At 42.9% G+C, this 288,358-nt stretch overlaps 2 protein-coding genes across 3 annotated transcripts; one reads left to right on the top strand and one right to left on the bottom strand.

Moving 5' to 3' along the window:
- Positions 1-56,178: 56,178 nt before the first annotated feature.
- Positions 56,179-181,631, top strand: PTCHD4 (patched domain containing 4). 2 transcript variants are annotated; one of them, XM_048845672.2, is made up of 3 exons: positions 56,179-56,646; positions 99,724-100,204; positions 176,251-181,631. In XM_048845672.2, the coding sequence occupies exons 1-3, from the start codon at positions 56,221-56,223 to the stop codon at positions 177,882-177,884; spliced, it is 2,541 nt and encodes an 846-aa protein (XP_048701629.1). In that variant the 5' UTR covers positions 56,179-56,220; the 3' UTR covers positions 177,885-181,631. The 2 variants fall into 2 exon arrangements, with proteins under 2 accessions (XP_048701629.1, XP_048701627.1); XM_048845670.2 differs by having other exon boundaries at positions 56,179-56,820.
- A 64,023-nt stretch (positions 181,632-245,654) lies between these two features.
- Positions 245,655-281,850, bottom strand: OPN5 (opsin 5). Its single transcript, XM_048845673.2, has 6 exons — positions 281,699-281,850; positions 260,903-261,022; positions 258,836-259,006; positions 256,569-256,903; positions 249,982-250,211; positions 245,655-247,599 (listed from the first exon to the last, which is right to left on the bottom strand). The coding sequence occupies exons 1-6, from the start codon at positions 281,826-281,828 to the stop codon at positions 247,536-247,538; spliced, it is 1,050 nt and encodes a 349-aa protein (XP_048701630.1). The 5' UTR covers positions 281,829-281,850; the 3' UTR covers positions 245,655-247,535.
- Between the last annotated feature and the right edge of the window lie 6,508 nt (positions 281,851-288,358).

Genomic DNA, 288,358 nt, shown 5'->3' with positions numbered 1-288,358 from the left:
ATTTGTTAGAGTCCCCGTTTAGCAGCACCTGAACTCAGCAGAATTTGGGACTCCGTCTTGACACACAAGTTTTCAAAAATCATGACATTTTTAAAGGCCATTTTAGGTCTTTTTATTTGTCTTATGGTGTTGTAGCCTTTACATTTTTACATTTCTCTTCACAACAAAGAGGGCTAGAACTTTTTATTTATTTGCACAGGTGAGATTTTACATAATCCCATAAGTGTGGGAGCTGGTGCTTTAAAGAAAAGCACCAAATACGAGATCCTTGATAAAGTCACCGGTAGAGATGAAGTAACTTTGGTATTTACGAACTGTGGGAAATTCTGACATCTCAACATTTGATTTTGTCATGAAGTGAGGAAAAAAACATTGAAATTATTTGTGGAACGGAAATTCTGGAGCATTTTGGCAGCACAATGGGTGATCAGATTTAAATCTACCCATGGGAACAAGGATAGAGCCCCAAGAAATCGCACTGTTTAGAAAAAAAAACTATCAGAAAACTGGCTACATGGGAAAAAATGTGTGGTTGGGTAAAGTTGCTATAATAGGCTTTGCCCCACCCATTCCTGGCTTTCCTGGTGTAATAAGATTGCCAGGGGCAAGATGAGGCATGGTCAGAAAATGTCGTGCCCCAATGATCCTGGACTGGCAGAATAACTCCGAGGACCTGATTATCTAGTCCAGTGGTGGGCAACCTGCAGCCAGCGGGTCACACGCGGCCCGTCAGGGTAATCCGCTGGCGGGTCGCCAGACTGTTTGTTTACATTTGCATGGCTGCCCGCAGCTCCCAGTGGTCGTGGTTTAAATTGGAATGATATTTTCGCAGAAAATGCAGTATCAGCAACTGAAATGTTCTAGAGGATTTTTTTTACCACATATATTTTTCCATGGGGAAATCTAAATGAAATGCGTTATTTTGGACCTGTTTGACCCAAATCTGAATACTTAATTTCTTGAAGTCACCCAAAATATTTGATTTTGAATCAGCTCAGTAAAACATTAAACTGCATTTCTCTATTGCATTATGGAAGTTATAGTTTGAGCCCCCATTCAGGTACCAACAGCTGGGCTGCTTGCAGACTGCATCTCCTATAATGAAATAGAGCTCCATTATGGGAGATGTAGTCTGACCAATAGGAGGGTAGACAAGGCAGATGGGAGGGTGACAATCATTAGAACACCTGGTTATCTTGGCTAGCTATATGCACAGCTTGATGCTTCTAAGTTTATGCAACACCAATATCAGCAATGCTCACCAGCCTTCTACTTGCCTAGCTGTTATAAGATTATCAGCTGACAGTGAAATAAATTCATCCAAACGCCTATGAATCCTCCTATCCGCACTTTAAACTATCAGAAGCAAGAGGTTATTTTGTCAAACAGAGTTGTGGTGGAGATGTAGTTGCACTTTATCTGTGAAGTATCTCGAGTGTGTCATTCGCTTGACTTCCCAACTGAGCATCTCAAGTGACTTGATAAAAGTCAGCCAGAACTGCCTGTTGCATATCAATAGAGTAGAGCCAGAGCAAGATCTTTTTCTCTCCTTCCCATCCCTCTGAGCTCTTGAAGAACTGCTTTTAAGAATCACTTGAACATAAAATATCTAAAGGTCCATGGAGCTGCGACTTCTTGTCTCAGGTGATATTTCAACAAGTTACTGAACTATTGCACCTCCTTCACTCTCAGTTTTTTGGTTTTGAGAAGGCTGCCAATGACTACATGCCACCAATGCTTCTGGTGTGGTTCTCCACTGGGAAGAACTTGTCATGTTACTGAGCAGTAAGAACTGGCTCAATAGAGTGACAGGACTGGGCTCCCAGGTCCCTCATCGGAACCCTGGAAGATAGGCAGTGAAATAAGCAATGAATCCATCTGTGCTGTTGGTGACTAGGCTTTTGCAGGTGCACTCAATTACTGTATTTGAATGTGACAAGAAAAAATTAACAACTTGCACTATTCATCCAGCTGTCAAATGTGCAGTCACCTAATCTTTTAGAGGACTGATGATTCAACAAAGACCTGTGCATCCCAGAAATGAAAAGGTTTATATTTTCTTAAAATCCCTTAACCCTGTCTGTCTGCTTCATCTCTCTGAATGTGTGGAATCAAACACCAAGTGGCTTCTTCATGCCAGCTTCTGGGTGATAAAGGTTACAATCATCCAGTCAGGAAATAGAAACAAGCCTGACTGACCAATCACAACTAAATGCAGCTCAAATTTCAAAAGATCAGGGGAATTCAAATAAAACACTGTGGAAGCTGCAATCTGCTTATGGACACTTCGCCAGCAGAAAAAGAGACCGAATTCTTAAAATATGTTAATTCCTTTGAGTTATTTACTCAGCTCTACTACAAATATAGAAGTCCTGGTTAGAATCATTGAGGAATTTTACCGAATCCAATATGCTTTTCTGGTGATTGAGGACACAAAAAAGGTCATAACTGGAAGATGCAAGCAATATCCCTAGGAATGAATTCCAATCTGTTATGCTCAGGTACCAACAGCGTGCCCGTCACTGGTATTTAAGCACCTACCAATGGTGCTCTGAGTGAGGTGATTAACATCTCTCATTAGACTGGCCTAGAAAATATTTTTTGTAACATCTGGCAAACTTTCTGTAGGTTTATGATCACCAGACAGTAAATTTCCTAGTGGCTTCTCTTGTCGAGTTTTAAATGTTTGTTCCGCTGTTTCCTAGAAATCTGAAAGCTGAGCCCCCTTTAAGAAAATGAAACTAATTGCATGTCCCCACATTGCCCACCTGCATGTGTTGTTAGAATCCTCCTCTTCTTTGTTTATAAATCTTTCATGCCTCTCCAGCTAGTGTTTCCTGCCAGCCCCTCCCCACCACAAAGTTTAGGAAGTGCTAGTGTAGATTTCTATAATCTGAATCTTTCCCTCCTTTCTAACGTGCTTCTGAGGAGAAGCAAAATGGTTAATAATTTAATGGTGACATTTTTCAAGCATTATCACTGGCTTCAAAGTTAGCATCCATTGAAACAAATGGGACAGTTCTTAATTCACAGCTATTGTTTCAGGTCGGGGTCTCTTCATCATTGCACGCAGGCCATATATCAAAGGTTTTCTGCACAAACATAATAGCTAGAGACTTTTTTTTTTTTTAAATGAAAGCTGAGACCCTGGAATAAAATTTGGATGTCTCTCGGTATCCCACTGCCTCCAGGCAATCCTTCAGGGGCATGCCCCACAATTTGGAAAACCTCTTCCCAAGGTTTAGAAAGTCAGATGAAGTAAATGATACTAATGGTTAGAACTTACACTGCAATGTTATTAATCTTCAAAGCACTTTGCAAACACTAATGAAAAGTCAGAGGGATATTAACAATAAGGTTTTGGTTATAGATTCTTTTCAGGACACTGGAGGAGATATTAGCCAGTGAGCCACTGGTCCTGCCTGTAATTATTTTTACAGCTGCTCTTCTAGACAAACTCAATCAATACATTAGATTTGTTGGAAATTCCACCCAACAGCAAAAGGTGCATACATTGCACACTGTAGCTGATTTTTCTTTCATTTTTGGAGTTATTCTTTTTACACGTGCCTTACCCAATCACGTGCCTATGCAAAATGAAGGCGCATTTATAAATAGAAATGTATTCAATTCATTGGCTGTGCAGGTGGCTTGCAACGCCAAATAAAATGAAATAATTGCTGTAGCAAAATTCGCAGCATCAAGACACGAGTCATTCATACTCAGGCAATCAACTCCACTTCACATTTCTGAGACCTGCCAAATCACTACCATGCGGCTAAGTTGTACGGTCAGGAGGTAATTTTAATAATGGCTGGCTTTTGGCTAATTTAATGTTAGCTTATATAATTATTATGTTTTAATCTATTTATTTGTTCCTCCTTTTTAGATGACAGGTTCCTGAATACATTACTGAGGATGGGTGTTATAAACGATGGTTGTATGGTTAGGGAACCAGACAAGGAGACAGGAAAGGTGGGGCTTATTCCCAGCTCTGCCATTCACATGGTGTGGGACCTTGTGCATGTCACTCAGGGTATGTCTACACTGAAATCACATTGATGTGTAAGCATACCTGAGCTAGCTTTGATCAAGCTAAAAATAGCAGTGAAGCCATAGCAGCATACATGGTAACATGGGCTACCGGCCTCAGTACAAGTGGTAGATAGAGATGGGAATGGGAAAAAAGAGTTGAAAAGAAACTTTAAATTTTTCAGTGTTTAATGTCATTGGAGTCAGATGAGGAAGCACAAGAGACAAACATAACTCGAGCCAACATCAGAAAAGGCCTTTGTCATAAATAGAGCAGAGTAAAAGCTATTTTTACTTTTTACTTCTTTCATTTGCGGAGTTTCTGATGGTTCAGATGCCTCTAAGACCCCTACTTAGAGGCTAAGAGGTTAGAAAGAGAGAAAAAGGAAGGGATGTAGGAAAGTGAATGAAAATGAGCAAGGACCAACTGAGACAACACCCTCACTTCCACAGCTCAGTGTGACTTCGTTCTACACACACTCAAACCCTCTGTTAAAACACCTAAATACTCAAGCTGCTGTCCTGCTTGTAATTGTTTACTGCACTATGGAAGCAGTTGCACACTATAAAGTGTCTGTAGAGGCATCAGATATTCACATCCCTCAGGTGTGTTATGAGGCATGAGGTTGAATTCAGTCACCCAGGAAGTGAGGGGTTCCATTAAGCCATTAGTATGCTCTCTCTCTAGAAGAGTTGGGTAATGGAGCGTTGGTCTATCAGTGGGAATCCTCGTTAGACAGTTTTATGAATAACCATAGCTACAGGGCCTGATTCTAGCGTCACACCAGGGAAACTCCATTTATGGAGTTGATCCTGGTTTTACACGAGTGTAGATGAGATTAGAATCAAGCCTACATCGGAAAAGCTAAAGATGGGAAAAGAACTGTTAGCTCATTCAGCTCTGCCAGTGCATACTTGTCCCACGGAAATGCTTTATCTACTGCTTCAGGCAGTGTGGTCTAGTGTATCACACTGTCATGATTTCCCACCCCCGATCCTCCAAGTTGTTTTTTTCTTTTAAGTTCATCCTATCCCACCTACTGGTTCCCAGGATTTTTCAGAGGACAAAGGAGATGGTTCTGCAGGAGTCATGCAAACTTAACAGATTCCTTTTTGTTAGAGGTTGGGTGTGTATTTCAAAGGGCAGAGCTGTAGCTGCAGACTCCGTACTTGGAGGTAGTGGGACTTGGTGAGTGGTGCATCTGGTCTGCCTGTGGGTTGTTTTGCTGGCTGGTTGTTTGTTCTCTGTGTATGTGTTGCGTAGCTGGGCTGTGGGCCCCTGAGTAAGCAGTGTACCTTGCTAAAGGCTGCAAGGCTGTAGCCCTTGGAACTTTGATCAGCCCACCTATTTGAAGTCTCTGGTTAATCACTCCCTGTTGGTGAGAAGTGGAACTGAGCTGAGCTAAGCAGGGAAAACTTGGTATAAAAAATCTTGCTAGATGCACAAGTGCTGACTTTTATTTTTCCTGGTGGGTGCTTCACCCCACTCTGCCCCCCCCCCAAGGCCCTGCCCTCGCTCTGCCTCTTCCTGCCCCCACTCTATCCCCTCCCCTAGGCCTCCCTCTCACGCACTGCTTGCTGCTCTCCCCCCTCCCAGAAGCGCAGACAGCTGCCAAACAGCTGTGGCTGGTGAGTGCTCAGCACCCCCTTTTCTTTCCGTGGGTTCTTCAGCCTATGGCTAGATGAACTCAAGAGCAGCGAACAAAGGGAATTGAGAGAGGGAGTGTGAGAGGCTTTCCTTCCAGGTACAGCACTATGTGTGATATCAAAATGGCCAGCAATGGACCAGTGGTGGTGACCTGCAGTGGATGTGCCATCTTCTCTTTTGTGCCTGAATACAGAAGGGATTTCACGTGCATAATGGTGGCTGTGCTGGAGGAAAAAATTCTTGGATTGGAGGGGCAACTTGCATCAGGGAAGCTAAGGAGTTCCTAGATAGGCAGTTCTGGGAAAGGTCAGTACCCCGGGTTCAAGGAAGAATGGAGCTGGCCACCAGGGAATCAGGGAGAGAGGAAGTCAGAGAGGAGGCCTAGTGGTTCGTAACCACCAGAGGCAGGTGATCTCAGTGGCATTCTACATGGATGGAAAAAGATGAGGATCGGCAGGCTGTGGCAACTGGAGAGAAGAGGATTGGGAGGAATTCCACACAGCTGGAAGTTTCCAATCAACCCCAGGTCCCCAAAATGGGAACTTTGGAAGATACCTCCCAAATCTAGCAGGTCCAACGTTAATAGAGAGATGTACGCAACACACGTCTGGATGGCAGCTCAGCCCAACCTGTAAGAAAATTCAGCTTGCTCACAAAGAGTTCTCCAACCATCCAAGGAAGACAGATGATCGTTGTTGGAGATTCAGTACTCAGAATAATTGAAAGAACATTCTGCCAGGGTCCGAAACACAACAGGACAGTTTGCTGCCTTCCCAGAGCCAAGACACAAAATATCACTCTGAGACTGGTTAGGCTTCTGAAGTCAATGGGCAAGGATCCACTGGTGATGGTTCATATCAGCACTAATGACACTAAGCGCAAGATATCTTGCAGATAGTCAATGACTTCAGGGAAATCAGAAGCATGCTGACGAAGAAGAATATCCAAACAATCTTCTTTGAGATCCTTTCCCACAAGCAAAGTAAGACAGAGTGATGATTCTGAAAGTAAATTGCTGATTAGGTAAGGGGTGCAGGGTAGAGGGTTTTGTGGAATGTTGGTCTACCTTCTATGGGGCAAGTACACTGTACAGTTCAGATTGCCTCCACCTCAGTAAAAAAAAAAGGGGGGGGGACCAATCTCCTCAGGGACAGGCTGGCTAGAGTAGTCAGGAGGGAGATAAACTAATAACAAAAGGAGAGGGTAAAAAGAGGGAAGAGATGATCACTCAGTTAGCCAACCTTAAAGATGTTGATAAAATAAATCAAGGAACCAAAGGACATGAAGAGAAGAAATTCTTGAATTGCCCATACACCAATGCTAAGAGCCGGGGTAACAAATAAGAGGAATTGGAATTGCTCATTTATGAGCATAAATATAATCTAAGTTGGTATTACTGAAACCTGGTGTGGTGAGTCACACAATTGGAATGTTAAGAATCAATGGTTATAACCTATTTAGGAAGGATTGAATGGCAAAAGGGGAGGGAGAGTGACACTGTCAAAAGTGGCATTACCAAGTCACTGATAATTTGGAAGAAAATGTTCTCGAATGCCTATGGATCAATGTTCTAATAGATAAAGCACAAGATGGGGTATTAGTTGGGGTCTGCTACAGGCCACCAAATCACACTGTGGAATAGGATGACTGCCTCATTGTGCACCTATCTACAATGTGTAATGAGGAAAAAAAAACTATGTGATCATGGGGGACTTCAATTTGAGTGACATATGCTGGAGGTGTCATGCTGCCAGTACTAATATATCCTTGGAATTTCTCAACATTATAGATGACAAGTTCTTAACTCAAAAAGTATTGCAGCCAACACAGAGGATTCTTGTTTAGACCTAAAGCCACGAGAATGATTAAGAGATTAGAAAACATGCTTTATAGTGATAGACTCAAGGAGCTCAATCTATTTAGCTTAACAAAGAAAAGATTAAAGGATGTCTTGATTAGTCCGCAAGTATCTATATTGGGAACAAATATTTAATAATAGTCTCTTCAATCTAGCAGAGAAAGCTATAACACAATCTAACAGTTGGCAGTTGAAACTAGACAAATTCAGACTGGAAATAAGGTGTATATTTTTGACAGTGAGCATAATTAACTATTGGGACAAATTCCCCGGGTTGTGGTGCATTCTCCATCACTGTCAATATTAAAGTCAAGATTGGATGTTTTTCTAAAAGAGCTGCTCTAGGAATTATTTTGGGAAAATTCTATGCCCTGTGTTACACAGGAGTCAGACTAGATTATAACAATGGTCCATTCTGGCCTTGGAATCTATGAATCTTCAGGCTGTTGCAAACTACCCCTTTTGCACAGAAATGGAATTCCTCTGCTTCATCATCTGGAATTTTTTTTTCAAATGGACAAGTCTGTCCAGGAGCAGGGATCCCACCAGGCTCCCATGCACCTGAGGCGTTTACATGCAGACTCTCTAGTAAAGTAACACGAGGGCTCCAAATGTCTAACTTCACTGCTTTCCTACAGGGAGATATAAAATGATCTGAAAAAAATCACCAGTGCAAACTTTCAATCACAGTTGGTGCTTTGAGGATTATCTTTGTAATTAAAATGGCTAGAGATTTTTTTTAAAATAACCGAAGCTCCAATTGGCACTTACATTTTATAGAGCCTCCAAAAGCAGAGGCCTAAAGCCCATACCTGCTTCTGGACTTCCATGGACTACCTTGAATAATTCCTCTAGATCCTTGATATTTACGCTCTTCAGATATTAATAGGCAGTTCTTGTGTGTCCCCATTAGTCATCACATAGCCAAGCTGTAGACATTTAGCTCTTTTTATCCTGGCTCATAAATTAGTTCGTCCAGCTGTTAATAATTTTCTTGCCCTTCTGTCTTTTCCTTACATTTTCTCTACAGCCTTTTGGTACTGCAACATGTTGAAACAAATGCAGTATTCCAAGTTCTCTCACCAGTTATGTGTGGCCTGATTTTCAAGCTCTCTCTGCTGTTGTTGGACATCCCTTCTGCTCTCCCTGATGTCTTAAAGCAAAGCTCTCATTCACTACACTGGTGCAGGATCTGAGGGAGACTTTCACTTCCCTGCACTGTGACCTGATGCCTCTGCATATACAACTCAAAGCTGCATTAACTTTTTTGGATGCTAATTAGACTGTTAAGAGCATTTACTAGTGCCATAAAAATGACATGGGAAAAAATGACAAGATCAAGGAGCAAAATAAGTATGGGCATGAGACCCCCTCAAACTTAGCATTGCTAACTTTCTAATTGCAGAAAACCGAACACCCTAGCCCTGCCCCTTCCCTGAGGCCCTACCCCTGCTCACTATATTCCCCCTCCCTCGGTGGCTCACTCTCCTGCACTCTCACTCACTTTCACTGGGCTGAGGCAGGGGTTTGGGGTATGGGAGGGGGTGAGGGCTCTAACTGGGGGTGTGAGCTCCAGGGTGGAGCCAGAAATGAGGGGTTTTGGGTGCAGGAGGGGGATCCAGACTGGGACAGGGAGTTGGGGTGTAGGAGGAACTGAGGACTCTGGCTGTGGGTGCGGGCTCTGAGGTGGGGCTGGTGATGAGGGGTTTGGGATGCAGGAGAGGGCTCCAGGCTGGGGGGTGGGGCTGAGGGATTCAGAATGTGGGAGGGAGCTGTGGGTTGAGGCAGAGGGTTGGGGTGCAGGAGGGGGTGTGGGCTCTGGGATGGAGCCAGGGATGAGGGGGCTCCAGGTTTGGGGAGTCTCAGGGCTGGGGCAGGGGGTTGGGGTTGGGGTTTGGGGCATGGGCTTACCTCGGGCAGCTCCCAGTCAGTGGCATTGTAGGGCTAAGGAAGGCTCCCTGCCTGTCCTGGCTCCACACTGCACCCCGAAAGCGGTCATCACGTCCAGCTCCTTGGTGGGGGCCCAGGAGGCTCCGTGCACTGCTCTCGCCCGCAGGCATCGCCCCACCCCACAGCTGCCATTGGCAACAGTTCCCAGCCAATGGGAGTGCGGAGCTGGTGCTCAGGGTGGGAGCAGCGTGTGGATCCCTGTGACCCCCCCCACACACACACACACCTAGGAGCTGGACCTGCTCGCCACTTCTGGGGCACAGCACAGTGCCAGAACAGCTAGAGACTAACCTGCCTTAGCCCTGCAGCACCACCAACGGGACTTTTAATGGCCCTGTCAGGGGTGCTGACCGGAACCGTCAGGGTCCCTTTTCAACCAGGCGTTCGGTCGAAAACTGGACACCTGGCAACCCTACTCAAACTACTCTCTTTTTTTCATTTTAACTCAGAGATGATATTCTAAGTATGCCAACAACACAGATAAAGGGAATCACATCAGGTATTGTATAACCACACAAGTGAGGCGATTGCACTGGAATTAGGTGTTGTTCCTCTGAACAGACTCACTAAATAACTTACGCTAAACAATCTGTTCTATTTTGTATTTAGCTGTGGCACTCTGAGTACCTTTCCCAGACCTAAAGAAGAACTCTATGTAAGCTTGAAAGCTTGTCTCTTTCATGAACAGAAGTTGGTCCAATTAAAGATATCACCTCACTCACCTTGTCTCAGTAGATAACCATCGAAATAAATTTAATAGAATTTTGAATGCAAGAATTCAGCCTATCAAACCATATACTTATGCAGCTGCCGTGATCCTGAATACACACGGTTAAAGCGATATGCACTACGAAACGGAGACTTAGGGTATGTCTACACTGCAAAAAAACTCCAAACCAAAAACCAAAACCATGGCAGTGAGTCTCAGAACCTGGGCCAACCGACTTTGGCTCGTGCTATGGGGCTAAGGATGGCAATGTAAATGTTCCTGCTCAGGCTGGAACCATTAAAATTTCTTTTTATGGTTATCTAGTCAGTCTGTTCAGAGGAAGAAAACCTAGTTACAGTGCAACCTAATTACACTCCAGCTTGGGCTAGAGCCTTAGTCTGAGACCCTAGGTCTCAGAGCCTGAAGTGTCTACATTGTGCCCCGTAGCATAAGTCCCCCAAGGCTGAGTTAGTTGATCTGAGCTCTGAGACTCACTACTGCTATTTGTAATGTAGATATACTCTTAGGGCCAGATTGTGAGTCAGTGTAAATTGGTGTAGCTCCATTGGCTTGTCACTGGCAGATCAAGATGCTCCTAAAATTCTAGTGTATCAAGAAAGTGCAGTTTCTAGGCTGAATGTATGCAGACGTCAGGCAATTGATGTTGATTATACCAGCTGAGGATCTTGGCCCTAGAATATCTGTGAAGAACATTTAAAGGCATATGGAAAATAGATACAAAAAGACGTGTCAGCTGCTCAACCTTAGTGAGAATTAGAGCTGCCTAAAACTTTTATACTGAAGCTTGAAACCAGGCAAGTTGGGCTGAAACTTGCTCAAGAAGAAATCGTCTGAGCCAGAATATTCCCTAGGAGACGAATATATATATAGTTCTATTAATCATAATGAGGATTTCAATAAATTATAAGGGGAATTCTGTCCCATTTATGATGCAAACTCTGAATCCAGAGCTGAATAGAGGCAAGTTAATTGTGCATCAGTGCATTGTCAACAGGGTGCCTTAATCTTAATTAGTGATACAGCACCATGTTAATACTCTAAAATATGTCTGTCTGAGCATTAGTATAAGAGCAAACAATACGTTGACATAGAATGATGATACCATTTCACATATTGAGGTGATATTAGCTATAACCTGGTATGCGTATTAGACACTCAGACACCTTTAACTCTTAGACAGATACCTCACTGGGTTTAGGCTGCCACGGTTGTTCCAGTCTATCAGCAAAGAGCAAAGTCTTGCCCCATCTTGTGTTGCATACCCATGACAGAACAGGGCATGATATACATTAATGCCTCTTTGAGCCAGTGGCACTCGATGGCACTAAAAAAACATAGTCAGGCCCCTGTTTCCTTGCATGCCTGTAATGATGGGCAGTAGGTACTGAGTGGAGGACTTATGGGAGCAGCAGTAAGGAGTGCTACAGAGGTCATGGCCCCCAGACCTACCTGTCCTGCACAGGTATGCCTCCATCTTTCCACCCAAGCATTTGGGAAGCAAGGTCAAGCTTTTATCCCAAATAAACATAGCAGGAGGGAGGATGGTGTAATGTCCATTGGAAGCTGAATCCAAGCACACGTGCAGGTTTATTATTGTTGCTTAGTAGAGCTCCACCAACCTGCTGCACAGTCGATCCTCTCTTGCACTAAACTGGCTACTGGTAGTATTCAGGTTCTCATGTTTCAGCAGTATGGTGGTCTTAAAGGGATACACCACTCCACCCCATCAGTGCATTAAAAAAACACTAAAGGCTATCAAACATAAACATCTATAACGTTGTTCATAAAAAGCACAGACACTGTACTGTGGTCACATTCTGTAGGCTCCTGTCTCATTTTTATCTACAGTGGTATAAAGATGTCAGTGAACTGCTATGACCCAGAGGCATTTAATCATCAACAGACTTTCTTAATTTTGTGTAATTTTTGTGCAACTTTTCTTCCGGGGAAACTGTCCAATGGCAGCTCTGTCCTACTAAGTGCTTTCCTTAGAATCTGGTTGTTAACTAATGTTTTGCAAATTTGCATCTTGATCCCATGATCCAAATAATCAAGTTTGCCTGTAGGTGTTAGTTGCCAGAATCTGCTATAGACACTGGTCAGGATCTCACCTGCTTCTTATCATAATTGTGTGAAATTTTTCCAGGAGATCCTCATCTCCACCATGCATTTTGTTCAACCATGAATCGTAAATGTCAATTACTATCTTGCCCACATGGTATAGCAGAAGGTGTGACTTGCCATTTTAGATTTTCAACATCAAGCGCGTCCAACAGATTTCTCAATCTGCTTGTCCACCTCTGCCATCCCTGAGCCCTATCCTCAAAGATATTAAATGCTGGGAGTTCAAGCAATGCAATTACCACATTCCTGTCATTTTAATTCTATTCTTCTTCTTTGGCTCTACATATTGCTTTTCTTTCAATATGTCTCTAACTTATTGATTCTTTTCTTCTCCTGGTAAATTCTCTTTCCAGACCCTGGGATGTTCCAATTTAAAAAGGTGACTTACACAGGATATTTTTGTCACTGAGCGTGTGTCTTCTTTCTTTCTTTCTTTCTTTCTTTCTTTCTTTCTTTCTTTCTTTCTTTCTTTCTTTCTTATGTATACAGATTTTCTTTTCTTACAGGTGTTGAGTTTGTTTTTTTTCCTGGCAGTTGTTTTAACTTCACTGTACAGGGAATGTCAACTGTGGCCTTTCCTGATTTGGCTGGATGATTTCTTGCTGGTCTCTGAGGATATGTATTCTTAGCTTTCATTCCTTAGTTGATGGGGGGGGGGGCTGTTGAATCTTTATCCTTATCAAATACAATTAAATGCATATCTTGTCAGCACACCACCGGCCTTGACCCTGAACCAGGAATGCTGGACAATTTTTAAATCCCTCGGTAAAAGGGGGATTTGCCACCTTCCAGCTGTGTTCCCTAAACCAGCAGCAACACCAACCACCTTGTCTTGACTGGTTTCAGAATAGCAGCCGTGTTAGTCTGTATTCGCAAAAAGAAAAGGAGTACTTGTGGCACCTTAGAGACTAACCAATTTATTTGAGCATAAGCTTTCGTGAGCTACAGCTCACTTCATTGGATGCATAAAAGTGGAAAATGCAGTGAGGATGTTTTTATACACACAGACCGTGAAAAAATGGGTGTTTATCACTTCAAAAGGTTTTCTCTCCCCCCACCCCACTCTCCTGCTGGTAATAGCTTATCTAAAGATATCACTCTCCTTACAATGTGTATGATAATCAAGGTGGGCCATTTCCAGCACAAATCCAGGGTTTAACAAGAACGTCTGAGGAATGGGAGGGTGGGGGAGGTAGGGAAAAACAAGGGGAAATAGGTTACCTTGCATAATGACTTAGCCACTCCCAGTCTCTATTCAAGCCTAAGTTAATTGTATCCAATTTGAAAATGAATTCCAATTCAGCAGTCTCTTGCTGGAGTCTGATTTTGAAGTTTTTCTGTTGTAATATCGCAACTTTCATGTCTGTAATCGCATGAACAGACAGACTGAAGTTTTCTCTGACTGGTTTATGAATGTTATAATTTGACATCTGATTTGTGTCCATTTATTCTTTTACGCAGAGACTGTCCAGTTTGACCAATGTACATGGCAGAGGGGCATTGCTGGCACATGATGGCATATATCACATTGGTGGATGTGCAGGTGAATGAGCCTCTGATAGTGTGGCTGATGTGATTAGGCCCTGTGATGGTGTCCCCTGAATAGATATGTGGGCACAGTTGGCAACGGGCTTTGTTGCAAGGTTAGGTTCCTGGGTTAGTGGTTCTGTTGTGTAGTATGTAGTTGCTGATGAGTATTTGCTTCAGGTTGGGGGGCTGTCTGTAGGCAAGGACTGGCCTGTCTCCCAAGATTTGTGAGAGTAATTTTTTCACGGTCTGTGTGTATAAAAACATCCTCACTGCATTTTCCACTTTTATGCATCCGATGAAGTAAGCTATAGCTCACGAAAGCTTATGCTCAAATAAATTGGTTAGTCTCTAAGGTACCACAAGTGCTCCTTTTCTTCTTGTCTTGACTGAGTCTCAGCCAGCTTCCTTTCATCCTGAGGCAAAAGCCCAACATATTTTAAAGGGCCCGATCCCACTAATGCTTACTGCCATGTGCAGTTATGAAGCCAATGGGCCTATTTGTTGGATTAAGTCCACATGCAATTGTAATGTTTGCAGGAATGGCCCAACATATATTATATAAGGACGAAAGCACATTTGGCCTTAATTTATTTTAGAGCTCTTTGTCTCAGTTTCCAGGTCTCCCTTCACCAGGTATGCTCGCCCTGTTCCCTGTAGGTGTAGGGGTTGAACATGAACCGTATGTGACAACGTTTCTGCTGATCTCTATGCTGTTACAGATGGCATCAGCCAACATGCAACCTCCTGCGCTGTATACACTGTTTAAGCTTGGGATAACGTATTCCACCATAGGGTCTTCAGTCTTTGTTACTGGTGTCCCATAACATTTGTGGCCCCTTTAATATTTCTGCCTAGTCCAGAAAAATACTGCCTGCGCTGGAATGGGAAAACAACGCAATGAAACACCAGCTAAAGAGGCAATTTCAGCCGGTTGGATCTCTGCTGCTTTTGTTTTCAAGTGATTTATCCAGACCTGGCATAACAGAAAACTGGACCTGACTGAATAAGAAATATGTAGGCCTGGGCTCCTGTCACTAGAATTTCTTGCCACTCTCCTCATCCCTTGCCTCTGTCACATAGCTGATAACTAGACCTATACACTCTATTTGCTGGAACAATGAGAAATCTGACATGAAAGTAAAGGAAGCCAGGCTGCAGTACCCGTGAGGAGGAATCGCTGTTAAACCATCCATACAGACTCCATTGACAGAGATAAATGTCTGTTGGCAGCGTTGCTGGATCCATATTTTAAAGGGAAAATTGAAACCGTACTTCAACAAGGTGCTGACACTGCTCTCTGGGAGGATGATCCAATAAGAGCAACACAGAGCACGAGTCATCCCCCTTTACTGAACACGGTATAGGTCAGTATTGTACACCTCAGAGGAAAGAGCCGCCATACAGGCTAAGCAAATTCATGGGGGAACAATGTGTAATAGAATGAGAGGAAAGTAGTACCGAGGAAAAACAAAAGCAAGCCCGATAATGAGCTCAAAGGAAAAAGAAACTTTTTGTCGATATTCTGACTTTAGCTACAGCCCTGCGTAAGAGTCACTCCTATGAGTCCCAGTTCCCCTTCTACTTGTTCCCAGGTGCTGGCCTATACACTTGACAAGTGAGAGACGGAGAAAGATGAACCCAAGACTATGCCAATTCCCTTGCCCATTCCAAGGAGGGATTAGCCAGGCAGGAAGTCCTGTTTTATTCCTGTGACTCTGAAACAAAGGTCCAGGTATTTTATAAAGTGGATTCTGCCTTCCTATGTTTGTCTGGTACTTGTGGGTTATTGTGTTTTATGAGTGCCAGGGCTGCAATTGCTAAAGCAAAGAGTCGTCTTGATAGCAGAATCTTCCGGAACTGGAAAGGTTAAGCCATTCAGCTAGAGTCTGAGGAAGATGTGAAGATGTATATAGCTGTTTCTGTACAGCTGTAGCAGGAAACCAAGCAGAAAGGGGCTAGGAAACGTTCTAGGTAGTTTTGCAGTGAAATAGAGAGTAGCTGTAGTACTGTTTTCCTTATTCTAATTTCCTTGTTCAGTGTTAGAAGAAAGTGAGTCTTTCTGCAATTCCTCACCACTGTCACATGGCCGTATTCTGGTGTGTGGGCTGGTAGGAGGTTCTTCAGTATTAAGTGCTGCCTTTAGCTATATTCAAATTTCTCCTGAATAACTAGCATCTGAGAGAAAATAAGTGTGGTCTCAACCTTTTAGCCATTACAGTATCTTGCCTTGTTGTGTGTCAGTTGTGCCATGTTATATTGCATTGTATGCAAAATACAGTATGTCTTTTTAATGATTACACACAGAAGGATAGGTGATTGTATTTCATCGGTTTCCTGCAGCTGATGCGGTAAATGGATAAGATAATCCAAGTCAACATTTACCTTGCTTCACCCCTTAGTATCCTAATCTTTAGTGGATATGATAATTTATGACAGTACATTTAAAGTACCTCAACAGAAAGCTGCTTCCTGAGTGAGTTAGAGAGAAAGATGTTTTCCTTTATGAGCTGAAATTGGTTGTTTAAAGAAAAGGAATAAAATTAGTGACTATTAGGGTTCATACGTACCTTTTAAAAATGGTATTGTACTCTACTGGTCTAAAAACCCAGTTTGCTGGGTTGTTAATGAAGTACTTTGGTCCATTTGTACATATGGAAAATTGAGAGGCAGTGTGATTTTAATGGACTGGTCATGAGGCTAGAAACTAGAATCTTTTGAGTGAAGAAAGATGATGAGAAAGCCAGAAAATACTTTTTTGTTTAGGTTTTAGTCTTATGATAATGTCTGTGCATGCCACCTCTGAGATGGCAGGATGAACCTTTGGGATTTCCCATGTGATCTTATCAAGAGGAAAAGCCCTATCTAGTGGTACAGGCTTATTAGCCAGGAGTGGCTGATTTCAAGACCTAGCTTTGCACCGACTCACTCTCGCTGTTTCGGCATGGCAAATCACTTGGGCTAAATTTTCCAGAAGTGGCCATGCTTCTGAGTGCCCAACATCAGACAGCTAGGACCTAATTTTCAGAACAATTAAGTGTCCACAAATCCAACTGAAGTCAATGGGACCTGCAAGTGCTCAGTAACTAGAAATCAAGCGCCAGGTGTCTTAATTTGGGCCCCCAAAATGTTTAATGCATCTAAAATCAGAGGCTGTTCTTGAAATGTAAGCTGAATTCTGCAGACTTTCATGATAGAAAAGGATCTGCTCATTTAAGTGGAAAAGAGAGAGAAGTTGTTCTAGAAATGAACCATATTCTAATTTCTCAAGCTCTAAGCCCAATCACTGAAGTGCCCTAGGAATTAGCAGTTTTTTGAAAAGTGATGCCTGTTGAAAAAACCCCAACAACTAAGTTTTTTTCAGTCAAACTGAGAGTAATCTATTGAAAGCAATCCGATATCTTTTCGTGAAGATCATTATCTGACTGTCTGTTCAATGAAGACCTGGGGATTGATTCTGATGGGAAAGATTCAGTTGCATACATTTTAAGTGCTAAAGGGTTTTTTTCCCCCTTCATCTTTATGGCATTTAACATTTACTGCTTTTTCCACCTTGATTGTTCTTCAGAATGGAGTTAAAATCTTCTAATAACAATCTGTGTACAAGTACAATGCTATGCCATTTAGACAAGCTTGACCATACACGTGTGTGGATTTTACATACTTGAATAAGCAAAGCAATGGTGTGTGGTAGTGTAACATCTATTGTCACTTGCTATGCTGCTCGATTTAAGTGTGACTCGAGTGTTACTGGCAATGAAAATAGGCATAAATTACCATTTGTAAATTTCATTTTTTTGGTATTGATTGCTTAAATCATTCCCAGCTGGATACTATTATAAATATTTGTATTAGTAATAATTCCATTATTACAATTGTTATTAAAAACATAGACTCATAGAAATGTAGAGCTGGCAGGGACCTCAAAAGTTCATTTAGGAATTGTCTACACTTACCGGAGGATTGATGCTGTGGCAATCGTTGCACTGGCAATTGATTTAGTGGGTCTAATGAAGACCTGCTAAATTGACCGCCGATCACTCTCCCGTTGACTCCTGTACTCCTGGAGAGTGTCTCCAGTTGACATCACATAGTGTTGGCATCACATAGTGGGGTAAGTAGATCTAAGTTACATCTACCTGAGTTACACTATTAACATAATCATAATTGCATAACTTAGATCGACTTTCATGCATAGTGTAGACAAGGCCTAAAGTCCATCCCCTCGGGCTGAGGCAGGGCCAAGTATACCTAAATGGAGTTGTACTGGAAGAAAACAATATACGGAGCCTTCTCTCTTTTTTAGTATTTCTGTAACTGTAATTCACAGGAAACATTCACAGGGGAATGGCTTCCAAATTCACACTTTTTCTTCCACCACTGTTCTCAGGCTTTACTGCATGTGTGAAGTAATAAGGTTTGCCTAGTGAAGCACCTTCCGGAAGCTATTATATGACAGTGTAATCTAGTGGGTGGAGGTCTGGACAGCGAGTTAGGAAACTTGTGTTGTATTTCTGGCTTTGCTAATACCCCAAGATCACTCAATAGGTTAAGTCACTTCATCTCTTGATTCCTCCTCCTATCCTTCGTCTATTAGATAGTAAACTCATTATATGCTTTTGTACACTGTTTCACACCATCTCGTGTGGTGCCTGTAGATATTATGGCAATACAAATAATAAATAACAATAATTTATTTTAATCATCCATGTGATGAAATTGGTGGATCTTAGAGAGAACTATGGTTGTGGTGGGAAGTCTTTTTTAGAAGTTAGCATTAAGTAACAGACATTTATTGTGTGTACAGAAAAGGGAGTAATTTTTGAATTTATTAAAGTGTAATTGAAAAAGATTACAGTTGATGAAAGCACACACCACACAAATATATTACAAGCAATCAAAAATTCAGCCATGACTCTCTTCCATCTGTGTATGTGTGTGTGTATGTGCGTGTTTCCCTACCCACTGATTTTTTGTCTTGGTGACTTGTAATGACACAAATGTAAGGCTTTATTATAATTGCTCATGAGGAATGATCTTCATATTGCTGTTTGTTATCTATAAGCAGAAAGGGCACATTTATTAGTTTGGGTAAACAGGCTTCCATCTACAATTCACTAGAGAAAAGTACCCCCAATAGGAAGTAGGTCTGACTCAATCCCCCAAGTGAGAAGGAGATGTTGTGAATGACAGATCTATATACTGGGATCCTGTTTATTTGTATAGTGAACAACTGGTTATGAATAGCCTTGAGCTATTTTGTTTGTCTGAGTCATGACATCCACCAACATGCAGAGCTTGTGTTTGATTAAATATCATATCACACTCCTGAGGTTAAATCAAGAGCTATGGGTGTTAGTAAGCTTTGGGTAAAGAAGACCTCTGTTTCTCCACACCACATACTTATTTATAAAACACCTAAAGCATACATATATTGTATATGAAATTACTTATCTTGTTGTATATTACATTACTAGGCTCTGCAGGCATTTGGAATCATGGATGAAATCCTGGCCCTATTGAAATGAATGGCAAAACTCCCATAGACTTCAGTAGGACCAGGATTTCACCCAATATCTAACCACAAACACCTTTCCTTTTTGTTCCCTGTTGTCTCATTTTTTGTTCCCTCACTTTTCTTTCCTTTGTTTCCTCTCCCTCCTCATTCACTGGGTCTCCCTCCACATGATTTGTGCCCTTTTCCCCATGTAAGCCACTCTGTCTCTTCTCCCCATACCCAATGACTCTCCACTCCTTTGGTTGCACCTCTCACGGCCACTGCGCTTCACATAATATATCATTAGTCTCCCCCTCCATGGCAGGAGTGAAGCAAATCCACTTAAGACATTGTCAAGTCCTGACTGAGTCTGCTACAGCTGCTCAATAGTTTATTCTTTCATTTCTCAGCCTTGTTAGGTATTTATGTGTATCTGTTGTGACTTTTCCATGCACTGAGCTCTAAATGGAAAGAAGTCTCTGTCCTTGCTTCAGAGGCAGAAGCCATTTTGTTTCCTGATGTAGTCTGCAAGAGGGCACATGCACAAAAACACACACACATACAGAGTACTGTCTCATGGAAACTTTGCTTGGGTTATGTTATTCTCTCAGTCTAACACAATAGACCTCCTTTCTGAGGGTCTCTGGTTCCTTTTTGTGCATATGTAACCCACACACCGCCTGGGTGTGGTGATCTGTCCCATCTAGGGGCACTGAGAGAGAGAGAGTAATGAGTCTTCTCTACAGTCTTAGCTAAGGGCCATGTGGCTTTTAGCTCATGCACTAAGCTCCACAGGTCCCAGGTTCGATCCCGCCCACCTATCACCAGGGTCTGTCGGCATTACACATAGAAACACACAAAAATAGGTGTGGTATTCTTAGTGGTCTTTCAAACAGCAACATTCATCCTAAACACATGGAGTCTTTCACATTTTTGAAGATGCTTTGTATAAATAGCCAAGGTGGCTGGAGCCAAAAGAGCTTGGAGAGTAACCTAATCAACATACCAGGTCACTTTGGATTTGGTAGTTTCAAAACCTGGAATCTTACTTCGTTAGAGCTCTGCATCAGAAGGGAGCCAAGAGACGAAATATTAATAACTTTGTTGATTTCAATTTGTGAGGGCAGTTCTAGTTTCTCCGCAGGGTTCCATATACCAGATGCTTCTTCCAGCACTTATTTTTATTCCTTTAAGCCACTGAGGCCATTTTGATTGCTCTGGGCAATTTGTACATCTGCATGTTCAGTGAGATCGCTCCATTACAAAGAGTTTGTTTGGGGTAGGGCTGAGCAAACCAGTTACTGAGGAAACAGCAGCCCACCAATGCCAGTTGAACCCAAGACTGCTGAACTGAATCTGAACACGGTTAGTACAGCTGCCCACTGGTGGGCAGTATCAAGGCTTCAGTGGGCGGGAACTGAGGCCCACACCTTCAAATGTAGTTAGGCTCCTAACTTCCAGTGAAATCAAGCATGTTTGAGAATATGGACCTTAGCCTCCTTCCCCTCACCTCCAAACTCACAGCATCACCCCCAACTCTTGCTTACCTGTGGTAATCTGGCAATGCATCTCAGTGAAAGCAGGGACTCTCAGGTCACACCTTTTATGTCACACACTCTTATAGGCCTGGTGCTTTGAGCTTTCCGATTGGCTACGCCCCCACTCCCCTACCGGCCCTCTGCATAATTGATTCTCTCTTTAGTTAAGTCTTTGCACAGTGAAGTTTCTTTTCCATAAGAATTGATTCACTATGTAATTAATTTCCTGTAGAACTGATTTGCTCCATTATTATTTGTCTGCCTTGCTCCATAATTAATTCACTACAAAATTGATTCAAATTATTGTTTACTCCCCTCATTATTCCTGCATCATCTTCACTGATTATTTGCAAAATTTATCACCACCTTACTCATGGCCAGCCACTATTTACCTGTCACTCTCTTCGCTCCCTTTCTCTGCATTGTAATCTCAAGCCCTCCCCTGTGCCCCAGTTCTCACTTTGACAGCATAATGAGGATTATTTTGTACTGCACCTATGAGCCACAGTCGTGGACCAGGACCCCTTTGTGCTAGGCCCTGTGCAAACACAGAATGCAAAGATAGTTCCTGCTCCAAAGAGCTTACAATCAAAGTAAACCATCTGCCCATCTCTTTCCGGACTGTGACCTGGGTGTCATTTAATGGTTGTTCCACCCTCTTTCTATACCTACACATCCACACTGTATCTGAATCCCGCTGCTGCTTCCTTAATGATCTTTCTAGAATCTGACATTTTCTCTGTCCACACAGCCAAAATTCTCCTCCTTCACTTTATCTCCAATCTGGACTATTCTGCTCTCTTCAATGGCCTTCCTGACACTCATTGCTCCCTTCAGATCCCCTCAGAACGCTGCTGCCAAGGTCATCTTTGTTGGATCGAGATTCACTTACTCAGCAGATGGATCTAACAAATAGGGATGAAGGCAAATCACTCAGCAAGTAATGATCAGTTACTTAAAGTGTGAAGCTTACCAGGGCGATCTCACCACAGTCCTGCCCCGCATTGGATAATATAGCTTCCACATTCCTTTGTTACACAGATTATTTATAAGTTTGTTAATTTTTCTTATATGTGTTAGTCTCTCATTCCCATGTTAACTCTCCTCCCCGTCAGTACAGGTTTAGTGTTAGTTCAAAATGGCCTTTTCTAGCTTTGTAGTTACTTTGTCTTTTCTTTTTATCACAAACATGATTACTCTGCAATTTCTTACATATGAGCAGTTCTACTTATGCTTACGCTGCCAAGTGTTATCAGAACAGAGGCTCTGGAAGGGGAAGGAGCGAGAGCACGGCAGGCTCAGGGGAGGGCCTGGGAAGGGGTGGAGTGGGGGCAGGGCCTGTGGCAGAGCCTGGGGTTGAGCAGTGAGCACCCCCCGGCACATTGGAAAGTTGGCGCCTGTAGCTCCAGCCCCAGAGTCGCTGTCTGTACAAGGAGCCGCATATTAACTTCTGAAGAGCCGCATGTGGCTCTGGAGCCATAGGATGGCCACTCCTGGTCTCTAGTCTTATAAAAGCCATTCATCTGTATCTCTGATGCATGTGCACCTTTATTATCTGTATATGTAAGAGCGATGTGAACCAAGGATGAGGTTATTTCCAGTCATGAAGGAGGAAGTTGGCACACGGAGCTCTGGCAGCCTACTGTGTATGACAGTTAAAAATGCATACATTATATTGTTCTTGGCTGTTGCAGAAAGTCTTAGAATGAAGATTTCAGCATGATAACATTTTTAATGCTGCTGCATACAAGAGCAAGATTTGCACTGGTTTATGATGGAGAGGCATTCATTCGCACTGGTAAGGTAGAGCTTGGGAAAAAAAGTTAAGAACTTTCGCTTGTTCATTTCCTATTTTTGAACATTTAAGTTCATTAAATTGACATTAATAATAATTAATATTGTAATGTCCCTGTTTTTTGTTTCATTAGGAAAAAATAAAGTAACCACAGAACTATTATGCTTGAGAAGCTTCTTACACTTGAACCGTTTGTTGGGTGTGCAGAGTTTATCAGCTCAGCCATCTTTGCCAGTGAAACTATTAAGCACCACAATTTGCTGTTGCTCAGACTGTATATCCTTATATGGATGGAACCTGTAGAAAAGCTTCCTCCTACGGAGGTGAGACGTGGGAGGGACCTTTTTTCCTCAAGAACTTAGAAACTCTGTAAGGTCTTCAAGAGAATAAAATTGTCAGTAAAGAATGCTTTGCCTCACTGAAATGCACACCAGTGGGGCTCTAGCCAAACACTGATTTAATTTGATTATACATTGATTTTGACAAAACCCACATGTTCTGATGGGAAAATATCCGTCAAAAATTTTGACCAGCTCTACTATTGAGCTACAAAAATATATTTCCTTTTTCAATTTTTTGGACTCTACTTAGGGTAAATTGTTCATTTCCTTTATCATTAAAATATTATTCACATGAGAACAATAGATATGACCTATAGGCATACCAAAATATTGAGCTTTCCATGAACTTCATAACCTATGAAAAGCACCTAGCCACCTTTAACTTATAAAGTGAGCTTCTTATAAACCTATTTGTTTAGAAGAGAATTAAGGAACTGACTCAGTACACATTTAATGCAGCAATTATGCCTCACTAAACCTCTGTCTTACACACACGCACACACACTCCTTGCTTACCATGGTAAGCCAAACACATGTAATTTGTCACAGTCATTCCCACTACTAATGCATGAACACATTTCTCACCTGGGTTTATTTTATATTTTTGTTGAAAATATTCCCCATGATTTTTGCATCTTTTGCTTTGACATTTATATGTCTCTCAAACTAGTTATTTATGCCAGACTCCACTGTGATCACAGAGTGCCTCATAAGAAAGCAGAGTTCGGCAGTTTGATGCAAAGTTGTTCTCTTTTGCCTTCATCCACTGCAGTACTTTGCATTAGTTAGCGGGTTTGGTTTTTTGACGCATATAATCCTTAATGTCATGGGAAAGAAGGGCGGGGGGGGGGAGAGTGTTTTCTGTTTTAGATGCAACCCAAAGTTTTTTGGCATGTCTGAATCTACAAAGAAAGAGAGAAAAACTGCACCTTCACCTGCTTTTTTCATAGACATATGTTTAAGCAACATCCCTTTGAGCATCTGCAGTATACTAAAACATCAGGGGTGAAATCTTGGCTCACTGAAGTCAATGGCAAAACTCCCATTGGCTTCAACAAAGCAAAGAGTTCACCACAGGTTGACTGATCTTTGAGGATTTGGATGGGGTGGAAGAAAGTGTTGGTGACCTGCTGATTCATCCAGAAATGATCAATTACACAATGAGAGACTGTTTAACATTTTGCAACTTGCTAAAGAAAATAATCTTACACTAAAAACAAATATTAGATTAGTTACGCAGGATACAAAATCAGCGTCAAGGAAAATCAGACAGAAGAACGGTGGAAGTAACTGTGCAAAATCAAGAGACCACAAAACATGAAGGCCTTATTAGGATATTCATTAACATATCCAATAAAATCCTAACTTGTCACAGCTTAAGTACTCCACTCAGAATGCTGCTTGATAGTACAGAATGGCATTGAGATAATTGAAAAACTGATAAGAGAGAAACTTCTGAATTAAAAACATTTTCACCAAAGCACTGGTATTGAAATATTTTGAGACCAACAGAAAACATGAGATCTCAGTAGATGAAAGGTCACGTGGACTGTGAGCTGTCTTCTGCAAGATGATCGCTTAGTATTATATGCTTCCAAAGCATTGATAGAAACATAAAAACTATGCCGTTGGCAATTAATTTTTAGTTGTGAGCCATTTCATGAATGTTTCTGGGCAGAATCAGTCGACATAGAAACATTATACAAATTGGAAGCCATATTACACACACCGTTGGGACAAAGCACTTCCTAGACTTCAGAAAATGACCATGAAATTGCAAAAGTATATTCTTAATGTGAATACAAGACTGATAAATTGCTTCTTCTTTTAGCCATATTTCAAGAGTGCCTATTAATAGTAAAAGCAAGGACCCTGTACAAAAAGTAGTTTGATGTAAATATGACTAACCATTTGCAAAACTTTAACAAGGTCAGGTGAGCTCATAAAATAATCTAAGCTTACAACAGTTTTAAAGAGAAATTCTAAATGGACAGCCAACTGAAAAAACCCAACATCTCTAAATAGAGAGAGAGAGAGATGAAATTGCCGCATGTCATGATATTCTATACAAAGGTCACAGTTACAGGTCAGAATGCTAAATATAATGGACAATGCCCATCTGGTTATTGAATAGTGTAAGGACAGAGCTTGAGATATCCTATACAGGCCAGGCATAAATGTGCCATCAAAGATATCATACCCAAGTGTGAAATCTGCAGTAAAACCAGAAAATAGAATGTAAACGTGAATTGACACTCCATGAGATTCTTGATCATCCATGCTCTGTGTTTGGTACAGATTATATAAATTAAATGGGAAGGATTATCTCTTATTAGTGGACTACAACACACATCTATTTGAAGCTGAGCTGTTGCACACTGTCAAGTAGCAATATAATAAAATATTGTAAGTCATGATTTGCTTACCATGGTATTCCAGGTGAGTTAATAATAGATGATAGTCCATTACTCATATGGGCAGGAAGTATAAAAACCTTAGTGCCGGCATCTAACAAAGATTTTTGAGCCAAAGATAATTAATCCTGCAGTAGTTACATAAGAGCTGGGAAACTAAAGCAAAGTACTAAGGCAAGAATGCCAGGTTTACCCCCAGTGCAAGACTGAATATTAGGTTCTAAAGAAAAGGTGTCTGGCAAGCTGCCAAGTTCACAACTGTCACGTCCTCTCCAAGGTCATTCATCATAACCACGCATGAGGATCAGTCTTACAGGAGGAATAGAAGACATTAACTAAAACCAAGGATGATGGTGACTAGGTTTCTTGATCCAGAATGCTAATAACAGTGGTCACGTTCTGGCCAAAGTATCATAGGCCCACCAAGCATGAATAACAAAAAACACCAGGAGCAGCGAACACAGGTTTCAGATGAGATATACCTATTGGTAGTTGAATAGGCCACCAAAGAAGGAACTGTTCTGAGAACAGAGATTGCTATTGGTAGAGTCTAATAAGAGGCAGAAATCACTGTATGAAAGCGAGGGGCTGTATTATATCCGAGGCTAGACTAGATGGTCACAATGGTCCCTTCTGGCCTTTAACGCTAAGACGACTCACTGTCAGAGGGTTCAGATCTTATATCCAGGCATCTATCTTAGATGACCCAATTCATGTATTTTATTAACTGGTTGCATCTATTTGTGATTATCGTTGTTCACTGATATGTGTTATTACACTTTACAAACAAGGGAGTCACACCCCTAGCTCATAGGGGACATATCCTACGTCTCTTGAAGTGTTGGGTCTTTGAGATGCCATTATGCTAGAAAATGTCTGTCAGTTCTGCTGGGAAACACATAAATATGCTGGAGCAGGGTCTAGAGACTTAGCAGGCTGACGTCTTGTGCATAGATTGGGCTTGTGCATAGATTCACAGTCTAAATGCATAGATGCATAGGATTTCATTTTTTCCCATCTGAAATGAAATGGGGGTAGTATGGCTACTCTGCCACTCACATATGGCCACTTGTTTTGCTGTGCACAGACATCCATATCCAAATCCTGGCGTTGCTTTCTTGGGTTCCAAAGAGAGCTAAGAGGTTCTCTCCTGGCTTCACCTGGCATACGAACAAAGATAAAATATCACTGATGGTCTGATTAAGGTTCACTAATGCAAACATATGTTGCTATCAGACTTCCGACACCATTTTCCACAAGCCAGGGCAAAAGTCTTAGTGTGATGACTAAAAGCTCAACAAAGCTACAAGACATTATGCTCTGGTAGTTTTGAATATGTCAACATGACCATTATTTGCATGTTGCACTGGGCTACTTCGATCAGCAACAGCATACTATCTTCATTGCAGTGATCTATTTAGGTTTAGGGTTTGCCTGAATTGCAGTTGGCTCCCTGGCTAATATTAAATATTGTCTCTTTATGTATTGGTTTGTCTAAGCTAACTGATTTTTGATTGCATCCTTTTTGTGCTGCATTATTGCACACACGCCTATGATGATAATCACTAGTATGGCTATTGCTACTAGCCAACCAAATGATACAATAAGCTTAAGTCATAGAGCCAGCTAATAGATTCATATAAGTTTAGAACTGGAAGGGGCCTCAGTAAGTGATCTAGTCCAGTCCCCTGAACTCGAGGCAGGACTAAGTAATAACTAGGCCATTCTTGATAGATGTTTGTCCAGCCTGTTCTTAAAAACCTACAGTGATGGAGATTCCACCAGGTCCCTGGGCAATTTGTTCCAGTGCTTAACTACCCTGATAGGAAGTTTTCCTAATGGCTAACCTAAACCTCCCTTGTCTGAAATTTAAGCCCATTGCTTCTTGTCCTGTCCTTAGAAGCTAAGAGAACAATTTTTACCCTCCTCCTTGTAACATCCTTTTATGTACTTGAAAACTGTTATGTCTCCCCTTAGTTTTCTCTTCTCCAAACTAACCAAACCCATTTTTTTCAATCTTGCCTCATACGTCATGTTTTCTAGACCTTTAATCATTTTTGTTGCTCTCCTCTGGACTTTCTCCAATTTGTCCACATCTTTCACAAAGTGTGGCACCCAGAACTGGATACAATAATAATGTGTTCCCTAGCAGTGTTCCCAGACATCATACAAGAATTATTTGCATCTGCTTGGTATGGATGAACCTCAGTCCAATGAAGTGTTCTTGGAACACTGTTTCTGGTCACCTGCTCTTAGGCCAAAATAGTATGTGGCTTCCAGTCTTTAGTTGTGCAATTCTGGAAATGCCCATACAACAATAAATTCAATAACGGTATTTGCTTACAAGATCATGTCAATGCAATATAATCCCGTGACAGGATAATGGTCTACTGCTGCAATAAAAAAAGCCAACAAGAAGCTGAGAAGTTTATAGAAAATAAATGTTAAGATGGAGGCAGACATTTAGTCTCAGGGTAGCATAAGCCTACTATCCTGTCAGATTCTCCTTTTCCAGTTTTTTTTACTTCCATTATACCAAGAATGGGGGAAAAAAGGAGAGATCCAGTTAACCAATCAGAAGCCAGATCAGATGGGCGCACTGATGCTGAAGCTTACTTTAGTATATCTCTTCACTGAAAAGCTGCATTATTTCAGCTCACTGGCAGAACAGACTTGGGAGGTGCTTTAGACCAGAGTTTCTCACCTTTTTGATACCAGGGACCAGCTTGCTGCCTTCCTAAACTGTGTCAGAGAGGTCTCAGTGACTGGCGCCAATCCACAGACCGGCCATTGAGAAACACTGCTTTAGACAAGCAGAAACCACTTTATCCATTTGTCACAGGGTCAGCTCACCACTAGTGCACCTCCTCCTGGTTACTCTGAGGAATAGCTGATTCCAGGTCCAACACCTCCCTTCCACCTGTCACTGTACACCTGCCTTCTCTTCCTGGCTCTCAGTGTGGCAAGATGCTGTGTGTTCATGGCTTAGCCTCCAGCCAAGTCACATGTGTCCTCCCCTTCCAAGGTATGAAAGGCTTTTCTTATGAGTAGGCTCAGAAAGTCTCTGTTTGCAGCCCAGCTGCTGCCACTTCCCTAGTGGCTGGTAGAGGAACCCAGGCCCAGCCTCTACTCCAGGTTCCAGCTCAGGGACCCTCTAACCAGCAGCCAAGATCTGTTCCATTCTGGACCTTATTGCCTTTTCCCTGAGCCTTTTGTAACATTCTGGCTCCCCCCACCCCTCCTTCCCGGGGAGTAAATGTAGGCTGTCTTGACTCTGTAGCCCCCAAACTCTCCTGCCTTCTCTGCAGCCTCCTCTCTGCTGCCAACTTCCTGGCTTTATAAATTTAGCTCCTTCCTCTTCAGCTAGACTCCCTCATTAGTGAGTCATGGGATTATGTAAGCCACCTGATTCCCCTCAGCTGTGGCCTGTCTGGTTAAATGGCCCCCTTCTTAGCCTACACTAATCCCTTCAAGGCAAGTGTGGGGTGAATACCCCAACACACCATTTCAGATGGAATTCCCTATAATAATAGGGGGCAAGGAAGGCTCTCAGTGTAGAAGAAATGCCATAATTTCACTGATGTGTGGAGTGGGTAAGCAAAAGGCTTCTGCATCCCCTCTACATGGCAAAGTTAGAATCTCTGTTCGGCAGAAATTATCGTAAAAAATGTGTGTAGGGGCAGAGGGAAGTGAGTTGTGGGCATGGCCAATTGGGTGTATGTTTATTCAGATAAATGGCCACAAATAACCGTGAATGGAATGAGCCGAGGCCGGAGCTGATTTCAGAGTTGCTTGTGAGTTAGAAGTAGATTCCACACCCCCTTCAATCTCTCAATATTTCCCCCCACAAAGGAGGAGAGGAATTCATGCATTATTTTTTGAGTGACAACAGCATGCCTGGCACTGAGCAAGACCGAGTGGAAAGGATGGTCCTTGCTTGAGGACCTTACAGCCTCGAAAACAGAGATCTCCCATAAAGCACTGGAATGTCAGGAGATGAAACAACACAAACTGTCGCAGAGGGGTTTTGTTTTGTTTTTTATTCACTGTGGTATTTAACGGATTCAACTTGTGTAGTCAGTGGACTAGCACTGACAGGCTACACAGAAGAGGTGTGTCTTGAGAATGGACCGGCAAGAGGAGAAGGTTGCTGCAGCTGTACTTAGATAGGGAAGGCATTCCAGAAACATCGTGGAAGACGGCACAGAGATCACCATGACAGGGGGATACTGAGGATATGCTTAGCCTCATTCAGACTTTGTTTATCTCACTGTGGAGCCCCACCCCATTCATCAACTAACTGAAGTCAAATGTCCTCCAGAAAATGGGCAGCGTGCACTTTTTATGTAAATAAAACAACTGCTGGCAAGTTTTCTGCATGGAGCATATTGGGAGTCCCTCCATCTTGTCTTACTCTTCTAGGACCTGCTTTTCCCTATCACAATCCTCAGTCCCTTCCTCCTCAAAGGGGAATGGCACTATGTTAACATCTGTGTAGTTCTCTTCTTTCCTGTTAGAAGAATAGCCAAGACATGTATCCTCCACAGGTGAAAACTCCTCTCTAGATGCACTGATCTAATCTCTGGACATCAGCCTGTGCCGTGTCTTATGCAACCAACAGGAAAACCCCAAGTCCCTGACTGTTTGCTTTCCTCAGTCAAAGTGTGCAAAATACACTCTAATTTCTGCACACCAGATTGCTGTGGTCAGCTACCAGTAGAAAAGCCAACTTGTGAGGATGAGGCTGTGCTAACGGTGCCCATTTGAGGACTATCCTCTGGTATGGGGCCTAATTGTAGCTCATTAGTAGTTTCCTTTGGCCATCCATTGCTGTCTCACTGGATCACTGTGTGTGCCAATGACCTATAAAGCCAGCTACCCATAATATAATGCTTAATTAACACAAAGAGGGACAGAATTGTGAAAGGTTCCCCAGCTCCGAGTCAGAGCCATGACATGGAAGTTATTACCAGGATATGACCATATCCTTCTCAACTCGGATTCCATCCATGGTGCAACTATGGATTTGCTTGTGACAGTGACTGAAGGGAATGGTGATAAGTGACATAAAACTGGAGATCTATACATTCAGTACTTCATAACTATATGTATGTATATTACTATAAATATAAATGTACTTCATATCTATGTGAAATATTGACATTCATTGGACAAGAATGGTGCTTAACAGTACAATAGAAACGTAGAGCTGGAAGGGACCTTGAGAGATCCTCTAGTCCAGCCCCCCTGTACTGAGGCAGGGCAAAGTATACCTACACCATCCCTGACAGGTGTTTGTCTAACCTGTTCTTAAACACCGCCAGTGATTGGGATTCCACAACCTCCCTTCAAATCTATGCTACTAAACTACCCTTATAGTTAGGAAGTTTTTCCTAATACCAGACCTACATTTCTCTTACTGCTGATTAAGCCGTCCTACCTTCACTGGACATAGAGAACCATCCTCTCTATAACAGTCCTTAATACATTTGAAGACTAATGGGTCCCACCTCCGTTTTCTTTCCTAAAGACTAAATGTACCCAATTTTTTAACCTTTCATCACAGGTCAGGTTTTCTAACCCATTTACCATTTTTGTTGCTATTCTCTGGACTCCCTCCAGTTCCCCAAATCATTCCTAAAGTGTGGCACACAGAACTGGACACAATAATTTAGCTGAGGCCTCACCAGTGCTGAGTAGTAGAGTAGAACAATGACCTCCCATGTCTTACAGATGACACTCCTATTAATACACCTGAATCCCCCTTTTGGCTCTGGCCTAGTACTTGTATGATGTGCAAACAGAAGAGGGGAACCTGCACAGTCTTTGAATGGTTCCAAAGTTTCTGTCACCAGTGCTGGTTTCGTGGTGCTGCTGGTAGGTGCCCAATTCCTTCTCCTGCTGTGCTAAAGAATAAATCTATTTGGCCGTGGTTCCAGTAAGACAAGGGCTTAACCACACTAATGCACTGGCTACCACACTTGAACTCACACATAATTCAAGGCTCACCCAAACAAACAATTTAAAACAGTAGCTGTAAACTTTATATGAAGATTTGATTACGGAAAAAATATACACCCAATAAGAATAAATGATTAAAATAATTGGAGATATTAATACTACCTTTTTCTTTTTTTTTTTTTTACCAAAATCTATGTTGGCACATGCACACGAGGTCCTGTATCCACATGCTCCCTGGTATTCTTAAACAAAAGTGTCTCTCCCCGCTCAGTTCCATCTCTCCCCCACATCTTAGGTACTTGGGTGGTGCACATGGAGATAGAACGCAGGCTTGTAAGGAGACGCTTCTAGAAACACACTTTATTATACTGCGAACTGAAAACACAGGTCTTGATGATCCAGGTGGCTGAAAGCCCTTGCACAGATGCAATGTGCCTTAATAGTCCAAAATGAACCACTGACTTTCTAAGTATAATACAGGATACTCACTCAGGTTCCTTTTCTGGCTGAGGTGACCAGGAGACTGGCACAGGGAAGCAGGTCCTCCCTGGGTATTTTTGGATAGAGATTAACCATCTGTTCCCTTCTGTAACTGTGCTGACAGTCTTCAAAGACTGGAACCTGCGGGTTCAGATGCAAACAGGTCAGAATCTCTGGGTCCAGAATCTGGTGTATGCTGGCTGCAAGGTAAGCAGACTGCAGGTGATGGCAAAAGGGAAGTGTTGTCTCCTCCTGTTTCTGGCAGGCAGGCTGCAGGAGAAATGGATTGTTTCCTACTGTGGCTTTTTGGCAGGCTGAGGGAAAAGACATGCCATTTGCTGGGCTTGGAAGTACTGCAGTTAGGCCAGGTGTAGGGCCTGAAAATGCCATGTGGTCAGGTTTTAGGCAGACCTTCCCTCTCTGCTCCCCAGCTAGTCAATGCCATGTGGAGGCAAAGTAGGGCTATTCACAGCCTTCCTTCCTGCTTTCCCAGGCATCAGGGGCTCTTTCGCAGGATCAGATACTGCTTGCAATGCTTCCCAGCTCTCTTCTGCTCTCTGATTGGCTGCTGGTGACTGCTGTTGTCTTCCCACTGGTTGAAGAAGGAGGATTGCCATGGTGATTGGGGGCTCATGATACCCCCATTCCCTTCAGCTGTCTGGGGGAAGTCAACAGTGCAGGACTCTGTATCATCAACCCCATGGGGGCCCAGAAGGTCAGCTCTGCTCTCTCCAGCTTCTGTACCTCTTGAGTTGCATGGCTGCCTACCTCGCTGTGGGCAATGTCTTTGCCCTCGGTTTCTTTTATTACTTGAGTCTGTCTGCTCATTTCTACACGTCCTTGTGTGCTATTTCACTTACCCCAAATAACCAGAAAATAAATAAAAGTGTAACCTTCCTTTGACTGTTCCCAGCCTTCTCGTGTAAGAATCACTTAAAAATCTAGTATACAAGTGTTTGATGTGTAAACCTTCGTCAAACAGCAAGCTCTCTGTAAACTCTACACCAATGTGATGGTCTGGGGTTTCACCCAGACCAGTAAGGAGTTCTGTCACTACTTGCCCTGTAATCCTGGGTGTCTCTGTGCTGTGCAGCTTTGGCTCAGAGCCCTGACACCAGCAACCTGCTCACAGCATGATGGTCTCATCCTCGCTTCCACCAGCCTTGTTACTCTGTACAGAGTGACCCCAAAACCCCTTCATGTCCCAAATACCACCTTTTCTGCAGTGTCCAGTTCCTCGTACTGGACACTCAGAGAGGTAACACCAAGTTCACTCCTCCAAATTGCCAATATACACAACAGTTTGTTAGCTGAGCTGGGGTAAAACACCCCACCTTCATACACAGCACTGAGATGGTTTGTAGTAAAACCAAGAATAAGTGTATTAACAAAGAACATAGATTTAAATCATTTCAAGCTAGAATGAAAGAGATATGAAAGGGTTACAAACAAAATGTAATGCATCTGATGAAGTGAGCTGTAGCTCACGAAAGCTTATGCTCAAATAAATTGGTTAGTCTCTAAAGTGCCACAAGTCCTCCTTTTCTTTTTACACCAAAGAATGATATTAGCTGTTTCAGCAACTGCATCACATTGTTGACTCATATTCAATTTGTGACCCATTATAACCCCCAGATCCTTTTCAGCAATACTACTGCCTAGCCAGCTATTCCACATTTTGTAGTTGGGCATTTGATTTTTCCTTCCTAACTGTAGTCTCATATGACATTCTCATAAATAAATTAGGGAAATATAGCCTACTATATGGAGGGTGTACATCTGGTTGGAAAACCATACTTGGAGAGTAGTTATCAATGGTTCAGAGTCAAGCTGGAAGGGCATATTGAGTGGGGTCCCACGGAGATTTGTCCTGTGTCCAATTCTATTCAATATCTTAATAAATGATTTGGATAATGGCATAAAGAATGTACTTATAAAGTTTGTAGATAATACCATCTGGGAGGGGTTGCAAGTGCTTTGGAGGACAGGACTGGAATTCAAAATGATCTTCATAAAGTGGAGAAATTGTCTGAAGTAAATAAGATGAAATTCAATAAGGGCAAATGCAAAGTACTACACTTAGGAAGGAACAATCAGTAGCACACATACAAAATGGCAAATAACTGCCTAGAAAAGAGTACTGCAGAAAAGGATCTGGGGGTTATAATAGATCACAAACTAAGTATGAGTAAGCAATGTAACTCTGTTGCAAAAACACAAACATCATTCTGGGACAGGAGTCTTCAAAGCAAGAAGGATGTGGAAAAATTGGGTTACAGTGGACGAGAAGCTGGATATGAGTCAACAGTGTGCCCTTGTTGCCAAGAAGGCCAATGGCATTTTGGGATGTATAAGTAGGGTCATTGCGAGCAGATCCAGGGATGTGCTCGTTCCCCTCTATTCGACATTGGTGAGGCCTCATCTGGAGTACTGTGTCCAGTTTTGGGCGCCACACTGCAAGAAGGATGTGGAAAAATTGGAAAACATCCAATGGAGGGCAACAAAAATGATTAGGGGACTAGAACACATGACTTATGAGGAGAGGCTGAGGGAACTGGGATTGTTTAGTCTGCGGAAGAGAAGAATGAGGGGGGATTTGATAACTGCTTTCAACTACCTGAAAGGGGGTTCCAAAGAGGATGGCTCTAGACTGTTCTCAGTGGTAGCAGATGACAGAACAAGGAGTAATGGTCTCAAGTTGCAGTGGGGGAGGTTTAGGTTGGATATTAGGAAAAACTTTTTCACTAGGAGGGTGGTGAAACACTGGAATGCGTTACCTAGAGAGGTGGTGGAATCTCCTTCCTTAGAAGTTTTTAAGGTCAGGCTTGACAAAGCCCTGGCTGGGATGATTTAGTTGGGGATTGGTCCTGCTTTGAGCAGGGGGTTGGACTAGATGACCTCCTGAGGTTCCTTCCAACCCTGATATTCTATGATTCTATGATTCTAAGACAAGTAATTTTTCCACTCTTTTAAGCACTGATAAGAACTCAACTGGAGTATTGTGTCCAGTTTTGGGCATCACATTCAGGACAGATGTTGACAAATTGGAGAAAGTCCAGAGGACAGCAACAAATATCATTAAAGGGCTAGAAAACATGACCTATGAGAAAAGATTGAAAAAATAGGTTTGTTTAGTATAGAGAAGAGAAGACTGAGGATGGACATAACAATCTTCAAGTACGTTAAAGGTTGTTATAAAGAGGAGGGTGATAAATTGTTTTCCTTAACCACTGAGGACAGGACAAGAAATAATGTGTTTAAATTGCAGTAAGGGAGATTTAAGTTAGATATTATGAAAAGCTTCTTAAGTATAAGGGTAGTTAAGCACTGAAACAAATTACCAAGGGCGGTTGTGGAATCTCTGTCATTGGAGGTTTTTAAGAACAGATTAGACAAACACCTGTCAGGGATGGTCTAGATAATACTTAGTCCTGCCTCAGTGCAGGGGACAAGACTACATGACCTATCGAATTTCCTGTAATCCAGTCCCAGCTTCGGGCAGTTGGAGCTTTAGGGACACCCCTAGCATGGGGTTGTATCCCTGACCATCTTGGCTAATAGCTGCATGAATTTATCTAATTTATTTTTTGAACCCAGTTATACTTTTGGCTTTCACAACATCCCCTGGCAATGAGTTCCACAGGTTGACTGTACATTGTGTGAATACTTTCTTTTGTTTGTTTTAAACCTATAGTCTATTAATTTCATCGGGTGTCCCCTGGTTCTCATGTTATATGAAGGGGTAAATAACACTTCCTTATTTATTTTCTCCATACAATTCATGATTTTATAGACCTCTAGCAAACCCCCCTCAGTAGTCTCTTTTCCAAGCTGAACAGTCCCAGTCTTTTTAATCTCTCCTCATACGGAAGCTGTTCCATACCTCATATCATTTTTGTTACTCTTCTCTATACCTTTTCCAATTCTAATATATCTTTTTTGAGATGGGTGACCAGAACTGCATGCAGTATTCAGAAAGTGGCATACCACGGATTTATATCGTGGCATTATGATATTTTATGTCTTCTTATCTATCCCTTTCCTAATGATTCGTAACATTCTGTAGCTTTTTTGACTGCCGCCGCACATTGAGAAGATGTTTTCGGAGAACTATCCACAATGACTCCGAGATGTCTTGCTTGAGCGATAACAGCTAATTTAAACCCCATCATTTTGTATGTACAGTTGGGGTTATGTTTTACAATGTGCATTACTATCCATCTATCAGCATTGAGTTTACTCTGCAATTTTGTTGCCTAGTCACCCAGTTTTGTGAGATCCTTTCGTAACTCTTCACAGTCAGCTTTGGACTTAACTATCTTGAGTAGTTTTGTATCATCTGCAAATTTTGCCACCTCATTGTTTACCCCTTTCCCAGATCATTTATGAATATGTTGAACAGCACTGGCCCCAGTACAGATCTCTGGGGACTCCGCTCTTTACCGCTATCCACTGTGAAAACTGACCCTTTATTTCTACCCTTTGTTTCCTGTCTTTTTTCCAGCTACTGGTCCCTGAGGGGATCTTCTCTCTTATTCCATGGCTGCTTACTTTGCTTAAGAGCCTTTGGTGAGAGACCTCATCAAAGGCTTTCTGAAAGTCCAAGTACACTATATCCACTGGATCAGCCTTGTCCACATGTTTGTTGACCCCTTCAGAGAATTCTAATTGTTTGGTGAGGTATTATTTCACTTTACAAGAGCCGTTTTGACTCTTCCCCAGCATATCATGTTTATCTGTGTGTCTGATAATTCTGTTTTTTACTCTAGTTTCAACCAATTTGACTGGTACTGAAGTTAGGCTTATCAGTCTGTAATTGCCAGAATCTTCTCTAGAACCTTTTTTTAAAAATTGGTGTCACATTAGTTATCCTCCAGTCATCTGGTACAGAAGCTGATTTAAATGATAAGTTACATACCTTAGTTAGTAGTTCTGCAATTTCACATTTACGTTCCTTCAGTACTCTTGAGGCCAAGGCAGCACCTGCTTCAGTATGGGCTGTTTAAGTCCACCTTAACCTCTGGGTAATTATTCATGTGGCTAGCTTGAGTACCTGAGCTAGCCAGATAATAAAGCTAGTTCTGTGACTGGAATGTGGTATAGACATGGCCTGTAATATTCTATGAAGGTTTTAAAGGCTCAAGCCAACCATGAATCGACAGGGGTTGGGAACAAAATTCCACTTCAGCTAAATCATTCCAGAATGATCCATTACAGGGTTTCTTTACACCTTCCTCTGAAATGCCTGGGCATGATCATTGTTCGAAACAGGATACTTGCTTCAATGGACCAGAACTCTGATCCAGTAGGACAATTTCTGTGCTGGTAAAGGGCAACCTCGACTATTATTAACCAAGTTTCTGGTGTTGTACTCAGGTAAATCCCTTTTATGACCGTTCTCAGCTATATGAAAATAGACTCAGATTACACTTATCTAAATGATCCTCCTAGATAAGTATTCTTCTGGGAAGATGGAAATCAAGTCTGTTAGATCAGATTGCCAGACCTGGCTTACTGCTCGATCTTACAAATTATTGTTCAGCAGCAAAGGAACAGTCTTAAACTACAAAAAAAAAGGAAGTATTTGTGGCACCTTAGAGACTAACAAATTTATTTGTGCGTAAGCTTTCGTGAGCTACAGCTCACTTCATCGGATGCATTCAGTGGAAAATACAGTGGAGAGATTTATATACACAGAGAACATGAGACAATGGGTGTTACCATACACACTGTAATGAGAGTGATCACTTAAGGTGAGCTATTACCAGCAGGAGAGAAAAAAAACGTTTGTAGTGATAATCAAGGTGGGCCATTTCAAGCAGTTGACAAGAACGTTTGAGGCACAGTGGGGGGGGGGGGATAAAAATGGGGAAATAGTTTTACTTTGTGTGATGACACATCCACTCCCAGTCTTTATTCAAGCCTAAGTTAATTGTATCCAGTTTGCAAATTAATTCCAATTCAGCAGTCTCTCATTGGAGTCTGTTTTTGAAGGTTTTTTGTTGAAGAATTGCCACTTTTAGGTCTGTAATCGAGTGACCAAAGAGATTGAAGTGTTCTCCAACTGGTTTTTGAATGTTATAATTCTTGACGTCTGATTTGTGTCCATTTATTCTTTTACGTAGAGACTGTCCAGTTTGGCCAATGTACATGGCAGAGGGGCATTGCTAGCACATGATGGCATATATCACATTGGTAGATGCGCAGGTGAACGAGCCTCTGATAGTGTGGCTGATGTGATTAGGCCCTATGATGGTGTCCCCTGAATAGATATGTGGACACAGTTGGCAATGGGCTTTATTGCAAGGATAGGTTCCTGGGTTAGTGTTTTTGTTGTGTGGTGTGTGGTTGCTGGTGAGTATTTGCTTCAGGTTGGGGGGCTGTCTGTAGGCAAGGAGTGGCCTGTCTCCAAAGATCTGTGAGAGTGATGGGTCGTCCTTCAGGATAGATTGTAGATCCTTGATGATGCACTGGAGAGGTTTTAGTTGGGGACTGAAGGTGATGGCTAGTGGCATTCTGTTATTTTCTTTGTTGGGCCAGTCCTTTAGTAGGTAACTTCTGGGTACTCTTCTGGCTCTGTCAATCTGTTTCTTTCACTTCAGCAGGTGGGTATTATAGTTGTAAGAATGCTTGATAGAGATCTTGTAGGTGTTTGTCTCTGTCTGAGGGGTTGGAGCAAATGCCGTTGTATCGTAGAGCTTGGCTGTAGACAATGGATCGTGTGGTGTGGTCTGGATGCAAGCTGGAGGCATGTAGGTAGGCATAGCGGTCAGTAGGTTTCCGGTGTCAAGGTTCCTTCCCTGAACTCTAGGTTCCAGATGTGGGGACCTGAATGAAAGACCCCCTAAGCTTATTTTTACCAGTGTAGGTTAAAATCTTCCTCAAGGTACAAACTTTGCCTTGTCCTTGAACCCTATGCTGCCACCACCAAGCGTGTTAAACAAAGAACAGGGAAAGAGCCCACTTGGAGACATCTTCCCCCAAAATATCCCCCCCAAGCCCTACACTCCCTTTCCTGGGGAAGGCTTGATAAAAATCCTCACCAATTCACAAAGGTGAATACAAACCCACACCCTTGGATCTTAAGAACAATGAAAAAACAATCAGGTTCTTAAAAGAAGAATTTTAATTAAAGAAAAAGTAAAAGAATCATCTCTGTAACATCAGGATGGTAAATACCATACAGGGTAATCCGATTCAAAACACAGAGAATCTCTCTAGGCAAAACCTTAAGTTACAAAAAGACACAAAACCAGGAATATACATTCCATTCAGCACAGCTATTTTATCAGCCATTAAACAAAAGAAAATCTAATGCATTTCTAGCTAGATCGCTTACTAACTTTTTACAGGAGTTCTGAAATATTTTAAAACCTGTTTATAGGCCAACATACAGCAAGGCTGATCAGTAAGAGCAAATGAAAAGAGAATGTAACAATGTTACATTGTTCTAACAAAGTTAATAATAAAACTGCACATTGATTTTTTTAATGTCCCTTAGCCTGAAAAGGTAATATCTAGGGTGAAAAGGCACAAATGCTCCAGATTGCCATATCATTCTGCCATTCTGTCAGTACAGTTTGTTCTGGAGCTTCCATGATATATAGACATTGTTCAGCTCCCTTTGTGTAATTATGAGTATGTGCATGTGTGTGTGAATTTGGATTGCATGTGTTGCAATTCTTATAATTAATACGTGGTATTACCATGACACCAATTCACCATAAATTCCTTTATTAAATCCAAAGGCCATAAGATATTTGTACAGTTGCTCTAAATATGTCTAAAAAAGCCTAAAATATAAGCAGTTACTACATCCATACATGAACCAACTTTCAAAAGTATTTGATCAAAATACTTACCAATGAACTAGACTGGGGTGCTCCCATTTGGACAGGCAGGTTCTAGTAATGAACTCTCTAAGAGCTCACCTTCTTATACCCATTAATAAATAAGTGATATCATTGCCAGTTGCTGACTTCAGCTAAGAAACAGTCTAGGGTAGTCTGAGATTGACCCTTTACTTTGGGCTGAAGTAAACAAGGGAGCCCTTTTCCAATATAACATAGACATGTTAGGTCACTATAAGTGTGTCACACCTTTGTCAGTTAGAACAAGTATGTAATGGTTCTTCAAAATTTTAGAGGCCTCTCTTCCCAGAAACCTTCTGTTTATCTTATTATCCACATTTCAAGCTTAGCATCCTCCCAAAACTTGTCTTGCTAGATGCCACATATCTCCTGAACCTATTTTTCAAGGCCTCAGTACATTTTCCTAACCACCTACATTTTATTTAAACTTCAAAGCACATGTTTAACCAACCTAATTTAACCTTTTATATGCCTACAGCATGGTAGGCTAAAATTTATGTACTCAAAACCATTATTTCCCCCATTTCCACCCCTCCAAGTGAACTCTTTGATGCAGGTATACTGGGTCTGAACCAGTTCTGACAGTCATTCGTTTGCTCCGACCACTACACCAGGCCTTTCTCACCCACCTTTTTCTGGGTCTATATGCTTTAAAAAACATAATGTAATACTGTCAGAGTGCATCATCTAAAGCTCATTGAATTAAATGGAAAGATTCCAATGGACTTCCAAAGGCTTTGGATGGGGCCCATAGCAAGCACCATTATAACCTGTTTTAATTTACAATTCTGTAGCTTTGCATCAAAGAGTGTGTTATTACAGAAAACCGTATTTTGAGAGTGCAACATGCTTCTATTTTCAGAATATGCAAGAACTCAAAATAAAGACACGTTTGAAGAACAGAAAGTTCACAGTTGGTCTTTTATAGCAATCAGAAGCACAGTAACAACAGCTGAAGAGATGAGTTTTAATTTTTGCAGAAGCGATAAACACATGGTGCGGGAGAGGCTTTGTTTGATTTTCGCTCATCTGAAATGGCTTCCTCAGTCATTTCTACTTTTTTCAGCTGAATCGATATTTTCTCATTTGGAAAGAAATCAAACCCTGAACTTAAACTACCCCCCACCCCCAAACACACACACACATATTACTTAAGAGTTTTACTGCACGCTGCTCCCAGAGTTGATCTTTGCAAGCCATGTTCTTTTAATGTTTCATTCCTTAATCCTTTCAGGAAATATATTTGTCACAAATATCACACATCATTCTCAACAACTCACAAAAAGAACCAGGTATACACAGGGTGTATTATAGGGCGTAATAACTAGAGTTGATTGGAAAATTGTAAAAAAAAAAAAAGGAAAGAAATGAGAACTTTTTCTTTTTTTCTAAATTTTTCAGAGACTTCCCAGTTTTTTATTATGAAAAACTGAAACCCTGGTTTTTGAAAACAGAGAAAATATTCAGGTTTTTCTGAAAACCCAAAATGTTCATTTTTTTTTTTTGTAAAACAAACAAAAAAGAAAAACCTGGAAATGTTGAATGAAATGCAAATTGTTAAGATGGCCATTTTTCATCTGAACCAAATAGGCTGATGAATTTTTCAGAAAGTTTATTTTTGGTAGAAAGTTGTGGTTAAAAATATCACAGAGAATTCTGCAAACAACAAAAGGCCCTGGCCCAGCTCTGACATAAGGTAGAGCAGCCCTTAGTCTTATGTCAACTAGTTATGGTCGCTAAAAGGGACTGTATAACAGCTGGGAATTGATGTCGTTCCACACTGTCCCTGGATGTGGACTATTTTTGCATCAGAATATTCAATTTCACTGAAATGGAAGAGTTTCACGGGGACATGTCAATTTTGGTGAAATTTTTCAACAGGAAAAAGTCAAAATGTTGCCTTTCAATAGCATTCATAGAATCATAGAATCTCAGGGTTGGAAGGGACCTCAGGAGGCCACCTAGTCCAACCCCCTGCTCAAAGCAGGACCAATCCCCAATATTTGCCCCAGATCCCTAAATGACCCCCTCAAGGATTGAACTCACAACCCTGGGTTGAGCCAATGCTCAAACCACTGACCTATCCCTCCCCCCAAATCATTGTTTTGATTCATTTTGGTTTGACTTTTATATCACATTGAAACTAATTTAAATTTTATATAGTTTATATATAAGATTATGTATATTTGTAATGGGGAATCTGCTCCATACAGAGTTGAAAGGGGATAAGGTGGCCAGATGGGCCAATTAACTGCACAGGTGCACCTGGAGGAGGAGCCAGGGCGTATGCCACTAATTAGAAGTAGGCTCAGCTGGGCAGGAATAGGCGGAGCCAGTATAAAGCCCAGGAGCAGTGTGAAGCAAGGTAGGAAGGCAGGCTGTAGTTACTTCCTGAGTGGAGGAAATAGGGAGGCTGGCAAGCCCAGAGAGGGAGGAAACTAGATAAATAGGAAAAAGCCCAGGGAAACAGCAGCAAAGGCGTCAAACTGTGCAGAGATCTTTGCTGCTTGTTATAGGGTCCCTGGGCTGGAACCCAGTGTAGAGGGTAGGTCAGGGTTCCCCTGCCAGCCACTTGGAAGTGGCAAGGTGTTGGAGATGCCAGCCAGCCAGTGGGGCTGGAAGGACTTTAGATTCTCTGGAAGGAGAGGACCTTAGTGACCTGGCTGGAGGGCCAAGCCATGAAGGAGAGACTGCAGATCTGAGAGTAAGCTGGGCCGCAGAGTGAGACAGGATGGGGGAAGACATCACCAGAGCGAGAGTACAAGCCTGGAAGAGCTGATTCCCAGAATGGCCAGCAGGAGGCATTGCTAGCGGTGAGCCCTGTGACAATATTATATAGATAATAGTTCACTATAAGTTAGAACACAAAATTAAATTAATTGAATCAACACTGTTGAAATGAAACTTTTTGACACTGGAAACAAAATATTTGAATGGTCCTGAATCAATTTTTTTTTTCCAGAATTTTCATTTTCAGGGAAATTTTTTGAATTTTTAGCTTTTTGTTCTGATTCAGAATGACTTCTTTAATGTTGAAATTTCCTGAAGAATGGACATTCTATTTCCCAACCAGCTATAGTTCCTTCCTTACCCCTTCTTGCCCATGTCATGCCCTATCCCCTCCCCCAACATATACCCTACATCCCCTTAGGTGGTTGGCATAGGAGATAGCTGAGAATTCTTCTCTATGAAAACTATGAATTCTCCCAGAAGACTCATAGAAATGTAGAGCTGGAAGGGACCTTGAGAAGTTATCAGGTCCAGCCGTCTGAACTGAGGCAGAACCAAGTAAACCTAGATCATCCCTGACAGGTGTTTGTCCAACCTGTTTGTGAAAACCTCCAATGATGAGGATTCCACAACCTCCCTTTGAAGACTATTCCAGAGCCTAGCTATCCTTATAGTAAGAAAGTTTTTCCTAATATCTAACCTAGATCTCCCTTGCTGCAGATTAAGACCATTACTTCTTGTCCTACCTTCAGCTGATATGGAGAACAATTGACCGCTCTCCTCTTTATAACAGCTATTAACATATTTGAAGAATGTTATCGGGTCCCCCCTCAGTCTCCTTTTCTCAAGACTAAACATGCCCAGGTTTTTTAACCTTTCATCATAGGTCCAGTTTTCTAAACCTTTTATCATTTTTGTTGCTCTCCTCTGGACTCTTTCCGATTTGTCCACATCTGTCCTAAAGTGTGGTGCACAGAATTGGACACAGTATTCCAGTGCTGAGCAGAGTGGGACAATTAACTCGCATGTCTTACATGCAGAATTCCTGTTAATACACCCCACAATATTAGACTTTTTTTTTGCAACTGCATTACATTGTTGACTTATATTCAATTTGTGATCCACTCTAACCCCCACATCCTTTTCAGCAGCTCATTATTCCCCATTTTGATTTTTCCTTCCTAAGTGAAGTACTTTACGCTCGACTTTATTGAATTTCATCAAGAATTTTCCTCATAATTTTGCAGTGACAGCAAGATTGCAGCACCTTTGTAATGTTTGGGTGGTGCAAAGGGGACAGTAAAAGACTTGAGAATCTGACCCTGAGCTGGGAAAGACAATCCTCAAAGGGCTGAAAATGAGTCTAGTTCTGCTGACTTCAGTAGTGCTGCCCCCAATTTACAGCAATCGGGTGTAAAGTCTCCTCTATAAAGAATGACTTTTCCCTTCAGAAAACATTAAAGAGAAGAACCCCATGTTGTAGTGATAGTACCCATGTGCTAAACCCTAATGGGATTGATAACAAACAAAATGTATTAGATTTATAAAGCTTGGCAATTTTTTCTTTAAATATGCTGGCACCCCAATTAATATAACACCTTCACGCTTAACAACGGGTAAGAAAATATCCATTGTTCCCATCTACCCTGCCAACGTCCACATCTCAGGGGTCCCGCCATTTGCAAAGAGGACTAGTCCACTGTCTCAAAGAACTCATTATTAGGAAGCTTTTCCTCATTCACCCTAATTTTTCCCTTACTTAATTTCATTCCAATGCACCTAGATCTTATTTACACAAGGAACATGCACTGGTTTAAATTAAGTGGGGATTTTATACCGATTTTTTATACTGATTTTTAGTAAAACAGTACAAAAGGCTTTGTGAGTGCTCATATTTCTTTTTAGAAGTCTTATATTAGTTTAAAGTAAACCTACTCCACATCAGTTTAAACTAAGACAAAATAAGCATAATTTAAAAGAAGTGTCAACACAGACTTTTTGCACCAGTTTAATTATATCAGTTTCAAAATCACACACTAACGCAGTGGCCCCCAAACTGTAGGGTGTGTCCCCCTTGGGGGGCGGCACAGAGGAATGTTGTGGGGGCACGGATGGGGGCCTGGGACAGCCCCCATGGGGAAGTAGGGAGGGAGTGCCACCCAGCCCCACTCTGCCCCCAGCTCGGGCCACGGCCCTACTCCTGCCCCCAGCCGCAGCTTGGGCCACAGCTCCACTCCCGGCCTCAGCTGCAGTTCTGCTCCCAGCCCCAGACATGGCCTTGGTCCCTAGCTCATGGTTCCGTTCCTGGCCCTGGCCACCGAAATTGGACCCTGGCTCCCCATCCACTGCACTAAGCCCATGTCTACTCTACAATATTACGTCAACCTAATTTTTGTTGGCATACAGCCACTGTGGTTATTAAATTGCTTCTGTGTGTGCACACTTGGCTTTTTGTGTCCACGGTGCGTGTCCTCACCCAGTGCGCTTGTATCGATTGTATTGTCAGTGTGGGGCTTTGTGGGATGGCTCCTGAAAGCCAGTAACAGTCGATGTAAGCAATGCAGTGTCTACACTGGCATTGCCTCAACCTAATTACAGGTTTCAGAGTAATAGCCAATTACAGCCAACCTAATTACATTGACTGTGACTCTACGCTGCTTGAGGATGGGGTGTTACTAAATCAGCATAGAATGGCACTTACATTGGTGGGAGCCAAATTAAGTGAAGATACTTCCACAGATAGGTCAATGCAAGGCAGCTTATGTTGACCTAAACATGTAGCGTAGACCAGGCCCAAGTTAAATTGGTGCAACTTTCTCATATAGATAGGTCTCTAGTTACATCCTCTATGGCCACCCTAAATAACAACTCTCCCTCCTTGCTGTAATAGTCTTTAAATAGTTATTAACTGTTATGTCCACCCAAAGGCCAGACTGTGATACCCTCATTCTCATTGACTAGTCACTCTGAAGTCTACAACGCTATTTATGGTACTATCCTTGTGAATACGCATATGGCAGTCTGGCCCTTAGACATCACTTAGAGCCAAACTCGACTTTTTTCCAGCCCTTTTTAGTCATTCCAGATAAGCCAGGCCATGCAGCCCCCTGATAATTCTTGCTATACTCTCTACAGTGTTCTATCTTTCTGATACAATGGATGCCCAGAGCTGAACACACTAGTCCAGGTGCAGACACATCAGAAATAGAGAGAGAGGCTATTACTCTGCTGTTTCATGATACGAGATCTCTGTGTAAGCAACCCAGCGCTGTATTGCCTTTTGCTGCTGCCAAATCTTCTTTCAAACTCCCATCTAATCTGCTGTGCGCTGTCATACGTTGCTTTGCGGGTCTGCATTTGGCGTTTTTTTCTTCCTCAGCAAATTTCATTAACATCTCGATGGAATCATTAAATGACGCCGCTGATGCCATTCATTGGTATTAACCACAGGGAACATATTACTTCACTGGGTTCAAAATATTGACCCCTTATTCACTCTTTGGAGCACTTCATTCATATTGTTAATATTGACTTCTAAAGCCTTATCTGCTTTTTGTCATTTGAGATGCCTTGTATAATTCACGTGTGGCAATGTGATGTGTGAGTAATGTGACTCACACTAGTACAACTTTTTCACTCCACTATCGTGTATTACATAGATAATAAGCAAGCTCTTTTCCATCTTCTCTATTTTTCTACACTGGGGGGAAATTAATGTGTGATGAGCCATGTCTCTAAATATGCATATTTTCATCAGTATCTATTGTATTTTACTTACTTGCCTGGCCCCCTTACTACTGTATCTGAGTGCCTCACAATCTTTAATAAACTTACCCTCACAAACACTGCAAAGTAGGGATTCTTATGTTCTTATCCCATTTTACTGTGGGGAGCTAAGGTGGAGAGAGACTAAGTGACTTGCCCAAAATCACACCGGAAATTGAACCTGCAGGCCATTGAACAGTCTCCAAGGCACTAGGTTAGTGCTCTAATCAGTGGGCCATCCATCGTACCTAGCTTCCATGTCGATGCTGATAGAGTTTTGTGAGACAGAGCTGGGTGTTGTCAGTGCATTATTAGCACTGTTACCTGTAGCATTTCTCAGTCTTTCTAGTGGTCTAGTATATACACTGATCAAGAGTACTGGCATAGGCCTAGGCTCTTCAGGGCTCCACCCGTGAGGACAAGGAGGAGGAACTGCCTATCTTAATCTTGTGGGAATTCTCAGAGAAGAATGTATATAGCCAATGTAATCATAGAATCATAGAATATAAGGGTTGGAAGGGACCCCAGAAGGTCATCTAGTCCAACCCCCTGCTCGAAGCAGGACCAATTCCCAGTTAAATCATCCCAGCCAGGGCTTTGTCAAGCCTGACCTTAAAAACCTCTAAGGAAGGAGATTCTACCACCTCCCTAGGTAATGCATTCCAGTGTTTCACCACCCTCTTAGTGAAAAAGTTTTTCCTAATATCCAATCTAAACCTCCCCCACTGCAGCTTGAGACCATTACTCCTCGTTCTGCCATCTGCTACCATTGAGAACAGTCTAGAGCCATCCTCTTGGAAACCCCTTTCAGGTAGTTGAAAGCAGCTATCAAATCCCCCCTCATTCTTCTCTTCTGCAAGCTAAACAATCCCAGCTCCCTCAGCCTCTCCTCATAAGTCATGTGTTCCAGACCCCTAATCATTTTTGTTGCCCTTCGCTGGACTCTCTCCAATTTATCCACATCCTTCTTGAAGTGTGGGGCCCAAAACTGGACACAGTACTCCAGATGAGGCCTCACCAATGTCGAATAGAGGGGAACGATCACGTCCCTCGATCTGCTCGCTATGCCCCTACTTATACATCCCAAAATGCCATTGGCCTTCTTGGCAACAAGGGCACACTGCTGACTCATATCCAGCTTCTCGTCCACTGTCACCCCTAGGTCCTTTTCCGCAGAGCTGCTGCCTAGCCATTCGGCCCCTAGTCTGTAGCTGTGCATTGGGTTCTTCCGTCCTAAGTGCAGGACCCTGCACTTATCCTTATTGAACCTCATCAGATTTCTTTTGGCCCAATCCTCCAATTTGTCTAGGTCCTTCTGTATCCTATCCCTCCCCTCCAGCGTATCTACCACTCCTCCCAGTTTAGTATCATCTGCAAATTTGCTGAGAGTGCAATCCACACCATCCTCCAGATCATTTATGAAGATATTGAACAAAACCGGCCCCAGGACCGACCCTTGGGGCACTCCACTTGATACCGGCTGCCAACTAGACATGGAGCCATTGATAACTACCCGTTGAGCCCGACAATCTAGCCAGCTTTCTACCCACCTTATAGTGCATTCTTCCAGCCCATACTTCCTTAACTTGCTGACAAGAATACTGTGGGAGACCGTGTCAAAAGCTTTGCTAAAGTCAAGAAACAATACATCCACTGCTTTCCCTTCATCCACAGAACCAGTAATCTCATCATAGAAGGCGATTAGATTAGTCAGGCATGACCTTCCCTTGGTGAATCCATGCTGGCTGTTCCTGATCACTTTCCTCTCATGCAAGTGCTTCAGGATTGATTCTTTGAGGACCTGCTCCATGATTTTTCCAGGGACTGAGGTGAGGCTGACTGGCCTGTAGTTCCCAGGATCCTCCTTCTTCCCTTTTTTAAAGATTGGCACTCCATTAGCCTTTTTCCAGTCATCCGGGACTTCCCCGGTTCGCCACGAGTTTTCAAAGATAATGGCCAATGGCTCTGCAATCACAGCCGCCAATTCCTTCAGCACTCTCGGATGCAACTCGTCCGGCCCCATGGACTTGTGCACGTCCAGCTTTTCTAAATAGTCCCTAACCACCTCTATCTCCACAGAGGGCTGGCCATCTCTTCCCCATTTTGTGATGCCCAGCGTAGCAGTCTGGGAGCTGACCTTGTTAGTGAAAACAGAGGCAAAAAAAGCATTGAGTACATTAGCTTTTTCCACATCCTCTGTCACTAGGTTGCCTCCCTCATTCAGTAAGGGGCCCACACTTTCCTTGGCTTTCTTCTTGTTGCCAACATACCTGAAGAAACCCTTCTTGTTACTCTTAACATCTCTCGCTAGCTGCAGCTCCAGGTGCGATTTGGCCCTCCTGATATCATTCCTACATGCCCTAGCAATATTTTTATACTCTTCCCTGGTCATATGTCCAACCTTCCACTTCTTGTAAGCTTCTTTTTTGTGTTTAAGATCCGCTAGGATTTCACCGTTAAGCCAAACTGGTAATGTGACTCTGTCCCCTGCACTCCAAGTACTGTAGGTCGATGATAACTTTAATATTATCAGAATAGCCATTTGTCCTCTCTCCATATGTATAAGGAAACCTAATCCATCTATAAGGGCAACAACATCTCATCCTCCTTCAAGTGTCTCCTCAAAACTCATCTCTGCAGTAAGGAAACTGCAAGCTGATAACCACTAGGCTGTGGCAAGTTATGATGACTGCACCTGATTGGCTAGCTATTATTTTATATAGCTAGTGTGTGCTAAAATCAGAACTAGATTCCTTTTTGGAAGACATACTTTAGTGAAATTCAACTTATTTGATTCAATACAGGAGTAACTGGGTGAAATTCTATGGCTTGTGTCATGCAGGAGGTCAGATGAGATGGTCTAATGGCCCTTCCTGGCTTTCAAGAATTTATGACAATATCCTGTTTTTGTTGTTCTGTCTTCCCTTAGTCTGCATTTGTCTCAACCATCTGCTATGTCTTGCCTTTCAGAATACACGCTCTTTGGGGGACAAGGATTGTCATTTACTATATGAGAGTACAGCACCTAGCGCAATGCAGTCCTGACCTGCTTAAGGCCTCTTGGCCCACCACAAGAAAACGTTAAATAATAATCCATCTGCACTACCAGCACCCATTGCTTGCTCTTCCCTGGTCAGAAAACTGCTTAGGAAGAATGTGGGACATTACCTTAGATCAGCTGTTGCTGGAGTTTGCTTTGCTACCAATGTCTTAATAACCTGACCCGGAAAGACATGTGAGGTGATATCTTTTATTGAAGATTTTATTTTATCTTTTATTTAATATCTTAAGCTCTATCCCTTCCGAGCTCCCAAGCTCGAAAGCTTGTCTCTCACCCACAGATGCGGATCCAATAAAAGATATTACCTCCCCCACCCTGTGTCTCTAGTGTCCTGGGATCAACACAGCTACAACAACATGACCCAGAAAGGCAAGACAAGCGACAGCTGCCTGATTTTGATAAAAGAACAAGCTGTGTGCTAAGGAGCAGATACTTTTCTTTTGGCCATAATTTTCCATTATACAAGCACCACGTGTCTTTGATTTTTTGTTACATAAGTGATTCACTGAAGCTGTATGAAAATTCTCAGTGCTTTATGGAACCCCAGCAAAATCACATTTTTTGTTTGTTTAAAAATTTTTTTGTTTGTTTCATTTTCATCTCTTTCCCCCATAAAGTGAAGGGTTTTGAAAAAGCAGAACAGCTACTTAGATGTAACCCCTTCAGGGTCCCAATATACTGTATCAAGTTTGGTCAAACAAAAATGGATTCCTCTTGGTGGGGTTCCAATGGTAGTCTGAAATGCTTCAGGCAGTGTGAGGCTCATTTTCCCCAGAAAAATCTGTTTACATTGTAAAAACAGCAAATTCACAAACAGTCATGATTTCGATCTGAGAAGCTGAACTTTGCAAATAAAAGTGGGAAGACTGCATTTCCTGGTGGAACATTTTCCCCTGGATGAAATGTACAAGCACGAATGAAAATATCAGTTATCCAGTGTGCGGTAGGTATTTTCATAGAGCTCTGGGACTGAAGTGAGTAATGTGGCTCTAATTAGGTGAAGAAATGGGGCAGGGAAGGTGAATTCCAAGAAAGGGATAGAAAATGTACATAGAATGATCTGGCCAAAAGGAACAGGGAGGGGTAAAATTTTCAAAAATACCTCAGTGACTTAGGAGCCTAAAGCCCATTTTCAAACTTAACTTAGGAACATTAGTGAGACAGGCTCCAAAGGGTCAGATATGTAAAGGCATCTTTAGGTACTTATGATGCACACAGGTGCCTAGCATTATATAAGAGCTAAGTATTTTATTAGTTGTATTTAAAAAAAAATCATATCTACATCTTTAGGTACCTAAAATCTGGCCCAAAGTGCCTGACTCAATTTTGGAAAGCACCTAAATGATTTAGAAGGCTACATTGCATTTTCAAAAGACATCCCCCTGTCCCCGACTTTCCTGTGGACTCACTGAATCCTAATTCCATGATTTCTGTACATTCAAGGATTCAGAAATTCTTAACAATTTTACTGACCATGTAAACAACCATTTTTATCCATACATCTCAACGAATTTTACAAAGGTGGGTACGTATTAGCTCCATTGTAACAACTGGGAGACTAAGCAACAAAGAGGTTGAGTTAGGTCATGTATCAAGACAATGGCATGGGTAGGAATAAAATCCAGCTCTCCTGACTCCCAGTCCAGTGCCATGTTGCTTTTCCATGCACCCTGAAATGTGATAATGAAAAATAAATAAATCACATAAGCATAAGAATGGCCACATTGGGTCATACCAGTGCTCAATCTAGCCCTGTGTTCTTTCTTCTGACAGTGGTTAATGCCAGATGCTTCAGGGGGAATGAACAGAACAGGGCAATTATTAAGTGATTTATATGCTATTGTCCAGTCCTAGCATCTGACAGTCAGAGGATTAGTCATCCTGGCTGATAGCCATTGATGGACCCAGCCTTCATGAACTTATTTTTTGAACCCAGTTATACTTCTGACCTTCACAACATCCCCTGGCAATGAGTTCCACAGGTTGACTGTGCATTGTGTGAATACTTTTTTTTGTTTGTTTTTAAACCTATAGTCTATTAATTTAATTGGGTGTCCCCCGGTTCTCGTGTTATATGAAGGAGAAAATAACACTTCTCTATTCACTTTCTCCACACCAGTCATGATTTTATAGACCTCTATCATTTCCCCTCTTACTCATCTCTTTTCCAAGCTGGATAGTCTGTTGTCTTAATCTCCCCTTATTTGGACGGTGTTCCATACCCCTAATCATTTTTGTTACCCGTCTCCATATCTTTTGCAATTCTAATATATCTTCTTTGAGATGGGCCAACTAGAACTGTGGGCAACATTCAAGATAATACTTAGTCCTGCCTTGAGTGCAGGGGACTGGACTAGATGAACTCTCGAAGTTCCTTCCAGTTCTATGATTCCATGTGGGTGTACCATGGATTTGTATAGCGACATTGTGATAGTTCCTGTCTTATTATCTTTTCCTTTGGAAATGATTCCTAACATTCTGTAACTTTTTTGACTGCCGCTGCACATTGAGCAGATGTTTTCAGAGAACTATCCATAATGACTCCAAGATCACTTTCTTGAGTGGTAACAGCTAATTTACGCCCCATCATTTCATATGTATAGTTGGGATTATGTTGTCGAATGTGCCTTACTTTGCATTTATCAACATTGAATTTCATCTGCCATTTTGTTGCCCAGTTTTGTGAGATCCCTTTTTACTCTTCACAGTCTGCTTTGGACTTAACTATCTTGAGTCATTTTTTATCATCTGCAAACTTTGCCACCTCACTACTTACCCTTTCTAGATCATTTGAGTATGTTGAATAGCACTGGTCCCAGTACAGGCAATATTCATTGCAATGCGTCACTGGTGAATCACATCAGGGAACCACATGCCATGGGTTACAGCAAGATTCAAATGAGCCCTGCTGTTAATTACCTTACATGTTGTGGAGTAACTTACACATGTGCAAATTCAGTGTAAAACATTACCCGATTTTGTGGAGGGAGGGCATTTACACCTTTTTTGCAGTGACTTTGTACTGCTGTAAATGACCAAATGAGATGCAAGGCAAAGAACTGTCAGGCTCAAAAAGTACCTCTGTGTACAATCTTGGGGTTTTTTTTTTTACTCTGAATGCCTCAGAATGAAAGGCACTTTCATGCCTCATTCATACATGGCTGACCGCTTCCAATGGCACACCGCCACATGCCAGGTACTGTGAAATACAACATTTATCAGAGCTACAACCTGTGTATAATGAATGGGATATGTGTGTGTGTTCACCTTTCCCTCACTGAAGGAAACATTACAGAGTAAAACATACTCTGATGTGAACTTCTCCTCTATGTCATAGAGTTTAAGGCCAGAAGGACCAACTAGATCATCTAGTCTGACCTCTTGTATACTGCAGGCCACCAACACCCACACACTAAATCCAACAACCAAAATGAGATGACCGAAGTATTACAGCCCACAGGAGACTAGACTGTTCTGTGCCACAGGCAGAGAATAGGAGGGACCACGGTGCACCAGTGCTCAAGGCCCCCATGTCATTATGTACTCACCTCTGTAATAACATGGAGATAGATTATGACATGTAGAAGACCAGCTCATGTGTAAGTTCAGAAGATGACAGAAGGACCTTTACATTTAGACCTTGACCCAAGTGGGTATTAGACCTGATTTCAGTTGTTGGTACAGTGAACAAGGAAAGCCGCACTTTGCACTGGTGGAGTTTAACCCTGCCTGGAACCAAGAAAGGATTAAACTTCCTTTCCTTTCCAGCACTCAGTTTGCAATGGTACAGCGATGCCGATAGCTGAAATTGAGGCTAATTCCCAGCGCAGAGAATCTGGTATCGTGATTTTGTTGCTTTTGTTTGAGTACCCATGTTAGTACCCTTCCCCGTAAGGACTATGCCCAGTATTTACAAATGCAGGTGCCTGAATATAGGCTTCTAAATCCATATTTAGGCACTGATCTAAAAAGAGCCTGATTATTTTTTTAAGGACACTGAGCACCTGCAGCACTCATTGATCAGAGCTTTTGAAAATCAGGCCATTTATCTTTAGGTACCTAAACATAATGCAGCACCTAAATGTAGATTGAGGAAGCTAACTCAGGCACCTAGCTGCACAAATTTGGGTTTGCATTCCTGCCTTTTCTTCCCTTATGTCAGAGTCAGATGTCTGTCTCCTTCAAAACCACAGTAACCTCATGTCTGTGATCTGTGTTGTCAGATATAGAAGTAAAAGCAATAACTATAACAAAGAACAATTGCAAAGATTCTGACAAACCCCCTTTTGTGTGTCCAATCAGATTGGAAAGTAAGTGTGTGTGTGTGAGAGAGAGAGAGAATTTAGTGATGGGAAAAACACCTTTATACACTGTGAAATTACATATAAAACATAGACCTGTGTTATAAAAATATTAACTGTTATGCACATAGATCACTAAGGCGTCACCATCATCAAGTTCACCCAAAACAGTAACAATGTATCAGGTCAGCTGAAACACATCCAGATTGTCAGTTTATGAAAGGGAATAGTCAATCTGCAGCCAGGCCCCAATCGGTGTGTGGAACAGCCCCAGCGCACCACTCCCTTCTGCCCCTCCACTCTGTGCTTGTGAGATTTCAAAACTGCCAGTTTAGCCTGCCTAGGTAAAAAAATTGGTCAAGCAGAAGCCAGGCTGTGGGCAAGCACTGTATGTCCCTGCCAGAATACTGGGGCCTGGAGAAAACCCTGCAGAAGGCAATGAATAGCTGCCACAAAAAATCAAAAAGAGGAATCAAATGGGGGAAAAATTGAACCCCCCTATCTGAGGCCAGACAAAATGGTCACTGTGCAGACACCTGGGGGGATGTGGCTCACAAAGTGATTAGCTGTTGCAATGCCATGCAAGATCCATAACTGCAAGTCTCCTGAGTGCTTAGGGATAATTCAGTGACACCTCTTCTCTGCAAGGTCTGTGGTATATTATTTGGATGAATGAGGAAGCTCTGTCTAGCCCCTGTTAGTAATTCTTGGTGTGAGTCAAATCTCTTAACCAATGGGCTCAAGCTTTCTGTTTTTTTTTTTTTTCTCTCTTGATCTCCTTGTGTTGCAACATTAGCTTGTTACGAAAGCAACTCACAATATGCTAAGCTTTTCACAATGTCACCGATACCCTACCAGGATCAATCAGCTTTTGTTGACAAAACTGGCTATACAGTCTATTGGAATTTTTAAGGTGTTAATCCATTAAGTAGCTATTCTGGGTTTGGTTTTGTTTTTCCCCTTGAAACTTAAATTAGAGATCAATAAACCTATGGTTTAGATTATACTAGAGGGGAAATCCTTCCTCTCTTCTGTCAGGTGTTATCACCACTGCTAACACTGAAGACCTGCTGTCCCAAGCATCCCTGGCTAAAGCACCCTAAAAACAATTCCTCCTGCTTAGAAACTTTCACTCAGAGGATGAGCCAGAGAACTCTTGTCCTCAAACAACCACCTGGATATTAGGCACCTTTCTCTTGGCCTCAGAAACAGGATAAACGAATCCTCTGCTCTTATGCAATGTCTTGTCTGTGGCTATATTTTGGAGAGTTTTTTTTCTGGGGTATTGTCCTTCCTATAGCCTCGGTTGGGTTGTTATTCTTGAAGGGGCTGGTTATTAGTGTCTAGTTTTAGGAAATTCCTTTGTTAGGTGTATGGATCTTCGAGTCCAGTGTCTCTCAACAACCGGTCGATGGACCTGCGCTGGTCCCTGACAGAGTTTAGGAAGGCTGCAAGCCAGTCCCTGGTATCGCCGAGGTTGACAAACACTGCACTCGTGCGCTCTGTTTCAGGTGATTGCAGTCGGGATCTGTTTCCCCTCTCCCCCAGTTGTGGCTTTCCTCAGCTGATCTGTGGGGCAGCCCCTGCTTGGGAAGCTACATTTATATTAGTGCAAATGGCGAGGGGGGGGAGATACTCTGTTTAACACCCCCCCCACACACACACACACATTGGAAACAAAGCAACTGCGGGTCAGGGTTCGAACGCAGGGTGTTGCGGGACAGCGCAGCAATGGGACCGGCTTTCACCGGGCACAATGGGCAGGGCGGGGCATGGCCCCACCATCACTTCCCAAACTGGGAACCCGGAGCCCCTTGGACCTCGCCCTCTCCGCTCGCCGTGTCCCCCAGAGAGGCCCCGCTGTCCCAAGCAGAAGTCCCGGCAGCCAGCCCGCAGCTGCGGCTCCCCGGCACCGCATCCCCGGCAAGCCGCGGGGCGAGAAGCGGAGCGTGCCCCCCAGCCTGGCGTGGCCCGGGAGACCTTCAAATGCAGCCGCAGCCGCCTCTTGCCACCAGAGCGCAATTCCCTAGAGGTGAATGGGGGATCCCAGGCACCCCCCCCCCACGCCCTCCCCCCTCTGCTATTAATTCCCGAGGATCGTTCATTTCCCTGGGATCCCTCCCGCTCTCTCACCCCCCCCCCCAGCCCCCTGCCTCGTGTGACCCTGCTGGAAAACGCACTAAAAATAGACCCCCCCCTCCCCGCCCGCCCGCCCGCAGCCATTTCCACCCCCCCCCACCCCCCAGTTCCACCGCCGGGGCACATGGCGAGCGAGGCTTTCCCTCGGGGTGGAGGGGAGCGGGAGCGCTCCGGTACTGCAGAGCCAGGGCCGACCCCAGCACAATGCCGGAGCCTCCGTGGCGAGGAGGGGGCCGGGAACGGGGGCGATGCTGCTTAGCTGGGGGAGCGAGAGGGGGGAAATAACCCGGGCGCCACCCTGCCCCCCGCGCCCCTCCACACGCGCGCGCGCGCGCGCCCCACGGATCGATCGCGGGCTGCCTTGCTGCAGTCCTGCAAAGGAGTAGTGGGAGTGGGGGGCGGGAGGGGGAGGAAGGGGGAACCGGGCGGGAAGGGGGGCAAGGAGCCACACATGTCACATGTGCTTTCGAAGGCGCCCGGGAGCATCTGCAAGCTGGATGTGGTGGAGGATGCTGCGGCAGGTGATCCACAGAGGGCTTCAGTCGTTTTGCTACAAGCTGGGCTTGTTCGTGAGCAGGCACCCGGTGTTTTTCCTCACCCTGCCCGCAGTCCTGACCATCATCTTCGGCTTCAGCCTGCTCAACCGCTTCCAGGCGGAAAGGGACCTGGAGACGCTGGTAGCCCCCAGCCACAGCCTGGCCAAGATCGAGCGGAGCTTAGCCAGTAGCCTTTTCCCCCTGGAGCAGTCCAAAAGCCAGCTCTATTCGGACTTGCACACCCCGGGGAGGTATGGCAGGGTGATCCTCCTCTCCAAACCAGGAGGCAATATTTTGCATCAGGCTGATGTGATCCTGCAGATCCACCGAGCCGTGCTGGAAATGAAGGTGAACTACAAAGGCTATAATTATACTTTTCCCCATCTGTGTGTGTTGAGCAATCAGGATAAGAAATGCGTGCTGGATGATATTATTTCAGTGCTAGAGGATCTGAGGCAGGCTGCCCTCTCCAATAAGACAACAGCCAGGGTGCAAGTGAGCTATCCCAACACTAAATTAAAGGTATGCTCTTGCTGCATGCTTTTGCCAATTAAAGAGGCAGCAGTTCATTTCTTGTCCTAAACAGCAACCAGGGAACCAAAATATGAAGCATTAAAAGGGATGCATTTCCTTTCAGGGGCGGGGAGGCTGTGGGTTGAGGGGAACTAATGATGAGAAGCATTCAAGGAAGGAACCAGCGTGAGACCCTGCCCTAGTATCTTTAAGGGTTAATCCATCAGAGCAGGGGATGGGGTGTGTGTGGGGATGGGAGATCGATCACAGTTTGTGGGGATTGATCATTGAGAGCTGGGGTGCAAATGTATCTTGATTCCCTATCTACAGTCCCCAGCTGGCATGCCAGAATCATCCACCTTTAACATGGCCAGAGAAGGGTTTCCTCAAATACATAGTAAGCTCTTGTCTCTCACTGACTCTGAAGGTGTGGTAGGAACAGCAGAGGATTTGTACTGTATTGATTCCAGGTGCCCTGGCTTTTCTTTTTCTTCTTTACCTGCATGCATAGGAGGGGGTGGACATTTTCTCCCAGTGTGAAAATAATTAGCACTGCCACTGACTGCTGGGCTGGAGTACTGGACGGATCCCATCAACAAGAGGTTTCCAGCAAAGGCAAAACAAGGCAAAAGGCTAACTAAGTTTTAGTCTCGCCAATGGAAGTAATATACACTCAGCCCAAAACACCTGCCCATTTTAACGCTACCTCCCCCTACATAGTGTTTTCACCTCTGGTGGGTTTTCTAGGCTGGTTGTTGATTAGTAGAACTTGTCTGCTCAGAGCAAATAAGACGTAAGGTCTTCAGGAGGCTGGTGAGAGAAGTTTCAGGGATTACTCCCAATGTGACTCCTCCAGGAGGCATTTCATTATCTGCAGGAGTTACCTCGTCAAATGTCACAGAATTACCTAGCACATAGTTACTCATGGGTCAGGTGTAATCCCACAAAGGGAAAAAAATGTCTTACGGTCTTTCTTCTAAGACGTTGAGGCTTCTAGTGGATTTTTGTTTCTGCCTTTCGTTGGAAGATACGCATCCTGGGGTGTGGAGGATGGTAGAGATTTTTGTAACTACTGGCCAGACCCTGAAGTTATTACTCTGCCCTTACTTTTTATTTCTTATTTATTGATAACTATACAAGACACCAAGGTAAGACCAGTCCTTGCCCCAAAGAGTTTACAGTCTGAAAGAGAGTACCTTATTGGGTGTTTTGTTTCAGTAAAAACTATCTAAGAATTTGGTTCAACACTGTCTCCTGTGTCAAAAAAACGTTTCGTAACAGGAGAGAGGTGGTCGCTGGAGTCGAATTAGGGTTGTGTGAAGTTGAAAAAATGTCCTTATTTGTGTAAGCGCTGCTCTGAGAGAACCCTAGGGATATCTAACTGAGCTTGGCAAAAGGAGGTCAGGGTGATCTGCTGTCTCTCTTTCCCAGAAGATGTCCAGAGTTCCTGCTCTAAAAATAAATAAGGAAAAAAATAAAAATTGCCATCTGCTAGTGACTGAGCCAAATACATGTAATGAATGAATTCTAAACACTGGTAGGGACTTTCGCAGAGCCGAAAGGCCTGACCCTGAGAGACGCTCCCTACCTGCCAAGCATCTTTAACTCCAAGGAAGTTGCCAGGTGCTCAGCATTTCTCAGGAGAAGGAATTTATGCTCCTTAGTCTCTAGCTTTAAACTTGGACAGGGCAGGGGGCAGGAGTTTCTATTCACTCGTCAGTACTTGGCTGTGGGAAACCAGAATCCCTGACTGATTGTATTAGAATAAAGTGAATTAATTATTGTAATTGCTTGTTATTTGTATTAATGAAACGCTGAAAAAACCCACTGGGCTAACTACTGTGGAAGAAGAGTGTTCCTAGTGTTTCTGAGACAGCTTTAAACAATCCTTCGTGGGCAAAGTTCATGGTCCCTCAGAAGTGCAGTTTGTCGGTGCTGGTTCTCTTTCTCATCAAGGGCTGGGTTGTAACCGCCAGCCTGCCCTGAGTGATGGGTGGTGCATCGCTGTGCCATCCCAGGAGCAAACTAGGGAGCTGGTGGACTCAGAGCCATAATTCCTCCTCTGCCACCTTGTTCTATAGTAGGCACTTCACCCCCTTTCATGGAGCAACTGACTCTACGACTGGCTGCCCAGTTACTTTGGCCTGCTGGTAAGATGGGAGAAAAGCCAGCTGCTACTCCCTCTGCCTCCTTTCCACCCTCCCTACTCACTGGCTTGCAGTGGGAGAGTATGGACTGAGTAGCCACTGCTGCCCCAGAGTCACAATCTGAGCAAGGCTGATTTGGGACCAGCAGTGCCTTTGCTTCCTCAGACTCCCGGGCACATAGGAGGAAGGGCTGGGACAATCTAGCCCTGTGAGGATAGCTCTTGAGTGGTCAGTGTGTGTTTACAAACAAACACTTTGTATACTTGTCCACTTAGCTAGATCACTGCCTGGATGTTCAGCATGGGAGAACAACGCCCGAGGAGCCTGGTCCCTACGTGATTATCTAGCACATTGTCAGAGGGCTGGGGGGGTTTCTATTTTTTTTTTGCTTTTCAATGAAACAGTGAAGTAAACAGGCTGTGATGTGACCCAGCTTACCGAATACTGAACAATGGAGAGCTAAACCCCCCACACCAAACTGGATCCTGCTCCCCTGTTGTACTCACAGCCCAGCCTCCTACTCCTGTAAACCTCCAGGGCAGCCAACGAAGCTGAAGCCAACGGGAGAAAGGACATTAGGTTTTAGCCTGTTGGTGCCAATGGACTTTTCCCTGGGCAGTGATTACAGGTAGGGCTCTGTGATCACTCCTCAGATTGGCCAGATCGCTTGTAAAAATTATACCACTTGTCTGTGAACTGGAAAGATGTCCCCAGTGTCTTTATTCTGTTGCGGCCAATAGGTGTGTGCTAGCCCGAGTTTGCCTGAGAACTTGAATGATGATCTTCCTCAGATGCAAGCAGGGTTTGGTTTTGTCGGTGGTCCCTGTAATCTCTGTCAAACAGACCCTTGTGAACAGCACAAATTTCCATCCCTTTCTACTGATGAGTCCAGCCACCAGCGGGCCTTGCTTTTTCAGTCTGAGTTAAGGGTTGACAATGAGTCAACTCTTGCCAAATCCATGGGCTTCAGTGGTCGTTTTGTGTGAATAATTTGAGCGGGATTTTGCTCCATTTCAGTGAACAGTCTCAGTGGTATGGTCTGTCTGTTCTGGAAGCAGCTGGGTAAAATTGTTAAGAAGCAGCACCAGGCAGCCTGGGAGGTACAACCAAAGAGCTGGGATTTTCCTATTCAGTCGCTTGCATGAAGTCGTTTTTATGTGTCCACACCCCTACTGTAGTATTTGAGGGCCTCACATTCTTTACCATATTTATTCTCTTCACAACACTTCTGGCAGATAGGGCAGTGCTATCATCCCCATTTTACAAAGGGAGAACGGAGTCACTGAGAGACTAAGGCCCAGGTCCCAGTGGGACTTGGGTGCCTACATCCCTTTGAGGATCTGGGTATAAGTGAGTTGCCCAAGCAGGAAATCCAACCTGGATCCCCTGACTCCCACAGTAAGCGTCCATTGTCCCAATTAACTTCCTTTCCCAATTAGGAGAAGGAGCAATTAAAAATGAGAATATTTAAAATGAAATAAAATATTAAACTGGATAGAAATACAAGCATGGAATGTTACTTTGTTGTTTTCTTTGTATCTTTGTTTTCCAATTTCTCTATCAAAAGACTCTGTCTTAGAATTTCTTACCTATTTAACACCAGATTAAACATCATTTAACTACTTGGCACTGGTCAAATGGTTCCTCATTAAACAGATTTTTGGCAACCCTGCCCTCAGTTATGTATTAGTCATTTCTGAACACTAGGCTAGATTAGTTCCCCATAAAGCAGCCATTCTGATAACTGTAAACTCAGTTAAGTGGAGTGTTGTATGGGAGATTGTGTTCAACATCCCTATCTCCTCCTTTGCTCAAGACAGTGCTCACTTCATAACCCTAAATGGTTTCAAAATGCTACGGGTCCTGCTGTGGAGCCAGATTTCCACATGCTCAGCACTCAGCAGCTCCCGAGGCACCGCTAATCGCCATCCTGTGAAAAGAGCTCAGCTCCAACTGTGTACCAGGAATCTCCCTTGCCTGCTGTTTCCCAAGGACTTCCTGTGATTCCGGGGGCCCAAGCCACTGCGAAGGGGTGGAGAGGAGAGCATGGCCCCAGGCAAAAAGAGCTGAACACGTTGCTCCATCCTAAGGAATGGTACAACTTGCAGGCTTCTCCTGGTTGCCTGGGAGCTCCAAGCATTGGGCTTCCCCAAGGCACTGTCCCTCCCCCAACAGTTCCCCTGGGGCAGTGCAGCTGCATAGTGTGCCTGATACTCTCAGGCTCAGCTGAGCCCCACACCTTCGAATGCTTTGAGGCTCGTGGCAGCTGCTGTATAAATCAAATCATCACAACAAAATCTGAGTTGGGAGGGGATCCTGGGCTCAGAAGAGGAAGGACAGAGGCAGGGGACAGTTTTAATCTCATCCTTTTGGATCAAGGTGTTTCGAGGAAGGGCATGAAAGTGGGAGGTGGACCGTTTGCTGGCAACAGCAAGTAACTTCACTTAAGTTCTCCTTAGACTCTAGAGATTGGGAAAACTTAAAAAACCCCCACACCTGCTCTTCAACCTGCCTTTCGGCATGTTTTCAGCACTAACTTTAACCCCTCCGGTATTTGATCAAAGAGGCTGAGAATGTCCACACTTCCCACAATGTTAGAACCTGCTGGCATGTGAGGGCAGCTCAGTTTGGCAGTGGTGGTGTCTGTAGCAGGTTAATTCTGCCCCTGTTGGTAGATGCTACGGCAGTTACAAATCCTGGAGTGCAATAGTGCCAAATGGTCAAGCAGCCTTACTGCTGGATTCAGGTAATAAGCATTTCTGGGGGGAAGCCGGGGAGGATAGGATAGGGGTCAGTCTGTGCAACAAAACAGATACAAAGATGAATCATAGAATCATAGACTTTAAGGTCAGAAGGGACCATTATGATTGTCTAGTCTGACCTCCTGCACAACGCAGGCCATGGAATCTCACCCACCAACTCCTGTAACAAACCCCTAATTTATGAAATTCCCTACCTGTTTCAAGACATCACAGGATCATAGATTAGGCCGGGCCTTTTTCTTGGGTAGGTTAGTCCAGCTTCATGCCCTAGAAGAGAGAGAGGCCAGATACGCAATGCTGACTGAGATCCGACATGGAGAAATGTAACCTGGATCAAAGGTAACAATTGTGCTCCGGCAATCCCGGGGCTGCTCTAAATGAGACTCCAAGGGGCTGTTCCATTTTTGGGGTAAAGGGATGTTCCAGACATACCCCCTTTCTCTCAGGGAGGCCACCTATGCCAGGGGCCAGGAGGAGGGATGCCATAGAGACCCTACACTGGTAGTGCACCACCCAGGGTTCCCCTTTATGCATAGGGAATCCTGAAGAAACTGGTTAAGCCACTGAAATGGACCCAAGAATTAGGCCCATAATTTTAGTATTTTTACCAAATTCAGTGCGAGGGAGGATGTGGCATTTTGATACTCACACTCTAAGTGCTTTAGCAAGTGCTTTTCTTGTTCATAACTCTGTGTACTGGATAATGAGCGTTCCCGTGTCTTGATTGCATTAATTGTCACTGCTTAGTAGTGTACGAAAGGAGCTGTACAAAATAAAGTAGCACTGTTGTACTAGAGAGAAACACACAGAATGGAGCATAGTTTCCAGCGTTTTCTTTTAACCAGAGCTTTTTCCAGACAGAACTGTTTTGTTACAAACATGTTGTTTCAATCACATCTCTGGAGTGAATTTCATTGTTGTCATACCATGGCCGGATTTCACCTGCTCCGTGTATTTATGACTCATTTCTTTCCTTTTAAAGTTCAAATTAGTTGCTAGAGTGACAGCTGTGAAGACTAAAATTCTCTGTTTATTGATAGCATGGGTTGTGGCAATGCAAGACCTGCTGGAATACGTTAGCCCTGTTCTGGAAGGACAAACTTTTGGGACCATTTTAGTCTTCATGTTGACTCAGTCCTTGGTCTTTCTGTGTCTGGCAACCAGGATGCTAACTGATGCCAAATATATTATGACAATAGTTCACCTTATTATTGTTTTTTAAATACAATATGTGCTTTGCAGGTATGTAGGAAAAAAGGACCTTGTCTCAAAGGTCTTACTGGTATCTGACAAATAATATAGCACCGGGCAGTGCAAGGCTGTGTGGTCTAGTGGTTTGGCCACTGGCCTTGGAGACGTGTTCAAGTCCCATCTCTGCCACTGACTTATGTGACCTTGGGCAAGTTGCTTCACCTCTTTAGGCCTCAGTTTCCCTTTCCATCTATTGTATTATCTCTTTAGCCAGTAATCTCTTTGTGGCAGGGAGGGTCTGTAATGGGGAGGGAGTGTGGCCTAGTGGATAAAGTACTAGATTGGGATTCAGGAGACCTCAGTTCTCATCCTAGCTCATCCACTAGCCTGCTGAGTGACCTTGGGAAAGTCACTTCACTGTTCAGTGTCTCACTTTCCCTATCTGTAAAATAGGGATAATGATAGTGACCTGCTTTGAGAGCTACTGATGAAAACCATATAAGAGCCAGGTATTAGTATTCATAATAATATGCTATAATAATGAGTGCCACAGGTTACAAAAAAGGAACAACAACCCGGACTGGGCTGGATTTGAGCCAGTGACTAGAAATGGAAAGCTGTGTGCACATGACTAGATCCCTGGTCCCACTGCTCCTCCATAGACAGTAGACTCTTGTCTGTAATGTTTAGTAAACACCAGATATAAGTGCTTGGTTTGATCCTGCTCAGGATTCTGCAAAGAGCTGTTTCACATTGGGCATTGGTAATGCAAGCATTAGCCTAGTGACTTGTACACTCTATAAGTATGAGAGTAACTCTGCTTATACTTATAGGGTTATAGTTCTCCTTACCCTGCCTTTAAGCATAAAAAGTATGTGCTCTGGTAAGCTATTGGCAAGGTAAAACCATTGTCAGGATGAAAGGAATGCAGATGTGTTACTGTGTAAGCATGGGTGTGGTATATACCAGTATTTCAAATCCATTTCAAAGTCCTGCCTAGTGGTGTCTGGGTTAATCATCCAGGAGCAGAGTGCATTGTGTTGCCATGCAGAAGAGTGAAAGCTCCAGGATTCCCTTTTCTGTGCCGGTGGAGGTGGGACACACTACGGAGTTGATGGATTTGCTCTCTGGTGGTGGGACTGCGAACTGATTCCAAAAAACACCTTGCTGGTAAATCTATAGAAAACACTAACCATGAGTCTTAGTGGAGGCCATGTGTCTGAACTTGCCAGCCAGAGGAAAGGTGCTTTAGCAGCTCAGACCAAGGATAAGAAGAGTTGACCGCGAGCGTGGAAAATGGACATTAGCTGATACTTGGATGTATGGTGTGTACGCTGAGGGGATAAGGGGCAGCTGGGGGAAGGAAGCTAGAAAAAAAAAAAGAATACTCATATAAATAGTCTTCTGCTTCTGATTATTCTGTGTGTGCATGTGAGATCATGCACATCTTGCTTAATTAAAAAATAAGAAAATGAAATAGTTGAAAAGCCATGGGCCGTATGCAGTGTTGTGGTAGCCATGTTGCTCCCAGGATATTAGAGAGATAAAGTGGGTGAGGTGATACCTTTTATTGGCCCAACTTCTGTTGGTAAGAGAGACAAGCAGTTCAGCTTACACAGAGCTCTCTTTCAAGTCTGGGGAGCTAAGTCAGGCCATGTTGACACTGTCACTTATGTTGGCAAAACTTACATCACTCAAGGGTGTGAAAAAACACACCCCTGAGCGACATACATTTTGCTGACATAAGTGGTAGTGTGGACAGTGCTCTGTCAGTGGAAGACCTACCCCCACTCATTGTCGACGGGGAGCTCCCGGGGACTTTGATCATTACAGCTGTGGAGATATGGCTGCAGGTTTTGCATCTGTTGTTCCGGTAGGATCTGGTTCCGCTTTGAGTTGGGCCAATAAAAGATATGCCCTCACCCATCTGTCTCGCTCTATGATGTGTGCCGGGCATTTAAAAAATACTGTGCTAAGAACAAAAGATGCATTAGTCTTACCATGTAGAAAAGGAGTTCTTGTGGCACCTTAGAGACTAACCGGTGCCACAAGTCCTCCTTTTCTTTTTGCGAATTGGTTAGTCTCTAAGGTGCCACAAGTCCTCCTTTTCTTTTTGCGAATACAGACTAACATGGCTGCTACTCTGAAACCTGTCTTACCATGTAGTATGAGAGAGGCACTGCACCATTACAGTTGCAGAAGTGGAAGAGAATGAGCCCAACATCTGTTTTTCTGAGAGGAGGAAAAAGCTCATTTCAGACCATGGTCTTGCGTTTGTACACAGCGCCTTTTATCCCAATGAATCCCAAACTTCCATGCACACCAATTGAGCAAACAGCGAGAGTCACTCTGTGCACTTCAGAAAGGTTACACCTTCAGGGCTGAAAAGCAGCTCTTGTTTTAAACAACAGATAGCAAAAAGCTACACAACAGCTTCGGACATGAAGTGAAGGTGCCATGTGTAACAGAAATGAAAGGAGGAGCTTATGTGGACAGGGAGAGTACAAATGGACGGGTCACTTCCTGGGAGGATGGTATTGGTGGCCTGTGATATACAGGAGGTCAGAGTAGATGATCTACTGGTCCCTTCTAGCCTTAAATTCTATGACTAAGAAGTTCCTGCTCCCCTTATATCTCTGCCTAGCAGCTAGACACTATTGAAGTCCCCTGTGCTCTCCTTCTTATTGCACTCTGGTGTGCAAGGCTCACACCATGAGGATCATGGACAAGGAAGAAGCATCTGGGCAGGCATGTGGGGGTGGAATTCAGCATGCTGAGGTGGGAGCAGGGAAAGCACTGTGCCTGAGCGCTAAGGAACTCTAGCTGGCAGAATTTCTTTTTGACATGTTCCTGAGGTGAGGTGTCTCTGAAGTGGTCCCAATGCAGGCCAATGTCTACTAGGCCTGAATGACCCTCAAGTTAATATCGGATTAGGACATTGGGGAACAGGACTAGGTGCCTCATGAAAAGTGCTTCGAGGTCTTTAATGATACTGAGGCATCAGGACATCGGTTTTACATCTCATCCCAAAATGGGACCTCAGAGAGCACGCCCTGTTGAGGAACCAGCTCAGGAGTGGCTCAAGGGGGTTAGCTTGCAGCTCCACTCACACTGAGGCTATGCAGTTGCGTGAATTACAAAGAAAAATGTCTTTGTACTCGTAGCGGAGATTAACAAATGCAGCCAGCCCAAGTTCTCTGTAATGCTGCACAAATACAAATGAGAACCAGAAAATGCCTGTGAATGAGATGGGTACAAAAGGGTAAGCCTCCCCCAAAGCAATATAAAGATATCTAGTGTGCAGGGTGTAAAGCTAGAGAGCATTAGTAATGGCTGGTATGTGGGAGGCTGTGATTGGGAAGGGCATTGGCTGGAACATTGAAGACTGGACCATGCTATATTTATATTACTGATAGAGCTGGTCAGAAACACTTGGGCAAAAACATTTTCTGTCAGAAAATTCAGTTCTGCTGAACTTGAAACTCTTCGTGAAATCATGTCAATTTATGCCCACATTTTGTTTTAGCAGAACCACCCCTTCTACCTCAGAAAAGTTTTGACAATGTCAAAACATCCCATTTGAACATTTTATGAAAGAAACATTGTCATTGTTTAATTTCCAATGATGTCTCATTTAGATTTTTGAAATGTAGTTTCATATTATATCTGATAATGTAGGATAAAAATTATCGCTGTCAAGCAATTAAAAAATCAATCATGATTAACTGCGCAATTAAAAAAATTAATCATGATTAATCGCACTGTTAAACTATAATAGAGTATCATTTATTTAAATATTTTTGGATGTTTTCTACATTTTGAAATATTTATTTCAATTACAACACAGAATACAAAGTGTACAGTGCTCACTTAATATTTATGTTTGATTACAAGTATCTGCACTGTAAAAAAACCAGAAGAAATAGTATTTTTCAATTCACCTAATGAGTACTGTAGCGCAATCTCTTTATCATGAAAGTTGAACTTACAAATGTAGAATTATGTACAAAAAACTTGCATTCAAAAATAAAACAATGTAAAATTTTAGAGCCTGCAAGTTCACTCAGTCCTACTTCTTGTTCAGCTAAATGCTCAGACAAACAAGTTTGTTTACATTTTCAGGAGACAATGCTACCCGCTTCTTGTTCACAAGGTCACATGAAAGGGAGAACAGGTGTTCTCATGGCACTGTTGTAGCCGGCATCGCAAGATGTTTACGTGCCAGATGTGCTAAAGATTCACATGTCCCTTCATGCTTCAACCCCCATTCCAGAAGATATGCGTCCATGCTGATGATGGATTCTGCTTGATAACAATCCAAAGCAGTGCAGCCCGATGCATGTTCCTTTTCATTATCTGAGTCAGATGCCACCAGCAGAAGGTTGATTTTCTTTTTTGGTGGTTCGGGTTCTGTAGTTTCTGCATTAGAGTGTTGCTCTTTAAAGACTTCTGAAAGCATGCTCCACGCCTCATCCCTCTCAGATTTTGGAAGGCACTTAAGATTTTTAAACCTTGGGTCGAGTGCTGTAGCTATCTTTAGAAATCTCACATTGGTACCTTCTTTGCGTTTTGTCAAATCTTCAGTGAAAGTGTTCTTAAAATGAACAATGTGCTGAGTCATCATCCGAGACTGCTATAACAGGAAATATATAGCAGAATGCAGGTAAAACAGATCAGGGGACATACAATTCTCCCCCAAGGCATTCAGTCTGAAATTTAATTAACACTTTTTTTTAATGAGAGTCATCAGCATGGAAGCATGTCCTCTGGAATGGTGGCCAAAGCATGAAGGGGCATAGGAATGTTTAGCATATCTGGCACGTAAATACTTTGCAATGCCGGCTATAAAAGTGCCATGCAAATGCCTGTTCTCACTTTCTGGTGACATTGTAAATAAGAGGAGGGCAGCATTATCTCCCTTAAACGTAAACAAACTTGTTTGTCTTAGCGATTGGCTGAACAAGAAGAAGGACTGAGTAGACTTGTAGGCTCTGAAGTTTTACATTGTTTTGTTTTAGAATGCAGTCATGTAACAAAAAAATCTACATTTGTAAGTTGCACTTTCAGGACAAAGAGATTGCAGGACAGTACTTGTATGAGGTGGATTGAAAAATACTATTTCTTTTAAAAAGAAAAGGAGTACTTGTGGCACCTTAGAGACTAACCAATTTATTAGAGCATAAGCTTTCGTGAGCTACAGCTCACTTCATCGGATGCATACAGTGGAAAAATACAGTGGAGAGATTTTATATACACAGAGAACATGAAACAATGGGTGTTACCATACAGACTGTAACAAGAGTGATCAGGAAAGGTGAGCTATTACCAGCAGGAGAGCAGGGGAAGGGGGGGAAACCTTTTGTAATGATAATCAAGGTGGTCCATTTCCAGCACTTTACAAGAACAGTGGGAGGGCAAATAAACAAGGGGAAATAGTTTTACTTTGTGTAATGACACATCCACTCCCAGTCTTTATTCAAATCTAAGTTAATTGTATCCAGTTTGCAAATTAGTTCCAATTCAGCAGTCTCTCCTTGGAGTCTGTTTTTGAAGCTTTTTGTTGAAGAATTAAAACTTTTAGGTCTGTAATCGAGGGACCAAAGAGATTGAAGTGTTCTCCGACTGGTTTTTGAATGTTATAATTCTTGACGTCTGATTTGTGTCCATTTATTCTTTTACGTAGAGACTGTCCAGTTTGGCCAATGTACATGGCAGAGGGGCATTGTTGGCACATGATCGCATATATCACATTGGTAGATGCGCAGGTGAACGAGCCTCTGATAGTGTGGCTGATGTGATTAGGCCCTATGATGGTGTCCCCTGAATAGATATGTGGACACAGTTGGCAACGGGCTTTGTTGCAAGGATAGGTTCCTGGGTTAGTGTTTTTGTTGTGTGGTTGCTGGAGAGTATTTGCTTCAGGTTGGGGGGCTGTCTGTAAACAAGGACTGGCCTGTCTCCCAAGATCTGTGAGAGTGATGGGTCGTCCTTCAGGATAGGTTGTAGATCCTAGATGATGCGTTGGAGAGGTTTTAGTTGGGGACTGAAGGTGATGGCTAGTGGTGTTCTGTTATTTTCTTTGTTGGGCCTGTCCTGTAGTAGGTAACTTCTGGGTACTCTTCTGGCTCTGTCAATCTGTTTCTTCACTTCAGCAGGTGGGTACTGTAGTTGTAAGAATGCTTGATAGAGATCTTGTAGGTGTTTGTCTCTGTCTGAGGAGTTGGAGCAAATGCCGTTGTATCGTCGAGCTTGGCTGTAGACAATGAATCGTGTGGTGTGGTCTGGATGCAAGCTGGAGGCATGTAGGTAAGCACAGCGGTCAGTAGGTTTCCGGTATAGGGTGGTGTTTATGTGACCATCGCTTATTAGCACCATAGTGTCCAAGTGGATCTCTTGTGTGGACTGATCCAGGCTGAGGTTGATGGTGGGATGGAAATTGTTGAAATCATGGTGGTGTTCCTCAAGGGCTTCTTTTCTATGGGTCCAGATGATGAAGATGTCCTCAATGTAGTGCAAGTAGAGTAGGGGCATTAGGGGACAAGAGCTGAGGAAGCGTTGTTCTAAGTCAGCCATAAAAATGTTGGCATACTGTGGGGCCATGTGGGTACCCATAGCAGTGCCGCTGATTTGAAGGTATACATTGTCCCCAAATGTGAAATAGTTATGGGTGAGGACAAAGTCACAAAGTTCAGCCACCATGTTTGCAGTGACATTATTGGGGATACGGTTCCTGGCGGCTTGTAGTCCATCTTTGTGTGGAATGTTGGTGTAGAGGGCTTCTACATCCATAGTGGCTAGGATGGTGTTTTCAGGAAGATCTCCGATGGATTGTAGTTTCCTCAGGAAGTCAGTGGCATCTCGAAGATAGCTGGGAGTGCTGGTAGCGTAGGGCCTGAGGAGGGAGTCTACATAGCCAGACAATCCTGCTGTCAGGGTGCCAATACCTGAGATGATGGGGCATCTCTTTGGTCACTCGATTACAGACCTTAAAGTGGCAATTCTTCAACAAAAAACTTCAGAAACAGACTCCAAGGAGAGACTGCTGAATTGGAACTAATTTGCAAACTGGATACAATTAACTTAGGCTTGAATAAAGACTGGGAGTGGATGTGTCATTACACAAAGTAAAACTATTTCCCCTTGTTTATTTGCCCTCCCACTGTTCTTATAAAGTGCTGGAAATGGCCCACCTTGATTATCACTACAAAAGGTTCCCGCCCCCCTCACCCCCACTCTCCTGCTGGCAATAGCTCACCTTTCCTGATCACTCTCATTACAGTCTGTATGGTAACACTCATTGTTTCATGTTCTCTGTGTATATAAAATCTCCCCACTGTATTTTTCCACTGTATGTGTCCAATGAAGTGAGCTGTAGCTCACGAAGGCTTATGCTCAAATAAATTTGTTAGTCGCTAGGGGGAGGGATAGCTCAGTGGTTTGAGCATTGGCCTGCTAAACCCAGGGTTGTGAGATCAATCCTTGAGGGGGCCATTTAGGGATCTGGGGCAAAAATTGGGGATTGGTCCTGCTTTGAGCAGGGGGTTGGACTAGATGACCTCTTGAGGTCCTTTCCAACCCTGATAGTCTATGATTCTAAGGTGCCACAAGTCCTCCTTTTCTTTTTACGGATACAGACTAACACGGCGGCCACTCTGAAAGCTATTTCTTTTGTTTATCATTTTTATAGTGCAAATATTTGTAAGCAAAAATAATATACACTTTGATTTCAGTCACAACACAGAATACAATATATATGAAAATGGAAAAGAAACGGTCCAAAATATTGAATACATTTCAATTGGTATTGTATTGTTTAACAGTACGATCAAAACTGTGATTAATCGACAGCCCTAATAAAAAAGTCTAAACTGAAACATGTTGATGGATCAGAAATGTATGTTGTTTTCCAGCATTTTCCCTTGTGGAGAATTTTGAAATGCTCTGATTCGAAATGAAGCCAAATTTCAAAATCCTTCAGCAAACAGAATTTCTATCCTCTGCCCAGCTCTAATTACAGGGCTGCCTAGAGGTGTTTGCACAGCTAGGAGCTGTGCAAACACAGTGTAAGAGTCCATCCCTGCCCTGAACAACTTAACAGCATAAATAGACAAGACAGATAGAAGGGGAAACAAGAGTGCAGAGAAGTGAAGGGTTTTGCCCCGCCCCACATACTAGAGCCAAGAATGGAACCTGAGACTCGTGCCTCAGACTCGAACAACCTGGCCTCTGGACCATGCTATCAGTTGCATATTATTATTGTTTTCCCTCCAAAAAAGGTGGCTGCATTTCCTGTTGTGCTGTGTGATCCCAGCATATAGTTTCTGTATGAATTAATGGTTGTAAAGCACTCTGTAGTCCCTTTGAGACAAAAGGTGCTGTTAATGTCATTTCATTCTCATTATCCAACTTCCCCAGGCAGGAAGGTGCCAGAGTCTTCACCCTACAGCACCCTTTCCTGCACCCCAAATAACCTCAACTGGTCACTTAGCAATGAAGTATTAATGGCAGTAAGTCCATAGCATGTCTTCATGTTCCAGAATGATTTCTTAGAGTGAGTTGTGACTGATTAATTAAATACTTTATCAAAGGAGAGCTGAGCAGCAGCGCACAGAACATTCATTTATAGTTTTGCTAATAGAAGCCATAATTGGCTTTGCTTGTGTCCTCGACTTCCTTCATTCACAAACGTTCTGCTGAGTGAAATTTTGTTCCGAAGGACATTCACAAAAGGCAAAAGGATCATAAATATGAAATATGCTCAGGAACGGTTGTTCACATCATGCTTTTGTGTCCATATGGAAAAGCTGTTGCTTGTTAGGAATATTTGTGTGTTATTCTTTGGGAGCATTAATGTTTCCCCACTGGTATTTATTCCTTCACTAGCATTAATATTCCTGTATGTTACTGATTCTCCGTCTATCACATAGGAACTAGTGAATCAGTTGGAACACAACAGATTTAGCATTGTAAATTACATCAGAAGCTGCCATCAGAAGCATAGAGACAAGAACATTTCAGGTTATTTACGAATGTCTCCCTGGCCCGTTCTTTCCCTAGGCTCCAAGATTAGTTCAAGCATTAAGCTTTACATTTATCACAGAAAATTCAGGCGTTTTCCAAGCTTAGGATGCCCCACTGTCCTCAGCTATTACATTATGTTTCAGTTTCAAAGGGAATGTAATTATAGACACTTCTCCTAGGAGAATCAGGTTTGTTACATTATAACTTCTACCACCTTTTCTCTTTGTGTGCATTTTCTTCATCTGAGGGAGGGGATCCCAGAAGGTAAAAAGTGTTGTGTAAATTCCAAATCTTATAACTGCATAGGCATAATGTTCTTGTCACAGCAGGTTCATTGAGAAAGGATGGCTGAAATGAGTCTTTCGTCATTTCTTACCAGCCCTGAATATACTTAGAACTGTCATTCTTAAACTGTGAGTCTGGCTTCTTTGTGGAGGCCCCAACCTTTCCCTGAGGAGGCAATAACAAGCGAAGGGAAAATAGATATGGAACAGGGAACACATTTTCTCTTGCTGCATTATGGTCAAATAGGATGTAGCAAATGGCCCAGAATGGACAGTTGATGATTTTGCTTTTGCTGAAATTTGTGCAATGAAGTATGGCTCAGGAGAACACATTCTCCTAACTTTGTAGAGTGGCAAAGCTTGAGAAATCAATTGATTTCAAAGGGAGCTGCACACATAAAAACCTTTGAGGATCTGAGACAGAAAGGTAGGTGAGGTAATATTTTTTATTGGCACAACTTCTGTTAGTGAGAGAGACAAGCTTTTGAGCTTACATGGAGCTCTTCTTCAGGTGTGGGAAACTAACTCAGTGTCACAGCTAAATACAAGGGTGGAACAGATTGTTTAGCATAAGTAGTTAACACATATTTCCAGGGATCCTTTGAGGTGAACTCGATCTTGGCTTACATCCTTAAACTATCCTGTCTGTGGGGCCAATTCCACCTGGCTCTTCTCTGTACCCATGTGGGGGGAAACATGTATGCAGCAGGGCTCCTGCATACCCCATGGAGTTGAGGAACAACAGTCATTGCATGTATTGAGCTGTGGAGGGGAGCCCGAGAGTGGGGTTTAGGGTCAGAAGATGTGGTGTATGGGTTTTAGAATGGACCTTCCTATTCTGCCTGTGACCCACATGCACCCTTCCCTCATGCTGATTACTCCTGATCCTGGCAGAGTACATTAATCATCCTGAGTAAGTAGGTGGGGGTGCATGGAGGTTCTGTAGCCTGCCAGGATATGGATGCAAAATTAATCTGTGAAAGCAACAGTTAAGGGAGAACCTCCAGGGAGTCAGGAATTGGCCCCACTTGTTTACTCTGAAAACAAAATAACTCTTAAAAAATAATGTAAGGCGATTTCTTTGTTCCTCTTAAGGGGAGCTCTGGATGTATTCTCCTAACTTGAAGGAGGAATGTTGTGGAAAAGCTTGATAAATCCAGTCCTAGTGAGTTCCAAATTTTTTCTGTTTTCAATTACCATCTCCCGCCTTTTTATCATATCACCAAAGAAGTCAGAGACATAAAAGGCCTACGAAGTTCCCTAGCCAATACAAAACTGCGAGGAAATCCTAATTGAAAAATTAATTCAAATTGGCTTGCACAGGAAGCCTGTCATGTGGATTGGAAACTGGATAAAAGACTCCTAAACAAAGAATCATGATAAAGGGCAATGGATCAAGTTTGTGGGGAGTTTGTGGGGATTGGTCCTGCTTTGAGCAGGGGCTTGGACTAGGTGACCTCCTGAGGTCCCTTCCAACCCTGATATTCTATGATTCTATGATCTAGCGGGGTACCTAAGGGATCCGTGTTATGTCTGGTCGTATTTAATATCTTCATTGATTATCTGGAAGTGGAAGTGAATAGCACATTAATGAAATTAACAGATGACATTAAAATGGGAGGAGTTGGGAACACCAGCTGGGTCAGAGAACTTATACAAAGGAGCTTGGAGTGATTAGGAACCTGGACAGAAAATAACAAAATTCACTGAAGGGCTTTGTCTGCCCACTGGTGAGTGTTTGCTCTGACAGAGCTCTCGCCAAACATTATCCTAGAACTATAGGGTTAGAAGGGACCGCAAGGGTCAGGATTTGTTGTGTCTAAACTATCCAAAACATATGGCTATCCAACCTCTTTTTGAAATCCTCCACTGAAGGAGCTTCCACACCTTCCCAAGGCAGTGTGTTTCATTGTCCTACTGTTCTTACAGTTAGGAAGTTTTTCCTGAGATTGAATCTAAATCTCCTATGCTGTAGTTTGAGCCCCCTGCCTCTTGTCCTGCCCTCTGTGGCAAGAGAGAACAACTTTTCTTTTAACGAGTTAGTCTTTACAACCCCACTGTGAAGCAGAGTAGTATTATCCCAGTTATTCAGATGGAGAAACCACGACAGAAAGTGTAGGTAACTTGACAAAGGACAACAAGAGAATCTATATTAAAGCTAAAATGCTGTAGTCCAGTGGATTAGGCTTGGGACTATGACAAGGAGACCTTGGTTCTGTTTTGGACTCTGACACAGGAGTGCTGTGGACCCGGACCACTTCACTTTTCTGTTTCTGCTTCCATCCTCTTTTGTCTGTTTAGAATGTGAGAACTTTGGGGCAGGGAGTGTCTCTTATTTAGTCTCTGTGCAGTGCCTAGCACTCTAATAATATAAGCTATCATAGAATCCATGGAGCCAGAAGGGCTTGGGTCAGAACAAGGACTGGACAAACTCAGAATCTGGACTCAAGGGGATGGTGTGGCTCCACCTCATCACAAGGGGAGGCGCTAACAGAGAAAGGCTCCCATCTTACATCCCCCTTTTACACATGGAGAACTGAGGCACTGAGAGGTTAAGGCCCAAATCCTCAAAGGTCTGTCGGTGCCGAACTCCCATTGATTCGTTGGAAGTTAGGCACCTAAACAGCTGGCCCTATGTGGTTTGCCCCACATCACTCAGGAAGTCTGTGGAAGAGCAGGTGTTAAAGCCAGGTCTCCTGTGTCCTATAGTCGTGCCTTAACACTAGAAAACTCTTTCTTTAAGCGGTGCATAGATCTTGTGCTGGCTGTTTTACAGGAGTCAAAATCACCCTGTGTGCATTGAGTCCTACGGAGCATTGGCCCTTAGAGATGGGCTGAAACAAAACTTCCAGATTGGAACATTTCATAGACTGTAGGATATAGATCCAATCCACACTTTTCCATTTGGGAGCCCATCCCTGACACAATGAATGTTATCATTCACCATTTATCACCAGCAACGTGTTCAGTGCTCAGATACAAAACTAAAGATGGCCCCTGCTCCAAAGAGCTTACACACTACAAGAAAGATACAGGGTGAAATCCTGCTCTGTTTAGTGAATGGAAAAACTCCTGTTGGGGCCAGGATTTGATCCAGAGAAAAGATGGGAAATGCTCAGAAATTCAGAGGTGGGGGTGACATTGTGAGTTGTTTGGTTACAAACACAAAACACGTAGTAGAAGAATGATACACAACACCCCATTCAGACCTTAGGGACAATGCTGATAGTTGGCTTTATAAGAGAGGGTGTGTGTCCTTAAAAAGTGATCTGAAAAGAGGTTATGTACAAGCAAAAGCCCCAAGCCTGAAATCAGAGCCACATGAGGGACCTTTGCATACACACAGACCTCAATGAATTTAAGAGGGCTTTGCAAGAGTAGCAGTGGTGATCCAACTGCAGGATCAGGCCTCGGTTACATTTCTGACAATCCATAACTTGTCTAAATGCCCCCCCAAAATGTTCAAGATACATGTTAAGAAAGTGAAAACAGGCATCTGAAATGAGACTTTTATTTGGCTCTCTCTGATTATAAAGTGTCCAAACTCATTAAAAACCAGTGTGTATGGGGACGGGGAATACTCCTGGGTAGAGAACCCGTATTGCTATGCCAAGTTTGAGACCAAAAAAAAAAGAAGAAGAAGAAGAAGAAAATGAACAGCTGATTAATTATCCCCTAAAAAAGAGATTTTCTGCTGGAAGTGTTAACAGCCTTAATTATAGCTGCCTTGCCCATTTCCTGTTGCTGCTTTCTGAGGTAACATGAAAAAGATGGCTCCCTGCAAAAAGTACAGGCTAATAGAGTCTATAGTGAGGGTTCAAAGGTTGGGTTTGGATAAGCATCTACACTTTCCAATGCTTAGCTGAAAGTTAACCTCAAAACCTCTTTTTTCTGGAAATCTTACGTATTATGCTTTCCTGCCTGACTCTCAGTATTTCCTTGCTTTTTTTCTCACCTTTTGATAAAGCATTATCATGGTATTTTAGTATTTCTGCTTCAGCTTCCAGGAGAAACCAGGAAGAGCAGAGCCAAGTGAAAATTGAGGGGACACATGCCAACATAAAACACAATTTTAAAAAGAAGTGGTTCCCTGTGTTATTGATACCTTAGACTGGAAGAACTGAAATGATTATCAATCTAATATATTCGTCATCATTTACTCTCCTTTTGTTTACTTTTACATTTCACTGGGACTGAGTAATAAAACCAGATGGGCCTATTTCCCTTTTGTTTCTGGTACATTTTTCTTCCCGGTTCTTGGGCTTGTTTGGCTTCACTGAACTGCAGGAAAACTTTTCAATTAAACCAAGTTTACTTACTTATAATAATTTAAAAAGAGAACATCTTTAATATGTAGACAAAGATTTGTATACTTCCTTCCCCTACTCTCACCCCACCCCTATAACTTCATCTGGGATTTAAAGATAAACTGGAAAGTTTAAAAAATGGGGTCATGCCTTTTTCTCCTTTGTGGTATTTCAAGAAGTCTTGCAAAGAGGTTTTATAGTAGAAATTTGGATCTTGTTTAGCCCCTAACTCTGTGGGCATCTGGAGAGCTTCGACATCACAAGAAATAGATTTCTGGTGGAACTACGTGTCGAGCTGTCCTGCAGTGGCCCAAGAGCATGAGTACCAACTTCAGGTCAGACTGTTGGAAAGCAGGGCACAACCCCCAAACTAGTTGTGAGTGCTATACTTAGATTTCACCAACCAATTATCAAGTATAAACTCCTCAGGTACTAAATAGCCTTAACACAGAGTCACAGACAGCCCCCTTGGGTACTCCAGTCTGTCTTGCCAACCAGGCGAGCATACCTGTGAGATAGGTGGTCCTTTACACCAAGAATCACAGGAATACTCAGGTTACTCCTGGGCCCAAAAGACCAGTCACTTACCCCAGGTCAAATGCACTTTAGAACTCACACCAAAGACAACACTTGTAGCCAATCCTATAGTAAGCTAGATGCAGATTTATTAAATAGAAAAAGGCAACAAGAGTTATTTACTAGGTTAAAGCAGGTAAACATATGTACACAAATGAATTACAATCTTAAATTTCAAACTCATTCCTGGCTCGTGAATTACACAGTGACAGGGCTTTCAATACAAATGCTTAAATATTACCTTAAAATAGAGGGCACAGATGCCATAGGTGAGATTAATGAAGTCTAAACAGTCTTAGAATTGATAACTATTTTAACAATACACAGGTGAGCCAGACTGATTCCTGACATGCAGTTGTCAGTGTTCAGTTGAGACAGAGGGACCTTGGCATGAGCTGGCACCTGGTCTGGCAGCATCACAGCCCCAGTACAAACATGGTGTAGGAAGGGATGTCCCCAACCCTCCTGAATTTACCTCAGGGTTTCCTATTCTTGATAAGGGATATGCCACTACATTTTCTTTTTGCTTGAAATGGACTATTGCCATGGCATATGCCTCTAGAAAGAGGCTCTGCATGAAGTTTGCACCACGGTCTGACAAGATTTTCCTAGGAAAACCTACTTTGCCAAAAATGGTAATTAGGACAGTAGCCACAGTTTCAGCTTCAATATTAGACAGAGCATTGGCCTCAGGGTACCTGGTGACAGACTCCACCACACCCAGTATATACTTCTTTCAGTTTCTAGAAGGTCTAAGTAGGGGTCTCACAGTTGCTGTATGCACTTGGCAAACACCTCCTTAATGATGGGCAATGGCTGCAAAGCTGCCTTTCAAATGTCCCTTTCACTTCTTAGGCTTCTGGCATAAGACACAGCTCTCACAGTATTTCTTTCCTGCCTCAAACATGTGAGGCCAAGAGAAATTCTGTTTGGCCCTATCACAGGTTCTCTCCACTGCTACATGTCCAGCAAGGGGACAATCAAGAGCAATCTGCAGCAACTCTTATCAACTCTTATCAACTTATCAGGCATCAGCACCTGCTTGCAAACCTCATAAAGGTGCTTCTTTTTCCCTGTGGGAGCCTCCCTGTACAACAAACCTCCTTCTAGAAAAAATCTTCCCTTTCCTTCCCCAGCCAGGGTATTATTAGGGCAGTGGTTTTCAAACTTTTTTTCCGGTGACCCAGTTGAAGAAAATTGTTGATGCCTACGATTCAATGGAGCTGGGGATGAGGGGTTTGGGGTGTGGGAGGGGGCTCAGGGCTGGGGCAGAGAGTTAGAGTGTGGGGGTGAGGGCTCTGGAGTGGGGCCAGGGATAAGGGGCTTGAGGTGCAGGAGTGGGCTCTGGGTTTGGGGGGGCTCAGGGCTGGGACAGGGGATTGGGGCACAGGGTTACCTCCGGTGGCTCCCAGTCAGCAGCACAGCCAGGGTGCAGAGGCAGGCTTCCCGCCTGTCCTGGAACCGCAGACCGCTCTGTGCCCCAGAAGTGGCCAGCAACAGGTCTGGCCTAGGCAGAGGTGCACAAGTGGCTCTGCGCGGCTCTCGCTCACAGGCACCGCCCCCCTACCTCCCATTGGTCGGTTCTCAGCCAATGGGAGTGCAGAGCCAGTGCTCAGGGTGGGGGCAGCGTGCGGAACCCCGTGGACCCCCCCACCTAAGAGCCGGACCTGCTGCTGGCTGCTTCTGGGGTGCAGCACAGTGTCAGAAAAGGTAGGGACTACTAGAGTTTACTGGCCAGCCGCCAGGCTCCCTGGGTGCTGCACAGGGCGACCCAGTGCCTTGCATTCCATGACCCAAAGTTTGAAAACCACTGGTCTAGGGAATGATCAGCCTGTTGAACCTCAATAAATGTGATTTGAGTCTCGCTTAGGAGCAGACCTTAGCACAGCAATGGAATCTCCAAACCCCTCCTCTGGGGACAAACTGTTACTTTCAGCTGACAAAGGACTGAGGGCATTCCCCTCTCCCCCTCCATTGCAATGCTCCTGGCTGTTTATAGACAAACCAGGTGCAGCAGAGCCATACTCTTTCTGGCTACAGGTTATAAAATTAACCTGCTTAGATATTATTACCTATTAAAACATCAATGGGAAGGAGATTCCTAATGCCCAAAACAATATCTTCTTTGAAAGCCTCACACTCGAGTTAGACCTTGATTAGTTACAGGGAATTTGGCCAAAGCTAATTTATTTAGGCTTTTATTAGGAAGTCTGTCCTCTTCCCTTACAAAACTTTGCTTGACCAAAGAGACTTGGGACCCTGTGTTTCTCCAGCCCCTACAATCTGTGCCATTTTCCTTAGCATTTTTAATACATTCTTCATTACCCTCTCAAGAGTCAGTCCTGATATAATTTACTAGGGTTTTCTCCAGCCCTGTCACTGCCTCTGGAGCAATGGTAGTGACATTCATGGTGGCAGGTGTGGGTGTGGATAGTGGGTTACCTTAAGTTTTGGGCAATTTGATTTTATATGGCTGCGAGCCCCACAGGGATATCAGGTTCCTTCCCTTCCCTTTTGGAAGGGAGTTTTAAAACCTAGGTTCCATTTGGGTTTTCTATCAAAGTTGGGGATAGGTTTATTTCCAGTCCCCTCTTCCCTCTTCACCTGGGTGACATGGGGATTTCCCTTCCCCTGGGATTTGCGCCACCCTGGATTCAACATATTCATCAGCAATTTCTGCAGCCTCTAAAACTGTGGAAGGTTTTCTGTCACAAATGGCTGCCTTTACCTCATCTGTAACTATCCATAATTGCTCTTGAGCCATCAGATCAAACAGTTTTTCATAATCACCTTCAGCCCGCCCACCCCACCCCCATTATCTGTTTTCTCAAAAAAATTACATATTTCTAGTTAAATATTCAACATGAGTGACACTGTCAGACATTCTGAGCTTTCTGTACTTCAGTTGACAGGGCTCAGGGTTATCTTAAATCTTTGCTATACATTTTCTTTAGTTTTTTTATACACCTTAGCATCACCCTTCTCCATATCATTAAAAACTTCTCTGGCTCTCCCCGTTAATGTGGTGAAGAGGATAGTCACCCATTTAGTGGCTGTAATATTGTGCTTCCCACATAGTCTCTCAAAGGTGGACAGGAACTCTTTTCTACAGGCAGTTTCTTTACAAATTGGACAGACTTTCTCCACTCCCTTGGGTTGTGAGGGGTGTAGCTCCATGTAATTTAATTTGCTGCTCCAGTAATTTAAGCTGCAGCGTTTGAGCTTCCATCTGCCTCCTGTGTGCCTTCCTCTCAGCTTCTTCATTGGCCTTGACTGCTGCTGTCTGTTCCATGCATCTTTAGTGAGCGCTCTCCTCCGCTTCTTCATTGGTCTTGACTACAGCCTGGGCTGTGTCAGCCTCCCTGGTCTGCAGTTCTGCCTTCAGTCTCTGGGGCTTATGTTTTTCCTGGCCTTTTAGTGCTACAGTCGGGCCAGTTCCTTTGTGGTGTCTGGGGCAGGAGGGTTCCCTCCTTCCCTTGGCACCTGATCAGAACGTATGAGCAAAGCTCTCAGCTCCTGAAGTGCGGCTTTCTTTCACAGGATATTCCCCTGTGCAGACATAACTCTTCAAGGTCTTGTCTCACAAAATCATTGTACGACCGTGGTTCACTCTTAACCTTTAAAACTCTCAGTATCAAGTTTGAACTTTAACAGCACTGGGGTTGTGCTCTATAAACTTAATTGACTTGTTGTATGCAAATCCTGCCAACTATGCCAGAGTCAAGTTGTCCTGCAGTGGCCCAAGAAAGCATGAGTATCAACCTCAGTGCAGACTCTTCGGAAGCAGGGCACACATGCCAAACTGGTTGTGAGTTCTATATTTAGACTTCACTAACCAGTTATCAAGTATAAACTCTTCAGGCATTATCACAGTCTTAACGTGGAGTCACAGACAGTCCCCTTGGATACCCTGGTCTATCTCGCCGCCCAGGTAAGCCAATCTTTGTGACAGATGGTCCCTTACACCATGCATGAGAGCAATCCACAGGTTACTCTCAGTACCAAAAGACCAGTCACTTACCCCACGTCAATTGCAATTTAGATCTCACACCAGAGACAACTCTTGTAGCCAATCCTATCATAAACTAAAGATTTATTAAATAGGAAAAGAGAATGAAAGTTATTGATGGGGTTAAAGCAGGTAAACATACCTACACAAATGAGTTACAATCTTACATCTTCACTCTGGGGATCAAATTTTAAATGACAGAACTCCCATTGATTCCAGTTGGGGCCAGGATTCTACCCTGTGTAGACAAAGCCAGTGTTATAATCACCCCTTTTAGAGATGTCATCCTATATTCTTAGCCAAATAAACAAAGTCCCCTGGATGTCAGGGGGAATTACATATGTAAGGGGCTGGAAGAATAAACTTTTTTATTTGGGGGCTTGGGTGTAGCTGGGAGCTGGGTTTTCATGATTTTGCACAAACAGTGTAATAAGGATGTGAATGCACAGGAACAAAAAAACTAGCACAAACCCATAGTATTTGGGTGAGAATTTCTTGTTACCTTGGGCATTTGGAAGTGTATGAATGTTGTGATGGAGGGAAAGTCCTTGCTGAAATCCACTCACCCTGGTAACGAATCATAGAAAGTCACTTTCTTCTAATATTGACTAAAGGAACTGCATTAGAATAAGGAAAACAGTATTATCCCTAAAGCCACTCTGTCCCATTCTTTGTTCCACTGTAAAGCTTCTGCCTACATCCTTCTCCAACTCCCTCTTGTGTGGGTTCAGGTGACAGGCCTATACAACCAGTACATCTGGGGTACACACCCTGCCGGGTACACATTGTACACAGTAGGTTGCAGGGCTGATACTAGCAGGTTTATCATTGCTATGGAGGGATGGGGTACATGGTGTTAATGGACTGGAAGCCAGAGATCTGTGAGCAGGTAAATTACAGGCAGCAGGGAAATATATGCCACTCATAGATAGGGAAAAGCCTGAAGGGACTGAAACTTAATGCTAGCTGCCTTAAATGCCTCCTCCCTCCCTCCCGCCCGAGGGCAAGGGCTCAGTAACACATACAGAAGAGGCTAACCTGGCTCTTAGTTCCTGTAATTCCATCTGGTGCTGGCTTCTTGGGGAATTGGACCCCAGCAGCTTCTGGGAGGTGGTGAGAAGTGAGCCCTAGGCTGTTGCGGGAGGGGAGAGAGGGAGCACTGACTGCACCACAGTGAGCTCGTTAGCAGGATTGTGCTAGTGTGGTTCCTATCTGCCCAGCATAGCTGCCGCAAGAACCGGGGGGGGGGGGGTCCTTTTATTTGCAGGAGGAAATATAAGCAACTTAATGTTCTTCCCTACAACTTTTCATCACCGCCCACCTCATCGCTTCCACAGGTGTCTCAGGACTTTCAGAGCCTATTGCAATGATTATTGCAGCCCTTGTTGCCTTCTCTCTCTCTCTCCCCCCGCCCACCCTTCATGTATGTTCCTGCTCCAACACTCTTCCTATCTCCTCTTGCATTCTCCTCGGTGTGCCGCCTTTCCCACACCACCCCTTGTGGTCGGGACTCCCTTCCTCTTTCAAACCTGGCAACTATCCTCCCTCTGCTCAAATCCCTCCTCAAAAGACACCTGATCCACTGAGCATATTCCTCAGGGACAAGTGAGTGTGGGTGTGTCTGTAGTGGGGGGGGGGCACCTCCACCCCTTTCTGGTGATAATTTCTAGAGTGTCATAAATGTGCCTCTTGCTTCACGGCCAAAGATAAAGAGAAGGGGCCTGATCCTCCACTCTGTAACACCTGTGCAGTTACATTGGTGTCACAGGGTGGACAACCCAAGCCAAGGTCTCTGCCACAAAGGGCCGACAATCCGAATTTAGACAGAACTCACCATCGAAGCACAACAGACCGCGGTGGGGCGGGATGCAGGACAGAGTGGCTGTATGTCCTTGTAAATCAGGAGTGTGGCCTCGATGAAGCCTACTGTCTGTCCAGCAAAGCTTCCTGTCTTCCCCCATGCCTCTGCTCTGCCCCACATGTTCACCCAGCTCCAGGGGGTACCAGGGTCTCACTGTCCCTCCAGGCAGTGGTGTGGCAGCCAGGTCAGCAAGCATTGCCACCATGTGCAGATGGCCACTGCTCTGGCCTTGGCCAATGACCGCTACACCTCACTTTCCTGCAGCAGAGGGAAGTGCCAGAGTGTGGCAGAGTATGGAGGGAGTAGAAGAGCCTGTTTTGGGGAGAGAGGAAGTGGACACAAAGGTCAGAGGGTCAATTCACAGTTGCCTTGTGCCCCCCCCCCCCCGGGCAATAATCCTGGTGCTAGAAGCCCTCTTGGAACCAATTCTGTAATCCCCAGCCCCATCACACAAGAGTGCCCAGTACAGGGGACATGTCAGATGTGGGGGGCTGGGGGGGGGCCTGTGGTCATACCTGCCTGGCTATTCCCCAGCTGCCACAAGGACCACTGGGGCCTCAGGCACCTGTGTGCAATTTAAGGCTGCTCGAAGCAGTGCTGGGGACTCGCCTGGCCTGCAGCAGCCCCAGAATCAGGTGGAGGGGTAGCCCCAAAGCTGGGTGCCTGTGTTGGACTCTGAACTGGCCCAAAGACTCAGGGGGTGGGTGAGTGAGTGTGATAGGAAGGGTGAGACTGAATGTGGACAGAGAACCCCAGGGACAAGGAGGGGAAGAAACTGCAGGGACAAAAGCAGGAGTGCATGGAGAAAGATAGGACATGGAGCAGAGGAACTGAAAAGGAGCGGGAACTGCAGCTGCAGGATAGAAAGAAAAATCTGGCATTGTGGGGGAAGGGTCTGGGAAAGGGGTGGGAAGGGGGAAACTAATATGTCCTGTTTTCTAATTATAAAAGGGGGTGGGGTTTTGCTTGGCTAAGGAGGGGAAGAGGCAGGAGGGGGACCCTTTTCTTTTTCCTCTCCTCCCTCCCTTCCCCACCTCCCTAACCCAACCTCCAAAGCCATCCCCTGTCTCCTTTAAAAATCTGGTCACCCTCGGGGAGGACATGGTGTCCCAAAGAGGTAAAGACCCTGCCCACTGGGAGTCCTATATGTCTGGCATATAGAATGCTGGGCCTCTGCCTGCGTTGTGTACAGGGTCATGTGCACTGAGGCCTCTCCACAAAGAACAATAGGAATGATTGCATTTCACTCAGCTATGGCACAGGAGTGGACAGTGAACACGCTGATACCTTGTTTGATTTGGAGGATGGCCTGAGTGAGAAACGTTTCTCTCTGTCCCGAAGGTAGATAAATATTCAGGAGCAAGTCCCTCTCTACCTGGACGTGTATCACTTCTGTTCCAATTCTGTTTTAATCCTCTGGTGGCGCACCAGAGCCCCCAAAGTAATGAGACAAAGAAGTGCAGGACTGGATGAGTCCTCAAGAGGTGATCTCGTCCAGTCTCCTGCACTCAAGGCAGGACTAAGTAATAACTAGACCATTCCTGAAAGGTGCTTGTCTATCCTGTTCTTAAAAACCTCCAGTGGCGGTGTGACGTTGCCCAGTGTACAATCTAGACTACTGCACAGTTGTGTCCCCTCAATTCTCCAACCTAAGGTGCCTTTTACACGCTTCACTGTCAGAGCAACCACTCCTGGTCTGCTCACACATAGACTTTAGAAAGTAAGCTGAGTTATATGAGTGCTCCAGTCAGCCACTCCTGAATTATATTGCTGAGAGACACCAGCAAATTTCCAGTTCCCATTCTAGTGCCAGTGTTACACTGTTGACTCATATTTAGCTTGGATCCACTATGACCCCCAGATCCCTTTCTGCAGTACTCCTTCCTGGGCAGTTCATTTCACATTTGATTGTTTCTTCCTAAGTGTAGTACTCCACATTTTTCCTTATTGAATTTCATCCTATTTACTTCAGACCATTTCTCCAGTTTGTCCAGACCATTTTGAATTTTAATCTTATCCTCCAAACCACTTGCAACCCCTCCCAGCTTGGTATCATCCACAAACTTTATAAGTGTGCCCTTTATACATTTTATCTAAAGCATTGATGAAGATATAGAACAGAACCAGACCCAGGACCTGTCCCTGTGGGACCCCACTCGTTATGCCTTTCCAGCTTGACTGTGAACCACTGATAACTACTCTCTGGAAACAGTTTTCCAATCAGTTGTGCACCCACCTTATAGTAGTTCCATCCAAGCTATGTTTCCCTAGTTTGTTTATGAGAATGTCATGCGAGAAAGTATCAAAAGCCTTACTAAAATCAAGATACACCACATCTACTGCTTCCCCCATTCTCAAGTCTGGTTTCTCTGTCAAAGAAAGCTATTAGGTTGGTTTGACATGATTTGTTCTTGACAAATGCATGTTGACTCTTACTTATCACCTTATCATCTTCTTGGTGTTTGCCAACTGATTGCCTGGTTATTTGCTACATTTTCTTTCTGGGTACTGAAGTTAAATTGACTGGTCTGTAATACGCCTTATTTCCCTTTTTATAAATTGGAAGAGGGCAAATATAATGCCAGTCTTCTGTAATCTCTTCTGTCTTCCATGATTTTTTGAAGATAATCGCTAATGGCTCAGATATCTGCTCAGACAGCTCTTAGAGAGTGCTAGTAGGTATTTCTTGAGGCCCTGCTGACTTGAAGACATCTAACTTGTCTAAGTAATTTATAACTTGTTCTCTCCCTATTTTAGCCTCAGATCCTACTTGATTTTCACCGGCATTTGCTGTTAGACATCTGATTGCTTCTAACCTCTTTGGTGAAAACAAACAAAAAAGTATGCCATTTCCACATTTTCTGTTATTGTCTTTGCCCTCTCATTGAGTAAAGGGCTAATGCTGTCCTTGGCCTTCCTCTTGCTTCTAATGTATTTGAAGAAAGTTTTCTGGTTACTCTTTATGTCTCTAGCTAGTTTAATCACATTTAGTGCCTTGGCCTTTCTAATTTTATCCCTACATGCTTGTGTTATTTATTTATATTCAGTTCCTTCATAATTTGACTTAGTTTCCACTTTTTGTAGGACTCTTTTTTGAGTTTCAGATCATTGAAGATCTCCCAGTTAAGCCAAGGTCATCTTTTGCCATACTTCCTGTCTTTCCTGTACAGTCCTTGGGAGCCAGTAAATCAAGCCCAGACTCAGCAGTGATACATAGAAAAAGGTTCTGGTCACCTTACAAAGCCTGAAGAGTTCTGTATCCTGTACTCCATTCCATAATAGTAACAGAAACAATTAACATTCTGCACTTATGCTCTGCCTATCAAGGAAGTTGCTCAAAGCTCTTTATATTCATTAATCCTCACAACATTCTCATGAGGCTTGCATGTGCAGGATTGGTATGGTTCAGTGGACAGAATATGAGCCTGCTAGTCAGGAGATTTCTCTTGTATTCTCAGCTCTGCCACTGAGTCACTGTGCCTTGAGAAGATCCCTTAATCTCTATGCCTCAATTTTCTCATTTGCAGAAATGGTTTTAATAATACCTACCCACCTTTGTAAAGCACGTAATACAATGGTATATCCATTATACAGATAGGTAACATGGAGCTCAGTGATATTCAAGGTTGCACAGCACATCAGTGTTAGGGGTGGGAAAAGACCCTGGCCATTCTGGAACCCAGTTTCTTCTAAACCCCCAACCATACTCATTTTCCCCATACTATACCTAAAAGAACTTCTGCTCCTACTATTGGTAACATAGGAATTGCCTGTTGGATCATGTAGTACTTTAACTGTGGTCCATCTAGTTCAGTACAGTGGTTTGAACAGTGGCCAGCACCAGTTATTTGAGAGGAAGGTGCAAGAAACTTTATTTAAAGGGACTTGATTTTTTTGGAGGGCAGGTAGCTCACCATTTTCTGAAAATCAGGCCCCTCTACTGTCTCTCAAGCTGGGCACTAAAGACTGAGGCACCTAGAATCACCAGTCATTTTTTGCTATAGTCCATGCTCATAAGAGTTTACAATCTAATTTCGGCTAACAACAGAAGAGAGGGGCACCAGAAAGGGGCAGGGTTGGAGAAAGCTATTCAGTTAAAGCTGCAATCAGAGGACAGGTCATCTGATGGAGGACCAGATGAAGCATTCCTTGATGTTTCTCATGTGTAGTCTGAGTTTGTAAAGAGGGAGCATTCTCAGGAATGAGAAATGATTCCCTTGCTATTCTCTTCACACCAGGTTAGAGGAACTGCATAGTCTTCTGATTATGGGTTCCTGAGACTGGTCGCAGTATGATTGTGGGGACTCTATCCTTCCCTCAAGGTTCTGTTGGGCCTGACCTCTTAGTACTTTAACTGTGCACCTTCCTTGGGGAGTAGTTTCCCTTGACTTGTGACTGTGCCTTTAGTACTGTGAGCTGCACGGACAGTTCAGGTCATAGCCTGGAATCTGGACACAGATGGAGTCTCATTCTAATGATTGACGGAACCAGAAGAGTACCCAGAAGTCACCTACTACAGGACAGGCCCAACAAAGAAAATAACAGAACGCCATAGCCATCACCTTCAGCCCCCAACTAAAACCTCTCCAGCGCATAATCAAAGATCTACAACCTATCCTGAAGGATGACCCATCACTCTCACAGATCTTGGGAGACAGGCCAGTCCTTGCCTACAGACAGCCTCCCAACCTGAAGCAAATACTCACCAGCAACCACACATCACACAACAGAACCACTAACCCAGGAACCTATCCTTGCAACAAAGCCCATTGCCAACTGTGTCCACATATCTATTCAGGGGACACCGTCATAGGGTCTAATCACATCAGCCACACTGTCAGAGGCTCGTTCACCTGCACATCCACCAATGTGATTTATGCCATCATGTGCCAGCAATGCCCCTCTGCCATGTACATTGGCCAAACCGGACAGTCTCTACGCAAAAGAATAAATGGACACAAATCAGATGTCAAGAATTATAACATTCAAAAACCAGTCGGAGAACACTTCAGTCTCTCTGGTTACTCGATTACAGACCTAAAAGTAGCAATTCTTCAACAAAAAAACTTCAAAAACAGACTCCAAGGAGAGACTGCTGAATTGGAATTAATTTGCAAACTGGACACCATTAAATTAGGCTTGGGAGTGGATGTGTCATTACACAAAGTAAAACTATTTCCCCATGTTTATTTTTGCCCCTACTGTTCCTCACACGTTCTTGTCAACTGCTGGAAATGGCCCACCTTGATTATCACTACAAAAGGTTTTTTTTCTCTCCTGCTGGTAATAGCTCACCTTACCTGATCACTCTCGTTACAGTGTGTACGGTAACACCCATTGTTTCATGTTCTCTGTGTATATAAATCTCCCCACTGTATTTTCCACTACATGCATCCGATGAAGTGAGCTGTAGCTCACGAAAGCTTATGCTCAAATAAATTTGTTAGTCTCTAAGGTGCCACAAGTACTCCTTTTCATTCTAATGGGACTCTTGTAGCTCCTGGAGAGAGTGATGGCCACTTGAGCTTGTGGCTGATTTTGCTTGTTTTGTTTTAAAAAAATCATCCTTATCCGAGCACATACAATTCCTGGCTGAGATTTTGTTTTTCAAAGCTGCCTAGTGGATTTAGCAACATAACTGCCATTCATTTCAATGGCTAGCTCCCTTCTTCAGGTTTGGAATTCCAACCCTGGATAGAGTTGGTGGACGCACAGGAACATTCTTTGCAAAAGCTTTCATGAAATATTGTCCACTTTTGCCACTGGCAAATTTTGAAACTTTGATTGGCCTGAACCCAAACTCCAGAATGGAACACTTGTGATGTTGGAGGAAATTTGGATCTGGATCTGAACTTTGAAGCTATTTCCTGTCTCTATAATTGGCCAAACCCAAATCCTTGATTTAAACACCCCCAGACTTCAGGAAAGTTTGGATCTGAATATGAACTTTTTGGGTCTCCATCTGTTATTTACCAGGGTACTCAGTCTCACATCTTCAGAGAGGGACTCCGCCAGAAGTGCTTAGGTAGTAACAATAAGAAGGTGCTCTTTAAGGGCCTGTTCACCCTCCAATTTTTGCTTAAGTTTGTAATAGTTGCTGCCATGGTTGGCTCTAGACATGGCTTTTGCCTGCACGCAGGATGGGTAGCACTTGGCTGTAGCTGCTTGGTTGCATCAGAGGCCTGCAGCATGGACTAGCTTTCCAAATATAAGTGCTGGAGATGGGTCCAGCCACACCTGTGCCATAATTAAGTAGCTGGTTCCAGCTGAGGGGACTGGACTTAGGAGGGTCAGGTGATACCTTAATGGACAGCTGGGCCTTATACAAGGACAGAGAGATCAGTCTGGGTATGGAACCACAGAGAGTAGGTAGGGTCCTGTGGAAGGCCCTGAGCTAGGGCTCTGGAGAACCAGCTTGAGGACTACACCAGAACAAGGAAAAGAGTCTCAAAGGCAGCCCAGCAAAGGCTGGGAACAGGGCCCAGAGGGCAGGCTGAAGAAACACTATAAAAGGGCAGAAGAACCTTTTGGTTTGTTTGGGACGCCTTAGTTGGACTTTTGCTCCTCCCAAAAGGGTTTTTGGTTATGTGTGTTTAGCACTTGGCCCTAAGGCTTAGCCACATCTCCAGCACAGACTGATGTCTAGAAAGTTGAGAGGACCAACTTCCAGGAGGGAAACTGTGGCAGGAGGTGCCAGCTTTGCCAAGTTTGGATAGCATGAGCAACTAGGGGGCAGCCATGCCCTATAATAACCAGACCCATGGTCATTCCTGTATAACTGGTTTAACCTCTCAGTTCTGTGTGGCACGATATCCCAGAATGTGCTGCTAATGCTGCTCTGTGTATGTGTCCTCTGAAAGCTCTATCCCCTGAGGAGGCAATGCAGAATGAATGTAGATTTTCCTAGAATGCACTGATAAAATACAGGTAAACAGTGTGGCTGCATCCACATGGTCTGAATGGCAGGAAAGCTGTTCTGCGGACATAGATCAAACAGTGGTGCTTGCAAAATGGCCACTGTCAAGGTTCCTTCCGCACTCTGAACTCTAGGGTACAGATGTGGGGACCTGAATGAAAGACCCTCTAAGCTTATTCTTACAGGTTAGGTTAAAAGCTGCCACCACCAAAGTGTTACACAAAGAACAGGGGAAGTGCCCACTTGGAAACGTCTTCCCCCCCCAGCCCAAATATCCCTCCAAGCACTACACCCCCTTTCCTGGGGAAGGCTTGATAAAAATCCTCACCAATTTGCATAGGTGACCACAGACCCAAACCCTTGGATCTTAAGAACAATGAAAAAAGCAATCAGGTTCTTAAAAGAAGAATTTTAACTAAAGAAAAAGTAAAAGAATCACCTCAGTAAAATCAGGATGGTAAATACCTTACAGGGTAATCAGATTCAAAACATAGAGAATCCCTCTTGGCAAAACCTTAAGTTACAAAAAGACACAAAAACAGGAATATACATTCCATTCAGCACAACTTATTTTATCAGCCATTTAAACAAAACAGAATCTAACGCATATCTAACTAGATTGCTTACTAACTCTTTACAGGAGTTCTGACCTGCATTCCTGCTCTGGTCCCAGCAAAAGCATCACATAGACAGAGAGGACCCTTTGAAAGTATCTTGTCTCCTCATTGGTCATTTTGGTCAGGTGCCAGCAAGGTTATCTTAGCTTTTTAACCCTTTACAGGTGAAAGGGTTTTTCCTCTGGCCAGGAGGGATTTAAAGGTGTTTATCCTTCCCTTTATATATATGACAGCCACGCTGTGAACAGGTTACAAAATCATGGTTGGCTTTGTAATGCGGATAGACTCCTAGGAGGCCTTTGGTGATTTGTCTAGTGATGGGGAACCCACAAGAGATTTGGAGATTCAGTTCAGTTCGGATAAGCACCCAAAAATGAGGATGGTTAGGCTAAAAGGGAAGAAAAAAAGGTCACAGTTTGAGCCTAAAAATCTGTTTCAAGTGATGGGTGAAGATGGGTCTGTTGTTATTGCTAGTTTCAAGCACAAAAAAAAATTGAGATGAGCTCAAACTAGTTACTTCACCTTTACTGTGTATTTTCTCTTTTTGTTGACTTTAGCCTAACACTGAACACTAGCTTAATTTGGTATGTCTTTGTGATGGTGATAAAAATAACTGAACTAATCTCATTAAAATGTCTCTCGCTTAATATATTTAGCAGACAATCCGGTCTACCCTTTGTAATATTTTTTACCAAGAATCACATGCTTTATATCATCCTGTCAGTGATGCTGCCTGATCTTAACTTTCACTCTGGCTGATACTTTACAAAAAGTCCGCAGTGCTTTCAAAGTTTCCCGGGATATGTTTGTATTCTCTTTGCAGATAATTGTGATTCCAAGGGGTTCTCTTTCTTCTGTCAGGAAACTGAAGTGAATCTTGAACATCTTGCAACCTCTTGGTTTCAGTGACGTGGATGACAAAAAGGTTGCAGACAAGATTGATTCTTTTCCTTTCTTTCTTTTTTTTTCTTCTTTTTTTTTTTTTTTACATTGCTTGAAAATAGGTTGAATCTTCTGGCATTTCCTTGAGATGGAAACCAGTGGAGGCTGGTGTCATCTAACAGGGAGGAAGGCAAAACAGACCCACTAAAGGCTGAAAGTGATCATACTGTCCCTGGGGGACTTCCACTGAGGGAAGAATAGGGCAAGCTGATATTGACCACTAGAAGTTAGTGCTGCTGATATAGGTGCAGTCTCATGATTCAAACTGTAATGCTGCATCGTTAAGAAAGCACAGAGATCTTGATCCTAGTGGAATCCACTGGTGAGTGTGTGTGAGACAAGGCCCCCTATTTGCTCATTCCTCAGAGGTTTTGAGTTTCTTACAGCCTTAGATAGGGCACCTGGATGCTTTAGCTCAAGCTGTAGCAGCTTGTGCGTTTTAACTTGAAGTCCTCAGTTCAATCCGCATGTGTTGGCTAAGATGATAGACATCGCACTAACACAGGCCACAGCAGGCAGCCCAGGGTTGCAAGCATGAGTGGAGGTACCAAGACTGAGATTTCAATGGGAATTGTCCATCCAAATTCCACAGGCAGCTTTGAGAAGTCACAGCTCCCCAGATGTAGATGTCTATGGTGAGCCCTTTGCTTGGACTCTCCTTTACTTTCAAGAGTTTAGGGTAATAAAGGATCAGGTGTCACTGGGGTGTAAGCAGGGTCTTGAGCAAGCCATTGGGACTTGGTTACAAGTTCTCCTCTTAGACCTTACATCTCCCACTATTAAGCAGCGGTAACTTGGGGCTAGATTCACAAAAAGTTTTAAGCACCTGTCACAGTTAGAGGCCTAAATCCCAGACTCAGGCCCTACTGGGGTTCACAAATCCCACGTCAGCTGCTGCTGAACCATGCAGGTTCCTAATCTCACCCAACGCTTAAGGTTTTGCAGTAAAGGTTCCCTAGGCACCTGTTTCTGCCTCTGAGCATGTGCACTGCATCTGGTTATTTAAGTCCTAGAGTGATGCACCAACTAGGGGAAGTTCTGCATTCTTCTGCCTATGTGGCCTGACCTGGTAAACATGCTCAGAACTCAGAACCAGACTGGACCCCACGTGCAAACTCATGCACAGCAGCTGGACCTCCCTTGTCACTTTTATCCTAGCACTTAGTGTCCTGTGGTGTGTGCGAGATCCCTGGTTCAAGTCCCGCCTCCATCTGAGAAGGAACTTGAACAGGCATTTGCGACCTCTCAGGCGAGTACTCTGATGGCTGACCTACAGGACGTTCTAGTCTGGAGCCTTCCTCAGTCTCTCCTGTGGAAGCTGTTCCACTGCGGATAAATAATTGCAAAAGTCATTGGGCTGGAGAGAGAGGGAGAGAACACAAGTATGAGAATGACTCCGTAGCCTGAGGGCTAGCACAGGCAATGGGAGTAGGGGCTCCTGTGGTTAGAGCAGTCACCTGAGAGGTGGCAGATCCCTGTTCAAACCCTGTTGCCTGAGAAAGAGAGACTTGGAAGCAGAGGTGTGCCACATTCCAGCTGAATACCCTACTCACTGGGATAAGTTAATAAGGAGCTGCTGCTGAAGCTTCCCTTAACAACCCCCTAGCTTATTGTGAAAGTGGCATAGGTGCTTAGTGCCAAGAGAGGGTTTGCAGCTGAGAATCCCAAGAAGAAGGCGGCACCTCCATGCAGCCTGGATTTAGGTGCCAAACTCCCTGAGAGAGTGGGGCTTAGCATCCACTCTTCTGGCTGGCATCTCCTATTGGCTAGCTTGGGCAGGGAGCCGGATAGCATCGTGGCTTTTGTGAATCCCCTTTTGTGAATCCCATTCTGAGGTGCTTGTCTCTCCCCATTCATTGTACAGGAAGCTTAGGCATCTACCCCGGGCTATTTGAATCCCAGGGATTTTTTCTAGGTGCCTAAAAGTTAGCTGTAGCTGATGCCACACCTATGTTTCTTTGTGAATTTAGCATTTGGTGTCTGTGGAGCAGCAAATGCCATTAATGCAGGATTGAGTGTCTCTGGGCTCCTTGTGTTGCTCATCGCTTTTATGTGTTGGGTTTATGCTGGAACCCACCATAGCTGTTCTCTGCTGGCTCAAACTCCAAAGCTCAGCACATGTAGAAACGTACACTAGGTATGTAAAAATATCTGCCTCAAAGGAAGAAATACTGACTCAGTTAAAGAAACACAGGAGATGGCTGAGAAAAACACTGACTAACAAGATAAAAAGTTGCAAGGTTATTTCTGAAGCATTTCTAATATGTATTTTCTATAGGGTCAGGTGTCTTTTAAATAGATGTGCAGTACATTTTACTGAACAGAGGATTAAAAAGTATATTAAGGTCCATATTGTCTATTACAGAGGCTGTTCACAGGTAAGGAGACAGGAAACACTATGAGATTGTTGTAGGGAACATAGGTCGTATTTGGATTTAGGCCTGAGTCACTGTAGTTGGCCAAAAGTATCTGAAAGTTGCATTTAGAAACTAGGAGATGTCCAGAGCAGCTTTTTGGCTTATAGTCAAATGGGTGTTAGGATAAGCTCACTTACTGGCCCTAGACTCTGCCCCTGCCTCTGAGTTTCTTCCCCAGTTTTGTACTTAACTCACTGTTATGAGGGCGTGTGGGAATGAGTGAATGTGGAATGCGAACAGTCATTAGTTATATTTAAACAATGAAGACATTTATGTCTTGTCCTAAGCGGAAGTTTGCCTACCATCTCCTTATTACATGGTATCTTCTTGCATCCTGTTTTTGAGAGCCATCTGGTTGCCCTTCGCAGTAAACTGCTCTCAGACATGTACATTCTAACCTGGAATCTTCAATATGACTTCAAGGTCCAGATGCCAAGTCATTGGTCCACACTGAACTGTAGGCAACATGCTGGAACCCCTAACTGGACAAGGGTCCCCTGGGGTGGAGCAGAGGAGTCACTGATTCCTACCAAAGATGCCAACTGTGCAAGAAGGAAGGGAAGTGGGTGGGGAGACTCTTTCGCATCAACTTGAAGTTGTGTCCTGCTCTCTTCCTTGGACCGGCCATCCAGAGAAGGAGATATGAAAGACTCTGACGACTGGCAAAGCCAAGCCTGGAGCCTATAACAAAGAGAGAGGAAAAAGCTGAACTTTTCCCCACCACATGTGCAACAGCTCCAAACTACATCTTATCAATAAAGATAATGGTAAATATCAATCTACTTCCAAGGCCAGTCAGATAAACTTAAAACTTTGAGAAGAAGATGTGAAAATCCCTTTGTAGAGCAGTGTAAGGATCAGATCACTCCAGTGTCCACTAGTGCGTGTGCATGTGTGTTGTGTGTCTTTCTGTGTCACACTAAGTGCTTCTCAGAGTTGACACTAAAACCCCTAAGTCTGTGAACAGGAAGAGATCTCTGTGTTAAAGCAGTGTCATTCTAAAGCTGCTAAAAGTGTAGGACTCTAGAAATCATTCTGTGTCTATGCCAGAATGCCAGAAAGATGCAGTCACTGTGTTAAATTGTGGAGAGGGAATAGGCTAGATCAGTAGATCAGCCTTTCCAGGCTACTGTTCCCCTTTCAGGAGTCTGATTTGTTTTGCATAACCCAAGTTTCACTTCACTCAAAAACTCCTTGCTTAAAAAATCAGACACAAAAATACAGAAGTGTCACAGCACACTATTACTGAAAAATTGCTGACTTTCTCATTTTTACCATATAATTATAAAATAAATCAATTGGAATATAAATATTGTACTTACATTTCAGTGGATAGTATATAGAGCGGTATAAACAAGTCATTGTCCGTATGAAATTATAGTTTCTACTGATTTCACTAGTGGTTTTTATGTGGTCTGTTGTAAAACTAGGCAAATATCTAGATGAGTTGATGTACCGCCTGGAAGACCTCTGCATACCTCAAGGGGTACACGTACCCCTGGTTGAGAACCACTGGGCTAGATAAACAAAACTTTCATGTGATTTCTGTGACTGGTGAGCTTAATGGGACAAATCAGCTAGAGGAGGAAGTTACCAGAAAATCATTTTCAGAGCTGTGATTCCCCAAAGCTAAGGCAAGGAATAGCATCTGCATTTAACAAGACTCGTAGCTAAATAGCTAAAATCAAAGGGAAATGCTTTTCCCCTTAGCATTCCTGTAAGACCTTAAGAGAATTGGTTTTCTTAACTTGTTCATTATAATTTGATTTAGTTACTAATTGTAGTAATTGGTGAGACAGATAAATTGAACCATTGACTTATTGATTGTATTTTAATTTAACCTTAATTTGACTGTTGCATTGTGCCATTGTAAATTAGGTTAGGAAAACTGTTAGATTAGCTAGTGACCTATTTTGCTTGTTCTAGAACTCCTTACTTAGTCTTTTTAATAAATTTATAAAAGATGCCCTGAACTGGTTTCTCTTCAAAACTTCAACACAGACAACATGGCCTACATAGAAGATAACAGTGAAATCATTTAAAATCATTCTTGAGCCCATCCTATATTTTAATTACTTACAAAATGCTCCATTATCTCTCTCATTGTATTTGTGGAGTTTCCTTTGAATTCTTGCTTTAGGGGCATGAGTGATTTCCCCCGAAGATCAAGCAGGGAGTTCTGACCCACAGACACCTCTGAGACAGGATCAGCATAAACCTACCGGCTAAAGTCCCATGGGTTTGGAGGTGGAGGGGGACAAAGCCAGAGAATGTGTCCATCACCCCTGTCTCACTCCTCCAGCATTCCCCCTCCTCAGCTTCAGAAGGGCTTCAGAGGAGCTGGAGAAAGTGGAAACAATGCCTAAAGAGGGTCAAAAGATCAGAGGAAAGTGGACAGGGCCCTGGCCTGGGAGTCAGGAGATCTGGGTTCTATTTCCAGCCCTGCCAGTGACCTTGGGAAAGACACGCTGAATCTCTGTGCCTCTTTCCCCATCAGTAAAGCAGGGCTAATAATACTTATGTCCCTCTGTAAAGCACTTGGAGATCCCTGGGTAGAAAGTGCTACACAACCACTTAGTATTATTTTTATTTTCATGAGAAACATGAGCAAGAAATAGCAATTAACTGTGTCCTGATAAATGTAATATAATCTATGTGGGGGGAAATTATAGTCTGAAACTAGAAACAGCTGGTATGAAATTAGGAATAGCATAATGTAGTTGCATGTCAGAAATATATAATAGCAATGGCTTTTGGAAGGATGGTCTTTTGGTTAAAGAATTGGTGTGAGACTCAAGAGACCTGGGTTCAAGACCTATCTTTGCCATATACTTATACTTCCTGTATAAATTTGGGCGAGTCGCTTAAACTCTATGCCTCTGTTCACCATCTGTAAAATGGGGATAACAATATTGCCTTCCCCCTCCACCCACCTTTGCTTGAGACTGTAAGCAGTGACTCTCTCTTACTATGTGTTCAAACAGTGCCTAGCTCGATGGAACCCTGATCTTACCTGGAGCATGTAGGCAGTACCAGAATACAAATAAATAATAATAATGAAGTGTATTAAATTATGGAACCATTTCCCAAGGGCAATGATGGAAGCCTCATTGTTTGCATTGTTTAAAAGTAGACAGGGTCAAACACTTGATTCTGTATGAAACAGTCTTGCATTGTCAAGGAGGAGGTGGACAAGATGCCTTTAAAGGTGTTCACCATCTCTAATTTCTATGATTCTGTCTGAAGGATCTCACTATATTTTGATGACATATGGGCTGGGATATCCTATAGTACATTAATGTAACAAATAGCCATTATCTTCCATTTTATGGAAGATACTGTACAGCATGATATATTTGTGCCTGTTCTGTTTCTTCTTTCAAAATGCTACCTTTCACTGAAAGATGGCTATCCAAAAGTTTCCAGTAACCTTGCAGTGCATTCTGCATAGTAAATCAATGGAATCTGAATTACAATACATTGTCTTTGGTAGCTGTTTTAGGCTGTGCTGCTGGAGTGTCCTGCTGTGACAGAAAACATTTGGCTATCAACACAGCATATATATGATCATGTATGACATTTGTCCCAATTTTTTTTAAGTGGTGCAAGAAAGATTTTAAGTGTTCTGGCCCATCTGATGTTAATGGGATCTGCTTTGCTAACTCCTTAAATATCACTTTGGAAACTTACCCAATGTGTTTCAGAGTAACAGCCATGTTAGTCTGTAACCACAAAAAGAACAGGAGGACTTGTGGCACCTTAGAGACAAACAAATTTATTTGTAGCTACAGCTCACGAAAGCTTATGCTCAAATAAATTGGTTAGTCTCTAAGGTGCCACAAGTCCTCCTTTTCTTTTTACCCAATGTGGTTGTTTGTGAGTACTGAGTATCATCTGCCTCAAACAAGTAAAAGTAAAATAGCATTAAACATTTGATCTGAAATGATACGAACAACGATGTTCAGAGTCAAGACTGAAACAGCTGCCTTATCTTGCTCCTTCGTGTCCTGCCATCCCTGCTCATGTGACATTTGTAAGGATGGCCTTGGGTGATTTTAGAAGCTGGCTGGTGATTGCAATTTGAGTCCCTGCCACCTGGCCACGCCCTGTAAGAAGGTTCTCTGCTGCAGGACTACGTCCTCTGCAGACCACAGGCAAAAGAAGGTATGTGACTGAGTTTCAGCCTTATCTCTGAGTTCCTGATATTTATTGAACGTGGGAGCAGCCATCCTGGAACACACCTTTGGTTCAGAAAGTCTGCTCTCTTTCTTCAGTGATTGATTTTTATAAGGGACAGAGAGAACTATTATGCTAATCTAGTCTGCCCTTCTGCATAGAACAGGCCACAGAATCTCACTCAGTGACTCCTCTATGTCGCCCAATTGCTTCTGGAAGTGGCTTCTATTGGATGCTTTAGAAGCTGAAAATCCCTCAGAATGTACCTGGCCATTTGCTGCTGCATAGGTGGGTGGGAAGGAGTAGATTCCTAAATTAAGCTATTGATCAGTTCATGCTCTGAAGCATCCAGATAATAGTTATATAGCTTGCAGTTCTGACTGCTATAATTCTAACTTGTCTTGTATCTGAGTGGCTTTAGATTTTTATATTTGTTTTAGATATGATAGAAACAAAATTAAAAATCTCTCACTCAGTTTATAAATGTGTCGGCACTTTTTAAAAAGTGTTATTTGGTACCTAGCAGCAATTTAGCGTCTTCTTGATTAACTAGGTTATTAATGCTGGGACCTTTTTAAATCCACCCTTCTGATGCATCCTGAGTCTGCATTTAGGACTGTATCCATTCCCCAGTGAAGTCAATGGAAGTTTCCCATTGTGCAGGAAGAGGGACCTTTGGAATTACCCACCACTAGAGATCTTTCAAAAGTCTTTGATGCTAAGAATTGAAGCATTTGAGCTTGGCAAGCTTGATGAAATAAATCAGTTTTCAATACATGGGACCTAATTCTGATCACACTTACACCAGTTTTACAGTACTGTGACTCCACTGACCTGATTTACACTGGAATAAGAGACCAGAATAAGGCCCATTCCTACAAAACACAAAAGGAGAATCTCCAACATTATGGACTAAAGCCGAGATTCTGATTTGGGTTACACCGATGTAAATCAATTCACAGATTCTGATCGCAATTACATGAGTGTAAACCTAGAGTAATTGTACTAAGCTCAGTGGAGTCACTCCAGATGTACATCTGAGTAACTAAGATCAGAATCAGGACCTAATTTTCTGTAAACATTTCTATTTATTTTTTAAAAGCAATGTCACAGTAGCAGGACATCACAAAGGTCCCAGAAGTTTAACTGTTCAAATTTGTCATACTCCAGTGACTGGAAATTTAGTTGTTGGTTGTTTTCAGGGCCGGCTCCAGGGGCCAGCTTTCCAAGCAGGTGCTTAGGGCGGCATTCAGATTGGGGCGGCTGTCCATTTCCCTCGGCAGCAATTCAACGGCCGTGGCAATTCGGCGGCGACTGCTTGGGGCGGCAAAATTGATAGAGCCGCCCCTGGTTGTTTTAAATCTGGAAAAGCTATCATCAGCTTCAGTGAGTGAGGAGCTTGCATGTTACATTTTAGTCCTCAAATATCTGAATCTCTGATGAATATTCTGGCAGCCCCTTAATGGCTGCATGGAATAGCAAATGGGTCTACTACAATTAAATAACATAGAGTCGTTGCAGAGAGCAGGGGCCTGACCCAAAGCCCAATGAAGCAAATGGAGAGCCTCCTATTGACTTAAATGGGCTTTGTTCTGGCCCTCAGTGTGTATATTTATAAAACCAAGAAAAAAAGATGTCCCTTTAGCTCTTAATAACCACATACTTCTCTTTCACTTTTCTCTGCAGGATGGAAGGAGCAGTTTTATTGGACACCAGCTTGGAGGGGTCATGGAGGTGCCAAACAGCAAGGACCAGAGAGTGAAGACAGCCAGAGCCATCCAGATCACCTACTACCTCCAGACCTATGGCTCTGTCACCCAGGGCCTCATTGGTGAAAAATGGGAGAGTGAATTCTGTAAACTGATGCGCAAGCTGCAGCTGGATCACCAAGATCTGCAGCTCTACTCGCTGGCATCCTTTAGTCTCTGGAAGGACTTCCACAAGACCAGCCTCCTGGCCAGGGGCAAGATCTTGGTGAGCCTGATGCTCATGCTACTGACTGCTATGCTCTCGAGCTCCATGAAGGACTGCCTGCGCGGCAAACCTTTCCTGGGACTACTGGGGGTACTGACAATCTGCATCTCCAGCGTCACTGCGGCAGGGATATTTTTCATTACTGATGGAAAATATAACTCTACCCTGCTGGGAATCCCCTTCTTCGCTATGGGTAATTCTTTATCTTCATAATAATGGGATTAATGCAATTTAATGAGAGGATTGTAAATTACATCCCAGGGTATAAAGTGCAGAATTCACCTTCAGTGAAAGTCCAGGTCCTTTTCACCTTGTTAAACTGACCCATCCCTTACCAAAACAATTAAAAATTAAATGAAAATCCCAAACAAAACAAAGTAACAGACAAAAAAAAAAAGAGTGAATGACATTGTTGGAACCTCAGCCAATAGGAGAGCAGCAGTTGTATCAATCCCTGTTACAAAACAAAGGGGGACCTTGTTATTAAAAACTTGTCAGCTCAGCATAGAAAATGGATATTTGTTGATGTGTGTTTGACGGAGGGCCAGTGGGAAGAGTAAGAAGCGACTGCAGGGAGTGGCAGAGAAAATAATATGTAGCATCCTCTTTGGTGAGGCTTTCTCTTTCATTTGTGTGGGAGGTGGAGGAATAGTTTGGTTCATGAGTGGGATTGAGAGAGAGGCGATGACAGCCCTCGTGTCTGCCTGGCTGTAAGCACAGGGCCTGTCACTGTCTGTAGAGCATAATCCCCTGGCTTGTGAAATTTAGAGACCCTCTGCAGTGATTTGCTTGGGACACACCATGAGGCAGAAGTTTCAGCTAAAGAACAAATGTCTGGACCCATTTTTGAAGGAAATTGTTTGTTTTAGTGCTGTATTTTAAGCGTATCTCAATTGCATTCGTTTAACTCTTTGATTGCAAGATTCCAGGCTAGGGAAGTAAGCTGAAGAGGGAGATAAAGCAGTATCCACAAAGATGCTGCCACCTCATTTCTCTGTGCAGTCAACAAGGTGAAACATTGTAGTCTCACTGCACAGTGCCTTTGAACATTTGTGTTCCCATTCATCCTAGGTCTCAGCGGAAGGAGAGCGGCCCAACTTGAAAGGCTCCATTCTGCCTTTTGGATCTGAAGGAAATCTTGCCTGTGGGCAGAATGCTCTGTCCCATTCTCTTCCTGTTAGTTTCTTAAGCTGTGCCCATTCTGATGTTGTCTGAGCACCCAGTGCTCCTCTGGGTGAAAGTCCATGTGTGGACACATCACAGACTAGAGGGACCCAGTGGGAGGGGAAGCCATGCGGTTTTTCCTGGTCACCCAACTGCTGTGCAGTGTGAGTGTAGCCCTGCAGCATAGGCAAAGTTCTTCCCCCATTGCATTCCTGTCGGAGGGGGAGAGCAGAAGAGACAGGATCAGGAGAGTGACTTAGGGATGTGTGTGGGAGGTGGGACAGAGTCAAGGCTGCTTGACAGGGGAATTGGAGTAGACTTTTGGGTGGAGAGAGTGTAGAACTGGGAGGGGGGCGGGGAGCCAGGAGAGGACCAACACAGAAGGGGCAGCGTTATGAGAGAGACAATCATGTCTGTGATTGTCTGTGGAGTGAGGGTGGGAGGCTGAGCTGGCGGGGGGAACAAGTGCAGAGCCAGAGGGGAGGGAAGAGGATAAGAACTGCTGACAGACTACATCATCTTATGCTCTTTGCGTGTCTGTACTCAAAATCAAGAGGCAGATAACAGAGGGTTAGGGTTAGCTACATCCACAGTGTGCATCCACCGGGGGGTTGAAAGGCCCCTCCCTGCAGTTTTTTACTATTCTGCCAATTTCCCCATCCATAGCTCCAGAGCTCTTCGGTCCTGCATTCATGCTTTTGATGTAGAGCTCCCAGGCTCGGTCCTGGCAATGGGCCTGCCCAAGGAATCATAACACACGTCGAGGCACGTACAGGAATTTGAGGTGCCTGGTAGCTCTCTGGATCTAAAACCAAGAGACTGCTTGAGCTTTAGGCGGGCTCATATGTTGCTTTACATGATGCAGCCACAAGAGGGGGACAGAGTCTGACACTGGAATGAAACTGTGTTATAAAATGGATTGGGGTGCCTTGGTTTACCATTTAGGGTGGAGGACAGAACTCTGTTAGTTTGCTAGCCAGAGATTAAATGTAATTTTATGTTTATTTGCAGTTTTCTGGAGCTCACATCTACCAGAAAAGGGCTCTTTATGAAATTGCAAGGAAATATTCCATAGGATTACATTGTACTTGCTTTGGGTTTGGAGGAACTAAATAAATAACCTTTTTATGTATATTTCATCCAATAATTTCCAACTGATTTGTAGACATGATTAGATGAATGTTCACATGTCCCCGAGAGCTATAGTAGGTAAGTTTTATTTTTTCCAGAGGGATAAACTGAAAGACAAGAATTGTGACTTACCCAAGGACACATGGAGGCCTTCTCCTGCAGTCAGGTGCCTTCTACTCCCATTAATAACAGTGCCAGTTGATGATACAAAATACTTGTCATCAGGTACCCAGGACCACACAGGATTGGGCACATAATAAACCAATAGCAGAGCTTTGAACAGAACCCAGCAATTGCAGTTCACAGTCTTGAGCTCTAACCATTTAGATCTGGTCCTATATGGTCTCTTAGGTAGAAGAGTTTCAGAGTAACAGCCATGTTAGTCTGTATTCGCAAAAAGAAAAGGAGTACTTGTGGCACCTTAGAGACTAACCAATTTATTTGAGCATGAGCTTTCGTGAGCTACATCCGATGAAGTGAGCTGTAGCTCACAAAAGCTCATGCTCAAATAAATTGGTTAGTCTCTAAGGTGCCACAAGTACTCCTTTTCTTTTTAGGTAGAAGAGTGTCCCAAATTGTGCTTCCACAGAGTTGTATGTCTGTACAGAGCATTAGTCCTGCCTGTGCTTTGGCCACTTCAGGATGCTCCTGTTCTCACTACTAGCAGCTCCTACCGTCAATTTTGCCTCCTCATGCCCTCCTCCTTTTCTGTTGTGTTCTGCATTCACCTATTAAGAGCCATATCTGAAGCCCACTGGTATGGAAACACTCCCATTGATTTCAGTGGGTTTGGGTCAAGCACTTAGACTGTAAATTCCTTGGGAGAGGAACGGTCCTCTATCGTATTGTTTGAACAGCACCCAGCATAATAGGCTCTTGCTCCAGATAGGAGCCTTTGGGTGCTACCATAATACAAATGAATAATACAGACAAACAGCTACATGAAAAGAATGTTATTCAGGTTGTAAAGTCAAGGATTTGAGAATTCAGGAATGCTGGATTTATGCTTCCCTGTGCAACTTTCATTTGCACCCCTCACTCATCTACCTTGTGCACTGAATGAGGCCAGGGTCCTGTATGTTGATATATATTTTTAAAAGCATGTGAACATGTAATTAATCACAAGGGGGCTGAATTAAAGGTTGCATGACATTTCTTAATGTTTAAGGGTTTCACTGTGTCAGTTAGATAATATTTTATGAACAGATCTTTTAAATGCAATTTACTAAGATGTTTTTAAAGGAAAAAGGTACAAAGAAATTATATTATGTATATACTGCACCATCTGCAAGGTTTCAGCCCTGAACCTGCAGAACAGACCATCACTTGAGCTGCAGGACTACCAACATTAACGGTTAGCAGGAATGGTTGTTATCCTGGAGGGGGGAATGCGCCATTGAGGCCACATGTAGTGTCCAAGTGATGGGAGTGGAGGGCTGGCCCAGCCTGGCTTCTTCACTCCCCCTGGAGGTGGGCAGCTCCTTCCCCAAGTGAAGCCATCAGGGGAGGAAATTGGGGCATTGGGGCCATATGACAGGTCTGATGGAAGAAGCCCTGTGCAGCCTGACTCTTCCCCCCAGCACTTCCTGCCATCCGGGCAGTATCTGCTGCTGCTTCTTCGGAGGCAGCCTAGACCGGACTCTTTAGAATGTTTGTGTTTAGTGAGCATTGCAAAAAGCATTGCAAGACCCTTGTAACGGAAAGTGGTAGGCAACCTAGATAGAGGAGTCACCACCAGCTCCCCCTATAATAAAAAGGCACTGCTAAAATATTGGGTTTATTGGACAGACCTCCCCAGGGTGAGAGCTCTTTTGTTGTTGTTGATGTTCACTGGGTTTTGTTAACTGCTGTACCACCAGAAACACAGTTTTGTGAATCCAGAATTTGGGACAGTTCTGCCTTGGATGTGATTATGACTTGACTTTTGGGACAATCAATCACTGGTTCTGCAGGGGACTAGCAGAAGTTTGACTGAATGTTGAACTCTTGGGGAGAAGGCACCAGAAGAGCTTTCCCAATAGTCAGGATTCTGGATTGTCTCTCATTTTATCAATTTTCTACAAATCTGGAGTATAGCTTGTCATGAGGCTGATTTTGTTATGGACCGTTGCACCAGAAAATCCCTAATAGATGGGTATTTAGGGCTAGGTAGTCAAAACATCGGGTACCTGTTGTGTGCCTAAAAAATGTTCAGTTAGCTTTTCACATTTTCCTTTTAGGATTTAGGGTCATAACTCACAACACAATTTCAGAATTGTTATATGCATGCCAGAGGTATTCTTTTCCACGTCTAATTATCACAAATTAACATAACCAGATGGTTAAGGACACGACTGAGTCATTTTACCTCCCTCTTGTTGGTCTTAATGCATATGGACCAGATTGCTCTAACGAAGCTACACCAATTTGCGGCAGCTCCGGATTTGACCCTGTATTTTTGAAATTCACATATATTAACTGTATTGTTTTACAGGGTACTTATTCTCAGTCATATAGTGTTATATGGATTATTGGCAATTATAGGTATCAAAACCTATAACTGCAATGTAATAACAGTTTCAGAATAGCAGCCGTGCTAGTCTGTATTCTCAAAAAGAAAAGGAGTACTTGTGGCACCTTAGAGACTAACAAATTTATATGAGCATAAGCTTTCATGAGCTACAGCTCACTTCATCGGATGCATTCAGTGGAAAATACAGTGGGGAGATTTATATACATAGAGAACATGAAACAATGGGTGTTACCATACACACTATAACGAGAGTGATCACTTAAGGTGAGCTATTACCAGCAAGGGGGTGGGCGGGGAGGGGAAACCTTTTGTAGTGATAATCAAGGTGGGTCATTTCCAGCAGTTCACAAGAACATCTGAGGAACAGTGGCGGGGGGGAATAAACATGGGGAAATAGTTTTACTCTATGTAATGACCCATCCACTCCCAGTCTCTATTCAAGCCTAAGTTAATTGTATCCAGTTTGCAAATTAATTCCAATTCAGCAGTCTCTCGTTGGAGTCTGTTTTCAAAGTTTTTTTGTTGAAGCATTGCAACTTTTAGGTCTGTAATCGAGTGACCAAAGAGATTGAAGTGTTCTCTAACTGGTTTTTGAATGTTATAATTCTTGACATCTGATTTGTGTCCATTTATTCTTTTACGTAGAGACTGTCCAGTTTGACCAATGTACATGGCAGAGGGGCATTGCTGGCACATGATGGCATATATCACACTGGTAGATGTGCAGGTGAACGAGCCTCTGATAGTGTGGCTGATGTGATTAGACCCTATGATGGTGTCCCCTGAATAGATATGTGGACACAGTTGGCAATGGGCTTTGTTGCAAGGATAGGTTCCTGGATTAATGTTTTTGGTGTGTGGTTGCTGGTGAGTATTTGCTTCAGGTTGGGGGGCTGTCTGTAAGCAAGGACTGGCCTGTCTCCCAAGATTTGTGAGAGTGATGGATCATCCTTCAGGATAGGTTGTAGATCCTTGATGATGCGCTGGAGAGGTTTTAGTTGGGGACTGAAGGTGATGGCTAGTGGCGTTCTGTTATTTTCTTTGTTGGGCCTGTCCTGTAGTAGGTTACTTCTGGGTAATCTTCTGGCTCTGTCAATCTGTTTCTTCACTTCAGCAGGTGGGTATTGTAGTTGTAAGAAAGCTTGATAGAGATCTCGTAGGTGTTTGTCTCTGTCTGAGGGGTTGGAGCAAATGTGATTGTATCGTCGAGCTTGGCTGTAGACAATGGATCATGCGGTGTGGTCTGGATGAAAGCTGGAGGCATGTAGGTAGGAATAGCGGTCAGTAGGTTTCCGGTATAGGGTGGTGTTTATGTGACCACCGCTTATTAGCACCATAGTGTCCAGGAAGTGGATCTCTTGTGTGAACTGGTCCAGGCTGAGGTTGATGGTGGGATGGAAATTTTTGAAATCATGGTGGAATTCCTCAAGGGCTTCTTTTCCATGGGTCCAGATGATAAAGATGTCATCAATGTAGTGCAAGTAGAGTAGGGGTATTAGGGGACAAGAGCTGAGGAAGCATTGTTCAAAGTCAGCCATAAAAATGTTGGCATACTGTGGGGCCATGTGGGTACCCATAGCAGTGTCACTGATTTGAAGGTATGCATTGTCCCCAAATGTGAAATAGTTATGAGTTAGGACAAAGTCACAAAGTTCAGCCACCATGTTTGCAGTGACATTATCGGGGATACGGTTCCTGACAGCTTGTAGTCCATCTTTGTGTGGAATGTTGGTGTAGAGGGCTTCTACATCCACAGTGACCAGGATGGTGTTTTCAGGATGGATTGTAGTTTCCTCAGGAAGTCAGTGGTGTCTCGAAGATAGCTGGGAGTGCTGGTAGCATAGGGCCTGAGAAGGGAGTCTACATAGCCAGACAATCCTGCTGTCAGGGTGCCAATGCCTGAGATGATTTCCAGGTTTATGGATCTTGGGTAGCAGATAGAATACCTCAGGTTGGGGTTCCAGGGGTGTGTCTGTGCAGATTTGTTCTTGTGCTTTTTCAGGGATTTTCTTGAGCAAATGGTGTATTTTCTTTTGGTAACCCTCAGTGGGATCAGAGGGTAATGGCTTGTAGAAAGTGTAATTACACTCACTGTACTAGAAAGTATCACTGGTTCTTAGGCAGTGTTGAAGACCACACTGAGCTGCATTCGGTTCATCAGGCTGATGTAGTTAAGGCACGTCAGTTTCTGTAGCCAATGGCACACAAGGGAGTGACGTGGCTAGCAGCATGTCTGTCCACTTTGGACTTTTTCAACCCAATGGGGTTCGGAGTGCAGGAGGGGGCTCTGGGCTGGGGCAGGTGGCTGGGGTGTGGGGGGTTTTGAGGGCTCCAGCTGGAGGTGCAGACTCTGGGGTGGGCCTGGAGAGGAGGGACTTGGGGTGTAGGAGGGTGGAGCTGGGGGGTGGAGCTGAGGCGTTTGGAGTATGGGAGGGGGCTCCGGACTGAGGCAGGGGGTTGGGATGTGGGAGGGGGCACGGGTTCTGGGCTGTGGGTGCAGGTTCCAGGGTGGGGCCAGAAATGAGGGGTTCAGGGTGCAGAGGGGGCTCTGGGCTGGGACAGGGAGTTGCTGTGCATGGGGGAGTGAGGGTTCCAGCTGGAGGTGTGGGCTCTGGTGTGGGGCTGAGGATGAGGGATTTGGGGTACAGGAGCAGGCTGGAGCAGGGGGTTGGGGTGCGGGAGGGGTGAGTGTGCCATCTGGGGATATAGGCTCTGGGATAGAGCCATGAATGAGGGGGTTGGGCTGAAGGAGGGGGCTCCAGGCTGGGGCTGAGGGGTTTGGAGGGCTGGAGGGGATCAAAGCTGAGGCAGGGGGCTGGGGTGCAGGGGAGGGGGGCTCTAGCTCAGGGTGCTGACTCTGGGGTGGGGCTAGGGATGAGGGGTTTGGGGTGCAAGAGGAGCTACAGGCTGGGTCCAAGGGGTTTGGAGGTGGGAGGGGGATCAGGGCTGGGTTGGGGGGTTGGAGCGCAGAAGGGGGTCAGGGGTCCTCGCTCTGGGTGGCGCTTACCTCAAGCAGCTCCTGGAAGCAGCAGCATGTCCATGCTCCAGCTCCTATGCAGAGGCACGGTCAGGCAGCTCTGCATGCCGCCTCGACCTCAGGTGCCACCCCATCCGCAGGCGCTGCATCCACAGCTCCCTTTGGCCATGGTTCCTGGCCAATGGGAGCTGCTGAACTGGCACTTGGGGTGGGGGCAGCATGAAGAGCCCCCTGGCTGCGCCTAGGTGTAGGAGCTGGAGGGGGGATATGCTGCTGCTCAGAGCCATGGCAGGGAAGGAGCCCGCCTTAGCCCCGCTGCGCCATTGACCGGATTTTTAACAGCACGGTCAGAAGTGCTGACGGGAGCCACCACGGTCCCTTTTTGACCAGGCGTTCCGGTCGAAAACTGGACACCTGGCAACCCTATTGCAGAGTGAGGTGCTCTTCAGCAGGATTAAAGGGCATCAGAATGTATTTGTATGGCCTATGTGGGCTAACTGAAAGCAGCTCAGTTGGATGCATGTGGGCAGTATATGAGGAGTCTGCCAGTGACATTCTACCATGCAGCTTGTCTCTGTAGGCAGTCCTGGGGCAGTCATACTCAGGGGTCCTGCACAAGGAGAGAGAGCAGGGCCTGGAGGCTCCACTGTTATATATGTATCTGGAGGGTACACTGCTGCCTGGGTCCATTGGGCCTTCCCATTCCCACAGAAGAGGATTCTAGAGTCGTGGAGCCTACTTCAGTTCTTAGCAAGTGGAAACCAGCTCTGCTTCTCCTCACAGCCCCATGTTTTTAATCAGCTCAGAGAGCCAGTTACTTCTCTCTGTGAGGTGGGTCTGAGGGGCTGGTTTTTAAAGGCACAAAGGGCAGTTAGGCAATGAACTCCCATTGACTTTTCAGGAGCTGCTTTTTAGTGGTGAATGTAGTGATCTCTGTGTATAGCACGCATATCAGTTTGCAAAGGGCTTTGGGATGATTCATAATGAAAGGGACTACATGAAAGACAATATTTATTGTCTGAGCTTGCTTTGTTATGCAGGCGCTTATCACTGTTGTCTGCTTACGTTACTCAGAGATACTTTTTCTGCCATGCTAGCAATGGTCTTTGGCATGTCTGTTTTAGGATGCCTTACCAGTTATACTACAGTATATATTGTTTTAAGTTACAAAGTGTGTCACTTGGTTAAACATCACATTTAACATGGGCTCATTTGGGGTAGGAGAAAGTTGCATCATGGCAGGAATGATTTAACTCCGTATATATCATCTCTAATAGAAGGATGTCAAATCCAGCATGAATAGCTTCATCACTGGTGATTCCACAAACTGCACTGACAGCTTGTTCCAGTGCCTAAATGTCCTTACATTTTTAAATGTTTCCTAATATTTTCCCTGCTGCAGCTTCTGCCCACATAATTTCAGGATCTGTGTGGCTTGACTAAAGAGATTAACTGTTCCCTGTTCTCTTTAGAACATCTCTGTATGTATTTGAAGACATTTATGGAGAATTTTATATGTGGACTGATTGTAAGAACGGCCATACTGGGTCAGACTAAAGGTCCATCTAGCCCAGTATACTGTCTTCTGACAGTGGCCAACGCCAGGTGCCCCAGAGGGAATGAACAGAACAGGTACTCATCAAGTGATCCAACCCTGTTGCCCATTCCCAGCTTCTGGCAAACAGAGGCTAGGAATACCATCCTTGCCCATCCTGGCTAATAGACATTGATGGACCTACCCTCCATGAACTTACCTAGTTCTTTTTTGAACTCTGTTATAGTCTTGGCCTTCACAACATCCTCTGGCAAGGAGTTCCACAAGTTGCCTGGTGCATTTTGCTTAACCTTTCCATACAGATCTCATTTTCCACCTCCTTTAGTGTATTTCATACTTTCTTCTTAACTCCATCTAGATTTGGGGCTAGATTGTGGCATCTAGCTTCTGTCATGTGTGGGGGCAGTGCAGAGCTGCACCATCCTTCCCCAAGGGGAGTACTGGGAGGGATTGTGCCTCAAAAGATCATGTCCTTTCCTCCTCAGCACATGAAGGGAATGTGCAGCTTCGCAACATTCCTCTGTATGCTGCTGTTGAAAGCAAGGTGGCGCGATGGTCTGGATTCCTCCATGCCACCTCTCAGGTAAATAGTGCCCTGGGAGATGAGTGGCTTAAACAAGCCTGTACTCTGTCAAGCACAGAAACTGTGATTGTCCATAGTTTTTATACAAGAAAAGCAGAGGCTGGGAGGGATTTTGTGCTTTCTGCCTTTGGCTTTTGATTAAACTGAAAAGCAGGAAATGTATTAATAATAAAAAGAAATAGCCCGTGGACCTCACTGCCACAAGATATCATTATGTCACAAGCTTAGCAGAAATCAAAAAGGGTTTGGGCATTTTCATAGATAATAAATGAGCATGTTTTCATATTGGATAAGATTACAAAAGTAAAATCCACCAGTTAGGCAGGGATATCAACTCATGCTTCAGAGCATAAGTCAGCTTCTAAAATGGTTAGGAAAAAAAATTCCCTTGTGGGCAGGTTTTTCCATGCCTTGAAATTGGAGTATTTTATATTGGGAGTGACCTCCCCCCCCCCCCCTTTTCCTCTGCAGCACCAGGTGCAGGTCACTTGCCAGGATTATCTGAGTACATCTCACTTGATCATTTCCCTGGCATTGTGGTGGCCTCAGACACTGGTGCACCTTGGCCCTCCTTTCTTGGCTTGTGGCACACAACAGTCTAGCCTCCTGTGGGTTAGAATACTTTGGGCTCACTTCAGTTGCTGGATTAGGGTGCGGGTTCTGGTTGCAGTTGGTGGCCTGAGCCATACAGGAGCTCAGAGTAGATAATCTAGTGGTCCCTTCTGGCTTTAAACTCTATGACATCTTGCCTCTGTTCAACCACAAGCCAGTGGGATTTTCTAATAATTCAACTGAATCTTTCCATTTCCAACCTTTTTTCACTCCATTTCTTTCCTGTGCATTGACGTCCATTCGCTGGTGGGATAACAGCCTGCGTTAATATAGTGCATGCTGGAGCCAGACTGGCTCCAAGTGCATTTAGTTGACCTGTCATGGACACTTGGCAGTAATATTAGCCATCTGCAGTACTGAGTGGTTCTTCCCATGTCCCTCCATATTGCTGTGGTAGCTCTGTGTTACAAACCTCTCTGTTTCTAAGCAAAAGTACTTGACTGCTGCAGTCATGAAATGCTGTGCTGCAATCCTGGTAGATTTTGTAAGCTAAGCATGGTCAGGTATTGTTGGTAGTTGGCTGGGTTTCCTAGGTGCGGCGGGAAATGCCATTTGATGATTCATAAAGTTGTAGTCCTCCCTCTGAGTCAGATCTGAACCATTTCACTTTTTTGCAAGAATAGCTCTTACCCTCAGTGTCTTGGCCAAATTCCAGTTTGGACAAATGCATTCCCGCTACCTCCAATTCCCCCTGCAGTTTCAGTTGGATGCACTATCTTTATGAACTACCTGGCTTACCTTGTTGTGCAGAGGTAAAGAGTCTGAGGGCTTTACCAGTCACTTAAACCAGTGTTTCTTGGGTTGGTGACCCTTATTTGAAGTAAAAAATATTTGTAAAAAGAAAAGGAGTACTTGTGGCACCTTAGAGACTAACAAATTTATTTGACCATAAGCTTTCGTGAGCTACAGCTCACTTTATCAGATGCATGCAATAGAAAATAAAGTGGGGAGATTTTATATACACAGAAAACATGAAACAATGGGTGTTACCATACACACTGTAACAAGAGTGATCAGGTAAGGTGAGCTATTACCAGCAGGAGAGAAAAAAAAACTTTTGTAGTGATAATCAAGGTGGGCCATTTCCAGCAGTTGACAAGAACGTGTGAGGAACAGTGTGTGTGTGTGTGTGGGGGGGGAAATATACATGGGGAAATAGTTTTACTTTATGTAAAGACACATCCAATCCCAGTATTTATTCAAGCCTAAGTTTATGGTGTCCAGTTTGCAAATTAATTCCAATTTTAGCAGTTTCTCATTGGAGTCTGTTTTTGAAGTTTTTCTTTTAGGTAGAGACTGTCCGGTTTGGCCAAAGTACATGGCAGAGGGGCATTGCTGGCACATGATGGCATATATTACATTGGTAGATGTGCAGGTGAACGAGCCTCTGATAGTGTGGCTTATGTGATTAGGCCCTATGATGGTGTCCCCTGAATAGATACGTGGACACAGTTGGCAACGGGCTTTGTTGTAAGGACAGGTTCCTGGGTTAATGTTTTTGTTGTGTGGAATGTGGATGCTGTTGAGTATTTGCTTCAGGTTGGGGGGCTGTCTGTAAGCAAGGATGTGCCATCATGTACCAGCAATGCTCCTCTGCCATGTATATTGGCCAAACTGGACAGTCTCTACGTAAAGAATAAATGGACACAAATCAGACATCCAGAATTATAACATTCAAAAACCAGTCGGAGAACACTTCAATCTCTCTGGTCACTTGATTACAGACCTAAAAGTTGCAATATTACAACAAAAAAACTTCAAAAACAGACTCCAATGAGAGACTGCTAAATTGGAATTAATTTGCAAACTGGACACCATTAAATTAGGCTTAAATAAAGACTGGGAGTGGATGTGTCATTACACAAAGTAAAACTATTTCCCCATGTTTATTTCTCCCCCCCACACACACACTGTTCCTCACATGTTCTTGTCAACTGCTGGAAATGGCCCACCTTGATTATCACTACAAAATGTTTTTCCCCCCCGCTCTCCTGCTAGTAATAGCTCACCTTACCTGATCACTTTTGTTACAGTGTGTACGGTAACACCCATTGTTTCATGTTCTCTGTGTATATAAAATCTCCCCACTGTATTTTCCACTGCATGCATCCAATGAAGTGAGCTGTAGCTCACAAAAGTTTATGCTCAAATACATTTGTTAGTCTCTAAGGTGCCACAAGTCCTCCTTTTCTTTTTGCGGATACAGACACGGCTACTCCTCTGAAACCTGTCAGAAAACAACTACTATATCTCTACAGTTGACTTCATTAACTCTGAAGGTTTTGGCCACCCTGAAGTTATTCTGGAAATTTTACTTTCTTTACTTTAGATTTGTGATAAAATTTTTCACTGCCTTCCAACTTCCCCGATTGTCCTTGGTGGCCCCTGTGGGGGTCACAGCCTACTGGTTGAATAACACTCATCTAAACAATTCAGTCCCCTAAGATATTTTATTTTAGCTACTGCTACCACTTCCTTGGAGTTTACTCAATGAACATGCGAAAAGATCAGTGTCTTTGGCTTCCTTCATTGATGGCATAAAGCAACATTTGCCACCATTTAGTATTGCAGTGTATGGGGGACATACTGCACATTTTACAATTGAAAGTGGGAGCATTCGGTCTGGCAGTATTGTGAAAATAAGAATAATAGAAAGTGGGGATGAAAGAGAGAGATTCTCCTTAACTATAAATCAAATTTATGCATGACCTTTCCATTTACCAGTGTGGATCATTGGGCCTCCATTGATCACTTCTATTGCCGATGGGCTTGTCAGCTGAAACTAAAGTTTCCCTTAGTGGCACGATTTAAGCAGGAATCATCACTTATGTTCTTCCACAGAAGACTCAGCCTAACTTTGTCTTGAGATAAGATGCCTTTCTAGAAGACAAACATGAGTTATTGGGCTTAATACTGGGGCAACTGGGTGATCTTTAATGGGCTTAATACAGGGGGTCAGACTGGATGATCTGATGATCCCTTCTGGCCTAACATTTATTAACTTAATTAAACTTTTCAACCATCAGTCCAATCCAGTGGAGATAACTAACAGCTCAGGATGGCATCCATATCTGAGCTAAAAGTAGAGTAAAGGGCTCTGTGTGCTCCTGATCCATTCAAAAGTCTGGACCAATGGGCACTAATTAGCAATGTGCAATGCCTTGCTAGGCTAAGAGAAGGTATGGTTCCTCAGAGCCACAGCTGCAGATTGACTAATTGCTACAGAAGCTGCAATGCAGTATTTTCTTGGAGGATGAAAAGAGGGAGGAAAGGGACCATATTCTTGGTCAATATGGAATAATGAGTGTGATATGGGACTAAATCCAGGCTGAAGGAGAGGGGGGACTACAGTAGTGGGTGTGAATTTCTATGTTCAAGTACTGCTGGTGAGACTGGAGAATGACCTTGTGAGGATCATTCAACATTAGAAATTCTCCAGTCTCCACTGTGGCTGACCCTGGACCTCAGGAACTTCATTTTGAATTCACTGAGAACTGGGAGTTGATTTAGCCATTTGAGGACTACTATTCGCCTTCTTGATGGCGAGTTAAGGACAATATGAAGGAATGTTTGAACTATATCAGGAACAAACAAAACCCTCGGAGTCGACTACGACTGATACTAGACAAGAATGATAACATTCTCTCTTATGACGTAGAAAATGTACTGGACAAATATTTCTATTCAGTATGCGGAAAGAAGCAGGCTGATTTATTCACACTGTACAGTGATAATGAAATATTTTCTATTCCACCAGTAACAAGGGAGGATGTTAAACAGGAACTATTACATTTCTACATTTTTAAGTCTGCAGGACCAGACATCTTGCACCCAGGAGTATGAAAGGAATTGGCTGAAGAGTGCTCTGAACCATCAATGCCGATTTTTAACAACTCGGGGGATGTTCCAGAAGACTGGAAAAAACCAGTGCTGTGCACATACTTAGAAAGGGTAAACCAGATGACCTGGGAAACTCTAAGCTGGTTAGACTGATATCAATCCCAGGCAAAATCATGGAAAGGTTGATCTGGGATGCTTTCAGTAAAGAATTAAAAGATGGCAGGATAATCAATGTGGATCACCATGCTTTTATGGAAAATAAGTCAGACAAATCTGATATTTTTAATGAGATCCCAAATTGATGATAAAAGTAACTGTGTTGACATAATATATTTTAACTTCTGTAAGAGATTTGGCTTAGGCTTGCATGGTATTCTGATAAAAAATATTATCATTATACAAAATCAATGAAGCCCCTATTAAATGGATTCAAAACAGTAATTGTAAATGGGGAATCATCCAGTGGGGATTTTTCTATTGGGGTCCAGCAGGAATCTGTTCTGATCCCGTGCTATTCAATATCTTTATCAAGAATTGGGCAGACAATATAAAATCATTTCTTGTAAAATGTGGAGATGATACAAAAATTGGTTGAGTGGTAAATAATATGAGGAGAGGTTGACCTGGATCCCTTGGTATCGCCCATTTCAAACTACATGTGTTTTAACATGCTAGATCATAGATCTAGGAACAAGGAATGTAGATCTTAAAAGATGGGGGACTGTATCCGGGAAAACAGTGGCTCTAAAAAGGGCTTTGGGGTCATAGTAGATAACCAATTGAACATGAGCTTCCAGTGTGATTTGATGCTTTAGCTCAGGGGGCAAATACAACTCCTGACGAGTAGGGCGTGTATTAGCTCTGTATATGGCATTGGTGAGACTATTACTGAAATACTATGTCTACTTCTGGTGTCTACAATTCAAAAAGATATTGACGAATTGGAAAGGATTCAGAAAAGGACGACAAAAATGACGTGATGTCTGGAAACCCTGCCTTACAGCTCAATCTACTTAGTTTATCCACGAGAAGGTTAAGAGATGACTTGAGCTCAGTCTACAAACACTCAGGAAGAGATCTATGATAGTCAACAGCTCTTTAATCTAGCAGGAAAAGGCATAACAAGATCCAATGGTTGGAAGCTGAAGCTAAATAAATTCAGACCAGACGTAAAGGAAATGTTTAATAGTTTGCAGGTAACTAATCATTAGAACAATTTACCTAAGGACATGGTGGATTTCTGTACTATGAAGTCTTCAGATTAAGTTTGGATGTCTTTCTAAAGATATGCTATAGGTCAAACAGAAGTTATGGGCTTGGTGCAGAAATTACTGGGTGATGTTCTTTGGCCTGTGTTATATCAGAGATCAAACGACACAAGCCTATGATTCCTTCTGGCCTTAAACTCTATGACTTGATGAACCTTTGGGCTACGGAAAAACAAAAGGGGTAAATTTTCTCTCGTTCCTCTCAGTGAAGGGTCAGATGAATAGCTTTGCTCGCGCTGCCGTGAGACTCAGCCTCAATTTCCCTCCGCTCAGTTGCATACTATTATTGCTATTTAATCCCCCCCTTGTGCAATTCCTATCCTCCAAGGGGGTCCCAGTGAGTGTTTAAGTAGTTAACGTTTGTACAAATCTCTGCAGATAAAAAGTGCCTGTGGTTTAATGTTGCCCTGGAATAGCCTCCCGGCAATGTACAAGAAACTCTCTCACACTCCTCCTAAGATTCATAGGATCTCCAGGTTGGAAGGGACCTCAGGAGGTCATCTAGTCCAGCCCCCTGCTCAAAGCAGGACCCAATCCCCGATTTCTGCCCCAGATCACCCCCTCAAGGATTGAACTCACAACCATGGGTTTAACAGGCCAATGCTCAAATCACTGAGTTATCCCTCCTCAAACCCCAGGTGTTCTCAGCTGCATTCCAACTCCAGTGAGCACTTCCGTATTGTTTTGGTCCATTTTCCTGTAGTACCCCGAGCGTTTAAGCCCTCCAGAGTAACTGTGGTTCATCAGGCACAGCCTCCTTGATCTACAGTTCTGTGTTTGCTTTCAGCGCTATTGTGTATAAATAATTAATCATTGGCCATGTGAGTCATTGGCATTTGATTATCCCTTTTCCTTCAGCTGGATTTCACTCCTGGTGACGCACACCCAAGCCAATTTGCACTCATCAGTGCAGTAAGATGGTGCAAGAATCTCATTGTGTGCTTTACTCAAATCAAGACATATTGGATCTGCTATTATTAGCTATTTTGTTCTCTTAATTTTGTAATTGCATCAAAAGAGACATCATGTTTAGCATGATTTCCCTTTTATAAACCCATGCTATTTGTAGATCATGGTTGGTGAAATTCGCCCCTATGCAGGGAGCCAGCAAAAGGCCTATGCATCACTTAAGCCTAGTTTGAGGACTTGAGTGGGATATGGGCCCTGTGTTGTCTCTCTGCATAGGGATGAAGTCTACCCAGTTCCCTTATCTTCTAGCTGTCTAATGATTTTCCTCCTTAATATTATACCCTTCCCTTTGTCTGGACATTGAAGTTAGATTTAGGGAGTTGGTAATTCCCTCTCTCTCTCTTTTTTAAATCCTCATCACATTTGCTTTCTCCCTCTCTCCCCAGTTTTCTGACCTCCCCATTTCTCCATGACTTTTTCAGAACTGGCAGTGATTCAGTAAGTCCATTCATCATTATAATTCCCTGACTGCCCCCCCAACCCCTCCCCAGGCTCTCAGTTTCCCGCTCTACACTGCCGGGATCCCGGCTGCCCCCCGAAGGGAGTGGGAAATCAGGAGTTTCAGGGCAGCCACTAGGCCACCCATGTGGAGCCGGGAGCTGAGAGTCCGGGGGTCAGCCAGGCTCCTGACAGGGAGCTGTGTGTGGAGCTGAGAGCCTGGGCTCTGAGCCCCCCCACACTGCCCCTTTTAAGTCAGTGGGAGCATTTCTGGTGACGATGCGCACCACCAACAAGAGGGTAGTGTGGAAATCAGTCACCACAGTAAGTCGACGTACCTTTCTAGTGTAGACATGCCCTAAGTCACAGCTCAGGTTAGCTAATTTTCTCTGCCTTTAATACATCTCATCATTCCCGCCTCCATTTCTTTGCTTCTTGGATTCCCCTCCTGCCTTGCTGAATAATCCTTCCCCCATCCTTTTTGGATAATCCTCATCCCTCTCTCCCTACCTTGTATGCCTCTGTCCCTCAGGCCTCTGGTTTCGGTACATTGCCCTGGGCAAATTCGTCCTTGCCAATGATTTCAACTGTTATTTTTATGCAGCTGATTCCAAAATCTGCCTCCAGCCCAGCCTCTCTCTCTTTGCTCATTCTCACACTATGAACCCTCTCTCAGGGTGAGCTCTTTGCCATTTCAAATTCAGTCTTGCCAAGGCTGATGGCCTTCATTTTCTTCCTATTCCTTCTGCACCATGTTTACTTCAGACTACTTTACAGCCCTTCTAATGTGTTTCTGTATACATCTTTTTTCCTCTGTCCATGCTCATCTTCAGCATGATCTTTTCTAACTTGGTCTATCTCAGTGTCTCCTCTCCACCCCTCTGTGTGTGTGAGGGAAGGAACATGCCTGTGTTAAGAGCTACACTTAGGAAGCCATTTGTAGTTCATAAAAACAACTTTATTAGACATTCTACTTTATGAACAATGCTACATATTCTTGTGTGTCCGTTGGTGCCACACTTGAGAACAGTTATTAACTACTACATACACATATATCTTTTATTTATCAGTCCTGTAATGTGGTGAGTTACAATCTGTTCTTGCTGTATTCCGGGGATGGGGCAGCTATGCACTGCTCTTTACTCAGGGCATATTAGAAGGTTACAGTCTTGCTCATAACAAGGAGGTAGTAAAGGCTGGTTGTAATGGAAGGAAAAGACAAAGGATTAACATTAAAGGAAGAAAGATGTGGAGCATAAATTTCAGTTCAGTGTCTGATTCCACTGGAAAAATCTGAAGAATTTTCTCGTTTCTTAGCTGTTTCTCTAATTTCAAAGCACAGGGTGGTGTTTTAGCCGCACAATTCCCATTTCCATCAGTAGAAGCCTTATGGTTCCTCACTTTGAAAATATCCCCTTTAATTGCCAAGGTGCCCAGGATAATAGAGTTTCCCATTACTCTCTCTTATTAGAGATGGTGTTTTTGTAAATTTCTTTGTGCATCATATTCCTATAGAAATGCCATGTGTAGAGAATCACCAAATGAGGTGACATTGTTCAATCATAATTCATACTCTCCTGGTTGCCTCTTTGCATTTGCTAATCCTGTTCTTTAAACAGTCAAACACAAATAATCTTCTAAATGACAACTAAGGCCTCAGCTGCTCCCACAGGAGATGCAGCAGTATCCAATCAGCACTCAAAAACAGGATGGACGGGGCATATCATCTCTCTCCTCCCATATTCCTAACCTCTACCCCCACTAAATAAGCTTCCTGCTTCCTCTTTCCCACTGTCCCTCACCATCTGGAGGAGCACAGCTTTGCCATAGGGGTGGCCTATTAAAGGTTCCAGTTCCCCAGGATGGACAAGAAGTAGAAGTAGAACCCGCTGGAGCAGAACTTCAGCATTTCCAGTGCCTTGACAGCTCCTTCAGAGTTCTCCAGCTTCTGATGTCATCTGCTGTACTGCAGGGAACGATACTGCATTGGTAAGACCGCGATGAGTAAGGACCTTGATGAGATGATTCTAATTCCTATGAGTCAGATTCTGCCATTGGAAACACAGGTGCCATTGTCATTGACTTAATGGGTGTTACATGTGCATTGAGGGTATGACATGGCCCTTGGATATTATTTATCCCTCTGTACCAGCAGTACAGCACTAGGCCTCTAACAAGTAGTGAAACAACTATAGCCAAGATCTTCACTGACTTCACCGGGCTTTGGATTAAGCTTTAGGTTCTGTGAATGTTTTGATGATGCACACACCATTTTTGCCATGTGCTGTCTGGATCTTGATAGACTCAGCAATTTGGTCCTAACAGAAATACAGAAGAACTCTCTGAGATTCTTGCCCCTTACATTTCTGAATGCATGGCTGAGAGGTATCTATATTTCTCTTTGTTAGAAAAGATAATAATGGCTTTGTGATGAGACATATTGCTTGTCAACAGAGAGAAATCTCTATGTGTGTGATCCTTTTTTTCCAGAAACCTTTTCAATTAACCCTTTGTAAATGATAAGTATCAGGGGGTAGCTGTGTTAGTCTGTATCCACAAAAACAACAAGGAGTCCGGTGGCACCTTAAAGACTAACAGATTTATTTGAGCATAACCTTTCGTGAGTAAAAACCTCACTTCTTCAGATGCATCTCCTTATTGTTTTTATAAATGATGGAAACTAAAACCCCATGGACCAAATTTATCACTGGGAGAAGCCTACCATAGTTAGTGGAATTGTACCAGGGGCAAAATTGGCCTGGATTATTTACAGCAGATATACTGTTGTTCTGTATTGCTTTTATTTTTATTACAGTACAAAATTAAGGCCCTATTGTGCTAGGTGCTGTATAAATGCATAGTAGAAGACAATATCTGCCCTGAAGAACTTACAGTTCAAATAGGCAGGAAGGGAAAGGAAACAGGGGCACCAAGAGGTGACTTGCCCAATATCAAAAATAAGAGTTGAGAATAAAACTAACTACTAACACGGCTGTTCCTCTGAAACCTGAGAATAAAACTGAGATCCTAGTCCAGAGGCCTAGCTGCTAGCCCATACTACTTGTCTGATAGATAACTGATTTAACATGAAGTGGAATGTAGAGGTGGAGTAGAGAGGCCAGTGTTCTGCCTGGGAAGTGGGGCAGGGGCTCCCAGGCTCTGTGCGGAGGGGAAGTTAAAACTGGCTTTGTAAGATGTGCTGTTCCTGCCGTTTTCTGTGGAAATTTTCAATGATTAAAATACCATAGTTCACTACACAGTCCTCGTTTATGATGGATACAACCAAACTCAACGACAACTGGCTAGCTAGTGATTTGCTTAAGAAGGGCTTTCTTATAGCTCCGACAGCTGGTACCACTTTGCAATGGGAGGATGTACATCGCTCCCCGGGGCGGGGGGGTAGCTGGCTGCACAATGCCATCACAGGACAGCAGCCGGTATACTAGTGGCTTTTGGAACACTGAGGAGAGCACCAACCCGCTGTGCAAGGTTTCCCTACAGGTGCTAGCTTCTGCACAAAGCTGCGTGGGGCCATTGACCTGCCACTTCCCCATCCCAACATGCCCAGTTTGTGATAACAGCTGGAAGGCAGCAAGAGGCACCATCCCCATAGCGGAGCCATGACCATATTGTGGAAATGGAAGGTCAGATGTTTCCTTGAAAGACCTCCAACATCCCAGCCACAGACTGATACAGGAGGCAAGATGAAAATTCCATTGCTCAATGAAAAGATACAGGAAACAAGAGCATAGGTATCCGTGCCAGTTGCTACAAGCATTAGTGTCCCCCGTAAAGCAGTACAGTAATAGTAAACAATATCAACACCTAGCTCTAATATATTGCAGATTATGAATGGGATTACATGATCGGGTTGCCTTAGATAGTAGGAGACAGGACTTGATGAACCAAGAGGTCCCTTCCAGTCTTATGTTCTGATGCTCAGCACTGCCCCATCCTGTTTAAATAACACCCAACTAAAGCTTCAGCATAATTAGCCTTGACTCTGATATGTTAGAGGCAGTGTCCTGGGGAAACCAGCACTGAAATAAAATACAATGCCTATAAATACCGCTTTGAAAATCATTTCAAGATCTGTTGACCATTCTGTGCTATATTATTTCAAAATTAATTGTGTCATTTTAGGGGAATTAAAGTAGTTAAAATGCAGGACAAAAGGGCTAGGCATCAATTTGCTAGTATGGAAAGGAGTATGCTGATCTCTTTGTCAAGCTCCTGAGCATAGCCAGAATGAACTAGATTCCTGAGCAGGATTAGACTGAGTGGAGTGCTTTCATGGTTAATAAATGTGCCGTGGTTTCTCTTCAATTAAACTGACTCCTGAGTGCTTGTTTAATAAATATTACAGTTCTCATGCACTTTTACACCAGAAAATAAGGCCCTCCTTCCCCAAACATTACCAGGCAGTTTGACACAACTGTTACTGGGTTTTCTCACTTACTTTTTAAGAGCCCTTCATATCTTTTGTCGCAATGGCTGCAAGCCCATCTTGTATAGATGTATGCAGCAACAGTGTTTGAATGGCTTTTAATACGGCTTTATCCAATTTGGCGCCTGCACTGTTGTGTATTAGTAAGCAAAAACAATGATCTACCATTAAAATATAGATTACTTTAAAACAGATTTTCTCCTTTAAACATTTTTGGCTGAATAGGTATGAAGGTTTAACCTTGGAAAAATACTGACCAAACGTTCTTTGATCTGAAAACCAAGCTTGGAATAGAAGAAGCAGCAGTAAGCAGCTTTAAATGGCTCTGCCAATAATATCTACTGGGACTTAAATGGAACATTCATCTAGTGTAGAGAAAATGGGGGTGAGGGATAAATAGAGATCAAAGGGAGCCCTTGAAAATGAAACAAATGCAGAAAAAAAGTAATATCAATGCTGACTCTACTTCTGTGTAATTAAATGTATTTATAGTTCTTCCTCATGTTAGTTTCTTTTCATTTCCAGGTTTCAGAGTAGCAGCCGTGTTAGTCTGTATCCCCAAAAAGAAAAGGAGCACTTGTGGCACCTTAGAGACTAACCAATTTATTTGAGCATAAGCTGAGCTGTAGCTCACGAAAGCTTATGCTCAAATAAATTGGTTAGTCTCTAAGGTGCCACAAGTACTCCTTTTCTTTTTCATTTCCAGAAATTCTTCCAATACCATAAACCCCAGCTCATAACGAAGAAAATGTAAAGTCCCTAAGACTGAAAAAGATTTACACTTTATAAAACAATTACTGTAATTACATTGTAATTCTGCTGGAACATTAATGTAACTACACTGTGGTTATCTTTACCTTCCTGTTACCACTATTTCACAAAACTGGAAGGTCAACTATGTGACTGAATAATTAATCATTACCCCTCTTGATTCATACTTAATAGATTTCACTGTAATAACTGAAGTTACACTGTTTGCTACATGTAACTAGTACACAACCTTATCACATAAACTTTAATTATATGGAAATAGTGATATTTCTCTCTAATTACACCTTTAATTATGTATATTATCATGGCGGTAGGCATGGTATGAGAAAGAAGATAGATATTTCCCAAAGTTTTGCCAGATTATCATTCAATCAGGATATCAACTCTTCCAAAGAAGCTACTTCTTTCACGCATTGGCCACAGCTTTGCTGACATTATGAGATTTTTGGTTTTAAAAATCATACATTTTACAAATAATGATAGGCCATCTAGACCAATCTGTTGGCCTGATTTTAAAAAGTAATCTCAATCCTAATTCCCTGCTATTTTAACATGCCCATAAATACCTGTAACACCAGAAACAAATGTAAGGTGAGTGTCTCTTGAACCATTTTACTGAATCACGGTCTTACTTGACTTAGAAAAAGAGCATTACTATTACGATCTAATCGAAGCCAAATGGGATGGGGAACATAGGGTACCTGCCCTGATAAGAACAAGCAAATTTAACTTAATTCCATCTATGTTTTCTGTGCTCTGTGTTTCTGTAATCACTGGCAAAAGGTCCTGTTTATTTTTGGAGACATGCACAGTCAGAATGTAGGAAAACTCTTGTTGCACTGTTCATGTATCTTTAAACAAAGTAAAACTTAATAATAACCTAGTATAATGTTTTGTGTCCAAATAGACCTGGGTATGAACTTAGGAGAAAAGCTTCTAGTACACTTTCGATGAACCAATTAACTTTTCAGATTGACTGGGTTGGCCCACAAATTGTTGTAGAGATGAAATAATTACATGTATCTACAGTTGCAGATCCATGCTTCCTTCCCCCCTCCCATTTTTCTCATGGCTCATCACTGCCCCTAGTGCGGCAAGAGTTATCTGTGCCTAGCCATGCTCTATATCCTGATATCTTTCCATGCTTCTGTAGAGGAGTTACACTAGTCCAGTGCATCTGGAAACCTCTTCATCCATGGAGAGGCAGCATGTGTTGGGATGGGACAAGATTTCCTTATATATGCTTCATTTTCACCTTGGCTAGGTTCATAAAGTTTCTATGAGGAGCTGCTCATTCACATGTATCAGAGGGTCTGTCTTGGCCACGTAGGGAGAGACTTTCAAAGGTGTCTAAAGGATTTAGGAGCACATTTCCTTGACTTGTTGTCTTAAGTCAGTTAGGCGGTTTTGAAAAACCTTCCACATATACTCAATGCCAGTATAAAGCAAGCATCATTAAAAACAGAGGCTCATTAAATAAAGTAGCTCTTAAAATACAAACATCTGAAAGTGCAGGAGATTTGCAGGATGGGGAAACTCTCTAAAGAGCTTTTCATTCAATATGTGCTGTTTCATGAGAGCACTCTGCTCTGTGATACGTTTAATACTGGAAAACAAATTTAGGGGCAGATTCTTAACATTTAGGATAAATTACTATCCTTAGAGAGTCAAATACTGCATAAAAAGTAACAACCACCTAAACATTTTTTTTGCTGATTATCCGTGGTCATGTACTGGAATGTGGTGATTTAGGTTCCGAGTCACCAGCATTTCTGTGTGAAAAGTTTTGCACATAAAGCAAAATTAGCGAAGCTTGTCTCTTTTTTTAAAAAAAACAGATTTGTGAAAGGAGAAGGAAAACCATTCAGGCCTTCGCCTCTTGCTGGTGCCGTTTTGTTTTATCAAGAAAAACAGCTTGCATTTTCTCAATTTGCAACTTGACCTGGACATAACTTACACAATGAGGGAAACCAAAGGGTGCATCCTGCTTGGTTTGACATAGCTCACTCTTGCTCCTATACTCTGCAGCTCTCACGACCAATAGCAGCAAAGCTGGAAGAGGAGTACACCTGGGCTTTTACGGAAGAAGTGGGTACATATGCATCACTGTGTGTGACCCAGGATGGGAGACTAAAGCACTTTCCACAATACAAATATAACCTGTATTACACGGGGAGTCTGAGAGAGTTAGTGGAGTAGAGATTTCACCCTATGACTTTAAGAATGAATGTTTGTATAACTTGTATTATTATTATTATTTATTATTTCTTTGTATTGTAGTATCCACTGGTGGCCGCAGTCATGAATCAGAGCCCTGCTGTGTAGGTCAACATAAATGTAACGTAATTAAAAGGACAGTCTTGGCCCCAAATAGCTTACAATCGAAGTGCCTGATCCAATGCCTATTGACATCAGTGGAAAGGCTACTATTGACTTTAGTGCATGTTGGATCAGGCCCTAAGTATGGGTTCCATTGAGGAAAGCATCTCTATTCAGGAAAACACTTAAGCACATGTGTAACTTTATGCATTGAAGTCAAGGGGACATAACCACATGCTTAAAGTTAAGTATGCCTTTAAGTGCTTTCCTGAATAGGAATGGAGTTCAGCATATACTTAAGTCTCTTACTGAATAGAGGCCTCTAGGATGGCACATGGATACAACACTCTGAGAGTCTTAGGGGAAGGACAAAGTAACAATGAATGGATTTTGCCCAGTTTAATAAGTAGCAGTCACAGTACTCCAACTGTCTACCTTTTGCTTGTACCTTTTCTATGTTGTCTGGATGAACACATTCCCTCCCCACAATATTTTAACTATGTGTCATAAACATGTTTTAACCCTTGGTTGCTATTGGCAGGGACAGAAACTAGATAATCTGGCAAAGGCAAGGTCATTATTAACCTAGGATGTCTGTGATTACAATATAAGATTGTTGTAGCACTCAGGTTTATGAGCTAATATTCCTATGCCATACAACGTACAGGTGATGGTATGTAATTTATAAGAAAGAAACTTCCAGAAGTGGTCCTAAATATTGTCAGCTTCCAATGACAGATGTACCAGAAGCCTTCGTCCTGCTAGCACAGGGTCAGGGAGGACAAATGCTGTCTGCCTACATTGCACGAGACCAGCACAAGAAAGGGCCTGACTCAGTTTGAAGCATAATCACCACCTTTGCCTATTTTTTTAAATGCCATCTTCCGTTCAGTAATAGCTGTCGTCACCTGGGGCTAGAGTCACCAAAGGGCTTAGGCGCCTAACTGCCACTTTAATGCCGAAATCCCAGACACAGGCCTCGCCTGGATTCACAAAAACCACGGCACAGCTGCCCCCAAGCGCTTTAGGTGGCTAAATTCACTTGGTACCTAAGGTTTTGCAGTGAAAGTTCTCTAGGCGTCTAAGTTTCTGCCTCTGCGCATGCACCCTGCAGCCCCATGCCAGGCATCTGGATGCCTAAGCCCTAGTGTGATCCACAAAGAAGTGGAAGATGGGCATTCCTCACCTAACTCACCTGCAGGGCATGTGCCTATAGGTGAGTTTATACAAAACAGCATGTGAGGAGGGGACGAGGCCTTTCCTCATAACTTTTAGCCAGTGGTTTGGGTACTCGGCAGGAGACAGGGAGACCACACAGTTCAAGTCCCTGTTTTGCCTGACACGGGAAAGGGATCTGAGCTGGGATCTGCTGCCTCTTATGGGCGTGCCCTAACCTTTGGGCTATTCTGATGTGGACTCCCTCAGTCCCTCCTGTTGAAACTGTTGCAATGTGGGTTTAATAATGAAACAATCATTGAGTGGAGATGGGGGAGAGAGAAAGGAAGAGCAGAAGCATGAGAACGGCTCTGTAGCCCAGTGTTAGAGAACCTACCTCAAGGGCAGAAGACCCAGGATCCAGTACTCCTATGTCAATGGCTTTTTCTTAACTACTTACACACAGTGGAACAGCTTCAACAGGAGAGATTCAGGGACCCCCCCAGCCCAGCCCCTATCAGACTGTCCCATAGCCCAGTGGCTTGAACACAAACCTCAGAAGTGGCAGATCCCAGTTCACATCCCTTCTCTACCTCAGGTGGAAGGGGGACTTGAACCAGGGAATCTCCCAATTTCCAGGTGAGTACCCTATCCATAGGGCTAAAAGATATGAGGGAGCATAGATGCCAAGATAGGGTTTGTAACTGAGAATCCATATAAGAGGGAGATGCCATGGGTGGTGGGTATCATAGGCTGGGGGAGGCTGTGCCTCCCCAAACAGCCTGGTGTGGCCCTGCCCACACTCCACTCCCAGTCCCCCTCCTGCAGTTCCCTGAGCTCTGCTGGCCCAGGCTGGCTGGGGCTGGGGGGTCTGCTGCGGAGACTTGGACCATGCTGCATGCCTGGCACTCAGACCGTGCTGCCCAGCTGCCTGGCGCTCCAGGGCGTGCTGCCTAGTACACCAGCACTGGGGACACTACAGCCATGCTGCCTGGTGTGCTGGGGCTGGGGCTGTGGGCCATGGTGGGGGTGCTCTAGGCTCCTGCGGGGGAGGGAGGGCACAAGGGAAGGGAGAGGGGAGGGGCCTTAGGCACAAGGGGAGGGGCCAGGGGCTAGCGTTCCCCAGTAATTGGGTCACTGGCCGCCCATGGGAGCCACCTCCCTGCAGTTTACCCTTAGGTGCCTATCTCCAGGAGAGGGGCAGGACTTAGGACAAAACCCTTGGCTTGGCAAATCCCATTGGCTATTTTAGGTGAGGAGCTACCTGTATTCTGGCTTTTGTGGCTCCCATTCTAAGGTGCCTGTCTCCCCCCAGTTAGTATAGAGAGAGCCTGAGGGCTTGTCTACACTACCCGCTGGATTGGCAGGCAGCGATCGATCCAGCGGGGGTCGATTTATCTAGACTAGATGCAATAAATCGACCGCTGAGAGCTCTCCCATTGAATCCGGTACTCCACCAGAACGAGAAGGGCAAGTGGAGTCGACCGGAGAGCGTCAGCTGTTGACTTACTGCAGTGAAGACACCGCGGTGAGTAGATCTAAGTACGTCGACTTCAGCTGCGCTATTCACATAGTTGAAGTTGTGTATCTTAGATCGACCCCACGCTCAGCAATGTAGACAAGCCCTTAGTGGTGAACTCAGGCTTTGTGAATCCCAGTGATTTTTCTACCTGAAAAGTTGAAAAGTGAAAGTTTAGGTGTGGTGACTCAGAGCATTGCCACACCTACATTTCTTTGTGAATCTAGCCCCCAGCTTTCAGACTCTGAGTCAAACTGTTTGGGCAGTCACATAAATAACGAAGAAGAATTAGGTCAAGAATAAAAAGAAAATAAAACATGGTCATGTGCCTTCTCCCCTCCCCCCCCCCCCCAGCCAATGATGGGGATTTGGGAGTCAAAAGTCTGCTCCCCTGCCAGATTTATTTTGGGTTTCGTTCAGACACTCCTTCCAAACTGAAATCCCTGATGATTATGATGATGAATGACATAAATCCTCCAGTCTATTAGAGTAGCACCTTAGGGCCAGATGCACAGGTGGTATAAATCGTCACTCCACTGAAGTTAATGATGGAGCTATGTCATTTTACACAGTCAGGGACCCTGGCCCATGATCTCTCAGTATTGATGGGTTTAATTTTGGACAGTGACATCAGCAAATGTCCTAGAAAAGGCAGGTGGCAGGCAAGCTGTTATTTTGTGCCTTGTACTTTGCAGATAATGAGCTGGGTGTGTTATGAGGATTACCATTGGTAAACACACACAAAATATATGTTCAGCCATTGCACTTTTTTGTTTGTTTAATGGTTTTGTGTCAGAAAAACATCTTTCACTGGCTAGAAATTAAAGCTAGACAAATTCAGACTGGAAATAAGGTATACATTTTTAACAGTGAGCGTAATTAACCACTGGAACAATTTACTAAGGGTCATGGTGAATTCTTAGTCACTGACAATTTTTTAAATTATGTTTTGCTAGAAAATCTGCTCTAGAAATTTTTTGGGGGAAGTTCTATTTTCTATGTGACACAGGAAGTCAGACTAGATGATCACTCTGGTCCCTTCCGGCCTTGGAATCTATGAATCTTAAATTTACTGTAAAAGTCACCACTGGGAATACTATCCTGGGTGTCCCTGAATTTGAGTTCTGCTTGATAGCAAAACAGTTCAGTTCCTTTCAAACAGCAATAAACTTTACACACTTAGTGCAGCTAGACATGGATAATTTACGCTCCACACGCAGGCTTGTATATAGTTACCCTACCAAATAAGAAGGCAAAACAATTTTAAAAACACAATAAAAAATACATTTCTCACTATTCAGTGGAATATATTGTCTCATTTGAAGAACACTGCAGTTTTCCCAGTGGTTGAATATGAGATCAGGTAAAGTTGGAGCAAGTTCTCTGGGGTAACAACACTAACTAAGCTGCACAACAGCACCTATAAATTCTAGCATCCAGAAGCATTAATCTGCAAAACTGCACAGCACGGGGTGATAGAATTAATTTGGTTTAGCTTTGTTTGGGTTTGTTTCATCTGTGAAGGTTATAATGTTTTACAGTTTTGGATGATGTGTTGAGAAGAGAATTGAAAATGGTCGTTTCCACGGGCTGCCAAAGAAAAGCTGCAGAAACCGTGGGCTTTTTCGGAAAATATTATACATAGATTTTAAGATTGAGATGATCTAGTCTGACTTCCTGCATTACACGGCCATAGAACTTTCCCGAGTTCATGGCACCATCTCAATGATACAAGAAAAGAACTAGAAACATAATGGGTCCAATCTTCATTTGGTGTAACTCCATTGACTTCAATGGGAGCTGCAGGCACTGAGCACCTCTGAAAGTCGTGTCCAAGGTGTCTCAGGGCAAGCAAGCAAAAATCAGTGAACATTTTAGAAAATTCAGGCCATACTCTTCTTATTCCTAAAACCCTTTTAAAACAAACAAACCACTTTTCAAATAATAATAATCTCAAAATGGGTCCTTTCTAGGTATTTCCATGCTTCAAGTAGGTGTTTCTACAACCACCCCAAGCAAGACATGCCATTATTATCATAACAGTTTTTATTATCGAGGCCTTCTCCTGCAGCCCTTTTGGTGCATAATGAGTGGCCGATTCTTGCGAGGGCTCCAATGCCCTATAACACAGCTCTGTGTGTGGGTCTGGCTAAGTGCCACCATAGAATTATAGCATACTACAGCTTACTGCCAGGAAGCTTTGTCCCCTTCCTTTCATAATGTCACCCCTTTTCTCTGAGTTACATCCACTCTAGGCTTGTCTGTGCAGCCCTTAAACTGAAAAGCACAAATACTCCATTGAAACATGGGGTAGAAATTCATGGGATTACTCCAATGTCAGGATTGCATAATTGAGTCCTGCTCTCTCCTTGGTGTTTATGCCATTCAGATATCTATAGGCTGCTTTTCTAAAACCACCCCCCTCCACACCTCACCCTTGTTTGTCTCTTAAGCATGCTACACATACTTACTTTTAGACTGGGATTTCCCAGGGGACTTAAGGGAGTTAGGCATGCATCTTCAATTGAGTGGGCCCCTATAGAAATCTCAAACTTAATGTTTACTCATCAGTCAGTCCCTCTGTCTGGTGATGCTTTTTTTCTGAACTCCCTCCAACTGGTTTCTTTTTTTCTGATAATGCCGTGTCTAGAGCTGAATGCCATATTGCAGGTGCAATCTCACCAGACAGAGTATTACTTCCTTGTCCCATCACTTGAGCCAAGATTGGTAAGGTATATAGAGGTTGCTGCCTGCAGCATCACAATGCCTAAATGATTTAGGAGCCTAAGTCTCATTTTCAAAGGGGATCTAGGCACTCTGGAGCTTTTGCATATGCAACCCAAAATGGCATTCACCTTGTTTGCAGCCATATCATACTACAAATGCCTGCTTGCTTTGCTTTCTCTTATCACCCTTAGGTCCCTTTCACCGTTTCCATTTCTCAGATTTCTCTCTCTCATTGAATATGTGGGAGTCCAATTATTTCCCCTGTTGTTATCAGTAGCTCAGTTTCATGAGCATGAAGATTTAGCTGGAAAAAAATGCTTCTTTACTTTCCTGCTACCACTGATAGTAATTGAGCTGGGTTTTTACAAAAGTTTTTGACAGTTAAGTAGGTTGAGGGCATAATTCCCTTTTACTGAAGTGAACACAAGTTAAAAACAAATATCCTGATTTTTAAAAGGTGCTGAGCGCTCACCAATTCCAGTGAAGTTAAATAGTGCTCAGGGACGGATTAAGTTCCTAATTACTGGTTCATGTGCACAACTTTAGACACCCAAGTTTGAAAATCCAGGGCTAAAATCCCAGAACAAAAGCCCATACAAGTATTGTAATAGACCATTTTTTGGTAGCTGCATCCATATCTTCCTGTCATTGCACTGAACATTCAGCTCTAATTGGGGAACATCCGATGGCTTGCTTCTTAGATCTATTAATTTAATGTCATTTGATGACAGAAGGAAGAATTTATAGGTCAGATTTTCCACTGGCATGGACAGGTACAACTCCACCGGAATCAATAGGGCCATGGCCATTTATACACATTTATTGTGTCTTTGTTTCCTGGTGCTTCCCCATCTGTCTGCATCCATCTGTTGTCTCTTGTCTTATACTTAGGTTGTAAGCTTTTGGGGGCAGGGACTGTCTTTTTGTTCTGTGTTTTATAGCACCTAGCACAAAGGAGTCCTGGACCATGACTAAGGCTCCTAGGTGGTAGAATAATACAAATTGTTAATAATAATAAGAAGAAGTGGTGAATTTGGCCCTATGTTCCTATTCAGTAGACTATATAAAAGTGATTAAAAATGAGAATTTTTTCAGCATGTCTGAGCTCCATGTTGTATACAATGAATTGGCCAAAGATTTACTTCTAGATGGAACTTAATTCTAGTACTAAACAATATTAGCATTTTGATATAAACTAATCAAATGGCATTACCATCCCTTCTTCAGCTGAGAAGATCTAGTTTCTTTACTTGCTGCATTTATACCTTTCTGAGTTCTTTGAGCTGTCAAACAGAAAACCCACCTGTTTCCGACTTTAAAGAAAGAGCCATAAACTAGTGACAGTGCTGCCTCAATTACCTTTACAATCAAATTTCTCCTTGTCCATGTGAGTGAGGACTTGTCTTCTTTCTAAATCTTCATGAAGGAGGAGGAGCCAAGAAGAAAAGAAAGCAACATCTTTAAATGCAGAAATATCTTTAATAGTTGCTGTAAATTCAACATGTTTTTATGCTTCCCAGGAAGAAAGAAATGCATAAATTTTACAAACAATGGATGTATCTGGCAGGTGGCACATCTTAAGAAGATATTAAAGTCCCAAAAGACTGAAAAGAACAGCAAGGAACCTAATAAACATTTTATAAGTACACTAAATTCAATATACTTGCAAAGCAAAAGGAAAAATTCTTCCAGGAGTCAAACCATGTAACTTAAGGATACTGACTTGATTCCCAGTGATTTCAGATGTTTGAAAATCACTTTAGGTCTCTAAATAGTGCTCATAAATGTTTTACTTCTGGCCTTCTCCAAAGAAATGCATGAAGAATTCTATGAATTCTTAATAAAAGTGACTATGTTTAATTTTACTGGAACAGTGGAGGAAAAAGCATTTTCAGCAAAACAGTGAATCTCTCTCAGCCCTTCAAAGACCATGAGCCAACTCCAACCCTGGTATAGCTTCTTGGGTATGTCTACACTGAAATAAAAGACCCATGACACTGAGTCTCAGAACCCGAGTAAATTGATGGGTTGAGGGGCTAACAACAGTAGTGTGGATGTTGGGTTTGGGCTGCAGCCTCGGCTTTGCAGCTAGGCAAAGAGGTGAAGGTCTCAAAACCCAGACTCCAGCCTGAGCCTGAACTTCTACACTACTATTTTCACCCCACAGCCCAAGCCCCGTCAGCCCAAGTCAGTTGATCCAGACTCTGAGACTTAGTGCTGCAGGTTTTTCTTTGCAGTATAGACATCCCCTTTGACAACAAAGGATTGACACCAGGTATAAAGCTGGATCCATGCAGCCAGTTTCTGTTCTCATTTACACTGGTGTAAATCCAGATTAACTCCATTGATTTCAGAAGATTTACTCTGGATTTTGGCCAGTGTAATCTAAATCTCAATTTAGGGAAGCACTTAGACACAGTCTTAACTCCATCCCTGTTCAGGGAAGCTCTTTAGCTTAACTTTAAGCACTACATGTTTAAGTGCTTTCTTGTATAGGGATGCTTTCCTGAACTTGGGTCCAAGAGCAGAATCTAGTCCAATCTTCAAATGTTAAGATGTGCACTTAATGGACAATTGTACCAGTAAACTTAACCGAATGGAATGGATGATGTTTTAACAGCTATATAGATTATTATGGAAGTAGTTTTTTCACTCAAAATGAGATTTAAATTCCTTCATTTTCTCATGGAAATTAATATATTTCATCACCAAGTTTACAACACTCAGCCGCTCCAGACTGAATTTTTCTTACACAATTATTAGATTCAGTTCAGGGGTTCTCAAACTTCATTGCACTGCCACTCCCTTCTGACAACAAAAATTAGGACATGACCCCAGGTGTGGAGACCAAAGCCAGAGCCCCCCCCCCCCCTCCGGGTGGAAGTCCAAAGTCAAAGCCCAAAGGCTTCAGTCCCTGGCAGGGGGGCCTGTAATCTGAGCCTAAATGCCTAGGGCTGAAGCCCTCAGGCTTCAGCTTCAACCCTGGTTGGTGAGGCTTGGGCTTGGGCTTCGGTCCTAGGCCCCGGCAAGTCTCAGCTAGCCCTGGCGACCCCATTAAAATAGGGTTTGACCCACTTTGGGGGGTCCCGACTCACAGTTTGCGAACCGCTGAGTTAGTCAATATTGTTCCTGTTCTAAACAATTAAAAATCACTCTCCGTTGAAATTTAGCACTCTTTGTCTAATTTTTTTCTGGAACATTCTAGTATAAAATTTACAACAGAAATTTCAGGTTTCATACATGTAAGCAGAGTCAAGATGAGCTCCACCCTGACATCTGGTGGTAAGTTGTGGAAAAGAACTTCATGGGTTGATCTCATTTGCATAGGCACACCCACACCACCTAGCATGAGCCCATAGCTGCCCAAATGGTCACTTTGGCTGCTGTGGGATCCCCAGTTTCTCTGTTATCATGGCAGGAAGAATAAATTGTTATTATCCTGATTATGTGAATCAAGGACAGTGGAACTGTACTTGGCTTTTGTTATGATGGAGGGACTCGCCATCAACTAAGTAGCACTTGCTAGGCAAAGGACATGGGTTCCAAAACTGAGAGAGGCTGGGGTAGGTATTAGTACATGGTGGGATGGACTTGTGGTGAGGGCCGCACATCCTAATTGTATTGCCTTTTCCCTCCACTGTAGAAAGTCAGAGCTAATTTTGATTCCATTAGGAGTCTAGTTACAGGCTGTTGAGCTGATTTCACTTTGGGCTAATAGTACACCAGCACTGAAGCTCCCCTACTACAAGCTGAAATCACTGAGTGTTGTGTTAAGTAGTTGGGGAGCCTGAAGATATGTTGTGGAGCAGTTTCTGGGGTAGCTGACAGAGTGGAGTGGAGCAGTTTGCGGGATGGCTGGAACAGCTCATGGGTGGGGGCTGGCAGAGCAGAGCAATTCGTGTGATGGCTGGTAGAGCGGAGCGGAGCCCCATGGAGAGGTGGGGCAATTGGCTTCGGACCATGTAAGGTGCCCCTTAACCCTCCCACCTCCACCCAGGTTGGGAGGTAAAACTCTGCAGATAAATTTTCGAACTCTGGGGCTGCACTGACCAGGGGCAGAGACTTTTGCGTTGTTGGACTTCTGGGACTTTGGGTGACTTTTGGGTTGCTGGTCTCAAGAACCAAAGGGAAAGGACACAGCCCAATTTGCTTGGGATGGGTTTTTGCTCATGGGTTGTGTTATGAATCCTGTTGGTGGTGTTCCCCCAATGTAATACCACATTGTTTCTCTCTGTTATTAAAAGGCTTTTGCTTCACTCAGACTCTGTGTTTGCGAGAGGGGAAGTATTGCCTCTTAGAGGCGCCCAGCGGGGGTGGTATATATTTGTCCCAGGTCACTGGGTGGGGGCTCGAACCAGTTTTGCATTATGTTATTGGAATGGAACCCCTAGATACTGAACCCGGCCCTTGTTGCTGCCAGCTCTGACGAGTAGAAGGGTTACATACACAAATTGCTCTTCGTTCGATCACCTTCATAGACTAATTTTTTTTAAATCAGTCATTGGGAGTGGAGAAGGGAAGGAGCTATTGCTCTTTTTTAGGAATCCATTGATATCACTAGATTTACACCAAAATTTGGTCCAATAACCAGCCAAACAATGTCAAACCAGCATAGATTCTGCAAGGCAAAACTGTCTATTATGTCTGTCTTATCCCTATGGGATAACTAGGATGCTCATTACAGCTATAGCTGAGTGCCACATGAAGAAGTAAGATTCACAAAAGAGATGTCTGTAGAGTATTTGATAGTGGTCTCTGCTCTTCATCTCTCCAAGGTTAGGCAACTCTTTTCTCAGAGGCTTTTGTTAGTTTTGCTTGCTTTTACTTTATTTTTTTGGTTTCCTTTTGTCGTGATTGTGCAATTACTTCTGTTATTGCAGGAATAACTATGAGTTAGCCTCGGGTCCATCACTTTACGCTGGCAAAACCCAAGAGCTGAACTTGGTTCTTCGTTTGCTTGTTCTCTTACACATGCAGTTTTTGCATATGTTCCCATTTCCCACACTCACAAATGTAAGTTGCACGTGCAAACATCAGTATTACACAAATGCAATATTCAGGTTGCAGCCCTCCTTTAAATTGGATTCCTAATCTAGTGAATGGTTTTCTGCAAGCAGGCTGATGCCATTTGGCAGAAAGGAATTTTGAAGCTCCCAGCTTATGAAACTGCTGTTCATCTATGAGTTTGGATACTACCGTGAAGTTTGCTGTTTAAACCACTCCTCATTCAATTATTCAGACATATGTGTTTTGTGGATTTTTACAGTTCCTCGCCTTCTCATTCCAGGCTAGGGCTCGTCAAAAATTGTCTGCTGAAAGTGTTTTTCAATGGAAAATTGCACCTTCAATTAAATGAAAATGTTGTGTGGAAAGTGTCTGATTTCTCGAGAATTTTGTGAAATTTTCTTCAAAAAAAGAAAAAGAAATTTCACTCTCAAATGATCACAATTTTTTAGGCCAAAATTTTCTGGGTTTTGGCATGAGTCTTTGGTTTTCAGTTGCCAAAAAATGAAAATATTCAGTAATTTTTCTAAAAAAGTCAAAATTTTCTGCTGCAAAATTCAACAAAAATGAATTTTTAAAAAATTTCAGTTGGAAATTTTCAGTTGGAAATACCCCATCTAGTCCAGACCTTGAACTCTCCTTTTTCCTGTCATAGCCCATAAAACCATCCACATTGTCTTGAAGTATTCAGTCTTATTAAGATGTAATCTATTGTGCACGTATGGTGAGTTGTTGAGAAATATCTGTAATAACTTGACCAACTCTTTTGACTATCTTGTGTAAGGCTGAAAACAGGGTGATGATTCTCTAGCTCTTGATGTCCTGTGCATTTTCTTGCCTATGAATTGATACCAATACTCTAGTATTGCAGGGGAAACTTGTGAACTTAGTGAGATGTTTTCACATTGGATTTTTTGTTTAGGCCTTTTGCATATCATAGAAGCATAGAATATAAGGGTTGGAAGGGACCTCAGGAGGTCACCTAGTCCAACCCCCTGCTCAAAGCAGGACCAATCCCCAACTAAATCATCCCAGCCAGGGCTTTGTCAAGCCTGACCTTAAAAATCTCAAAGAAAGGAGATTCCACCACCTCTCTAGGTAACGCATTCCAGTGCTTCATCACCCTCGTCGTGAAAAAGTTTTTCCTAATATCCAACCTAAACCTACACCATTGCAACTTGAGACCATTACTCCTTGTTCTGTCATCTGGTACCACTGAGAACAGTCTAGATCCATTATCTTTGGAACCCCCTTTCAGGTAGTTGAAAGCAGCTATCACATCCCCCTCATTCTTCTCTTCTGCAGCCTAAACAATCCCAGTTCCCTCAGCCTCTCCTCATTCCAGTCCCCTAATTATTTTTGTTGCCCTCCGCTGGACACTTTCCAATTTTTCCACATCTTTCTTGTGGGGCCCAAAACTGAGCACAGTACTCCAGGTGAGGCCTCAGCAATGTTGAATAGAGGGGAACGATCACTTCCCTCGATCCACTGGCAATGCCCCTACTTATACAGCCCAAAATGCCGTTAGCTTTCCTGGCAGCAAGGGCACACTGTTGACTCATATCCAGCTTCTCGTCCACTGTAACCCCTAGGTCCTTTTCTGAAGAACTGCTGCCTAGCCATTCGGTCCCTAGTTTGTAGCGGTGCATGGGATTCTTCCGTCCTAAGTACAGGATTCTGCACTTGTCTTTGTTGAACCTCATCAGATTTCTTTTGGCCCAATCCTCTAATTTGTCTAGGGCCCTCCTGTATCCTATCCCTACCCTCCAGCATATCTACCACTCATCCCAGTTTAGTATCATCTGCAAACTTGCTGAGGGTGCAGCCCATGCCATCCTCCAGGTCATATAAAGTAACCCCTTCCCTTCTTGTAACTTTGCACCTTTTCATGCACTTTAGAGCCTATTCAACTCATTGTTGTGATGCAAGTATCTCTTTAGGTACATCTAAACTTATGGTGACATATAGAGTACACCCACTGCCTGCCAAGCTATCATGGGTAGACAGTGAAGAACAGCTCAGGTGATTAGAATAGAGTGCCCCACATGTCTGAACCCCTAGGTGTATATACCCTACACAGGCTCTCTACACACCCCAGCAGTGCCTCCCATGTCTACACTGCTGTTTGAGCAATATTGTGTCTTGCTGCCTACCCACTGCCAGAGCCTTTCCCCTGTAGTGAAAGGCTCCGGCTGTATGGAAAGGCTCTGGCAGTGAGGAAAGGTGGAGCTGCTGGAGACTTTCCCTGTGGCCTCCCCGCTGCCAGAGCCTTTCACTGTAGGATATATCTAGTACACATGTAGCGTCTGTACTCTGTAGGCTACCATAGGTGTAGACGTAGCCTTTTTCTTCTCTATCAGTGGCTTCATTTACTAGGTCAAATGCTTTATTTTTCTCCATGTATGCAAAAAGATTTTAATTCACTGTAAGCTCTTCAGCGTGGGACCCTTGCCTTCATATATGTCTGTACAGCACCTAACATGATGGGGCGCCTATCCTAATTAGGTTCTCTAGACACCACTTTAATATAAATATTAAATCAGAATTATTGCCAGGTCACTTGTGAAAGCTACGCTTCCATTATGTTAAAAATGACACATATGGTGATTTAACCTCTTATATTAAGTCTATGCATAATTAGAACATCATTTAATATTATTCAGTAGAAAAACTTCAACAGGAGAAAGAAGAATTGGAATAGGAATGTTCTCTTCTGTGGATTTCAGCATCACAAGACAGTATTATGGAACATGATTTGCCTCTTAAGGGCTTCTGTATTACCATTGATATGTGCAGTAAAAGAGAGAGAGATTTAAACCTAAAATGCAGGTTTTCTAGACCAGTCCTCACTATTTACGATGTATTTTTCTGGTATAAAGTCCAATATTGAGACATTAATTTTACATAGGTCCTCTTTTAAAAGTGCTTTGGCAATATTTCGTGACTTGTATGCATTCTAAATATACAAAGGGTAGGAGATGCTACAAATCTGTATTTCTGCTGAGCTATAGAATTAGAGCGAAGGAAATGCTGACCAAGGAGGTGAAAAAACTACATTCGGTCTTCTCTCTCATCTCATAATTGGAAAGAATGGGTCGGGGGAGGGGGGACGGAGGAGCCTCTATAGTTCTTTTTCATCGGTTACAAATCAAAGCACATCCAAGTTTGTTGAGTTAAACTTTTCCGTTCATTTTTATTCTTCCTGATATTCCTGTTCTGTGCAAGTTGCTGTCAATGTCCACTGAACTCTCAGGAAAATGCTTGCTTAATATTGATTGAAAAACTTGGCTTCCAGTCATTTCAGTTAGGAGAGAGGTAATTTTTATAATAATGTATACAAAGCTTGTAAAAAAAACAATCACCTAGGGAGATTCAGTACTGCGCTACAATAACTTAATTATGCAAGCTGCAAGGTAAGATCCAGAAAAAAAGAAGTAATGGCAAATTCCTAGTTGGATTTTGAGAAAAATGGGCCTAATTTGCTAATGCACTATTCTGATTTTACACCAGCATGATTCCATTGGTTTCTGCAGATTCACATCAGTGTACACAAGAAAAAAAGTATAACACAAGAAAAGAATGTGTTACACAAGAAAAAAAAGTGTAACACAATGTTTTAGAAGGCCAATCAGAAATTCAGCAGTAGAACTCACTGTTGTCTGCTAATTCTAATGAGAGTGAATTCCTAGCAGTAGTCAACCAGTAGATCATGGGCCTTTGGTCCATGTTTTCTTAACATGAGATTTACTTCTTGTCTCATCTTTGACTATATTTCTTAACCACATTATTACATGTTACCCCTGGATAGTGCGCTTAGCCCTGCACATAATACACAGAATGATAGTTCCTGCCGTGAGGATCTTAAAATCTGAATAATGATGTTTGGACTATCATCAGTAATGTTTGATGGGAAGGGCCATCCTAACTTCTGTTCCCAAATTCACACAAGCGACCACAGCAATTAGGCTCTGATCATTACAATGTGTGCACGATTTGGAGTTAGGTATTCAAAACAGCTTGTCACTTTCTACATGCTATTGAGCATATTTGTACAATATGCACTCAGCGTATGCGGGTACATTCTTCAACTACTTTTCTTTAGATACAAAGGTGCTTCAAGAGTCATCACAATGGTACTGTCTATTCATTGTGCTTCCTTGGGTGACGAAGAGCAGAGACAAGTACTCATGTTTTCCTCTGACTCCCACCGCCTTTCCTAGGCCAAGGGAATTCTCTTTCCTTGACTGTAAGAGAGACTCAGACCTACAACCTTTAAAAATATCCTCCCTGCTCTAGAAGTCCAGTGTCCTACAGAGGTACTCAAAGAGAAGAGAATATTCACCATCTGTGTGACACATTAGATGGGAATTTGAACTTGCAACCACTCACCAGAAGCCCCACATGTTCCAATATTCTTCTCTGTTACTGCATAGAGATTAAGGGCTTGTCTCCATGGCCCCCACACTGCAGACCAAGGAGGTGTGAGTTGCAGTGTGCAATAAACTCTTGTGCTGCCACTGTCTCATGTAAACACTGCTAGCATGAACTACAAGGTACCTAGTTGGGGCATTAACATAGTCCCCTTTCAAACAGGACACTAGGTCACACAGGCAGTTGTTGTCAGAGCTGCTGATTGATCTAGCTGATTTGCTAGATCACCAAAGTTGCAGTTCAGTGCTTTAACCACAGAACCATCCTTCCTCCCTAAAAGAAAAAAAAGATAGTCTCTCTCTCTGCGAGCAGGGGGTTGGACTAGATGACCTTCTGGGGTCCCTTCCAACCCTTATATTCTATGATTCTATGTCTTTTATACAATGGTAACTCAGGGCAAAGTTGAGCAGCAGTCCCATAAGCATAATGCCGTGAAATCCCTTCCTGCAACCAAACATCTAGTGCTATAACATCTTTGCAAAAAAGTTTACTAGACTTTTGAACTCTGCCCAGAAACCTTCTTAAAGCCTGCAACCTAGCTACTGTTTTTCCATTAGGCAACATACAAATAAAGACGACATATTTTCCAGACCTGAAAGTCAGAATGAAGGTGCTGCTCAGTTTGTACTGGAAAATATGATCAGAGATGAGGAAGTCACAAGAAATTTCAATTACACAGACAGTTGTTGGGAGAAAAAATACATTGAAATTCAGTCAATCAAAGAAAATTACCAAACTTTGCTAATTACTTGTTTCAACAAATTGAGCAAGCAGATGACTTGAGACAATTTTGGAGCTGTTATTGACTAATTGGGAGGAAGTAATTAAGAGCTTGGAGGTGAACGGAAACTTGGAGGGAGTGATCATTAACATATGATTGTGTAGTAAATTCAAAAGGGAGGTTTATTAGTACTCAGTTGCACCAAAAGGACAATCTGCCAGAGAACCAATAGACAGGTTCCTAAGTATAAAATTATTAAGAGAGCAAAAATGTAGAGGAAGGTTTTCAAGGTATAATATAAAAGATGCACAACAGAAATCAATTCCACTGCAGCAGAAAAACACAAGGAACAACAACAAACTAAGGTGACTATTTGAAGGACTACGTATAATAAAAGAGGGGCAAAAGAGAATTATACAGGATGTAGCATGTATCAGCATGACAAAGCAAAATAACTAGCTGGGCCAGATCCTCTGCTGGTGTAGCTCCATTGGCTTTCAGACAGTTACACCAGCTTATAGCAGCTGAGGATCTGGTGTCATTGAAAGCTTTGTGGAGACCAATTTAGAGAGGCGAAATGGTAATAATGTAGGGTGAGTTAAAGAAGTCAAAGGAAACAAGAAGTTTTATAAATGCACTAGAGCTAGGATACCAGGGAAAAGGAAGGATCACTACACAATCAGGAAGGAGAACAAACAATTGTATCTTGGGGCCTGGCCCAAAGCTCATTGAAGTCAATGGAAAGCTTCTACCTACTGATTTCTGTGAGGTTTGGATTAGGCCCCTTGTTGCTTTGTCTCGATTTTCAACAAAATGTAAGGAGAAAGCTGCAAGCTAAGGAGGGATAGGATAATAGAGTGAATGAATGACAGTTGGTTGCAGACAGAGTACCTGGATAACCTGAGCATATGTGTGTGCATGAGATATAATCCATTGGCAGGGGAATTTAAAGAACCAGTAAGAAGGAGAACAGATGAGGTCTCAGATGACTAAAAAAGAGAAAGTGAATGGATTTAAAAGCCTGACCACTATGATCATTTATTCTATTCTCCTACATAATACAGGCCATACAATTTCACCCAGTAATTCCTGCATCAATCCCAACAATTTGTGTCTAACTAACAGCTTGTAGTCTTCATTTAAAGAGTAAATATAGTTTTTAAAAAATGGATTTCCATGCAATATCATCATGTAGTTGAAAGTCAATGGGCCTGATCCCATAATCAATCTATCCTGACAACTGCCATTGATCTCAATGCAAGCTGTATATATGGAATGAGTACATCATCGGGCCCAAAACTGGAAAAAATATGACCACAAATAATAAAAGAATCCCTCTGAAAGTATATATGTAGGAGAGACAGCTCAGGCCAGACCAAACTGGCTGCTTTCTTTGATATAAGTTTGGGCTTAAATGGTGCATGTGCAAGAACACTGCACTGAGAAGTAAATGTGTTCCTGGGTGAGCAAGGAGGAGGTAGTGATTGCCACAATCTGGAAACTAGTGATGTGTGGTAGCATTAATGGGGGGTATTGGCATACCTCCACCAAGCGCACAGAGGGATGATATTTAACATCACCAACCACCCACTTCACCTTCTCATCTCACTTCATTGAACAAATTGTTACAATGACCATAAAGAGCTCATAAAAATTAATAACGTACTCTTGCTCTTATGCAGCTCAGCCAGAACTTTGATGTTGCTTTTGGTTTGATGTATCCCATCTGAGCTCTATAAGTCCCATCTGTTCCACAAGGAAACAGTTGTGCCTCTCAAACTAAGAGTGCCTCTCAAACCTGTCTGCAACAATGTTCATCCATACAGCTCTTTCCCTACCACAGTATACCCTATTATTATTTACATTATAGTAACACCCAGAGGCCCCCAGATCATGGTCCCATTGTGCCAGGCACTGTAAAAGCTCCTACTAAGAGACAGTCTTAGAGTTTACGATCTGATTACACAAGACAAAGGCATGGGGATCTGAAATAATTTGCCCAAGGTCACACAGCAGGACTGTGATGGAGCTAGATATAGCACTCAGGTCTTCAGAGACTCAGACCTGTGCCTTACCCATTGGACTACACTTGCATCAAGTTGATCAGCAGAAATATTTCATAGATTTTATCACCATATTTTTCCCTATGCTACCTCTGTTTGCTTGGTTGCAGAACTTTACAGATTAGACTCCAGTGTCCAAATATCATCCAAGGGAGAAAATATCAGCTACTAAAAGGCAATTTAATGTAGGGTGAAAAGCCACAAGAACCAAAGGCTGGAAGTTGAAGCCAAATAAATTCAAATGAGAAAAAAGGCACACATTTTTAACAGTGAGGTGATTAACCACTGAAACACAATACCAAGGAAATTGGTGGATTCGCCATCTCTTGAAGCCTTCAAGTCAAGGCTGGATGACATTCTAGATGATGTGTTTTAGCAAAACACAAGTTATTGGGCTCAATATAGGAATCAGTAGGTGAACTTCTATGACCTAAATTATACAGGAGGTCAGGCTAGATGTTCTAATGGTCTCTTCTTGCCTTAAAATCTACAAATACACGAATCACTAGTCTGTTTATGTCTCTGAGATTGATTTTGACATAGACCAAAAGTACTGGCTCATCTCCATCCTCTGCAAACTAATAGGCCATCTGTAATCAAAAGTAAAATTAAAAACAGAGTGAAACACACATTTCAAAAGTGTTTTAAGGATGTAAACACCAAGGAAAGAGAGGAATTGTTTACTGTGGTAAAAGGCGTAACTCATAGTTAAAAAGTAATCACTCATACCTATTCTGTTCTGTGTAGGTTCTTCTACCATACCGATGATATAATGGATGGGATGAAATTAAATAAAGGTAAATTTAGGTTGACTGTGCCAAGATATATAGGGAAAGATACATTATTTTAGGCATTTAAAAGGAGACTGGAGAAGCATGAGATAATGTTCTGTAGGGAATAATTCTGAGGTGTCAGAGCAAGGGTTAAAGGACTAAATAGGTCTTTCCTTACTGAGGACTTGGCCTCCTCATCTTTCAGAAACCCCTTTGAAGATGCTGATTATGTTGGACATTAACCCTTAGGCAGAGGGCCTATGCACCTTGCAAGTTCTCTGCAAGCCCTCAGGATAGGGCTTAAGTGGTAACTAGGTGGTGCAGAGTCATTGTGCTGGGCTGTAACACAGAAGTGAATTTCCCCCTATGGTAGAAATGCAAATTTTAATGAGCGGAAGAAAATACAAGGCCGTTAGAGTGATTTCTATCTGATGCCTTTTATTTTTACTTTCACTTCCCCATAGGTAATGGATGTCTAAGGCAGGTGATTAGCCTATCTGCATAGATTGGTTTTTTTTATGTCTTACACATGGTGATATAGTACTTCTCTTTAACACACGGTACTTCTCCTGGAAAGATGTCACACCCTTAGTTATCACTCTCCAGTAACTGTCTTGCCTCGGCATAAAAAAAAAAAAAAAGGATATCTGATGTTCAGTGCCAATGAGCCTTCTTCAAAATGTATGGTTAAGGTATTGCATATTTTCTCAACATGAGAATTTGCTTGCATCCTTGAGAGATTCGCCCTGCCACATGTGTCTACTCCATGGCAGATATTTAGTTTTTAATTGCACTCCAAATCAGCATCCTGGCCTGATTATACCGGTCAATGAAACTCCATTGACCTCAGGAGAATTCCTGAGTTACACAGATATAAGTAAGAAATGAATCAGGCTCTCTCAGTTTACAGAAAGAACATTGGCTACATTTATAGCATAGAGAGGGCCCTTAAGATTCAATACTAACTTTCAAATCCATATTGACTAGTATTCCAAGAGCCTTAGGCTACATTCTTAATGCATTTCTTTAAAAAAGTGTATGAGATAAAACTCTATGGCCTTTGATTAGTTTTTGCCACAGAATTATCACTGTGGACTTTTCAATATGGACTGTTAATCACTGCCCTAAGCAGGAGTTCTTCATTAGATGAAACCCGCACTGAATTACAATCAGGCTTCCAGTGAGAAACTCAGCAGCTAGGAAGATATGGAAATATTAACTGCTGGGAACTTTTTTGGCACATTCTTTTTAGTCAGCATATGGATTCCTATCACTTTCTCAGCTTTTACTCTGACAAAAGTTCTCAGGCAAATTTACAGGGTATCATTTCCAAAAAATGCTTCACTGACTTAGGAGCCTAAGTCCCATTTTCAAAGTGTCTAAGAGACAGATTTACAAAGGTATTTAGGTACCTAAAGATGAAGACAGACACCTAGTGGGATTTTCAAAAGCACCTAGGTACTGAACTGCTTTTGATATCAATGGGCTTTAGGCATGTAGGTACTTTTTAAAATCCCACTAGCCTCTTCTCTGCATCTTTAGGCACCTATATACCTTTAATAATCTGGCCTAAATCCCTTATACCCCTTAAGTCCCATTGGAAATCATATATTCATTAAAAACAAACTATAAACACAATATTCTGTTCAATATCTTCATCAATGATTTAGATAATGGCATACAGAGTACACTTATAAAGTTTGCGGATGATACCAAGCTGGTAGGGGTTGCAAGTGCTTTGGTGGATAGGATTAAAATTCAAAATGATCTGGACAAATTGAAGAAATGGTCTGAAGTAAATTGGATAAAATTCACTAAGGACAAAGTCAAAGTACTCCATTTAGGAAGGAACAATCAGTTGCACACATACAAAATGGGAAATGACCACCAAGGAAGGACTACTGCGGAAAGGGATCTGGGGATCATAGTGAATCACAAGCTAAATATGAGTCAACAGTGTAACACTGTTGCAAAAAAAGCAAACGTTATTCTGGGATCTATTAGCAGAAATATTGTAAGCAAGACACCAGAAGTAATTCTTCTGCTCTATTCTGTGCTAATTAGGCTCCCGCTGCAGTATTGTGTCCAGTTCTGGGCACCACATTTCAGGAAGGATGTGGACAAACTGGAGAAAATCCAGAGAAGAGTGACAAAAATGATAAAAGGTCTAAAAAACATGACCTATGAGGGAAGATTGAAAAAATTGGGTTTGTTTAGTCTGGAGAAGAGAAGACTGAGAGGGGACATGATAACAGTCTTCAAGTACATAAAATGTTGTTACAAGGAGGAGGGAGAAAAATTGTTCTTCTTAATCTCTGAGGATAGGATGAGAAGCAATGGGCTTAAATTGCAGCAAGGGCAGTTTAGGTTGGACATTAGGAAAAACTTCCTCACTGTCAGAGTGGTTAAGCACTGGAATAAATTGCCTATGGAGGTTGTGGAATCTCCATCATTGGGGATTTTTAAGAGCAGGTTGGACAAACACCTGTCAGGGATGGTCTAGATAATGCTTAGTCCTGCCTTGAGTGCAGGGGACTGGACTAGATGACCTCCCGAGGTCCTTTCCAGTTCTATGATTCGATGAAACATAAGCAGCAACACCTGAGGAATAGCCCCAGGAGACATGGTGGCCCATAAATACCACTCTGAGGCAAAATTCCTCCCCTGCTCTGTTCCTACTCCAAAGGAGCATCTCTTGTAGATCACTTCATCCCTTGAGAGGATACAGCTTCCTTGCCTTCATGCCTGGTCTCAGCTCTGTCCATCTAATGGGAGAGGTGGAGCCCAGGCTTTTCCCACCCATTCCCATCCACTTGCTTGGAGAAGCAATATCCAGAGAAGAGGAGAGGCCTGCTCCAAAGCCCATTGACTTCAGTGGGCTTTGGCCCAGGCTCCAGACCCAGACCCAAAGTCACGGTGGGTCCTATTCAGCTAAGCAGAGGGTTCGGTAGGCTACCTACTCCCCCACTTCTTCAGATGACACAAGGGCACAATTTAGCCCTCATGTATCAGCATCTCAGGAAAATATCAAAAGAAAGGAAGGAAGGAAACAGGAGACACCCTCCCCCCCAAAAAACTGATCATAATCAATGCACATACTTAGAAAAAGAAATGTGCTTTTTCTGCTGTTCAGTAATAATAGAAGTTCAGGTTTAGCTGCTGTATAATCCCAATAAAATAATATTGTGCTAAGTAACATCTTTTCATTTTGAAGGCTTGACATGAGGGACAGAAAGAAAAAAGCCCAGCCTATGGGCAACGGTGCCAGGTCTGTGGGAAAAAATCACTTTATGTCTTTCTGCTGCAACTACTCCAGGAAAGGGGGAGAAATAATAATAAATTAAGTTTGTGCCCCAGGCCCCACATCTGCCCTAGTCCCACATGAAATCTACACACCCAGCCATACAATAATTGTGCACCTCTTCCCCATACACCCTCAGCCCTAGATCTTTCCCTTGCTCCTCCCACCCAAGCACATATCTCCTTCACCTGCACCTCTTCCCAGGCCTGGCAGCTCCAACGGGATCTTCACACACACAAACCCCTGCCTGAGGGGAGAATGGCTCATTGGGAGTTTTCCTCTCCACCTTCCCAGGCCCGGTGGTGAAGCATTAGAGAGCAGAAGGGGAAGGAGCAAAAAGGATCTCTCCAAGCCATTTTTCACAGGAGGGCACACAGGGAGGAGGGACCCAGGCTGCCCTGTATTGCTGGATTCTTTCTGCTCCCTGCTTCCCTTCCCTCTTGTGAAAATCATTTTGGCTGCTCCCTCTTGCACACAGCTTCCCCCCCCCCCACACACACACACACACAGTCCACAAAACTTCTTGCAGCTCCTGAAAGGAGAGGGAAGAGTTCTGCCACCTCCTGCAGCGGCTGTGATTGGCTGTTCTTTCCCCCTGGCTGTCTGTGTTGTGACGGCTGGAACTTCTTGGCTCCACAGTCTTCAAAAGCTCATGATTTGTGGCAACACTGCTTTGAAATCAGATATCTATGAAGATGACCGTGAGGCTTCATGATGCTCCCCAAGCCACAAACTCTCCCTGCCTTCCCTCTCCCCTTTGTCATTTTCATGGCTCAGTTGTGCCCTACTGAGTCATGTTGATAGCAGTGTGGCTAGTGGCCTGCTAGCCCCATTCCGTGGGATCTATTCCCCCCACTCAGTCCCCCTCCTCCCAAATCCCTCTCCACAGTGGCCTCTTCTATTCTCCTGTCCCATCTTTAATGGGTCCCTCTACCTCCTTGTGGGGATTCCCCTTCTTTTCCTTCCTTGTCCTGTTTCCATCTCCTGTGAGGCTACCTCTTCCTCTCCTCCCCACCCTAATGCCTCTTCTTTGCCTCTTATGATGGAGTCTGCAGAAAGGAAGAGATAAATAGAGTTAGATTGCCCTGTACAATCAACTGAGCAGAACAGACATCAGTGAACCCACAGTTCTCTATATATCAAAATAAGTACCATGACACTGTGGCAACTGTAGCAACCTGCGTGGAACTTGTAGGAAGGAGCACAAGTTGAAGGAGGGAAGAGTTTGGAGGAGGCACCACGAAGTCAGTTGAGGTGCACATGATTTGAATGCTAACTTCAGTTGTGTTTACTTTTAGTAACATAGCATCCTCTATGTTACTACCCAGCATGTGGCACATGCCATGTGATGGCAGTGGTAAGTCTAATGAGACCTCCAGCAACAAAGAGAGCGTGATTAACTGGAAAACAAAGCGGCATCTAGAGACAGAGCAGGCAGGCTGCATGGAGGGACTCAGACCACTGGGAATGCTAGATTTCCAAAAAAAAAGTTTGCACAAGCATGGAAGCAAGGACTGAATCTATATACAGAGATGACCATAGCGGATAAAGATGAGAAAATGAAGGTAAAGATAGTTTTACTCTTTCATTGGGGAAAAAGGATGAGAAGCGATTGAGGCACTGTGGCAGGGAATTATGCCTGTAACACTGGAACAGCTGATAAAAGAGTCTGATGAGTACCATGACTAAAGAGACAGACTATAGATGGTTCTGGGCAAAAAAACCCAGCATCTAAGAAGCACTTACATTACAGAGCTGAGAACTCTGGCATCCACCTGTAACTTTGAAGACTTTAAAGATTTGCTAGTTGGAGACAGGATCATTTCTGAGGCATGGGTTTCCAACTTAGAGGACAACCTGTTTAGAGAAGCAGATCTAGCCCTAAAGAAATGCCTCCCAAACAGCTAGGGCAGCCGAACTGTGCAGGGAAAGGATCAAAACAATGACAGCCACTAGTGCAGAACAAGTACACAGGCTCAAGCTAAAGGAACCCAGGAAGTAGGTCAAGGATGGATCAACGAAGAATGCAGGCATCATGGTCCAGTGTAGATACTGTGGAAAACAATATGAGTGACAGAAATTAAAATGAAAAGGAGTACTTGTGGCACCTTAGAGACTAACCAATTTATTTGAGCATGAGTTTTCGAAGTGAGCTGTAGCTCACGAAAGCTCATGCTCAAATAAATTGATTAGTCTCTAAGGTGCCACAAGTACTCCTTTTCTTTTTGCGAATACAGACTAACACGGCTGTTACTCTGAAACCAGAAATTAAAATGTCCAGCTTATGTTCAACTGTGCAAGTGGTGTGGAAAATAGAATCATTTTATGATCCAATGCTGAAGCTTCCTCAAAAAGAAAAAAAGCAGAGATATTAGACTGGAAAAATGTGCTCAGCTGCTTAACTACCCTGGCAGTTAGGAAGTTTTTCCTAATGTTCAGCATAAACCTCCCTTGCTGCAATTTAAGGCCAGGGCTTCTTGTCCTATCCTCAGAGATGAAGGAGAACAAATTTTCTCCCTCCTCCTTTTAACAACATTTTATGCACTTGAAAACTGTTATGTCCCCCTTCAGCCTTCTCTTCTCCAATCTAAACAAACCCATTTTTTTTCAATCTTCCCTCATAGGTCATGTTTTCTAGACCTTTAATCATTTTTGTTGTTCTACTCTGGACTTTCTCCAATTTGTCCACATCTTTGCTGAAAGGTGGCACCCAGAACTGGACAGCTGAGGCCTTATCCGCACAGAGTAGAGCAGAAGAATTATTTCTCATGTCTTGCTTACAACACTCCTGCTGCTATACACCAGAATGATGTTCGCTTTTTGACTCATATTTATCTCGCAGTTCATTATAACCTCCAGATCCCTTTCTGCAGAAGTCCTTCCTAGGCAGTCATTTCCCATTTTCTATGTGTGTGGTTGATTGTTCTTTCCTAAGTGGAGTACTTTGCATTTGTCTTTATTGAATGTCGTCCTATTTACTTCAGACCATTTATCCAGTTTGTCCATTTTTAATATTAATCCTATCCTCCAAAGCACTTACAACCCCTTCCAGCTTGGTATTACCTGTAAACTTTGTACTCTCTATGTCATTATCTAAATCATTTTGATGAAGATATTGAACAGAACTGGACCCAGAACTGATCCCTGTGGGACCCCACTCAGTATACCCTTCTAGCTTGACTGTGAACCACTGATACCTACTCTCTGGGAAAGGTTTTCCAACCAGTTATGCACCCACCTTACAACAGCTCCATCTAGGCTGCATGTCCATATTTTGTTTATGAGAAGGTCATGCGAGAAAGTATCAAAAGGCTTACTAAAGTCAAGATATAACACATGTACTGTTTCTCCTCATCCACAAGTCTTGTTACTCTATCAAAGAAAGCTAGTAGGTTGGTTTGACATGATTTTTTCTTGACAAATCCGTGCTGGCTGTTACTTATCCCTTTATTATCTTCCAGGAGTTTGCAAACTGATTGCTTGATTATTTGCTCTATTATCTTTCTTCGTACTGAAGTTAAACTAACTATTCTGTAATTCCCCAGGTTGTCCTTATTCCCCTTTTTAAATATTGCACTATATTTGCCCTCTTCCAGTCCTCTGGAATCTCTTCCATCTTCCATGAGTTTTCAAAGATAATTGCTGATGGCTCAGATATCTCCTCAGTCATCTCCTTGAGTATTCTAGGACTTATTTCACCAGGCCCTGGTGACTTGAAGACATCTAACTTGTCTAAGTAATTTTTAACTTGTTCTTTCCCTATTTTAGCCTCAGATCCTATCTCATTTTCACTGGCTTTCACTATATTAGATGCCCAATTGCTATAAAACTCTTTGGTGAAAACTGAAACAAAAAAAGTCATTTAGCACTTCTACCATATCTAGATTTTCTGTTGTTGTCTTTCTCCCCTCATTGAGTAACAGGTCTACCCTGTACTTGGTCTACCTCTTGCTTCTAATGTATTTGTAGAATGTTTTGTTACCCTTTATGTCTCTAGCTAGTTTCATCTCATTTTGTGCCTTGGCCTTTCTAATTTTGTCCCTATGTTCTTGTGCTGTTTGTTTATATTTATCCTTTGTAATTTGACCTAATTTCCACTTTTTGTAGGACTTTTTTGAGTTTCAGATCATTGAAGATCTCCTGGTTAAGCTAGTGTGTTCTCTTACCATACTTCCTATCTTTCCTATGCAGTGGGATAGTTTGTTCTTGTGTCTTTAATAATGTCTTTTTCAAAAACTGCCAACTCTCTCAAACTGTTTTCCCCCTTAGACTTTCTTCATGATATCTTCCCTACCAACTCCCTGAGTTTGCTAAAGTCTGCTTTATTGAAATCCATTGTCTTTATTCTCCTGTTTTTCCTCCTACCATTCCTTGGAACCATGAACTCTACTATTTCACGATCACTTTCACCCAAGTGGCCTTCCTCTTTCAAATTCTCAACCAGTTCCTTCCTATTTGTCAAAATCCAATCTAGAACAGCCTTTTGCCTAGTTTTTTTTTTCCACCTTCTGAAATTAAAAAATTTCTTCAGTCCATTCCAAGAACTTGTTGGATAATCTGTGCCCTGCTTTATTATTTTCCCAACAGATATCTGAGTAGCTGAAGTCCCCAATCACCAACAAGTCCTGTGCTTTGAATAATGTTCTTAGTTGCTTTAAAAAGTCTCATCCACCTCTTCTTCCTGGTTAGGTGGTCTATAGTAGATCCCTACATGACAGCACCCTTGTTTTTCCCCCTTTTATCTTTACCCAGAGACTTTAAACAAGTCTGTCTCCACATCAGTCCAAGTGTATACGTCTTGGACATACAAGGCAACACTTCCTCCTTTTTTCTCCTGCCTGACCTTCCTGAACAAACTGTACCCTTCTATACAAGTATTCCAGTCATGTGGATTATCCCACCAAGTCTCTGTGATGCCAACTATTTCATAGCTGTGTTTATTCACTAGATTTTCTAGTTCTTCCTGTATATTACCCATGTTTCTTGTATTAGCATACAGAAATGATGATATATAATAAAACCATTCTGAGGCCAGTGGGCAAATGTAGGCTGTCAATAAGAAACCCATGGAACAAGATATTATTGCTTCAAGTTTTTAAATAGTTGACACCCAGGAGTACCAAAGACTGCTGGGTAGCAGGGCACTGCAAGCAACAGATTCGATTTCAGTACAACACCAGAATATCCTCAATGTGAGACAAGTGGAAGAACAGTCATGATAGGGCCTCTCCAGCATTCTAACAGTATAGAAGGACATATTTCAAGGAGATGGATACCTAGAGGGCAAGCTGAGGTTAGAAATAGACTTCCCCCCCCCCATGTGAAGCTAATGAGATGTAGAATTCCATTAACCCTAGTGGAGCCACAGAAGAAGAAATTGGCAACTGTGCAAAAAAGAGGTATCATTACACATGCTAAAACTGGTAGAGAGTGGATCAACAACCTAGTAGTGATAAGAAAACTGTCAGATGAACTGGGAATCTGCACTGATCCAAAGCCACTTAACAGAGCATTGAAAAGAAGTCACTACCCATTACCAACAATTGAGGACATACTACCTGATTTATCTATGGCAAAAGTGTTCAGTGTCCGTGATATCACGAATGGGTTCTGGTGCATAAAGCAAGTTGAGTTATCCAGCCACATGGCAACCTTTGCCACATCTTTTCTCAGATATTGCTGGGTACAGATGCCTATGCGCATTAGCCCATCGCAGATATGTTCAAGTCTACACTGAACCAGACACTAGAAGAATTTCCAGGCTAAAAGACTGTAGCTGATGACATTCTTATTGTAGGAGGAGATGTCAAGAAAAACGGCAATTCAGGACAATGATATCAAGCTGCAACAACTGCTAAGCAGGTGCTGAGAACAGAATAGTAGGCTGAATGCAGACAAGCTGAAGCTGAGAAGAACTGAAGTTCTCTATATCATACATCTGTTGGACTCCAGACAGATCCAGAGAAACTGAGGGCTGTTAAGGAAATGCCCACACCAAAGGATGTGTATGGAGTCCAGTAATTTGTAACTATATATTTCTATACAAACTATATTTCTATACAAATTATTCCAAACTATATTTCCAGATTATGCACACACCTATCAGAAGCCTGTGAACCCTTGAGACACTTAACACACAATGATGCAGGCTAGGAATGGTCAGAGACCATTGCACTGGGTAGACCTCAGTTTAAACTGAGTTCTGACTGGTGAGATGAAATCATACTGTCTGCTTCTATTCCCCCCACTGGATAAGCATGCAAGCCAAGGGCAAAAACAATTGTGTGAGTGAATATAAAATTCAGTGCAACTGAAACTAACTTTCAGCAAAACTTTCTGGCCAGTGCAGATGACAGAATTTGTAGTTATTCTCTATGCTGCTGTTCCAGAGTCGTCAGCATTGGATAGAGCTATCTGACTGCAACCTCGCAGTAGCAATAGGCATTTGGTGAAAAAGAGGCTATTTTTAAAGTACATTTTAAAAGAATAACACTAGGATTTATTTTATACTCCACATGGCCTTCCCAGTATTGCCAACCTCTAGCATTCAAAAATCATGAGTCGGGCCCCCCAAAATGATGAGATTGGCTTAAATATAAGGAGATTTCTGAAAACTATAAATGTGGGTTCTTCTATTTGCCGTCTAATTTTTGAGTCCTTAAGGTTCATACTTTTAGATGTTTCTCTCCACAATCATGAGAGCTAGAAATTTATTTTTTGTTTCTAAATGAAAGCAGAGATCTTCACATGAGTTCCAGAGATGGAGCTTTAAGAAAAGTGCCTTATTTAAAGAGACTTGTCATAAAATTGCAAGAGTAGACAACGCTGTTTCTAAATAAAATATTGCAACTGCAAAACGGTATATAATACCTAGGGTTTAAATGAGAACATTATTAATCACATCAAGTTTCTTGTTTTTCTCCTTTTATTTTAAAAAACAAATTAATGTAATGTATGTTAATGCAAGAATAAAGTTGTAGGTAAATCAGATTCCCAGGGCAATATTAATTCAGCTGCTTTGTACATATGCAATATTTTCTATTTCTGTTTTTCTGGTTACATTTGCATATTAATATATCAGTGCTTCTGTTGAAAAATGTATACCATAAAACAGAAAGAATGTGTAATATGACTGAGTTAATATTACAATAAGAACCTGAATTTTAATATTTCGAGTTTTGTAAAAATTTTAACCTTACCCATAATGTTCTTTTAACATTGGTGCTTTGCAATTAGTATCACTATAAGTTTGTAAAGTGTTATGAGATCCTTATGAATGAAAAATGCTTTTGGCATAATAATCTTCCAGTTTAAAAAGGTATGGATTGAACCCATATGGATATCTGGTTCAGTCTCATAATGGTAACTCATGACAAGATCTGAACATCATTTAGTTCCTTAAAATTGAAAGAAAACTCTTACAATGTAATATTTCGGATGAATAAACAGTATTCTTAGAATCAATCATCTAAAATAAACCAGTATACAGGCACTATTAGAAGGCAGACAAGCTTAAAATTTCTTTTTTTAAACAACATACAAGTTTGTTGTGTATTAAACATCTAAATTGCGGTGTTTTATACATATGTTTATTTCATATTTATTATTATTAACTTTCAGAGCAAATTCAATACAATGAATGCACACTGCTAAGCACCACTCATAAGGGTTTGCTGGCATAATGTAATATAAAGTGAAGTATGCCCTTGGTTTATGATCAATACGGGTAATCAATACCTTGCTTTCAGTGTGAATTGACATTTTCTTTCTTCTGAACCTAGCGTACTTCCAGAAGTAAAGCCATTATTAGCTAGTGGGTTCTCTGACCCAAGTATTTTAAAATTATTATTTACTGCTTTGCCATCAAACAGTTAATGTACTCAGTGGAGCTGGGCAAAATTATTCAGCTGAAATTTTTTTGTGCAGAAAATGTAGATTTAGCAATACCAAAATATTTTGTGAATTTGTATTGATTTTGCCTAATTGTTCAAGTTTGGGGGGGGGGAAACTATTTCAAAAATTTTTTAAACGTAAGGTTTTTTGGTTCAAAACAATTCTTTGTTTTAAAATTTCCTTCAATTTTCTTTAAAAAATAATTCACAAATGTAAAAAAAAAAAAGCTCAAAATCAAAACAAAACATTTCATTTTTGGTTGAATGAAATTTTTCATTTGACCCAAAACAAATTTCTTATTCCTTTGTGATTTGCTGAGAATTTTTCAAAAATTTTGGTTTTGGTTCAACTTGAAACAATTTTTTTTCTTTCAGTTGTTCAGAATTGCCAACGAACTGATAAATCTTTTTATTCAGACAGCTCTACTCAGGAGTTTGGCCTCAAATTATCACTGGCTTGCTCCCATTGTAACCATCATTAAATATGTTTTAATCTGTATTAACACATGGAAAGAGAAAGAACAGTTAAAGCATTTGGAATTTTAACAGTTGAAAGGGAAAGGCAGGCAGTAATGAAAGATGGGAAGAAAAGGAAGAAGAGAAGAGTGGCTAGTCCTATAAGAAGAAGAGCAGAGACAAAGGAGATACCCAGAGTTTGGAACCCAGGGGGACAGAGGATGACTCACAGGAGATTTCATGTGAGAACAGAAGACGAGATGACTTGTAGCCAGTAAGAAGAACAGAAGAGGGGAGGCTGCAGAATTGCACCAACACCAGGAAGAGGCAGATCTATATAACTTTAGAGTCCCTACTAAGAAGACCAGACAGGCCTGTCACCAGAACTGATTCAGAGAACAGAAGGGTGTATTATCCGTTGGGAGCTAAGATACAGGATGTGGACCTAAGGCTGAAGAGGATCCTAATGGGAGCAGGAAATAATCCACTGATTGTCATTCAAGTGGGAACAAATGATACTGGTAGATTCTTATTGGACGGCATCAAAGAAGACTACACCAGGCTGGGGAAGATGCTTAAAGAAATGGAGGCTCAGATGATTTTCAGTGGGATTCTATCTGTTTCTAGGGGAGGAGAGCAAAGGCAAGACGAAGTTATGATGATCAACAAATGGTTCAGGCAATGGTGCTAGAAGGCGGGCTTTGGGATGTTTCCACTGGGAAACATTCACAGGCAGAGGACTGTTCTCACGGGATGGACTCCAGTTGAATAGGGAAGGAAATAGATTTCTGGGATTGAGCTTTGCACAACTGATTAAAAGAGCTTTAAACTAGTAATTTAGGGGAGATAGTTGGGAAAAGCCCTTGTAATCTCTATGTCTGATTCTAATATTGGGCAGGAGGAAAATCAAGTAAAAGAGGATACAGCAATGGAGAAAGGAATGATAGCAGATAGGAGAATGGCAAACAAGAGGTACGATGACACTGGCAGTAAAATGACTGTACCTAATCAGGCAAGGACCTGGGAGTTCGCCTGGAGTGAGCCCACTGAGGCTTACACCCTAACGACTTCTCTGAGTAATTACTGCATCTCCTGAGGAAGCTCATAGTAGGAAGGTAATATGGAGTGTTCAACTGTTGTGACCTGCACTGGATGTGCCATGTTTGTCTTTCTTCCAGAGGACAGAAGCGACTTTGTCTGTACAAAGTGCAAGCTGGTCTCCATATTGGAAGAGAAGGTTCAAGGTCTGGAGCAACAGGTATCGACCCTGCGTTGCATAAGAGAAACTGAAGATTTCCTGGACAGACATCAGGATATGCTTCTACAGGCACAAGGTTCTGAAGATTCAGAGCAGGCTGCGCAGCACGGACAGGAGGACGGTGAAGAAATCTGGCAACATGTGACCTCCAGAAGAAGAAGGGGGAACGTCCATGTACCAGCAACGCAGACACAGGTAAGTAACCATTTTCATGTTCTCTCCACAGGTACCATTGCGGGGAGTGGCCCACATGATACGTCTGGGGGAAGGGAGCAGAAGGAGACTCCACCAGTTGAAAGGCATGAGATGCACTGTGCTAAGGTTGGAGGTTCCACGACCACCACTCCCAATAGAAGGAGGCGGGTGGTGGTGGTCGGGGACTCTCTCCTCAGGGGGACTGAGTCATCTATCTGCCGCCCTGACCGGGAAAACAGAGAAGTCTGCTGCTTGCCAGGGGCTAAGATTCGCGATGTGACGGAGAGTCTGCCGAGACTCATCAAACCCTCGGACCGCTATCCCTTCCTGCTTTTCCACATGGGCACCAATGATACTGCCAAGAATGACCTTGAGCGGATCACTGCGGACTACGTGGCTCTGGGAAGGAGGATAAAGGAGTATGAGGCGCAAGTGGTGTTCTCGTCCATCCTCCCTGTGGAAGGAAAAGGCTGGGGTAGGGATCGTCGAATCGTGGAAGTCAATGAATGGCTACGCAGGTGGTGTCGGAGAGAAGGCTTTGGATTCTTCGACCATGGGATGGTGTTCCAAGAAGGAGAGTGCTAGGCAGAGACAGGCTCCACTTAACAAAGAGAGGGAAGAGCATCTTCGCGAGCAGGTTGGCTAACCAAGTGAGGAGGGCTTTAAACTAGGTTCACTGGGGGAAGGAGACCAAAGCCCTGAGGTAAGTGGGGAAGCGGGATACCGGGAGGAAGCACAAGCAGGAGCGTGTGAGAGGGGAGGGCTCCTGCCTCATACTGAGAACAAGGGACTATCAGTGGGTTATCTCAAGTGCCTATATACAAATGCACAAAGCCTGGGAAACAAGCAGGGAGAACTGGAGGTCCTGGCAAAGTCAGGGAATTATGATGTGATTGGAATAATGGAGACTTGGTGGGATAACTCGCATGACTGGAGTACTGTCATGGATGGGTATAAACTGTTCAGAAAGGACAGGCAGGGCAGAAAAGGTGGGGGAGTTGCACTGTATGTAAGAGAGCAGTATGACTGCTCAGAGCTCAAGTATGAAACTGCAGAAAAACCTGAGAGTTTCTGGATTAAGTTCAGAAGCGTGAGCAACAAGGGTGATGTCATGGTGGGAGTCTGCTATAGACCACCAGACCAGGGGGATGAGGTGGACGAGGCTTTCTTCCGGCAAGTCGCAGAAGCTACTAGATCGCACACCCTGGTTCTCATGGGCGACTTCAATCATCCTGATATCTGCTGGGAGAGCAGTACAGCGGTGCACAGGCAATCCAGGAAGTTTTTGGAAAATGTAGGGGACAATTTCCTGGTGCAAGTGCTGGAGGAACCAACTAGGGGCAGAGCTCTTCTTGACCTGCTGCTCACAAACCGGGAAGAATTAGTAGGGGAAGCAAAAGTGGATGGGAACCTGGGAGGCAGTGACCATGAAATGGTCGAGTTCAGGATCCTGACACAAGGAAGAAAGGAAAGCAGGAGAATACGGACCCTGGACTTCAGAAAAGCAGACTTTGACTCCCTCAGGGAACTGATGGGCAAGATCCTCTGGGAGAACAACATGAGGGGGAAAGGAGTCCAGGAGAGCTGGCTGTATTTTAAAGAATCCTTATTGAGGTTACAGGGACAAACCATCCCGATGTGTAGAAAGAATAGTAAATATGGCAGGCGACCAGCTTGGCTTAACAGTGAAATCCTTGCTGATCTTAAACACAAAAAAGAGGCTCACAAGAAGTGGAAGATTGGACAAATGACCATGGAGGAGTATATAAATATTGCTCGGGCATGTAGGAATGGAATCAGGAAGGCTAAATCACACCTGGAGTTGCAGCTAACGAGGGATGTTAAGAGTAACAAGAAGGGTTTCTTCAGGTATGTTGGCAAAAAGAAGAAAGCCAAGGAAAGTGTGGGCCCCTTACCAAATGAGGGAGGCAACCTAGTGACAGAGGATGTGGAAAAAGCTAACATACTCAATGCTTTTTTTGCCTCTGTCTTCACGAACAAGGTCAGCTCCCAGACTACTGCACTGGGCAACACAGCATGGGGAGGAGGTGGCCAGCCCTCTGTGAAGGAAGAAGTGGTTCGGGACTATTTAGAAAAACTGGACGTGCACAAGTCCATGGGGCCGGATGCGTTGCATCCGAGAGTGCTAAAGGAATTGGCGGATGTGATTGCAGAGCCATTGGCCATTATCTTTGAAAACTCATGGCAATCGGGGGAAGTCCTGGAAGATTGGAAAAAGGCTAATGTAGTGCCCATCTTTAAAAAACGGAAGAAGGATGATCCTGGGAACTACAGGCCGGTCAGCCTCACCTCAGTCCCCAGAAAAATCATGGAGCATGTCCTCAAGGAATCAGTTCTGAAGCACTTAGAGGAGAGGAAAGTGATCAGGAACAGTCAGCATGGATTCACCAAGGGAAAGTCATGCCTGACTAATCTAATTGCCTTCTATGATGAGATAACTGATTCTGTGGATAAAGGGAAAGCAGTGGACGTGTTATTCCTTGACTTTAGCAAAGCTTTTGACATGGTCTCCCACAGTATTCTTGTCAGCAAGTTAAAGAAGTATGGGCTGGATGGATGCACTACAAGGTGGGTAGAAAGTTGGCTAGATTGTCAGGCTCAACGGGTAGTGATCAATGGCTCCATGTCAGATTGGCAGCCGGTATCTAGCGGAGTGCCCCAAGGGTCTGTCCTGGGGCCGGTTTTGTTCAATATCTTCATTAATGATCTGGAGGATGGTGTGGATTGAACCCTCAGCAAGTTTGCGGATGACACTAAACTGGGAGGAGTGCTAGATACGCTGGAGGGTAGGGATAGGATACAGAGGGACCTAGACAAATTGGAGGATTGGGCCAAAAGAAATCTGATGAGGTTCAACAAGGACAAGTGCAGAGTCCTGCACTTAGGACGGAAGAATCCCATGCACCACTACAGACTAGAGACCGAATGGCTAGGCAGCAGTTCTGCAGAGAAGGACCTAGGGGTGACAGTGGACGAGAAGTTGGATATGAGTCAGCAGTGTGCCCTTGTTGCCAAGAAGGCCAATGGCATTTTGGGGTGTATAAGTAGGGGCATTACCAGCAGATCGAGGGATGTGATCGTTTCCCTCTATTCAACATTGGTGAGGCCTCATCTGGAGTACTGTGTCCAGTTTTGGGCCCCACACTACAAGAAGGATGTGGAAAAATTGGAGAGAGTCCAGCGAAGGGCAACAAAAATGATTAGGGGACTGGAACACATGACTTTTGAGGAGAGGCTGAGGGAACTGGGATTGTTTAGTCTACAGAAGAGAAGAATGAGGGGGGATTTGATAGCTGCTTTTAACTACCTGAAAGGTGGATCCAAAGAGGATGGATCTAGACTATTCTCAATGATAGCAGATGACAGGACAAGGAGTAATGGTCTCAAGTTGCAGTGGGAGAGGTTTAGGTTGGATATTAGGAAAAACTTTTTCACTAGGAGGGTGGTGAAAGACTGGAATGCGTTACCTAGGGAGGTGGTGGAATCCCCTTCCTTAGAAGTTTTTAAGGTCAGGCTTGACAAAGCCCTGGCTGGGATGATGTAGTTGGGATTGGTCCTGCTCTGGGCAGGGGGCTGGACTAGATGGCCTCCAGAGGTCCCTTCCAACTCTGTTATTCTATGATTCTATGACCCTGGGTGAGGCCAAGAGGAAATAACTAAGATGTGTGTATACCAGTGCAGGAAGCCTAGGTAACCACATGGAGGAACTCGAACTACTGGTGCAGGAAGTGAAACCAGATATTATATGATAAGGGAAACATGGTGGAATAATAGTCCTGACTGGAATACTGGTAAAGAAGAGTGTGTGCTGTTCAGGAAAGACAGAAAGAAAGGAAAAGGTGATGGAATAGTATTGTATATTAATGATGAGGCATACTGTAAATAAATATGAAGTGACAGAATGGATAACGTGGAATCTGTTTCGGTCTAAATCACTTTGGGGAAGAAAGGTAACAGAAGCTCCACTGCGGTACTGCTTGGGGTTTGCTACAGAACCCTAGGATCTGATTTGGAAATGGATATAGACCTCTTATATTTTCATTAAATAAATGATACTGGGAATTGTGTGGTTATGGGAGACTTTAATTTCCCAGATATAGATTGGCGGACAAATGCTACTGATAATGAGAGGGCCCAGATATTCCTGGATGTGAGAGATGACAGATTTCTTCACCAGACCGTCACCTAACCAACAAGAGGTGATGCCATTTTAGATTAAGTATTGGTAAGTAGCGAGGACCTATAGAAGAACTGGCTGTAGAGGACAACTTTGGTTCTAGTGATCATGAGTTAATTCAGCTTAAATTAAATAGAAGGATAAACAAAAATAGGTCTACAATAAGGGTCCCTGATTTCAAAAGGGCAACCTTTACAAATTGAAGAGAATTAGTTAGGGAAGTTGACTAGACTGAAGAACTCAAGAATCTGAACGTGGAGGAGGCTTTGAATTATTTTAAGTCCAAGTTGCAGAAACAATCTGAACCCTGCATCACAAGCAAGGAGAAAAAATTGTAGGGAAAGGTTGCAGAGAAAATGGGGAAAAAATGATCTGGGAAACTACAGGCCTGTTAGTTTGACCTCAGTTGTATGCAAGGTCTTGAAACTAATCTTGAAAGAGTACTTAAAGGTATAGAGTTAAATTGTAACTGGAATGAAATACATCATGGTTTTACAAAAGGTAGATCATGCCAGACCAAACTGATCTTTTTCTTTGAGAAGATAACTGATTCTCTAGATAAAGGAAATGCAGTAGATCTAATCTAGCTGGATTTCAGTAAAGCTTTTGATACAGTGCCAGATGGGAAATCATTAGTTAAACTGGAGAAGATGGGGATTAACATGAGAATGGAAGACTAAAGGGAAGAGTATAATGGGTCATATTGAAAGGTGAAGTGTCAGGCTAGAGGGAGGTTATTAGAGGAGTTCCTCAAGGATTGGCCTTGGGACAGATTTTATTTAACATTTTAATGATGTTGGCACAAAAAGTGGGAGTGTGCTAATAAAATCTATATGATAAAAGTTGGAAGGTATTGCTAATATGGAGCAGGACTGAAATATTATAGAAGATGTTGATGACCTTGTAAACTCGAGTAATATAAATGGGATGAAATTTAATCGTGGAAAGTGCAAGGTGATGCATTTAAGAACAAGAGATTTTGCTATACGTGGGGCATTTACCAGTTGGAAGCAACGAAAGAGGAGAAAGACTATTGGTCAATCACAGGATGACTATGAGTTGCCATTGAGATGCAGCTAGGAAAAAGCTAATGAAATCCTAGGATGTATCAGGCGCGATATTTCCAGTAGTGATAGGAAGTTTTATTACCATTGTACAGGGCACTGGTGAGACCACATTTAGAATGTTGTGTGTAGTTCTGGTTTCCCATGCTTAAGATGAATGCAAACTGGAACAGGTGAACAGAAGGGCTACTGGGATAATCAGAGGAATGGAGAACTTGCCTTATGAGAGGAGACTTAAGGAGCTTGGCTTGTTTAACCTAACAAAATGAAGGCCAAGGGGAGATATGATAGATCTATATAAATACATTAGAAGGACAAACAGGGATGCAGAGTTGTTATTTATGTTAAGGGTCAATGTTGGCACAAGAACAAATGGGTACAAAATGACCATCAACAAGTTTAGGCTTGAAATTAGATAATGGTTTCTAACCATCAGAAGAGTGAAGTTCTAGGACAGCCTTCCAAGGGGAGTAATGGAGGCAAACAAACCTAACTTGTTTCAAGACTGAGCTTGATACATTTATGAAGGGGACAGTATGACGAGGATGCCTACAATGGCATATAGCCCATCTGCATCTGCAAACATTTCCAATGGCAGGAGATGGGACACTAGATGAGGAGAGCTCTGAATTACTACAGAAAATTCTTTACCAGGTGTCTGGGTGATGGGTCTCAGCACATGCGAAGGGTCTAACTGCCATATTTAAGATTGGGAAGTAATTTTCCCTTAGGTCAGATTGGCAGATACCTTGGGGGCAGAGGGGTTGCCTTCCTCTGCAACTTGGGACATGGGTCACTTGCTGGTTTTAACTAGAGTAAATGGCGGATCTCTGTAACTTGAAGTCTTTAAATCAAGATTTGTGGAGTAACTCAGCCAGAGGTTATGGACTTACTGCAGGATTAGGTGGGTGAGGTTCTGTGGCCTGCAATGTGCAGGAGGCCAGACCAGATGATCATGATGGTCCCTTCTGGCCATAAAGTGTATGAGCCTATGAGTCCATCAATTTCCTTATTCCCCTCATTTTTTTTCATTGTACAGGGTTTTTTACAGGGAAAAATCTCCTGCTTGACAGTTTCTTTAAATGGAAGAAAGAGATGAGCCTGAATCAAAATTCCGGACCCAAACATCCTCAAATATTACAAACCCAAGCAAAAATCAATTGTTCAGCTTGCAAAACTGTCAGTATTTTTTAATATTATTTAAACCTAAAGCTTCGCCTATGCTAGAAAACTATACTTTTTTAATGATACCAGCACCTCCAGTGGGAACACAGTTATATCAATATAAAGATGTTTTATATTGACATAGCTATTCCTGTACAGGAAGGGCAATAAGCTATACTGCTATAAGGCACCTTTATATTGGTATAATACATCCACACTAGGTTTGTACCAGTATATTATGTCAGTAAAAAGTCACACCTCTAACCAAAATAGTTATACTCGTCCAAAACATGTGTGTAAACCAGCCCTTAGGAATCTCTATTGCAGGTTGTTGTGAAACACAGAGCAACAGAGACAGGGTTCCCACTCCAATCCTTATTCCCTCATTCCCCCCCCCCCCCCGCCAGCTTATGTTTCTCAGAAGGAAAGGACACATTCAAAATAAAATGTAAGAATGGTGGACAACTCATCAGACTGACACTGCCCTAACGCACTGTCCTAACGAAAGGAGGCCACAGAGAAAATGGAAGCAGTTTTCAGATGCTATTAGAATGCTGCCAAAAACTTAATTATCTCCTGTTGGGACACACTGCTAATGGTCAGGTTTCATTCATATTAATAAGCTATCAATAAGCTGCTAAATGCTGCTAACTGCAGCGTGTGTGTGGCGTGGGGAAGGGCTGGTGATTTTCAAGGTTTACACAAGCCAACACAGCTCATGGTTATAAAGCCAACACCGCACATGACTGAAATCCATGGGAGTTTTGCCCTGCAGTATATGCTAAACTAGCCCGTTTTATGCAACTGATATTATATAGGAGGATTTGATCAAGCTGCGTGATGAGTCCAGGGGACTGAACATGGGACTACTCTCCAGGAAGGAACTCCTCAATATAACTCCAAGCTCTGCACCAGGCACACTCAACAGTCATCTGGAGATTATTTAGGGTTGTGTAGTGAAAGAGGCTCTTACTTGTAGGACCCCTGCCTCATTCGTTGCAGAAGCTGGAAGATGTGTAATGTATGGGGCACAGGCTTGCAAAAAGAGATAGGATGGTCTCATGGCTAAGATTCTATCCATGCCTCTGCCATAGAGTTCCTGTGTGATGCTGGGCAAGTCACTTAAATCAAAATGTTCCCACGTGGTCACTAATTGTGTCTTTCTCATTTTCTGGGTGCCCAGGGTGAGACACCTGAGGTCTGATTTGCAGCAGGGTTGAGCACTCAAAGCTGCAGCTGAAGTTGATTGGCGCTGTGCTTTGAGCATATCAAGTGCTATAAAAATGCTAATTACTCTGGAAAATAACAGCATAGATGTCTCAAGTTGGGTTCCCAGAATTAGTGGATATTTGACAATTTTAGCCTTAATCTCTCAGTGCCTCAGTTCCCATGCTGTAAAATGGGGAGGATCATATTACTTAATCTCACAGGAATATTGTGAAGATAAACTCGTTGATGTATGCAATGCACACAGACACCGTGGTGAGACCACCTTAGAATCACCAAGGGGACTATTAATAATTCTGTGTCGAGTGCAGGATTTGAACGGTGTGCAATAAATAACACTTAGGGCCACACATTGAATGAGGAGGATACTCATAAAACTTCCATTAAAAATACATTACTAAAGTTGCTAATCAAGCGTTCAGAAGTTAGGAAATGCCAGACTTAAGGTTGTCTGTATGACCTTAATTCTGGCATTTTGCATATGCATTATGATACAGTCTTTAATAACATGATCACATATTATTTTTCCATAGGATGCCTGCCTCCTTCAGACATCCATCCCAACCTTCCCACTCAGCTAGTTGTCCCAGTCCCCCATCCCCTTGACTACTTGTGCTATCTGTAATGCACGGTACTATGACACTTTGAGACCCATCAAGGTGAAATCTTCAGTATACCATGCATAATACAGTATTATGATTATTTATGTACATGTGTTTTAGTGAGGCATAATGGTCTAGTGGAGCGGGGACTGAACTGAGCGGTGTTCTAGTCCTGACTCTGCTATGGGGAGAGTGTCTTTGACTCAGTTTCCCTTCTTTTCCTTTGTCTGTCTTGTCAATTTAGAACTCTTCAAGTCAAGGACTGCCTGTTGCTTTACATATATACAGCCCTTAGCACAATGGGTCCCTGATGGTGGTTGCCTATAGGCACTCCCATAATACAAATAATCATTTAAAACTTCAAAAACTATTACCTCACTTTCCAGGCTGCCCAGAAAAGCTCACCTACTCTGGGGTGCACTCAGTGGTGGAGCCAGGTTTTGCATTGGAGGGTGGTGGGGGGTGATGGGTCATTGGTTGTGAGCTGGAGAGCAAGCCCACCCCACACTAAGCCGGCAGTGGCAGCTCCTGCCTCATGGGGCTGGACCCAGCTCTCCACTCTGAGCATTGCAACTTGGCATATGGGGTCACAGGGGGGAGTGGTTTTACTTCAGGATAGATATCTCAGTGTGAAACAAGGCACTGGAGATTTTACATCAGTGTCGCTACCTGAGGTGGACTCCAGGTGAGGGGTATGAGGTTGATTTGACTAGCTGGATCAAGGGAGTAACAACTACTGGTGCCCTGTGTCCAGTAGGATTTTACATTGAGAGAGCTATCTTGAACTGGCCATCTCATTGTAAGAACACACCAATTTTATGCACCAAAGACAGCCTTCATTAGACTAGTTGGTATATTATGAAAGCCACAAAAACAAGATGATTATAGAGTCATAGGGCCGGATCCTCAGCTGGTATATATCAGCATGGCTCCATTGATCTCCAGGGTGGTATGCTGATTTACACCAGCTGAGGATCTGGCTCATAGAAGTCAGAGCTGGAAACCTAGCTCCCTGCCAATGGTAGATTGTTCCCTACAACTCTTTATCAGTCTAGCTTTAAATTATTCAAGCAATGGGATAACCTCAGCCTCCCGAGGGAGACTATTTCACAGACTAATGGATCTCATTACTGGAAAGTTTAATCTGAATAGCAGTTAACATTTCCCTTAATTTTATCCCATTGCTCCTAGTTATACCCTTCCTCTTTGGATACCTCTAAACCAGTGGTTCTCAACCTTTCCAGACTACTGTGCCCCTTTCAGGAGTCTGATTTGTCTTGCATACCACAAGTTTCACCTCACTTAAAAACTACTTGTTTACAAAACCAGATATAAAAATACACAAGTGTCACAGCACACTGTTACTGACAAATTGCTGACTTGCTCATTTTTACCATATAATTATACAATAAATCAATTGGAATATAAATATTGTACTTACATTTCAGTGTCTAATATATAGAGCAGTATAAAAAGTCATTGTCTGTATGAAATTTTAGTTTGTACTGACTTTGCTAGTGCTTTTTATGTAGACTGTTGTAAAGCTAGGCAAATATCTAGATGAGTTGATGTACCTTGTGGAAGACCTCTGTGTACCCCTAGGCATTTGCATACCCCTGGTTGAGAACTACTGCTCTAAACAGTTCTTCCCCTTCCATTGTGAATACATCCTTCAAAAATGTATGGACTGTTCTCCTTCCTGTCACACTCACAAATATCTCAGTCATCCTTCAGCCAAGCTCTACAGACTTGCTCCTTTTAATCTCTCCTCCTGCCCCTTGATAATTTTTGTTGCTTTTCTTTGAATACCACAAATTTTCCTACCGCCTCCTAGAACTGAAGAACAGTAAATAGCCAAACTCACTGCTTCAATTATGATCAGAGTTTATAGATTGCATCACATTATTTTACATGGACTAACCAATTTGATACTAAAATGCTTCCATTTCCTGTGACCCCATTGGTAATCTCAAATTCCCAATCTTCCTCCTGATCTTTCTAGTCATAGATCCATTTTGTACCTAGCAGCTTCAGTCTTCTAATCAGCTTCACAAATCTGTCCAGTGGTATTGGCATAAATGAATAAATAATTAATTCATTAGTAATTTGATCTAAATTCATCTCAGGTTTCTTTATGTGTCACTTAAAGCTGCATCATCTGATGACAATTTCAGTTTGTATAATCGCTATTTACAAAATTAATCTAGAGGCATAGATAAGAAAAAGAAAAAAAGGATTTTAATCATTGCTAAGGCACAACAGAAAAATAAGTGGTATTCGGGGATATATACAATTTTCAAGCTGTATGTATTAATTCAAACGTAAATCACATGACAAGGTAATTGTTAAACAAATCCATCTGCATCTGTACTCTACATTTCGATCTACTCCAACTCAGAGTGGTTTTTATGATTAGGTATTTTAGTACTCCTTGAACAAAGAAAGAAAGAACATCCAAAATCTGTGAGGTTGCAAAATGTGACTTTAAAACAAAAAGTGCCAGGCTAACCTTGAATACAGAAAAATGCCAGCATGGTTCTGTTAGTAACACATTCTCTGCAGGGTCATTGGTTCAAATCCAGCGCTAAAGCCTGATCTCATACCCAATGCCAATGGCAGTGCAGTTCCAAAAAGTGGTTGTAGATGCTATAACTAGGGAAAGATTTGAAATCGAAGTTGCTAAATTATCATCTAGAGTCTTGTGCTACCTGCAAAGACATAAAGATTTTGTACACTTTGATTCCTTGCATGCTTTTCCCATTCAAGCCTTGGCTGGGTTTGACTTTGAAGATTTTGATTTAACATTTGCTTTTTAACATCTACAGTAAATATTTCAACTGTTTTTAATATGACATGGCTACCTTTATTCATTATAAGAACAGGAGTATTTGTGGCACCTTAGAGATGAACAAATTTATTTGAGCATAAGCTTTCGTGGACTACAGCCCATTTCATAGGATGCATAGAATGGAACATATAGTAAGAAGATATGTATATATACATACAGAGAACATGAAAAGGTGGAAGTAGCCATACAAACTGTAAGAGACTAATTAATTAAGATGAGCTATTATCAGCAGGAGAAAAACAACTTTTGTAGTGATAATCAAGATGGCCCATTTAGACAGTTGACAGGAAGGTGTGAGGATACTTAACATGGGGAAATAGATTCAATATGTGTAATGACCCAGCCACTCCCAGTCTCTGTGTATTATTGCTATTATTATTCAATCAGGATCAAGGCCCCATTGTGTTGTCTCTGTGCAGATACACATATAAGCAGTCCTTCCCCTGGCGGGCACACAGTCTGAGAAACACAAACAAATGGAAGGTTGGGGGCACGGCTGTAACACCGAAGCAAATGGACATGGTGGTGATTGGCATCGTTTTCTTAGTCACACGTTTTGTAGTTGGTTGTTTTTGTTGTTGCTATTTTTAATTGGCGGTAAAACCAGGATGGAGGGACTGGCAAGAAAAGGGAGCTGGTGAAAGTAAGAGAGCAGGAAATGGGAAGAAGGGGAAGAGTGACACTCACTGCTTGTCACCTGCCTTACTGATATATCTGGCAGTGTGAGGGGGTGTAATTTACATACCAGGGATCCATAGGTAGGTGAAAGTAAAATTAGCATGAGGGCTCTTTTAACTTACATCTTCTTCCAGCTCCTCAGTGTGGGAGCTCAGCCTTCCTTACACAGCGGTAGACTGGGTTTAAATAAGGTTAATGGAAACTGAGAGTAGGCTCTTTGGAAGTATTCATTGTTGACCTGACTCTGTAATAGTGAAATTCCCAATGACAGCAGAGCAATTGTGAAAATCTCACCCTCAAGTGAGTGTAAGGGGGAGTCTAGCTTACTCCATCTTCTGAATTTGGCCCAAGGACTAAAACTTGAATTGCTCATGGTATCTCTATCAGTGAAGAACTCCTAAAATGCAGTGAAGAGACCTGCATGATTTTGGGCCCCTCCGTGGCTCTGAGGGGTATTTAAAAGACCTCAGGAAACATCAACACTAATAGAAATAAATGCAAACATTTAAAACAAAGATGACAGCACTAGCCCTACTGCTCACCTCTGTCAGAGAGTGCAAAGCAATTCATTCCAGGATTTTTTCTAATTGGGGTTCACATGGGAAGTGGAATACAATGCAGGAGCTGGAAACCATCCATTCAGGCATGCAAAATATCATTAGGCTGGCACAGGTATGTTAAGGCAGAGAAAAACCTTTTAGGCATAAATGTGTTCAGGGTGGGGGGTTTTTTGCTCAAAGTGCTAAACTATAGAAAAACCAATGTCCTGAGACAGATTTCCCTGCAGGGCCACTTCAGTAAAGATGTGCAGTTCTGCTGGATGATATTTCACTACGCTTCATTTAACATTCCTGCTATAGAAGCCAGCTTTTTTAACTAGCCATTTTATTATTAGAGGGATGTGTGACTTAAAAGAGCAATTCTGTACTGCATACTTTTCAAGAAAGAGAGACACAGCAGGGTACAAGCACCTTTCTCAGTGTGTCTGTATAAATCCAATCAGCATTAGTGGGTGTTATCCTACACGCAATGCCATCAAGAGGGCAATGCACCTGCAAGTCTATTTCATCGTATTTTTAAAGTATTGCATATATTCAGTCCTGAAAGTGTCACAAAGGCCCCATTCCTCAAAAGCTGCTAAATTCCACTGAAACCCAAGGACATTAAGAGAGTAAATACCTTTGAGGATCTGGAGCAATCTCAAATGAGAGAAAGGAAAGTGTCCATAGTGTGATGATGATTTCAGCAGGGTGCTGTCATTGGGCCTCTGGCTGGATTTTACATATTGTCGCGTACGATTCCAGGTGTGTGTGTGGTTCGAAATGTCTCCTTCGTTACATTCATAAAATGGAGGTGTTTTACTGCACTCGCTAGTGGGTGTTTCCAGTGCGGGGCGCAGGATCCCTCTTTAGAGAGGAAGGCTGAGCTTGTGATTAAAGCACTGCACTATGGCTCTAGGAGAACCAGGTTCAATTCCTCACTCTTCCGCATATTGTGGTTCACAGCTACTGCTGCCTTTGTGACCTTGCCCCAGTCCCTTCACATTCCAATGGGCTTCAGTTTCCCAACTGTAAAATGGGGGTGGGGTAATAGAAATGTTTCCATTCGCCCACCTTCATTTTTCATTCATAGTCTAAGGTCAGGGACTGTCTTTTACTCTGCGTTTGTACGGTGCTTAGCATTGTAAGGCCCCAGTCTCACACTACTACTATATAATATATGTCATATGTCACCTGTCCTGTAGCTACTCTATGGCAGAGTGGGTTTGGGGCTTTATTCCCATCAATGCCTCTTTCTCACTGTATGACTTGAGGCAAAGGTTAAGTGACTTGCCTGAGTATCCCCACGTGTAAAATGAGGATACTAATACTTATCCAACCGGAGGGTCTAAGGGGCTTACAGGATTTATATTTGCAAAGCATTATAGAGCTGAAAATTGCTATTATAAGTACAAAATTCTTCTTATCAGATGAAAACCCTGGACATGTCTGCTGAGAGGTGTTATGACCTATGCAGAAATGTATTCAAGAGCTGTGTCTGTGCGACTGCTTAAACAGAGGGAAATGGTCTTAAATGCTGCAAATGTAAAAGAATGATTAGCCACTTAGCAATCAGTTGACACCTGAGGCTCTGTGAATTGCATAGTTTCCAGAAAAGGAGTATTAAAAGGATGCACAATGTAGAAAACATTCCCCTCCCCACCCCCGCCCAGGCAGAACTGGGATAGAATCACTGGAATGGGGATAGGTAGTGGAGAGGATTGTATAGTAAAGTGAGCCCTTAAAGGCAGGTCTATACAAGTAACTTTCGCTGGTATAGCTTCTTCTATAGTATGTAGGGGGAAAAGTGGTATGATCATGAGGGATTTCAATATGAATACCATATGCTGGATGTCTCATGTACTAAAACATCACTGGAATTTCAAAATATGATAGATGACAATTTCCTAACTCAAAAAGTATTGCAGCCAACACTGTGGGATTCTATATTAGACCTTGTCTTGACAGATAAAGAGGAACTGATCACATAACTCAAATGTAATCGTACCTTAAGTCCAAGTGATCAGGATTTTATCATATTTATAATGTGCAAAGAGAATATAGCTCGGACCACTGAAATATATACGTTAACAGGGCCAGTGTCACAAAACAAAAGAAAATATGAGCCAAAGAAGCTGAGAGGAAGAATTTAAGAAGAAAAATGTGATGCCCCAAATATGTGATGCCCCAAAAGCCACAACTGAAGAAGAAAGGCATACCTGGTTTAGAGAGGAAGTGAAGGTAACTATAAAATATACAGAAAAGAAATGGAAGAAAGGGGAAGTTGATAGTAATGAATATAAATTAGAAGCAAAGGGACACAAGGCGAAATCTATGGGCAGCAGATTTAAGGACAATACGATTGAGTTTCTAAAGTATATTAGGAACAAAAAGAATGACAACAATGATATTAGTTTATTACTAGATAGAAATGGCAGAATTATCAATAATAATGTAGAAAAGATAGGAACCGGAGTGTTCAATAAATATTTCTGTTCTGTATTTGGGGAAAAAAACAATGATGTAGTCAAATCATATGATAATACTCTTTCCATTCCACTGGTATGTCAGGAGAATGTTAAATAGAAGCTACTAAAGTTAGACATTTTAAAATTAGCAAGTCCAGATAACTTGCATCCAAGAGTTTCAAAACAGCTGACTGAGGAGCTTGCTGGACCAATAATATTGATTTTCAATAAAACTTGGAATCCTAAGGAAGTCCCAGAAAACTTGAAGAAAGATAAATTTGCCCATGTTTCAAAAGGGTAAACAAGATGACCTGGGTAATTATAGTCCTGTAAGTCTGGCATTGATCCCGGACAAGATAGTGGAGCAGCTGATATGTGATTCAATTAATAAAGAATCAAAGGATGGTAATTTAGTTAATGCCAGTCACCATGAGTTTATGGAAAATATATCCTGTCAGCCTAACTATATCTTTTTATTATGAGGTTACAAGTTTGGTTGATAAAGGTAATAGTGTTGATGTAATACACGTAGACTCCTGTAAGGCATTTGACTTGGTGCCACATGACATGTTGATTAAAAAAACTAAAAAGATTTAAAATTAACATGCCATACATTAAATGGAGTAAAAAGTGACTAACTGTTAGGGCTCAAAATGAAATGGCAAACCGGGAATCATCATCAGATGGATGTTTTTCTAGTGGGATCCCATAGGGATTGGTTCTTGGCTACTGAACATTTTTTCAATGACACAGAAGATAAGATAAAATCATCACTGATAAACTTTGCAGATGACACAAAAAATGGGGGGAGCAGTAAATAAGGAAGAGGACAGGTCACTGATAGAGAGTGATCTGGATTGCTTGGTAAACTGGGCTCAAGCAAACAATATGCATTTTAACATAGCTAAAAGCACATTTATACTTCTTGGAACAAAGAATATAGGTCACACATATACGATGGGGGATTCAATCCAGAGAAGAATTGACTCTGAAAAAGGTTTGCTGGTTGTGATGGATAATCAGCTAGCCATGAGCTTCCGGTACTATGCTGTACCCAAAAGGGCTAATGAGATTCTTGGATGCATAAACAGGAGATGCTCAAGTAGGAATAGAAAGATTATTTTACTCTGTATTTGGCAAGGTTTGACCATCTCTGGAATACTATGTCCAGTTCTGGTGTCAAGAAGGAGGCTGGTAAATTGGAGAAGGTTCAGAGAAGAGCCATAAGAATGATTAAGGGATTAGAAATCATGCCTTATAGTGTTAGACTCAAGAAGAGCAACCTAGTTAGCTTAAAAAAGCAAAGGGAAATGGGTGCTTTGGTTACAGTCTATAAGTACCTAAATGGGGAACAAATATTTAATAATGGTCTTTTAATCCAGCAGAGAAAAATATAACCCAATCCAATGTCTAGAAGTTGAAGCTAGACAAATTCAGACTGGAAATGAGTTGTAAATTTTTAACAGTGAGAATAATTAACCATTCAAACAACTTACCAAGGCCATAGCGGATTCTCCATCACTGACAATTTTTAAATCAAGATTGGATGCTTTTCTAAAAGATATGCCCTACAAATTATTTTGGAGAAGTTCTATGGCCTGTTTTATACAGGCGATCAGACTAGAAAGATCACAGTGATCCCTTCTGGTCCTGGAATCTATTAATCTGTGAAAGATAAGTGTGTGCTTAAGTATTTTGCTGAATCAGGCCAGAGTGCTCAGCACCTTGCAGGATTGAATCCATAAATGAGTTCTCAGTGTTCTACTGGGAGTTGGCAGGGGGAAAGAGTTGGGAGGGCTTATGGGAGCAGGGTGAAATATTTGTGCTGAGAATCATGTTGTTACGAATTCCAGATGCCCTTCGTATCATCTGAACTTTCACTCACGTGTGTGTGTGAAAATGACTCTGTTTGCTAAGTGCAGGGGAAGGCAATGAACCATTTTACAGAAAAAAATAATAGAGGCTGATTGGACCACCACAGGTCCGTGTCAATGACATGTGGAAATTAGCCAGTATAGGATTTTTTTTGGGGGGGGGGGTTGCTTTTGATGGGAAAATAGCCATTTCATCAAAATTTCACGTTTTGTGACATGAAAAGGCAAACATGTATACTTCTTGGAACAAAGAATATAGGTTACACATATACGATGGGGGATTCAATCCAGAGAAGAATTGCCTCTGGAAAAGGTTTGCTGGTTGTTTTCACACAAAACAACAAAATGTTTGCTCTAACAAAGATCTTAGCTCTCACGCACTCATTTGCCTCCTAGCTCTGCTATGTCACCTGATGAGAAGTCAAGCTTCATTTATCCATCTCATAAAGTATAGATGATGCCCCAATTGAGCAGCGAGAAAGCAATAAGAACCGGAATAGTCCAAAGTATGTGTTGCAGAAAATGATAGTTGCTAGATAGCATATGGGAAATAAAATTAGCATATTCAGTCATCAGGAAAATAGCAGAAATCAAGTACCAAAGATAAGGGGGTAAAGGTAGTCGTGAGGCAGGGAAAAACATGTGGGATGTCCCACCCAGGCTCCCAAGTTCCCAGCAATTTATGTCCCTCTCCCTCAGCTCCTCTGTTACCCCTGATTCCCCCAAGCCTTTGCACTGCTTCTGAGGGGGTGTGGGAAATATGGTTCTGTATTGTAGTTTAAATGAATTATTACTCAGAGTTCCGTATTAATTTGCCTAGTAAGGAATCTATTTGTCAAAAAGCATTTCTTGAATTTTTGTTGTTGTCTGTATTGTTACAGACATACCTGCTGATGGGTATTGTGAAATAAATTACCAAAAATAATTGAAACTGGTGTGATTATTCTGTGTTATTCTGACAAAGAAAATATGCAGAATTTTAAAATATCGTGCACAGGATTTTTAATTCCCCAGGAATGTTGTGTGATAATGTGCAATAAGTAGCCTGCGACTTTGACCTGGCTCATCATGAACTTACCCAGGAATGTAAAAGTCACCAGTTATCAAAATTAAGTTAACAGGAGGGGAGCATTTCAATTAAGATTTTTTGTTAACTAGAAAATTTCTGTGAGGCCAAATGTTTACATATCGCTGGGGGACACTGATTTACAGTGCACCCCAGTAAAACAGGGAACATTCACAGCACCTGACATTTTATGCTGTAATTTTCCCTGCCTGGAACAGCTGTCAAGAGTCTGCTTTTGGCACCAGAAGTAGTGTGTGGATAAGAAAAAAGTAAATAAAAATATAAACCCAACAGACTTTTCAGCACACTTCGTTATCCAGTCACCAACTGCGGGTCTCCCTATCATCGTGTTTCTGATACAATTACAAGGGCTTTTCCTCCTGTCTTGCTGTTTATAATTCCTTTGCTATGCTCAGTGAATATATATATATCATATATATATATATATATCTCAACATTCTATTTCTACTGGTTTCCAATTTCCACCTTTCTTTCTCTGTCCAGTGGTATGTCTGCTTCCGTGGTCTGCAATTCTCTTTAGTCTACTGATTCAAAGCCCCATAAATTCAATGACAGACTTTCCATTGACATCAGCAGACACTGGCTTAGGGCTTTGATGTAAGATAGTTTAGAACATGGCTTCTCAACTGGGAGTGGGGGCGAGTCATAACAGAGTTGCAATTACCATCCCTTTCTTTATGACTAGTTGTAAGAGAGTCCCAAAATATTTGTGTGCTGTAACAGGAGGCCAAATTATGGAAAAGGTGCGGCATCACTGGTTTAGCACTTAGCAAACACTTGAACCAGTCAAAAAATGTTCATCTAAATCTTAGTTCAAAGAAAAGTGGCTTTTTGACCAAAGTGAATGTTTTTTGCTGAATAATCACTAAAATAGCACAACAATGCTGTGAAACCAATGTTTTGTGAGATCAGAACATGGCTCATTCATTATTTTAGGGTTTTTTCAGACTCAAGGAGACCATATGGGTTACATTCTATTCTATATAATTTCTTACACTGCTTTCATAACCATAATATCTGAGCACCTTCCAGCAGTGCATTATGCTACAATTACACATTTGTCACATGTGATTCATTCTCTCTCTCCTGCTCTCCCCAAAGGACAATTGTGTGTGCAGTGGACTGTTTTGTTTTCGTAGCACTTTGATTTTGTCTGTGTTGTTATTTTTCTAACACACTGCTGTATGTTTATGTGAGAGAAGGCTGGTTGAAGAAGTCCACCTTGCACTTGGAGCAGAAGGTGGTGAGGTTTGTGATAGTCCTCAGTACTGGTGGGAGTTAATTCCACAGTCTCAAAATGGCACATTCAATTTGTGTGTGGAAGTTTCTCTTCACTACAGTGACAGCTAAAGATTTAGGGCTGGTCAAAAATTTTCCATCAAAATTGTTTTCAGCAGAATATTGAGTTTTTGACTGAACTAAAATGTTCACAATAAGTGTCTGCTTTCCCCCAAAAATGTTAATTAATTCTGGAAAACCAAAAGCTCCAAAATTGACATTTTATTTCAGACATTCACTGGAATTTTTATCACTTTTCATCCAAAAAAGAAAAAGAAAAGAAAAGAAACCATTTGCATTCAGGTTTTTGCTTTTTTGAACAAAATGTTGACAATTTCCACAGAGAAAAAAAACTTTTTCTAACCTGATTCACTAAAGATGTCATTTAAAAACAATAATTAAATCTTAGCCAAACAATTTGTGCCAAAATTTGATAGCTGGGGAATCCCAGAACTCTGACGATATTCAGTAACCAAGGTTGCCAGGAGCACAGCTGGAATGACCTTCCATGTTCAATACAAAATGTACCCCAAAATGCATCCCATGATTAAACAATAAATAAGAACCTGTTCTTGTGAGGTTTGGAGCACCTCCTACTGTGTGCTGAGTGCTCTCAGCTCCCATGGGAACTGAGGGCACTCGTTACCTGACAGGGTCAGTCCCTAATAGCAGAGAGAGAGAGAGAGAGAGAGAGAAAGAAGTGTAGACAAGGAGAAAATGTATGTGCATGTATATATATATATATATAATTATTTGAAAAAACATTTTTAAGCTCTGACACTTCAAGATAGGCAACCTAAATCCATATTTAGGCAGCTAAACAATTCACTTTGTTTTGAGCCCAAGTCTTTGCATTCTCTGCAAAGGGCATTGGATCAGCTCCTATCTGAGGTGCTGGGCAAGCAGCCCCTCTGAATATCAGACAGCTTATTTAGGTACCTAACTATGATTAAAGTGTCTAACTTTGGACCTACAGATCTGAAAATTTTATTTGTATTTAACTAGTAAAATGATACAAATGTTTTTTTTAAAAGTCTGTTTAATAAAACGTAGTTGCCAAAAGTTCACATGAACGTTGCAGAATGAAAAGTGGAACCCTGTGTTTATACGTTGTTATTGTTATTGTTTTAGGTCATGGAACCAAGGGAGTGTTTGAACTTCTTTCAGGATGGCGCAGAACCAGAGAGAACCTTCCATTCAAGGATAGGGTAGCAGATACCTATTCCGATGTCATGGTCTCCTATACAATGACGAGTTCCTTGTATTTCATAGCCTTTGGCATGGGTGCCAGTCCTTTCACCAACATCGAGGCTGTGAAAGTTTTCTGCCAGAACATGTGCATCTCCATCCTGTTGAACTACTTCTATATCTTCTCCTTCTTTGGCTCTTGCTTGGTCTTTGCTGGGCAGTTGGAGCAGAACCGTTACCACAGTATCTTCTGTTGTAAAATCCCTTCAGCAGAATACCTGGAAAGGAAACCTATGTGGTTCCAAACCATGATGAGCGACGGCCATCAGCACACTTCTCATCATGAGACTGACCCCTACCAGAATCACTTCATCCAGCATTTCCTACGAGAGCATTACAATGAATGGATTACTAACATCTACGTCAAGCCATTTGTAGTGATACTGTATCTCATTTATGCCTCTTTCTCCTTTATGGGATGCTTACAGATCAGTGAGGGGGCCAACATCATCAACCTCCTAGCCAGTGAGTCTCCAAGCGTCTCCTATGCCCTCATTCAGCAGAAGTATTTCAGCAACTACAGTCCTGTGATAGGATTCTACATCTATGAACCTCTTGAATATTGGAATGGCACTGTGCAAGAAGACTTAAAAACACTGAGCCATGGTTTCAATACAGTGTCCTGGATTGAACAATACTATCAGTACCTGAGAGTTGGCAACATCAGCACCACCAACAAAAGTGACTTTATCAGCATCCTCCAGAGCTCCTTTTTAAAAAAATCCGAATTCCAGCACTTCAAAAATGACATAATTTTCTCCAAGGCTGGAGACGAGAACAACATCATTGCTTCCCGCATGTATCTGGTGGCCAGGACTAGTGAAAACACACAAAGGGAGGTGGTGGAATTGCTGGAGAAGTTAAGGCCACTATCTCTAATACAGAGCATCAAATTCATCGTGTTCAATCCTACCTTTGTTTTCATGGACCACTATGGTTTATCAGTAACTATGCCTGTCCTGATTTCTGGCTTCGGCATCCTGCTGGTGTTAATACTGACCTTTTTCCTGGTTATTCATCCTTTGGGAAACTTCTGGTTAATTCTCAGTGTCACCTCAATAGAGTTGGGTGTCCTAGGCTTGATGACTTTATGGAATGTAGACATGGATTGTATTTCTATACTGTGCCTTATCTACACTTTGAATTTTGCCATAGATCACTGTGCACCCCTGCTTTACACATTTGTACTAGCAACTGAGCACACCCGAACTCAGTGTATAAAAAACTCCCTCCAAGAGCACGGGACAGCCATTTTGCAAAATGTTACTTCTTTTCTTATTGGGTTGGTCCCCCTTCTCTTTGTGCCTTCAAACTTGACCTTCACACTGTTCAAATGCTTGCTGCTCACCAGCAGTTGCACACTACTGCACTGTTTTGTTATTTTACCCGTCTTCCTAACTTTTTTCCCACCCTCCAAAAAGCACCACAAGAAAAAGAAACGGGCCAAAAGGAAGGAGCGGGAAGAGATTGAATGCATAGAAATTCAGGAGAATCCTGATCATGTAACAGCAGTCTGAAAGGCTTAGAAAAAAATAATACAGATAGCAATATATTACAAAGCGTTGCACAGAGATGCAGGGAAAGTAGAGAAAAGATCTCAGCTGCTTGCGCTGGCCAGGTGTAACAAGGAAAACGAAGACCAAGAAGGGGTATTTCATGACACATCAAGGTGAACTCATTTAAACAAACTAACAAAAGTGAAAATAATCTAAAAAAATGTCTTTGAATTCTCATTCTCCACTAAGGAAGTGTCTATGGGCCTTCAAGTGGTCTTGAATTTAAAACTCTATCTCTAAATATGAATTGTTCAATCTGCCCCGTGTAACACTGAAGTTGGGGAGGGGAAGAGTTATCAAGAAGAAAATAGTGTATGCTAGGATGGTTTGATAAAGTTGCCCTGCAAAAAGCAACAAGGGTTTCAAACGAGAAAAAATAAAGAAGAAATGTAGGGGAGAGTAAAAATGCCATATTTTTCGTATTGCTTTTCTTAAGCGGGTTGGTTAAAGTAAACCTATGCACTTGGGAAGTAGATATTTAAATCAATCTCAGCCAAAGTACTTCCCAACTTGCATATACAATGTGTAACTATATACCACAGTTAAAACATTATCATTAATTCCGATGGTAAAGCTATACTGCCATGTGATACAGGTACTGGATATATGGGTATATGGAAGAGGAAATAAGTGTAGGCCATTTGGAAACTCAAAGCTTGGTTTCTTGAAAACTGACATTTGACCTTTCTCCCAATGTGGTTATCAAGGACCTCATAACTGACGGTTATTAGTATAAATATATTTTGATACCTGTGAATTCTGGAATTCCCCTTCCATTAACAGATCTTGTAAAACTAACCCAGGCCATTACCACTACAATGGTAATTGAAATTACTGCAGTGTTAGCCTCTAGATTCCTAAGTTCTCAGTGTTAACATTAAATGCCAAATATTAATCAAGCAGGAGCTTTAGATGTAACGACAGACCACATACTGTAGACTCAGTGATGTGATCATGCTGTGGTTGAATCAGTTCTGGAGCATGCACTATATTGGCTTCTATATTTGGTTCAAGATCCAAAGGTACCTATTTGCTGGTCTCTGCAATATGCTACAGGACATGGGGTTCTCTACTTCCGTTAGTAAAATGATCAGTAGACTATGCTTTTTACAATCTGCAAAAAAGAATGTTTTAATGTTTGAGTGAGACTGAATGAACTTCTAGCTGTAAAGAGCCAGATCAGCCCCTTGGGGGAGTGTTGATTATTATTATTACTAAATATTTGCGTGTCTGATTGAATGTCTGCAACATCAAGCTTTGTTATGGCTGTTGAAATTTAATAGAAGGTAGTAAATCTGCACTTAATGCATGACACTAGAATTATGCCATAAAGTATTACAGTATGACCTTCCCTGCTTTGTAAACTATACAGCTTAGAAGCTCAAGAAAAAGAACGAAAAGAGACTTAGCCAGTTATTAAGTTAACACTTAAGGCCAAATTCTGAACCCAGTTATGTCATGTATGTCTCCCATCTCAAACAGTGTTTTAAAAGGGCTTGTTTTATACGCTCTTAAGTGCAATCTAGCTTCACGTCAAGGAGTGATATACGGTGTTGTTGTAGCTGTGTCAGTCCCAGGATATTAGAGAGTCAAGGTGATGAGGTACTATCCTTTATTGGAACCAACTTCTGTTGGTGAGAGTGACAAGCTTAAGAGCTCTGTGTAAGCTTGAAAGCCTGTCTCTCTCACCAACAGAAGTTGGTTCAATAAAAGATATTACCTCATCCACCTTGTCTCATCAATGAGTGACGGCTTCCTGAATATATGGGATCTGTCTGGACAGTATATAGATGAAATGTTTATAGGGAATGTTTGTTATGTCCACTTTAGGATTCCTTTAAAAGATGTCTGAGCTGTTTACCTCTGGAATTGTGATACACTTGCACATATTTGTGTTCATGGTTGGCTTACTCTAGATTTTAGTGTCGATCTGCAAAGAGAGTTACTGATGAGCATGCGTTCACATATTTCTCTAATAGGCTTTCTACAAGAAGCTTATTCTCTGTTCCCTGATGCCTGTCTTCCCTTCCTGCACTGATTTATGTTTAGAGGGAATCTGGGAAATTCCACTTACCCTCAAAAAGCCATCTGTTCCCTGGTTCTGAAAGTTCATTAACTGCATCTCTGGCCAGGGAATGCAATTTTCCCTTCCCCTCTTTGTTTTTCTGAGGTTTCCATTACCATTTGCTAAACATTGGCCCAACCTCTATATTCTATACATAGGCAAAACTCCCATTAAAACAATAGCAGTTCTTGCCTGCAGCAGGACTTGAGGAATCGTGGGCCTTATGGTACAAAAAAGAGATGGGTCCAAATTGCAAATGAGACCATATGCAAAGTTCAGGAGCACCTAGACCCATGGTTTGGCCCAAGATATAAAGACATTGGGGCCATCTGCACAAGTTGAGATCCAGATAAAAACCTCTACTAAAGTTTGGATGGTGGGAATATTAGGTTTTGGTTTGGACCCATCTTTAATTGCAGGGCATTACTGACTTCAGTCTGTACCTTTAAGATGTGTAGTTTCCAGTCCTTAAAAGAAAATTCACCAGTACCTGGCAGTCTTTCCCCACTAAACCTGAACCTCTAAGGAACAAGTGTGACATTTGGGGGACATTTTTGGATGTTCCCTCCAAAAATGCAGGTCTCTCACTGTGAAAACTGCAAGTGTTCATCCCTTCTGTCAGGAAGAGTGTCCTAATTATTCCCTCCTTTTAAAAAAGGCATTAATTGTATTAAAGTGAACAACATTTTGCATTCTCATAAACATTTCTAGGTACCTTGTGGAAGAGAAAAGGAGAAAACTTTGGAAATTTGTCTTTCCACCATTTAAACATAGAGCCAAATTCTCCAGCGTAGCTAAGATCAGACTTTGGCCTTTAACATTTTGCTGCCTTTATGCAGAACTGTTCGGGAGGTTGTGATGAGGACATTTTTCATTTTGTAATTACCCCTTGCACTTTCCCATTCCAGCTAATCTAATCCTTGATCACTTATGTTTGAACTACGGGATTAACCCTAGGTCCAGAACTGGGTATTTCATAAATTATTACTTGATAGAGTAACAATTTTTAGGGCCAAAATAGGTATGAATGCATGGCATTTTGCATGCATAATTTTATTGATACTAAATAGATTTTCAAGATACTGTTTTCAGGGTTATTATTCTCATCTTTTTATTCCATACTATTTCTCTTTAGGAAATTACCCACCAACCTTTTATGCTTATCCGGGTTTATATGTGCATCCTAGACGCTTACATTTTCTTTAGTGGGGAAAAATAGGAATGTATACGCAATACAGTAGTTCAGTATCATTTGATCAGCTATTTTTCCATCTCAGTACCATATTCTGTTCTTAAATTACACAGTGTGACTCAGGTGTAACTCCTAGGGTTGCTAACTTTCCAATCTCTCAAAACTGGACACTACAGCTGTGGTCAAAATTTTCTTCCCCAAATACTTACCAGCATATACATTGTCAAACAGGCACAACATGGACTTGCCAGCCACAGTGGAGATACTAGCAAGAGACAATTACAAATGGGATGGATGAGGGGGGCCATGGGGAGAAGGGAAACTGGTTTTGACTTGCCATTGTTGGCGTACGCTTCAGACCAAACAAACCCTTCCATTTTTAGCAGCACTTGTGTTCCAGGGCAGAGCCCAAGCACCTGGAAGGGGCTCCAGCCCTTCATTTTCCACAATATCCTGCCCTGAAATGCCACTTTGATAGAATGGCTTCATATTGAAAGTTCAGAGGCTTCCTTTAACAATTCCCCCCCCCCCCCCCCCCCAGCAAAGCAAAACAACTATGAGCTGCTGGGACTAGCAAGGGGAGTTTCCCAGCACATGAGCGGCTGTTACGTTTGCTCTTTCCTTGAACCACCCTCAACCAAAGGCTCAACTCACCAAAAAGAGAAGAGGAAGACCATGTCTCTCCTGCTCTGTCCAGCAGCGGCTCAGAGGCAAAGAGTTTGCAAGGAGTGATGAGGGCAGGAAGCAGGGGGCGGAGATTTCTGCAGCAGGGGGAGGTTCCCGGAGGTGGGTCTGACCCAGCCCTGGGAGCGGCCCATGTAGGGGGAAAGGATATGTCTTTTCTGCAACCCAGCCAGGACTAACAGCTGGGGTCCCTCCAGCTCTGGGACTAGTGCTCGGGTTTTAAAGGGGCTTTGGGCTGGCTGAGTGTGTGTGTGTGGGGGGTGGGGGGCAACATCAGAATTGTGGTAACCAGACTTCTGGTGTCCAGTCAATACTTCCGACCAGAGACTGTACAGGTCCCCTTAAAATCGGACACCTGGCAACCCTAGTAACTTCATCAACTTCAGTGGAGTTACTCCATATTGAACTAAGATCCCATTGTCTTTAAGGAGGTACAACACAAAATCTGTTTGATATAATCTCTATATATTTCCTGAACTATTCAATTTAGTACATTACTATTAATTATAATATTAGGTTGTTTGGTTTACTGCTTAATTGTTTTTAGGTTATACAGATTCAAAACAGAGCAAGGTCCTGAGTGCTTCTAGTTCCCACTGATGTCCCTGTGGGTACTAAGGCCAACTAAGGTTCAGCCCCTCGTGAGCAAAGCTAGGAAGCAGTGCTAGGAAAAGGCACCACAACATGATGAGAGGGGAAAATTATTCTTCATCTACCCAAAACCAAATGTATGGGAAGAAAGTTAAGGCTCTGACACAAAACAATAAAATATCACTAGGGAGGAAATTCAGAGTTAAGGGAGAACTAGAATATGTGTGAAGCATGTCATGTGACATATAACCTAGGTCCTGCAATGCCATCATATAATGGGAATATGGCCACTTTAAGGCTAAATCCTGATCTATCCCATCTCACCCAGTAAGAGGATTTTGAAGAGAGGAGCTATACAAGCTTTTTGGGAGAACAGAAGCATCTTGTCCTTTCCCCCCAGCTCATCCATCACCCAAAATACCCACACAATTGCCCTAGATAGAGGAACACTTCAGAACAAGGGGTGACAGAGTCCCCCACCCCATGCAGGCTCTCTGCAACCTAGTCTCCCTTTGGAACAGGAACATGTCATTATAGCTCTATCTTGGACTGCACACACTCTTGGAAAGGACAGCCAGCATTTCTCCCTGTATTAAGAAGGGTCCATATGGAATACACATTAAACTGAGTGTGCAGACTAGAAAATGCTGCATTTGTATCCAGCAAATCCCCATTTTAAGCACCATCATCATAAACGCTTTTGGGTGCTGAAAAATAAGTACAAGGTGCTGAGTGTCTGCAACTCCCATTGAAGTTACTGGGAGCGCAGAGCACTTAGCAGCTCACAGGACGCATTCAGCACTTCACAAGGGGGGGGGGTCTTTGGGATTTTTTAGGCATGTCCTTCAAGATGTCTTCTATTTCCCACATCAGAGCCCCTATACATCCCACCCCTCCTGACAGAAAACAGGGCTGGCTACAGCTTTTCCCAGAGCCTCTTGGTTCTGAAACTTCAGTCAGTTGGAAGGAGGTTCTGGGAAGCCCTGGGAAAGTCTCCCCTCCCCCCCCAGAGGCTAAGCATACTGTCCCCTGGTGCCCCTGTTCATGATACACACACCCCTTGCCCTTCCTGGAGTAGGAAGCAAAGAACCAAACTCAAGACCCAGATTTACATTCCCCATGGAGCAGCGCACAGTGCTGCCATAGACCACAGTGTCAACCTTATTTTAGTTCCAATGTACAGATCTTCTGCTCTGGCCAACAGTCTAACTGGGTGTTCTGCCTAAATCTAGCAGTCCAGGACAGGGCCGGCTCGACCGTTTTTGCCTCCCCAAGCAGTGAAATAAACAGTCACCGCTGATTGCCGCCGCGGACAGCAAGAGAGGGAGAAGCTGCTGCCGAATTGCCGCTGCCGTGGAAACTCTGCCGCCCCTTTCACAGGGCCGCCCCAAGCACCTGCTTGGAACGCTGGTGCCTGAAGCCGGCCCCGGTCAAGGTGGAGTGCTGGAGTTCATCTTTGCTCTCTTTCTTTGTTCTCCCCTGTGCGAAAACCAACTCCCCCTAGTAACATGTATATAGAAGTGTTCCCATTTTCTCTCTGCCACCCCAGTGGAGGAGCAGACGTTTTTACTGGCCTCTCCCTGAGGCCATTTGCCCTTTAAGGCTAGGCTTCTTTCCCCTGCCATGCCCCTTTCCCTTCCCCCCACCTCTCCAGTTCAGATTTCAAAACATTAAGGACACGCCTACACTCAAAAGTTAAGTCGACCTATGTTAGGTCAACTTACAGCCATGGCAGTAATTACTGTGGTGGTTCATGGCCACACTGCCCTTCTTCTGTGGATGGTGCACATCCTCACCAGGAGCACTTCCACCAACTTAAAGGGGGAGGAGGTTGAGAGCCTGAGCCTTCAGCTCTGCGTACAGCTCCCCCCAGGAGCTGAATTGCCTTTAGGCTCTCAGCTCCCCGCTCAGAGCCGGGCTGCGCCTGCCCAACTCCCCACTCCCAGCCAGGCTACCCCTTTGGCTCCCGGCTCCCCATTTCCTGCTGGAAGCCCGGCTGCAACTAGACTCCCTGCCAGAAGCCTGGGTGCTGCCCCCAAGGCTCTTGGCTTCCTGCTGGAAGCACAGGGGCTGTCCCCCCGGGTTCTCAGTACCCTGCTGGGAGCACAGCTGTCCCCCCCACACCCTGCTGGAAGCACGGCTGCCCTCCCCGAGCTCTCAGTCCACCTCTCTCCCTGCCGGGGAGTCTTTTTTGTTCTGTATTGGTACAGTGCCTAGCATGTGGTCCATGACTAGGGTACCTAGGTGCTACAGTCATTCAAATAATAATAATGAGCTAAATTCTCCTATTCCCAGCCCCACTAAAGTAAATGAGGGAGAGTGGATCCAGCAAAGGGCAGAAATGTGGCCCAAAGTCACTAGCTCACATCATAGGTTTCAGAGGAACAGCCGTGTTAGTCTGTATTCGCAAAAAGAAAAGGAGTACTTGTGGCACCTTAGAGACTAACCAATTTATTTGAGCATAAGCTTTCGTGAGCTACAGCTCACTTCATCGGATGCATACTGTGGAAACTACAGAAGACATTATATACACAGAGACCATGAAACAATACCTCCTCCCACCCCACTCTCCTGCTGGTAATAGCTTATCTAAAGTGATCACTCTCCTTACAATGTGTATGATAATCAAGTTGGGCCATTTCCAGCACAAATCCAGGTTTTCTCATCCTCCGCCCCCCACACACAAACTCACTCTCCTGCTGGTAATAGCCCATCCAAAGTGACCACTCTCTTTACAATGTGTATGATAATCAAGGTGGGCCATTTCCAGCACAAATCCAGGTTTTCTCACCCCAGTGTCCAATAGGCTACAAAATTCCCTTCAAACAGAAATGGGTTTTGTTTTTAAAAAGCACAGAAAAATGTTCAGCAACCCCCAAACTTCCATTCTTTCTGCGTCTTTATACCTCAGAGAAAAAAACAACGACTTTTTCTTCGAATTTCTCAAAAGTAATTGCAGCCAGCTAGGACATTTGGTGCCAAGTTTCAAGCCTGAGCCCATTTTTACAGCTGATTTATGCATTTCTAGAAGTAGAGGTTTGTCATGGAAATGCAGACACCGCTTTAACTACAGAAGCATGAATGCCACCTCCACAACAGGCTTTTTAATGTTGACCCCCCCCCCGCGTCTGCCCAAGGCAGTGCTTTATAAAAGGTGACTTATAATGATGTCCCCATTATTTGTAAGATGCGTCTTCAATAGCTCCTAGGCAGTACTAAGTGTGCAGCATAATGTATCCTTGCTGGACTTGTATTGGGCCAGGGTGTACTAACGCAATGACAAGATTAGCATGGGTTTTGTGAGATAACATTAATAACAGGTTTGCTGGTCCAGAAGGGGAAATTTGACTTAGTGAATAGGCTACTAGACTAGAATTCAGGAGACCTGTCCTGCTGGGTGACCCTGGGCAAGTCATTTCCCCTCTCTATGCCCCAGTTTTCCCAGCTGTAAAATGGGGATAATGATACTAACCTCCATTGTATATTGTTTTGAGAACTGCTAAGGAAAAGCACTGAGAGCTAGTTAGTATGAGCCATTTGAGACAAACTATAAAAAATTATTAACTGCCTCTGTAGATATATCTATTTAAATCTCCGCGTGGACATTTTAATAGGAATAATTGTAAAAGAAGAAGGTCTTTATCTTAGTCCAAAAGAAAAAAACAGTGCCCCTTGGTGTAAGCCTAGCATTTGATGATGATATAACATTCAATTGATCAATTTGATTTCATTTCCTGCTGAGTGGGAGCTATAATTTCACATTTTAAAAAAAGAAACTACTTAGCATATTAAAAATTGTCCTTGAGCTGTTAAAATATCCTATTGGTCAATGAGCCAAATGTTCTGCTGCTGTAAACCGGCACAGTTGCATTGACTTCAAATTTACATCAGCAGAGATTCTGGCTGAATATAGCAAACTAAACTGGGCCTGCTGGCTATAGTCTCCTCGGCACCATATGGCAGCTGGAGATCGCCGGAGCACATTGCATTTCAGACAGTCCCTTTGCACATTCCTCCTTAACCCAAACTTGCCCCTTCCAGTTCCTGACATGCCCTCTTCACCAGATAGGTTGTGTGGGAGGAGGTTTCAGTTCTCTGCATTGCCTAAGTCTGAGATCTACATTTGCCTTCAAAAAAATGTGAATTGTGTTTTCTTTTAAGAATGTAGAGAAATCATTCATTCATGCAGAAATTAAATATGGACAGGACACTCACTGACACAAATAGAACTGGAATGTATGTTAATATAAGGTGTCTTTCTATTTGAAGAAAGGGAGAATTCAAATATTAATATATCTTTTTACTGAATAGCATAGTATATTTGGTACAGAATTTCAGGTTCAGTAAAAGATCGTATGTAAGGGGGTACACTCCATCCCCATCCACTGGTACCCCAGAAACCTCTCAGATTCTCCAGCAAGTGGCAACTTCATGTGACTTTATTTATATTCCCATCACCAACACCTATATAGTCTTGTGCAGTAAAGTTTTTACAATGTTCCTTGCTCTTTACTTTTCTCCCACAGAACCAGAGAGGAATCGTCTCTCATCCTTAAGACCTCAGAACATATAGGGGCTCAGCTAACCCAGAGCCTCCCCTCTCATTTCCTTCCTGTGCTTTCTTTTATATCCCTCATCTGAAGGCTACTCGGTTCATCAGCCCGCCCAGCCTGATCAGCTAATTAGCTGCATATCCCCAGTCAGCCTTCCCCAGGGAAACTGATTGGTACCAAAGTGCTGGCTTACCTGCTACCTCCGAGCACTCTGTTACATTGTAACTCAGTTATTCTTATGATATAATTTCAGAAAAAATAATCAGATTTCAGGAATGAGGCAGTTTGATGGGGCAAAAAGAAGAACAGTTATGATGTGAGGTGTTTATTCACAGCATGGTAAAACTGCCTGTAGCCTAAGCAATTCTATTAATTAACAACATCTAACGTTAAATTCACACAAACTAACATTAAATAAAATAATGAAAATTAAAGGGACACGGAAAGGGTGAAAAGTATATGCTTTTTTTAAAAAACAAAAACAAAAGGACCTTGTCTATGTTACAAATAGATGGACATAAACACCTTAATCTGCAGTGTTTTGTCAAAATCATTCAGCCATGTTCATACACTCCTCTGTGTAGTTGTTATCAGTTATTAGTTGTACTACTGTTGTGTCATCTATCAGGGACCAAAAAATATTACCATGTGACTGTGGTGACCAATAAAGCACCTTAAGAAACAAATACACAAACAAATTATTTCCCATAAACTGAAAACTGTTCCTCCAATTTCCAGTGAAGTTACGAATAACAAATGCATGAACAATTAGGCATTGATCCTGCAGTGGGGGCCCAGATTTTCAAAGGCATTTAGGCCACTAACTCCCACCTAAATACCTTTGAAGATGTGGACCTGATCGTTGTTTTCAGTAAGCGTAGGATCAGCCAAAATAACTACATTTGCAACCATTTGTGTTAAACATCTGATTTTCTTCTCACTATTCATGCTGTCTGTTCATTTTAGCATTCCCATCAATTTGGGCAAGGAGAAGAAAACCTAGCAAGTGAAACTCATTTTTCTCTGTAGACAGCTGCACTTTTAGGTTTTCATGTACTACCACAATTCTGCAAAATATTATTGGTTGCAAACATGGCAGAGGAAGGTTCATTTCTTTAAAATAAACTTTTTATTTGAATTAAAAGCATTAATAATAGGTATGTTTAGACCTTAAGTTTGAAGATTTTGGCCTGCATCTTCATTAATATTGGTTTTAGATCCTTAATTTTTGCTTTTCCTGATTTTGGGCAGGAGAGCAAAATGGATTCTAACTGAGCAGACAAAAAATATACACTTTCATTAACTTCATTTTTTGAATTTAATGTATTCTTGAAGGTGAAAGAAATGTCCAGTGCTTATTAATGTTGGCATTTGCATGCTCTTAATTAGGTTACAAAATTCACACTTCAGCAGAAGTCAATGAGGTTGTGGGCCAAAGTTTCTGCCCTTGATACTCTTGTTGTTTAACTTGAAATGGTTTTCTATCAGATGGGATGGACAAGGTAACATGATCTTTGTTGATAGGGTGTATAAAATATCTTACTCCATGAGTAATCCCATTGGTAAGGATGGTCAAATTGGGCCCACAGTGAAAGCTGTATTTCTGCAATGGAAAATAAACTTTTTTTTAAATGAAAGTTGAAAAAGTTTGCAATACTCTAGGATCCAGAAAAAAATAATCCCCAAAATCATGGGATGAATTATTTTCTCTTTTCCTTGATGCCAAGGGAGCAAAGAGGCTTGGAGGATTTTTCTGTGTAAGTTTCTATGAAACATTTACAATCACCCTAAAGTAAACTATCCTGACAGTAACTCCTGTGTTTGACAACCCCTGCTGGATGTGCACTGAGATATCACCAAAGAACAGGAGCTTCATTAGCTGCCATTAACAATCTGAGCAGAGGCCTCATAAGCATGCTCAGAAGTGTTTATACAATTGCATATAACATTAAAACAAATGGGATATGGGTTTGACTGCTTCCATTGAAGTCAGTATCAAAACATCCACAGACTTCAAAGGCAGCAGGAGTGAGCTGTGTATCCTTCCCAAATTTCAGACTTCAGCTATTTTTGTTATTGCCTTGTTCAAAATATGTAAATATGGTGGACAGAATAGTCTTATAATGGGGCAGTACTTTTTTTAATTCTCCGGTAACTCAAAAATGGTCAAAGTGATCTTTGCCTTAATTTTTGCAAACAAATTCAGCTGCCAGCAGAACACCAGTGTGGAAAATCCCGCCCCCCACCCCCCGAATGAATGTTCCGGGAAGTTTCAGTGATGCAGAAAATGGGATGATGTCAGAAACCATCTTGCACCTTTGAATGTATCTTACAGTGTCTCCTAGCCACAAACAGCCACTGAAGAGAGGTAGGACACTGGATTGGGACTGAAGGGACCTCTCTTCCTATTCTATCCTATATAGGTTTGTATACTGCCCTCGTACGATTCATTCTCTCCTTCATCCTCTCCCCAGGAGGAGAATTGTGTGTGCAGTGGAGAGTTTTGGTTTTTTTAAAATGCACATGCTGCTCTACGTTTATATTAGAGGTGGCAGACTGAAGGAGTGAGCCTTGCACCTGGAGTGGAAGATGATGAGGTTTGTGAGGGGCCATGGTTCCTGTGGGAGTTCATTCCACAGTCTCCCACTAACCCCTGAGCAAGCTCTTTCTTCTGCACAGATAAGCTTCTCTCTTATGGTAGAAAGTTCCATTGGGCCTGAAGGCATGGAGTTGTCAATTATAGTCTTCATTCTGGAGCTTGAGGTAGTCTTTGCATATGCTAGGTTTCAGAGTAGCAGCCGTGTTAGTCTGTATTCACAAAAAGAAAAGGAGTACTTGTGGCACCTTAGAGACTAACCAATTTATTTGAGCATAAGCTTTCATGAGCTACAGTTCACGTCATCGGATGCATTCAGTGGAAAATGCATATGCTGTGGGTCCAGGCTATTGAGAATCTGGAAGATAAGGACCAAAAACTTGAACTTGACTCAGTGTTCTATGGGAAGCCAGCATAGAGGTTGGAGGACAGGTCTGATGTGTTGCTTAGGAGACTTGCTGCAGCATTCTGTAGCAGTTGGAGTTTCCTAAGTGTTATTGGCTTCATGCCCAGGTATATTACATTGCTGTAGTCCAGATGGCAAATGACAAAGATATATATAACCGAGGCCAATTCATCCTCCTCCATGGTGGGATGGAATCTCCTAGCCATCTGGAGATGGTAGAAAGCATTACTGACTTTGTGACACTTCTATGTGAGATCATACTGGAAGCAAGGAATACAAGATCACTCCTAAACTATGACCTGAATTGACCAATTGTGGGTGTGAATTGTTAACCAAAGTAACCTCACCCTGGATGCAAACTCTCTGAAGTGCTTTCCTCTGTCCACCAGCATCACCCCTGTCTTGGCTGGCTTCATCTTCCTGGCTCTGACACTTATCAGCTGCTTTGGCAAGTCAGTTCTCTGTTCTCTGCCTCTGTTTCCCCTCCTGCTTTTTGTCTGTCTTGACTATTTACATTGTTAACTCTTCAGAGGAGGGACTGACCCTTGCTCTGTGTTTGTGCAGTGGTGGGGCCTCTAGGTGTTACTGAAATATAAATGACGAAGTAGGTGCCTGACCTTGCACTGCTGGCACGAATGGAGATTTTGCCACTGACTTCACTGGGTGGATGACGGTGCCGCTGGATGTGCGATCAGGTCTAGATGAGCACCATGTTTTCAACCATGATAATTCAGAACTAGTTTACCTCCATTCTTAGGGCATTGGTAGGAATAAGAATGAAATGTGAAGGTCTGTATAGTGCAGGTACCAATATATGGCAAGAAATGACTTGCACTTTTGTTACCTTTGTTTGTGCTGGATCTGGGCTTCACTGCAAGGGTATGTCTCCAGTGCAATTGGAAGATGCAATGCAGCATGTGTAGACATACAAGAGCTAACTTTGGTCTACCTAGCCAAACAATGCTCAAAGCTAGCTTGAGTAACAATAACAGTGAAGCTGCAGCATCATGGACAGCTGCATGTGCTAGCTGTGCCCACCCAGGACCCTGGGTTCATACTTGAGTGGCCACCACCCGTGGTGCTGCGGCTGCACTGCTGTTGTTACGCAAGCTAGCGCTGATCTGTATCTACATGTGCAGCAATCACACCTCCTCGCTGCGGTGTAGACATGTCCTAGAAGTGTTGAACAAGTTTATATTCTAGAGAGCGTGTAAGCTACATTGCATGGGAGCCAGGCAGAATACTTCCTGTACAGATGATACACACCAATGCAATTTCAGAGCCGATCTACATTAGAAAATTAGATTTACCCAGCGAGGCTGCTCAGGGCTGTGAAAAACCCACACCTCTGAGCGACATAGTTAAAACAACCTAAGTCCCTGTTTAGGCAGCCTCTCAGGAAGGTGGATGACCTGCGGTGATGGGAGAACCCCTCTCGTTGGCATAGGCAGCGTCTACACTGAAGCACTGCATTGGCTCAGCTGCAACAATGCATAGGCATAGGCAAGCCCTCAGGCTGAAAACAGCCATAAAATACCATCAACTGTTCCCTGCAAGCCAATTTCTGAATCACTGATGTTAACAGGATAACTCACCTTATCTGAGCTTGGAAAGACAGACCCAGTGCCTGGAAAAATACCACACACTCATTTTTTTTTTTTTACACTCTGCGCAGCTGGAATTGCCCTCCGAATCAGTTCAATTAGGGTCACACGACTTAAAACCTTTCCAGACCTGATTCAATCTCACACATTTTCTGCTTATGTGTGCTAAGTGAATTTGCCCCTTTTCCAGACACTTTCATACTCAGAGTAGTATGCCATGCGTTATTTATAATCCTTAAATGACATCTTCAGAGTGTCATGTTTGCAATGGCATTTTATCACATTCAGTTGGAATCCCATAACACTAATGGTATCCTAAGTGATCGTAAAATATCTCTCCTCTCTGTTTCCCAGTGCTATCTGCAGCAAATGCTCAGGATGGTATTAGCAGTCTACTGCATTTGCTGCACGTAGCCATATTAAGGGCCACAGCTTCCCATCCCATCCCTGGCTGAAGGGGTTAAAAATCCGGTAGATCCCTGCTGGAGCAGCACAAAAGACATGAGTTCCAGGTTCAGGGCATTGTAACCTATTTCCCCTGGCCCCACAGGACCTCCCTTATTGTGTGCTTTGCAGGAACTGGACTCTGTGGTGTTGGAGTGGGATGGGAGGGAAGGTGACCAGGACAGCTGTTCTCAGTGGCATTGTTCCCCCAGCTCCAAAATCACGGAACTTTGGGACTTGAACCTGCAAGGATGCTCAGCATCACACAGAAGCGCTTTGCACCTTGCAGGACCAAGTCAGAATTAACATACCTGCTTCTCTTTTCCTCCTTCCCCCGAGGTGTTCTATGCATCCTTAGAAGGGATGCCACAGACAGCAGCTGACAGGGCACGTCCTAGCACCAAAACTCTGTTGTACATAGTTTAGTATGACTCAAGACTATAAAAGAATAGGAATACATGGCTTGGTGCTGAAATGCATAACTAAAAGCTCTGATGTACGCACCTTTCACTAGTTTTATGCCACAAGTTAATTCAGTATTTGAAAAGGGCCTGAGGCATAATATTTGGACTTGCCCCTTGATCTAAACTTTGTCAAAGTTTGGCGTATTCATATCAGGGCAAAATATGGAATAAAGTCCATCAAATCCTAATATATACATGATTTACTCCTAACTATACTCACTAATGTACTTACTGAATGTGATCAGTGAACCTCTGTAAAAATCTTTAAGAGGCTCTGAATGAGCAAATCGCTTAAGCACATGCTTAAGTCTCATTGAAGTCAATGGGATGAAAGCATGTGCTTCTGTGTTTTGTTGAATCAGGGCCTAAGGAATGTATTGCACTATAAGTAGCTGGATTATTAATTGATACTAAGTGTGGCTAACAAAAATGAGCAGTTACCCTATAGCCAGTCAGCTAGAGATTCATTGTGATTGGGATCTGTTTTGGTCTCAATCAATAACAAAACTATGGGGCTAAAAATGAAATGCAATGTAACTAAGTAGCAGCCCTATCACAACCATATCACTGTTTCTTCTTGATTTGCTATCACAGAAGTAAATGTTTTCAGGTATGTGTAGTAAAGCTGAGAGAATAATTCATAGTGAGCAGATCATGCTTTCTTTGATGTTTAAATTTACTTGAAAATGAATTGTGCAAGGGATTATTTTTGTCTAGATGAAATGGTTGCAAACACTTCACAGTGAGTACTTGATAATTAACATTCTAAATGTATAGTATGTTGGTTAGTTACCCCACCAACTGCCTTGACATTGTGTCTGTGTTCTGAAGAGATGAGCATCACTCATGTCCCCCTGCTGTATCAAGCACTGTCCTAACTAATCAAATGCTTTCATCTACTGGGATGTAATTTTCTGCTACCACCAATCATTGACACAAAATAATTGTATGAAATGTGTGCAGACCAATCCAATCTTTGGCTGCTTTGCTTAATTGTTTCTGGGTCAGGGCTTTGGCAATGGGCTTTGGGAACCTTATCACCCTTTTGTCTCAATCCCATCCCATTTATAAATGCTATTTTCAGTGCAAATACTCACATGCAAACTTCAAAGTTGCACAAATATGTGGGTAAACTTGATCATTCCAATGTCTGCAGAAAGCAAAACACAAAGAGGTATCAGCACAGGTCAGAGGATGTGATTTTTAAATTTGAGCAAATCCTTATGCTTATGGCAGTTACTCATCTCTTTTCCGATGTCTCAACTAATCAAAATGGGTAGCTGGAAAAATGTAAAATCTCCTCTTTACAGAAATTCTCTGGACTCCAGTAGTTTCAGAAATTCTGTACTTGATTTACTCAATATTTTCTTGTAACACTGTCAACAAGTATATATCACTGTGTTACTGTAGGCTTAAAAGGAGGGGAATTAAATCATATAATTTCTTGGAGAGCAACTCAGAAAGTTGTGATTTCTTAGCACACAAAAGATTAGTAAAGCTACGAATGTAGAAGTCATAGGAAAATTCACTCAACATCCAGGGAAGTAGTTTAAATCTATAAGCAGCCTAAGAAGTTTACAAGAAACTAAAATAAATTGGGAGTGATAACCCTATTTTTATTATATTTATCATTAAATCACAGGCAATTAGGCATATATCAGACCATTGTCTGTCTGTCAAAGATCTGCTAGAGCACTGAATGAGAGTCTAGCACTTAAGGGCTGACATGTACAGACAAAACAGTTCTGTGTTGTACCCAGGATCACCAATGTACTGTGCTATGCCTACAGGCTGACAAAATTAGTTGTTTTTTTAAATCCTTTACCCTGATATGAAAACTAAATTAGCTACTACAGCCAATTAGAATTTATAACTGTAATACACTGGCATACGTTTCCCATTCACCTCTAGCAACAGAGATGATGTACAAATTTTCTAAAATTTTCTAGTTCCATCTATTACATATCATACAAGAGCACAACTAAACTTGAACTCAATTTGTACAAACCTGGATTACAAACAAATTTTTAGTAGATCAAGATATTTTTGGCTGACGTACTGGGGAAGACTTTGTTTAATAAATATTTAACTTCTAACTAGAGATAGTCAAGTAGCAAATCTTTATTATTTGAGTTTAATATCTACTTTTATTCTATATTTTTTCAAACATTTAATACATTACCTAATTATCTAATAGAAATGGCCTTTCTTTCTTTTAGAAAGAGAGTGGGTTGATTTACAGAAATTGCCTTCAACAAGTGTGCTTTTTCCATGCCCTTTTGGTCATTATGTTTATCTACTCGGCATTAATTTGCCTTTTTGCTCTTAATAATTTAAGCTATTATTTTTACTCCTCTGAAGAACACAATAGCTCTATTGGCAGTTAGTAGTTAAAAGGGACACCCAAAATGTAGGTTTTCTATAAAAATAGGATTGTCCCTAACTCGTAAGAAGAGATTGTTTCACTGAATGTCAATTGAAGCGTTTACAGAAATATAAAAAATCCCCATGCAATATTACTACCCCAAATATTCCAGCCAAGGTTTACAAATGTTATCCAGGGGACACATTTTCAAAGGTTATTTAGGTGCCTAAAGAAGCAGATTGGTGCCTAATGGGATTTTCAAAAGCACCTACGCAGACTAGGTATCTAAATCCCATGGAAATCAACAACACTTTTGAAAATCCCACTAGGTGCTTAACTGCATTTTTAGGTGCCTAAATTCCTTTGAAGATCTGGCCCTATATCATTATTCTGGGTGCCCAATTTTCAGTGTGTGGGTGCTCAGCCCTTTTTGAAAATCAGGCTTCTTTAAGGTGTCTCAAGTTGGGCACCCAAACATCACTCGTCAATTTTGAAAATCTTCCCCACCTTAGCATTGACATTAGTGCAGAAGAAGGAAACTGACTGGAAACAGAAAGTGCAACAGACCAGACCAGACCAGCTTAACTGTAAAGTGCAAAAAGTAAACATATTGCAGAGATGGTAAAAAATGCATAATTTTTTAGAAATCAATTTAGTTTTAATATTTGATGGCATCATTCCTGTTAATACCATAAACAGCATATTCGAAGTCTGATTTTTATTGTGATGGAAATCCTTTGCTGCAGGAAATGATGGGTTATATCATCTTGAAATCTTGACTAAGGGCCAGATCCTGAACTGCATGGGCAGTCCTTCATGCCCATGAAACGCCCATTGAAGTCAACAGGGCTCTTCACAGGCATACATTACCACCGAGGCAAGTGCATTTGCAGGACTGGGATCTCAAAGAGCAAGGAAACCTGTATATTGGAAAAATAAATCTAAGCAAAAATTAGCTGCAGGTTTCATATCATAGCTTCACAGTTCAGAAAAAACAACAACCATGGCTTAAATGCAAAGCTTCAGGAAATGGGCCTTGGGCAAAGGACCTACACATTGACAAAGGGAATAAATCCTCTGAACCAAAGCCCCTCGTCTATGGGCAAAGGGGAAGTGGTACCACAAAGCAGCATCCTTTGTTGTTCAAGCAGTGTATAGTCCCTATGCTTAGACTATCTTCCACCAGGTCACCCATCCAATTAAATCACAACAGCGTTGATGCACTTCTATGGACTATATATCCATAGATTATTAATCCTGAAGGGCCCCTTATGATAATTTAAATTGACCTCCTTCATAACCCAGGCAATGGGACTTCCCTGAATTAGTAGTTTGAACCAAAGCAGATATTTTAGAAAAACATCCAATCTTGATTTGAAAATTGCCAGTGATTGAGACGCCACCACGGCCTTGGTAAATTGTTCCCGTGGTTAATAACCCTTACTGTTAAAAATGGGCACCTAACCCATTTCTGAATTTGCTTAGCCTCAGCTTCAAGCCATCAGAGCTTGTTATATCTTTCTCTGCTCAATTGAAGAGCCCTCTATTATCAAATTTCTATTCCCCATGTGGATACTTATGGACTGTGATCAAATCATCCCTTAACCTTCCCTTCGTTAAAATACATAGATTAAGCTACTCAAGTGTATCACTATATGGCAAGTTTTCCAATTGAAGGATTCTCACTGCTCACCTCTAAACCCTCTCCAATTTATCAACATCCTTCTTGAATTTGGGACATCAGAACTGGACACAGTATTCCAGTAGCAGTCACACCAGTACTAAATACAGAAGTTATATAGCCTCTCTACTCCTCCTCAGTATTCCCCTGTTTATACATACCAAGGATCGCATTTGCCCTCTTGGCAACAGTGTCATATTTGGAACTCGTATTCAGCTGGTTATCTACAATGACCACAGCTAGAACCAGGGTGTTTAAGGCCTCCTTATATCACTGCAAAGTGAGTCAAAGGGCTGTAGCAGGGAACAGGATTGTCTAGCTGGAAACAGTTTCGGGAAAAAATTAAATCTAACTCTGACATTTCTCACTAGCAATCATCTCTTCTGCTGGGCTTCTGCACTGTATTCTAACATCACCTAGCGAGGAGTTTGATCCGCAAAGACCATGGAGAAGTGGTGGAAAGAAACTGACTGCTGAAATTCGTAAATTCATGGGATTCTCAAAAGTGACAGGGATATGTCCTAGGGCATGCTGCAATTGTAGTAGAGTTCCTGGGGGTTATTAGGCCCAGATAAAGTTAACTTCTCCAAAATGAAAGGGATCAAAAGACTTTCAGAGGAGTGAATTAGTTTATTGTGTGTTTGAAGAGCATGACCGGAGGCATTTGAGCTGAGCGCATGGGAGTTTTATTTTCTTTTAAGTGGATTTAGTACTTGTGAAAATTAATGGATTGACAATCTTGGTAACAGAATTCCTCTATGTATCCACAGGATAGATGCAGCATAAGAAGCCATATCGTATGGTGATAAATACATTATAAAGGCAAGAAAGATACAGTCAACAGCCATATCTAGGGAAATACAACCTTGATGGAACTACTATGAGGTGGTTGTATAACTAGTTGGAAAACCATTCCCAGAGAGTAGTTATCAGTGGTTCACAGTCAAGCTGAAAGGGCATATCGAGTGGGGTCCCGTAGGGATCAGTTCTGGGTCAGGTTCTGTTCAATAACTTCATCAATGATTTAGATAATGACACAAAGAGTACACTTATAGTTTGTGGATGATACCAACCTGGGAGGGGTTGCTTTGGCGAATAGGGTTAAAATTCAAAATGATCTGGACACACGGGAGAAATGGTCTGAAGTAAATAGGATGAAATACAATAAGGATAAATGCTAAGTACTCCACTTAGGAAGGAACAATCATACAAAATGGAAAATGACTGCCTAGAAAGGAGTACTGTGGAAAGGGATCTGGGGGTCATAGTGGATCACAAGTTAAATATAAGTCAAAAATGTAACACTGTTGCAAAAACATCATTCTGGGATCTATAAGCGGGAGTGTTGTAAGCAAGATACGAGAAATAATTCTTCCACTGTATTCCACACTGATTAGGCCTCAACTAGAGTATTGTGTTCAGTTCTGGGTGCCACATTTCAGAAAAGATGTGGACAAATTGGAGAAAGTCCAGAGAAGAGCAACAATAGTGATTAAAGGTCTAGAAAACATGACATCTAAGGGAAGATTGAAAAAATTGGGTTTGTTTAGTCTGGAAAAGAGAAGACTGAGAGGGGACATGATAACAAGTACATAAAAGGTTGTTACAAGGAGGAGGGAGAAAAAATGTTCTCCCTAATTTCTGAGGCAAGAACAAGAAGCAATGGGCTTAAATTGCAGTAAGGGAAATTTAGGTTGGACATTAGGAAAAACTTCCTAATTGTCAGCGTAGTTAAGCACTAGAATAAATTACCTAGGGAGGTTGTGGAATCTCCATCATTGGAGATTTTTTAAAGAGCATGTTAGACAAACAACTGTCAGGGATGGTCTATATAGTACTTAATCCTGCCTTGAGTGCAGGGGACTGGACTAGATAACCTCTCAAGGTCCCTTCCAGTCCTACAGTTCTATGATTCTGTAGTGCGGAATGGATATGGTAGACTGCTGGTCTGTATGATCTCCTCCTGCATGAAATCTTTCTAAGTAATGATGTCTAACAGGTACATGGAATTATTTTGATCAGTCAGAGACCATTGCTGTTTGTATCACAATGTAATTTTCAGCTGTGAAAATCTTTGTTTTTGTAGACTATGTTTCTATACAGGCATGTTAGAGTTTGTACAACTCTTGCATGAATAAGAGTAAGGTATACGTATTTTTATGCTCAGCTTTGAAGCATAGTTCTCATGTATAGGTAAAGTTGGGTTTGACCTGATAGCTTTTGGAAGTGTTGTACGGAAGACAAAGGTACAGTTGTTGGGGTGCTGATCAATGAGAATATTTGTATATATTGGTGTGTGTGTTCAAGGTTGGTATAATAAGTGTTTATCTAAACATTGAGGGTTCCTACTGGCTGAGTAGTTTTTATTTTTTTTAAATGAGATGAGTGCTGGTAGTGTCTTATTTTGAATTGCACTTAGCAACCTAAACTATAAAGGTTTCATCTGTACACAGCTCTAGTAATAATTGCTGTGCTCTCCCTTAATAACACATCAGAAAATGGCTTAGTGGAAGTATTGTCCACTGTTGAAGATGAAGATGATGGTCAAATGCTGTTCAGTTTTCTATGTACTTATTTGTTATAACTGGAGCTGGGACTTTTTGGTCTTTTGAGGAAAATGCAGTTTCTGCTACACTGAAATTTTCCAAAGGAAACTTTTGATTTTGCCAAAACTTTTCACTTTCACATCGGGAAAACAAACAAAATAATTCACTTTGTTGAAGTGACCTGAAGTGTTTTATTTCAAGTCTATGCAACATTGAATGGTGGTACAATCCCTCATATGAGCTGTAGTTCAGATGACTGATTGCCCCCATTCTTCCCCATGATGTAATAGCATGGTACAGCATAGGTGTTGGAGCATCATGGCAGAGCCTGGGCCATAGCTGAGAATAGGGGCATCAGATTCAAACTACAACTCCCATGAAGTAATGCACCATAATAGAGAACTACAGCTTAATGTTAAACTGAGTGGAAATGAAATATTTTGAATCAGTTCAGCAAATCTATATTTTATGTACAAGACAAGAGACAACAGGTGGATTCTAACCGTCAGAGGAGTGAAGTTCTGGAACAGCCTTCCAAGGGAAGCAGTGGGGGCAAAAGACCTATCTGGCTTCAAGATTAAACTCAATAAATTTATGGAGGAGATGGTATGATGGGATAACATGATTTTGGCAATTAATTGATCTTTAATTATTCATGATAAATAGGCCCAATGGCCTGTGATGGGATGTTAGATGGGGTGGGATCTGAGTTACTACAGAGAATTCTTTCCTGGGTATCTGGCTGGTGAATCTTGCCCACATACTCAGGGTTCAGCTGATCGCCATATTTGGGGTCGAGAAGGAATTTTCCTCCAGGGCAGATTGGAAGACACCCTGCGGGTTTTTCACCTTCCTCTGCAGCTTGGGGCACGGGTCACTTGCTGGAGGATTCTCTGCACCTTGAAGTCTTTAAACCATGATTTGAGGAATTCAATAGCTCAGATATAGGTGAGAGGTTTATTGCAGGAGTGGGTGGGTGAGATTCTGTGGCCTGCATTGTGCAGGAGGGCAGACTAGATGATCATAATGGTCCCTTCTGACCTTAATATCTATGAGTCTATGATTCATAGGGATAAACAGGAAAGTTAAGTGAAACAATGAGTTATTAATGTATAGCTAACGACAGGGCTTCCATCATTATGCTACTGGAGCACCTGATTTTCTCTTGCATCTGTGTAAACCTGTTGAAATTCAATGAAGTCAGTGGAGTGACTCTGGATTTACACTGGTGTAAAGACCAGCATTTTGCTCTCAATTTTTTTCTTATTTTGTAGTAATTATGATAGGAATTCATTAAGCTGTGTAAAAGATCTTTCTCCCTTGAACTGCAAAACATGAGTAGAACGTGGACGAACCTGTGAATGGGACTGTGTTTGCATTGAACAGTTAGACTGGGCTATTTTCAAGAAAATGAATATCAGGCAATCATGGGGATAAAGAAACAGAAGCCCAGAGTAACTCTGGTTGAAGGTATGGTCCAGGAGAACCATGTGTGTCTTCGTTTGGTCAGAAGCTCAGTCAGTTATTTCTGGATCGAACAGAGGGGCGATAAAAAGCCTTAGCGATTGTATTGCAGAATAAAATTATGTACAGCAAGGACAGCAAAAGTGTCAAAGACATTTTGAATCCCAGTTCTCAGAATAATTTCCACTGCACGGATAAATGATAGATGGGAGTCCTCATGTTTTTTGGCCAATGAATGATTCATTGATTGTATTAAAAAAAGAGCTGTTTGTAATCAAATACTTGGTACTGCTAGCTCATGACCCAGGGTTCTGTTAATGCTCTATGAGGATGAAAAGTGACAATATGAATCAGCAAATGATTCTGCTGATACAGGGATGCATCCACTGCCTCTTGGCCCAATCCTACTAGGAGCTGAGCATCTCATGAAAGATCAGAAAGTAGTTCACAGCACACTATACTTTCCAAAAAGCCAAGGATGGACTGGTCCAGTATGATTGGGATTCTGAAAGTATCCTAGTGTGCCTGGCAAATGGCCTCTATGGACCTGGGATGCATTGCAAGGTAAGATCTGTTCTGCACCACCAGGTTCAAAAGTCATGTGATACACCACTGGAAAGCAGAGACCTCCACCTGTACATTTCTATATTCCGGTTTCTTCTCATATCGGTTACTGTTGGTGGTTAATATATCAGGCTTTATAGTCACATCATTCAGGTTATACTCCTGTATGCCTCCTTGTGTCCTATGACTGCAGAAGAGCATTCTATGCAATTCTGTCCAGGTTTCTATACCACATCCCACAGCATAGTACATAAGCGCCTAACTAGTTGACCCCTAGTTAGCATCTCACAGGATCATGCCTGAGATTTGATCTGAAGAATTCTTTAAATTTGCTTTCTGCTTGTGGGATGCACTTCTCTCTTGTTTACTACATTACCATTTGTCTATAATTTGCTCACCTAGAGGATTGATCCAAAACCCACTGAAATGATTGGAGAGACTCTCATTGACTTCCATTGGTTTTGACTCAGGGCATGATCCCACAGACATCAGCTTCTGTGGGAGTGAGATCAGGCCCATAGCTTGTTAAATTATGTTTGACTCAAATAACAAGAATAGATAGCCATATAGTCTGTTATATAATATGGACAAGAATAACCTATCAGTTATGCAACAATATAATAAGCAACACATCAATGACCAATGTTAGCAATATCCCCTATTCTACTTATCTTAGATTCAAATCTTGGACCTTTTCTTAGTATTTAGTCAGTTAGTTATGATGTTTTAGGACAGCTAGGAAGTAGAGTCGTGACGTTATAGTCTAGTCCCTTTTCAATTTTTCTTTTCTGCTTTGTATTGCAGAATATAAATTAGGAAGGAAAAATGTGTTTTAAGCATTTACCTTACAATGTCAAAACATGAATTCATAACTCTTCAATTTAATACCCTATGCTGATGTTATGATATCACAAATGTCAGACGTTCCAGTAAGCAGGACTTACTTTATTTTGAAGTTTCTGATTTTCAGTAGTAATGTGCTCATTGCTTTGGAATATACCTTATGTCTTGACAGGATGCTAGATGGCATTAATATAGAACTATACCATCATAGCCATAGCACTGCATATGACAACCTTTGCTTTGTGGGTGGTAGTTATTCAGCAATAAATGACGCTCATTTCCATTCCTGGAATGAAACCCTCCCCCCGCCACCATTTCCTGCTGGGCAGAAGACAGAGGTGGTGTGTGAGAGGGACACATGGGGGTCATGTGTCCCCCCAGACTTTTGCCAGGGTTTGCTGGCCTTGCTCGGTCACATGGTGTCGCCGGGCCCCTCCCTCCATGGCAGCTGCTGGATCCAGCAAGCTGGGAGCTGCACCTTGGGCAGAGGCAGCGGCCAACAGCTGGGAACTGCAGGGAGGGGCCGCTGAGGGTAAGAGGGGGTGTGTGCCAGGGGATGTGTGACTCAAGCTGTTGAGGGGGGGGGACCTTTAAATTGTGCCCCTCCATTCTCAGCAGGCACCAGTCATCTCTGGCAGAAGCCCCTAGCCCCATCCCCACCCTCCACCATGGGGCAGAAGCCCTGAGCTCCCCACCCCAACCCCCCAGTCTGGCAGGTGGAGAATGGGGGGAGGGAGTATGGGGGGCTCCGGGAGTTGCATGTAAACTGTAAAAGAGCCACATGTGGCCCTGTATTATACACCTATATGCATTTCAGGGTGGCAGTTTGGTGAAAGGAAACACTTAAGGGGGTATGATTTACAAAAGCACCCAGCCCCAGATCTTCAGAGGTGTTTAGGTGTCTAATTCCCATTGGTTTCAATGGGAGCTAAACATCTACAGACCTTTGAGCATCTGGACCTCAGTGTTGGCTTAAACACCCCCATTGATATCAATGGTAAAACTCCCACTGACTTCAATGGGAGCAGAGTTGGGCCAATGCTGAATGCTTTTCAAAATCCCACCCTAAACATCTGATTCAAAAATTGAACATAAACCACGACCCAGAAATATTATTTTCATACCAGAGAATGTCCATAGTCAGTCTTCTGTCATTAAAATAGGGTGTATTAGGGAAACATCCCCTTTGGTAGAGAAAGGCATTCAACAATACAGAACAAAGGGGAGGTGCCATATTTGGGAGGAGTCAGGGTCACCCATAGGTCTGGCACACCCTATTCCCAGGGAAAGTCTGAAGATCATATCCAGGACCATGTCTTTCACCTGACTGAAAGCCCAATGACGTCAATGGGAGTAATTCTGCTGACCTCAGTGGGCTGTCGAGCAGCATAAATCAGATGAACTACAATGGATACCTTTCAGAGAAGGAGTAAGCAGAAGATACAGAGTAATGCACACTGCAGTGTGTGAAAAATATAGCAAGCCTAGCTCCAAATGTGTTACTGATTCTTTCCTTTAGGCAGCAATGGTTATTTATTTTCAGCAGGGCTTCAGTGAAAATCCAGAAGGAAAAACAGTATATTAGTAGCAACATTTCACTGTGGCAGGCAAGGGAAAACCACAGACAATTATCCAGTTGTTGTCTATGTGATGATTTAACGGTGACCATTTTAGGCTGTGTAATATACATACATTCTATAGCAATACATTCTGTGCCATTTGCCAAGTAATTTTCCCAGTTTCCTTTTGTCACTTTGGCTTCCAAACTCCTGAAATAAAATGTGACGCTGTATAAACGACTATGTATTTATTTAAATATTTTCTTGAGCCATTAATAACACAAGCAAGAAAATACCAGGTATTGAATGCACTATGCAAAACAAAAACAAAACAACCAACCAGACTTCAGTTCTGTTGAATTAATTAGCTCTGAACTACAAACTAGCCATCACCTGAACGAGGAGCATAAGATAATGTAAATACTGCATATTCATTCTTCATTGTATTGCGTGGATTTTTTTAAACTGCTTTGTAAACATACAGTAAATAAACATTGGGGCTTTTAAGGTGTTCTAGCATGTTGGAGCATGGTAGGGCTGAACATCTAATGTAATGCAGCATATAAACATATTCAGATTAAAATTTTGCACTTTTAATCAAAATTTACTCATGCCAGTTTTATGTGAAATGAATGCCCTGTTTTATTGAACTGGAGACTCCCAGTTCATGGATACGCACACACTTCATAGATAGCACAAGACACCAGCACAATGTATCACCACTCTGGTATAAAACTATTGTATGTAACATTGCAAGCTTTATTGAATGAATGATTCTAAGTTTTAGTGCTAAAAAGTTAATGGACTTTTCTTTTAAAAGGCACAATATTATAATCATTAATTCTGAACAAATATTCTCCTAAACGTACAGTTTTGCTGTGTTCAGAAAATTAAGGTTCCTTTTATGGGCTTCGTTATAAGCCCGTTGTGCTTCAACATATTGGGTCACTAAAAATTAATGAATTATCTAAATATTAGTATTGTCCCTTCAAGTCTTGAAAAGCTATCACAAACATATATAACTTTTAAATAAAGGTTGATGACTATATCATTTTTATTGGGAAATATAGTGTGGAAAAAGAAGATAATTGATGAATGCCATTAATTATTTTAACTTTTTTATTAGGTCTAATGTTCATAGAAAAAAAAATATTCTCTCTCTCTCTCTATATATATATATATATCTTACCAAGATTTATCAGCTTGTGTAATTTTATAATACATTGAAGACTGATTTTCTAATTAAAGTTTTGTCAAATAAATAAATAAATGAATAAAAGACTGCATGTATTATTTTCTCTTTTGGGGGGGCCGGTGGTGTCAAATAAACTGGTTTAGCTACATTCTACAAGTCATGTGTCTATGCATTTCATTGCTCTCTCTAGACTCAGTCTCACCTTCGATGATTTGGAGCCATAGGATCATAATTTAAATGAATTTTAAGCCTGAACCACCAAAAGTTATTCCCTAGCACACTTGGCGTCACCAATGCAAATGAACAGTTTCAGGGTAGCAGCCGTGTTAGTCTGTATCCGCAAAAAGAAAAGGAGGACTTGTGGCACCTTAGAGACTAACCAATTTATTTATGCAAATAAAGTCTGCCTTCCTCTCTTTCAGCAATAGATGGCAGCAGAGAGCTTTCCCCCCCATAAACCATGGATGACAGTGTTATAATAGAGACTGGGAACTGTCACAGAGTGACAATATCCCTATTGTAAAATACTCTGTACTACACACTTCCCTTCACATTTGATCCAAGCTGATTATGAGGGATGAGTGTCCTGCCGCCATGGGAGCAGTAAATTGCCATTCACCTTACTTTGCTATGATGCGAGTGGTCAACAAGGTCAGTAAATGATGTCTTGTCTTTGATTATTTTCAGACCACACTTTCAGGGCCGGCATATCAACTCACATCTTTGTAAAGTTGACAACTGCAGCTGAAGACTATGAAGCTACACTAGTGTAGTAAACAAGAGGAAAAATCAGGTTTTAAAATTCTGTCCTCACTTTGCAAATTGGGGTTAAGACCATAAGAACGGCCACATTAGGTCAGAACAATGTTCCATCTAGCCCAGTATCTTGCCTTCTGACAGTGGCCAGTACCAGATGCTTTACAGGGAATAAACAGAACAGGGCAATTATCAAGTGCTCCATACTGTGTCATCCAATCCCAGCTTCTGGCAGTCAGACAATTTGGGGACATCCAGAGCATCTTTGGCCATCTTGGCTAATGCTGTTCTTTCTTCCTCTACCTCCTCCACTTGCACCAGTGATCCCATCCCATTTCCTGATCTCCCTTGAGCCCATTCTCATCTCCTCCTTTCCTCCTGTCCTTAACATCTCACTCTCCTCTGCCTCTTTCCCCTCACAATACAAACATGGTGTAGTCTCTCACATCTTAAAACTTCCTACCTTTGATCACACTTACTTCTCCAACAGTCACCTGACCTCCCTTTCAGCTCTAAGCTGATTGAATGCATTGTTTACAATCACTGTTTGGAGTTCCTCTCCTCCAGTTCCATCTTAAACCCTCCCCCCAACCAAGAACTTAGCTTCCACTTCAACTAAAAACAAAGTTTTTAATGACCTCTTCTTAGCTAATGCTCAGAACTAGTTCTCCATCCTCATTCTTTTGACAAGTATCAGAGGGGTAGCCGTGTTAGTCTGTATCCACAAAAACAATGCGAAGTCCGGTGGCACCTTAGAGACTAACAGATTTCTTTGGGCATAAGCTTTCATGGGTAAAAAACCTGAAGAAATGGGTTTTTTTACCCTCAAAAGCTTATGCCCAGATAAATCTGTTAGTCTTTAAGGTGCCACGTGACTCCTCATTCTTTTGACAGTCACTTTTGACAAAATTGACCATGCTCTTCTTTGGTCATCCCTTGGCTTCTGTGGCTCTATCCTCTGAGTCTCCTGCTATCTCTCTAATCATTCCTTCAGAGGCACTTGCTTCATCCCTGTCCCCCTCCAACTTTCTGTGGGGGTTCCTTACGGCTCTGTCCTAAATCCCATTCTCTTTCACGTCTTCACCTTACCTCTGGGTATCATACAATCATACAAGATTAGGGTTGGAAGAGACCTCAGGAGGTCATCTAGTCCAACCCCCTACTCAAAGCAGGACCAACACCAACTAAATCATCCAAGTCAGGGCTTTGTCAAGCCGGGCCTTAAAAACCTCTAAGGATAGAGATTCCACCACCTCCCTAGGTAACCCATTCCAGTGCTTCACCACCCTACTAGTGAAATAGTGTTTCCTAATATCCAACCTAGACCTCCCCCATCACAACTGGAGACCATTACTCCTTTTTCTGTCATCTGCCACCACTGAGAAAAGCCTAGCTCCACCCTCTTTGGAACCCCCCTCCCCTTTTCAGGGAGTTGAAAGCACCTATCAAATCCCCCCTCATTCTTCTCTTCCACAGACTAAACAATCCCAGTTCCCTCAGCCTCTCCTCATAAGTCATGTGCCCCAGCTCCCTGATCATTTTTGTTGCCCTCTGCTGGACTCTCTCCAATTTGTCCACATCCTTTCTGTAGGGCAGGGGGAGGGGGCAAAACTGGATGCAATACTCCAGATGTGGCCTCACCAGTGCCTAATAGAGGGGAATAATCACTTTCTTCAATCTGCTGGCAATGCTCCTACTAATGCAGCCCAATATGTTGTTAGTCTTCTTGGCAACAGGGGCACACTGTTGACTCATATCCAGCTTCTCGTCCATTATAATCCCAGGGCCCTTTTCTGTAGAACTGTCGCATAGCTAGTAGGTCCCCAGCCTGTAGCGGTGCCTGCGATTCTTCCGTCCTAAGTGCAGGACTCTGCACTTGTCCTTGTTGAACCTCATTCAATTTCTTTTACCCAATCCTCCAATTTGTCTAGGTCACTCTGGACCCAATCCCTACCCTCCAGCACATCTCGCTCTCCCCCTCAGCTTAGTGTCATCTATGAATTTGCTGAGGGTGAAATCCATCCCATCATCCAGATCATTAATGAAGATGTTGAACAAAACCAGCTCGAGAACCGACCTCTGGGGCACTCTGCTTGATACTGGCTGCCAACTAGACATGGAGCTGTTGATCACTATCTGTTGAGCCCGACGATCTAGCCAGCTTTCTATCCACTTTATAGACCATTCATCCATCCCATACTTCTTTAACTTGCTGGCAAGAATACTGTGGGAGACCGTATCAAAAGCTTTGCTAAAGTCAAGATATATCACGTCCACCGCTTTCCCCATATCCACAGAGCCAGTTATTTCATCATAGAAGGCAATCAGGTTGGTCAGGCATGACTTGCCCTTGGTGAAGCAATGTTGACTGTTCCTTATCACCTTCCTCTCCTCCAAATGCTTCAAAATGGATTCCTTGAGGACCTGCTCCATGATTTTTTCCAGGGACTGAGGTGAGGCTGACTGGCCTGTAGTTCCCTGGATCCTCCTCCTTCCATTTTTAAAAATTGGCACTACATTGGCCTTTTTCCAGTCATCTGGGACCTCCCCCGATCGCCATGAGTTTTCGAAGATAATGTCCAATGGTTCTGCAATCACATCCGCCAACTCCCTCTGCACCCTCGGATGCAGCGCATCCGACCCCATGGACTTGTGCATGTCCAGCTTTTCTAAATAGTCCTTAACCCAGGGGTCCCCAGCGTGGTGCCCGTGAGTGCCATGGTGTCTGCCAGGGCATTTTCGTACGCCTGCAGGACACCCCGCCGCCGAAATGCCGCCAAGAAGTGTTGCCGTTTCTCGGCGGCGGCGCTTCTTCCCGCTGCTGCTTCTCGGCGGCGGCCTTTCGGCAGCGGGGTGTCTGGCGCCCGCCACAGTCTTCTGGCAATAGCAATATGCCATTCCCACAAAAAAAGGTTGGGGACCACTGCCTTAACCTGTTCTTTCACCACTGAGGGCTGCTCACCTCCTCCGCATACTGTGCTGCCCAGTGCGGCAGTCTGGGAGCTGACCTTGTCTGTGAAGACCGAGGCAAAAAAAGGATCGAGTACTTCAGCTTTTTCCACATCTGCCTCTAGCTGTTTCCCCTGTTCTAGTAAGGGTCCCACACTTTCGCTGAACTTCTTGCTGCTAACATACCTGTAGAAACCCTTTTTGTTACCCTTCACAGCCCTTGATAGCTGCAACACCAGTTGTGCTCTGGCCTTCCTGACTACACTCCTGCATGCTTGAGCATCATTTTTATACTCCTCCCTAGTCATCTGTCCAAATTTCCACTTCTTGTAGCTTCCTTTTTGTGTTTAAGCTCACTGAAGATTTCTCTGTTGAGCCAAGCTGATCGCTTGCCTTATTTGCTTTTCTTTCTGCACATCGGGATGGTTTGTTCCTGTGCCCTCAATAAGACTTCTTTAAAATACAGCCAGCTCTCCTCGACTCCTTTCCCCCTCATATTAGCCTCCCGGGGATCCTGCCCATTAGTTCCCTGAGGGAGCCAAAGCCCTGCTTTTCTGAAGTCCAGGGTCTGTATTCTGCTGCTTTCCTTTCTTCCTTTTGTGAGGATCCTGAACTCAACCATCTCATGGCCACTGCTGCCCAGGTTGCCACTCACTTCTACTTCCCTTACCAATTCTTCCCTGTTTGTGAGCAGCAGGTCAAGAGGAACACGGCCCCTAGTTGGTTCCTCCAGCACCTGCACTAGGAAGTTGTCCCCAACACTCTCCAAAAACTTCCTGGATTTTCTGTGTATTGCTGTATTGCTCTCCCAGCAGATGTCAGGGTGATTCTCTCCCCCATGAGAACCAGGGCCTGTGATCTGGAAACTGCTGTTACTTGTCTGAAGAAAGCCTCATCTACCTCATCCTCCTGGTCTGGTGGTCTATAGCAGATGCTCACCATGACATCACCCTTGTTGTTCTCGCCTCTAAACTTAACCCAGACTCTCAAGTGGCTTTTCTCCAGTTTCATACTGGAGCTCTGAGCAATCACACTGCTCCCTTACATACAATGTAACTCCCCCACCTTTTCTTCCCTGCTTGTCCTTCCTCAACATTTTATATCCATCCATGACAGTGTTCCAGTCATGTGAGTTATCCCACCGAGTCTGTTATTCCAATCACATCATAGTTCCTTGACTGTGCCAGGACTTCCAATTCTTCCTGCTTGTTTCCCAGGTTTCTTGCATTTGTGTACAGGCACCTAAGATACCTAGCCAATTGCCCTACTTTCTCAGTATGGATCAGGAGACCTCCCTTGTTGCAACCTCCTCCTTGTGTTTCCTCCTGGTATCCCACTTACCTCAGGGCTGAGGTCTCCATCCTCCAGAGAACCTAGTATAAAGCCTTCTTCACTAGATTAGCAAGCCTGCCTGTGAAGATGCTTTTCCCTCTCTTTGTTGGGTGGATTAGATCTCTTCCTAGTAATCCTTCCTAGAACAATATCCCATGGCTGAAGAATCCAAAGCCCTCTCTCCGACACCACCTCATAACTACGCGTTTACCTCCACAATTCGATGGTCCCTACATGGGCCTTTTCCTTCAGCAGGGAGGATAGGTGAAACATGACTTGCACCTCAAACTCCTTTATACTCTTCCCAGAGCCATATAGTCTCCAGTGTCCCACTCAAGGTCATTCTTGGCAGCATACTTGGTGCACACATGGAGAAGTAGGAAGGGGTAGCGGTCAGAGAGCTTGATCAGTCTCAGCAGACACTCCATCACATCCTGAATTCTAGGAATGTGGGCTTCAAGGAATGTGGGGGGTTGGATGGGGCAGGAGTCCCAGGGGGCGGGGTGGGCCATGACCCCCTCATGGGGTGAGGAGGGAATCGGTTGTTAAGATTTTGGCAGCACATCACTGGATACATGGGTTCTCCTCTTTCTTCTTCTGGAGGTCACATGCTGCCAATTGTCTTCCCCGTTCTGCACTGCCCTCTCTGTTTCTTCATCATGCTGTGCCTGCAGTACCAGACGCTGACTTCTATCCAGAAAGTCTTCATTTTCTCTTATGCAAGCCAGGGTTGATCCTTGGGTCTTTTGTCCTTTAACCTTCTCTTCCAATATGGAGTCCAGCTCACACTTTGTACAGACGAAGTCGCTTCTATCCTCTGGGACAAACATGGAACATCTTGTGCAGATCACAACAGCTGATTGCTCACTATCCATATTGTCTTCCTTCTAAGAGCCTCTTTAGATGTTGTATTTACTGCCCACAGAAGCCTGAAAGACAAAAAAAAACTCTGTGGGAACTCCTCCCCCAGGCAAACTTTCTCTATTTGCCTCTACTCTGTTCACCGCTCACCTGGTTCGTATCTGGCTGCTGTTTTATAAGGCTGCTGGCTTGAAGCAGTTGGCCCGGCTCAAAGCCTTCCCTCCAATCAACCACTTAACTCCCACCTGAAACAAAGCTCTCCCAATTCACACTTTTCAAACAACCACACAGTCCAACAGTCACACTTTTCAAACAAACACATGGTGAAATAGTCCCTGCAACCAACACCAGTCAAACAAATGGTCACAGCTGACTGACACTTGGCTATTCACCCCACCAGCACACAACACAGGCCCCTAATGCAGCACTCACCCTAGCTCCTCTCAGATGGTTCCCAGGCAAACTCCCTGTTTGCCTCTGCTCTGTTAGCGGCTCATTTGGTTCGCAAGTGGCTGCTGTTTTAAGGGTACTCTCATCTGAAAACACAATTTCAGCTACCATCTCTGTGGTCACAGAACTACCTCTGTGAGCCAGACCTGTCCCCAGCCTGACTCTCTGACATCTCCTCATGGCTCAAGATCAATATGGCTAAAACAGAGCTGTCATAAATATAAAGAGAAGGGTAAACCCCTTTGAAATCCCTCCTGGCCGGGGGAAAGCTCCTCTCACCTGTAAAGGGTTAAGAAGCTAAAGGTAACCTCGCTGGCACCTGACCAAAATGACCAATGAGGAGACAAGATACTTTCAAAAGCTGGGAGGAGGGAGAGAAACAAAGGGTCTGTGTGTCTGTCTATATGCTGGTTTCTGCCGGGGATAGACCAGGAATGGAGTCTTAGAACTTTTAGTAAGTAATCTAGCTAGGTATGTGTTAGATTATGATTTCTTTAAATGGCTGAGAAAAGAATTGTGCTGAATAGAATAACTATTTCTGTCTGTGTATCTTTTTTGTAACTTAAAGTTTTGCCTAGAGGGATTCTCTATGTTTTGAATCTAATTACCCTGTAAGGTATCTACCATCCTGATTTTACAGAGGTGATTTATTTACTTCTATTTCTATTAAAAGTCTTCTTGTAAGAAAACTGAATGCTTTTTCATTGTTCTCAGATCCAAGGGTTTGGGTCTGTGGTCACCTATGCAAATTGGTGAGGCTTTTTATCCAACATTTCCCAGGAAAGGGGGGGTACAAGTGTTGGGAGGATTGTTCATTGTTCTTAAGATCCAAGGGTCTGGGTCTGTAGTCACCTAGGCAAATTGGTGAGGCTTTTTACCAAACCTTGTCCAGGAAGTGGGGTGCAAGGTTTTGGGAAGTATTTTGGGGGGAAAGACGTTTCCAAACAGCTCTTCCCCAGTAACCAGTATTTGTTTGGTGGTGGTAGCGGCCAATCCAAGGACAAAGGGTGGAATATTTTGTACCTTGGGGAAATTTTGACCTAAGCTGGTAAAGATAAGCTTAGGAGGTTTTTCATGCAGGTCCCCACATCTGTACCCTAGCGTTCAGAGTGGGGAAGGAACCTTGACAGAGCTCTTAATCTTCCCTCCTAAATCCTCCCCATACCTCCTCTATCAGTTACTTGTGGGCAACACCACCATCCTGCCTGCCTGGCCAGCCAGCTTCTCCATAAACCACAGGCAATCCATGAACTTTAGGAAGTTCCTATGCATATTATGCCTGGACATTGCAGGGTGTCAATCCTGCAGTGGAAGTTCCTAAACAGTGGATGAACACTATGGACCAAATTCTTCTACCCAAGTGTCAATCAAGAGTGTCTTTACTGACTTCAGCTAAAGCTACTTCTGATTTACTCTGGTGTATGCAAGCTCATAGCCCTAACTGTGGCAGTAAAGAGGCACCACATAGCGAGTTGAGGGGGGGGGGAGTCCAGTTTTATTTGAAATTATTTTATTAAGCCCTAATTATTTCTGATTTAATGTATTTCATTTCACAACTAAAGTCCTTTTCCAAAACAAAGAAAAAGAAAAATCACAAAAGATTTGTAAAAAGAAAAGGAGTACTTGTGGCACCTTAGAGACTAACCAATTTATTTGAGCATTGGTTAGTCTCTAAGGTGCCACAAGTACTCCTTTTCTTTTTGCGAATACAGACTAACACGGCTGTTACTCTAAAAGATTTGTAAACATGCCCACTATATTTATTTTTACAGCAATCAAAAATAAAATCAGGAATTATTACTGGAAATTCTGGATGAAACAATTATGACCACTAGAGTCCTGTCTGTATGGAATTGTGGGAGTTGTTGGTAGCCTCTTGGTAAAGAAGAAGTTTGTGTCCTGTACAGTAGCATATTGCCAAAAGAAATGCTCCGCGTTATATGTTTCTGACTGGTATGGAAAAGCAGGAGACATGACACTGTCTTGAAGGCAATAAAGATAGTTTTTTTAAAAATGATACATTTATATAGCACCTTTCAACCCCACATCTCAAAGGGCTTTATGATACTAACTAAACTTCCCAATATCCTTGAGGTAGCTAAGTATGATTATGGTGTTTGTATAATGCCAAACATTAATCCTCACAGCACCAACTGAAAGTAGGGATTGAAGCCCCATTTTGCAGAAGTAGAAACCACTAACCCCAGAATGTTTAGGGCCTAAATTTTCTCTTATTTAGGGGTGCCCAATGTGGGACATGTAGGGCTTGGTTTTTAAAGGGACTGAGCGCCTACAACTCCAGCTGCCCTTTGGGCAGGCACCTTGCTTACCTCATACTTTGCTCCCTGGGCATAGGCCTGAACTCCAGTCATGGTGTTTAGCCCTCCAGATATCCATGGGGGCATAAAACAGTCCAACGAAAACCAGGAAAATAATTCCACAGTCCACTTGGAGGACCCAAGCCCCCTCCTTCACGCCAAGGTGGGAAAGCAGTTTTCAGGCTCTGCAGGCAATCTCGACACTCACCCTCCTTCTTGGCTAAAGTCCAAGGAGTATTTTGACAAAAGAAACAAACCATCCCTTCTTTTCTCAGAGGGCTGGCAGCACCCTCAAGCCATTCAGCAGGAAGTAACGGAGTGTCCTGTTCTGGGTACTCTAGCTCTGCTTGTTCCAGAGAGCTCCTCAACTGGGCTTGGTTTCTCCCTTTTAAGGGCCAGCCTCCAGGCCTGACAAGCTGCACGGGTCTGATAGTGAGCACAGGAGTTCTTTAACCCCTTCCTGATGGGCGGTGGTTGGGGAGCATCTTTCCTATCACAGAGCCAAATGTTAAGTTGGACACCTGAAAAATCACAGCAACCAAAATTAATAGACAGTCCTAAAAGCTCAGGCATAAGTGTCATGTCTCAAAGTCCCAGATTGAGTTAGTGGGAGAGCTGGAATCAGAACTCAAGATGGTTCTGGATTCCTTGGCTCAAGCCACTAGGACAGAATGCACTGGAGAGAATTATGAGCACAGTTACCCTGGGGCGAATCTTGATCAATTGTGATCAGATTCTCTCTCTTAGTGTTTACTTAACCTCCCCTCGCCCCCACAAAAAAAATCAGAACCAAAGGGGCCAAATTCTACCTTTGCCTGCACCCACTGAAGTCAATAGGGTTTGCATGAGTGTAAATGAGGGGGGAATTTAATATAGTCACAATCCTGGTATGTCTCCAATGGGGTGGACATGTGGAGCAGTTGATTACCCCTCGTGTTGCCCTCCCAGCTGAGGAATCACGTGACATATCTGGTCTCCAAAGACAGAATGTGATCCTCAGATCCACACTGTGTTCTCTGCTTATTACTGCATCTAGTAGTAACTGATGGGATAAATAGATGCAAATCATTTGTTTTTCCATGCACCAAATTGCACATCTTTTGTACTAATGGCTGCAAATGAAAAATTCCTGCAGCTAGGTTTAATCAGTGCAGTTTTTCAACCTTGAAGTAAATTCCTTGCCATCTCTAAATGATGCTAAATCTCAGATTCCCCCCCACACACAAAGGAAAGGTGGCTCCTGTGTTAATTTCTAACCTCAGGGATGGAGTGTCCTCCTCTTTCTGGGACAGTGCTGGGACAGTCCTGCGTTAGTAAGAAAATCCTACTTCAAAAAAAAATTCGGATTCTGCTCCAACAGGTCTTTAAATCTGTGATCCAAGACTCTATTGGCCTGTTTGAACATCCATGGCCAATACTGAGGTTATTAAGTGTTGGAATTTATACAGCAGGCTCCACTATCTGGTTTTTCTTTTTTCAGTTTTCACAATTAGCCAAAGTTTTAGCAAAAATATCAGCCGGAAAGAAAAGCTCCTAGTGTCAGTTTAGATTAATCTCAGCTGCAGAAGCTATCAGACATGGTGGAAAACAAAGGCAAAGTACATCTTCATATTTACATTTAAAATAGACAGCCAAACAGGAGAAAGCTCTTTGCATTTGTTAAGCAGAAACAGCGCATTTACCATACTGATATGTGGAGGTGATTGACAAATCAGACAACAATCTTTTGTTAGGTTTTAACAAAATGAATTTAAAACCGACAACACCGCTGTTCCCTAGAGATTTGCAGACCCAGAATTCCACCTTGAAAGCAGCTCTACATCAAGGGGAAGAACAAGAAACCTGAGTTTGCAACGTCTACCAATTAGACTTTATTATTCATTTATGTGCCCTGTGTTTTGTTTTTGTTTTCTCTAGCTTCTTTTTGTTTTCGCTGTCTTACTTTCCTTGGGATCTAACTTTTCTATCTATACTATTGATTTTATTCACTAGCACAAAATTTTGCTTGCGGCACAAGCTTGTAGAGCTGCATTCAAGATAAGCTGGGGGCAGTTTTTGTTTTCATTATTGTTTTTCACATAAGTAGCTAAATACCAAATGTCATTAGTTTTGTTCAGGTGTGAAACTGCACATAGCTCTTATACCCTGCCTGAATCCAAACTTGCAGGCTTTCTGGAATGGCACAACGCCTGATCATCTGCCTCTTCTTCTTTTTTAAGTCAATTTTCACTCATTCCATCTTCAAACCAATGCCCATTGACCCCCGAAAGAGAGCAACAAAGCCCTTGCTACAGTATTCCCTCCGACTGAAAGGTGTGGTGCATCATGGGAGTCACAAGACTGTGGGTGCATTATGGGAGATGCAGTCTGGCAATGCAGTCAGATCACAGGAAAGAATGAGGACATGAGGCACACAAACTACAACTCCCATGGGCACCTGAGGAAGATGTGGTTAAATGCTGATCTTTCTGAATTGAAATTTTTCTGAACTTTTCGTTCCATGAAAAAAATTGATACTTTGACTTTTCACCCTGATGTGGGATAAAAACACATTTCAAAACATCAGAATTCTCCAAATGACAGAAATTCTGTTTTTCATTCAGCTCTGGTTTTTAGCCTTTTGTTCTGCTGTGTCCAGCACCTAGATACCAGGGAGACTGACCCTCTGCTGTAGCCCATAGGATTATTTTGCTAGCTATTATGTCCTACTAATCCAGACAGCAGTATCAATTAATGTTTCTTTTTCTGAAATTAATCCATTTTATTCTTATATTTTATCAGTATTAATTTCTTAGAATTTAGGATGTGTTGAGGCATGTGTTTCCTAATAATAAGTTTTGCTGAAATGCAAGTCTACCAGCCTGTAAGGTCCAGTAAGATCTGCAATATAGCAAAAAGTATAATCAGTTCTGAATATGTCAGCATAAAAGCAGGCAACCTTTGGCACAGATAAGAATGGTTCCTGAACTTTGGGGAACCAAAGGGAGGGACTATCCACATCACATCACAGGTTTATCCAGCATCTACACCACAACTTGAAGGTCACCAAGAGAGCCTAGGTTGGCAGTTTTGGAGTGAGATAATCCTTATTAATATATTTAGAAAGTAAGTGTCATAATCCACTAACCTATAGGAGAAGGGTACCCATAAATTTCTTAGGCTACAGAAATAAGATTTGGGTATAGTAGGTTGGGCCTGAATTACAGAGTCTCAAGATCCTATAAAATACCTTATAAGGAAGAGTCAGGAGGCTCTTCTGGCTCTTTTAACTCTTGAAGCTTCAGTTTCTTGGAGTGCTTTTTCCAATTTTCCTATATTCTATAGACTATCCATCTTCTATTGAGCTATCAGCTCAGCTTGTGCAGTATAGTAGAACTACTCAACATTCCTAACCTTCGGGGAAGCCAACACCATCGTGTCATCAGGCATGCCAGGAGTGAGGCTAGTCCTTCATCTCCTATTACCGGGCCCTAAAGGAAGGGTGTGAGTATGTTAGGTTAAGGTACTTATAATAGAAATGTTACCACCACGAGTTTTGGAATTCTTTTACTGTTTTGCAGTTATAAGTTTCATAGCATTTATTATTCTTATGTTAATTTAAATAAAGGTTTTATCAATTTGGTATTGTCCTCAGTGTACGTGTTCTTGCCAAGCACCCCGAGAGTCCTCTCCCAATATAGAACTCTTTGAGTTCTTGAGCTCTGTAGTCTGAATTGGATAAGAACCTATAAATGTTCTGGTCAGATGCAATCAGTGGTGAGCTATAACAACTAACCCATCAAATTCAGGTCAACACTGCTTAAACACCACATAGGGACAAATTAAGGAGTAAGGAGCTCAGGAGTTGGCCAGGCAGGAAGAACTGACAGGATCAGGTCCCTTATTTTAGACATTTTCCCTTCTCTGTAAAGACCTGCACTCCGGAAACAATTTGCAATGCATACAACAATACACTTTACCGGGCCTCCAAAAATGTTTAATAAGCTTTGGTTTGCTTTATAGGAAAGAAAGAAAACTTTCTGTTACTGCAGTTTTCTGAAATATTTAAAAAAAATGTCTGGCCAGATCCTGAGTTGACAGAAATCAGAGTAGCACCGTTGAGGCTGGTGAAGCTCTGTTCTATAACTGTTTCCCGGTGAGCAAATCTGTGGGAAATAAGTACAATATACAAAATAAATAACAGCTAAACGATAATCAATACAGGACTTGAGTGGCATTTACACTAGTCTCCTTTATACCCTGCTCTAGCAATGTAAAGCTGGCCTTAAAACGGACATCGATGTAACTGATGCCAGCCTAGGGCCACTCTTGGCTGCCAGAGTGGTGTAAAGGGGCCTTAGTGTAAATGAGAATCAGGCCCCTGGTGTTCAGAAAGGCCCTTACTGGTGGTGCATGGGGTAACGACCCAACCAGTGGGGACTGGAGGATTCAGAGGAATGTGGGCCCCTGTAAATTTCTCTCTCTCATGAAGTAATCAACTGAATGAACAAACGACTACATCTCCATTTTGGAATAAAGTGTACACAAGGATGGTGCAGTGCTGCCATATCAATCTGACTCTGCTTTAGAGACAGTCATACTCACATACTTCTATTAGACCCAATCTAGCTTGTATTGAAGTCAAAGGCAAAAGTCTCATTGATCTCACTGGGAGCAGGATCAGACCCATCATGTATGTAGAAACTGAACATCAGTAAGTTCTCTCTCATTAAAATCCAAAACACAACACAAGGTTCATACTTATGACTTTTTTCATAACTATGGCCTGAGCCACGAAGTGGCTAATAAATACAATAACTTTTGTGCTTTGGCTTTCTCCAGAGGAACAATGACTTTGTCAACAGTGCTACCTTTCAAAGAGCCAGGTTTAAGGGTAATGGGATGGAACATTTCCATTGATCCCATTACTGGGTGTGTCCAATGCATTAATTTGAGACACAAAGGAGGTGCATGGTTATGCATCACTTTCCCTTTGGAAGTTAATAAAGGGATGACTATAAAGGGAACATAAAGAAAAATGAAACAAAATAACACACATGCAGTGACTTGAAAGGATTAGAGGGTTTGGTTTGGTTTTCCTTTCTAATTGGCTTTTCTGGGTATTTACTCGGGTTTAGTCAGGGGCTTGCTCCACTTTTTATGCTAAATTTGTAGATTAAATATTATATGTTGACTGAACTTAATGGTTACACATGAAAATCATCCTCCTTGCAGTTGAAAGTGTGACAGACAGTCGGTCATTAGCAGTGGATTAACCTCAGAAGGTTCATAGATTCAATACACAGAAGCAACCACAAGTTTCAATGCACATTTTAACCTTAAATTAACTTTTGAACCACTGACTCCATCTACCACCAACTGGGTTCTTCTACCTCCACCTATGCGGAGCTCTTCCCATGACTCTCTGACTTTTCTAGCTGGACATGTCCCCGCTCTGTGATGCTAGCAAGACAGCCCTTCCAGGACAGACTCTAGCATCCATCCAGTAGAGCAGCAGGATGCCTATTCTGGGGGTGGATTAAAATGCCCTCTATTTTCCAAGAAGCCTAAGTGGCTTAAGAGTCTGAGTCCCAGTGAAATAAATAGGACATAAGCTCCTAATGGCAGGTCTACACTTAAAATGCTGCAGCAGCCCTTCAGTTGAAGATGCTACTACACTGATGGAAGAGCTTCTCCTGTCAGTGTAGTTAACCCACCTCCATGAGAGGCGGTAGCTATGTCAATGGGAGAAGCCCTGTCCACACCAGGGGTTAGGTCAGTATAACTGTGTTGCTCAGAGGTGTTGATTTTTCACACCCTTAAGCGATGTAGTTGTATCGATATACGTTTATGGTATTGACCTGGCCTCAGTCACATAGGTGCTCTTAACATTTTTATCCATTGGCTTTTTTGTGTGTGTATGTTTGAACATTTGTCAGCAAGTGAGGTAGAATATAGGTTTAAATATCTGCTGGCAGGGAGATTTCTCATCTTTGGCAACAGGTGGTGGCATCTAGGATGGCCATGAGATCCAGCAAGCAACAGCAGCAGTGCAAGTGGTAGGATCCCAGTGAGGGCAGCCACTTCTCTGCCAAGCCCCACTGCTGTCTGTTAAGTCTGATGATACTAGGTAGCATCCCATTACCGTAGACACTCTGGAGCACAGTATGTCTTCAAAACCCCAGAGGATTTGTAGGTGTTCCATGCTCTCCTGAGTGCCATTAACATGGCAACCCCAGAGCTAAACACAGCAGGGTCCAGCAATCGAAGCTCTGGCTGTATGGTACACAGGAAGGACTGAGCTGGACCAATCTCCATTCCTTCCAACCACAGGAAGTGTAATAGGTAAGTTATGGCCACTTGATCCTACTCAGATCTTCAGAGGAAGATCCCAGTGAATGGAACTTAAGGGAAAATCCCTTCCGAACCTCCCATTTTGGCAATCAGGATAAATCCAGCATGTGAAAAGTATTTCTATAGCTAAACATCTAATCCCATTGCCATCCTAAGGGCATAAGAAAGTGTCCATTTTCATTTGCTAAATTATGTAAATCAATCTGTTTCATTAGGGTAAAAGTTCAGTTTCATGATCAAAATTACCAGGCCTGTTCCTCTTTCCTTGTATGAAAAATGGTATTATATTGTCTTTCCTATAGCCTCTTTGTATATCTTCTGCTCTACAGTTTCTCCAGAATAATGTCTGTGACACCCAGGAAGTTCTTTAGCTGATTCCCTGGACACTCTAGGATACATACCGTTCAGACCAGCTGATTTAGATAAAGTCAGTTTTTCAAAATATTCTTTTACTTCTTTTGCATCATTAGTTTTAATGTTTTTAAACAGACTCTGCCTAACTTATTCATTTTTCAGACATCTTTTTAATTTACTTTTTTCTTGTTAAAAAACAGATCTCAAAAAGAAAGGTGTTAGGATATAGATATTCAGGCCTGTCTGCAAAGGCCTGTACTTTAAGAATTTAGGGGTATTCTTATCACTTGGCTAGTTCTAGAGGTATAAAAGAAAGAATCAAAATCACTGTCTGCTGGTGTAAGGGCCTTCTCTTACTGTGACTGTTTGAGGCCCTGTTCTTAGGCTAAGGCCTTTGGCTAAGCAGCAGAGGCAGCCATAAGCTAGGAAGCGAACAGTCACATCCTCACATTCCAAACTAGTCACATTGAAATAAGGTGCTATTGGGCTGTCAGGCACTATCAGGACAGGATTGTATTCCTATCACCTCCAGAGAAAGGGAAGTGCCTAGAAAATGTAAAAGGAAACTTAGTTTGATAGCATCCTGTCTGGCAAGAACTCACTTATCAATAGCTGGGATGTGAAATCCTCACTTCTGTGTTGTTTTGTCATTATAGTTCCCACTTTGCTATTGTTTGTCTGTATAATCTCTGTCTGGTTCTGTGATTGTCCCTGTCTGCTGTATAATTAATTTTGCTGGGTGTAAACTAATTAAGGTGGTGGGATATAATTGGTTAGCTAATCATGTTACAATATGTTAGGATTAATTAGTTAAATTTTAGTAGAATGATTGGTTAAGGTATAGCTAAGAATATTACTATATAAATTAGGGGCAAACAGGAAGTAAGTTGGGATTCGAAAATAAGGAAAAAGGAACTTGGATTTAAGCTTGCTGGAAGTTCACCCCAATGAACATCGAATTGTTTGCACCTTCGGACTTCGGTATTGTTGCTCTCTGTTCATGCGAGAAGGACCAGGGAAGTGGGAGAGTGAAGGAATAAGCTCTCTAACAAAAGGTATCCAAAATTCTGAGTGAGTGTTTCTCAGAACAGAACCAAATCTCTGAAATTACTGTGCTTTCACCATTACTACTACTCTCCTGGGGGAAAAAAAAGTAGGGCTGTTGATTAATCGCAGTTAACTCACACCATTAACTCAAAAAAATTAATCATGATTAATCAGTCGTATCACACTGTTAAACAACAGACTATCAATTGAAATTTATTAAATATTTTGGATGTTTTCTTACAATATATATGAAAAAATGTATTCTGTGTTGATTGAAATCAAAGTGTGTATTATTTTAAAAATGATAAACAAAAGAAATAGTATTTTTCAATTAGAATCATAGAATATCAGAGTTGGAAGGGACCTTAGGAGGTCATCTAGTCCAACCCCCTGCTCAAAGCAGGACCAATCCCCAATTTTTGGCCCAGATCCCTAAATGGCCCCCTCAAGGATTGAACTCACAACCCTGGGTTTAACAGGCCAATGCTCAAACCACTGAGAATTCACCTCACACAAGTACTGTAATACAATCTCTTTGTCGTGAAAATGCAACTTACAAATGTAGATTTTTTTTGTTACATAACTGCACTCAAAAACAAAACAATGTAAAACTTCAGAGTCTACAAGTCCACTCAGTCCTACTTCTTGTTCAGCCAATTGCTAAGACAAACAAGTTTGTTTACATTTAGGGGACATAATGCTGCCTCTTCTTATTTATAATGTCACCAGAAAGTGAGAACAGGCATTTGCATGGCACTTTTGTAGCCAGCATTGCAAGGTATTTATGTGCCAGATATGCTAAAAATTCATATGCCCCTTCATGCTTCGGCCACCATTCCAGAGGACATGCTTCCATACTGATGACACTTGTTAAAAAACTAATGTAACCCCCCAGGAGATTACCTAGATTCCTGGGGCTCTGTCAGCTGGCAGCTCAGGGAGAGGCACACTGTCCCTAGTAGAGAGGGGGAGACAAGGCAAACTCAGAGTCTGCCCAACAACCAATAGGGAGTGAGATGCCCCTCCCAGGGAGTTGAGGAAAAGGGAGAAGCCTTTTCTTAGTCAATCTGGAGCCAGCCAGGGCAAGGGCAGGACTGGCTGTGTGGGGAGCTGTTGAGTCCCAGGCCTGCAAGCAGGGTTCCCCCTGAAAACTGGCCTCTAGGGACCTGAAAACAAGATCCCTCAGCTGGGCTTTTTCTTCTCCACTGATGATTCTGTTTGTAGAGTTTTGCTGGGAAACTCAGCCAGGCTGAGTTTGCCCTCCAGCTCCTTAGGTGAGACCAGTCACCACATGGTCAGCTCTGCTCTGTCTGCTAGTCCAGGGATGCTGCCTGCTGTATGTGTGGCTGGACTCTGGGTTAGGAGGCTACAGTTTGGATTTTAGTATAGTTGTGTAATCTTCACCTTGAGCCCTGCACCCCTTTGTGGCGAGGGGAAATCCTGGGCCTGAAGCAGCCTGATTCCTGCTTGAAGAGGATCCCTGGCAGCAGAGATCAGCCCCTCTGCAGTGACTGAGGAGTCCAGAGTCATCTCTGAACCGGAGGATCATTCATGGAGTTTGAGAGTGCACCATCTTTTAGTTAGTCAGGGAATTTGTTTTGGGGACTCCCTTCTCCCTGAACTGTGTCCTCAAGCCAGGAAGTAAGGCTTTGTGGATTTTATAATCTGCTGCATATTAAACCTGTGGAGGGATTTACCGCCTTCTCCCACTTGTGAGTCCTTTGGGCTGTACTGAACCCAGTCAGACACACTGCTAAACCACTGCAGAGAAGAATTTTGTGGTCATAGGTTATCAAGGGCCCCAATAAAGTACATGTACCAACAGGACACTAATCTTACATTTGCTACATCAAGTCATGTGACTGGGGAAAGTCACGGGTATTATCAGCGTGGGCACCGGTGACCCTAAAAATAGTGTTTTACCCTGTTAAGTTATATTTGTTTCCTGCTTAATATAATTATTGTGTTGAATATATTGTACGTGTTTGTGTTATTTCTTGGAAGTCTCCAACTATCTGGCAAGTAAGTGGGGATTACTCTGTGGTTAGAATTTTCCTCCCAGGCTGCCCTGGTGACCCTGCCAGGAAGGAGCAAGGGGGGGTGGAGGCACTGCCAAATAAATTCATAGGAAAAAATAAAGAAGATACACCCCGCTGAGTGGGTGGCAGGATCCAGAAGAACCCAGACCTGTCCATCAAAACCTGTAAGTGGACTGGCAATAAAGAAGGTAACCCGGTGGAGGCGGGGGTGTTACAATAATGCGTTTAAGTTTGTGACTGAACTCCTTGGTGAAGAGTTTTATGTCCCCAGCTCTGTTTTACCTGCATTCTGCTATATATTTCATGTTATGGTTGTCTCGGATGACAACCTAGCACATGTTGTTCATGTTAAGATCACTTTCACTGCAGATTTGACAAAACGCAAAGAAGGTAGCAATGTCAGATTTCAAAAAATAACTACAGCACTCGACCCAAGGTTTAAGACTTTGAAGTGCCTTCCAAAATCTGAGGGGGATGAGGTGTGGACCATGCTTAAAAGAGCAACTCTCCAATGTGGAAACTACAGAACCTGAACCACCAAAAAAGAAAATCAACCTTCTGCTGGTGGCATCTTATTCAGATAATGAAAACGAACATGCGACGGTCCGCACTGCGTTAGATTGTTACTGAGCAGAACCCGCCATTAGCATGAATGCATGTCCCCTGGAATGGTGGTTGAAGCGTGAAGCGACATATGAATCTTTAGCACATCTGGCACGTAAATATCTTGCGACAACGGCTACGAAAGTGCCATGTGAACGCCTGTTCTCACTTTCAGGTGACATTGTAAACAAGAAGTGGGCAGCATTATCTCCTGCAAATGTAAACAAACTTGTCTGTCTGAGCGATTGGCTGAACAAGAAGTAGGACTGAGCGGATTTGCAGGCTCTAACGTTTTACACTGTTTTTTATTTTTGAATGCAGGGTTTTTTGTACAGAATTCTACATTTGTAAGTTCAACTTTCACGATAAAGAGATTGCGCTACAGTACTTGTATTGGGTGAATTGAAAAATACTATTTCTTTTGTTTTTTACAGTGCGAATACTTGTAATGAGAAACAACTATAAAGTGAGCGCTGTACACTTTGTATTCTGTGTTGTAATTGAAATCAATATATTTGAAAATGTAGAAAACATCCAAAAATATTTAAATAAATGGTGTTCTATTATTGTTTAACAGTGTGATTAATTGAGATTAATTTTTTTAATTGCTTGACAGCCCTAATAAAAAGAAATATTTCTTCTCTTTGCACTGTATGGCAGGAACTAATCAATGTTAGCCTGCTTCTCTTGCCTGTAAAAATCCATGCACACACAGATACCTAGCGTGTCTGTAACACTCACAAGACTTTGATCTCCCAGGTGATATGTCAATAGTGTGCATGACATAACAGACAGAACATAGCTGTTGACCCAAAGAAAGCCAACCCTTTTTCATTGTAGCATGGTTCATTTGTCAAAGCAAAACTGAACAGTCTCAAAGTGATTTAAAGCAATTGATGGGATTTCCATGATCCTGAAACAAGATAACACCATCAACCAAATGAAAGTCCAGATTCTGCCTCCCTGGCTCAGGCTGTGGCCTTACTCTGCAAGCAGCCTAATTTAAATCAATTATTTTTTACAACAGCATTTAGAGACCCTATTACATAAATTACTGTCCAAACAAGTACAAGAAAGAGTCCTTGTCCCAGAGAGCTCACAGACTAGGATGTAAATGAAGGGGACTATTTCAGAAGTAAGGTAGTACTCAATGTGAACAAAGAAGGCAGATCTGGCTATTTGACACAGGGTGCGGGCCAAGTGCTTTGCAAGCTTCCCAATCCCTGCACAGTTCTGCAGAAACACAGTAATACCCCTCTCTGAGCAGCGGATCCAAAGCTCATTGAAGTCATTGGAAAGACAGGTTTCAGAGTAACAGCCGTGTTAGTCTGTATTCGCAAAAAGAAAAGGAGTACTTGTGGCACCTTAGAGACTAACCAATTTATTTGAGCATGAGCTTTCGTGAGCTACAGCTCACTTCATCGGATGCATACGGTATGCATCCGATGAAGTGAGCTGTAGCTCACGAAAGCTCATGCTCAAATAAATTGGTTAGTCTCTAAGGTGCCACAAGTACTCCTTTTCTTATTGGAAAGACACTGGCTTCAAGAGACTTTGGATCAGTTCCCAAGAACAGACATTGCTTGCTCTTTTGTGCCAAATGTGTATGCTTGGCAAACATCCACCAGAAACGAGGCTGAGATAACCAACCTTATCTCACTGTAGCTGGATTTGAACCTTTGTCTCAGGAGTTAAGGTTTCATAAGTCTGGTTTTAAAGTGGGAGGGACGTAAATCACAGAATCATAGAAGATTAGTGTTGGAAGAGACCTCAGGAGGTCATCTAGTCCAACCTCCTGCCCAAAGCAGGACCAACAGCAACTAAATCATGCCAGCCAGGGCTTTGTCAAGCCGGGCCTTAAAAGCCTCCAAGGATGGAGATTCCACCACCTCCCTAGATAACCCATTCCAGTGCTTTACCACCCTCCTAGTGAAATAGTGTTTCCTAATATCCCACACTGCAACTTGAGACCATTCCTCCTTGTTCTGTCATCTGCCACCACTGAGAACAGCTGAGCTCCATCCTCTTTGGAATCCCCCTTGAGGTAGTTGAAGGCTGCTATCAAATCCCCCCTCACTCTTCTCTTCTGCAGACTAAACAAGCTCAGTTCCCTCAGCCTCTCCTCATAAGTCATGTGTTCCAGTCCCCTGATCATTTTCGTTGCCCTCCGCTGGACTCTTTCCAATTTGTCCACATCCTTTCTGTAGGATAAATGCAAACTTCCCCCTCTTCAAAGTTATGAGTTCCAAGCCAGCTTTTGATGCTATATAGGCAGCAGCATCTCCAACATCAGTCTGCTTGAATAAAAACTGCTCTCTACATATGATTTGGGGGGAGGGATAGCTCAGTGGTTTGAGCATTGGCCTAACAAACCCAGGGTTGTGAGTTCAATCCTTGAGGGGGCCATTTAGGGATCGGGGCAAAAATTGGGGATTGGTCCTGCTTTGAGCAGGGGGTTGGACTAGATGACCTCCTGAGGTCCCTTCCAACCCTGATATTCTATGACTTAATAAAGATTTGTGTTTAAATTTATTGATGTTCTTCTTAGATTCTGGCAATAGGCTTGTCCCTATTAACAGCAGAAGGGGAAAATATATCCATGATAAGTACCAAGATTCTTGGAGTCCTTTCCTGGACTCTAATTCTGCTTTCTTAAGCATTTTCATTAGTTTAAAATTCTAGTTTTCTCTTTTCGGGCAACATTCATCAGACAACTACACCCCTTTATTAGCCAAATCTATTGGAGATGTCACACTGTCCTATTTTCAATTGAACCTGACCTTGGAAGAACATTAATCTCATTTGGGAAGGGGGAATGAAAGAATCCCCCACTTCATTCTCAGGCAATTGTCATCTTGAATCAAGCAGAGGAATTTTACATCAAGAAAAACAGATATAATGGACTGATCTACTGACGATAAATTACACCAACATTCTTTTTTTTTAAAGCCTGCAAGAGTGAAATCCTAATAAACAGCCCTTCATAAGATAGCCAATGTACCCTTCTGTAGTTCTGTGAAATGATTTTTCCATTACTGAATCTTTCTGGAGGGTTGCCAAGCCAAAGAAGGGACTGTTGCTGGTGTGAAAGGCTTGCATATTTAAGCAAAACATGCAATCTGTCCTGCAAAACCCAGAGTGACAGCAGGACTGTAAAAATAAACATAGAGTACAACACAAATCTTAGTGCTATGTGGGCTTACGGACTAAGCCAGCTAATGAAGCATCCCTACAAAACAGGAACGGGAGAATTCTGTCACACAGGAAAACTCTACAGTGGAGTTCTCAGATGTAGCTCAAGGAAGAGGCAGCCAACCCGCCCATCTGAAAAGAAGGGTTTAACTATGGAGAGTGTAAACTCATGGGCTTTCACTGATACATTTGTGTAGCTTATGTAAGAGCACTCAGTGCTCCACACTCTAACCATTTATTGCCGCTCCATTAAGTCAATGCACAATTTTCCCTTTTATGAAGATGTGGCCCAATTTCCTTGTTTTGCTTCATGTGATATCTCTCTTGAGCTGTGCAGCCCTGCAAAGAACATAAATATCTCTGGTTAAAGTAGGACAGCTACTGGGCCTAATCTGTCCCTTATGTCACTCTACTGAAATCGTCAGTGATATGTATGGCATAATAAGAACATACCTCCCCTGCAAGGTTTCAGGCATTACTGAACAGTTACTCCACGCAACTGCTTGGGAGCATATCTGGCACTTGGCCATGTCTCTCTATTCATCTGCACAGACAACATTGCTTTGCTTGCTGTCGTAAATGGAGGGGGTAGATTTTTTTTCCTAAATAACACTGCAGTGCTCAGCAAACTGATTTACTGGCTCTGTTACTTCAGTTCCTGCAGTGTCATCTATGACTAGCACAGTCTCCAGGTTTGACATCAAACTTTTCAGCTTGCGAGGTTTTATTGGCCTAACACCACTCTGCACCAATATAGTGCACTACAGTCATTTACCATAGCGTTCCTCACAACGCCCCTGCAAAGCAATTTTTGAATATTCCAGTCCCATTCAACAGTATAAGAAACTAAGACACAAGAAGCTACCTGAATTGACCAGGGCTGCAATGCATGTCAATTATGTGGATGATATTTGAACTCAGGAGTTGCTGGGCCCGAGTCTCTCTTTTGTTGCAGTCCCCTTGTTCCACTCCAGCGGAGTAAGCAGGTCAAAATGAAGGTGTAATTGGGAAATACTCCAGTGCTATGGAGATGGTGAAATGGCCGCACTTACAGACCAAAAGTGATATGTTAAAGGTGGGACCAGAATGCTACTGTGCTCCACCTTTGATTGCAAGAATGGTCCTTGGGGGCCATTATTGCCAAGAGTGAGTTAGGGAAGCCCTGAAGATGGGCAGGCCTTCAGCGGAGCCAAGAATAAGGGAAGCACATAAGTAGCTTGAAGCCATCTTTGCACACCCTCTTCCCTATCATTATTCCTGTGCCAAGCACAGTTGAGCCAGAAGAGAAAATCCAGTTCCACGCTCAGGCCTCTGGACCCCTGCCTCTCTGCCTGTCACTAATCCTGTGCTGTTATCTGGCAGGTGAACGTTAAAAGAACAACGGGGAGTTCTTGTGGCACCTTACAGACTAAGAAATCTATTTGGGCATAAGCTTTCGTGGGCTAAAACCAGTGATGAGCTGCCAAAATCTTAACAACCGGTTCCTTCCTCACCCCACGAGGGGGTCGTGGCCCACCCCTGCCCCCCGGAACACCTGCCCCATCCAACCTCCCGCATTCCTTGATGCCCCACCCCAGATCCCTGCCTCATCCACCCCCGCTCCCCTGTCCCCTGACTGCCCCCAGAACCGGGCAGGAGGGTCTCATGGGCCACCGTAGTGGGTGCCCACTGCACCCCTAAGAGCCAGAGGGACCTGCCGGGGGGAGAGGTGGAGAGTCCCGGTGGTGCTTACCTGGGGCAGCTCCCAGGAAGCATCCAGCAGGTCCCTCTGGCTCCTAGGGGCAGGGTAGCGTAGCTAGGGGGGAAGCAGAGGGAGCGGCCGCTCCCCCCACTGATCACATCAAAAGTGGCGCCTTACACGCCGACTCCGTGGGTGCTCCGGGGCTGGAGCACCCACAGGAAAAATTTGGTGGGAGCAGAGCCCCCACCAGCAGCTCCCTGCCCCGTGCCCGGCCCCAGCTCACCTCCACCCCCGCCTCTGAATGCACCACCCGGCTCTGCTTCTCCACCCCCCTGCTTCCCACGAATCAGCTGTTCGTGTGGGAAGCCTGGGAGGGCTAAGAAGCAGGCAGCGGCTTCGTGCTCAGGCCCAGGGAGGTGGAAGCAAGCTGGGGTGGGGAGCAGTTCCCCTGCACCCCCCGACCAGGTTACCTGCTGAGGCGCAGGCGGCCCTCCTCTCACCCCCCCCCCCCCCGCCCCAGCTCACCTCTGCTCCGCCTCCACCTCACTGGGCCTGAGCGCGAAGCTGCCGCTTGCTTCTCAGCCCTCCCAGGCTTCCCGCGCAAACAGCTGATTCGCGGGAAGCTGCGGGGGGGGGGGGTTCAGGGGAGGAGGTGGAGAGGAGATGAGCTGGGGCCGGGCGGGGACAGGGGCTGGGTGGGAAGCTGCCGGTGGGTGCTCTGCACCCACCAAATTTTCCCCATGGGTGCTCCAGCCCTGGAGCACCCATGGAGTCGGTGCCTAAGGTGCCACTTTTGGCCGGTTCTTAAATTTAGAAGCCCTCTTAGAATGCGTTGTCCCTCACAGGACAACCAGTTCTAAAAGGGCTTCTAAATTTAACAACCGGTTCCAGCAAACTGGTGCGAACCAGCTCCAGCTCACCACTGGCTAAAACCCAGTTCATCAGATGCATGGAGTGGAACATACAGTAGGGAGATATAAATGCACAGCTCAAATTGAGCACCCAAAATCACTTGCCAATTTCTGAAAACTTGGCCAAATGTCAGTGAGATAGTCTTGTGCTTAAGTGAATTGGGCTCTGATTTACCTATCTCCCTATGGCATTGTAAGAGAGCTACTATACTGTCTGGCTCTGTGTGTCACACAGGTGTGGCTCCTTTTAGACGGGAAGGGTCCATGTTTCAGGAAGCACTCAGAGGAAGTTGAAGAGTGCATATTTTCTGCCTCGAGGATAGAAGGAAGCTGAGTGTATCAGCAGGAGGCTAGAAGCCGCCTCTGTACCCTTCTACAATAATAAAAATATGTTCTGTTATGAAACTGACCTTCTGCCATTGTTATTATTCCAAAGATACTGCATGGCAGTGCTAACCCAGCAATGAGACCAAGAAGTCATGTACCGGTATTTATAGTCACTGCAGTATCTAAGACTCCAAACATCTGTTTCTCACTAGACTCACATATGCCAAAATATCATAAGAAAGGGTGTTTTGGGGCGATGATAGCCTAACAAAAATCTCAATCAATCTCTCAAAAAAAATGTTTCCATGGAGATTTTTGTCCCAATTGTCTGAATTCAAGAGGCCCAATTCATCTGGAAAAAGTTTTGGAACTCTGGGCGTGTTTAGCAGACTCAAAATGCAAGCTCACAACATTATGAAGGTTGTCCATCCCCAGGTCACACAGCTATGGTTGCAACATGTAATACTGTGCAATAGAATCAAAATGAAATGAATTTAAATGCACATTTTGAAAATACTAATGACACTTTCCCAAGATGAGATATATCTGGATGTTAGCAAAGGTTTGATACGGTCTCCCACAGTATTCCTGCCAGCAAGTATGGACTGGATGAACAGACTATAAAGTGGATTGAAAGCTGGCTAGACTGTCAGGCTCAAAGGGTAGTGATCAACGGCTTGAAGTCTAGTTGGCAGCTAGTATCAAGCAGAGTGCCCAGGGGTCAGTCCTGGTGCTGGTTTTGTTCAACATCTTCATTAATGATCCGGACGATGGGATGGATTGCACCCTCAGCAAGTTCTCAGATGACCCTAAACTGGGGGCAGAGAAGTAGATATGCTGGAGGGTAGGAATAGGGTCCAGAGTGACCTAGACAAATCGGCGGATTGGGCCAAAAGAAATCTGATGAGGCTCAACAAGGACACAGAGTCCTGCACTTAGGACGGAAGAATCCCAGGCACCGCTACAGGCTGGGTATCAACTGGCTAAGCAGCAGTTCTGCAGAAAAAGACCTGGGGATTACAGTGGATGAGAAGCTGGATATGAGTCAGCAGTGTGCCCTTGTTGCCAAGAAGGCTAACGGCATATTGGGCTGCATTAGTAGGAGCATTGCCAGCAGATCACGGGAAGTACTTATTTCCCTCTATTCGGCACTGATGAGGCAACATCTGGAGTATTGCATCCAGTTTTGGGCCCCCCACTGCAGAAAGGATATGGACATATTGGAGAGAGTCCAGAGGAGGGAAACAAAAATGATCAGGGGACTGGGGCACATGACTTACGAGGAGAGGCTGAGAGAACTGGGCTTGTTTAGTCTGCAGAAGAGAAGAGTGAGGGGGGATTTGATAGCAGCCTTCAGCTACCTGGAAGGGGATTCCAAAGAGGATGGAGCTAGGCTGTTCTCAGTGGTGGCAGATGACAGAACAAGGAGCAATGGTCTCAAGTTGCAGTGTGGGAGGTCTAGGTTGGATATTAGGAAACACTATTTCACTAGGAGGGTGGTGAAGCACTGGACTGGGTTACCTAGGGAGGTGGTGGAATCTCCATTCCTAGAGGTTTTTAAGGCTTGGCTTGACAAAGCCCTGGCTGGGACGATTTAGTTGCTGTTGGTCCTGCTTTGGGCAGGAGGTTGGACTAGATGACCTCCTGAGGTCTCTTCCAATCCTAATCTTCTGTGATTCTAAGAGCTTAGTAAGGATGGCCAAACCACATAATTTGCTTAGTTGCAAACACTGGTTGTTTTACCATCTTCACTTGTCAATTTTACGATAGTCAGAGCCTTATTGCTTTTAAATCCTACATCAATTCTGTCCCCATTTTTAACTTCTGTTAAAGAAAAGCTTACTAAAGGGAGGAAATTACTAATCTCCAAATCTCCATGGGGTATAACTCTGCTCTGGTGTTCTGTTTTGAACTCAGAGGTTTCCTATTGATCTTAAAGTAATTTATTTTGATTTTTTTTTCATAATCGAATTTAACTTCTGTTGCTAACACCTTTGTTTCTATTTCAGCATATCAGAGTAACAGATTTGGGTTGAAGAATAAGTTTCCCTTCTTTTATAAAGAGCTGTATTACGATCTTTTGAAACATCTAAGAGAAACGTTATCTCCAGAAAATTCCTTTTATGTCATTTACAAGGGTGACCTTTAAAGAAAAAATAAACTTGCTTAGTTCTTTATTAACTTAAAATTATTATCACTGGATCCCCTCAAAGTCGTCTAGCATCAAAGAAGTCAAAATGCAAATATTTCCTTTGCTCCAGACCCAGTAAGGAGCTGCTCTAACCAGTCCATTCTTGCAACTCTCAGATCCAAGAAGGCTTGAATTCTTTTTCAACTAGCTTTCCTGCAAAAGCTTTACATTCAGTTCAGCGTATGAAAATACAGCAGGCAATCTTTAAGCTATGACTTAATGGTGCAATCATAGAATCATAGAATATTAGGGTTGGATGAGACCTCAGGGGGTCATCTAGTCCAACCCCCTGCACAAAACAGGACCAACAATCGTATCACTTGTGTGCTTTACTCTTTGTATGAGCTCTCAGGTAGTTATCACAGGCCAATTCAGACCTGGGATGAGTGCCCAAAGTGCTCCCACACAACTGGTGATGTGTGTGTCATGATGACATGGTCAGAGATATGCCAGCCCTGGCCCTTAAATCTTAACTCTTTCAAAACTGGGCATGAAAGTGGATTAAAAGACCTAGATACGAACCCATCCCTCAAGGTTCTGGGTCAGATCCCACATCGGAAAGGGCCTGTCTTCCTGCTGTGGCTGAAATCTCCTGAGAACAATCATTGTAGCATTTATTGCATATAAGCAAGTTCTGCCATTTCAGGCTGAAGTCTTACAACAGCAGCTGGGGCTGTGGTTTTTGAAGCAGGAGGTTCCAAGCTCTGTCCTTTCTGCTGTCAAGAAGTCCTGACTAATGACAACTGTGTACAGTAGGGGTGGTCTGAGATTTGCTCCCAGACACTGCCATGGTTTCAACTAAGAGTCTGTGGGCCCATTTCTCCATTGCCCTACACGCTGTGGGTGTTTAAACACTACCTTCCCCGCCCTTTGACACCCATGTAAACCTCTACATAAGGTGCAGGGCAATGTGGGAAAAGGATAAAGGCAGGATTTAGGTGAGGCAGAGAGAGAACCTGAGAAGAAAACCTCATGAGGGTCTGGGGCAGCCACTAGCTGCCTGTGGAGCTGCACCGACTGCAATTCCAGCCTGGTGAGAAAGCTTTTCGTCTTAGAATCTTTTGCCCTATTGAGAGAGTCCCACTGCGAGAATGACGGTGGTGGCAACGCCAGGGTGAATCCTCCCTAGAACAAGCTCCTGCAGCCTTGCCCTTTGCCCTCATATGGTTGGGCTGGCTGCATGCAATGCCTGTTCCCCTGCCAAGCCCGAATAGCCAGGCTCAGGCAAGGTAGGTCTGGTGGGGGGGGGGAAGAAATATCCTCCACCAGCCAACAACATAGTGCCACGGTTGCCGTTGCAGACTCGGGGCTGGAGTAGTGCGTTTAGTAGCAACTAGGCCTCTACCCGCTCTGCCAACCTCCCTGGGCACTGGGATACCGTGTTTCCCCATAAAGCTGGGTTCCACAGTGCACAAGAACCAGGCTAGCCCAACCACAAGTGCACCGGACACAGAGGCAGGGGGAAATTTACCCCAGTGATGCTTTATGAGCTTTTCCACTCAGTCTTCCCTGCCCCCCCACTCCAGTTGCAGCTTCTTTGTTTACTATGAAGCATTGCAGCCAAAGGGAGGAAGGATGGGAAATGGCAAGTCCACGGGGGGGTGGGGACGGGGGGCAGCAGCAGCAACAGTGTTGGCTGTGTCTACACCTGTGCTGCACTGCCATCAGCTTAGTGCCGAGGCGAGTTGCCTGCCGGCGGCTGCTCACTACTCCTGGGCTAGAGACGCTGCTCTTCCCTGGCTGTCTGACTCGACCACTTGGTTCTCCTTGTATCTAAATAATAAATGCTGCTTTTCCCTGTGCTGCTCCCAAGTCATATAATAAACCCAACCTAGACAGTGGCAACGATTTTCTCTTCAGCATAAAGCTGGTAAATAACACTGCTGCCTATGACCATTATGCACCAGCCCCAGAGCTGCAGCTAATGGCATATGAAGTCATTCCACCCCAACACGTAATCCACCTGGGTCTTGTACAGAAAAAGGGGAAATTCACTCTGGGGGAGAGGGAGCTACCATGTCTCCTCTCTTGGGGGTCGGGGAGATGTCCAGTCAGGGTTGGCCAACTTAAAAATCCAGCCAGGCCAAACCTCACCAGCTGAGGCTGCCCAAATTATTATATCCACCTGGTCTTTCGCTCCACCTCTGCTTAAGTCAGCTATACCCACTGTGTGGGGTCTCTTGGTCAGCTCCCATCCCAGAGTGGAAGAGGTGGAAAGGGCAGCATGGACAACTGCAACCGTGTTCCTGGGAGACTTTTCTCACTGGGGGCCCATGGGGTGTTTCCACCAGTGAAAGCCAGGAGAAGTCCGGGGCCAAATATTCCCAGCCAAGTGCAAGTGAACACAAGTGATTTGAAAGATGGCATTATCCCATCCCCCTGATTTTGGTCATTTTGCTCAAAGGAAAAAAAAAACAATGCATGGATTCCACAGTCCTTTGTTCCAGCTCTCTTCGGGTGCACACCTCCAATACCCATCCCCTACCATACTACATGGAGTTGGGCACATACTCAGGGGGAGATTTTGTCAGAGTCCTTTATTAGTATACTGACAGTATATTGCTGGGATAAGCCATGCCCCTCCGTGACACTTCTTGTGGGTTCCTAGGGTTGTGAGGCACCTCGCCACTGCCAGCCCTTAGCGTGAGGAAGCCTTGTCTGTGTCTGCTAGGGGTCAACTTCCCAACTCCACTGGCCACGGGCAACACAAACATTCCCCTCTGGGCCTACACAGGCCGCTCTCTCTCTCTCTCTCTGCAGCTTAGCGATAGACACACAGCAACCCCCAAGCCCTCCGAGCATTTCCCTGAAGTGTCCAGCCCCTGGTCCACCGGACGCTCTCAATATTCACTGATCTGTGGCTCCCAAAGCAGCAGTAAATCCCAGCTTAGCAGTTACACTTCAGATCACTGCTCCACTTAACTCACAGCAAACAGCTATGTTTTACAGTGCGAACTAGTATAAGTTTATGTAACAAAGCACCAACATGCAAGTAATAGCAGGGAGAAGTATTGGAAGCAGGTGGTTCCATATCAAATACAATCATAACGCACATTCTCGAACCTAGACTTATTTAACTGGACACTTTTATGTCTTACAGAGCAATGGTGACCCAAAGTCCTTCCAGCATTGTACAGCCAGGGTAGGCTGTGATCTCCATGCATGAGCCAATTCACGCTCTCAGCTTGCCTCCTAGGTGAAAGATTCCAGGTGTCTGTTTCACCCCCAGATACATCCCAACAAACCTTTGTCTGTATTCATAAACAGACTCCTCTCCTGCTGTTTATTTCTTCTTGTAAACTTCCTCTGGAGGATTTTGCAATCTCTTGAGTAGCATTTGGCTCAGCATGCAAACAGACATCCTCTGAGAGACATACAATGTCCAATGTACATGACGAGGCAGAGCAGTAAGGATCTATTACCTCCTCCTTGAAAGGAACACTCCTGAGGTAAGTCACCTCCTGTTGACCTATACTAATCCCAAGTCACTAAGAACATAATTTTATATAGATAGATAGCTTCTTAAATATTATCTGCACATACATTTCATACTGATTATGACGACCACTGAGCTACTGGCTCTTGGTAGAGACCTCACATGCCAGCCTTTAGTGAATTATTACTGTGTGTGTGTGTGTGTGTGTGTGTGTGTGTAGGTAGGAACAAATAACTATGCACCCCCTATGCCTTCTGCCAGTTGGCACCAAGAGATTCCTAGGTCATACACCCCCTGTGAGGGAAAAGGGAGGGAGAACAAGGCAGTTGGGACAAAATTTATAAATTTAGGCACCCAAATGAGTAGCTTGATTGTCAGAGGTGTTGTCAGCCCACAGCTGTCATTGGCGTCAAGGTTGTACCACCAACAGCCTCACACCATTGCACTTCCTGTAAATATTCATTCAAGCTGTAGGTGCTCAAGGAACCACTAAGTCCCAGATCCTATGAAGACTTACCCATATGCTTAACTCTTGGCACTCAAGGAGTCCCATTGACTTGAATGGCCCTACCCATGTGCTTACGGTGAAGTATGTGCATGAGTCTTTGCAGGGCCAGAGACTTCTTTTGGAGAATGTATGTGCTAGGGGTGTCCTCTTCTAGTCATTAGCCAGAGGAAGAGCTGTCGCTTCGAGTTTGTACAACACAACAAATGGCAGCCTCTACATCACAGCATTGCATTGGCCCAGCATGCTGCAAAATGCTGACTTGCAAAATCAGTTTGAGAGTTTCTCTATCTCTCCCCTGACTTGTAAGGAAGGGACAGCGTGGTTGTATTACAGGCCAGGATGCTATATTACACAGATCACATATATACACAGATCACAGTGGATGGACACCTCCTTTAAGGCAAGAAATCTACCCTACCTATCCATCCAGTTCAATCAGACACCCTCCTGCCTCCTCATCACCCTGAGCAAGGAAACAACCACACTCTTTTTACTTAGTTGGACCGTAAGTTCTTTCAGGATGGGGCAGTCTTTTTGTTCTATGTTTGTACAGCACCTAGCACACTGGGGTCCTAGCCCATCACTTGTGGCTTCTAGGTGCTACCATGATAGAAATAATAAAAACTCCCCCTCCTTTCCCCTGATGTTTTGTAAGCTGGGAGGTGGAGGTACTATGTCCACAAGGGAACCCCTCAGATCTCAAAAGGTCTGTACCACACCTCACACTCAGAACAATAGAAGGTAAAAATAGTTTCAGACAGAAGTCTGATTTTGCATTGGATGGTCTCCCTTTAATTTTACACTCTAACTGAGCCATTTTACCTTTCTGGGGGATTTTGCGTTGGTGTTTTTAACTCTTCAATGGGAGATTCCTTTTCATCTTCTACAAAAATTATTTATTTTCACCTTACAGGTCCTATGTTCTTTCCATTATACCACAGTAGGCCTGATCCTATTCCTGCTCCCACTGACATCAATGGCAAAACTCTGATTGATGTCATTGGGATACAGATCAGGCTCTATATTCGTATCTATGCTTGAGATAAAATTTCATATCGCTGCTTCCTTTAGTCTAAAGCGTGCAATCCTAACACGGAAATGAAACAACTTGCAACAATGTTGTGCTATTTTTTTTTATTTAAAACCACACTCCAATAACATAACTGTGGAACAAAAAACAAAGTCTACCAGTGAGTCTGTTGGTCTAGACTGTCCATGTTTAGCGAGAAAGCAGGTGAAAATAAATGACCTGTTGTTCCAATGCAATGACAGAAACCACAGTTACAATGGCAGGCCGTGCACAGGGTTTTATGTTACTACACAACATATTGCTATATATTGCTAACAGAGTCAATCTGCAACATCACTTGAGAAATTATGTGGATGGTATTTACAAGTGCATCCCATATATTTAAGTAGCATTTTAAATATTTACAGTAGATAATAATTAATGAGTTACTATTAATTACAAAGTTGTAGCAGTTTATGACGTCTCAGGAGCATTAATAGTCTTGTTCATATTTCCCACATTATTTTGATCTTACATTATATTACAAAACGTAGTAATAAATATTTGGTAAATAGTTTGTACGATTTCTCACCTTACAGCTGTGGGCAGCATTAAATGATACTTGCTGACATTGGCACTTTAACAGTGACATTTGTCAGCCAACAGCGGGGTAGAATGTTGAGTGCATTCCGCTCAACATCAGCTCTCCGCTGGTTATGATCTGGCTGCTTCTCACTTCTAAATCTTTGTGTACCATTTAATTATTACCAAAAACAGTCAGACCACGAAAACTACCCCTTCAAAATGCGACAATACATCAGCCATCTCTTGTATAATGTACACTGAAGGCAAACGTTTGTGGAGGCTGGACTAATAGAACATGAGTCTCTTCAAACTTCCACCACATTTTTTACAAGGTAGTTCCATTGACATTGGTGAAGTTACTACTCCTGATTTATGACATGTAGGTGAGTAAAGAACCAGGACTACAGTCTTCTTTCATTATGCCTAGGCACAATGGGTAGACATAATGAAAGCAGAGTCTGATTCTATTCCAAGTTGTATTGGTATAAATTAGATGCAACTCCACTTATGCTGAAGGAGCTGCTGTGGTGGAAAACTTATTTAGAACTATAGAATCATAGAATATTAGGGTTGGAAGAGACCTCAGGAAGTCATCTAGTCCAACCCCCTCTTCAAAGCAGGACCAACACCAACTAAATCATCCCAGCCAGAGCTTTCTCAAACCGGGCCTTAAAAACCTCTAAGGATGGAGATTCCACCACCTCCCTAGGTAACCCAGTCCAGTGCTTCACCACCCTCCTAGTGAAATAGTGTTTCCTAATATCCAACCTAGACCTTCCTAACTGCAACTTAAGACCATTGCTCCTTGTTTTGTCATATGCCACCACTGAGAACAGCCTAGCCCCATCCTCTTTGGAACCCCTCTTCAGGTAGTTGAAGGCTGCTATCATATCCCCCCTCACTCTTCTCTTCTGCAGATCAAATTAGCCCAGTTCCCTCAGCCTCTCCTCATAAGTCATATGCCTCAAGCCCTTAATAATTTTCGTTGCCCTCTGCTGGACTCTCTCAATTTGTCCAAATCCTTTCTGTAGTAGGGGGCCCAAAACTGGATGCAATACTCCAGATGTGGCCTCATCAGTGCCAAATAGAGGGGAATAATCACTTCCCTCGATCAGCTCGCAAAGCTCCTACTAATGCAGCCCAATATGCCGTTAGCCTTGTTGGCAACAAGGGCTCACTGTTCACTCATATCCAGCTTCTCATCCACTGTAATCCCCAGGTCCTTTTCTGAAGAACTGCCACTTAGCCAGTTGATACCCAGCCTGTAGCGGTGCCTTGGGATTCTTCTGTCCTAAGTGCAGGACTCTGCACTTGTCCTTGTTGAACCTCATTTGATTTCTTTTGTCACAATCCTCCAATTTATCTATGTCACTATGGACCCTATCCCTACCCTCCAGCATATCTCCCTCTCCCCCCAGCTTAGTGTCATCCATGAACTTGCTGAGGGTGCAATCCATCCCATCATCTAGATCATTAATGAGATGTTGAAGAAAACCAGCCCCAGGACCAACCACTGGGGCACTCCGATTGATACTGGCTGCCAGCTAGACATCGAGCTGTTGATCACTACCTGCTAAGCCCGAAGATCTAGTCAGCTTTCTAGCCACCTGATAGTCCATTCATCCAATCCATACTTCTTTAACTTGCTGGCAAGAATACTGTGGGAGACCGTATCAAAAGCCTTGCTACAGTCAAGGTTTATCACATCCACCACTTTCCCCATATCCACAGAGCCAATTATCTCATCATTGAAGGCAATCAGGTTGATCAGGCATGACTCGCCCTCGGTGAATCCATGCTGACTGTTTCTGATCACCTTCCTCTCCAAGTACTTCAAAATTGATACCTTGAGGACCTGCTCCATGATTTTTCCAGGCACTGAGGTGAGGCTGACCGGTCTGTAGTTCCCTGGATTCTCCATCTTCCCTTTTTTTAAGGATGGGCACTATATTTCCCTTTTTCCAGTCATCCGGGACCTCACCCAATTGCCATGAATTTTCAAAGAGAATGTCCAATGGTTCTGCAATCACATCCGCCAACTCCCTCAGTACCCTTGGATGCATTGCATCCGTCCCCAGGGGCTTGTATATGTCCAGCTTTTCTAAATAGTCCTTAACCTGTTCTTTCACCACTGAGGGTTGCTCACCTCCTCCCCATACTGCAGCAGTCTGGGAGCTGACCTTGTCTGTGAAGACCGAGGCAAAAAAAACCAAACCATTGAGTATTTCAGCTTTTTCCACATCATCTGTCACTAGGTTGCCTCCCCCATTCAGTTTGGGTCCCACACTTTCCCTGACCTTCTTCTTGTTGCTAACATACCTGTAGAAACCGGTCTTGGTACCCTTCACATCCCTTGCTAGCTGCAACTCCAATTGTGCTTTGTCCTTCCTGATTACACCCCTGCATACTCGAGCAATATTTTTATACTCCTCCCTAGTCATCTGTCCAAATTTCCACTTCTTGTAGCTTCCTGTTTGTGTTTAAGCTCACCGAAGATTTCTCTGTTGAGCCAAGCTGATCGCTTGCCTTATTTGCTTTTCTTTCTGCACATCGGGATGGTTTGTTCCTGTGCCCTCAATAGGACTTCTTTAAAATACAGCCAGCTCTCCTCGACTCCTTTCCCCCTCATATTAGCCTCCCAGGGGATCCTGCCCATCAGTTCCCTGCGGGAGTCAAAGTCTGCTTTTCTGAAGTCCAAGATCCGTATTCTGTTGCTCTTCTTCCTTCCTTTTGTGAGGATCCTGAACTTGACAATCTCATGGCCACTGCTGCCCAGGTTGCCACTCACTTCTACTTCCCTTACCAATTCTTCCCTGTTTGTGAGCAGCAGGTCAAGAGGAGCACGGCCCCTAGTTGGTTCTTCCAGCACTTGCACCAGAACGTTGTCCCCAACACTCTCCAAAAACTGGATTGTCTGTTCACTGCTGTATTGCTCTCTCAGCAGATGCTAGGGAGTTTGAAGTCCCCCATGAGAACCAGGGCCTGTGATCTGGAAACTTCTGTTACTTGTCTGAAAAAAGCCTCGTCTACCTGATACTCCTGCTCTGGTGGTCTATAGCAGATGCCCACCACGACATCACCCTTGTTGCTCTCACCTCTAAACTTAACCTAAAGACTCTCAACAGGCTTTTCTGCAGTTTCATACTTGAGCTCTGAGCAATCATACTACTCTCTTGCACAGAGTGAAACTCCTCCACCTTTTCTCCCCCTCATGTCCTTCCTGAACATTTTATACCCATCCATGACAGTGTTCCAGTCACGTGAGTTACCCCACCAAGTCTTTGTTATTCCAATCACTTTATAGTTCCTTGGCTATGCCAGGACTTCAAATTCTTCCTGCTTGTTTCCCAGGCTTCTTGCATTCGTGTAAGGGCAGCTAAGATACCTAGCCAATTTCACTAGTTTCTCAGTATGAATCAGGAGACCTCCCCTGTTATACCCCCCTTCTTGTGTTTCCTCCTGGTATCTCACGTCCCCACTTACCTCAGGGCTTAGGTCTCCATCCCCTGATGAACCTAGTTTAAAGCCCTCCTCACTAGGTTAGCAAGCCTGCCTGTGAAGATGCTCTTCCCTCTCTTCATCTCTTCCTAGCAATCCTTCTTCCTGGAACAACATCCCATAATTGAAGAATCCAAAACCCTCTCTCCAACACCATCTGAACAACCATGCACTTACCTCCACAATTTGATTGTCTCTATCTGGGCCATTTCCTTCAACAGGGAGGATGGATGAGTACATTACTTGTGCCTCAAACTCCTTTATCCTTCTTCCCAGAGCCACATAGTCTGCGATGACCCGCTCAATGTCATTCTTGGCAGTATCATTGGTGCCCATGTGGAGAAGTAGGAACGGGTAGTGGTCTGAGAGCTTGATCTGTCTCGGCAGACACTCCATCACTTCCTGAACTCTAGCTCCAGGAAAGCAGCACACTTCTTGAGTTTCCTGGTCTGGACGGCAGATGGATGACTCTGTCCCCCTGTGGAGGGAGTCCCCAACCACCACTACCAACTATCTTCTCCTCTTAGGAGTGGTGGTTGTGGAACCCCCATCCCTAGGGCAATGCATCCCAGGCCTTCCGGTTGATGGAGTTTCCTGGTGACAAGAAGCAAACATGTACGACCCTTGTTACATTAATAAAGCCATGTGTGGGAACCTGGTTATAACTCAGTTTATAGCTGGTTCAGATTCTCAGGCATGACCAAGCTACCCTTGGCACCAGACACGGGTGGTGGACACAGGCAGCTTCAAACTAGTTTATGCTTCTTTGATACTTGGATAGCTTGTCACCTTTTCCCTGGCCATGCCCTTAGGCCAAGGGAGCTGGGAGGTAGTAGCATAGGAGATTCTTTGGAAGCCTTATGTTATTGAAAAATTCCCTCACGCTGGATGGGAATCCAGCAGGCTAGTTCCAATGGGTTTAAGGTGGCTTTGAACTGGTCAACTTACTCAAAACAGAATAAATTAATAAAAATTGGGCTAATTGTTTCAACTTTTATAAAGACTGGATGTTGGTCAGATTGTAATTCTTTTTTCCCACTTACTTTTTTGCAAATCGTTGAAGTTACAGAGTTACACTAAGGTAAAACCCCTGTAAGTTAGATCCAAATCAGGTCCTCCATCTGGCCAAGGTCCAAGGAATATAAAAAAAATTGAATTTAGGATCCACCCCTGCCTGCAGACAGCCCTTTTGACTAGGTTTAGCATTTCCCACAATGTCAATGGAACCCCTCAAAGTAGGAACAGCTTCATGAGCCCGCACTAAATGTTGGCACGCCCGGCCTGTTGTTGAGAGCTAGGTTAGGCGACAATTGTGGTGTAACAAAGTTCTGAGATGTGAATACATTTGTAGCATCAAGTCACAGTACTTAAGCCCATCTTCAGCCTTGCAGTAAAGACTAGTGTGGGATGTAAGTGGCGGAAAGGGCCTTGCACTGACTCTGTGGAGTTGGGTGGATTTCACTGTTAAAGCAAAACAAGAGGAACACAAACCACACAGTGGTAAGGAACCATCACAAAAACCATGCTCCTTTTTGTTTCACGTTTTCAGGGTGAAATCCTGAAGTCAATGGCAAAACTCCCATTGATTTCAATTAGACCAGGATTTCACACTTAATGTGCAAACACAGGGCCAGCTGAATTCTCTGCTGGCATAAATGGGTGAAGCACCACAGACTTCAATGGAGCTGTAGCCATATATACCAGCAGAGAACTTAATCCACTAAATGGAGCAAAGAGGGAAGTTAACTCTTTCATCTCTGTGAGTTTGGCTCTGATGCACTCAAGGTAGGATAATGTCATGACACTGAACTCCACACTAACAAGTGTTCAACTACCTACTTCATTCTAGAACTACTAACCTGTCTGCCAAACTAAGTCAATCAATCAATAAATATGAAAACATCAATATAAAACTATATTTAAATTACTTTCTGAATAGCTTACAGTGGAGCCTCTAGCACTAGGAATGATTCTATATATAGCATATATAGTTAAGTTTTGAAATGAGATTTGGATTTCACTTATTATTCACCAAAAGTCAAGGTACATTTCCTATATTACTATATTCTGCTTTTTTAGAATATATCTAAAATATATTTTATATCGCTAAAATATCAAAATATATAACCACAAGCTCCTAGTAGTTGTTTTATATATATTCATGTCATTTTCTACCATTTATTTTCCCCTTCAGTTACAATATACATGAGCCTAGTGGTTTCTAAACATAATATGCCGTACATACAATTGTACTCTCAACAGTCACTGGCATTGTTGAAAATGCCCTGGTTTAAACATGTTGAGTTTAGGAATCAATGTGAGATGGGGCTATTTTTCACTGATGTTGGGGAGCTTTGTCCCATCTCACTCAGGCACATATCGGGGGGAAAATAGGGCTGTCATCAAAAACCATTTGTCTACCTATTTTATCACCACCTCCCCGCCAAAATATTTAAGTGTATCCAGATCTGAGATATAACAAAAGTATTGTCTCATTATTTGTTTGTACTCCCCCATCTGTCTGTATCCATTTGTTGTCTCTTGTCTTATACTTGGATTGTAAGCTCACTGGGGTCAGCACTTTTTGTTCCATGTTTGTACAGCACCAAGCACCGTGGGGTCCTGGTCCATAACTAGGGCTCCTAGGTGGTAACACAAATAATATTAATAATAACAACTTCACAATATAAGTATCAGGCAGAGAACATATTTTGTCACATTTCAAAGTAAGGGTTATATCATAAATTGCAATATTTCATCTCAGCCTGAACGACACGTGTTGCATATTTGGCGCTACCAATAAATATCCTGTATGCAATAAGTGGAACTTTATTTAGGGAAGCCAGTTCTTTCACAGAAAAGTAACTCTAAGCAGAGTGAACCCTAACTGACTTTGCACACCTCAGAGCTTTGCAACAACCTCTAACCTTCACTCTATTTCACTATCAATGGAGTTGCAGTTGCACTGCATGCAAGTTCACAAGAAGATGACTTCATTGTGTGCAATATAGCGACCTATACACAGGGGTCGCTACTGACTCTCCTCATAATAAAGACACCACTGGTGGGTTATCTAATCTGTTCTTGAATATCCACAGAAATGGTGCCCCAACGGCTTCACTTGGGAGCCTGTTCCATTGCTCAAGTGCTCTTGTAGCTGAGACTGTTTAGCTCAATTTTTCCTTCTTTAGCATCAGGATTTGTTTGTTTGGTTTTTTTCTACTATCTTCTGAAACTGTGAATAATTCCCTGCCTTCATTTGCATTATCATCTTATATAGAGACTGACAAATCACTCCAAGCCATCTCTATTCTAGACTACTTCAACTTAACCGTATCGGCTTCTCCTCAGAGCCTCCATTGCTTTTACTGTAGCATTTTTCCACCTTTCCCTCCCTATATCTTTGCTAAACCATGGGGACCAGAACTACATGCAGTGGGGCAGTCTCTATTCACACCGTTGTAAATCAGAAGTAACTCCATTGAATTCAGGAAGCCTGATTCTCCACAGTGTTGGAGAAGATTCTCAGCTGGTATAAATTTGCCTCTTGAGTGTAAACCAGATCAAAATGATGGGGTCAATGCTGATGACACTTGCAAGTTCCAAAGGGAGGAGGGGGGAGTGTCAAAAGTCCAAAACAGAATCAAAGGCATCAAGCACCCATGCTAAGTAAACCAACCAAGCAACAGGGTTTCACATGCTCCTTCCACTGCCCTGGATGGGAACCTTTGCTTCAATTCTGCTTACATTGTATGAGCAGACACTTTTCAAAATCTTCAAAGGCTGGGGATACTGTTAACTTTTTACATTTCAGTGCATTGCTTTCTTCAATATTTTGGATAACATAAAAGTTTCTGTTTAATCTTCTGCCAGCCCTGGTATCTCTTGCTACATCAGAAACCTTGGCAGAATTCAATTTTTATTTTTTTATAATTTTGACATATAATATTGGTGTTTATTGTTAAGCCTTTTATCATTTTACATTTTTACAGATATACAAAATTATGGGTTTTAAGCATTTTTTTCTATTTTTATCAATTTAAATGTTCACCATTGTGGGAAATTAGGGGAAGGGCCAGGAAGTACAGGGATCAGATAGGAATTGTTTAACAATACATATCGAGATTAAAAAAGTTAAAGTTATAACTGTTAAAACACAAATTGTCAGCATCACATGTCAAAATATACAAAGTCAATATCCTTAAATCAAACACTAATAAATTCTCAAACAACAATTTTCTTACTTTGCCTATCTGTAAATGTCATCTATGGAAACATTTTTTTCGTTGGTTTATGTGGATATGGTGAAATCGACGTTTACGGATAAAAAGCTAATCCTTCCAAGATGAGCTTTCAGTAGCCTTTGAAATCTGTACGGGAAGTACTTACAACTTTATGTTGGGGTTCCATTTTCTCCATTGTCTATGTCTACATAACAAGCTAATCAAAAAGTCTTCACATCCATATGGTCTGTGTGACTTTACCATCTGCAAGCTGAACTGTAACCTTGAAATAGACAGCAGTGCTAGATTCAATAATTTTCTTTATCCAGGAGGCATTGGAAGCAAGTTTAAGTTTTTATGACTTTACCTGACATCACTTTGAATTAGGACAGTTTAATCTGAGTGTGCATATAAGGCATCTAATGAGATATGTAAATGTATAATATTATTTATAATATTTATTCAGCATTTGTGTTAATATTTATGCATAAAACCAAGAAGTTCCTTAACATAGCTAAGACACTGAATTACTGAAAATATCATAAAAAGGTCTTTCAGAGTCATATTTCACACTCATTCATACTGACTTGCTTTTATTTTTTCAGTAATTTGACTCAAGTATTTGGATCCCAGCCCAGATTACAACAATCACAAGTGTGGATCTTATGAGGAAGTTTTATAAGATTTTCATACACTGTCCTTGTGAAATATGAATTTTATTTTTAAAGGTGAGCATGATCAACCATTGGAACAAGCAAGAAAGGGAAGTGGTGGATTCTCCATCTCTTATCATCTTCAGATCAAGACTGGATGTCTTTCTGGAAGATGTGCTTTAGTCCAACACAAATTGTTGTGCTCAGTGCAGGGGTAAATAGGTGAAATACCATGGCCTGTAATAGAATAGATAATCTAATAGTTCCATCTTGCCTTAAAATCTATTAATTGGATGAGAGCTACAAGGCCTTATTAGGGTTTACATAAGTTACCGGTATTTAAATTAGAGTATTATACACTTAATGCTTCAGGCCCTGAATCAGGAAAACATCTCTATCTAGGACTGCACTTGAACACATGCTTCATCTATCACCAAAATGCAGCCACCTCTGGGGTGACACAACAGCTATTTAGCTAATTGTTCAGGGCAAGAAGTGAAGAAGAAAAGTTTGAAATTGAAGGAGAAATTTAGGCAGGAACCATGAAACCAACCTTGTTGGAATTTGGTCAGAATGCTGGTAACTCTTACCACTATCATGAACTCTGATATAACAAATCTCTATTTGTAGGGCCACAATCTGCAGGTCGCAGTCAGTCCTTAGTTAGGCTAAACATCCATGGACATGAGTAAGGACTGATTAAGAGCTGCAGAATCGTTTCATTGCCAAATGGAAGCCCACTTTCTGGATTTGGCTGTCAGTAGGTTGCACTGTGCAAAATGTAGTGTTGGTCATACTGAAATTATTCGGGGGGGGAAGGCGGAGAGGAATCCCAGGTTCCCTAGAAAAGCCTACCACAAGGCTCTTCCAGAACTTCCTCAACTCATTTCCTTACTTAGCTATTTTAAAAGGGGAAATTGTATTTTCCCTTGTACCCAGCCCAGGATCTACAACATACACTTTTCAGTCCCTTGTCTGAAAATCAACCGATACAGTAAGAACTGTTTATAGTGCAGCTGTGGAATGACAATATGATAAAAGCACCACGTCTTCTATAGTCTGGGTGTAACAACTCATCTCAAACAGGCTATTAGCTGAACTTCTCTCTTAAATGTTGCCTTTCCTTCAAGGATTCTGTTCCTTGGATTGGATAAAGTTGATAAACAGGAAGAGGGAAATCAAGCGATTTCAAGATAGCCTTACAAATGCATAGCATGGGTACTCATGAGACCCTCACTTTCCATGAAGAAAAAGAGTCATTCATATGAATGTGCACAGAAAATAAATAAAAAGGGTTATGAATCCGGCCAATGTGAATTCATAGTTTTAATTGAAATGAATATTCTCTATATTTTCTTCTTCTATTTGCCCAGCTCTAATGTTGATACTCCAGATAGGGTGAAAAATCACATGGTATGTAGGTTAGAGGGGAAAAGAAATACCAAAATAAATCTGCCACTGTATTTTAACTAATTTGCAAAGGAAGAAGTTGAGAAGAAAATGATTGTCAGCATGTTTCCATACACCTGTCCATCTGCTGTCACAACTCCAGGTGGGTTTCGTTCATTTCTGTTGGCTCTCTATTTCCAGATATCGTATACAGCCTACAGGAAGGAAAAATATAGTCATATTGCCTGAAATAACCTGGCTTTATAAATGATTAAGGTTCCATTCCTGCAGATCATCTTATTCATCACCAAACATACAGAAATTCTCAAGTCCTCACTAAGGCTAGAGCAGCCCTTCCGCAGGTGTAAAAGCTGGGAGAGACTGTAAAAAACCTCCCTCCCATGTGGAACCCCAGCACAAAAGCTAGACACACACTCAGTCCTTACACTCCCCGAGCCCTTCCACATGAAAGGGCCAAAACCAATATATGGACTAGCCTGGGGGGTTATAGCGGAGTGGTACTGTGGCAGAGGGAGACAACCTCCATTAATTCTGGTTGATAAGATGGTTCTTGTTTCCACGTAAAATGTAAAGACAGTTGTAGACTAGGGATGCATTCTAAGGCCTGGTCTCCACGGAAAAGTTATATCGGGATAGCTGTGTAGGTCAGGGGTGTAAAAACCACACCCTGACTCATGGGCAGCGGGTATCAAAGACAGGAGAAGGCTCAGCCTATCCAAACTGCCTGCATGGTCTCACCCACACTCTGCCCCCAAGTCCCCTCCTGCTTCCCACCACTGGAACAGGTCAGGGGGCCATAGCCCTCCCACTTTTTGAAAGTGGATGGACCTGGCCCATCCACTTTTTGCCAGGGCAGACCCCACCCTCTTTCTCTCCTCGCTCTCCCCCCTGCCCGAGACCCCAACCCCCAGCCAGGCCAGCATGGAGCACGGTCAGCTATAGGGAGCTGCAGCGGACCCTCCACCTGCCTGAGGTGTGGGGTAGGGGGCTGAGAGCAGCCCCCAACCCGTGTCCCCACCCCCTGGGCTCCCCGGCCGCCTGGGGCAAGACAAGGGTCTGAAACTCCACGCTGGCTCCCCACAACTGCCCACGTGGCTCTCCCTGGCCCAGGTCTGGCCAGATGGGGGGGCCTCAGAGCTGCAGCCTGGCCACGGTAAGAGCCACGCAGGTGGCTGAAAGGAGCTGCGAAGTTGCGGACTCTCCATCTGCCCCGGGTAGGCGGGGAGCCCAGGGGGTGGGGACTGCTCGGGCCCCCCGCACCGCGGGCAGGTAGTGGATCTGCCGCCATGGCTTCCCACAGCTGCCTGCCTGGCTCTAATCATGGCCAGGCTGCAGCTCCGATGCTCCCCTCAGCTGGAGCTGGGTCAGAAAGAGCTGTGCGGGCAGCTGTGGGGATCCTGGGTCCCTCCACCTACTCTGGGCGGGGGCCTGGGACAAGGGCAGGGGGCTGCCTTTGCCGCCACCTCGGGCAGAGCCCCCCCCCCACACACACGCTCTGGTGCCCTTGCTCTGGACTGGTGCTAGTGGGGGAGGTCTGCAGCCAGGACTCCGGGCGGCTGGAGCCGGTGTTCGCGCCGCCCGCCTGCCAGGTGCTCCGGGGCTGGGGGGACAAAGGAAGCTGTGGAAGCTTGGGATATTTAAACTTAGGCTGGACAACAGGCAGGAAAATGCACTATAGGGTGCAGTTCTGTAATTGGTAAGGGAATGGGTGATGAATAGGATCTGGTCTGTAATTCTATAATTCTGTGAAAAATTCTATTTTGTACTTCCGCACCAGAGGATGCTGTTGGAATCTGAAATGCTGATGCTTAAATCTCCCAGCATTGCTAGGCCCTCAACACCATTCTCCACAGGTTTGGTGATGAACAACAAATTGATATTCTTTGTCAATAAAGAAAATAAAATGCACAGATGGTGCCAACACTTTAGCATCCCATACAGCTAAGAGGCCAAATTCTGCCCTGGATACGCCCTATGCATCCCCAGGACACTGCAGGCTTGTAAGGGCTGGTTTTGCCTCAATTATATCACTAAAGCAAATAGCTTAGAAAGATTCTTTTTTTAATTCAGCACTTCTGTGACTAACACCTGCATTTAGGGATCGATCCTGGAAGGTGCTGAGCACACGCTGCTCCCACTGACTTCACTGGGAATCAGTTCCTTTCGGGGTTGAGTGCTTACATTAGCTAGGATGGTAAGAGTATGTGTCTGATTCAAAGCCCATTGAAGTGAACGGGGATCTTTCCATTCATTTCCATGCTTTTTGAATCAGGACCTACACAAACTATTTCTGTGCTTCAGATGATAAGCTGATCACCAGTTACACCCAAGAAGAAATTGTCCCTTATTTTATACTACAGATGTGGTACAGCTAAGTGTATTAGTAGGGGAGTGGTGAAACCTTCCTGTGTAGTGTCCAGCACTGGCCACTATGTGAAAAAAAGAAACTAGGCCAGATGGACCATTTCTGTATTGCAGGATTGCAATGCTTAGGCTCTGTAAAGATTTTAGAGTAAGGAAATGAGTATCCAGAAATCAAAATGTTTTTGGGCTGCCCACTTTTTTCCAAAATTTACCTGGATTTCTTCAAGGAGCTCTTCTTCTGCAATGAGCGGCAACAGGAAAATTTACAATCAATGACCTGGTAAATAATTGGGTTGTACATAGCTGCCGATTTTGCAAGCAAGGTTGGGATGACTGAAACTTGAATGGGCACTGAATCTGGCTGTCCAAAAGCTGACCATACGGATACCACGGCATATGGAATCCAGGCAATTAGAAATCCTGCACAGATCAACATTGCCACCTTGTGAAAATAAAAAGAAAGGAGAGAAATCAGTTACCTAATTGAATGGTCTTTTATTGATGCACTGCACTGCACAGTACTCATCTTTCCCAGTGTTGCAGGCAATGCAAGGGTGCATGCAACAGAAAGGAAAAATGACCCCCATGTCAGATAAGGTCTGCAGTATGCACCAATGCTGTAATTCATTTCACTTTTCCTTATCTATCTCCAGCTGTACTTTTGCTTGACATTTATAGAACAAATAGGGATTCCGTTGGCCCAAATCTTTCCTTGAGGTCATTAGGCCAGACCAAAAGTGAAGAAACTGAACAAAAAGCCAGTGAAATATGATTCTTTGAAGTTAAATTAAATGAGTATTTACTATATATATATATATATATATATATATATATATATACATATATATACACAGAGAGAACAAAGAGGGGATGATGTTTAAAAAAGGGATATTTATATTTATATATCTTTTATATATTATATTATTATATATATTATAATATTATAATAATATATATATATATCCTTTATAAAAACAAAAGTCACCTTGTTCTTGGGAATTTAACACCAAGAGAAATTATTTGAAATGTCAAAGTCCTAGATAACATTAAAGTGATCTGGGATCATTTAAAAATTTGTGCTGCTTAAGCCACAGATTTGGTGCTTATCTGAAATACTTTTTACTTTTACAGCCTCTTTCCCTCAACTGCTTTCCAAATACACATTCACTGAGCCTCACAACACCCCTGAGAAGTAGTAAGTATTATTTTGTCTCTACTTCATAAATGGCAAACCGAGGTCAAGCGAGACTGAGCCCCAAAATTTCAAACTGGGGTGTGTAAGGCTTGAAGTCAATGGGAGCTGGCTAGTGCTCAGCACCTGTCAATATAAAATTACTTATTGAAAGGCCTAAAAAGGGATTTAGGTGCCCAACTCTGTACACCCAAGTCTGAAAATTTTGACCTAAGTGACTTGCCAAATCGGCAAATGAGCAAATCAGTGGCAAAGACATGAACAGAATCCTGGTCTCCTGGAGCCCAGCCTTATGGTGAAAGCTCAAGGCCATTCTTCCTACCACTCATTTGAACCCCTCTGCAATCACACTACAAACCTTGTAAGACCAAGGACTCTAGAGAGCTTTCCAGGACTGGGTTGAAATATTTCCTGTTAATGTTTCAGAAAGAACACTAGGTTGCTATCCAAGTGTTGTGTGCATTGGAGGAGCTATAGCGTTCTCCTCTCCCTGACTTGCCAGTCAGTGCAGTGAGGACAAAGGACTAGAGAGAGGAAAACAGATGGCAGCAGCCGGAGTCAACATAAGGATTCTTCCTCCCTTGCAGGCAGTACTGATGTTGTGTGACGGCATCACCAGCACCCTGGGAGCAGCTTGCAATAGGTCATGGTGGAGGGTTGGTTGTAATAGGAGGGTTAGAGTCCTAAGTCAGCCTCACCTCCTCCCTGTGCCCAGGCAGCTAATAAGAATCCTTCCCATCTTTCACTGAGAAAATGCAGACAATCTGATTACTTTGGAGGGTGAACTGGTGAGAAACTGAATGTGCACTTGTCACTTGCCAAACACATGCATTGACAGACCTGTAGGCATAACCATAACTATTGTATTTCACTGGTACATTCCAAAATGACACTGCTGAGAATTTAACACTTCTACAGATTTTTTTTTTAACCAGCTCATAGCAGGGATCTCATTCTCTGTTAAATTCTGATGTTGTAGGAATAATTTCTGTAGAATCCTATTTAATTTCTGCAGAACCTCATTAGTTACATTCCTATTAAATCATAAAAGATTTTCATAAGAAGTCAGGAAAAGAAGATCTACATACAGTTTGTTCAAAAGTCAAAAAATATTCTAATTGAGCTAAAGTTTTGAGTCACTTATTTTACCTGAACAAGTGTGTCCACACCTATATGCAATATGATACAGGTTCCATATTGCAGCACATGATATTGTATACTGAAGTCCATGTTTGACAGCACTACCATAATTCATAGGGTATTGCACAGCATCCTAATAGATAATAGTACATGAACAGTCATTTGGGAGAAGTAATTAGTAGGATTACAATACATATCTTCAGTGAATGCTCTGTTCTCAAGCCAGCTAAAGCCTTTCAGACATTGTGTTATTCTCAACCTCTGTTCCATGTGTTGATATTCTTAGTGGATGTGATTTCAATATTCTTGAAGAAGTAAATTACATAAAGATTGTAAACCTCCCCCCCCCCCTTTTTTTTTTGCGCCGTCTAACATTCATGAGCCAAAAAGGGAAACTCAAATTCAACCCCCTTTGAAATTTTGAAGGTGGATTATGGGATTTCACTCCCCAGACCCAAACCTGCCCCAACATTTTGGGTTCCAGTTAGGATCTGGAACTGGATGGGACATGGCTTCCAGTGTACTGATTCAGATCTGACAGAAATTGCACATGAACATCTGCCCTTCCAGATGGCAGAAATCTCATAACAGCTGATTTCATATTTCTTTAATATTGGATCAAAATGTTCCAGATTTAGAATCAAGATCTTTGCACAGAAGGGGCTATAGAAGTGCAAAATATGATTGTGAAAGCAGCACTGTAGGTACTCGGTATCTCTGAAAATAAGGCCACCAGAATTTGGGGTTCTTTCTACTGTCAAGGCAGCAGCAGCTAACTAACCAAAACTATTTCCATGGCTGTATTAGCCTGACTGATTATGCTGCAGGTGGTCTGTCATAAATATAAAGGGAAGGGTAAACACTTTAAATCCCTCCTGGCCAGAGGAAAAACCCTTTCACCTGTAAAGGGTTAAGAAGCTAAGACAACCTCACTGGCACCTGATCAAAATGACCAATGAGGAGACAAGATACTTTCAAAGCTGGGGGAAGGGGGGAAACAAAGGGTTCTCTCTGTCTGTGTGTTGTCTTTTTCTGGGACCAGAGCAGGAATGCAAGTCAGAACTCCTGTAAAAAATCAGTGAGCAATCTAATTAGATATGCGTTAGATTCTGTTTTGTTTAAATAGCTGATAAAATAAGTTGTGCTGAATGGAATGTATATTCCTGTTTTTGTGTCTTTTTGTAACTTAAGGTTTTGCCTAGAGGGATTCTCTATATTTTGAATCAGATTACCCTGTAAAGTATTTACCATCCTGATTTTACAGAGGTGATTCTTTTACTTTTTTCTTCAATTACAATTCTTCTTTTAAGAACCTGATTATTTTTTCATTGTTCTTAAGATCCAAGGGTTTGGGTCTGTGTTCACCTATGCAAATTGGTGAGGATTTTTTATCAAGCCTTCCCCAGGAAAGGGGGTGTAGGGCTTGGGGGGATTTTGGAGGGAAAGACATTTCCAAGCGGGCTCTTTCCCTGTTATATTTGTGAGACGCTTGGTGGTGGCAGCAATAAAGTCCAGAGACAAAAGGTAAAATAGTTTGTACCTTGGGCAAGTTTTAACCTAAGCTGGTAAAAATAAGCTTAGGGGGTTTTTCATGCAGGTCCCCACATCTGTACCCTAGAGTTCAGAGTGGCGAAGGAATCTTGACATAGTCTGAATTCCCAATGATGTTTTGGCTTTGTATACTATGTAGAAACATGTTTATTAGAAGGAATTTTTAAAATATATTAGGAATAAAAAGAATCTTGACAATAGCATTGGCCTGTTACTAGATGGAAACGGTAGAATTATCAATAGTAATGCAAAAAAGGCAGAAGTGTTCAATAAATGTTTCTATTTTGTATTTGGAGGAAAACAGATTATATAGTCTCATCATATGGTGATGATAACACTCTTTCCATTCCACTAGTATCTCTGGAGGATATTAAACAGAAGCTACAAAAGTTAGACATTTTTAAATCAGCAGGTCCAGATAACCACATCCAATAGTTTTAAAATAGCTGACTGAGGAGTTTGCTGTACTGTTAATGTTGATTTACAGTAAGTCTTGGAGCATTAGGGAAGTTCCAGAAGACTGGAAGAAAGCTAACGTAAATGGGATGACTCAGGAAATTATAGGCCTGTCAGCCTGACATCAGTCCAGGGCAAGATAATAGAGTGATTGATATGGGACTCAGTTAATAAAGAATTAAAGGAGGGTAATGTAATTAATGTAAATCAGCATGGGTTTGTGGAAAACAACTGATAGATCTGAAAATGTAATTATGTAAATGGGGAATGATCATCAAGTGAATGTGTTTCTAGTGGCATCCACAGGGATCAGGTTTTAGCCCTACACTATTTAACATTTTAATCAACGACCTAGAAAAAAACATAAAACCATCATTGATAAAGTTTCAGATGAAAAAAAAATTGGTGAAGTGGTAAATAATGAAGAGGACAGGTCACTGATTGAGAGCAATCTGGATCTCTTGGTAAACAGTATGTGTTTTAATACAGCTAAATGTAAATGTATACATGTAGGAACAAAGAATGTAGGCCATACTTACAAGATATGAGATTCTATCCTGGGAAGCAGTGACTCTGAAACAGATGTGAGGATCATGGTGGATAATCAGCTGAACATGAGTAGAGCCCTGAGCAGATGCAAAATTTGTATCCACATCGAATCCATGATCCGCAAAAATGATCCACGGGTACTGGTGGATATAAAGCGGATAGCTGCAGGTTTGCAAAGCTTTCGATATAAAATTTGGATCCGCATCCATCCACCGTCCATAAAAATGGTCCGTGGATATCCACATCTGCATCCATGGATGTGAATATCTGTGGATATAAAGCGGTTATCTGCAGATTTGCTGGGCTCTAAACATGAGCTCCTAGTGTGTTGTTGTGGCCAAAAGCGCTAATGCAAGTCTGTAATGCATAAACAGGGGAATCTCGCGTATGAGTAGATATGTTATTTTACCTCTATATTTGGCATTGGTGCAACTGTGAGTGGAATACTGTGTCCAGTTCTGGTGTCTACAATTCAAGAAGGATGTTAATAAACTGGAGAGGATTCAGAGAAGAGCTGTATGAATGATTAAGGGTTTGGAAAACAAGCCGTATAGGGATAGATTCAAGGAGCTCAATCTATTTAGCTTAACCAAAAGAAGGATAAGGGGTGACTTGATTACAGTCTGTAAGTATCTACAGGGGGGACAAATATTTAATAATGAACTCTTCAGCCTAGCAGAGAAAGATATAACACAATCCAACATCTGAAAGATGAAGGTAGATAAATTCAGCTGGAAATAAGGCATGCATTTTTAACGGTGAGGGTAATTAATGCCTGGAACAATTTCCCAAGGGTCGCGGTGGATTCTCCATCACTGACCATTTTTAAATCAAGATTGGATGTTTTTCTAAAACATCTGTTCTAGGAATTATTTTGGGGAAGTTCTTTGGCCTGTGTGATACAGAAGGTCAGACTAGGTGATTATAATGGCCCCTTCTTGCCTTAGACTCTGTGAATCTATAAATCTATTATATGCATTGCAACCACTTGTTAATTTCAGTTCATTTCCAAACATGGAAAGAAAATAAATGTGTATCCTACTAGTCAGTGTGTTACAAGTTTCCTCCCACCCCCATACCCGAGCCACAGAAGATGTGATTCTGTTTCTGGAAACTTTGGCTCTTTGTCTCACGCTCTAGAGACTGATGCTTTTAGCGCTGGAGGTTCCCAGTTCAATCCTCCAGTGTCAGCCAAGCTTGTGGCTAACATGTTTGCCAAACAGAAAAAGGGTACAGTCGGATGGGGAACACACTACTATATTCCCAAGGTTCTTGGAGGGTTTCTTAAAAAAAGAACTGCAAAAATAAGGCCGGGGTAACCAAAATTTGTGAAAACAGAGGCCATCTTGGCATTTTGTCTGGACTTTAATTTTTATAAAAAATTCATTGTGAATCTTTAATCATAAAGAAATCCACATGATCACCACATTTTCTTGTATGTGTATCTTCTTTGATAGAAGAATACAAATTGTCCATAGTTTTATTTCACCACGCTTTTCATCTATTTTATGACCCCCTTCACAGTGATACCTGAGTGCCTCAAAAACATTTTTAAATTTATCTTCATGACCACACCTGTGATGTAGGGAAGTATTATTATCCCCATTTTATGGATGGGGAAACTGAGGCACAGATCAAACGATTGATCCAAGGTTACACAGCTTCAGACTGGACCCATCTCCAGGGTCTCATTCTAAGTGCCTTAGTCACAACTCCATCCTCCCCTTCCTTCAGCTGTGCCTTGCAGATACAGCAAGAATAAGGGCTGCAACTAACATCGCAGGCCACCACAATCTTTTGCTTTGACACATTAGAGCTTCACAAATATTCAGTACCAATTATAGAATCTATGGGTTCTTCCCACCTGGTTTTACGGTCTGACAGAGTTTGATAAAAATGTCTCTTACCTACCTTGGTCAATTTAATTTCCAGTACATGGCTGTTTTGAATCCTGGTGTCATAATGAGCAACTTCTTTGGCAGAAGACTTGACTTTTGCAATGATTTTAACATAGGAAAACACAATCACTGCAGTTGGGAGCAAGAGGCAGAAGAAAAGAATATTCAGAATAAATGCCTGTCCAGCCACTGAACCTTGAGCCAGCCACCAATCCAGAGTGCACGAGGTTCCAAATGGCTCAGGAGCATAGTTCCCCAAACCAGCAAATGGCACAGTAGCCCAGAATGTAGCATAGGCCCAAATTATTGCCAGGCAGATAAAGGCATGATGTCTCTTAAGCCAGGTTCCTGGAAGATAATTCAACAATTATAATGTCAGATTATATATATTTGGCTAAAAACAACTTGAAATTCTACACCTGCAATTAAGAGCTGGTCAGACCATTTACTGCAAACCAACTCTTTGTTGCATTTGTCACTATCATTTTTGTGAACCTTTCTTGGTTTAGCAGAGAAAGGGATAGAAAGATGCAATGGCTAGAAATTGAAACTAGACAAATTCAGACTGGAAATAAGATATGTAATTTTTTTTACAGAGAGGTTAGCTAACCATTGGAACAATGTACTTAGGGATGTCATGGATTCTACAACACTTGGGGTATGTCTACACTGCATCTGGGAGCATGCCTCCCAAGTATACAGACTCATGCTAGCCTACGCAGAGCGCGGATGTTGCAGCATGACAACAGTGGCTTGGGCTAGCCACCCGGGCTCAGACCCAGGGGGTTGGGCAGGATTGGATTTAGGCAGCTAGCCCAAGCCACACCTTTGTAGCAATGTCCACACTGCTATTTTTAACATGCAAGCTCAAGCAAAGCTAGTGCAAATCTGTCTGCCTGGGCTGAGAGGGCACACTCCCAGATGCAGTGCAGACATGCCCGGAAGTCTTTAAATCAAGACTGGTTGTATTCCCAAAAGATATGTTAAAAAAAAACAACGAGGAGTCCGGTGGCACCTTAAAGACTAACAGATTTATTTGAGCATAAGCTTTCGTGGGTAAAGAACCCACTTCTTCAGATGCATGGAGTGAAAATTACAGAAACAGGCATAAATATATATTGACCCATGAAGAGAGGGAGTTACCTTACAAGTGGAGAACCAGTGTTGAAGGCCAATTTACTCAGGGTGTATGTGGTACACTCCCAATAATTGATGTCCTAATTATGTGGTACACTCCCAATAATTGATGCCCTAATAAATCTGTTCATCTTTAAGGTGCCTCCGAACTCCTCGTTTTTGCGGATACAGATGGCTAACCCTCTGATAAAAGATACATTCTAGCTCAACTAGAAGTTATAGGCTTGATGTAGAAACTACTTGGTGAAATGTTATGGCCTATGATATAGAGGGGCCAAAGCAGATGATCATAATGGTCCTTTTCTATCTATGTTTCTCAGTTACTACTCTCAGTACCATGGATTATTACAACTAAAATAATTATAAAAATCTAAATTTACTAATTTACTCATTACTGTTCATATTATTTCTTCATTTCTCTTATTATAATTTTTACTTGGACTATGAAAATAGATCAATCAAAGTCGTCAGTTTTGTTCCTACCCCTGTTCACTTTTGCTTAGGCACCTTCAGTGCTGCAGTGTTTGGGTTTCAAACACAGCAAAAAATTGTTTAATAACGGAAATTTTTAAAAGCGCATGAAAGCATTTCCTCTGACACTAGATTTTGTAAACTAAATTACAGTTTGGGCCTAACCTGACCTTTAGGAACTTTCCCACTGTTCTGAGGGATAGGTAGGGTGACCATACATCCTTTTTTAGCCAGGACAGGACCCTTTTTTAAGCCCTGTCCTGGCCATCCTAACTTTTTTGGCAAAAGTGGGCATTTGCTCTTGCTAACTTGATCAATTGGCAAGAGTAAACAGGACAAATGCCCACTTTTGTCAAAAAAGTGGGGTGCAATGCAGAGGAATGTGCAGGGGGATCAGCAATGCCAGCCCCATGCAGCGGGGGGGGGGGGGGGGTAGGGGACAGGCAGGCAGGGCTCAGGAGATAACTCAGACCAGCCCCAGGAGGAAGGGTGGGGACGGCTTGGGCCAGCCTCGCACAATGCCCCATTTTCCTTTTGGGAAATATGGTCACCCTAGGAATAGGGAACATGATTCTTATACAGTTCAGCTTAATGCTTCTAAACAAGTCTCCAGCGAGGATGGGGAGAGAAAATAGCTACATAGTGTCACTCAATGCAAATTTTCCTTCTTACCGTAAGTTAAATGACAAATTTTCAGGTATCTATCCAGGCTGACAGCTGTCATGGTGATAAGGCTCCCACAGCCAAAGAAGAAGCCGGCCCATCCATACCAACGACAGCCCAGCCAGCCAAACACCCATCGGTGAGAGAAGAAGGAAATAATACTAAATGGTTTTCCTACAACTACAAAGAGGGGAAACAGTGGGTCATTGGAAAAGTTGGTGCTGTCAAAATAATCTTTAAAACAAACAAACAAAAAACTACCTTTATTCAGAAGACAGGACACTGAGGGGAGATCAATGATAATATAGGCATCTTCAAACATAGGGTTGAGTGAGGTAATTGCCTTTTGTCCAGGAGTAAGGTCAAACTTGTCAAATTTGCAAATAGTTTCAGGTTGATTAAAATTGTATTTTTCAGTAAATAAACTATTCATCCAAACAATTTTGCCCTGTGCTAGTCACAGCATTACATAAGCAGAAAAGGGCTGAACTAATCACATTAATTATTTGTTGCAAAGTATTCACTCAATGTTCATTATAGGCCTTTTACACAAAGGCATAGGGAGATTGATTTGGTCAAGGATCACACTCTATGTCTGGGAACAGGGACTAGAACTGGGAATAGAACCCAGAAGTCCTGATCATAAAATGCTTGCTGTAATCACAATCCTTAACATACTGTGAGTTGCACACTACAGGCATGCGCTATCCAGTAGATGGCATCAGAAATGAATGCATGTTTGCAAACATCACCAGCAAGCTGATACTTCACGATTAAATGAGTTGGATTCACAGGGCATAATTGACGTATGAGATTGGAGCTGTTTCTTGCCTATCTAGAATTGATTTGCTGCATTTCTAAGTGCTAGAGATGGAAAATACCTAATGTAGCATTCTAAGGGGGTTATCTTGACACTAGAGCAGACATTTTTATGCTAACACTCTTAGAAACAAGCAAATCCCACAGCAGAGACTTATTTGTATATCCACAGGCTGATCACTCAGCCAGAAAATATCATCTTGTACAGATTCTCAGACCCAATCATGCCATTTCCTGAAAAGCATAATGACAATGACTTTTCTGTAAGGTGTATTAACAAATGAGAGATAACGATACTGGGATCTAAGGAAGTTTGGAGCCACCTGTTCCTTTAAGCTATCATTTGTACCACACGGATGACACCCTGTGGTTAGTTGGGTGAATATCAGGTGTGGATTTCGGGTGGATTTCCTCCCACTCCTGCAGTCCAAACCATTTTTTTCAAAAGGTGTATACAGTTCTTCTCCCAGGTGTGTACAACTCTCATGAGTGTAATGAGATTTGCACAAGCATCAGATTAAAAAATAAAGTATCACCAAGAGCTAGGCACCTCCACAGTGCTGCACAGTCTTCTAAAGGGTGTCTATTCTCACCCCTGAACATATTCAGGTTGAGAGTTGGGCATATGAATCTTTTCATGGGTTGCTTCTTCTTTACAAATTGACACAGACAGTAGAGCATGGCTTTTTACAGGAAGGAAAAGGGGCGGCATCCCATTCTTAAAAGGGTAACTAGGTAGAAAACTATTAGATTTGAAGATCTCAAAGCCCTCAGCATTCCTCATCCCTCGTTCTATGGGGTTTGTTCAGTATGTGTTTATATCCTGGGTATAACATTTGGTAAAACTGAAATATAGTGTTCTTCAGCTGTTATGAAGGCTGTTTTGTATTCATCATGCCAAATGGTACAATGTGAGCTTCTGAGATTTGAACCTGCCTGGGCCATTTGCCTGATTCAGGACCGCTGGAATAGGTCATATTTCTCTTCATTTTCATTCTCTTTCCAGGGGATTTGCTCCTCCCTAAAATTTCTCTGTTGTACTCTTTCCTTTTTTTTTTTTTTTAATGTAGAAACAATGGAATGGAAACAGGATGGGCTGAGTTCCGCCATCACAAGCACCCCCTGGCTTCCTATTTCACATAGGGGAGTCCCATCTGCACAACACCGGGTAGAATTTGGCCTCACATATCATGGCCAAAAAAGAAATAAAAATAAAAAGGGAGGAAATGTAAAAGAAGAAATAAAACACTGAATTACCTGAAATCCCCAAGTCACACACGGCTAAATTGACAGTCATTATCTCAGCGGGTCTGAGCTTCTTTTTCCGTTTCAAGGACATAAAAAGAACATAGCCATTCCCAAAAGTTGAAAGAACCCCTGTAATAAAAATATCAAAATAAACTGCATGTAAACAAAAGTGCTGAGAAACACTTCCCCACAATTCTTTGGCACAACAGTGTTTTTATTTTCATTCTGGGCTTCACAGTTCCAGAGAGAGAGAGAGAGAGGTCAACAAACTAGAAGGAATTCAGAGCAGAGTAACAAAAATGAGTACAGTCCAAGGGGGTGGGATTAGGGAACAATCACATGGAAGGCTGTAAATCGAGGAAACTGAAGAACTGTGTGTGATAGTGCATTAAGAGTGACAAGTTGGAATTAGGTAAGGGAGAATTTAGATGCAACATCTAACTGAGATAATAGGCTATGGAATAGTGAAGTGTCCCATCATTAGATCTTGACAAAACAAAGTCCTGGAGATTATAGTGCACTCAATCCAATCCCATTCTGAGAACTATTGTAGTGAAAGGAAAAATCATCCTCTGGGGGATGCCAGGCAACATTTGAACTGCTTGTCTCCACTGTGGGTGATTTAAGAACAAAAAGCAGCTTTGATTTATGGCCAGGGTACTATACGAAAGTTATAAAAGACAAAAAGTGATCAAACCAGAGGCTGCTGACTGCTATGTCACTACCAGCAATCCCATTCAGCCAGCCAAATGTAGGCTAGATATAAGCAGATGCCACTCTTGTCTTGTATTAAATTCCCAACCAGGACAAATTCAGCATGAAATGTGCCAAACACTGGTGTACAGTATATGTCCCGTAAAAACTTGTTAGAAATGAGTGTGAGTGCAAAAATGGTATAACCGGCCTTATTTTTTTATTTTTAATCTTGTCCCTCTGCAACTCACCACACCCCATCTCTGTTCTGAATCACAGCATCTGTCCTCCTCCCATCGCCCTACTGACTCCATTTCCCTTTCCTGGTTACCCAGACCCTCTACAGTTCCCACTAGAGAAAAACCAGTGTACCTCCCCCTAAAAGAGAAAAGCAACGTTGTGGACCATGGTAGCAACTAATAAGAGGATGTAACAAGGCATCTGAGTTATACAATTTGAAACAACTCCAGTGGTGTACTGTGAAAGTGCATTGCTATACACCGTTTAAGCCCAGCCCCAGGGATAAATCCACATTGACTTAACAGGCAGTTTAAATGAAAACACGTTTCCCCCCGTACACAATCATCCACAGCAGTAGACCTTCCGGCTCCACTTTTACAGCTCATTTTCTATTTCCACAGAGGATTTAGTTCCAAAACATGTGCTCACTGCTTCAGCTTTGGGTTTCCTTTTTCCATTTTTTTTTAACATAAAGATGCATTTCAGACATTCATTAAAAAAAAACGTAACAAGGAGCTTGATCATGGTCCCTGTCATAAATATAAAGGGAAGGGTAAACCCCTTTGAAATCCCTCCTGGCCAGGGGAAAGCTCCTCTCACCTGTAAAGGGTTAAGAAGCTAAAGGTAACCTCGCTGGCACCTGACCAAAATGACCAATGAGGAGACAAGATACTTTCAAAAGCTGGGAGGAGGGAGAGAAACAAAGGGTCTGTGGGTCTGTCTATATGCTGGTCTTTACCGGGGATAGACCAGGAATGGAGTCTTAGAACTTTTAGTAAGTAATCTAGCTAGGTATGTGTTAGATTATGATTTCTTTAAATGGCTGAGAAAAGCATTGTGCTGAATAGAATAACTATTTCTGTCTGTGTATCTTTTTTGTAACTTAAGGTTTTGCCTAGAGGGGTTCTCTATGTTTTTGAATCTAATTACCCTGCAAGATATCTACCATCCTGATTTTACAGGGGGGATTTCTTTATTTATTACCTAGGGAGGTGGTAGAATCTCCTTCCTTAGAGGTTTTTAAGGTCAGGCTTGACAAAGCCCTGGCTGGGATGATTTAACTGGGATTTGGTCCTGCTTCGAGCAGGGGGTTGGACTAGATGACCTTCTGGGGTCCCTTCCAACCCTTATATTCTATGATTCTATGATTTCTATTTACTTCTATTTTTATTAAAAGTCTTCTTGTAAGAAAACTGAATGCTTTTTCATTGTTCTTAAGATCCAAGGGTCTGGGTCTGTAGTCACCTAGGCAAATTGGTGAGGCTTTTTACCAAACCTTGTCCAGGAAATTTTGGGAAGTATTTTGGGGGGAAGGACGCGTCCAAACAGCTCTTCCCCAGTAACCAGTATTAGTTTGGTGGTGGTAGCGGCCAGTCCAAGGACAACGGGTGGAATATTTTGTACCTTGGGGAAGTTTTGACCTAAGCTGGTAAAGATAAGCTTAGGAGGTTTTTCATGCAGGTCCCCACATCTGTACCCTAGAGTTCAGAATGGGGGAGGAACCTTGACATGGTGGCATAGTGATGGGATTAACCTGAAATCATTTTGAGATCCAGTTGAGATTTTTTGAACTAGAAATACAGATTTTAAAAAGGATTTTTTTCCCTTTGGAAAGGAAGTCCAGAAAGCAGCTGAAACTGAAAGCAGCTTGTTTTTTCTCTGCTTTGTGGCCAAGCAGAGACAAAAGGGGATTATCTTTGTGAATTGCAGGTTTTCTTTGCCTGGAGGCAGGGTACTTAACTCCTGCAGGGAAATTCACAGTCTTCCAACCCAGAGGTTTTTTTTTTTCTTCCTAAAAGTAAATAGGGGGGGTGTGTTCTACCCATTTGCTTTTTCTTTGGGCTGGGTAAGCAGGTTTCCAAGTAGTTGGAGGTTTATTGCTTTAATTTGGGCCCAGAGCAGAGACAAGGGAATTGTCTTTTTCTGTAGGCTGACAATCACTATCAGAGAATAGGTATTCTATTCCAGCACAGCAAAATTTTACAGCCAAGTTTTGTTTGTTTATTTCTAAACCTCGGGTGTAAAGTTAGTTAAAAACAGAGAGGTTAGAATGACAAAATCCGCGGCTCAACTACAGCTCGAATTAGCCAAATTTCAGGCTGAGGAAAGACAAAGGGAACATGAAAGACAGATAGAACTCATGCGGCTGAAGAAAGAACAAGAAAGGGAGGCAGCGAGAGAAGCAGAACAACACCAAGCGGCTGCTCACAGGAGAGCTATGGAAGCAAGGGACAAAGAACTGGAGGAGAAGGAAAAAGAGAGGAAGTATGTGGAGGAGATGGAGAAGATAAAGGCTCAGCAGAATATCCCAACAAACCCTAGTAATCCTTCTCCAAGTACCACTTCCCATCCCAGAAAGTTCCCCACCTACAAGGCAGGCGATGATACTGAGGCCTTCCTAGAAAACTTCGAAAGGGCCTGCCTTGGGTACAACATCTCTACTGATCAATACATGGTAGAGCTGAGGCCGCAGCTCAGTGGACCCTTAGCTGAGGTGGCAGCTGAAATGCCTAAAGAACACATGAACAAGTATGAACTGTTTAAATCCAAGGCGAGAGTCAGAATGGGGATAACACCCGAGCAGTCTCATCGGAGGTTCAGAGCCCTAAGGTGGAAACCAGACATGTCATTTACCCGACATGCCTACCACATTGTGAAACATTGGGATGCCTGGATATCAGGAGCAAGTGTTGAATCTCCAGTAAATTTGCCCTTCCTAATGCAAATGGAACAATTCTTAGAGGGTGTTCCTGAGGAAATAGAAAGATACATCCTAGATGGGAAACCCAAAACTGTAATCGAGGCAGGAGAGATTGGAGCCAGATGGGTGGAGGTGGCAGAGAAGAAGAAAACTGGTCGCAGTTGGAGCGGAGACCAGAAGGGACCACCCCAGACCACACCCTATTACCGGGGGCCGCCCAAAGCCCCACCTACCTCCCAAAGAACCCTCCAGACCCCTTATCGTCCCACCACCCCGTTCTCCAGCAACCCTCCTCGCCCCAGTGACCTGTCAGCTGGACGATGTTTTAAATGTAACGAGCTGGGGCATGTAAAGGCCAACTGCCCCAAGAACCCCAACAGATTACAGTTCATTGCACCGGAATCACACCAGAGGTCCACAGGCCCAGATACCTCCCAGATACCCTTGGAGCGGAGGGAAACTATGAGTGTGGGCGGGAAGAAGGTCACCGCGTGGAGGGACACTGGAGCACAAGTGTCAGCTATCCATGCTTCCTTAGTGGACCCCAATTTAATCAACCCAGAGATCCAAGTGATGATTCAACCCTTCAAGTCCAACTCTTTCAATTTGCCTACAGCCAAGTTGCCTGTCCAGTACAAGGGCTGGTCAGGAATGTGGACTTTTGCAGTCTATGATGATTATCCCATCCCCATGCTGTTGGGGGAAGACTTGGCCAATCATGTGAAACAGGCCAAGAGGGTGGGAACGGTCACCCGCAGCCAGGCTAAACAAGCCGTGAGGCCTAGCTCTGTTCCGAAAACTTCTATCAGGACCCGGTCAGAGGTGATGGACCCAGACCCCAGGCCAATGTCTGCAACAGCAGTAGTGGATCCAGTTCCAGAGACCCAGACGGAACCAGTCCCAGAACCGGAACCAGCCGAACAACCAACACCAGACCCAGTGTCAGCACTGAATCCAATACTTGCAACCTCAACACCAGAGGGCCCCACCGACCCTGAACTGGCAGCAGCCGATAACCCGACCCAAGAGGCTCAGCCGGAGCCTGAATCCCAACATAGTGCACCAGCGGAGAGCGGTTCACAGTCAACAGAAACAGCTCCATCCCCTATATCGCTTCCAGAGGGACCAAGCCTAGGTCCACAATCCAATGAGGAACTGATGTCTCCAGCATCAAGGAAACAGTTCCAGACCGAACAGGAAGCAGATGAAAGCCTCCAGAGAGCTTGGACGGCGGCACGGAGCAACCCACCGCCTCTCAGCTCTTCTAATCGATCCAGGTTTGTTGTAGAAAGAGGACTTTTATACAAGGAAACTCTTTCTGGGGGACACCAGGAAGACTGGCATCCTCAGAGACAGTTGGTAGTTCCAACTAAATACTGGGCCAAGCTCTTGAGCTTAGCCCATGATCACCCTAGTGGCCATGCTGGGGTGAACAGGACCAAAGACCGTTTGGGGGGGTCATTCCACTGGGAGGGAATGGGCAAGGATGTTTCTACCTATGTCCAGTCTTGTGAGGTGTGCCAAAGAGTGGGAAAACCCCAAGACCAGGTCAAAGCCCCTTTCCAGCCACTCCCCATCATTGAAGTTCCATTTCAGCGAGTAGCTGTGGATATTCTGGGTCCTTTTCCGAAAAAGACAGCCAGAGGAAAGCAGTACATACTGACTTTCATGGATTTTGCCATCCGATGGCCGGAAGCAGTAGCTCTAAGCAACACCAGGGCTAAAAGTGTATGCCAGGCACTAGCAGACATTTTTGCCAGGGTAGGTTGGCCCTCCGACATCCTCACAGATGCAGGGACTAATTTCCTGGCAAGAACTATGAAAAACCTTTGGGAAGCTCATAGGGTAAATCATTTGGTTGCCACTCCTTACCACCATCAAACAAATGGCATGGTGGAGAAGTTTAATGGAACTTTGCGGGCTATGATACGTAAATTCGTAAATGAGCACTCCAATGATTGGGACCTAGTGTTGCAGCAGTTGCTCTTTGCCTACAGAGCTGTACCACATCCCAGTTTAGGATTTTCCCCATTTGAACTTGTATATGGCCGTGAGGTTAAGGGGCCATTGCAGTTGGTAAAGCAGCAATGGGAGGGATTTACACCGTCTCCAGGAACTAACATTCTGGACTTCGTAACCAACCTACAAAACACCCTCCGAACCTCTTTAGCCCTTGCTAGAGAAAACTTACAGGATGCTCAAAAAGAGCAAAAAGCCTAGTATGATAAACATGCCAGAGAGCGTTCCTTCAAACTAGGAGACCAGGTCATGGTCTTAAAGGCGCTCCAGGCCCATAAAATGGAAGCATCATGGAAAGGGCCATTCACGGTCCAGGAGCACCTGGGAGCTGTTAATTATCTCATAGCATTCCCCACCTCCAACCGAAAGCCTAAGGTGTACCATATTAATTCTCTAAAGCCCTTTTATTCCAGAGAATTAAAGGTTTGTCAGTTTACAGCCCAGGGAGGAGACGATGCTGAGTGGCCCGAAGGTGTCTACTACGAAGGGAAATGTGGTGGTGGTGTGGAAGAGGTGAACCTCTCCATGACCCTTGGGCGTATGCAGCGACAGCAGATCCAGGAGCTGTGCACTAGCTACGCGCCAACGTTCTCAGCCACCCCAGGACTGACTGAACGGGCATACCACTCCATTGACACAGGTAATGCTCACCCAATTAGGGTCCAACCTTACCGGGTGTCTCCTCAAGCTAAAACAGCTATAGAACGGGAGATCCAGGATATGTTACAGATGGGTGTAATCCGCCCCTCTGAAAGTGCATGGGCATCTCCAGTGGTTCTAGTTCCCAAACCAGATGGGGAAATACGTTTTTGTGTGGACTACCGTAAGCTAAATGCTGTAACTCGCCCAGACAACTATCCAATGCCACGCACAGATGAACTATTAGAGAAACTGGGACGGGCCCAGTTCATCTCTACCTTGGACTTAACCAAGGGGTACTGGCAGGTACCGCTAGATGAATCTGCCAAGGAAAGGTCAGCCTTCATCACACATCTCGGGCTGTATGAATTTAATGTACTCCCTTTCGGGCTGCGAAATGCACCCGCCACTTTCCAAAGACTTGTAGATGGTCTCCTAGCGGGATTAGGAGAATATGCAGTCGCCTACCTTGACGACGTGGCCATATTTTCGGATTCCTGGGAAGACCACCTGGAACATCTACAAAAAGTCCTTGAGCGCATAAGGGAAGCAGGACTAACCGTTAAGGCTAAGAAGTGTCAAATAGGCCTAAACAGAGTGACTTACCTTGGACACCAGGTGGGTCAAGGAACTATCAGCCCCCTACAGGCCAAAGTGGATGCTATCCAAAAGTGGCCTGTCCCAAAGTCAAAGAAACAGGTTCAATCCTTCTTAGGCTTGGCCGGTTATTACAGACGATTTGTACCGCACTACAGCCAAATCGCTGCCCCACTGACAGACCTAACCAAAAAGAAACAGCCAAATGCTGTTCAGTGGACCGAAAAGTGTCAGAAGGCCTTTAACAAGCTTAAAGCGACACTCATGTCTGACCCTGTACTAAGGGCCCCAGACTTTGACAAACCGTTCCTAGTAACCACAGATGTGTCCGAGCGTGGTGTGGGAGCAGTTTTAATGCAGAAAGGACCTGATTAAGAATTCCACCCTGTAGTGTTTCTCAGCAAAAAACTGTCTGAGAGGGAAAGCAACTGGTCAGTCACTGAAAAAGAATGTTACGTCATTGTCTACGCTCTGGAAAAGCTACGCCCATATGTTTGGGGACGGCGTTTCCACCTGCAAACCGACCATGCTGCACTGAAGTGGCTTCACACCGTCAAGGAAACTAACAAAAAACTTCTTCGGTGGAGTTTAGCTCTCCAAGATTTTGATTTCGACATCCAACACATCTCAGGAGCTTCTAACAAAGTGGCTGATGCACTCTCCCGTGAAAGTTTCCCAGAATCAACTGGTTAAAATCGTCCTTGAGATGTGGAAAATATTGTTAGTCTTTATGTACTTGGTAGTATATTTAGAGATGCATGTGTCTTATTAACTCTGTTTTTCCTAGAGCTCCAGGAAGAAATCCCAGCCAGTGTTTCACCCTAGCTGAGATTTGGGGGGCGTGTCATAAATATAAAGGGAAGGGTAAACCCCTTTGAAATCCCTCCTGGCCAGGGGAAAGCTCCTCTCACCTGTAAAGGGTTAAGAAGCTAAAGGTAACCTCGCTGGCACCTGACCAAAATGACCAATGAGGAGACAAGATACTTTCAAAAGCTGGGAGGAGGGAGAGAAACAAAGGGTCTGTGGGTCTGTCTATATGCTGGTCTTTACCGGGGATAGACCAGGAATGGAGTCTTAGAACTTTTAGTAAGTAATCTAGCTAGGTATGTGTTAGATTATGATTTCTTTAAATGGCTGAGAAAAGCATTGTGCTGAATAGAATAACTATTTCTGTCTGTGTATCTTTTTTGTAACTTAAGGTTTTGCCTAGAGGGGTTCTCTATGTTTTTGAATCTAATTACCCTGTAAGATATCTACCATCCTGATTTTACAGGGGGGATTACTTTATTTCTATTTACTTCTATTTTTATTAAAAGTCTTCTTGTAAGAAAACTGAATGCTTTTTCATTGTTCTTAAGATCCAAGGGTCTGGGTCTGTAGTCACCTAGGCAAATTGGTGAGGCTTTTTACCAAACCTTGTCCAGGAAGTGGGGTGCAAGGTTTTGGGAAGTATTTTGGGGGGAAGGACGCGTCCAAACAGCTCTTCCCCAGTAACCAGTATTAGTTTGGTGGTGGTAGCGGCCAGTCCAAGTACAACGGGTGGAATATTTTGTACCTTGGGGAAGTTTTGACCTAAGCTGGTAAAGATAAGCTTAGGAGGTTTTTCATGCAGGTCCCCACATCTGTACCCTAGAGTTCAGAGTGGGGGAGGAACCTTGACAGTCCCATTTAAATCAATAGGATCTGGGCTGTGAACCTAACTGTAGTACATGAAGCCAATACTAGTAATACCAGGAGCATTAAAAATCATGTTAATTCATTTTGATATTGAGTTGAGCAGCTGAAGGAAGGTAAAACGTAAAGATTGTGGTCAAAATTAAAGTGACCACAACCAAATGCTTAAAATTATTGAAAGAATGTAGCGAACATTAAAGCATAAAAAAAATGTAGCAATTTAGAATACAGTTGTTCCAGTGACAGGGCTAGCTGCAGCCATCTTTGTCCCCTTTCTGGTTTCTCTGTGTACATGTCCACATGGTTGGGCCCTGTGCTCTTACCTGCCTCAAGGTAGAATCACACGATTCCTCCACTCTCAGACTACGACCTGGGCCACAGTACAATGTGTCTTAACTGTTCTTACCCTGCAGGTCCGACTGAATTCTGGCCCCTGCGATTCTTCCCTTCAGGAGCCAGTGACCAGTGGTATATGGTGACCAATCAGCCTTTTTAAACAAAAGTATTGTTTATTTAGCAGTAGGATCAAAGCATAAGAGAAAAAGGATTTTAAAACAACAGTCTACATGCGTGTCTCTCTTATCTAAAGCCATCCCATAATGAAGTTTGTCTATACAGTGAGGTAGTGCGCTCTACGGGGGTGTGATTTCTAAAGTGCACTAACTGGTCCAAGTAGACCCTGTAGGAATACTGTAACATCATGCTATTTTTCTATGTTAAAGCACAGTAGGGAAATTTTAGTGCACAACTACAGGGTCTGCATGGACCAAGTAATGCACAACAGATTAGTACACTTTAGAAACCAGATCCCCCATCACATACAACTCATTATCCTGCCATGTAGACGACCCCCTAGCCTAACTTCTGCAGACAACACCAGCAGGCTCCTGTATCTGGGTCTGAGTCTGGTCCCACCTCACCACCCTCTTTGTCCCTGATTGGCTGCCCTTCTTTAACACCCGTCTGCCCAAATCCTTTGCTCTCCTGCGTTTGGCAGGCCTTGGTCATTCCTCATTAAACCAGTTGAAGGCAGAGACTGAGAGAGAGTCATCAAAGCTAATAGTTCTGCCATTATCCCTTAACAACTCAAGTGTTTGCTGATAGAAGGCTATCTTCAGCCATTCTTCTCCTTGCTGCCTGCATCCAGAAAAAATTCCTATTAACTTTAACCAATATAGTCATACGCTAAATAACATCCCAATAACCAGGCTGTAAGGACCCGTAGACTAGACCCTAGGTTTGCAGAGCATGGACTAGCTGATGGAACCACAGCGCGACCAGGAGGTAATGCAGTGCTGTAGCCAGGTAGCACTGTGGAGAGAGTAGGCACCACAGGAAGTACTGCCCAAAGGATCCTGCGGAGTGTTGATTGGCCAAGTGCCCTATTTCACCCTGGAGGGTGGCCCAGGAAGTCGTCTGGGCAATCATATGGTTTTCAGGCTTGCTGGGACCCCAGATCTACCTCTGATCTCCAATTCTGGCCTGAATCTGATTCCAGCCTGGTACTGTCCCTGACCCCAGGCTGACGATGACCCTGACTCTTCTAGTGATTCCTCCAACCCCTCACTGACTACTGCCCCGATGTGTGGACCCCAATCCAGCTGTGATCGCTAGGCCAGACTGCCTACGCCCTGGTCCCTTATACAGGCCAACATATAGTACTCATAAATTATCACAGGGCAGCTCCAAATCCATCACAATCACCTAGAAAAGAAAGAGAGGAATGGAAAAGACCCTAGCTAGAGATATGTGAATAACTGATTTTGGGGGGTTCTCTGGCCATACTGAAAAAATATTCATTTTGGGTTGACCCTAAGCAAAAATTTTGGTGAACCCCAAAAATTATATGTATATCACACATACACAAACAAATAAACCTTTTTATTAAAAATAAAATTGAAGTAAATTTCAAAATGAAAAGTCAAAATGTTTCCGTTTCAAAATCTTCAATTAAATATTTCAACTTTTTGTTTTGGAACACTTGGTTTGTTTGTTTTTGACACAAAATTCACCCGATTTGACACTGTCACAGGGTAACTGGTGAGCCTACTCCAGACAAGGGGTCTGGGATACATCTTGGTCTATAAAGGGCCATCAGAGGGCAGGAAGTGAGAGGTGGAAGGGAGTGATGGGGACAGGCTGTGCCTGTGGAAAGGACATCACACCAGAGTGGAGCTAACACTTGTGGTGGTTCCCTGGAGCAAAGGGATAGATACTCAGAGAAGCAACCCTGGGGCTACTGCTCCAGGAAGGGAACATAGCTGACTAGATCTGGGAACTGTCTGGAGCAGAAGCCCCAGAGAATCCTGGGAGGGGTGGCACTGAAGCGAGGGTTTTTTGACTGGAACACCCAGTTGAAAAGGGACCCTGGCAGCTCAATCAGAACTGCTGACCGGACCATTAAAAGTCGGGTTGGCATGGGACTGGCAGGCTCCCTACCCAGCTCTGTGCAGCTCCCAGGAAGTGTCTGGCATGTCCCTCTGGCTCCTAGCTGGAAGGGTGGCCTTGAGGCTCTGCGCGCTACCCCCACCCTGAGCACTGGCTCCACAGCTCCTGTTGGCCAGGAACTGCAGCCAATGGGAGCTGCAGGCGCATCACCTGTGGGCAGAAGCAGTATGCCCTGGCTGCCTCTCCACATAGAAGCCAGAGGGACATGCTTCCTGGGAGTCACCTGAGGTAAGTGCTGCCCGGAGCCTTCACCCCTCACACCCTTCTGCACCCCAACACACTTCCCCAGCCCTGAGCCCCTTCCTGTACTCCAAATCCCTCATCCCCGGCCCCACCCCGGAGCCCACACCCCCAGATGGATCCCTCACCCCAACCCCCTGCCACAGCCTGGTGAAAATGAACAAGTGAGTGAGGGTGTGGGAAAGTGAGCAACGTATGGAGGGGAATGAAGTGAGTGGGGGCGGGGCCTTGGAGAAGGGGCAGGGCAAGGATGCTCAGACTTCCATTATTAGAAAGTTGGCAACCCTATCTGAAGCCTGAAAGAAAAAAGGTAAGTTCGAAGACTGTTTTCTATTGGTTTACTTGCCTGTTTTAAGAGAATAAACCTTCTTAAAGGAGACAGGGCAAGGCAGCTAGTGTTGGAAGCTCAGGAGAAGCCCTGCCCTGCGACAGACATGGATTTGCAAAATGTTTCGGCTGTCCTGAATTTGCATTTTTCACTGAAAAAAAGTTCCAACTGAAAATTTTCACCCAGCTGTAACCTTAACAGAAATGTCCAACAGTACAAAAAATACTCATTTCTCATCGATTCCAGCACCAGAGGAGTTGCTCACAATGGGAAAAGACACAGGATTAGAACACTTAGTGTATACAATGATTGAAGCATTGAAATGTGTTTTAGCTCACTATGGTTAACTCTAGAGTTAAAACACCAACAAACAGAACTTAAAACACATCAGTTCTTACTTCACTGTGTGTTTTGTTTGTGTCAAGGTTCCTTCCCCACTCTGAACTCTAGGGTACAGATGTGGGGACCTGCATGAAAGACCCCCTAAGCTTATTTTTACCATCTTAGGTTAAAACTTCCCCAAGGCACAAAGTCTTTTCCTTGGATTAGGTAAAACGCTGCCACCACCAAGTGCTTTAACAAAGAATCAGGGAAAAGGACCACTTGGAGTTCCTATTTCCCCAAAATATCCCCCCAAGCCCTTACACCCCCTTTCTTGGGGAGGCTTGAGAATAAACAAGATGAGCACAAACCAGCGTTGGATTTTTAAGACCCAAAAAACCCAGTCAGATTCTTAAAAAACAGAACTTTATTAGAAGAACAAAAAAAGAAAAGAGAACAACTCTGTAAGATCAGAATGGAAGATAATCTTACAGGTAGTCAGATTCAAAACATAGAGAATCCCTCTAGGCAAAACCTTAAGTTACGAAAAGACAAAAAAACAGGAATACACATTTCCTCCAGCACAACAAATTTACAAGCCAAAAAACAAAGAAAACCTAACTCATTTTCTAGCTAGATTACTTACTAACTTTACAGGAGTTGGAGAGCTTGCATCCTTGATCTGTTCCCGGCAAAGGTATCACACAGACAGAGAGACAAAAGCCTTTCTCCCCCACTCCAGATTTGAAAGTATCTTGTCCTCTCATTGGTGCCACCAAGGTTACCTTAGCTTCTTAACCCTTTACAGGTGAAAGGATTTTTATCCATTATTAATCCAATAATCTCTCTCTGCTCACCAGCTGGGGACTCACAGAGCCTTGTCTTGGAGCTGCCACTCTACCATCACCCTCACCAGTGGTGAGCTCGAGCGGGTTCGCACTGGTTCACTGGAACCGGTTCTTAAATTTAGAAGCCCTTTTAGAACTGGTTGTCCCTCCAACCCCCAACCGGGTTCAAACCGGTTCTGAACCCCCCCAACCGGTTCTAAAAGGGCTTCTAAATTTAACAGCTGGCCAAACGTGGTGCCTTAGGCGATGACTCCATGGGTGCTCAGGGGCTGGAGCACCCACGGGAAAAATTTGGTGGGTGCAGAGCACCCACTGGCAGCTCCTGGCCCCACCCCACGCCCGGTCCGCTCCGCCTCCTCTCCTGAACGCGCCGCCCCGCTCTGCTTCTCACCCCCCCCCCGGCTTCCCACGAATCAGCTGTTCACGCGGGAAGCCTGGGAGGGCTGAGAAGCAGGCGGCGGCTTCACGCTCAGTCCCAAGGAGGTGGAGACAGAGGCAAAGTGGAGGTGAGCTGCGGTGGGGGGGGGCGCGAGGAGGGCCACCGATGCCGCAGCAGGTAACCCTGGGGGGGGGGCGCGCAGGGGAACCGCTTCCTGCCCCAGCTCGCCTCCACCTCCCTGGGCCTGAGTGTGAAGCTGCCGCCTGCTTCTCAGCCCTCCCAGGCTTCCTGTGCAAACAGCTGATTCGCGGGCCCTCTGGCTCTTAGGGGTTGGGTGGGCACCCACTACGGTGGCCCATGAGACCCTCCTGCCCGGTTCCGGGGGCAGTCAGGGGACGGGGAAGGGGGCAGATGAGGTAGGGTTCCCGGGGTGGGGTAGGCCACGACCCCCTCATGGGGTGAGGAGGGAACCAGTTGTTAAGATTTTGGTAGCTCATCACTGACCCTAAGTTCACTGATATTGACACTGTGGGATATGTGATCCCTTAAAGGGGAAGCCTCTCCTTGCCATCTGGTCTTTCAGAGAGCTGGACTGCCCATCTAGATTGTCCTAACTGGATATCTTGTGAAAGAAGATCATGAAAGAAGAAACCTTGAGTATTGGTGTCAGAAAACCACAAACAAATTTTACAAACTTGTGTCATTTTTATGAAAGAGGCACAAAGAGCTTAACAGTCCTCCACCATAGAAATAGCAAAGTCTATCAGACCATAAATAGCTTTGCAAACTCAAAGTGCCTCCATTCAGTCCCAGAATACAGCACCTACTGCTGCAAGGAATTATAATCTTGTTTCACCGACAGGATCACTCACATCTAGGATGGCTTCATGGGCCACCGCAGATAACAAGCGAGTCAGAGAACCAGAATCACACTGCCCTTCTGCCAAGATTTTAGCCCATTCAAACAAACAGAAGCCATGGAGACACCAACAGGAATCAGGATCACCATCTTGATTCTGATTCCCACCTCTCCTGCATGGTAGAAGAGTAGAAAATAACCGAGATCCTACTAATAAAGACTATCAACATCTCCTTTATGGAGAGGAATCTGCCACACTTCCTAAACATACAGTAGTTCCACCAAAACCGAAGAGACCATTGACTGATGCTAGAGACCTTGCAAAATATTATCATGTATCTAGCCCGCATTTTCTAAATAATATGATTGAAAAGCTAGCAAAACACAAGTAGTCTCCAATGCCACCAATGAATTGCTCATTTCCTCTCAGAGAACCCATGATAGCTACGTTCAACAAGAACAAAGAAACCATCATCCAACCAGGGAACAGAGGTGCTGGAACAATTTTTATAGTGGGGGTGCTGAGAGCCATTGAACCAAACTGTAAACCCTGCAAATGATGGAAACCCCTGCAAGCCAGGGAGGCGGGAACACCCAGCATCCTTAGTTCCAGCACCCATGCTGGGGAGGTTCTTGGATGAATGAGACAGAACTTTGACAGGAGTTGGACCCTAGACTATGGAACTCAAGATCATAATAGATATGAATGATCATGAAACTAACCACTTTCAGAATTGAAGACAAAAGTAAATTTCTTTCATTTCCTTTTTCCCAGTCATGACATCCAGCCATCAATATTGCCCTGTAGTTCTGTAATAATAATAATTTTACAATTATATAGAGACACACACACACACAGGGTTTTTTAAAATAAGAAATCTGATTATCTTAAAATGTTATGTCGCCATAGTTTCCTACTAGGAATTTATTCTTAATTATAGGAAGATACAAAAATCCTGTTTTCCCACTAACGTGTTCCTTGCGGTTTTGTGAATGATTTTACTTCAGTTTTGTTTACATGTAATCTTACTCCTTTTTATGCCTATTTTTACATTAAGAAAAGTAGTACTTGTGGCACCTTAGAGACTAACCAATTTATTTGAGCATAAGCTTTCGTGAGCTACAGCTCACTTCATCGAATACATACTGTGGAAAGTGTAGAAGATCTTTTTATATACACACAAAGCATGAAAAAAAGATCTTCTATACTTTCCACAGTATGCATCCGATGAAGTGAGCTGTAGCTCACGAAAGCTTATGCTCAAATAAATTGGTTAGTCTCTAAGGTGCCACAAGTACTCCTTTTCTTTTTGTGAATACAGACTAACACGGCTGCTACTCTGAAACCTATTTTTACATTGTAGCTCTAGTGAAATTATGTATATCATCTGTGGTGCTATAAAATGATAACTTTTGGCAAACCCCTCAAAACTACTTGTCATCTCCTGATATTTTCCAATAATTTTCAACAGGCTGGAAATCCAAAAGTAATTCCAATAAATTTACTTCAGATACAGCTGACTAATAAGTGCTAAGTCATTATTTTCAGTGACAGTATTTCAGTAGCATCTAGAAATTCTATCAGGATCAAAGCCCCATTGTGCTAGACATGATATGAACATAGGCCATGTGCCTCTTTCAAAAATGCAATTCAATATTGAACTGACTTGAAACAAAGTGTTTTGAGCCATTTCAATAAACCGAAACAAATCATTTCCCCGTTTCTGTATTGAGATTTTTCAGACTTTCATTTCTGTGAAAAAATTCAAAATTTGAGACAAAAACAAATGTCAATATGCAGGAATTTCCCACAGGATGGAAATTCAAATTTTTCTCAGCTCTGTCACTGACAATAAGAAACACAAGTAGCAGCAAATGGAGACTCTAGGGATTGGATCTACTTCAGCACCTGGAAGGGCCACTGGACCCAGCTTCCTCTTCCTTATACATTCCACCCAGGTAGTCAGGGATGCCTTAACCCTTTCCAAGCTGCTGCCTCACATTGTCAGAGTGTCAGAGCCCTCAAAGGATGTATCTACACTGCAATCCTGGAGTGTGATTGTAGCTCATATTGACAATACCCGAATTAGCTTTCATCTAGCTAGCTCAGGTATTGCAGCAATGATACTGATCCTGCAGCAGCATGCACTTCAGCGTGAACTGTACAAGTCCACCCTGAACCCTGGGTAATTACTCTCACAGCTACTGCTCCAGTACCAGAGCTAGGTAGATTAAAGCTAGCTCTGGGATATCTAAAGCTAGCTCTGGGATATCTACATAAGCTACAGTCACATCCCCTGATTGCAGAACAGTCATACCCTAAATTCCAGCTTTGGGATATTTAGGTACCTATGTGACTTAGTATTCAGAGGTGCTGAGCACATGCAATTCTAGTTGAAGTCAATGAAAACTGTGGGTGCTCAGCAACTCAGAAAGCCAGGCTACTTACTAGATGCCTAGCTATGGATTTAGGTGCATAAATTTAGGTATTTAAATTTCAAAATTGTTCAAAATACTATGGGACTTGGGTGACCAATCACAGTTCTCGAATAGATAATTCCAAACAACAAAACTCAGGTGACTTCTCATTATTAGCAGAACACAAACAACCCAGAGGCCAAAATGCATTTGTATGTCAAATAGTTTTATTTACTTCAAACTGTGACAATTCTCAAACAGGGAAAGGGCTACATTCAGCAGATACAAATTGTTCATTGTGACAAAATGCATGTGTTTACTAAATACTTTTCAAGAAAAATAAAATATTAAAAACCACTATGAAGTATTGTACAACTTATAATGCAATTACATAAGGCAGTGGCTCTCCATCTGTGTGAGAGCTAGCTGGTTGCATGTATGGATTCTCCTTATTTGCAACTGGTAAAGTGTATTAAAAGCATTATATTGTTTTGAACAGATTTTAGCGGGCTTAATATTTCTTTTATATGTAAGCAATGGTTGCAATTGCTACGAGGACATTGTGTAAATGTGAAGCAGAAAAGAGGCAGTCTAAAGGTGAATGAGAGGGGACGTCAGTCCTCTAGAATATGCCTATTAAGATGTAGTCCATACTATGAACAAGTGAAATTCCTAATTTAACACTTTAATAATTGGGCAAAGATCATCTAATCAGAAAACACATTCATCTACAAGCAAAATCATTATAATAATTATTTAATGTCAAATATGGTGAGGTGGGCAATATGGTTTTTATTTATCCATACACGTGACCCCATATACCAGCATTGCTATTAACAAAAATACAGGGATTGTCATAGTAGATCAGAACATTGATCCATGTAGTGCAATATACTGTCTCTGATAATGGCCAGTACCAGATGTTTCAGAGGATTTACTTTAATGCTTCAGAGGCCGTTTGTACTGTAAACCAATGGAGAGGATAACAGGTTGCCTTGCTGTTTACCAATCACTATTTAATATGCTTTACCCAATTGTTGACATTTAAATAATCATTACTGTCATCTGAGTTAGTACACATTGCCATTAAGATACTATAGTTTAAACCTCAGAGCTATTCTTTCTACACCTGGGCAAAATTTTTGGGACAAATAGTATATTCTCCAGAAAATGCAATCTTGGGCTGATGAAAACTATTCATAAATTCAGGTCAAATTTGGGAAATAGTTTCAGCTGAAATTCCCTCCCCCCCACCAAAGTCAAAATGCTTTGTTTTGATTTTGACTGTTTATTTAAAAAAAACAATAAAAAAGTATAAAATAAAATAAATTCTGAAATGAAAGGGGATTTTTTAAAATGAAAAATCACAATGTTCCACGCTGGTAATGTTGAAATGGAATGTTTCAACATCCCCAAAGTGCTTCATTTCAATTTTTTTCTAAGCAAAGTTTTGTAGGAATCCACACGTTCCTGTGAAATATTTCAATTACAACAAAACAGCATTTTTTCAAGGGAAGACGTAGGTCAGAAATGTTCTGGTCAGCTGTAGGTTCTATGGGCAAATTTAAAGAAATCCCCTTTGCAGGTTTTTAGAACGAGGTCACGACCTTCGGGCACTATCACAATCCTCTTCTGGCACTGCCAAATACTGCACCAGCAACCCTTCTGAGGGACTGAGATTTCAGCCAGAAGATGCACTTACTCACAGACCCCTCTCAACTGAACCAACAATAGCCTCCCCTCTTCCACATCTGCAAAGCTGAACTCTGCAATGTGCTGGGGATATGCACTCTCTATTTAGGTTAGGGGTCAAGTTATGCGGGGAGGGAGGCTTATGTCTCTATAGTCCTTATTTTTGTTTTGAAAGTACTGCTATACCATGGGAAAAGACACCACAAAGCGGTGTACAGGGAAATGGCTGGCATGAGAAATAAAGATTTGCTCAGAATGATTTATTAGAGTGAATTTGGTGGAATGTCATTAAATGATTATCTTCCACATAAACATGGACACATGAGACGCTGTGTATTTTAATACAAGCAAAAGTCTACTGCAGTCTCCTATGATGATGAGCTAACCAGATCAGCTACAACAAAACCAGGTTCACTCAAACCTTGAATCAAATCAAAACCATTTTATACTGTACAAAAGGTTGGTTGAGGAACCCTTCCCACTGTCTCCAGACAAAAGGAGATGAGGACCACCTAGCATGGCTCCTTTCATGATCTTTGTGAGCCCCACAATCTCTCTGTAATGCCCTCACCAACCACCTCCTTTTTTTGGACAAGATTGTAGAGCCAAACACTTTTTAATCCCCCTCAGCCGCATAACTGAAAGCTCACATGCTTGGAATCAAGTTCATGAACACTGGGGTCTATAGTATCAGAGCAGAAGGAGTCTGAATTCAGAAGGGTGGTGTACTGAAAACTATTAGAACTGTGATCTATCACTTTAAATTCTCAGTGGTTTTCCTGGTCCTTCTTGCAGGCAGGGGGCTCTGCAGGGAAGTATGGCTGGGATCAGAGTTGAGGGCGGGGTGCGTGAGTTGTGCCTCTCTATTTTAGGGAGCAGTCTGCTTTGTCTTTCTCTGTTTGGGGTTCTTCTGTGTTATTCTGAATTCTTAGAAATAAAGAAGTGTTACATTGCAACCATCCAGCAAGAGTATTTTATGCCTTTAATCTAACTTCGCTGTTTGTTTACGTGAAACATAATCAGAAGCTCAGAGGCCTAGTAGACAGTGTGTTGGCAGCATTTTCACTAACTCAAGATTACCAAGCCTTTTGTACCATTGGTTTCAGAGTTAGCGTGGGCGTTAACAGTAATTTTTTGAAGCGTTTCTTGCTTAATATCCCAATGACTAGATGATCACTCTACTTTAGTATCAGTAATTCCCTACTTATACTAAAGACACAATGCTCTGCTTCTTCACAGAGGCCACTTTTAAGGGCCCCCCACACTTCTCTGGCCCTCTATACTTTGGCAAGAGTGCATCCATTCATGTATGACATGCAAAGGCCATCTTTGTGGGCACACACTTTCAAAGGTTCCACTCAAGTTTTATTTGTAAAGGATTAGGGTTTGCGGGACCTGAGGTGGGGAAATTCTGGTTATGTGGCCTGGTTTCTTTTATGCAGAGAGTTTACTACTGCTTTTCTTTGTCTTCCTCTGATTGTATTTTTTATTATTTCTCAAAGCTGCTTAGAGCCTGCGAGAGATGTTTCTTTTCAAGTTTATATATTGAAATCTACATTTAAAAATTATTGTATTTAAAGGCAAGACAATGTATTTTGAAAGGAATACTTTCAACTACTCTGAGTCCTACATAGTTCCTGGAATCTCAGTCAACGTAACTTACTCAGGAAAAAGACCTGAGGGTTGGTTTGTTTTGGACAACTCACTGAAGACATCTGTTTACACAGCAGCAGGAAAGAAAAAAGCAGGGGGTAGCAAACAAAATGCTAGGCTGCATAGAGAGCAGGAAAAGAGTACTGAGAATAGTGTAACGTCACTGTGTAAATCAATGATGTACCTTTCACATGGAATACTGGGTTCAGTTACTGAAACCAGGAAACACATTCTGAACACAGCACTCTATATGAGCATATGCCCCTGATTTATAGAGTGACATTATACTACTGAATAACAAAAGGTAGAAGAGGTGCCAAGAAAGGCAACAACAATTACTCAAATCTTGAAGAGACTTTCATAGCAGAAGAGATTGAAATATCAAGCTTGTTTTGGGAGGAGACAAATAAGAGAGCGTCGGATAGAGATATATGAAATAATGAATGATTATAAAGAAGGTAAATTGGGAGCCCCTGGTATTACATGCAATATGAAATAGAACAAGGGGAAATGCAATGAAAGACAATAAATATAAAACCCATGCATGTAGTGATGTATTTCCTCAACACATGGAACTCATTGACATGCAGGATCACTGAGACCAAGAGCTTAGCAAGACTGAAATATGATTGGGTGTTTGTGGCTATTCTCATTATCCATATAGTTATATTAGATAGATCTTTTTTAAAAATGGAAGCGGTATAAACTCCTATGCTATAAGGGCAGAAGCCACTAATTGTCCGAGGCTAGGAAGCAACTCCTATGAGCAGTTTACCGAATAATTGTTCTTTAAGGATTTCTTGCATTTTCCTCTGACACATCTAGTACTGGTCACTGTCACAGATAGGATACTGGACCAGATGGGTCATGGATCTGATCCAGTCTGGCAATACCCATGTTCCTATTACTTAAGTCCCCCACCCACCATCCCACTACATCTTTTCTTCTTCTATCTGGTGCACCACAAACATGACTGGCTGCAGCCTTCTTTGCGGGTGCCTGACAGACCATGTAGTGACTTACAACACCATTAACAAAATAATTAAAGAGCCTTACCAATTATTGTTAAATAAAATCCAGCTACTATGTCAGCTTCCCTAGAGAGTTTTGATGCAAAGGGGTCTTCATCCTGGAGGTAATGAGGAAGATGGTCATCTTGGGGCGAAGTGCTGTGATTTGATGCCATGCCACTCACGTACAGATTAGCAGTGTCTGAAAAGTGAAATAATGGAATCCATAAGAGATTAGAATTGCCACCAGGAATCACAATGGAATTTTTGTTTAGATACAGAAGAGCGCAACCACATCACCCCATCCCCATCTATGGTCTACCAGCTCTCCTTTCATTTCAGGGTCCAGTTCAAAATTGTACTCCTGGCTTTCAATCCTGGCTTTCAACCCTCCCCCTCCTCCAGTGTCTTGCTGCAAGTTACTACCTGACTTTCTCTATGTATGTAGGTACAGTACTTATAAGGGTCTCAGCAATGTAATATACTTGAGCAATGTCTTTACTCTCCAGCCCCTCTGTTCATGTGGCAATAGACTCTCATCTGCCCCTTCAACCACTCTTACAACTCTTGATCCAAGCACTTTCACATAGGCAGCTCCTTTTAGATGCAAAAACCATAGTATTGATCCTACTTACATGCCATATTTAGTAAATAATACTTCACATTTGTATAGCACTTTTTATCCATACATCTCAGAGCTCCCTGCTAAGGGAGGTTTGCATTATCATCCCCATTTTACAGATAGGGAAACCGAGGCACAGAGAGGCTGGCTCAGTGAGTGAGTGATGCAGATTCAAAACACAGATTTGAAGAAAGGCACAATGCAAAATGGAGTTGTAGCAGCTTTATTCTGAAAGTCAGATTTCACTTCCGTATCCATTATGTTGTGACAGTCCAAGACTGGGTCCCTCACTTGATGTCCATCAAAAGCATTTCAGGCTAAAAGGAAAAGCAGGGGTATTTCTGCTTATAAAGCTTCTACAGAAAAATGTGGATGTAATAGCCCCATTGAGACTATATATTCCCTACCCCGGCATCTCAAAGGGTTACTGAGTCCAATTCAAGTTCCTGGTTCTAGATATTAAAGCCCTTAATAATTTGGGATCGAGCTACCTTTTGGGGGGGAGGGATAGCTCAGGGGTTTGAGCATTGGCCTGCTAAACCCAGGGTTGTGAGTTCAATCCTTGAGGGGAGACATTTAGGGATCTGGGGCAAAAATTGGGGATTGGTCCTGCTTTGAGCAGGGGGTTGGACTAGATGACCTCCTGAGGTCCCTTCCAACCCAGATAGTCTATGATTCTATGATACCTCAGAGTTGGCCTCTGCACTGCAGCCCTCCAAAACCACTGCACTCTCAATGCCTTTTGGAGCTGCAAGCACCATCTTTTTAGTGCCAAGTCCTGAGCTAGGAACACCCACCCTACTTGAGAAAATCAGAAATATGCTTGAGAACCTGGCCACCTTTAGTGTGCCATCCAAACCTACCTTATGGCAGAAGCCAATACTCAATCACCAAAATGAAGGAGAAGAAAGCAAAGGCCAAGCTAAGGAAGAAAAAAAAATCAACTGCAAATGGAAAATTCCAGGAAATCAAGGGCAAAAAGCCAATTTTGTTCTGAGGATCCATGCGGTTGCCTCATGTCATGCTCTATAGACTATGTGATTCAGACCATTTCTGGAGGAAAGCTGGCTCAGGGTCCCATGGGAAAGGGGGCTGACCAGGAAGTCTTACCCGAGGAATGGCAGGATGGTAACATGTGACATGCCTGACAGAGGCTGATTGGCTGATCATGGGCTCAGTCAGCCTATTTTTATTTTCACTGTCTCAGCTCACCAGTGGCCAGAGCAGTGAGTTTAAAAAAAGAAGAAAAAAAAAGCAAGCCAGGACAGCATCTTTTGCAAAACCGGACACAAAGTTAGGAAACGAGGATCATTCCATAGTTCCAGAGGCACATGGTCAATCTACCTAATAAGTAGAGCTGATTGGGAAATTTTCTTCAAAAACCTGGAGAGTGGGGTGGGAGGAGGTATTGTTTCATGGTCTCTGTGTATATAATGTCTTCTGCAGTTTCCACAGTATGCATCCGATGAAGTGAGCTGTAGCTCACGAAAGCTTATGCTCAAATAAATTGGTTAGTCTCTAAGGTGCCACAAGTACTCCTTTTCTTTTTGCGAATACAGACTAACACGGCTGTTACTCTGAAACCTGTCAATATTCCTTCAGTAAGAGTGATGAGGACAGATACAATAGTTTTGCCTAGGTTCCTTGTTTGTGTATCTTGGAAAGTCTGTGGAAACTCCCTGGGATGAGCTCACAGGGAATGAGAATATAAAATTTCTCTTGTTGTTTGGGGAAGAATTTGATGATATCCTTAAATTCCTTGGTAAATTGTGGTGTGGGGTGTTCTTTGAGTTCTTTTTAGTAAGTGATGTTGGAGAGTTACCTAGGGAGATGGTGGAATCTCCTTCCTTTGAGGTTTTTAAGGTCAGGCTTGACAAAGCCCTGGCTGGGATGATTTAGTTGGGGATTGGTCCTGCTTTGAGCAGGGGGTTGGTCTAGATGACCTCCTGAGGTCCCTTCCAACCCTGATATTCTATGATTCTATGAGAGGTGTCAGTTGGCCTCCTTGACATAGTCATCATAGTTGAGGACTATGATGGTGCCCCCTTTGTCTGCTGGTTTGATTCCTATTTGGTAGTTGGATTTCAGAGACTGTCTAGCTGTCGTCTCAACTGTGGAGAGGTTGTGGTGGATGTGATGTTTGTTAAGGATTTCATAGTCAATTTTTTTCCTGAAGCAATCAATGTAATGATCCAGACTGTAGTTCCATCATCCAGTCAGATGATTATTTTTTCTTCTGATTGTTCGTGAGGATGTGGTAATTGTGCGCAGTGGTGTCATTTTTGTGTAAAAATTGTTTGAGGCAGAGTCGGTGAAAGAATTCTTCTAATTCTCAATATGTTTGTATGGTATCAGGTTCTGTGGAGGGGCAGAAGTTCAGTCCCTTGGAGAGACAGATAGCAATGCTGGTTAGGGGTAATGTAATGGGGTGGAGTAGGCCCAAAGGCCCCCTGTTGGAGGCCTCAGGGTTCTGCCATACCCATCCCAGGAAAGAAGTAATGGAGAGGTTCTCCAAGGGGCCTAGAGTGGTTGTGAGGAAGCAACCAATCACAAGGGCTGCTGGAACTGTCAGGAGCCAGGAGGGCCCTATAAAAGGAGCTGCAGAACACAGCAATAGTTAGTTGCTGCTTGGAGCTGGAGAAGAAAGGACTGCATGCCTGGCAGGCTGGAAGAGCAGCAGGACCAAAAACAGTCTGCTGACAGGGACCAAGGGAGCGAGAGAGCTGGCTGCTGGGACTGAGTAAGGACTGAGCCCGGGGAGGGCCACGGGAAGATATTGTCTCCAGGGAGGAAGCTCTGGGGATACAGCCCCATACCAGGGCTACTTAAAGATTGAGCCCAGGGAGGGATAAAGATACCATCACCAGAGGGGTGGACAGTATCCCTCAGAAGGGGTATGTTCTGGTTCACATACAGACAATGTGTGTGATTTGGCTGGAGGGCTGAGTTGCTGAAAAAAACATCTGAGAACCACCAAAAAGGGTCACCAGAACTGAAAGAATGCAGACACACCCAACCAGAGGGGACGGTCACGTGAGGTGGGTGCCAACCCCATTTCAGGTAGTCTTGATACATTGATGATGTTGGGGTGTCGTGTAGTGTCCATGTGGTGGGTCCTGGTGCCATGGTTTCTCCCGGAGGTGGTATTCTGTGGGCTGTTAAGTTGTAGTTGGTTCCACTTTTTGTTTTTGTATTAGTTGGGTATCCTCAGGTTTTTTTGATAACTGTTTTGGGTTTCTTGCATGATTTCCAGGTATCTTTCCTGATTTTTTCTTCCAGTGCGTGGATTGTGTGATGATTTCCTGTCTGAGGTGGTCCCTTCTGGAGTATCTGAGATGCAGTAAGTGGTTCCTCAGTTTTGTGGAAGTCCTTTTGCAGAGCTGTTCAGCATATTTGGAGTTGTATGTAGTGATCAGAGGGTTATAGAAGGTGAAACCCCTGCGGATGATGTTTTGTGTCCTACATTTGGTTAGTAAGTAGATGTCGCTGTTAAGTTTTGCTTCCTTTTTCTTGATATTGTGGAATTTCTACTTCAGATCACTGTTCCCTCTAAGCTGTGTGCATGCACACAGATCCTAAACCTCATGCACACGGCGAAACACTGCATGCACAAAAATTTGCATAGAAGCACAATAATTTGCACAGAATAATTTTTTTGTGAACACGGCCTGTGAAAAATTATAGGGAACATTGCTTCAGATGGCAAAATTCGATATCTTCCATTGTTCCATGCAGTGCTGATGTAGCCATGTTAGTTACCGGATATTAGAGAGACAAGGTGGGTGAGAGAATATATTTTATTGGACCTTTTATTGGTGAGAGAGATAAGCTTACACAGAGCTCATCTTCAGATCTGGGAATTATACAGTCACAGCTAAATACAAGATGGAACAGATTGTTTAGAATAAGTAGTTAATACATAGTTCAAGGGACCATTCAAAGTGAAGTGGCCCATTATCTCTCCAGGCACAGGGGGAAAGGGAAAAAAAGCTGTGGGAGGGGAGGAGTTATAGATTGTTGTAATAACGTGAAGGGCTAAAATCCGTATGCTGTTTATGTTACAACCTGATATATAGACTGTGTCCGCTCTTTTTACAGGCCCAAAATCCAGAGTTTGGTCAAGAAGACAGAGGCCTAGCAAATAGTGAACAATATTAGCTAAGAAGCAGAACAAGCAAAGGACAACCTTGTTTTTTGCTAAGATAAGCTTGGTAGGCAAGAAGCCAGATGGAAATTATCTCAAAGTTAGGAACAGACCATAGGAATGAAAGGGGCCCTGTTTCTTCTGTAGAAGAGGTGCATTCCTACACACCAGCCTTGAGTTTATGGAAGAGGTTCAAACATATCAGTATGAGATATGATATCCTCCTTCTCACAGATGTGCACCTCTCCTCCTAGCCATTGCCAGTACCTGCCTTAGAAACACAAATAAATAATTAAAAGACTATCTTTATTGCTATATACTTTTCATTTGTCCTTTTGCTTTAACTCCTAGGTGTGTACCTGTTGGACAATCAGGGGAGCTACAGCTCACGAAAGCTTATGCTCAAATAAATTTATGAGTCTCTAAGGTGCCACAAGTACTCCTTTTCTTTCTGCGAATACAGACTAACACGGCTGCTACTCTGAAACCTTTCATTATCTATGGATCCCAAATCAGAATTCAACATATGTATATTTTATACTAACACACTTTATATATTGTTTAATGGAAAACACCTGTGTACTAATTAAGTGTCATGTGTTAACCTGAAACCATGGGTGGAGACATGTAACTTTTTGACCTTTGGATACTGTGCTTATCTTGTCTTGCTGCTAGACCTATCCAGGGGTTTAGGACTGCCTACCCTGTCATTTCCCTCCGCCCATGGAAAATCCATATAATTCTTTGTAATCAATTGTTTGACATTGTCACCTCACTTATTAGGCTCAGAGACACTCTGCCAGCGCTGTGCATAATAAACCCACGTGCTTGATTCTACACGGTGTCCATATTTGTTCCTTCAAACCCATACATCCAGTGTCTCTATTTAGTCCATGTTTTATACCAGTGAAGCAGGTTAGGTGTTCATTACAGAGTAGCACGTTTCCCTAATGTCGGAGGGACCTAAACTTTTTTTTAAATTCACAGTCAATTCCTTGGGAAGTACTTATTGTGTGTGCACTTAATCAAATCAAGAGGGGGGAAAATACCCTCTTTTACTTTACTCAATGTGCTCAGAAGATGATCGAGAAATAAACTTTTCTCTACAGATCTTTAACTAACGTTTTGTTTTTCTCCAGAGGAGAAAAATAGGGGTATTTGTCTGGAAAAATAACTCTCCCTGTCTCAACATCGCTCTATATTTATAGCCTCTCCCTGTACAACCAGCTCAATAATGTGCAGCTAAGGATCCCACAGTTTGGCTAGAATGAACAGCTTTCAGCTATACATAACCCACACGCAGAAATATGTTTTGTTATCTCACCTATTCACTCTCTCTATGGTCTCTTCTACAACAGCCACATGTGATGGGGAAAATGTACCAGACAAATAAAACTATGGTGGAAGTCCTCTAACATCTGGTCAACTGGTGTCCCATTCTCTAGCTGCTCCACACACACAAAAGACAGATCAGTTCAAAGAAAGTCAGACACCAGGAGCGCACACTGCTCCATTATATACTGATAAACCCCTGTTCATACAGTAAATCCATGGCAGATGTGGTCTTGTGCATTTTCCAAAGTGAAAGAAGTGCAACATTGCATCGTGAATTAGTCATCTGGCAGTAAGACTGTTATTCTGACTGTAGACGTTTCTTTCTCTCCTGCCCTACCATGTGGTAATGAAAAGTTTAGAGTCCCGTAACAAGCTGACAGAGGAAACTTTGGAGTGACTAACATGTGGCAAGAAGTCTAATGGGGTGTGCCAGAGATCCCAAACAGGTAGCATTGCACCTTATATCTGTGCCAGAGTTTATTAATTTTAGGAAAATATGTTGCAGATATACAGGCCATTTAAAAAATAATTTGATTTATTTTGTTTAAAAGCAAAAACATGATGAAGGGGATAACACAAAAATTCAGGGCGTGGTAAATAATGAA

This window comes from Caretta caretta, chromosome 3 (assembly GCF_965140235.1).
Source record: "Caretta caretta isolate rCarCar2 chromosome 3, rCarCar1.hap1, whole genome shotgun sequence".
In the NCBI taxonomy this organism is placed as follows: domain Eukaryota; kingdom Metazoa; phylum Chordata; order Testudines; family Cheloniidae; genus Caretta; species Caretta caretta.
The sequence above is the reverse complement of the archived record's forward strand: the minus strand, read 5'-3'. Positions and strand labels throughout refer to the sequence as shown.

Coding starts and splice junctions, on each gene's coding strand:
- PTCHD4 (XM_048845670.2), top strand. CDS start 56,221: ATGTGCTTTCGAAGGCGCCCGGGAGCATCTGCAAGCTGGATGTGGTGG. Junction 56,821..99,723: donor ATCCCAACACTAAATTAAAG/GTATGCTCTTGC, acceptor TTTTCTCTGCAG/GATGGAAGGAGCAGTTTTAT. Junction 100,205..176,250: donor AATCCCCTTCTTCGCTATGG/GTAATTCTTTAT, acceptor TTATTGTTTTAG/GTCATGGAACCAAGGGAGTG.
- OPN5 (XM_048845673.2), bottom strand. CDS start 281,828: ATGGCATCAAATCACAGCACTTCGCCCCAAGATGACCATCTTCCTCAT. Junction 259,007..260,902: donor GTGTGACTTGGGGATTTCAG/GTAATTCAGTGT, acceptor CCCTCTTTGTAG/TTGTAGGAAAACCATTTAGT. Junction 250,212..256,568: donor TGGAAATTAAATTGACCAAG/GTAGGTAAGAGA, acceptor TATTTTCACAAG/GTGGCAATGTTGATCTGTGC.